This window comes from Hippopotamus amphibius, chromosome 3, assembly GCF_030028045.1.
Source record: "Hippopotamus amphibius kiboko isolate mHipAmp2 chromosome 3, mHipAmp2.hap2, whole genome shotgun sequence".
NCBI classification, from domain to species: domain Eukaryota; kingdom Metazoa; phylum Chordata; class Mammalia; order Artiodactyla; family Hippopotamidae; genus Hippopotamus; species Hippopotamus amphibius.
The window spans coordinates 17322204-17610561 of NC_080188.1; the positions used below are offsets into that span (position 1 = coordinate 17322204).

At 42.2% G+C, this 288358-nt stretch overlaps 4 protein-coding genes and 1 pseudogene across 8 annotated transcripts; 4 read left to right on the plus strand and 1 right to left on the minus strand.

The window, feature by feature from the left end:
• Positions 1–29757: 29757 nt before the first annotated feature.
• NWD2 (NACHT and WD repeat domain containing 2) lies at positions 29758–57994 on the plus strand. Its single transcript, XM_057726904.1, has 5 exons — positions 29758–29856; positions 40184–40387; positions 42566–42710; positions 49663–50252; positions 54062–57994. Exons 1-5 carry the CDS (start codon positions 29758–29760, stop codon positions 57992–57994), a joined length of 4971 nt encoding a protein of 1656 aa, XP_057582887.1.
• Positions 57995–63740: 5746 nt separating this feature from the next.
• On the plus strand, positions 63741–147651 carry C3H4orf19 (chromosome 3 C4orf19 homolog). 4 transcript variants are annotated; one of them, XM_057730115.1, is made up of 5 exons: positions 63775–63853; positions 113524–113718; positions 126918–126967; positions 144736–144789; positions 145894–147651. In XM_057730115.1, exons 4-5 carry the CDS (start codon positions 144758–144760, stop codon positions 146828–146830), a joined length of 969 nt encoding a protein of 322 aa, XP_057586098.1. In that variant the 5' UTR covers positions 63775–63853; positions 113524–113718; positions 126918–126967; positions 144736–144757; the 3' UTR covers positions 146831–147651. The 4 variants fall into 4 exon arrangements, with proteins under 4 accessions (XP_057586097.1, XP_057586098.1, XP_057586100.1 ...); XM_057730114.1 differs by lacking the exon at positions 113524–113718 and having other exon boundaries at positions 63741–63853; XM_057730117.1 differs by lacking the exons at positions 63775–63853; positions 113524–113718 and adding an exon at positions 87268–87289.
• Positions 144014–144424, plus strand: LOC130848408 (CDGSH iron-sulfur domain-containing protein 2-like; annotated as a pseudogene).
• A 6510-nt stretch (positions 147652–154161) lies between the features above and the next one.
• Positions 154162–154995, plus strand: LOC130849999 (WD repeat-containing protein 36-like). The gene has a single exon (XM_057729306.1). The coding sequence runs from the start codon at positions 154340–154342 to the stop codon at positions 154943–154945; it is 606 nt and encodes a 201-aa protein (XP_057585289.1). The 5' UTR covers positions 154162–154339; the 3' UTR covers positions 154946–154995.
• Positions 154996–160601: 5606 nt separating this feature from the next.
• RELL1 (RELT like 1) lies at positions 160602–223636 on the minus strand. Of its 2 annotated transcripts, XM_057728267.1 has the most exons (8): positions 223408–223636; positions 194999–195052; positions 192367–192588; positions 188950–189021; positions 181638–181695; positions 178164–178400; positions 174888–175026; positions 160602–162687 (listed from the first exon to the last, which is right to left on the minus strand). In XM_057728267.1, exons 1-7 carry the CDS (start codon positions 223493–223495, stop codon positions 174891–174893), a joined length of 867 nt encoding a protein of 288 aa, XP_057584250.1. In that variant the 5' UTR covers positions 223496–223636; the 3' UTR covers positions 160602–162687; positions 174888–174890. The 2 variants fall into 2 exon arrangements, with proteins under 2 accessions (XP_057584250.1, XP_057584251.1); XM_057728268.1 differs by lacking the exon at positions 194999–195052.
• Between the last annotated feature and the right edge of the window lie 64722 nt (positions 223637–288358).

Sequence of the window (288358 nt, forward strand, 5' to 3'; positions counted from 1 at the left end):
CCATTCCTAATTACACAGGGAGAAATTAAAGTTAAAAGATTAATATCCAAAAAATTAAAGTAGAAGGTAAAGTCAGATTTCAAAATTAATTGAAAATTCTTCTGCTTTTGTGGGATAAAATTTGTAAAATTAAAGTTCAAAGTTTGTCTTCTTGAATATCTTATTCTCTTCAGTCTCATTCACAGGCAGTCTTGATACCTAGGAAAAGCTTGGGCTGTCCTAGGAGGGGTGTTGCTACTTCAACATCTCAGAAATGATTAGTCTGTGTTTCCGAAAAGAGAATAAAACATCACTAACCATCGTGGTGCTGATCCCACACCCATGAAATTCAGAAAACAAGCCGACCCCAGGCCCTAAAGAAGGTAGCCCAGGCATCCTCACGTTCCACAAATGCATACTTCGTGCTGCCAGAAACCATAGCAGAGATTCAGTGACAGCAACGGAAAGAGTCAGCAGAAGAGTCCTGGTTTCCACCTTGCCAAGATGCCAGTAGGTCTGTGCGTGCACGCCGGCAACCGTGACCTAGATTCGTTTAGGAGAAAATGCCCATCAAGAGATGAATTTTGGCACTTTGTTTATGAATTCAGGAGGACACTTCTCCTTACGTGTACTGTCTCTCCTCACAGGACATAACACTGAGACATTTCTGCCTTGCAAACTGAGATTTTTGGAATGGTCGCAACCCCAGGCATCAAGCTTTATTTGAGAGTTGCCTGCCTTTCCCAGTGGAAGTATGAACGGGAAAAACGGTGCTGTCCCACATCTCTCCATTTCCCCTTTCAGCCCATGTTTCTGGCACCCCAGTCTGCATTGAGGGTATGGACTCTAGTGATGTAACCACAGCCTTCTGTGAAACTCTTGTGACAAATGTCTGTCACTGTCTCTTGCAATGGCATCACCTACGTCTATGAAATGTGGTTCCTAGGGAAGGTTTTCACAGAATCCACAAATGTTTCAACTGGAGAATTGCCCAAGGAAGATTCCTGAACTGGAAGTCGTGTTGGTATCTAGGGAGCCTGTTGAGAACCATTTCCTCTGCCGAGTTCCCCTTAAACCATTGGCTTCCCTCCGTTTTGGGGTTTGTTTGTTTTTTAATTTATTTTATTTTATTTTTGGCTGTGTTGGGTCTCTTGCTACACGCAGGCTTTCTCTGGCTGAGGTGAGTGGGGGCTACTCTTCCTTGCGGTGCGTGGGTTTCTCATTTCTGTGGCTTCCCTTGTCACAGAGCTCAGGCTTCAGTAGCTGTGGCACATGGGCTCAGTAGTTGTGGCACAGAGGCTTAGTTGCTCCTTGGCATGTGGGATCTTCCCAGACCAGGGATTGAACCCGTGTCCCCTGCATTGGCAGGAGGATTCTTAACCACTGCACCACCACGGAAGCCCTTCCTTCCGTTTCTGACTTAAGCCTGAGGAAAATTTCTCTGTGTGATCTTTCTCTGCAGTGGCATCATCCAGCCTTTTAGGAAATCTCAGGGGAATTCCTAACACTTTCATTCTTAACTTGGTCTCTTCCCTTTTCTAGCACACATGGGACTAGCCCTGGTTACCAAATGTGAGGGCCCTCTTTCCCCTTTGATTTATAGATGAAACAATTGATTTTCTAAGATATCTCTTTAGATCTCATTCTGTGGGTCTCCTATGGTGAGAAATATGAAATTATGAGTTCTTGATACGCCCTAGATTTCTACTTTTCAAACAAATCACACTTCTCTGCCCCTGCTACGTTGGAGAATTCACCTAGGTGATATTCTCCCATGGGGTTAGTGGGGAACCAGGACCTGGACTCGCTCCATTATTGTCCTGACTGTTTGCATGTAGTATGTCTCACCTTGTCTGCAAGTTCTCATCTCATCAGTTTCTCAAGCAAGTCCCTCAGAGTGTAGGAAACACCTGCACACCTCCTACAATGGTTCTATCACCTGAAAACTCACCTAGGAATTCTTTGCTGCCTTCCCCAGTCCTTCCATGACAAATCTTGTAGGTAACTACTTTCTATACTGACCCAGTCATCAGGATATATGGGGCCTCAGTGGCTCTTAGTGGGGACTCTGCAGATTTTAAGGTGTTTGCAAATGTTTTCTGGACTTCAGCACCCTCTAGGGGAGTAATTTCAGGTGGTTTTCTGTCCTTCTACTGGGTTTCCTTGGGCTCAAGACACTTTCTGATCTAATATCAACCTAAATATTTCCCCTTAATAGGAGCAGACAGGCTTAGACAGCTCTCCTTATGTTTCATAGCTGTCTTTTCAGACCTTCAAAGATTTCCTATCTATTTAGCCTGTCTTCTAAGATGTCAGCCTCTGCCTCGAGGAAATCTTTCTTTCCTTCAGCTTTTAATCAGTTTATTTTGTTTTCAGTCTTCCACTGCTTTCTATACAATTGTCACACTGAAGCACACTTTTCAGAGCATTTGAGTTCTTCCTTTATTCCCTCCTTCTTAGTGACAGGCCTTTGGGTTTGTGATCATTTTATTGAGTTGTTCTCTACTTCAACCCAAGAAGATGGCATATTTTATTTATTTATTCTGAATATACTACCTTTCATGGGTGACTCTGGCAAGCCTTGTAATTACAATTACGAGCCTTTGGCAAGCACGTAATTACAAGAGGTTAGCCATATTAATTCCCTCATTTGGCCCTGAATGTAGTTCGTGGATTCTGAGGCAGCCACAATAATGCTGCCTCCCTGGGCCAGGCACTAAAAATTTAAACTTAGGAAGTAAATCAGAAAGAGAAAGACAAATGCCATATGATATCACTTATATGTGGGATCTAAAATATGATACAAATCAATATATCTACAAAACAGACTCACAGACATAGAGAACAGACTTGTGGTTGCGGGGGTCGGTAGGGGAGGGAAAGAATGGGAGTTTGGGATTAGCAGAGGCACACTATTACATGTAGGATGGATAAACAACAAAGTCATACTGTATAGCACAGGGAACTACATTCAATATCCTGTGATAAACCACAACGGGAACGAATATGTACATGTATAACTGAATCTGCTGTACAGAAGAAATTAATACAACATTGTAAATCAACTATACTTCAATAAAATTTAAAATAATAATTTAAAGCTAGGACCTTCCAGTGTTTGCAGTGTACATGGAGCTCAGCTATGTCTGTTCTTTCAAGTCCTGGCCAACAGGCCCAGCTGAGAAACAGCAGCAAAAAGTCACTCAGCTCCTTGACTATCTAAAAGTCCTGTGCCAGACAAACACTTTCCCGATCTTTGCCTCCATGACGACTGCTTTCCAAGGCTAGCAACTACAGTCCTGTCTGCATATAAATATCTTCTTATCCATACAGAAACAGCCATTCACCTGTAAAGAAAGCCATCCTAAGCCAGAGTAGGAATCCCACAAGACCCACACTTGCCAAAGCCTTCTGCGCAGCTGCACTAGTTAAAAGCCAATGGTAAAAACCAGCTGCAGGGCACAGTATAGACACCCGTTGACTACCAAGGTTAAAACATGTGACACACCTCCTGACCCCGACCCCAGAGGCTCCAAAGCCATGTGCCTTGGCCCCACTAAAACCCTCTCTACTCTTGGTCTATTTCTCAAAGGTCCCAGCTGAACACACCAGACGCTGGGAATTTAAGAATATCAGGAAATAACACTCTTCTCATCCGTGCTTAAATTCTGAACCCACTGAGATAAACCCAGGAGTCAGGCAACAATTTAAAAACTCACTTCTTCATGAATTTAGCTGCTGGGAATTCCCAGGTAAGTGTGTGTGTCAAATTTCACAATCTTTACTTACCACCCACAGCTGGACAGTCTCAGGCCACCCCCACAGCAACCTGTGCGTATACAGCTAGCTGCTCAAGCGGGACAGCAGAACAGCTTCTCTCGGCCCACAGGTGGCTTCCAAAAGGAGATGCCCAGCTCCGTCTCCCAAAGCCTGCAGAGTCATTCCCCCAAACTGGAGAGGAGTGACTGGAGGAGGGCGGACACGGAAGGTGTTCCTCTAATGGGGGTCCCTCCACATGAAAACACCAGGAGCACAAAGTTCCACCTTAACACAGAGTCGAAGAACACATCCAGCAGGAACGCGTGTGCTGTATCATCAGAACAAGGGCAGGAAACACATAAACTGGCTTGACATAGTGTTATATGATAACACACCATATATGTGTGCATGTGTGGACACACACAGATCTTCCTCAGCCTAGGATGGGCTTGTGTCCCAATAAATCCATTGTCAGTTGAAAGTATCCTAAGTCAAACATGCACTTAATACACCTAACCTACCGAGCATGGTAAGTTAGCCCAGCCCACCTTCACATGCTCAGAACGCTTAACCTACAGTTGGGCAAGATCATGTGACACAAAGCCTATTTTATAGTGAAGGGTTGAGTATCTCCTGTTATTGAATACTGTACTGCAAGTGAAAACAGAATGGTTGCCTGGGTAAGAATGTAAGTGCACCGGTGGTCCCACGGCTCACTGCCCACGACAAGCATCATGAGGGAGTGTTAGGTGACATATCTGCAGCCCAGGAAAAGATCAAAATTCAGAGTACAGTTCCTACTAAATGGGGAGGGGTAGTTCTGGTAGTATTAATAAGAACAACAGTAATATTTACCAAGTGCTCCCTGCAGGCCAAGAACTCCACTAAGTGCATTTATAATATTAACTCACGTACCTGACTACAAAGTTTGAGCTCTTAACTGTGTGACCATTCATTATCATTTAAAACTGAGTTCCCTAAAGAAATACTTAATTGGGGGATTAAATGAAGTTTCTTAAAATCTCTAAAAATGTGTCCCTCTCTCAGAGAACACATCACCCTACCAAAGTGGTTGGCATGAAGAAGCCGTCACTTGAGCGCTCAATGGGCATTTTTTTCTTCCCTTGATGTTGGATGTTTAGGGATTTTGTGAGATTCATCTACAGCACTTGTTCATCATATTGAGTTTTGTTATTTCTGCATAAAGGAAGAGTTCCAGAGATTTCTGCCACTAACCTGCACTAATATAGTCTAAAAAATAAAAGCAATCCTAAGTGTGTATTGAAATAAACTGCAGTTCACAAAAAACATGAATTCCAAACAAAGGTACATTGACATGAAACCATAATGAATTTATAGGTAGTTTCTTAGCTAGAAAATTGAATGTAGAAAGGTAGCATCTTTTCTGCAATATCTGGCTGCCTATTTCTACCCAGCCCCTAACTGTTGGTGTCTCAGGTCTTGGTCCTGGGTGCTGACTGGTTTTTCCCACCTATAGATTCTCCAGAAAGTGTCTTCAATGTCATCTACAGGCTGAAGGCACCTCCATGTGCAGTGCCAGCCCCAACTTCCACTTCAGGCTCCTCATCTCCACCTGGATATCTCACATACATTGCAAACCTATATGTCCAGAGTATAATTTTTTAATTTTCATCCTTGTCTCCCTCTCTCCTTTTCCAATTCAGTAAATACACCACCATTACTTGCATTGTTCAAGCAAGAAAAACCAGGACATTATCCTAGATCAGCACCTCCAATAGAAATACGTGAACCACATATGTCATTTTACATTTTCTAGTAATTGCATTTAAAAATACAATTAATTTAATATTACAGGCACACCTCCTCTTATTGTGCTTTGCTTTACTGCACTTTGCAGATACTGCCTTTCTTACAAATTGAAGGTTTGTGGCAGATAATGGTTCGTATTTTTTAGCAAGAGAGTATTTTTTAGTTCAGATATGTACATTGTTTAGACATAATGCTGTTACACACAATAGGCTACAGTATAGTATAAACAGAAGTTTTATATGCACTGGGAAACCAAAAAATTCATGTGACTTTATTGTGATATTCCTTTATTATGGTGGTCTGGAACTGAATCTGCAATATCTTTGCCGTATGCCTGTATATTGCATTTATTAATACATTGTATTTAATCCAGTATATCAAAAATATTGCCATTTCTACATCCATATAAAATTTACTCATAAGGTAGTTTACTATTTTGTGCTAAAAGTCTTTGGAACCCAGAATGCATTTTACACTCAACAGTACATCTCATGTCTTACAGCCTCATTTCAAGTGCTCACTAGCTGCGTGTGACCAGTGGCTACCACATTGGACAATGCATTCTTAGGTTGAAGCTTCACCTTTCATTCCTGCAATTAGTTGTCTCTGTCTTGAGATATGTGTAAGCCATCCGCTTGTCTGTACCTCCATGACATTCACATTTCACCTCCTACAGCAGCCTTCCTGCTGCTCCCCAGAGCTCTTCTCACCCTTCCAGTCTTTTCTCAACCAAGCAGCCAAAGTGACCATTTGGAAGTAGTTATTCTTATAACAAATATTAAATAATTACGTGCCAGGCTCTAGTTTAAGTGTTATAGACAGCAATAGTGGGTTAAAAGCAGCTTATCCAGGTATAAATCCTACCTCTACGTATTAGCTGAGTGACCTTGAGCAAATAGCTAAACCAGTCTGTGCCTCAGTTTCCTCATCTGTAAAATGGGAACAATAATACTGTATACCTTACGGGGTTGCCATGAGGATCCACTTCGTTAATAGATCCAAAGTACATGCTTGGTACATAGACAGCATTTCATAAGTGACAGTAATATTTTCCAAGTCATTCTACAGGCTTGAATTTTGGGTTACTTTTTTTTTTAATGATTTTGATTTTTTATTGTGATAAAAGATATATCATAAAATTTGCCATTTTAACCATTGTACAATACTGTGGCATTAATTACATTCACAACATTGTGTGGCCATCACCACTAGCTATTTCCAAAACTTTTTCATTGTCCTGGGTGAACCTCTGTACACATTAAGTGATAACTCCCCATCTCCCCCCTCCCCCAACCTTCAGTATGAGTGTGACTTTTCAACTTTTATTATGCAGTCCACGTCTAGTTGAGGAAAGACTGATTAAATGAAAAGATATTTATCATCATGTCTGCTAATGCTAAATGCTGATGAAAAAAGAAAAACCTCATAAGGGGATGAAGGACAGGAATGTTCTCACCAGTGATCAAGACAGGCCTCTCTGAGAAAACAGATGTTGCCCAAAGAGGGGAATGAAGTGAAGGAGTAGGCTGTGCAAAAATCCCAAGTCCTTCCCTTGTCAAAAAGCCTTCAGTGAGACGCACCGCCCCTGCCACACCCCCCACCTCGAATAAAACCAGAATGTGTTCCCCATCCCAGGAGGCCTCTCATCAGAGCCTCTGCCTCAGGCCCCTCTGCTTCTCCCTATGGTGTGTTTTTACCCCCCTTTTCTTTCAAAGTATGTACTTTGAAGCCTAGATGTACAGAAAAGAAAAAATTCCAGTGTGCTTCTGATTTAATCTGTGTATTGATATTAATGTTAAAAAAAAAAAAACCTTAAATTTCTTACATTTTGTCGTAGTTAGAAGCAAAAGGCGAACACATTTGGACTTAAATTCTGCTTCTCTCTCTTTGTACATTTGTGACTAGATTTCAAACCTTTCTCTGCCCTCTGCTGGCTCCACAGTGGTGGGGATGCCATTTATCAAGGGCAGGTCATGTTACTTCACCTTTCTGGTACTCAGTTTCCTCGACTGGGCAAGGGCTAGAAAACAGACCTTACCAGGTGCTTGTGGTGGTGAAGGAACCAGAGTGATGCCCAGTGTCTAACCTTTCCTTTGATGTTAGTTACCGTTAATATAACTAATATTTTTTTTCAACAGCCACACTCCTTTGCTTATAAAATAAGTAATTTTTGGCCAAATGTAAAATTAATATTAAATCATATGCATGTTTATTTTTCCTTTGCTCTGTGGAGTTCAGAACTGGGCTGTGCTTTCCATTCTTTAAGTACGAGGGTTCCATCTAGTGGCCAAACTGTAGGACATAGCCTGTGGATACTGTGCTTTTCACTGTGTGCGTCTTGAAAAAAAATGTTTTTAATCAGATAAAGTTGAATATAAAGTATCAGAGTGATGAGAATTACTTTATAAAAATTAACAGATACATTCCATGAAATTATTTTATTGAAATATTAAAACATATCCGTGTGTGTACTTAGGCACAATATGAACTGTTTTTTCTGACAGTGACCATTTTTAAAACATTCAGTAAGTCACTGGTTTAGGGAACTTGGTTTATTTTAAGTTAGGAGTGAACACTGGGCTTACCTTGGGCTGAATAGTGGAATTATTAGGGGAGCTTTAAAAATACTGTGGCTTTGTCCCAACTTCAGAGATTGATTTATTTGGTCTGGGGTGTTACCTGGGCATCAGAATTTTTTAAAAGCTACTCAAGTGATTCCCTGTGTAACCAAGATTGGGACTTACCATCTTAGGTCCGTCAAAAATTAGTTTTGTACATGAGAGAGCTATGATCCAGAGTGTTTAAATAACTTGCTAGAAGTCACACTCGTAATTAGAAAAGTTTCATGAAGGACCTTGATGGATATTTTGAACCTGTCAGATATTCAGGAAATGTTTCATTTTATTTTTTGGAATTCTTTTAAAAGAGAGGTAGAGATAAAATGGAGAATATACAATGTCTGTCTAATCTGTTTTCCAAGTTATAAATTGATTTTTGCATTTCAATAAATTTGTAGAGTTTATCTGTTAAATTTTTATTTACAGAGTTAATTCAAATTAGATTCTATGTGTCATACTCTACATCACTGATTTTTTTTTTTTGTTTTCACAATATCTAATTTGAGGGTGTTTTCCACCTACATCCTTGAACATAATATAGTTTCACCTTCCTGTTATTTTCTCAGAAGTTGTGTTTCTGCATTGGTGATGCCTCATCTGTCATCTGCTACTAATAACTAGGAAAGCACTTGTGACCGTCCATCAACAACTGCACACCCTAAAAAGTATAATTAAGTGTGGAGGTGCTCGTATTCTAGAAATCTGTGATCTGCAGAGAGAGAAGATGCACATGTGGGTTTTAGGATTAAAGGGACATACAAAACAGAGCGTTAGAATATATCATGCATATTTGTTACATGTCAAAATGCCCATAGCCAGCTGCTAGGAGAATATGTAGGTACCAGAGCAGTGGGTGTATTGGAGTCAAGGGAGGCTTTGAGAAGACGATTTTTGAGTGGGGAGAAAGAGGGGTTTAGACTTAAATAAAGGCTTGAAATAAAGTTAATAACCATTTTGTTTAAGTTAGAGTAAAAAACTTTTTGTATAGAAAAGGGGAAATTACGGAAGGTGTTTTGGTAGCTGGGAGAGGAGGAAAGAGAAATATCTGGTAAAGACATATGAAAAGGTGAAATGGATGTAGGCTTTCCATTATGAGGAGTTTTTAATGGTAGAAAGTTAGAGCCCCCAAAAGAACTCAGATAAAGTCCATCTTCTTCGCCATTCAGAGGAGGGAGCTGAGACATGGAGACCCCAACACCGTGGCATCATCCCCCCAAGTTCTCCCTCCTGCGCCAGTGTCTTCCTCAGCTGTAGCAGGTGGCCTCACCTCACTGAATTTGAGAGAGAATTAAGAATATATTCTGTACGTATCTTCATCAGCTTAAAACTATTCATTTCATGAATTAAAGTATGAATACACAGAGGTAAAAACCACCTCTTAAACCCATATGCCTATTAAAAGAAATTGAAGCATATTAAATTTTTAAGAATTGGAGCAAAAATCAATTTGAATCAGGGAGCATCTAACCTAGCAGATATAAAGGAGGAGCTGTACAAAATGAAAGACATTTACAGGAGGGAACAGGAACAAGGAAGCTATACTAGGCAAAAAAGCAGGCTGGTTTATTTCAAGGTCACTTTCCTTTAGGGCAAGTCAGGGCTGTATCAGGAAGATTACCTAACTAGTGCCCATCAGGTGATTCCTGATCGACTGGTTTAAGATACCATTTCTAGGAGAGCCAAAACCATAATTCAGTTAAGTCTCAGTTTAGTTACGTGGGGCTTAGCATAAACGACTCCATTTGGGGCCTATTGTTCTGTTTTTAACATACTTCTGAGTGTATTACACAGGCGTGCATCTAGTAAGCCTCCATTAACACTAAAGACTAGAGCATAGATCATAAAACACTATCATTCAACAGCTGAAACCAGACATTTAGATCAGGGTTTGTGGACCTCAGCTCCGTGGACATTTTAGGTTGAGGATCTATGGTGTGCAGTGTAGGATGTTTGACTGCATTCCTAGTCTCTACCCATCAAATACCAGTAGCAACCCTTCCACCACCCCCAAGTAATGACAACTGAAAATGTCTCCTGGAGGCTGAATTCCTTTCCCTCCCTGCACCCACATCCCCCTCCCCCCTCCCCACATTGAGAATCAAGGATGTAGATGATGTAAGAATGCCTGGGATTTCAGTGGGTTGATCTAGGATCTGAGATGAGAAGTGGGCAGGGAGTCTGCAGCAGTGCCCTGCCCTGAACTGTGGTGTCTCCGTTTGTACAGCTCCAGCTCAGCTCTGGCTAATTGCTCCTGCAGAGCTCTGCACTCAGAGGGCTACCCAATACCCGCCTCTGAGAATGGAGACAGACTCAGCAGTTGGCAATTTATCCCCCTCAGCATCACTTCCGCCAACCAGAGTTGTCTGACCTTTCTAGAGTCTCCTTAAAACTACACAAACTGTCTCCCTCTCGGAGAAGTTCCAAGCGCCAAGGAATTCTCATTCACGCTGGGATGTCTGTGAATGTTGTAGCCGCTTCAGAATTCTGACCCCAGTCTCAGCCTGACATCATATCCTTCCCAGCCACACTCCAGTGGCCAGCAGACCCGGGAGCAGGCTGTCTTTCCGTCCTCCTGTCAGAGAATGCATTGGCTCCGACCCACTGAGCCTCAGGAAGTGAGGCCCGGCCGTGAATGTTGGGCCTTTTTCTTAGAAAACAAAGGATCCACTTTAGGCTAGCAAGAAACATCCGGAAAAAAACCTCTGACCTTGGTCATAATCAAAGAAAAGATGGGGTTCAGAGAAAACTTGTCTTTCATGCCATGAATAACCGTCACGTTGTTGGACTTTTTATATCATTTCTGTCATTACCTAATTTGTGAAAGAAGCTGTTGATCCTCAAAGCAAGTTTTTAGAAGAGGTCCTACAAGAATTTCAGTAGTTTTGATTGTTTTAATTAAGACCCTTCATTATTTCCTGGGCTCTGTGTTGTCATAGGAAATGCCTGATCGTCATAAAGAGTGGAGGAAATTCATAATTATACAACTTGAAAATTTCCAGAGGAAACAGTCCAGGCATATTTTTAAAGATGCAGAATGGATACAAATACCACCACAGACACCTTAACAGATCCTAGTGACTCTTAGTAGGGCCCACTATTTTAGTCTTTTTTTTTTTTCCAAAATGCTTAGAAAACCGAATTCTGTACAGCAGCTAGCACTCTGGCTTGAATTTGCCTAAATTCCCTTCTGCCTCCTCTCTTCACAGCTCCTGACGTAACATGGACTTTATCAGTTCCCACTCCTGTGGTTTTCCTCTTAGCCAACATCCGGCTGTCCCGTCAGCCCTTTCTTCTCCTTATGGCTCAAAGCCATGCCTTGGCCACTTGAGTTAGTCCGATTCCCTTCCTCCCCAGGTTGGGAGTACAAGGTTAACCTCTGAAAGAGAATCCTTCACTTTGGTAAAGAATTGCAAAAAGAATGGTCCTCCAATTGCAAAGAATGTCCCTCCAAACAGGAGTATTATTCTCTTCAGGTATCTAAGAAAGAGGAAAAATGAACTGGGGGAAGAGAAACGTTTGAGGTGAATGTGGAAGGCTTTGCCATTCTCCTGTGTTCCATCCCTTAACATAACCACACTGAGCACTGAAATAAATATGTAATTTCACCTCACTGTTAATGCTTAGTATCAGTTTTCATTCTGAGACCTTGCATCATCAGTCTTTTCCTTATGAGTTTGGATTACTTTCATGCAATTAAACAAGAAGGGGTGGGGAAAGGAAACCAAGACTCTTCAAGGGAGATAATAAAATTAGTTCACACCAGAATGACCCAGAACAGAAGCTGGACATAAATAACAGAACTATTGATTCATACAAGCTGCAAAATCAACCTGTTGCCTTGTATCATGTCTAGCACAGCAAGTGAGAGTGCTCCCCAGAAATAGATATTTGTAGACACTCACAAAATAGGGGCAGACCCTCTCCATCTAACTAAAGTACGGGCTACATGTAAGCCACAGCACTAATGTCCTTCAGTCATCACTAACTCCTTTTTCTACTTTAATCACCTGCAAGCTAGTCTAACACTAGAGGAACAGGCAGATTATGGGGTAGTGTTTGCAGTGCAGACACAACCATGCACATGGGAACGGTGCCCCTGATTGGCTGCTTTAGTTGGCACACTGTGCAAATTGGACCCTGTTAGTCTGCTGGGAGCCTTTACCTCAGTTCTTGACCTCATCCTCCTCCTGGCCCTTGGTTGACAGATCCAGTACCCAGACATGTGAAGGGCCACAATGCATTCCAGATCACGGCAGTGTGAGAATCAGGGCAGTGGTGACACGTATTGACTCAGACAGGACTGAGTCTTTTTGAATTTGTGTGACCAGTGTACTGAGAGAGCTGAACTCGACTGAGGACACAAGGAAAGAGAATTTAGTTTTCTCGCATCCCTGCCTTCAAACATGCTTTGCTGCATCCCTTCCCCACCCTGGAAGCTCTTTCATCCAGATGCTTTCAAGACTCACTCTCAAATACTAAAAAGTCCAGGTGAGTCTAAGTCAAAGCGTGCACTTCACACCCAGTCTAAAGCATCTGCTGCTCCTTGGTTCATGTTCTGGGGTCTGGAATAGAGGTAGAAAGGCCTGGTCAGTCCTGCGCCCTGTTTCCTTGTTCTTCCTTCATCCCACACCCAGCCTTGTGGCCCTCAAAATGCTGCATCTGCCTTCAAGTCAATCAAGGGGAGGGAGGATGCAAGAAAAGAACAAAAGCTGACAGAAACTTATCCAACCCTGTCCGCCATCTTGCATTTCCACGTCTGGTGTCCAAGTGCTGGCTCTCTCCCGGAGCTCCTTGTGAGGAGAACTTCAGTAGGACCTCCATCCACCCTGACACGAGTCATATTATCTGATTCCTGCCCCTGCATTGTCTCTTACTGGTGGGGTCCCCACGTTGGCATGCAGCGAAGTCTCATCAAGATGGCTGGAGCCTGGCTATTTGTCCTGATTCCATGATCCCTGAGAAACGCACACATCCTTACCCTTATCTTCCCAGTCTCTGAAGGCACGGGCCTCCCTGTGCCCACTCTGCCTTTGTGGGCAGCTCTCATTAGGCTGTTCCCTCCACAGTTCTCTAGGAGCGAAGTGGGAACTAGTCTCCATGTTTAAAAACCTTCCAAAGCTTCTGGGACCACATCGTGGATTCTCTCAAGAAATCTCTAAGTGTGTTCCACTCGCAGTGTTCCCTGGAGAGCAATCTATGGGGGCGTCTCTAGCTCAGTAGGGCTTAGGGAGTAAAACGTGGTCTCCCGGTTCCCAGATAGAACATGCTACTTCCCTCCTTTCATGGGGGCGTCTCTAGCTCAGTAGGGCTTAGGGAGTAAAACGTGGTCTCCCGGTTCCCAGATAGAACATGCTACTTCCCTCCTTTCATGGGGGCGTCTCTAGCTCAGTAGGGCTTAGGGAGTAAAACGTGGTCTCCCGGTTCCCAGACAGAACATCCTACTTCCCTCCTTTCATGGGGGTGAGGGTGGGGGAGCAGCACTCATCCTGAGGAGAGGCAGAAGCAAAGCAGACTCTCCTCCAGTTGCCTCCAGTGACTCTTTCTAGTCTTCAGTCTTCTGTCACATAGACTGGAGGTGGGTGATGGGGATGAGGGTCACAGGAACAAGGTGATCACGTTCCAGTCAGCCCAGCAGGCATGTCCAGCAACTCCTCTTTACAGTGTTGCAACAGCCCATTGCTTGGATTCCGGGGAAAAATCCTGAGATTTCTGGAAGAGTCCTGGTGATGGCTAATTTTGTGTGTCAAGGTGACTAGACTACAATACCCAGATATTTGGCCAAACATCCATCAAGATGTCACGGTGAGGGTATTTTTAGATGAGATTAACATTTAAATCAGCAGACTGAGTAAAGCAGATTATTCTCCATAATGTGAGTGGGTTTCAACCAGTTGAAAGTTTTATATTTGAAAAAAAAAAAAAAAAAGACTGGTCCTCCAAGGAAGGAGGAATTCTGCCTGCAGATGCCTTCAGACTCAAGCTGTAACATCAACTCTTCCATGGGTCTCCAGCCTACTAGCCTACCCTGCCAGTTTCAGACTTGCTACATCCCCCCTGGCCCCAATCACTGTAAGCCAACTCCTAAAAATAGAGAGAGACACACACACACTGTTGGTTCTAGAAGTTTCTCTGGAGAACCCTGAGTAATACAACCCTATTTAATATTTTACATCAGTTCTACAAAGGATCATAACTTGTTTTGCTCACTCTGGACACCATGATCTCATTGCCTGTAGTCAGTGGATTCTGTCCACTGTAAACATCTGTTTATCTGTACCTGGAACAGTTCTTCAACTCAGAACTTGAAGAAGAAATCATCACCAAGCAATGCCAACACATATGGTGAAATGAGTACAGTTTATAATCGTCTGGCATACAATTTTATACAGCCACATACACTATCCATCTGACTGACATTCATTTCCAAATTGTTTTCCCCAAAATATGAATTAGATCTATCAGGCTCAACTCCAGATTTCCTCTTGTAGCACCCACACTGTTATTGTCTAGTCTTGTGTGACCATATTGTTCTTGCCCTAAAGTAGCCCATGATGGAGTGAGGGTGATTTCAGAAGACTTATTTCCAATTCATCAATATTCTCAGGTTCACATCACGCTTGCTTAAAGTTCACTGTAAGTACAGAGTATTTTCATTAGATGTCGTTCAAGGAAATTGTATTTCTCCAGCACACTTTGCCAAATGCTTGCCCCTAGCAACCTGTTTCCTTGGGAACGGTCTCTCCCTCTCTCTGTGGTGCTGCATCTTTCTGTTGCTCTCTGTCTGCTGCCCCTGGGTTCTGCATTGGCCACACCGTGGCCATAGAAGGTTCTCATCATGAGCACTCATTTGTTGGAATCGTATCTTTCAAATTAAGTCCAAATTAAAACCAGAGCTCCTCAACATCACTAATCATTAGAGAAAGGCAAGTCAAAGCCACAATGAGGTATCACCTCACACTGGTCAGAATGGCCATCATCAAAACATCTAGAAACAATAAATGTTGGAGAGGGTGTGGAGAAAAGGGAACCCTCCTGCACTGTTGGTGGGAATGTAAGTTGGTACAGCCACTATGGAAAACGGTTTGGAGGTTCCCTAAAAAACTAAAAATAGAACTACCACATGATCCAGTAATCCCACTCCTGGGCATATACCCAGAGAAAACCATAATCCAAAAAGAAACATGTACCATAATGTTCATTACAGCCCTATTTACAATAGCCAGGACATGGAAGCAACCTAAATGCCCATCAACAGATGAATGGATAAAGAAGATGTTGCATATATATATACAATGGAATATTACTTAGCCATAAAAAGGAATGAAATGGAGCTATATGTAATGAGGTGGATAGACCTAGAGTCTGTCATACAGAGTGAAGTAAGCCAGAAAGAGAAAAACAAATACTGTATGCTAACTCATATATACGGAATCTGAAAAAAAAAAAAAGTGGTACTGATGAACCCAGTGACAGGGCAAGAAAAAGGATGCAGATGCAGAGAATGGACTGGAGGACAAGGGATTGGGGGAGCGGGGGGCAAAGAGGAGGCTGGGACGAAGTGAGAGAGTAGCATAGACATATATACACTACCAACTGTAAAATAGATAGCTAGTGGGAAGTTGCTGTATAACAAAGAGAGATCAGCTCGATGATGGGTGATGCCTTCAAGGGCCAGGACAGGGAGAGCGGGAGGGAGTCACAGGAGGGAGGGGATATGGGGATATATGTATAAATACAGCTGATTCACTTTGGCATACCTCAAAAGCCGGTACAAGAGTGTAAAGCAATTATATTCCAATAAAGAGCTTAAAAAAAAAAAAAAAGAAAAGAGCTCCCACTGCTCAGAAATGTGAACCTGTGGTTGAAAGGGTACCGCTTAACCCCATGATTGAGTGGGTTGCAAAATCTCATCACCACTGTTTCTAGCTGACAGAGCTAACATTTTCTAAATACTTCCTGTGGTCCTGGCACTGTTCAAAGCACTTTATTCAGAGCGCTAATTAGTCCTCCCAAAAACCTTTGGAGCTTGGCACTGCAATTAGGCCGTTTTACAGATGAGAGACCTGAGGTGCACAGAGGTTAAATAAGGTATCTAGGGTCACACAGCTAGGGGGGCAGGAACAGGCTTCAAAGCCCATGTTCTTTACTGCAATGCTATAGCCCCCCAGACAGAATACCCTGCCCGAGGGTCAGCCTTAGCTTTAGAAACAGAGAAACTTTTATATATTTATTTGTAGCTAAATAGGATTCTATTTTCTATCTATTCTATTATAATTTTAAAAATTCATTATAGGTAACAATGTCTACACCAGAAAAACTTTTAACAGGAATTTACATTACAAGAAAGACTATTTTAAATGAGACCCAAAAAAAATTACTGGCTAAGAACTAAGGGACTAGGGAGAGACAGCTATATCAGAAAAGCATTTCCGAGGAAGCTACCAGACTTGATCAGAAAACTTAGCCCTGGGGTTCCTGGCTGCCATGACCAGAAGAGGAGTATGGTAAATTTCACCTCTTTCATCACGTGATAGAAAAGAATCGCAGCAGTTCATGGAGAACGGTACAAATTTTATCATCTGAATTGTGAGAAGGACCTATCCTGCGTTTTGTTTGGTGGGGCTGGTTGTTAAGGACAGCTTGTGTCTTCAGCTGAGTTTTCAAGACAAGGCAGAAGATGTTCACATAGGAAGATCAATGAGAAGTTTACGTCCTTGTAATTGTCCCACCCAACCCGCTCAAGAAAAATTCTGATAAAGGGAGGGCCAATCATATATTCATTAAATGAGTGGCTCAGGCCCCAGGACTCACTTGTTTAAGCCTCTCTGGCTGTTATCTGGCTGCAGGAATATAGCACGAAGAAACCTGAAATCTGCCAACATGAATTCCTTATGCCAGATTCTTTTTTTTTTTAATTCCCAAAGTCTTGGAATTAAACATAAGTATTTTTAAATCAATTGTTATTTTTTGCTTATTTCAATTGTACTTATTTTATGAGCTGTAAGTCTTAAAGTTAGTACTTTTGAACTAAAATAATGAAAGACTTCCCTTTTAGATCACTCATTAGAAGAATCCATCATTTAACTCTGGTGGCTAAGTATTTCCCTTATACCTAACCTTACAATAGATTTTCTTGACACTTAAGACCACTTTCTCCAATTCTGCCAGTTGTTGATTTGAAGTGAATTTTCTGATGCAGTCCTTCATGCGGGTAAGGCAGTTTGCACCTTCATCCTCTTTCTCCAGAATAAAGTCAATTCCCTTATCCTTTCACTAAAGTCCAGTCTTCACGCTTTTCCTCAGGATTGTAACTTTACTCCTCCTTCTTCAAGTACAGTCCCCTGCCAGCGGCAACTGTATTGCCTGGGAGCTGCTCGGAAACAGATTCTCTGGCCCCACCCCAGACCTACAGAATCAGAAACTCTGGGGTGAGGCTCAGCATTACCATGTCTGAACAAGCCCCCAGGTGATTCTGATGCATGCTTAAGTTCAGCACCACTGCACCAGGCTTGTCTCAAGCTTTTTTTTCTATCTCCTGTGTTTTCTAAACCAGTAAGGAGCAGGTAACTGAAGCTAAGCCAGATTGTAGATTGCATCCCCATTTTAAACCTTGGGAGTTTCAACAACCTTGGAAATCGTTGACTCTAAACCGATACACATTGGTAAATTGCTTCTTTTCAAATTCCTTCTCATTACTTTGGTTTTCCATCCACTCTAAGATTCCTGGTGTTAGTCTCCAAATGTTCTGATCTGTCCTGTAGATCTTAAGTAATGAAGAAGCACAAAGCTAAACAGCTCAATTTCCCCCCGCGATCCTTTCGGTGGGAAAATAAAGAGAAATTACCTTCCTGAGTTGTGTTTTGGGACGTCAGGCTTGCTGTTCAGCACATATTTTTCCATTTGCCTCTGGCTGTTAACCAAACTGCAATAAAGAGGAGTTGCCCAGCCTTAGTCAGAAAATTGGAGGGATGACATGTATTTCCCTTCTCATGGGACAGAGAATGTTCCTAGTCATCATCCATTTGCTTAGAAGGGCCATTTTCAAAATAAAAACAGTCCGGAGTCTTGCCAAGGTTTAGAAAGCTGACTAAAAATTCTCAGAGACTTCATTTCAACTTTGTGATTAATTGCCTTATGTACTGCTCTTGACAAGTGGCTGACAAATGGGCATTTTATGGAAGCCATGATGGAATGTTTTGCTTTATTGTGACTATTAGTGCATTATAAGTAAAATGCAAAGCGCATGTGTTTTAATCTCAATGAATTTGCATTTCTTGAAATGAGACTTGGAAAAGCCAGGTAACCTTTTCCTAAAGAACAATGGTTATATATATATATATAGTTACGGTTCCTATGCTTAGAAGTGAACTTAAAGAGGATTAAGTTGGCAAGGAGGAACCTTAAGGATCCAGTGACCTGCACTATCATTGATGCTGTATAGTCATTCTGTTCAAGGCACTGATATTCGCCAAGCAGAGCAAGTAAGACTACCACTCATATTTTAAATACATATAGATGAGTATCAATAAGTATCTCATTAAGTTAAGGACCACATCTTCTGGAAGAATCCATGATGTATATTTTGTATAATAGCTCTTTTTCACTTAGCCAATCACAAAACCTATCCACTCTCTCTTCCTTAGCAAGAGATCTCCTTTCCCTCTTTACTGAGGGACAGAGGACATCCACCATAAACCCACTGACCACCCCCGTTCTTCTCCTCCTCCTAACTCACCTCCATTTGGCCCAGTCTGTAGAGTGTCTCAGCAAGAAAGCCTTGCTCTCCAAAGACACCACCTCAGCCTCAGTTACCTCAGGATCTTCTCTGCCAATTCTCTTATATCTTCAATCCTGCCCAGTCTGGTGGTATTCCTACATGGTTTACAGAGTCTCTCCTATCTGTTTGGTTGCCAAACAGGTTCAGACCCTCATTTCTTCTCACCTGAACTCTTAACTCGTCCCTCCAACTGCAGCATTTTTTCTTCTTAGCATTTTACACCTGTTTACAAAGTCATGGAATTACCATGTTAAGAGACATATGTGATTATGTTGGTCCCCTACTCAAATACTCAGTGGTATCCAAAAAGAATTCGAAAAAATATTAATATGAATCTCAAGGTCCTCTGCAATGCACCTCAAGACCCTCTGCCTTCCTTTCCAGAATGACTGCCTTCTTTACGCTTCTCTTTCCAGCTCAAGAGGCTGCCTGCTGTTCTTTAAGCATCACTGACTACCTTCAGACCTCTTGCCACTTCCCACCTGCAGTGTCTTTTCTCTGCTTGTTGAAATGCTTGTCCTCAGTGTGCTTCCAGTTCCAGTCAATGGTACCCACCTCTGTGTACCCATTTTACACTTTTATTACAATACTGCCTTCCACTGTGGCCAGTTGTTTGTGCCTGAGATCAGGGACAGTGTCTTTTTCATTTTTTTTTTTATCTTTCACAGTGACAAATGTGGTAATTTACCAAAATCAGATGTTTAGGCACTGAATTACTGTAGATTGTGTGCTGTTAACCAAGTGGATAATCACAGAGGTATTACAGGGAAGCAAAGAATGTTAACTCATTTTTATCAGACATTTCCTCCTTCTGTAATAGTCCTTAAATGAAATGTCCTTCACCCATATCTAGAATACGTGTCCACTGACCAATTAAATTCTCATTTGAGGAAAGCATAATGGAAGCCCTTGTACAAAGTAGAAAGATAAGGCTGGGGTTAGAAATTCAAAGTCCTAGCTCTGGCTTTCTCCACTAACCTAGTTGCATGGGTTCAGGCATGTCACTTAATCTTTGGGGGAAGACAGCTTCCTCATCTATAAAATGAAAAGTTGGTACTATATTCTTCCTAAGGTGTCTATCATGTCCAAGATCTTATCATTGTTAGCCATCACCATTATCTCTTATCACCTTTTGTTATATAACATCTGCTAGTGCAGTTGGACGAACCATTTTCCCTCGCGTAGGTAACTATACGTTGAATGTTATGAGGATTTCTTGACGGCTGAAAGGTCTCAACCCAAGCAGTTAACCCCCTGGGAGAACAGATTAGGCTATTCACTTGCTCCTGGTCTTTCCATGCAATCACCAAGAACAAAGTTTACTGAATGAAAAAGCACTGGGAAGAGTGCTAAGCCCACAGCACACCACTCCCACCAGCTGTCATCTGTTCATCCAGCAGTATCTACTGAACCTTTATTATGTGCCAGGCACTATTCTAGGCATGAGAATATGGTGATAAGCAAGGTAGATAAAGACCCTGCTTTCTTGGAGCTTATAGTAGAGGAGAAAACAGATTATGAACAAGCAAATAAAGGAATTTCTGAAAGGTCATTTTAGCTGGTGATAAGGTACAGTTGGAAACAATAGGACAAGGTGCTGTAACAGGTAATTCAATGGCTAATTTAGCTGGAAGGTCTAGCTGAGGAGGTGACATAGCTGATGGAGGAATTTAGAATGACTGAATCAGTTGTACATGCAAACTCTGGGAACGCCAAGAAAGCTCTCCAGCTGTAAGTCAGGATTTTAGTGGGCCTATCTCAAGGGGAAACAAACTCCTAGGAGTTATCCATTTTCCCCAGTGGAGGTGACTTCTCCAAAGCTGAGGGAACTTTAGACCCAATTCAAAGTTCAAAATTTCTCTAAGGCAGAGCTAAAAGGCATAGATCCTCTTTGATTTCCTGTGGCAGCTGCTCGTACTTGTTTTTCCAATACGCACACAAGATGGGCTTCACGTTTGTAAAACACTCCTATGTGCAGACCCAGGGTTTTTATGGCCCGTGACACAACAGAGATAAGCTTTGGGTCATGAGCAACTTGTAGAACTCTGCCCCTTTTAGTCCCATTCAGAAGTGTGTATCAGAAGGCAAGTTAGTAAGAATGTCACTGTTAGAACCAGTGGCTGCCAGAGGGGAGGCCGGTGGGGGGACGGGCAAAACAGGCGAAGGGGGTTAAGAGGAATGTAGTCAAATAATACTGTAATAACTTGGGATGGTGCGTAAAGTACAAAAGTATCGAATCACTATGTTGTACACCTGAAACTAATATTTAAGTCAACTGATTGCAATTAAAAAGAGAATGTCACTGTTAATATCCCTAATAATTCTCCATTCACAAACTTTAGTAATTCCTTTTCAGTAACATTTGACATCTAGTGGCAGATGAAGTCATAGTAATCAGAGGCCGAAGAATTAGGTCCACATTCCCCAGTCAGTCCACATTCGAACCACCCTTCCTTCAATGCTGTTATATACCATTGCCTGCAGGCTGTTAATGGGACCTCCGTCCTAGTCATGCTCCAGAGCATAATGGATAGGACTATGACCTTGAAGTTCTGTAGACCTGAGCTCAGATCCTTGTTCTGCCATAAACTTGTATTCTCAACCTTGGGAACAATAGTATATAACTCATAACTTCATAGCAAATGCTATTATTATTGATACAGATAAAAGTTTTGTTGTTATTGCCAGGCTTCTAGTTGCCTCTTAAAAGCACCCTCCTCATTTATAACTGCAAGCATTATATCAGTAGAAGGAGGCTGCTAATTACTCCATCTGGAATGTCCTTTCCTACCCTCACCCCAATCTGTCCATTTAAGTCCTTTTTAACCCTCAAGGGCCAGTTCAAGTTTTGCTTCCATCTCCACCCACAGTAAACCTTCTGATTAGTTCCATCTTCTGTGATCTGTGAGCCCTGACTGATACTACCAGGTTCTTTGTCCCTTCATGTCTACTTGCCTGTCCCATGTCCCGTTTTCTTTCCCATCCAGCCTGTAACCTCAGGGAGGGCAGGAATCTTGCTCTGCATTTATTGTGCCTTCCTCTTCACTATAGTGATGAATAAACACATGAATTCTTATCCTCAGTGTGAAGGCTTCCCTTGTGCCTCTAGTTCAGATCAATGGCACTCACCTCTATGAACCTGTTTCTTTCTTTTTTTTTTTTTTTAAACAGCGCCACTTTGCATTACAGTTGGTTGTATGTGCCTGAGATCAGGGGCACTTGTATTCAGGCAACCAAATGATAAGAATGAAGCTATCACTCATACAACTCAATAACAAAAAACAACCAACTAACCCAATGGGCAGAAGACCTAAACAGACATTTCTCTAAAGAAGACATGCAGATGGCCAATAGGTACATGAAAAGATGCTCAACATCGCTAATTATTAGAGAAATGCAAATCAAAACTATAATGAGGTACCACCTCCCACCAGTCAGAATGGCTATCACTAAAAAGTCTACAAATAACAAATGCTGGAAAGGGTGTGGAGCAAAGGGAATTGGTGGGAATGTAAACTGGGGGCAGCCACTATGGAGAACAGTATGGAGGTTCCTCAAAAAACTAAAACTAGAGTTACCATATGATCCAGCAATCCCACTCCTGGGTATATATCCAGACAAAGCTATAATTTGAAAAAATACATGCACCCCTATGTTCATAGCAGCACAATTTACAGTAGCCAAGACATGGAAACAACCTAAATGCCCATCAATAGATGAACGAATAAAGAAGATTTGGTACATATATACAGTGGAATACTACTCAGACATAAAAAGAATGAAATAATGCCATTTCCAGCAACATGGATGGACCTAGAGCTTATCATACTAAGCGAAGTAAGTCAGACAAAGACAAATAACATATGATATCACTTATATGTGGAAGCTAAAGGAGAACACAGATGAACTTATCTACGAAACAGACTCAGACATAGAGAACAGACTTGTGGCTGCCAAGGTGGAGGGTTGGATGGGGAATTTGGGATTAGCAGATGCAAACTATTATATATTGAATGGATAAACTAGGTCCTATTGTATAGTACAGGGAACTATATTCAATATTCTGTAATAAACTATAATAGAAAAGAATATGAAAAGGAAAAAAAAAAAAGAATGAAGCACTTGTGGAGAGTGAGTTTAGAACCATGTAGGGAAAGATGGTTTTTTGGAAATGTGGGTTACAGTCTAATAGTACATCAGGAAATCATTCTAATCCAGCATGTTACCACCAGCAATTAGTGGAACAGAACTGTAGAGAACAAAATGGAAAGCATCAAGGTGGATTGCAGGTAATACAGCTAATTATTGGTGAAACACCTTATGAACCCACTCCCAGAATGTCTGATTCCGTAAGTCTGGGGTAGAGACCAAGATTTCCCATTTCTAAGAATGTGTGTGTGTGTGTGTGTGTGTGTGTGTGTGTGTGTGTGTGTGTGTGTGTGAGAGAGAGAGAGAGAGAGAGAGAGAGAGAACAGAATCACAGTATAAAATGTGTTTTTACTGTAGGTCCCTGTCAAAGTTTGAGAAACATTGCTTTATCTCACAGATAGGAGAGTCAGGTCTAAGAGACACATTTTCATAATTTCACTCAAAATACTCTACATATTTTATATCAGAATATTTTAAAATCCTTATCAGGCAGGTAGGAATATATGATACTATTGTCATCATAGAGTAAAGGTGGCCAAGGCATTTAAACAGAGATTTAAGGAAAAAATCTTGGTTGAGAAGCCTATTTGGCTTAACACAGGCATCCAGGTAGATAGTAATTGCTTCAAAAACAAAACCCAGATTCAAAACAAAGTGTAATTTCTTCACTAATATTAAATACATGCTTTCTAAGCAATTGCAAATCATGCAAATCAGGGGTCTGTGCTTATCATAAGGGTTATGAAAAATTCTATAAAGTTATTTTTAATTTGTAAACAAAGAATCACATTAATTCATACTGCTTTTAAACTGTAAATATGCCATGGATGTTGTCATGGTCCCAAATAAGCAACAAGAACAATAAAAGGCTGCAAATGATTAATAAATACAGAATGGATGATATTAGAAATCTTTATCTCATGATCCCAAAGGAAATAAGTCTGGGCAACAATCAGTGGTTGGTGAAACCATTCAGTAGAGCAGGCATCAGGTGGATACCATCCAAGCACTTGCTGTCTCAGCATCACTAACACTGGGTCAAACAGAGCTTATGTGCCTCATGCTTGATGCAATAGGAGAGCATAACATCACCTGTGAAATATGCGTGCCTTAAAATATGAACCTGAATGTAATCAAGGCTCTAAATCTAATTGCCAATTTATAGGAAATGTAGAGGCCAATTGGAGCAGACAAATGGCAACAGGAGGCAGCCATCAGCCAGATCTATAATGTGAGCTAGTCAACAACAGTGGTACCCAGGTGAGATCCTAGAGTGCTTATTAAAACACAGATTGCTGGGCTGCATTCCCAGTGTCTGTTTCAGTAGGACTGGATGGGGCCTGAGAAGAAATCTGCATTTCTCACATGTTCCCAGGAGATGCTGAAGCTGCTGGTCCACACTTTGAAAACTACTGGCCTACAGGACAAATAACCCACTGTTAACCAGTCAGCGACATGTGAAAGTGGGGAAGTTATAGAATAAAATAAATTTAAAAGGCATACAAACCCAATGCAATATATGGACTTTATCTGGACCTTGATTTTAAAAAAGCAGTAACTACAAAAATTTTTTGAAACAACTGATGAAATCTAAATATGGACTGAAGTTGGGATTAAGCTAATAAATTACACTTAATTCTTTTGAGCATTATAGTGTGTTGATCAAAAACTTTTTTAAAGTTAAAGATACATGCTGAAATTTTTTTGTTTTGTTTTTTGGTAGAATAGGATTCCTAAGGATGGATGAAACAAGATTATCAAAATATTGATAACTGTTGAAACTTAATAGGTATCTAGGGACTGTTATATTACACTCTCTACTTTGCATATTGTTTAAAAGTTTTCACGAGGGTTTTTTTTAATGACCATTGCCTACACTAGACTTCTCCACATTAAAGAATTACATTTTCTAGGCTAGAGATCAGCTTTCCAGTGCCCTCAACACTTCAAAAATAAAAATCTAACACTCAGAAATAAAGATAAATTACCTTTTATGCTCCAGAAGTAGCTGTTATGGAACCATACTAAAGCCATGAAAACTCTTCTTCAGATGACATTTAGACTTAACATATGGTTCTATAAGAATTGGTTGGTCTAGTTTCTGATTCCACATTAGATCTAGTAAAGGAAGACTGCCCAAAAATAGGTATAGAGACAGCAGGAAACGTCACAGCTCACAGCCTGACACAGAACAAAAGAGAAATGTATAAATAAGTTGGATCAATACATTATACTATGGTAGATCAACTAAATCATCAATAAAAAAAAGGAGCATTTATTTATCAGTTACTTTATGATTCCCTTACTTATATTAATGATCTTAATCCACATGACAACCCACAGAAATCGGCACTGTTGTAATCTGCAGTTGACAAAGAAACTGGAGCACAGAGAGGTTAGGTAACATGCCTAAGATTACACAGCAGAGGGCCTGTGCTCTTAACCACTTTCAGGGCCAGCTCATCAACAAAAGTTAAACAGAAGACAATCGGTGAAGCTTAACACATATCTAGGTGAAATGAAGTATAAAAGACAGCTTAGAGATTTTTTTCTATTGAAATTTGTTTAAAGAGGTTTTAAGATGTCTAAATGGATAAACTATTTGGAAGTCTTTCTGAAGAAAGTTTGATAGGGCAGAAAGATCATGGACTCTGGAGTTAGAGACACCTGGGCTCAGAGCTGGGCTCCACCTTTAACCAGCTGTGGGATCTTAAGCAAGTTACTTGACCTCTCTGCTCCTTAGATTTCTCAGCTTTAAGGTGGAGGCAGTAATGGACAATGTTGCCATAAGCATCAAATGAGTTAATGGCTTATAATTAGTTCATATTTTTCCCTTGTGAAAAAACTAGTGGTGCTGGATAAATGAGTTGTTACTTTATAATAAGCACAATCACTGAAATGACGAGAAGATGCATCCTAGAATGATCTTAAATAAACTGCCCTTATCCCAAAATTCAGACAAGTTAGATGAGAGGACTGGTGCAGGGCCTCTTCAAAAGATGCTTACATGAAAAGCCTGTAATAACGTCTTACCTCCAGGAAAGGAAAACCAAGACACGTGAGTTTGGTCCCAGGAAGTGAGCCAGCATGGAAAGGAGAGGTGGGTCTCGGTGCAGCCTGTGTGCTGAGATGGGGACGTGGGAAGGGGAAGGGCTCAGAGCAAATGGAGCTGTTGCAGTGAGCACCTGGAGACCTCAGTAGTGTGGGAGCTGGTGCCTCTGCAGTGACCAGAGAGGGCAGCACCAGCACTGGGGGATGATGGCAGGAGAGAGGGACAACCTGCTGTATCAACACACCTGGCTTTGACATCAGTCACCAGTAACCTTGGCATACATGTCGCCAGGCACCAGCTCCAGCATCATGGTCCATGGTGGGTACTGACGGCAGCTACTGCACATGTTAGGCCTCAACAACCCAGCTGCTGTTTTTGGCAGCTGCTTCTGGAGATGCTGCCTTAGACTGGGAAGGCTTTACAAAGGTAAAACGGCAGAGCAGCAACACCAAGACCACTAGTCCCCAGAGCGTACCTGAAATCCACCCCCACACCCTCCCACCCCATCCCCACCCAACACTTCCCAGAGCTCTTCTGGAGGAATTCAAGGGACTCTGAGCTCCACAGAGGGTAGATGCAAAGCCAATAAATCCTATATTGTGGTCATGATTTTGGCTGTAGTTTATCACCACCTGCTAGAATGTAGGTAATACAGATGACATAAACATTCCCATGTGTAACTCAATATTTTCCATCAGGAAAGAAAGGTAATGTTCAAATATTCCTTTCAATTAAAACCTTTGTAATGTATTTTAAAATACTGGGTCAATTTACTTCCATCTAAGGAAAGAACATTATACAAGATACTAGGACTTTTTAAATTGAATTATAGGTGATTTACAATATTGCATTAGTTTCAGGTGTACAGCACAATAATTCAGGGGCTTTGCAGATTATATCCCATTTTAGGTTAATACAAGATATTGGATATAATCCCCTGTGCTATACAGTAAATCCTTGTTGCTTATTTTAGATATAATATTTTGTATCTATTAATTCTGTACTCCCAATTTGTCCCTCTCACCTTTGGTAACCATAGTATCTTTTCTATATCTGTAAGTCTGTTCCTGCTTTGTGTATAGATTTATTTGTATTATTTTTTAAATTCCACATACAAGTGATATCATATAGTATTTGTCTTTCTGGCTTATTTCACCAAGTATTTCATTCTTTTTTATGGCTGAGTAATATTCCATTGTATATATATGTGTATCTATATATACACACACACTCTACAGCTTCTTAAGCCAATCATCTGCTGATGGGCACTTAGGTTCTTTCCTCATCTTGGCTATTGTAAATAGTGCTTTTATGAACTTTGGGCTGCATGTATCTTTTCAAATTACAGTTTTTAGAAGGACTCACTTGTGGAATTCCAGTTACATGTTAGGCATATACTGAAGGGGACACTTGTAAGTTGCAGTAGGCCTCCATGAGCCCCGGCCTTACTAATGGGTACCCATTAATACACTGCTCTTGGCATTAAGATAGTTAACACTTAATAAGCCAGCTTTCTTCTGTCCAGTTCTCAGGCCCATGGTGCACATGCCAGGCTTCTTCCTAGGCCTGTCTGATCTGTCCCCAGTTCAAAAAAAGAAACTTTTCTTGGAACTGGGGACCAGCAGTATATGCATGGGCAATTCAGCTTCTTTTGTAAGGTTTTCAAAGCAGCACTGAAAGCCCTCAGCAGGATCTGCACATACACACAGGCAGTTCTGAAAGAACCCTTAGACACACTGACCAGGGTTGACCCCTGCAAGGCAGCAGGAGGAACAGTGAGAGCCTGCTGTGGGCTTTGTATTGGACAATGTATCCAGGCTGGGTTAAGGACCCAGCCAGCTGGACAGTGGCCTTAAGAACAAGGCTTCATAGGCACTAAAACATGACTGGAATTCATATTTTTAAGTTTGGATTTAGATATCAAACCCGAGCATGGGATTCTTTTTAACATAAATTAATGCCACTTCTACTGACATAATGCCCTCAATATTTGCTAACTTTATGGGATATTTAGTATGGTATTATAAAACAAAAAAGAAATCGGAAGAATCTAAATACTCATCAGTAAGAAAAGCGGTGAAGAAATGTGGAATATACTTATGATGGAATATTTTGGTTATACAAAGAATGGACTAGGGACTTCCCTGGTGGCACAGTGGTTAAGAATCCGCCTGCCAATGCAGGGGACACGGGTTTGGTCCCTGGTCCGGGAAGGTCTTACATGCCTCAGAGCAACTGAGCCCATGTGCCACAACTCCTGATCCTGCACACCACAACTGCTTAAGTCTGTGTGCCCTAGAGCCTGCATGCCACAACTACTGAGCCCACAAAAAAGAGTAGCCTATGCTCGCTCCCCTGCTTGCCACAACTAGAGAAAGCCTGCGTGCAGCAACAAAGACGCAATGCAGCCAAAAAATTAAAAATTAAAAAAAGAAAAAAAGAATGGACTAGATCTAAATTTACCAACATAAAGTAATCACAAAAAAAATAAGAGTAGAATATGCCCCCTATATAATTTATATAAATTTTAAAATAGAATGCCCATAAATGTATATTTGTGTGTATAAAATATAGAAATAGGCTGAAAGAGTATGTAATATGTGGAAACTTATAATTTGTGCATCTTGAAAAGGAAGAGAAGAATCAGCCTGGATTTGCAGGTCAAAGGGGAATTCAACTTTATTCGCGTTTTATTTCTTTTATTTAAAAAACATCTGTTGGAAATGGAGTCTTTTAAGACTAAAGGCAAAAGGAACTACACTTAAGTACTGTGCTCTTGTCAATTAGACCATTTCCTACAGGCTTATAATTCTGATACTGCTGTCATGTATACTGGAATCGAACAACTAAGTAAATGAATGGCAGATGGTGGCATCCAGGTTTCTCACAGTTGGAGTCGAAATGTACAGATCAGCAAGGGGAGGTGTCTAGAATAACCTGTGTGGTGAGGGGTTAGAGTTGGAGATATTAGGAAGTTTATGGAGAACTCACATTTAACTTTAAAATAGATTTAAGTGTATGATGAACACGGATCACAGATGGTTACCTATGGAAATATTTATTGATATGTGTATACACACTGTTTAGCACACACGCATATAATTCTGAGAGGGCCTAAAAGAAATGAGCTGCAGTAGCAACAAGCACATCAAGCACCCAGATCTTGGTTTCTAATTCCGTTCTCCAATAAAAGGAATAGGGGCTCCTTGGAGAAATGGGTGATTCTGAGACTGGAGCAGGAAATACTCAAGATAAGCCTGGAGCATCTTATGCAGAAAGTAAGTAGTTCTTAAAAAATAAAAATTGCCACAATGATGGGGACATGTTAAAGGGACCCAGGAGCCTCGTGAAAGAGCTTCCGAAGGCCAACGCTGAAAAAAAATTGAGCAAAAAAATAAAGTAGCATTAGATTATAACCCAAAGTGTAAAATAGCCATGACTCCCTACTGATATAAAAAAGTAATTGGATAAATTAATAAATTCTGTGCACAATTCCAAATTATGTAGATTCTGTAAGCTATGTAGATACTCTACCCTAAAGGAGGGGAACATAACTCACCCCTTAAGAGTGGGCTGCACATAGTGACTTCCTTCTAAAGAGGAAGAATATGGCATCTTGGAACAGTATGAAAATGGGGCTTGAGGCGGGTAACCTTACGGTGGAGAAACCCAACAAGTACTACTTCACCCAGGTGACGAAAGTCAGTATCAACATTCAGATTAGGTTGAGAGTAAGTACCATTAATATAAGGAAAATAGCACTTCTGTGATCTTGCTCCCCCAAACCAGTAACTCCAGTCTAATAATGAGAAAAATATCAAGCACGTTCCAATAGGGCGCATCCTACAAAACACGTGACTGACACTCCTCAAAATGATCAGGGTCGTCAGAAACAAAGCAAATGTGAGAAAATGTCACACCCAAGAGGAGCCTAAGGAGAAATGACAACTAAATGTATTCAATAACATGGCATCCTGGAACAGGAAAAAACATTACATCAAGTAAAACTAAGGAAATCTAAATAAACTGTTTTAGCTCATAAAATGTACCAATATTAGTCCAATAATTGTAGCAAATGTACCATACTAATGGAAGATGTGAAAATCAGGGAAAAATGAGGGAGAGAGGTGATATATGTGGACTCGCAGTACCCTGTTCGATTTGTCCATAGGTCTAAAACTGTTCTAAAAAATAATCAATTAATTTTTTAAAAGTCACTTGCATGGACTGGAGAACTCGAGGTATGGGAGGGGGCGGGGGGTGAAGGGGAAACTGAGAAGAAGCGGGAGAGTAGTACAGACATATATATACTACCAACTGTAAAATAGTCAGTGGGAAGTTGTTGTATAACAAAGGGAGTCCAACTCGAGGATGGAAGATGCCTTAGAGGACTGGGGCAGGGAGGGTGGGGGGGAATCGAGGGGGGGGCGTCAAGGAAGGGAGGGAATATGGGGATATGTGTATAAAAACAGTTGATTGAACCTGGTGTACCCCCAAAAAAAATAAAATAAAATAATAATTAAAAAAAAAAAAAAAAAAAGTCACTTGCAAATATGACCAGATGTTGAGTTTTCAAGCTGAGCTGTGGGGATAGTCATCTTTATGCTTTGTATGTTTCTCTATCTTTTAATTTCTCAGAATTAGAAACATAGAAGCTGAGCAGACTTCTGCCCCATCGTGTGAATTGGTAATTATAGTCAGTAATTTTACTCTGTTTTGTTTATATTAACACTGATAAATTAAAAGTCTCTTATGGAATAAGGCCAAGATATAAGCTAAACATTGCTGAACTTCTTTGTACACACGTCTTTATATAAGTAGTAGGATGGATTTCTAGAAGCGGAATTTTATACCTACTGCCAACTTACATTCTCAGCAAGGTTCTCCCCATCTTTACTGGCACTCTGTGTCTGAGTGCCCATTTCCTTATTGCCTGGACACCACTAAGTATTATTATTCTCCTCTATCAGTTTGATGAGAAAACGATCTGATCACGTTTGCATTTGCAGTCCCATGAGTATTAATAGAGGTGAGCGTCATCTTTCATGCTCACGGGCATTAGCTCTTCTGCTTCTGTGAATTATCTGTCCGTGTGCTTTGTCCATCTTTCCATTGCTTTATAAGAGCTCCGTACAAATGTTTGGAATATGACCATTCTCTCCTCTCTGGTCTTCTGTGACACCATTCCACGCTTCCTCCTCCTGCTTCCGTGCCCACACAAAGGTTGGTGGTCCTTAGCCCTATGCTCTTTCCATTTATTCCTTCTTGAGCTATCTAGTCCATCCAGATCTCTGACTACTTTTCCAGAATGAAAGCTCAAAAGGAATAGGGACCATGACTATCTTGATAGAGTCATCCACCGTCCTGCCTTGCCTGGGAATGAGGGGGCTCCTGGGACTCTCGGTGCTCAAACTGGGACAGTCCTGCGCAAATGGTCAGTCACCCTGCGAGTCAGGTGCTCGATAAAAGGAATCCTTACACATTTCTCAGTTCTCAGTTTCATAACGCAACTGTTTGGGGTTAGAGTTGCAACTTGTATTGATACTTTGGAACTGATTAAATTAACTGCAAATCCCAGAATGGTTCCATTCCCTGCAGTTCTGTTACCCAACCCTTTTCACCCTTTTGGTTGCTTTCTTTGCTCCAATGTTTCTAGAGAACTGTCAACCTAAATAAAAGAGTAAAATGAGGCAAGCTCGAAATTGTAAAAAGGCGGATTTATTCGGGAATTGCAGGACAATTGCATTTGGAGACACGTAAACTGTAGCAAGCTACAGGTGAGTCCGTTGAGGGTTTGAGGGAGGCTGTCTTTATGGGCAGGGAAGGTTAAGGAGGGGAGAGTTCAGGGACAGTCTGTTAAAGTCAAAAACAAATGGAGACCAGCTCTGAAAATTCCCTAAGAAGACAAAAAACAGTCCAGTCATACAAACAAAGCTCAATTCAGCTTATTTTGCAAGACCAACCGCACCTGGGTCATATCTTGTCCATGCCTCTGGAAACCATAAGCCTAATTTCCCAAGGTTGATTCAAGGCTATTCCTGACCAACTCCCTATCGTTTAAGAAAATTCCAATATTATCAGTTTTCTGTAAATCAGGCTTTTACAAGAAAACGGTCTGCTAGTCCTTAAGATTTGTTTTCCTAAGGGCACATGTGTGAGATTTTCCTTTTATATCCTCTGGTTCCATTTTAGATTGAAATTCTTTCACAGACTAATAGCTGTGTTCAGTATTTTCCAGGTAATGAAACTTTGTTACAGAGAAAAGCACATTGCAGTAAGTAAAAGGTAGCAGAATCACTATTGATATAAGTAAATATTATGGATATCAATTAAGTTCAGTAGTGGGTTTTAGCACGTAGATTTCATAACCGTAGTTAAACCATGAATATCAGTTTCAAGAAAAAAGGTAAAATTATAATTTTATATGAGCTGAGACTCTCAAAGAAACTAGATAGAAGCATTAACTTAGTTATTCTGTTGTATAGTAAATGAAATTGGTAAATCACTTAATCTATGTCTTTACCCCCACCTCATACACTTTAGGATGAATTGCCAAAGATACCAGATCTTATGTTAACAAAAACTGGTTCATTTTGTTCATCTTTACACTTGTATTAGTTAACTCAGGCTGCCGTAACAAAAAAACATAGAATGGTGGCTTAAACAACATAAACTTATTTTCTCACAGTTCTGGAGTTTGGAAGTCTGAGATCAAGGTGCCAGCGTGGTCCGAGCGCTCTTCCTGGCTTGAAGACACCTGCCTTCTCTCTGTGCTCTTGTTTAGCAAAGAGGTCCTAGTCTCCCTTCCTCCTCTTATAAGGGCACCAGTTCTGCTGGATTAAGGCTCCACCCCTTATGACCTCACTTAACCTTAATCACCTATTTAAAGGCCCTATCTCATTCACATGGGGTGGGGGGTGTCAGGTTTTCAACATGAATTTGGGGGGAGGCTGATCTTTTTTCAGAAGAGTTGAATTTAAATAACTCAAACCTGGTTATTAACACACAATAATAATACAAATCGCTTCATTTTTCAACATTTCTATTTTATGTGTGGGTTGTCAGCTCCCCCTGAAGCGTTGCCTGTGTTCTCCGTAAAGGTTAACTCCACACCTCTGTTGCTGTTCTAGGCAGCTAACTCAGCGAACCCAGGTTAATTCTTTTAAGCCTTTTTTTCTCCACCCTAGAGGGTGGAGGAGGAGTTTGTTCTTATCTCAACACACATTGTCTCACTTTCCTACCACTTGTAAACAACCATTTACCCATTCTTGTCTCCTTTCTATCCTCTGTTTCTCTTTCTTAAATCAAGAGATGTTTCTTTCCCCTCTCTATCTATCCATCTGTACTTTTCAGTATTTATTTCTATCACATGCATGTACGGTTGAATGTGCTGAGTGTGTATGTTTCTGTATAAACTATGTTTAAGTAAAGTAGTGGTGCCTTCTATCTTGCCAAGTGCTTTACATTTCAGAGTGCCTTCACCTGGAGTAACCATTTGATTCTCACAAGAAACCAGAGTGGGTATGTGACCTGATAAGTCTACAAGAGTACAATATTATCTCCGCTTACAGATGTGAAAGCTGATATTTTATATTTAAAAATGTTTTAAATCAGTTGTGAAGATGTTTCTTGACTCTGGAAAAACATTGAGAAAATAACATCAAGTATGTGAAGCAGGTTCAGCTGACTCTTGGAACAGTTTAATTGGTCTCACTCTGCAACAGAGAGCTGACTACAAAGGTTGGCTGTGAGCTCCAGGGAATACATCACAACCATCTTTGTCTCTCCACCCAATGTCAGATGAAAAGAATGCCGACACCCAGGGCCATAACACTAAACACTGCAGTCCTTGTGAACAGTGCCCTCCGGAGGTGTGCAGTGCACAGCTTGCACAGACATGCATGGTGGCCTGGCCAGGAGCGCTGGCTAGAAGAGCCATCACAAGGAAGTAAGCCATCTGCAGGCACTTTCAGGAGGGAGCACAGCACAATACCCTGATGAAGTGGAACGAATGCAGTTGTTTTTTTTTTTAAAGATTTATTTTATTATTTATTTTATTTTTGGCTGCATTGGGTCTTCATTGCTGCATGCAGGCTTTCTCTAGTTGTGGTGAGCAGGGGCTACTCTTCATTGCAGTGCGTGAGTTTCTCATTGCGGTGGCTTCTCTTGTGGCAGAGCACGGGCTCTAGGCACGCGGGCTTCCGTAGTTGTGGTGCGTGGGCTCAGTAGTTGTGGAGTACGGGCTCTGGCGCATAGGCCCAGTAGTAGTGGCGCACGGGCTTAGTTGCTCCGCAGCATGTGGGATCTTCCCAGCCCAGGGACCGATCGTGTCCCCTGCAATTCTTAACCACTGTGCCGCCAGGGAAGCCCAAGAATGCAGTTATTGAAAGCCCCATATTCAAGTGCTCGTATCTCCATGTCTTCTTAGAGAAGTGCTTTGGGCAAGCCAGGTGACGTCCGTGAGCTTCGCTGTTCTCTTCTGCAAGTCGCCCTATTTCCTAGAATCGTGAACGTTAAATGAGATCATGTACAAGAGAAAATTGTATATACAAATGTGGATTTTATTTTAATAAATAAAAGAGACGCTTATAGAAAGGAAGGAAGCGTGCCACCTGCCTTGCATTAGTCACTGGGTTGGAAGGAAGAGGGCATTTACAGAGTACGGCTTCAGCTTGTTATAGCAGCAGTGGCAGTGGGGAGGGTGGTGGCATCTCTCCTTTCCCTTCCAGCTTCCCCATGAGTGATACTCATCAACAGCAGCCCAGGGAGCACCTGCCCGCCTGCCTAGGAAGCCCAGCCTCCTTAACCCCCAAAAGACTGCCCTCACCTGTCTTTCCTGATATCCCGCGACAGAGTAAAAGCAAAGACACGCTGAGATCACCAACACCATCGAGAATACATCAACCCCTTTGTTCTGTGTGCTGCAAGAAAAACTGCATAGCGTCACACTCAGACCCCAAAGATTCTCAGTTGCAAGCCCAGGCACAACTAACTGTACCTAAACAGCTGGGGGGTGGGGGAGGTGGAGGGCAGGGGAAAGGATCAATGTTTGCACAAGGGAAAAGAAAAATCAATTGAGGGCAAAGACAATGTTATCTCTAAGCCCTTGAAAGCAGTGGCTTAGATGTATCTATATCAGCAGATAAAGAAGGAAAGGATGATAGAAAGAGTATAGATTCCTTTTCCATTTAAGTTCTCAGTTATAAGGAAATCAATAGTTCAAAAGGTATTTCTTTTTTTAAAAAAATGGGGGTGAAATTCATACAGCATAAAATTCACCAGGACAAAGTGAACGCTTCAGTGGCATTAGTACATTTACAATGCTGTGCAACCACCACCTCGATCTAGTTCCAACGCATCTGGAAGTATCTCAAGTACTAGAATTTTATACACAGACGCTACTGTTAAAAACATTGGAAATTTTTCTTAGACTTTTCAACCATTTGGGCTTAATGCCAAGATTGTATTCAAGTACTCAACTGGATTGTTGCTTCTTGCCCAACTAATGTATCTTCAATGTTTCAGGATGGGCCAAATTAAATGTTCTCACATTTGATTAGGTGGGTGGGAGAGGCAGTTATGGATTTCTGAAGACAGGAGACATCCCGTATGTTTACGTTCATATGTGTATTGACAGCATGTTTAAACAATTCAATGAAAAGTCAAAAATTATTTCAGCCACATGCATTTCTTCCAGACACGATCACGCAGGCAGGTTGCTCAGTGGTATAACCAATAAACATGGACCTCAGTGCAAAATCAAATATAGTCCCTCAGCTCTCCATCAGATTTCTCCAAAAACTGGCAAAGCTGGTTTAACCAAGCCAAAAAAAAAAAAAAAATGAACTTCTTGAACATTGGGGTCAGAAGGATGCAGAAAATCTGATTCTTCTGACAGTGAATATTCTACTGACAGTGAACAGAAAAGAATGCTCTCTTATGCATAGCTTCTCTAGCTGCCCTAGTGTCGTTCACGTATACTCCCCATGGCTAAAGGGCTAAGGAATAGTCTGCCCTATTAGGTTTCCTAGGTTTCCTATTAGGAAACCAAGACTGGACCTCCATCTTGCCGCCTCCACTTTTACTTCCAGCATTTTAGACTTGGTCCTGCATCTCTACCCCTGCTCTGGGCCAGTGACCACAGGAGCTGGACTTTGCAACTGAGTTGGACTCTGTCTTCCTCTAAATTGACTGTTGCCAGCCCTGGCGGATACAGGCATGCTTTGTGTGTTATTTTATAACTGTAGCCACATAGAACCCCAAAAGTCTTCCTGAAAAATGTGGTAGCAAACTTCCCCTTTTCTGTTACTCTTTTTGCTATTTCTCAAATAGGGAGGCAAGATTGAGACAGAATGCTATTTTGGACTCCTGAAAAGTAACTGTTTCATGATTTATGAGCATTCCACCCAGAGGAAGAATCAATAGAGAGAAGGAAAGGACTTGAGGAGAACAATCCAATAAGTAACTTTAAGCCTATCTCACATTATTACTTTTCTGAAGTTCTGTATTACCACTTTATATATAGTAGGTGCTCGATATAATTTATTTGAATTGGATGAGGATATTTTTTCTTCTTTAGTAATCTCTACTCTAAGGGACATTTTGCCTTACTATATTGATCAACTAATTCTAGTATTTGGTGCCAGCTGTTCAACTCCAGCAATTATTTTTAAACAGCCTTCAATTTTTTTTTAAGATTTATTTTTATTTTTTAATTAATTAATTAATTTTATTGGCTGTGTTGGGTCTTTTTTGCTGTGTGTGGGCTTTCTTTTTAGTTGTGGTGAGTGGGGGCTACCCTTCGTTTTGGTACACGGGTTCCTCATTGCCGTGGCTTCTCTTGCCGTGGAGCACGGGCTCTAGGCACGTGGGCTCCAGTAGTTGCAGCACATGGGCTCAGTAGTTGTGGCTCATGGGCTCTAAAGCACAGGCTCAGCATAGCCTTCAATTTCTTGTAATGATCTGCTGCGCTCCCTGTCCTGTCCCTTCAGTGCCTGCTAGCCGTTACTCATGAGACCACATACACATTGCCCATAGCAAGTGGACCTCAAGTGCTAGATTCATTTGTAACTGCATTTTAAAATCCAGATTCCTGGGCTCCCCAAGCACTGTGGTCCTTAGGTCTGAGAAGGGATCTTGTAACTTACATTTTAACAAACACTCTGGGTGATCCAGGTGCATGACATCATAAAGCACATTTCAGAAACCGAAACATAAATTCCATCCTGCCCTAGCCTCTGAGACCACCCTTATTTAAAGCAGAGCGAAGATGCAGAACCAACAGTAAATTGCTAATACAGAGATGACAGTCCTTCCTTGGGACGTGATCTTGTTTCACTAGTCGCTATTTTGTCCTCTTTCCTGCTTCATGCCTGAAATCCAGCTGGTGGTACCCTGGATCTTGGTTGCTGGGTCCATCATATTCCCGGGCTTCACTGGCTGCTAGATGAAGAACTGTCAATTACTAAATCCCATATTTAATATTCTGCCTGTTCATCAAGTCGTTCATCCAGTGGCCAGACTCCACTGTTTGCCTTTGGGGATTCCTCCAGAAAGTCCTACTTCTACTGCTTAGAATTCTACTTAGTCCCTTCCCAGCCCAGCAAGGTTTTCTCGGTAACTCTTCCCAGCACTAAAACCTCACTCTTCATGGCAGATATTTCTGACTGAGGGCGCTGACTGTTCTTATCCAGAAGTAGCCAAGAGGAATAGGATACTCACCAAGCTGGCTCCCCTTAAAAAGATCATCTCCCTCTGTATCTGTGGTCGAGTAAGAGGTTGTGCCTGCTCATTTACCCAAGTTTAACATGAGAGATTTTTAGAAGAGTAATTTTTAAGTGAAAAACAACTCGAAATCATATTTTTGTTGCGTACAACCTGTTGTCAAGAATAGCCCCAAACAAATGCAGATTAAAATAAAAGTGCTCTTAATTGGCATTTAGGGCTGAAGTTAAGTTTGCTGACAAAACTGGTGCTTTCCCAAATTGTTACTCTACCTGCTGAGATCTGAAATATTATCTTTGAACCAAAGAAGTTTCAGATAAGAATAGAACAGATGCTAAGGATTTTTTTCTCTGTCTTGGTTCATTCATTTATTCAACAAATATGTTTTTTAACATTTTCTATGTGCTAGAAATAAACAGCTCTGGTCTCTGCCCTCATGGGGCTTACTGTCTCATAGTAGAGTTTAGGACACGGATTTATTTTGGAAACAGGTCTACAGGACTTTTACTCTCTCACATGACCACATGAGATGAAAAGAATACTGTGGGTTATAGAGGTAGTAAGAAATGCCCCCAAGGAAGCCAAACCACAGTTCATCTTCCAACAGATACACAAGGCTGGAAGTTCATTGTCAAGGTGCTAGTCAACAGGAGCAAAGGATGAAGGCGCCCACAAGTGAAACAGAAATCTTCCCATGGATGCTATAAAGCAGACCAGCCTTGCCTTAGATAGTATAAACCTTTGTTGGAGTTCTGTACATTCCTTCTGTGTTTCTATTCGATAAGACATTGAAGATTAATTGAAATACCAGGTGCTATATACAAGCTGATATTTTTGCTAGCTTAAGTCAGTGGATCAGGCACCTGGAGGGCTTGCTGAAACAGATTTCTCAGCCCTATCACCAGAGTTTCTGATTCAGGAGGTCTGGGATGGGCCCTGAGAACTTGCAAGCCTAACAAATTCCCAGGTAACACAGATGCTGCAGGTCGGAGGGCCACACGTTTGGAACCACGGGCTTAAGCAAACACTTAGAGGAGCCTTGAACGTGTTGCTCCACAAAGGAGGATAGACAGCATCATCAGGTTTAAAATTTTTAAATACCTGTTGTTTTTCTCACTGCAAAAGAATACATACGTATTGAAAAAAAAAAAAAAGTTTTAATAAAACACAATAAATTCATAAAACAACCAAAGTAAATTCAAAACCATGCACTGAAAGAGCCATTACTAACCTTGCTGTGCATTCTTATCAAATCTCTATGTGTATGTGCTATGTTTATGTCTACAAATATATACGATCTCTCTCTCATATATATAATGTATATACAACATTGGATTCATCTTATCCATACTGTTTCATAACTTACCTTTTCACTCACTAGTATATTATAAACATCTTTCTACATCAATACAGTTCTAAAACATAATTTGGCAATTATTCATGGGTAATTCACATTACCCATGAATAATGGTACCAAAACATATATAAATATATTTAAATGTTCCTACTTGCTGGACACTTAGGTTTAACTCTTTCCTGTTCAAACAGGTTCAGCATAAATATGCTGATAAGTGATTATATACATCCTTAATTATTTTCTAAAGACGGATTTCCAGAAAAAAAATTGCCAAAACTCATGTATGTTAAAGTCTTTTAGTACATATTGCCAGCATAGCCTTCAAAGAAATACTGGATCGATTTACATACCCATCAGCTCTCTAGAGGTATTTTCTCACACGTCCACATGACACTGAGCATGTGCTTTCCTTTGCCGATTTAATAAGGAGAAAATTATATCTTTGTTTATCTTTTGAATTTTTTCCAGTTACCAGCTGGGATTTATGGTCACATCACATTCAATGATTTCATACTTCTTTCATTTGTAGCTGTGTAAATCTGGGGCTTAGAATCAGACTATAAATTCTATACCAAGCAATTTTTTTGTTTGTGAGTTTACATGTTTGATATTTCATAGAGTCCAGCGTGTCATTTTTCTTTGTCACAAACAAACAAAAAATCTCAAAACAGACAACTTTTGTTATATCATGTAAACTTTGGGAAATTTTCTTTGCTACAAAATTCTGCATTTTCGATTTGTCTATTGTGATATGCAAGCTCAGTAGGTGAATTTATTATACTACTATATAAATGGTCTGATTTTACTTATGAAATAATCCATGTGAAAATGTATGCACTGTGATTAAAAGAGACAGTTGATGGAACAGAGTATCTTGTTATCTATTTATTAATATTTATTGAGTGGCCACGTGATGTGAATACTAAAATGGACTTTCTTGGTGATACACTAAACTGAACTTTCTTGGTGATACACAGGGACTATTAGGTGAAAAATATGGGAACATACGAATCCCTGGAGAAGTTGAAGCCTCAGAGTTTGAGATGATTTTGGATGCTGCCGTAGAGGCGAAGCTGGAGACCAAGTTGCTGGAAGAGTGGTACTGTCGGGACGAGAACTCCGTGCCAGCAGCTTACATCCTCAGACCTAAGTCGGAAATGCTGAAAAGCAATAAAAATGCAGTGAGTTATACTTCTCTCCATGGAGTCTCTCTCCATGACTTTAAACTGTTCATGTCATCCAGGGGTGGTTTTCTCCACAGAAAAGGCACAGTAGACAGCAAAGTATTCTGCCCTGGACCCTGAATTTCCTTTTCACAACCAAATCCAAAGCTAAGAAATCTTCCAATTTTTGATCCACCTTTCTTTTTCGGCATCTCAGAATTTTCTTCTGGGGTCATTTCCTTCTTCCTGAAGTATATCTTTTAGAAGTTCCATTAATGGAAGTCTACTAGTGATAAATTCTCCCTGTTTATCTGGAAATAGTTGTGTTTTTCTCATTTCACTATAACGTGTCTATATATGTTCTGATTGGTATATGTTGTGCTTCCTACATTTGCGAATTTGTGTATTCTGTCAGTTTGGGAAAATGCTCAGCCATCATCTGAGCAAATGATGCCTCTCTGTTCCTTCTGTTCTTTCCTTTGAGCTCTTTAATTAGATGTTCAAAAGATTGCCTCAGTCTATCCTCTGTTTCTTTTTAAATTTTTAAAATTTTATTCTTTTAAATTTTATTGAAGTATAGTTGATTTACAATGTGTTAATTTCTGCTGTACAGCAAAGTGATTCAGTTATGCATGTATATACATTCTTTTTCATTTTCTTTTCCATTATGGTTTATCACAAGATATTGAATATAGTTCCCTGTGCTTTACAGTAGGACCCTGTTGTTTATGCATCCTGTATATAATAGTTTGCATCTGTATCCTGAATGTCTCTTAATTGTCTTTCACATTATCAATTTCCTTATCTTTCTGTGCTGCTGTCCAGAAAATTACTTTAGATCTTTTTTCCAGTTCATCAACTTTCTTCTTTAGCTGTGTCCATGCTGTTCAAACACTGAGTTTTCAAGTTTAACAGTTATATTTTTAATTTGTGAGGTATGGTCTTTTAAAAACCTGCCTAGCAAAAAAAAAAACCTTCCTAGCTATTTTTTATAGTCTCTAGTTTTTTAATTCAGTATGTTCCTTTAACATTTCATATATTGTTAATTTATATTCTTATGTCTTATGCATAATCTTGCAGTGAAGTTGAGTCATGCATGAATATGATGGAAACATTATCATTGTCTGTTCTCCGACTTTGTTCCCAAATGTATCAGTCGTGTGTGCCCTGAAACTGAATGAAGGAGGTAGAGAAAATGGATGCGCCTCTTCACTGCGTATTCTTTTTAGAGATTAAAAGAAGGCATAGCTATCCATCCCTCTTCCAAAGAGAACATGCTTGATACATTCAGCACCCAGGCAGCTCTGAGAGGAGGAGAGCCCTGGGTTAGCAGCAGCTCTTCATTTAAGAACCCTGTGTCTTTGTCATTCTGTCATTCAACATGAAGCATTTCTCCATGCGAAACGAAGTCATGTCAGATGCCTCGATTTTTCTTCTTCTTCCTCACATGCATTTTTCCAAGTAATTATCTGTAAGAATATGGAGATGAATTTGGGGGTAAACCACAAACATTCTCTAGGTAAATATGCCAGAAGTAAAGGTAGTAGCTGGTAAAGTAGATACCAAAAAACATGATACCTCAAGAAACCAGTTTTATAAAGTTGTAAAATTTACGCATACATTACCATTTAATTGGCTTCAGTTGTTCCTTCTTCATTTGATTCCATGATCATCTAGGGAAATTTAAAGTATTCTCTAAACCCCACAGGATATTTCTGCATAAATTATGTTAAGTAAATGAACGTTTGAATAAGATTATCAGCAAGAGTCTATACATGTTACTTTCTTGGTAGGCACTCCTATTTATTTCCTAGAGGATCATAAAAATAAATGAGGAAGAAACAACTAAAGATAATTAAATAGTAACATATGAGTACCTTCCCATAAACTGTCTCTCCTTTTTAGAGGGTATTGAAGGTATGATTTTGTTATGACATTTGTATCAAAACTCAAGCAGGAAATACATGGTATATTAAGAAATCCCAACAAACAAATCCTCTTTGGATTCCGTTGTGTCACTTGGGCAAGTTCACATCACCGTCAGGCTATTGGGGAGGGGAAATGAGATACGATCTGTTAAGCACCTATCATGATAAGGCATATAGCAGACTTTCAAAGAACGAGTTCTTTTACTCTTAAATACCGGGTTTTCTATGATGATTTTAAGACCAATATCTCACTTTTACATTCCCGTAGATGCAGCCCTCTGCTAATGCTGAGAATGAGAAGACCTGGCAAGAGATATCAGATGAGATCAAGAAGGTATTTAAGGCTGCTGTTAAACTGTTACATGAAAAGGGGAAAATGAAACACAGCCAAGCCAAGAGGTACCTGTTCTCAGGTAATTTTTATGCATCTTCAGTAAACTGAGGAATAGATAAATAATAGATGTATTCCCTGCTTCCCTCTTATGGTTCTGCAAATTTAACTGCATTTACTGCCTGATGAAATTTTTCTAAATGTTTCCATCTCCTGGAGAGACAAGTATTCTTTTTACTCAGAGATAAGCCTTTACTTAACTTGAGGAATTCTCCAAAAATGTAACTTTAAAAGAACTCAGAGGAGGCTGGATATAATAGATCAGACACTGTGAGTTTCTGGGATGAGCTGTTCATTCATTCACTCTTGCTCACTCAGCAAACGCTTACTGACTGCATACTATATGCCAGGCCCTGGGGTTACAGTGACAAAGAAGGCAAGGTCTCTGCTCTCCTGGAACTTACTTTTTTGGTGGGGGGCAGGGGGGGAATAAGTGATGGGCAAGTAATCAGATAAATGAATAATATCATTTCAGAAAGGATAAGTGCTATGAATAAAACAAAACACAGTAATTAGATAATAGAGACTGATGAAGGATACAGGGGTCCACATTAGATGGGGCAGGCAATAAGGAAATGACTTTTGAGCTAAATGACAGAATGAATCGGAGCTGGCACTGCCATATCTAAAATAGAGAATTCCAGGCAGAGGGATTACCAGGTTCAAGATCCCTGAGACAGGAGTGTGCCTAGCAAGTTCTAGGAGCAGGAAGAAGGTAAAGGTAGCCAGGTTCAGAGAAGGAGGGATGAGGTCAGAAGATGGGCACAGGCCATCATAAGGACCTTATGTTTTATTCTGGTGTCAATGGAAATAATCAATAAGCAATCTATACTAGGAACAGAAAAGAATTTTGAGCCAAACCGAGGACTATAGCCCAAGAGACACAGATTTAAGAAGCACTTAAACTGCATTCCACCTAGCTACAAAATGGGGGAGGCTTATATAGGCAAAAATCACAAAGTTACAGTTAGTCACATGAGTCGTTTATCAAAAATTATCATTGGAGCTCACAAAAAGTCAGGATGCTTGTCAAATAAGGATTGGCTGGGGTCCGAAGTGGTTGCACGGTTACAAGGGGAGCCCCTGAGACCTAGGCAGCTGCTAGCAGATACTGTTTTGAGAACAACTAGTGGTGTCCTTGCGTCCTTGTGTCTGATACAGTTCAGAGAATTCAAGTTCTCAGTGATGCAGCGTGGTTTCATGTCTGAAACCACATCCACAATGGCCCGAACCATTTTGAATGCCCGAAACACAGTTATTCCATTTTGATTTTGATTTATTAACTTATTGATTTCTCTTTATTTGGTTGTGCCAGGTCTTAGTTGCAGCAGGTGGGCTTCTTAGTTACAGCTCATGGGCTCCTTCGTTGTGGCACGTGGGCTCCTTAGTTGCAGTTCACAGGCTCCTTAGTTGTGGTGTGTGAACTCTTAGTTGCAGCAGGTATGTGGGATCTAGTTAGTGTCCTGACCAGGGATCAAACCCGGGCCCCCTGCATTGGAAGCATGGGGTCTTAACCACTGTGCAACCAAGGAAGTCCCCATTTTTGATTTTTAAATGGTTAAATCAGATTTTAGTGGTTAAATGAGATGTACAATGCATGCTTGACAGGCCATAAGACAGGCTGTTGTAGTTAGCATAAAGGTCAAGCCAAGTCATGTGTAACCCAGAATGACCTCCCATACCTGTGACACTTTCCTCCACCACTGGCGAAGATGGGAAGCCATCAGAAGTTGGGAAGTAAGGGAGTGGCAGGATCTAATTTAACCTTAAAACAAACATCTCCCCAGCTACCTAGCAGAGACTCACTTGTGGGCCTTTCTCAGCCGTGGAAAAGAGGCGTTATTTTCAGGAATTGCACAGGAAACCACATATCTAAAGGAATATGTCATAGTTTCCAGGGGACAAACACTCCTCGGTAAAAGTAATCAGGTAAGGAGCATTTACTTTGAGAGTTGATAGTAAAGAATTATTGAAGAAAAAGCAATAGCAGTTGCGTTCTCATATTGCTTTTGTGAATGACATAGCAAAACGTTTGTGAAAACCTAAGAAGCACTAGATACCACTCTCCTTGGATATACATGTATTTCAAGCTCAGAGAAATTATAATTTTGACAAATTCATTCTCCAGAAGCTGTCAAAAAATTCGGTCTAATGTTAGGTCTCCCTAAAAATATTAAAATTGGCAGGAATAAGTACTATCTTTAGAATATTCAGGTTAACACATATCCTTATTCCTTTGGGATCTTTTCGATCCATTTCAGAAGTCCTGGTTCTTCATTTTTATCAAGGGCAAAACTACCCGATTTTTAAAAATGTGCTGTATTAGGAAAAATATACCAAGAGCAAAAACTTTCCTATTCTTGATGTAAGAGACACTAGTTAGCAGAGGGCATCCTCTCACTTAGAGTCAGACACCTCGAGTGTTCAAATATTTATTAATTTTCTCTTAATTTTCTCCACAGTAAAGAATATGGTCCACATAGATAGCCATGTGAAGGTTCATAATTTCATACTATGTAGTATGAACTACTACATGAGGACTGTTTTCTACTTGGGGTTACATCTCCTAAAGATATGCATGCTCATGAAATCCATGTGAAGTTTCATAATTTCATACTATGTAGTATGAACTACTACATGAGGACTGTTTTCTACTTGGGGTTACATCTCCTAAAGATATGCATGCTCATGAAATCCATGTGAAGGTTCATAATTTCATACTATGTAGTATGAACTACTACATGAGGACTGTTTTCTACTTGGGGTTACATCTCCTAAAGATATGCATGCTCATGAAATCCATGTGAAGGATCATAATTTCATACTATGTAGTATGAACTACTACATGAGGACTGTTTTCTACTTGGGGTTACATCTCCTAAAGATATGCATGCTCATGAAATCCATGTGAAGGTTCATAATTTCATACTATGTAGTATGAACTACTACATGAGGACTGTTTTCTACTTGGGGTTACATCTCCTAAAGATATGCATGCTCATGAAATCCATGTGAAGGTTCATAATTTCATACTATGTAGTATGAACTACTACATGAGGACTGTTTTCTACTTGGGGTTACATCTCCTAAAGATATGCATGCTCATGAAATCCATGTGAAGGATCATAATTTCATACTATGTAGTATGAACTACTACATGAGGACTGTTTTCTACTTGGGGTTACATCTCCTAAAGATATGCACGCTCATGAAATTTTTATTTACTTTACATTCCAAACTCATTTTAAGACGATGTCTGCACAATGAAAATTGCTGGTGATGGGCCAGCTCTTTGAAATGAATAGAGTATATTTGTTTTGGGCCAGTCTCCAGCCTATCAATAACCAATGTTGTGGCTGGACTAGCCCCTGTGCTTCTTACTGTGATTGCAAGATAACACTCAGCAATCACCATCAGGAAACTGCAAAAATAAAGCCTTATTACTTACGGGAGCTGGCAATTGCACAGCACACCTGGGGCCACACAGTGAGGTCACAAGTAGAGAGGGAGAAAGAGAGAGAGAGAACATGAACATGGAGTTTCGCTTTTACTGGGCTTACGCTTCATTGGTGAATTTAAAACATAAGAGCGGGACTTCCCTGGTGACTCAGTGGTTAAGAATCCACCTGCCAATGCAGGGGACACGGGTTCAATCCCTGCCACGAGCGACTAAGCCCATGCGCCACAACTACTGAGCCTGTGCTCCAGAGCCTGTGAGCCACAACTACTGAAGCCCACACACTCTAGGGCCTGTGCTCCACAACAAGGGAAGCCACTGCACCAGAAGCCTGCACACCAAAACAAAGAGTAGCCCCGCTCGCCACAACTAGAGAAAGCCTGAGCACAGCAAAGAAGACCTAACACAGCCAAAAATGAAAAATAAATTTAAAAAAATAAAAAATAAAGTACACACTATTAAAAACAAATAAATAAATAAAACATAAGAGTGGGAATTTAAAGCACAGGAAGAGAAAAAAAACAAGTGGCCCACAAGGTTCGTTACTGAAATCAACCAAGATCTCTAAAACAAAGGAACCTCAGTGAGGGGAGGTGGCCTGGCTCTGTGTGTGCAGCTGGTAATGAGTTTATTTAAGACAGCCATCCTTGAAGTGGATGCCTCAGCAATCAAAGCTCAAGTCAGACACTTACATGACAAACAAAAAACAAACAAAACCCCCCAAAACGGTCAGGGTTTACACTACAATATTATGTTAACGTTTTCAGAAATCTTGAAAATAAGCATACCAGATGGAATCTGGAAATGTGTACTGTCTATATTCGAATGTATTTTTTCACAATACTTCCAGTTTTACCTTTTTAAATAACAGGAGAGGAGGAGAAGTAAATGAGACTCTAGAACAGTGCCTTACTGTGAATGCCACAACTGAGGGGTCTTGGGAATAGCAGAGAGATGAGTGTCTCATGAATGATAGTTGCCAGGGCTGGGCATCTCCCCCTTCGTCAGGTGCTGTGATGGTTAAACTTGAGGATATTAAGGAAAATGCAAAGACAGAAAACAAATACAGTATTCAAGTAAGGAGGGGGGATGTTTATAATATTAATCGGCACATAAATATCAGGAATTATTAATAAAAGTCCCCCAAAATGATGAGGATGCACTTTGTTTCTAAAAATAACTCTGCAGAGTTGATTTTGTCTCACATGACTCACGTATTCAGGTATGTTTATTCAGTCTCTACCATCAACCAGACACTCTTATATATACAGCCTCTTTTTATCCCCCAAGCCAAGCTTGGATGGGCTCTACCAGCTTGACTTGTCTGTATCTCTTTCCATGTTGCATGTATGATCTACACGCCTGGTTGACATCCTCTTTCCATAGAGGTGATAACAAAGTCAGGTTACAGTTGGTTTGTTTTCTGGGAGTCAGAGGTGACAGTGCTTATCTCTAATTATCATCCATTACATATAGATACTGCAGGTGGATCACGTCCTTTCTCTTCATGTTACTCGGTATACAGCACCGGCTAACCAAGGGTGCCCCTAGCATTGTAGCCAGATGGCTGGGAAAGAGATGGGCCAAAGGCTGCTTTGTGCAGGAGCTCATAATGTCCAGATTTCTTGCATCTTCGCTTGTCCTCATTATAACAAGTTCTTACTCTGCTATAAAAAGAAGAGTAGACATATGTCATAAATGCTCCTTTAACTGGCCTTCTGAACCAACCTGCCTAAATAAAGCCCTTTGTAAAACATGCTGATGTGAATGGCACAGTTCATTTAACACTGGTGGCTATAAACACGTCTTTTTTTTTTTTAATTGACTGTGTTGTGTCTTCATTGCTGTGCACGGGCTTTCTGTAGCTGTGGAGAGCAGGGGCTACTCTTCATTGCAGTGCGCAGGCTTCTTATTTCGGTGACTTCTCTTGTTGCAGAGCACGGGCTCTAGGTGTGCGGGCTTCAGTAGTTGCGATGTGTGGGCTCAGTAGTTGTGGTGCACGGGCTTAGGTGCTCCGCGGCACGTGGGATCTTCCCGGACCAGGGCTCGAACCCGTGTGCCCTGCATTGACAGGTGCATTCTTAACCACTGCGCCACCAGGGAAGCCCAAACACGTCTTTTTTACCTAAGTCACAAATTTTTATCAGTTGCTTTCATTACTGAAAAAAAATAGTATCACAGAAGTTCCACTAAAAGGCATCCATTGTACTATAAAATTCCCACCTTTCCTTCATAGTTACTCTAGAGCATACACCTGTGTTTTGGGTTTTGCTTGACGTTGGAGTTGTGGCCAGCACATTGAGATGTTCTCAGTTCCAACCAGCCCCACCCGCTCCCCCTGTGCTTCCACCAGATGCCAGCCCAGTAGTCACCCCTTAAGAAAGCCTCCCCTGGCTTCTCCAAGTGGGTTATACCTCCACGCGGGTTTGCTCTCATGGCGCCGTGTTATTCACCTTCATGGGTCTAAAAATAATCGTACTATGTTTCTTTGTGGGACTCTGTGATTCATGGCTGCCATCCTGCACTGGACTGGAAGCTTCATAATGGCCTCGCTCAGTGGTCTCAGTTTTCTCTTACCATTGTATCCTAAGAAACGAGCAGCATGCCTGGAACACAGTAGCTGCTCAGTTAAGACCAACTGGATGAAGAAAAGCAGGAGGGCAGGGAGGAAGGGAGGGCAGCCGGTTTTGAAAGGCCTGCTTGCCTTAAAATTCATTTCCATTGGTTTCTTTTATTTATTTTGTATTTGACTTCCCTAAAACCATGCACAGGTGATATTTTTATTACTACTGATCCAACTTTAAGTGTTCTTATGGGGCCTCAGATGATTTAGAATGACTGTTTACTTCCATGGGAGCCTATGTATTGCAAGCCCTAATGTGGTTTACCTCACAAGAAATAAAGTTACATACTAAGTCATTTTTCTGTACCTGCTCTGATGGGTATAATGGGATTTAGCAGTGACATGGATAATGGATAAATAAAATCAGCACATAATTATATTTTGAACATGCTTTTATATTTATATTTACACGTATCTGTCTGGGGTACAACGCATCTCAAACAAAATGGTGAAACCACGTTGTAAGGAGAGACTGAGAAGGAAGAAATAGACCAGATACATCATTTGGCCTCTTCCTCATTCTCTCCTGGCCCCCGTTAGTTCCTGCTCTCCACTCTTAGAACCCCTGAAGTCTGGGAGGGAAGCCAAGCAGGAACTTAGAAGAATCGACTATAAACTTGGGATGCTTTCTTTCTTATGCTTATGTTCAACCTCTCCCTCGGGTTGTGGAAGAAGTTAAATAACTTTATTTAGAACCCATTGTTCTGGGCTCCAGACTGTTTAGAAAAAGACAAATAGGAAATTAAAGAATTCAGAAATTATTCTAGAGATGACTCTGCTACACACCATAAGCAAAATAAACTACCACTAGTGACCGGAGAGTTAGATACTCCGAACATGGGTGCGTTGCTTCTTTGTTTTAGGCAATAAACTCCTTGTTGTGTTTTCTTTCAGCTATAGAGGATGAGTTTGACTTCGCTCTAGGGAAGCAAACTCCAGCATTCCTGAAGAAGTGTGTTTGCTATATTAGGAAAATTGCTAACATTGAGCGTTTCGTGAAAATCCCAGAGATGGGAAAGTACATGGATATAACTGGAGCAGAACCAAGGATTACTCGGGACCCAGAAGCCCAAGAGAAGCTGATGAAACTCAGGGATGAATTTATTCCTACCATTGTTGCATCATCTAATCTGAGAGTGTACACGTCAGTTACTCATTGTGACATGAAACTAGGCTATTCCCAAGAAATAGAAAACCATTACATAGAAGGACTCGGTAAACAATTTTATGAGGACATGATTGACATAATTCAGGCCACGGTACAACAGAATTTTGACACAGAAACTGATACACTCTACGACGAAATCCTTCAGCATTCATCATTATGTAAAACGTATGCCTCCTTCTACGAGTACAAATGTGAATCTCTAAACATCGTGCATAAATACATTCTTCCAAGCAAAATCGGGCGTATCAACCCGCTTATTATATACGGTGGACCATGCACTGGGAAGACCCTTCTGCTAGCTGAAGTAGCAAAGAAGGTAAAAGCCTATTCTTCTACCTGTATATTTGTAAAAACTTTTACTTTGGGGAAAAGATCAATTGATCGCATTCACTTCCATTTTCTGTGTTTACTATCTGAATTATAATTGATCCTTTTGGAATGGATACTTCAGCATTTCTCTTTTGATAGTGTAACAGTTCTATTGAAAGAATAGAACTCATGCGGTGCAATTCTAGAACAGCTTTGTTGTGTCTCCTGCTGTTCAAACTCATGTTGTGGGGCTACTTCTCATCTGGACCGAAACTAGGACAGATCTCACAACTCTCAGCAGAGACAAGCACTCCAATCACTTCTGGATGTTAAATCCATCTCAGTTCAGCAATTACTATGTCCAGTCGAAGACGATAATTAAAACTTCAGTCTACATCGCCCTCCCCCAGCTGAGGTCGACCATACACGAGGCACCTCCAGTGGGAAATAGGGGCATGGCCATCTATCAGCACACAGCACTTCTTCCCCTCCGTCCCTAACCCCAACCACACTTCTGACCCTTATAGGGTTGTGGTTTAAGGGAGGTAGGAAAGATAAGGTCGCTGGAACATTCTTACATGACCAGTATTGTTTTGACCTGGGTTCTGCACTCTGGTCTTAGCAGATGTTTAATGGTTTCATGGTTTCCTGAAGGTCCTTTCCCTGCTGCATCCCCCACCTTGTCGTCAATGAGCATCTCTCACCTACAGTTCCCTAGGGTGACACAGGGAACTGCATTGCTTTTCTAGCTGGTTACCTCCGTGTCTCCTAGGTATCCAGCAACACACATTTCTAGTATCTTTCTGCCAAGAGCCTCTCCATACCACAGCAAACTCCCTTAGACAGGACCTGGCACAAACAGAGCTGAGAGAAACCCTCGTCAGCTCACGCTTGCCAGTGCCCCACATCTGATACATGGGAAACACTCAGGCATTGTTTTGCCCTAAGAAATTCCAGTTCCAATACAGCAGCTCTCTATCACTCCTCCATCAGAGCAGCTAGCCAGCCTCACTCATTCAACCTCCAAATTCCTCAGATGTCATCAGACACAGATGGCCATGTCTCCCAAGCCCTAGGGTACATGCTATAAGTGGTCCACTGCAGCCCCTTTCCCTAGGCTAGAAGTGAGGGGTGGGCATCTCTCAGCCCTCCCCTTTGGGAGTGGGGTGGTGGTGCTGTGATACAACCCAAGCATCCTCATCTCCCACCTTTTTTTTTTTTTTTTTGGCCTCTTGAATCTCTTTTTCAGGCTGCAGGTGGGTAGTCCACCAAAGGTAGCAAAACTAGTTTTCAAAACTCCCTTTCAAGTCTTGCAAGATGGTCTGGAGCTTCACTCTGGAATGTGGTATCTATTGTATAAACTGGATGAACCTAGTACCAGTTTTAACCTCCTGTTACACTTGATATCAAAGTCTGATGGTTTATATTATGCTGGTGTTACTTCAGAATCTTTGTATTGTTCTTCCTGTGGTTACTCTCTTAGGAACAGAGCTTTCTTCAACTTTGTGAACATTCTCGTGATCTATCATGTGCTATACAATCTCAGGTAGGTCATCTTGAGGACAAGAACAGGGATAATTGTGTTGCACTTATGGGGGGTATTAGGTTCCAAAGTAAGGTCATGGGTGACAATCAAGTACATCAAACTTACTTTAAAAAGCCCTTAGGAAGGTCCATTTACCATTTCTCAATCTGCCAAGCTCAGCTGCTGGTTTTTCTTTTTATGTTAGGATATGCAGCTCTTTCTTTAATTGAACACCCAATGAAATAGCAGACATTACATTTAGGGGTCACATTGCATCAAAATAAATGTGTGCATGTGTATGACTGTCTGCCTGTCTTTGTACACTACTCTGTATGTGTATCTTCAAACTTTAGAATTATTCCAAATAAGCAAGATAGTTACGCTCCAAGGGGAATGGAAATCAAATGAGAAAACATTGGTGTATCCATTTCACACTCACTCTGGGGCTTTCTCCTTGTGAAGGAGGGGAGGGTAAAAGTGGTTGGAGGGACAAGGCGTATGTGATGCAACCCTACGCGTCTAGCACAGGAGTCACATGACGTGTGCTGATGTGCCTGCACACATACACAGTTCCCGTGGGCAGAGTGTGGTGACCGTTAATCAGCTTGAAAAATGGCTTTCCGAGCACTCGCTGTTCTGCACATGTTGTCCAACCACCATGGCCCCTGAGGAGCCTTACCTATTTTTAGGTCTCTGCCTGGATTCTGCGTGCGTCTCCTCCCTCCTGGGAACATCTGCCCCCCTCTCCCCGCCCCCGCCCCCTCCACCAACAACCACCTATGCTCTCGTGACCTTGTGTCCCTTGTAAGGATGCAGACAGGCATCTCGTGTTTATCTCCAGGTTCTCTCCTGTGCAACCAACATTTCCTCGGTCAGGAGCTCAAGGGCAGAGGGCCGTTCTTTCCAGATATCGCACACCCCACAACCCGTGACTGGGAGGGGGGAGGACAATGCATGAAGCCACCATAAGCCACCCACACGGGGACAAACTGTGTTCTGTCTCCCATTTGCCACCGAAGGACAACTATAAAATGGCAGGATTACCTTCCTCCAAGTTAGCTTCAAATGGGGCCAAATACCGACAAGGAGTTGCTTATTTTCCTTAACAGCGCGTTCTGAAACTGACATCCCTGAATCTCTTCTAAACTTACTTATACTTCACCTGAACTACCTACTGGGGAACCAAGTTTCATAAACTTACCTCTTAGTGTGTTAAATAATGTGTCCTTTTCTAAGGAGTATCCTTAGTGAATTCCAGGGATTACTGAAAAAATATTATCTCCCTAAACATATGCTTTGGAGTGTTTTACATTTTGATCATAACTCTTTTCTGTCCTTGCCTTTCTAGACAGGAAAATACTAAACTGAGCAGCCCTCTTATATGTTTTCTCTCTTTAATTGTACAATTTAAAAAGAGAGTGGGAGAGAGAGAACACTAGAATGAAAGTCAGATGTGTCTTCTACTCCATTTTCATCTCTTGATAATCATTTAACTCCAAGCAAGCTATTTATCTGACTTGGGACTCAGTGTCCTCTTCTGTTACATGATACTGTAAGCCCATGTGCCCCACAGAGACATAATATGAGGCCTGATGACTGCCTGTTTATATAGTAAACTATTTGTTATAAAGCACAAATTCAGCAAGACTCATTTAACCGGCATTATGTAGATTTTTATGGTAATGATAAAAATAATCATGATGATGACCCTACAGCATCACAATAGAGTAAAATGTCTCTGAATCATAAAAGATTATATTCAATATCATTTTAGTGCTGAGTATTTTTACTGCATTCTAATTAACTAGAAGTTTGGCCAGCCACATATATAGCTTTATGTGATCTCGATTAAGAACTCAACGTCATGTGTAGGTCATTATTTAATCTATTCATTAAACAAATACTTACCAAGCACCTACCACGTGCCAACAACCATGCTAAGAAGTGGAAATTCAGCAATGAGAAACTAAGCATACTAGACATTCAGATTTATGGTTTGTGAAATGCTTTGTAACTTTTAGAATACGAACTAAATGCTGCCTTGTGACTAATATGGTTATCACTGCTTTATTACCTTTAGTAGAGTGATTCTGAGGGTCTCACCCATAGACTTGAGTGCATGAACTTTGTGGGAGCTCTCTGACCATTTTAGGTTTTTCCTTTTCCTGGTTCTAGGCCACGTTCTGCCTGGTCAGGGTTACCAGAAGTCTGATCTCTGCAGAGAGGAAGTGTTGTTGCACGTGACCTTGTGAATGTACCTCTCCATTCTAAACGCCACCTTTATGTTTTAGGCTTACGGCTGGCTACAAGACGACACGGGACCAGAATCTGACCCAGTCGTGGTCGTGAGGTTTCTAGGAACCACAGACCTGAGTACTGATCTTAGGACTCTCCTCCTAAGTGTTTGTGAACAGTTGGCCATGAACTACCGGTGCCTGGTTCAGAGCTACCCTAAGAAGATCCACGACCTCCGCGACTTATTTATAAACCTTTTGAACGAGTCTTCGTTGCAGAGACCCCTCGTGGTCATATTCGACGCCCTGGAGCAGCTCTCAGAGAGCGACGAGGCCAGGAAGCTCTGGTGGCTCCCGGTTCACCTTCCCCGCTTCGTCCGGATCGTCCTCTCCACGCTGCCCAGCAAACACGGGATCCTGCAGAAACTAAGGTGCCTTATCCACGAGGAAGACAACTACATCGAGCTGATTCCCCGCGACAGGAAGATGTGCAGCCAGGTGCTCAAACACCAGCTGCTGCGGGTCAAGAGGAAGGTCACGTCGGGACAGCAGATTTACGTGAACAACGCCTTCTCCAAGTGCACGCTGCCCATGTTCGTGAACCTGACCTTCAGGGAGGTGAGACACTGGCGGTCTCACAGGGACGTCGACGAGTCCTCCCTCTGTGTCACCGTGCACGAAGGCATAGAGCAGCTCTTCTGCTCCCTGGAGAGGAAGTGTGGGCAGACACTCGTCTCCCGGGCGCTCGGTTACATCACCATGGCCAAAATGGGTTTGAGTGAGATGGAACTGGAGGACGTGCTGGCCCTTGACAACAGCGTGATGAACGAGCTCAACGTGAGTGCCAGGCCCAGCAATCCCCTGAGAGTACCTTATCTATACATCGCCAGGCTCAAGGAAGGGCTCAGCGGATACTTAATCGAGAGACACGTGAAGAACGTCACCCTCCTGGTCTGGGCCAACAGACACCTGCAGCTGATAGCCCAGAAGCTGTATCTGCAGGACAACAGGGACCTGCGTGAAATGCACACCATCCTGGCAGACTATTTCCTGGGGGTCTGGTCAGGGGGCAGGAGGAAAGCTTTCTGCCTCGAAGACCCCTTCCTGAATGGCTGCCTTGACTTGGAGAGCAGAAGCCTGCTTGAGGAGGAAAAGCACTTCATGGAGCAGGCTTCCTTTGACAGGCAGGCCCCGGACCAGCCCTGGGTCTTCCAGTGCAATCCACTGGAGCCTGACATCTTTTTCGTCAACCATCGGAAAATGTGTGAGCTCCTGCACCACCTGACGAGGTGTGGGAAAACCGATGACCTGCTCTATGGCATCATCATGAACTTCAGCTGGCTTTACACCATGATCAAAATCGGCCAGTTCGACAAAGTGCTCTCGGACATCGAGCTGGCCTACAACTACTCACAGGAGAAGGAGCTGAAGTTCCTGGCAAGCACCCTCCGCGGCATCAAAACCAAGGTCGTGGCGTTCCCTGGCTCCCTTTCCGCAGAGCTGCAGCAAAGACTGCTGCCTGTCGTGAGTTCCCTGCCCAAACTCAGACACCTTCTTTTAGAATGTGACAAAGACGGGCCCAAATACTGTTCCATCGTGCCGTTACACTCGTCCATGGACGTGACCTACAGCCCGGAGCGTCTTCCCTTGTCCTCTAGTCACCTGCACGTCACCGAGATTCTGCCCACCTGTAACCCCAGTACGGTCCTCACAGCTTTAGAAAACGGTTCCATCAGCACATGGGACGTGGAAACGCGTCAACTACTCAGGCAAATCACGACAGCCCAGTCTGTCATCCTGGGCATGAAACTCACCAGTGACGAAAAGTATCTCGTGGTGGCAACGACAAATAACACCTTGTTGGTTTACGACAACGTAAATTCTTGCCTCCTGTCTGAAGTGGAAATCAAAGGCACCAAGCATGGAAGCAGCGCCACCTACATCAATGGGTTTACCCTGTCTGTCAAACACGCTCTGGCCTGGCTCGAAGCCAGCAAAGATGTCACTGTCATCGATCTCCTCTACGGATGGCCCCTGTACCAGTTCCACTGCTGGTATGAAGTGACCTGTGTCCAGTGCTCGCTGGATGGCGTGTATGCCTTCTGTGGACAGTACCTGAACACCACTACCATCTTTCATTTAGGGAGCGGAGAAAAGTTATGTACGGTGACATCTGAATTTTCAGGTGGGTTTGTGAAGTTCCTTCTTATCTTGGACACGGCTCAGGAAATGGTCATGGTAGATAGTGAGGGAAGCCTTTCTGTTTGGAACACTGAGGACATCTCTAACCCCCAGCTGACCGATGACGTTGACTGCCGAAGAGAAGACAGTGAGGTGGTCAGCGTTGAACTTTCAGAGGACCAAAGTGCAGTTCTGATCTGTAAAGCCCTCAGCATCGAGCTCTTAGACACCGGCATGTGGAAGGTGGCTGAAAAGTTCAGAGCGAAGCACAATGAACGCTTTATATCGGCTGTGCTGTCCAAGAACGGGGACTGCATCATCGCGACCATGGAGAACACCTCGGCCGTGTTTTTTTGGAGGAGGGACACGGGACAGTGTATGGCGAGCTTACGGGAGATCTCAGGTACCATAGTCAAGTTGGTGAAATCCAGTCATCACAACATGCTGCTATCTTTATCCACCAGTGGTGTTCTTTCTATCTGGGACATAGATATAATCACAGCTATGTCTAACATAGACAAGACTGGAAAGCCCATCCAAAGTCTGGTGTTACCGGTGAGGGGGGAAATCATCTACTCCCTCGATGGCTCTGATTGTGTCCACAGGTGGAACTTCAGCAGTGGGTTCCTTGAAGCAGTGTTTAAGCACGAAGGAATAGTCGAACACTGTGTACTGACATCCTCTGGGGACGTCATGGTGACATCGGATGACAAGAGCAGCCAGTACGTCTGGCACACCAGCCGCGGTGAAAACCTCTTCCGAATTAATGGGCAGAGAATATCTCAGCTGCTGATTACCCACAATGACCAGTTCGTGGTCTCGCTCTGCGAGGAAAATGCCTCCAGGGTTTGGAGACTGGCCACGGGCCACAGGGTATGCAACATCCTGACCGCTCTGCAGAACGCCTTCATAACCTCCGCAAACACCTTCGTGGTGGGCATGACCAAAAGCAAGGTGCTGGCAGTCAGTCTCTGGACAGGAAGCATCACCAAGAAATTCTGCTGTGAAGACGGCACCACCATTGTGAATTTTAAGTTGATCCCTGACTGTCCAGACATTGTCGTGTTTATCACGTCGGCCGAGACGGTGAATGTCTGGAGTCTGACAGAGGAAGCCATCTGTCGCCGTGTGCAACTTCCAAACAACTTCCTGAAAAATCTAGAAGATTTTGAAATTTCCCCCAATGGAAAGCTAGGCATTATTTCCAGGGGCGATGAAAATATCAACGTGCTGGATTTACACAGCGGTAAATTACGGGTGGTTCACGCCTCTGGGGTCATCTGGAGGCAGAGGTTGTCTCGAGACGGTCGCTACCTGGTGTACATTTGTTTCCGAAACGGGGAGGAAGAGGATGAAAATGGTGCGATATCCAGTTTGATTGTCATGAGACTGGCCGACGGCAAAAATATCGGTGCTTGTTCCCTTTACAAAACTCCAACTTTCCTTGCCCTCTCCCAGCGGCACCTGAACATTATTGTGGGTTTTGACGACGGCAGTATCGGGATATACACGGTGGTGGACCGCGTAGATGCCGCGCTGAAAATTAAAATCGCCACTTCAAATAGCAGACAAATTTTCAACAATGCGACACAGACATCCAGGCCAAAGTGTAATAGTTACTGTTTTAAAGTGTCTGTGGATTGCCTGTGGAGAGAGTCCACTGAGGTCTTTGCAAGAGACAGTCCCATCACAGTGAGTGACTCCACGGAGCCCCATGACGCCACGCCCTCCAAGAAACACAACTCCTGCTATGACCGGGTGTGCTCTGCCCTGGAATCCAGGGGCCACAGCTATGCCCCTGACAACTGACAAAATGTTTTTCCAGCTCGGCAGAAATACATGATACACACATAAAAGAAAAAAAAGTCTCTTCTGTTTCCCAGATGGTGAACACTCATTTTTAAAAGACAGGAAAGATGCTGGAGTTCCAGTGTTAATTATTGCTATGCTCATGAAATGTACAGAAGTGTGAAATTGGTTGTGAGGTCGGTCTTCTTGACAAAGTTTATCCAGGAACGAAGTCTTGACAGAGACTTCCTACAAATCGTATTCACGTGGCTATATCAACTGGAAGTCCGAGGGTAGTTTTTAAACTAACTGGGCAGGAAGAAGCAGCTTCACTCATTGTCCAGGTGAGAGAGACTAGAGCTACATACAGACCATGAGGACTGGAGGTAGTTCTACAGCAACTGGTTGAAATTATAAACACACATGGCTGTTGGACTTCAAACGATTGTGTGGATAACGAAACACAGCCTTAATCTCTCCTTACATTTTATGATCCTGACAACTGTGTCAATCCAGTCTGCAGATGAAAGGTCTAAAGGTGCAAAATAATGTAACAAAAATGCCCAGATGTACTTCCGGTTTCCCAAGAGAAAGTATGTGAAGTGTGAGGCCACGGACTGGACTGGGGCAAGAGCTATCCACCGCTATCATAGGGCTACTGAACACGCAAGAGTCAGTCTTCATTAAAATACAGTTGTGACAACTGCCTGCACGGGTTTCTGTATAATGGAAGACATGATTTTTAAACTATTTTCTGGGCTGCGAAAGAACACATTTAATAAGAAACCACAATCTTTTCATGTCATTTTGAAATGTCTGTGTGTGCTGGGTGTAAAGAAGTGTTACAGAAAGGGCATTACAAATTTGCTCAAAACACCTGTTCATTTCTATCATTGTACAAACAAAAGGCTGCGCTATGGAAGTCAGTTGTACCGAAGCATACGTTATTTCCTGAATCCCTGCAGTAAATCTTAATAGAAGGAACGCTTTCTCGACACGCCATCTACAGAATACTGATGACATTTGCCTTACTCTCATTCCTCCTCTTTCCTGTGTAAAACGCAGATAGCTGACCAAATACTCTGGGACAAACTGAACATGCCTGTCTTTGTGTTAAAATAGTCCATAAATCTTAAGAGTGTCCAAAGGCTCTTTATTGTCCCTGTTTGTAATCACTTTCTTACTTCTACACACTGTATGTATCCTTCTTTATCTGTCACCCTTTCCGCCTGAGGACTCTCTAGAACCTTTTATATAGTCTTATCCGTTTCAAAGCAGAGGCTGTGAAATTGGTAGTCAATGTTTTTTAAAACTTCTCCTATCTAAAAGAAAATATTACATCTCCAAAGGGGAATGATTTTCTTCCTTCCATATCCTCCTCATGGCATATCCTAGGATGACTTTCCAAAGGGTGTCAGCAGTGGTTTGGTTTGAAAGGGACAGCGGTGACTTGAAAAGGCAGAATAATGAACAAGGAACTGACTTGCTTTCAGTCCAGCTCTGCCATGAACTCATCAAGTATCCACAGACAGATCTTTAACCTTCCAAATGTATTGTTTTTATAAACTGCAGAGTAAAGGTAGTGATAGCTTCTGCTATTGCCTGCATAGGGATGTGGGGGAGAAATGGGAGAAAAAGGACAGCAACATCTTAAAGGGATCTAACCCACAGGGAATCCAAGCTGAGTGTATTTCACTTTGGAAAGTGGTTTGACACATAAGCATACAGAGATGTGATTCTAATATAAACACCCACTCCCTCATGAAAGACTTTTTTTCAGTATGTTCCTCCTGGTCTAGCTACCAGCCGGGGAGGTGGGAGCCCAGAGAAGGCTCAGCCCAGTACAGACCACCTGGAGATGATAGTTTGAGTCAATGCTTTTTTCAGTTCTTGGGAGGCAACACATTCTTCTTATTCCTGTCATTATCAGCTGTACCTCCTTGCTACACATTTCTAAGAAATAAATGCCTAGATGGATTAAATGTAGTGTGTGAATGTTCTATGTAACAGCCAATAGCATTTAACAAGTGACTTGAATGATTTTTCCTAACTTGTTTGCAACGGATAGCTCATATTGAATGTTTTTATGTAAACTTTGTATTGTTGGGAAGAATTACCCAATCAGAGATTTATATTTTCATAAATGTTACATTTAGTTAAATTTTGTTACAGAGTTGTTACACTAGAAAATTACTGCAGTCTTCAAAAAATGTACAGTCTTGTGTATGTATTGTTTGTATGAATAAAAGGTAAACGACTTAGATTTGTGTGGTGTTTGTTTTTCTCCCCCAACTTTGGCAGATGTAGTTAGAGAGCTTCAGTAATAATAATAATAATTGTTCATACTTACTGAGTGCTTACTAGTAGTTCACGAGGCACTTTTTGGAGCTTTGCATGTACTAAGCCATGTAATCTTTACAACCATATGAGGTAGGTACTGTTAATATTCCAAATGTACAGATGAAGAAACCTAAAAACGGAGGTCCAGAGGGAATCGCTAAACAGGATTTCAATACACCATCAATGTTTTTTTGTTAATATCTCAAAGCACATAAAAATAAAGCACTGACTATCCCACAGGCACTTACTGATAATGACCTAGAAGATATTTTCTAATTTGCAGATTAGAAACCAGGCTAGAGGTGGCTCTGTAGCGCAATGGATAGCGCATTGGACTTCTAGAAACCAGGCTAGGCTCTGAAGATCACTGGAGGTCTTTGCAAACTCCCAGAATTATCAGGTATAACCACAACTGCAACAGTTGAAGTATTCATCCAGCAAATATTTACTTGGACATGCATTTTGCCAGGAATACAAAGATTAATAAATAGTTTATACTTTCTAGGGTTTCAGTGTTAATAGGAAAACAGGAAACAAGTTCTGTGTGTAGTACACAAAGTTCAGTTCTCAGAGAAAACGTAGAGGCGTGGATCATTATTATTTGCATAAAAGCATTTCATATATATACATGGAGTTTGTTTTTTAATTAAATATCTTCCTTCCTAGGAGCAAGAACACAACAAACACTGTGCTTGCTATGTCCGAGGCATCATGCTATGCCTAGGATGATTTAAAAATTAGTCATGTAATTTTTAAATGACTAATAAATTCTGCCCTCCAGAATCCTATAATCTAAGGGAGGCGCAACTAAATTAGATGTAAGACAGTGATTTTTAAAAGAGTTGTTAATAAAAGTGAAAGCCAGGTGCTGAGGATACACTGCAGAGGAGCAATTAACCCTAATTGGGAATCAAAAAGGATGACCAAGAGGAGGTGACAGGGAGCAGTGGCTTAAAGGATAAGTAGGACTTAGCTGTCAGAATGTCAGAAAGACATTTCAGGTGGAGGAAGCTGCATGAGCAAAAATAGGGAGAGTCAAAGTATACTTGGATGACTTCAAATGCTATGTGGGGATTTTAAACTTTATTTGGTAGCCAACAGGGAATCATGAAAAAGTTTTTGAGAAGGGGAATGGCCTGATCGAAATGGTATTTTAGCATAACTGGGGCAGTACTATGTCAGATAGATTAGAGATGAAAGAGACTGTAAGCTGAGAGTCCAGTAAAGAGACTATTGCAAAGATCTGAGATAGAAAGTATAAGAACTTGATCTTAGGGCAGTGGCAGTGAAATTGCTAAGAGCAGTGACTTCAGGATGTTACTGAGACAGGTGGGTGATGAAAGAGTAGGAAAACTCTAATTCCAGTTCCAACTGAAATTGAGTGGAGAGTAGAGGTACAAATGTAAAATGAATAGGTTAGGAGATGAAAATGACGGAAATAATAAAGTTGGACCCAGACGGTTTAAAGGCTAAGACATCCATCCAGGCAACTGGAAATACACAATCCATCCAGTGGAGAAACCTGAGCTAAAGATAAAGAATCTAACAAGTAATCTCTTTCACAAAAGTCTAAAATAGCTAATATGGCGCTTGTTTGGTTATAAGGTAAGCCAACACCGTAACCTTTTTAAAAGTTTGCCTCTTCTCTTCTTTAGAACTATACACAAATTTAGAACTATATTGACAAATCCACTCAAACAAATTAGCTTTCTTAGCTTCCATGACTCATCAACGGAGAACAATTTATACACCAATGAAAACATAAATACACCTAAAAAACTAAGTGAATCGTGGTGTTTCATTCCCACATACATGAGGAAATCATAGGTTTTTCTTCCATATTTTTTATGAGGGTCCCCTCTGAGTTCCATTTGGCATTCCATGTGATCTGCATGAAATACAGATTACACTTTGTACAGACACATCAGAGGGTTCCGTTTCAGTGTATCAACACGACAAATAATGTAAAACTGGTCATGTGAGGTTACCAATAACACCACCACCTGTGGCTTTATAGAATCCCAGCCTTTAGGAGATGAGGGTAATTTAGCCAGCTGCTTGAGCACACTCAGGGCGACGGTGCATCATTTGTTAAAACACAGATTACTTCACCCTCTCTGCTCCCCTATTTTTGAACCCATATGTCTGGGGTGGGATCCAAGAATCTGCATTTTTACGAAACTCCCCCATATGATGCTGATTCTGCTAGTCTGGGAAACACGCTTTAAAACCCATGATAAATATCTAAGTCTTTTTGGTCAAAATACCCAAGTGATAAACTTACCAGTGGACATCTCCAACGCATGGGCTAGAAGCTGGACAACAGGGTCCTTTATTGTGACAAAGAGTTGTATCAGAAAGTGATGTAAAACAGCATGCAAACGTCCCCCCGTAAATCTATCGTTTTAAAGCATGCAGCTACTACACAAGCGGAAAGACTCAAAAAACGAGTTTTCCCACATACAGCGTGACACACGTCGTCATGTAAATGGCGCTGTTATCACTAGAGTGGACACATTAAGAACTCAGGGCAGCGTGTCCATCTTTCAGCAGTATCCTGTCCTGTTGCATCTCCAGCATCCTGTTTTATCTCGCTGAATGAATGAAGGGGAAAGAGAGGCGAGGGCGAGCCAGGTGGCGCCGTTGCTTCACACATTTTCCTGTCAAGCCCAACACGGACGCCCTTCGGAGCACAGGTACAAAGAATCTCCGACCCTGATGTGCTGTTTTAGAGTAAAGCAACCCACCTGACATGCGCGCGCGTGGAGCTCAGGAGGGTAGACGGGGTGCGGCAGCCGAGGCTCCAGCACCCCAGGAACACAAAGGGAAGATGAGGGGGAGGGGGGGAGCGTGACTTCGTTGAACTCCCCCCGCGGTCTTGAGGGTGCAGGCGAGGCTGTGCGACTTCCCTGGGAGTTCTCATCCTAGTAGCGCCCGCGCTCCTTCCCAGACCACCTATCCCGGAAAGGCAGGCGACAAGCGCACACACCAAGTGTAAGCGGCTAACGCCACAGCTGGGGAGGAAACAAAACCGCAAGTTCACGGCGGGGAAGGGGGGACAGATCTCTTTGCCAGGGAGTGCATGCATGTGTCTCCCCCCCGCCCCAATTACATCCCGAACTTTAGGAAGCTCCCTTCTCCCTGCAGCACGACGGCAGCGTAGGCACCAAAAAGTTTCCCCGCGCGCGCAGGCGGCGGGCACGCAGCCTGGGTGTCGGCGATCAGAGGCCGAGCTCCGGGGTCTTCTGCTCGGCCGCGCCGCGCCCGCCAGCCCGGGCTCGGGGGGCTCGGCCGTGGCGCTCCGGGGGCCCCCGCGCGGCGCGGGCGGCGCGGGGAAAGGGTTACGCGGGCCCGGGGAGGCTCGCCCGCCGGCCGGGCCACGTGACGCGCCGGCCCAATGACGGCGCCGGGGCGGCCGCTGCGAGCGCGGCGGGTCCGGGCGGCGCTGAGCCGCCGGCGTCTCCCGGCGCGGCCGCCCGAGGCCGGCGAAGCCATGGGCGCCGCGACCCCGCCGCCGCCGCCGCCGCCGCCCGGCCCCAGGTAGGGACCGCCTCCCGCCCCGCGCGCCGGGCCCCGCCGCGGGCAGCACGGGCGCCTGACTCCCAGGGAGCTCGGCTTTGGGGCGTGAGGTCCCCGGCTTCCCGCACGGGGCATTTTTATTTCTTTATTTCCTTCTGCCGTGGGGGAAAAAAAAGAAAAAAGAAAAGTGGGGGATGGGGGTGAGGCGGCTCTCAGTGTGGTCGCTTCGGGGAAGTCAGGTCATTCCGCACAGGCTCTGAAAGAGGCGAAATCCAGGATGGGGGGAGGTGGGGGGACGTGTGCAAACTCCCCCAAACTAAAGACCAAGACAGTTGGCAAAGCTTGGCAGCTGACTGGTGCATGAAACGCTCTTGTTTTTCAATATCTCATTAATGAACTTTCAATAGTGCCGGAGAACTTGAACTGGGAAAACTGCAAACGATTTCCCCCTTATGTCTGAGTCCCCCCTCCTTCCCCCATGTTTAAGCATCTGAGTGTTGTTCAGTAAAAACGGAAATGGAAGGTGACGGCCGCTGTTTCTCTGAAATGCCCTTGGGTCCCAGGATGTGCCCCCTTCGGGGTGCTGGCGCCCTGGGTGGCGGTGAGACGGGGTGGAGGGGAGAGGACGCAGTGCTAGGAAGCAGCGCGTGTGGAAGGAGGGTCCCAGGTGCATGCGGTTAAATGGTCACACGCTGTTTGCTGAATATTTCATAATCCGGCAAGTATCTCCCAGGTCGATGACTTGGGTCTCAGTGACCTTGGCAGTCCGGATGAGGTGAGATTTTCACAAACCACCACTGAACACATTTTCCAATGATAAAAGACAAAAATCAATGTTTTTTTTTTTTTTTCTCAAACACTGTAATTAACCTTAGAAACAAGACAAAAACTCCCTTTAGTAATTTAGTACATTTTATTTTCCATTGTGGTATAGATGTTTGCCCAGTGAATTTAGAGGAAGTGTTCCATGAGGTGGTTCAAATCATTGAAGAATAAGGTGTTTATTTTCTTCCTGTCACCATGAGAGAGGATAACCGATGGCATTTCTCACCATGGCTTGTGAATGTTCCTGGGTGATTGTAAACAAGCTATTTAAGAAACATTTGAGAGTTGAATGAGAAAGAAGTGGAAAGTGGTTCGTGCTTTTAAAGACAATAAATTCTGTATTTGCACTTATTCTCACATTGAATCCTCCAGTTAACACTCTTTTGAGAAGGAGACATGTTAAGGCTAAGCACCCAGGTCTGTAGAACATTCTAACAGTCATGAGGCAGATCACTGAGACAGTAACAAAGCTCTGAAAGTAGAGTTCTGGGGTTATTTGTATTTCTCTAAATTGTAAAAGAGTCAGTTATAGAAAGCTGCCTTGATCACAGAGGCCAATGGAGCAGAAACTGGTAGAAGAAGGCAGGGTTCGGCTTCTGTCTCTTCGCTCACTCTGTGTCCATCCTGATCCTGTTCTTTGATTCAGCAAGTATGTGATAAGCTCCTATCTCATGGCATCTGGCCTCAGGGCCTGGTCCTCAAAGGTTCTCAAGATTTAGATATGTAATGACACCTGAAGATCAAGGCAGCCAATCTTAGCTATGTTCTAAGAGCTTTTGTATATCTGGAATTTAAAACAAAACAATAACTTGCATATCAGCTAAACATGTTCATTAGCCTGGAATGGAACAATCCCCTTGACTTTCCACCCAGTCCCTGTCTGAGCCTGGAAACATAACCTGGCTAAGCTCCGGCCAGAATCCAGTGTCAGCCCCCGGGGCAGAGCAGGTACTGCCCTCCTTGCTCTGGGACCTTCCCAGCTCTTGGTGCCCTGAGAGCCCATTGACTGTGCTTCCAGGAATGGACTCAAGTTTCCAAATAATTGAATACCAACCTCTTGATCAGTGGGTTTCCTCCACCTGAACTGTTTCAAATTCCCCTAGTTCCGCAATTTTTTCAATAACCCAGAACCTTGGGCTCTTTTTTGGCTCTTGGTAAAATAGTACCTAGCTCCTGCCTATTATTTTCTTTCTTTCTTTCTTTCGTTTGTTCTTTCTTCCGGCATTAGATTGAGTATTGGTTGCAAATAGACTTCCTAGATACCTAGGAAAGAGGAACTGGTAGGCTTATCCTAGGGGAAAGTACAGACCTAAGTGAGCCCTCACCCATCCGCAGGTCAGACAGGTCACCCTGATATCACCTGAATGCTATGTAAGAAAATAAAATGAAAAGGAAATCTTTTACCCACTCTCACCCTTCTCACATGAGAATGTCATGGTCCCGATGGGATTGGAATCTTCAAAAGGACCATATATCACCAAAATGACCCTAACCCTAAAGCATGCTTACAACACACCCATCAGGAGAATATGTATCCTTCAAACAGAGACAAAAAAAAACCTCAAAATACTGACTCTGTCGTCAAGCATCTTAGAAAAGACTCTGCTGAGCTGCAGTAAATATCAGTAGTATTAGCATAAGGCAGAAGAAATATCATGTCTCAAATTTTACCACAAGCAGTGAACTTTGTTCTATTCCGTGTACAAGTAGCTCTCTAAAATGAAATGAAACCCTGACCTGGCCAGGGTTTGTAGACACTCCACCAGGTGCTAGGGACGCAGTCCTTTCCTTTGGGAGTCTTACAGCCTTCAGGGAAGCCATTGGAGGATTTCAAGCAGAGCTAATCTGTATTTTAAAAAGTTCACTAGGGCTGCAGTGAGGAGAATGAAATGGGTAAGATACAAGCAAAGCAGCTGCTGAGAAAATCCCCACGAGAGGAGAGAGAGAACTGAATTGATTCGAAAGACACTTAGGGAAAAGTATTTAAGATATTAACTCAAAGAAAATATTAGGTGACTCAAGTCTCTGAAGTTAATTTACATGTCATTTCAAAATACATGTGTTCCAGGTAGATAACCAGAAGACTTGTTTCATTACAGACAGTGCTGTGCCTGTTGACTGTAGGTACCCTAAGGCCCCACATAGTTTGTTTCTACCACAGAAAAAAGTTTTTCTTAAAGAGTGAGCCTATTTTTTTTCACACTTTCAACAGCCTGGTGCTTCTTTATGCAGACTTAACTGTGTCTATATATATATCTGAAGGCAAAGTTAAGCTGTTGCCCTCATATTGTACATGCATTCTCTGATTTAGCTTAATTCCTCCCAGAAATAGAAATACCCTGACTTCCCATTGTGTAACAGTAATGGAAGTGGGCAGTAGGACAGTTTTTTTTTGTTGTTTTTTCTTTTTTTTCCCCTTGAGTTGGCCACAATATGGCCTGCTGTATGTCACATGGAAAACAATTATATTTGCAGAGGGCACTGTTAGAGCATGTACTAGTGGTATGTGAGAGGCACTGAATGCCCGTGAAAGAGGAAAAGCCACCCTAGTCACTGCCACATATTTAGCTTTTTAATATAAATGTATTTGGATATATTTGCAGTTTACTTGTTTATTAATTCCAGAGTCAATCTCTACACGAGAATTTTGAAACTTTTTAAATTTTGGTGTTAAATCTTTCTCCCCGCCCCCCCATTTGATAATTGACTGTGTATCTTGGGTCATTTATGTGCAATAAATGCAAATTTGATTTGTACTTTATGGCTGTAAAACAGTCTCCTCCTTGTTTGGTGATCACCCTGCACAACTTCAGTTCTCCAGAATCTTTATTTCAACCTAGAAATGAGTGAAAGAAGTCCACCTGCACCTACAGAGAGTTAAGAGCCACATGACTTCAATTCTCACTAGAACTTACATGGCATTATTCATCTTTTGATTCCTAATGAGCTTGGCTATCTGGGTTCCTGGTCCACAGTAAGGAGGTCCACCTTCTAGATTCAGAGCATGGCTATTAGAATAAGTGTGGTACGTAGTCATAACCATCTGCTGAACAGTGAAGACAATACAGGGAGGGGTGTCTTGTGATTAAATCCTAAGTCTACGAGAAAAGAAAAGTTGGGTTCAGAACTATCTGTTAGCAAGGAAATAACTATTGCCTCTTGGAAAAATGGATCCTTAATCCTTTTTAGAGCTAGAAAAAACCTTAAAAGTCATTTGGTCTAACCACCTTAATTTACAGAAAAGGAAACAGAGGCTCAAAGAGGGTAAATGATGTCTCCAAGGTTATATGGCTGCCAACTGGAAAAGCTACTTGGACCAGAATCTGTGAGTCCCAGTTTCCAGTTCAGCCATCTTTCTACTGCTGACCAAAAAGTAGAAATTTTAATGGTATGGGAAATTCATTATCTGTTGCTATTGTACCTTTTTCTCAAAATATTGTAATAACCACTATTTATGGAAAAATTACTTACGTATACACAGTATCAGTTATCTATTGCTATACAACAAACCACTCCAAAACATAATGGCTTAACACAACCACCATTTATTTAGTTTATGACTGTGGATCAGCAGTCTGGACCTGGTGAACCTACTGGTCTTGTCCACGCTCCCTTATGTGTCTCTGGTCACCAAGGTGGCTCTGCCTCTGGGTGTTGGCGGACTGTTGGCCGAGTCCTCTGGGGAGCAGCTGGGCCTCAGGCTTCCCGTCACTGGACAGGCTGGCCTGGGCTCGGTCACATGTCTGCTCAGCGTGGCTGTGAGCAGGAGCATGGGAGCAAGGCTCCCTGAGGCCTAGGCTGAAATGGACACAGGTTGCTTCTCCTCCAGTCTACTTTGTGAAGAAACAGACTCTACCTTTTGACGGGTGGAACTGCAGAGTCATTAGAGAATGGCATGGATTCAGGGAGGGGTGGAGAGCTGTGGCCATTTTTGCAATCTGCCGTATTGGCAGTTCTCTTTCTAGAACGTACCTTATTCGCATAACAGGAGACGAAGGCAGAATTTTACAGGTGAAGTACTTGAAACCCAGACGTGTTCGTTCACACGAGGCAGAGGACGCAGCTGGTGAGGGACGCAGCCAGCACTGGAACTCAGATCTGATCTGAAGCCCATGTCTGTAACCACGGTGCAGCTCTGCCTCTGTGCCTCTCTGTGTGATGCTGCAGGGGAGGATGGTATTATTAAGTATCAGAACCTCAGAGTTGTATGAACAAAATTTAACTTTAAGAATCCTTTTTCTTGATTTATGCGCTAAAAGAAATAAAATCAGGTAAGATTCAGAGTAAAGAGAAACTGGATTATCAGAGAAGCATAGTAGGGGACAAGTTGATGAGCTCAGGGGAGCCAAGGGAAAGACAGATTTGGAAAGGATAGTACCTATTTATAGTCAAAGATGCTCCTGTCACTTACATAAAATGGGTAATATTCCCGCTATACAGATGAAGATGTTTGCCTGATAAAGACTGCATTCAAACCCACGTCTGTCTATCTCCAAAAACTACCCCCTCCCCATTTTTTTCCCACGGGGCCAATAGGTTTTGCTACTCAAAGTGGGGTCCATGGACCAGCAGCACGATGGTCACCTGGGAGCTGGTTAGAATTGCAGAGTTGCCCCCACATCAGATCTCTTGAATCAGAATCTGCGTTGTAAGAAGATCCTCAGATGCTTCGTACGCGCAGTAAAATCTGAAGAGCCCCGCACTGAAGGGGCCCTGCAGGAAATGATTTGCAATAAGATGGGCTGGTGGAAGGGCATGGGAGGCAGAGAGAACAGCAAGAGCAAAGGCCCTGAGGCTGGAGTCTGTGGGCAGGTGAAGGCATTCCTGGACTAGAGGAGGGGCGTGTTTCTGGCGTAGAAGGAAATAGGGTGAGACTGATGGAATCCCTGTGGATCCTGAGGAAGTCTGCTTTTTAGGAAGGCTAATCAGGCAGCACTGAGGATGGCCGGAGAGCCTGGTGGCTGTGAACCCAGTTGTGAAGCGTGCCGTGGGGAGGGCTCAGACTGAGGCAAGGATGGCGGAAGTAGAGAAGAAAGGTCCAGTCTGGGAGGTATTTCAAAGCACGTCCCACGGGACTCGTTGCCCATTGGATTCTAAGGAAAGAAAGAGGAAGTGAAGATGGTTCTCGACTGCCAAGTTCTGAATTGTGCTTCCCAAACTTTAAGTTGGGGCGTTATCTTTGCATTCTTTACTACTGAAAAAGAAGATACTTTTTGGTGGTAATGGTGGTTTGGGTTTTTTTGTTTTGTTTTCAGGCAGCTTTCCCCATTCCTTTGAATTGTGGCAGTTTTTCACCTTTTACTAAGAGGCAGTTCAAACGTTAAAGTTCCAAATCAGTGTGCCCGTGTGAATTTCGTGTGTGTGTGTGTGTGTGTGTGTGTGTGTGTGTGTGTAGTAAAAAAATTTCTTTGGCAGGCAATTAGTTATAGTGAACACTTCTTCATATAGTTCTTCAGTTTATTAGACCTTCAACTGTCCTGTGACCTTTATATAGGTAGAGTGATTATGTCCCTTTCACAGTTAAGGACTCTGAGATTTAGCGATGTCACCCAGCCAAAGTTTGAACCCAGGTCTATTGACTCCAAGCCCAATCTTCTATCCACTGAAGCACTCTGCAGGTTTTGTATTTGGTCTTTGGAGGAAATTATCAGTCTGATCAGTTTTAAGTTTTGGTTTATTTTTTTTCCGTCATATATAGTGTCAAACAGAAAGATGCTTGAAAGTTTATGTTGGTGATTTCGAAGTAACTATTTCATGGAAACTTGAAAATGCCTCATAGAAACTGATTTCCTCCCCTGCCTGATTTTCTTATTTCATTGAATCCATATGTTGATTCTAATAGCAGCAAACCAACCTATACAAATGATATGAATTATTTTGCTGCCTTTCCCTTTGATTCTTTGAGTGATAAAGATTTTGGTATTTTTCTAAATAAATTTTTAAGCCTGTTTCTTACGCGACTAAGCTAAGGCTTTTAAAGTATCTGTGGATTATAAAATCCTGACCTGGAAGTGGGCTTCACTGAGCCAAACACCTCATTTTATGGATAAGAAAACAGAGGCCTGGAGAGAGACGGGGCCTTGTTCAAAAATACCCCGCAAGTCGGAGGCAAAACTAGGGCTGGAAGCCTTGTTTCTAACCCCCAGTCCTGTCCCACACTCTTTGACTAAACTACTTCAAAGCAATTCCTTTCCCTATTGTTGTGTTTGCCAGTGTGGGGAAGTTGGGAGAGCTCAAAGACAAGATGACCTAGGTTTGAATCCTGGTGTGCTGGCTCTGTAGCATGGAACAAAATGCATTTACTGCTACCGTCATTTCTAAAGAGAATCATAAAACAGAGTTAATTGACTAGGCAGTCAAGATTTAGTTTACAAAGTACAATTTTTGTGCATTCTCTTTTGAACCTGATGGGACAAGTTTTATGATCCTTACCGGGATTTGGTTTTAATGAAGGAAGCCAAGTGTTCTAGGAGTGGACATGATACGAGCTTCAGGGAGACACTGCAACGTAGGCCGAGGTCCAGCCCCAGAAGACCACTGATGGAGTCCTGATCCCTCTTCCTTAAAATGAGTTCCATCTCTATTACTGATGCAACACTTTCTCTTCAAAGCTAAAAGACAAGTGTTTCCTGGTGCTGAAGCCCAGGCAAAATTGTGTCTCTGGGGAGGGAGCTCAAAAACAAAGGAGGGTGCGGAAAAGTCACAGCGCACTGGCATGGAGAGAACTAGAAGGTTGTTTCTGTAATACCCTGCCTACAGTCAAAGGTTTAATGGGGCAAAAGGAGTGTGGCCTGTATGTAATTAAAACTAAAAGTAAAATATAAAAAGCTAAAATAGCTTTAGAGAAAATAAAATTACTGAAATTACAGCCCTGGACCGGCGATTGTCCTGTAAAAGTTAATTAGACAAAGAAAAAGCAGAATAAGCAAACAAACAAAATCTGCAGAATTCGCCACCCCAGCACCTTGCAGGGCTTTACTGGCAGGTGTGACTGGGCGAGACACCAAAGTCGTCAGAATCACCCTCACCGTCACAGATGGCAACATCATATGCATGTTTGGTCCCATTAAATGTCTTTAATCATTCTGTTTGCAGGTGCTTTCCGTCTGTTTAGTTTATGGGAGCCCTTAAAAGAAACCAAGGGCGGGGTTGTACTTTCTTCCATCGTTAAGCCAGTGGGTCAACGGTGCTTCTCGGGTGAGTCTCGAGGAAGAAAAAATGTGAGCCCTTTGGAGTCAGGCCTGGCTTTCCCAGAAGAGACCGGAATGAGGGCTGGACTCCCGTCAGGTTTGAGTCCCCACTCTGCCATTTGTTAAGGGACCTCAGATATTTCCTCTATCCTCCCTGGGTTTCAGTTTCCGCATCTGTAAAGCTGCATGTGTCTGCACTTAGTATATGCTTAATAAACCTGATTCTCAGCCTCTGTGGCCTTCAGTTTTCTCGAATGTGAAATGAGAGGCTTGGACCAGAGCAGCGCCATGAGATACAGAATGCAAGGAAGACTCAGGGTGGGGGAGGTGTTCAAACAACACATTTCTCCTCCCAGCTCACCTCATCTTTACTTTGGATAAAAGCCACATGAAATAACAGGAAACTTCAAACTTAAACTTATGGGATTTCCCTGTAACTTCTAACTAGAGATATAACTTTCCATACTATAAAATTGCCTTCTTAAATATATGTCCAGGGGTAGTTTTAAATCCTCCCCAGACCTCAGGCATGTATAGAAGTTTGGGTGAAATGTATTCCATGTTTGTATTACTAGGAAGTAGGGAGGATGCCAAGGACTTGACGCGTGGAAACAAAGTAAAAATGGAGTCCTTTGAGAAAGCAGAACTTATTTGCATACTAAAATGATCCTGCTGTAAGTGTTGAGATGAAAGGAAACTATGAAATATGCAGAAGTAAGTGATGAGGAAGGTGCCTTTCGTTTGGTCCTCCTGTCCTTGAAGGATTTTCAGCAGAGCTAAGTTGGTGTGTATAGTCTTTCAAAGAAAAGGTCATTGCTTCACCTCTGTACTTTATATATTCTTCATCCTTCACTTTGTGAGTTCAGTTGGATTTTTTGAAAAAATATTGTAAAGTGTTTTCATTATGGAAGGCCCACTCCACTTCGTGAACCTAGTGCCCTAAAAAGCTTTTTTTTTTTTTTTTTTTTTAATTCTGATACTGTGGGGACTAAAATCTAAATGCTATTTGTCTAATGAACGAATGTCCATGGAGGCTGTGCCAGGCGGTGGGGATACCAAGGTGATTAATACAGACCTGGACACAGTGCCGTAGGGCTCAATGCAGTCAGCATATGGACATATCACCCTCCATTCCCGTAGGGACCGTGGGGAGGGACACCCTGGGCACTGTGAGGGGTAGGCTGGGAGCGTGACCTGGACTGAGAGGCAAGAAGGGCTTCTCTGAGGAAGGGCTGTCCCGCCCAGCTGCCAAGGGTGAGAGGGATCTGGCCCAGCAAAGGGAGACGTTGGGTGGGAAGGCACGCTGCACACTCACGCATCCCGGGGTGGCAGTGTTTCCGGAAGTGTCCTGGGTGCAAGGAGTGCCAGGAGAGGTGACAGAAGGAAGATTGTGTGGGGTCTTGCAAGCTACATACTATAATCTGACCTCAACCAACCTGATCCTTCTTATTTATGTAGGATTTTTTTTGGTGTTTGTTGAAACCTGCAATATTTAGAGGTGGCTGAGGGTACATGTCTCCTTCCCCACAGCCTCACACTTGGTCCCAAAGCCAATCTCAACCTAGCCTCACATTGTAACATTGATAAGTAAGCAGGAATTGAAACAGTCACACAGCTTGTTTTGTAAGCTTGGTGAAGTCCCCTGTTCTGTTCTTTTCGTTTCTCCAACTAGATCTTTCATGGGAAGGTCATTAGAGGCAAATGGGACTCCTCTCAAGGCAGGGTTCAGCTAACCTAAGGGTTTAATTAAGCAACAAGAGCTAGACAAGGCATTTTTCACAAGCACGTAGTGGGAACCACTAGGAAGGGCACGGGTACTGGATCACTACCGTGCAGCATTTGGTACAAGAGTGGGGATGCCGCGACAGTTTTTCTAGCTAGTCCACACATCCAATACAAAACTGATTTCACCAAGGAAAAATAACTGCTAACATTTGTTTGCTAATTAATCAAGTCCTTTTTGTTGATTGGAGATAAGGAAGCTAACTTACCATTAGAGACTACCTCTGGATTAGAGCCTTCTGATAACATTTTTACTAACCATCTCTGAAGTGTGTATTCCTGACTGGGGTAACTAACTTAATCTACATCTTAGAGTGCAGATGAAACACACACTCATAAATTCCAGACTGTCTACGCTGATGTATCTTAAAGTGCATTATAGTCAATAGAACAATTTTGGGGCAGTGGTCCTTATCTCAGGAACAGAGAGAAGCTATTGAAGATCATAAACTGGGAAATAAGAAGATGTGAATCTCTGGCTGCAGGTTGGGAAATTGGAAGGAAGACATGGGGAAAGAGGAGACCAAATAAGGGGCTGTTGCAAGAGATGTTCTTGAATCTGCACTTGAATAAAGTGGAGGTGATTCAATGGAGAGAAGTGGCTGGGTTCCTGAGATATTAGGTGAAATCACCAGGAGCTGGTGATGGATTGAAAGTGGAAAGTAAGGGAGGAGGCGTCAAGATTAAATTTTCGTACAGGGTATACAGAGGAATTTTGTTGCAGTGTTGTTTGTGATCGAAAAGAAAAACAGTGTATCTGTTGTCAGTATACGTTAGTTAAATGAAGTACACTTTATAGATACAATGCAGTACTCTGCACTGATGAAAAAAATGAGATATATATATACGTGGCAACATAGTGGAAAGATATCCAGAATACAGTCTGGATAAAGAAACATGCTTTTATTGTTCCATTTTAATACAATTAGTAATGATTATAATTGGCACTTATATCCAGAAGAAAAAATTTCTAGCAGTGGGTATCTGTGAGGCAGAGAGTACCAGGGCCATTTGCAAATCAGATTTTGCAGAAAATGAGCAAACCACCCTTCTCTCATGAAAACTCCTGATCATTCTGTCCCAGCATGTTTACTCTCTTTTGAATACACAGTCCACAGTCACTCTGGAATGTTAGATTCAAAAAGGCCTTACGGGTCATTTAGTTCAACAGCTCCATTTCACAGCTAAGGGAATTGAGGCGCAGAGAGGTTAATAGCTTAGCTGAAGTCATATAACCCTAAACTAATCACAGGGCCAAGACTAGAACCCAGGGATTGTGATAACTGAGAGTCTGGAATTCTTTACGCTAAAGCAAGTGAAGTCTCCTCCAGCACTCACTGTATCTGTGAATACCTTGGCCTTTATGGATGGTCCAGTGAATAAATCTGTCTCCTGCCATAAACGATGTGCTCAGACTCAGGGAGTGTTCAGCCTCATGCTCAACAGACTGTAAAACACTCATTAAAGCAATCGATGGAGGAAACTTCAGATCCTAGAAGCCGGACAAATTAGGGCAGGAGAAAGACTCCCACACTCAGCTTGCACTCAACACAGGGCAAGCTGTCCACCCCCGATTCCCTACTCCCCCACCCCGCACCCCCACACACATTAAGAATAAGTCCAAGTTTCCAGAACTCCACTGCCGCATTGGTTATGCTGGGGAAATGGACCTTGGATTTAAGTGAGGGTCAACAATACACCGATATCCTGAACTTCCTAAAGGAAGTGGCATGGTTCTTGAAGGATGCTTTGAATTTGTTGATAAGGTAGTGATGATTTCTCACAGCTGTCTTCAGAACGCTCGCTTCCTACAACTCTAATAGCCCCTTTTCACAGAGTGTGTTTTGGGGACTGTTCCTTATCTTAGAGAAATGCAGCTGATTGTGGGCCCAGAGCAGTGCTGCAGGTTGTTCCCTCTCACACGGCAGTGGCCCGAAGAACCGGACACGTGTAGATGGCAGTTCACTGACAGTAAGGAGGATAGAGGTCTACCTTGTCCTTAGACCAGGAGTTACCCAGGGGCCATTAGGAAGCCACATGCCCCAGTCTGTGAAGGGCTGTTTGGCGTTCCCATCTTTGGTACCTGGTTCTTTTCTCCTTCTCCCCTGAAGCTAATCAGAATACTTTTGTTTATACTGAACTACACTTGGCACCTGGTGTTCATCACCTAAATGGGCCGCTATCTTTTGAAAACTATTCTGCTCCCACTTTGCAAATTCGGTGAGCTTGTTTCCAGTGTTTTATTAATTTATTTCAACTCAGCATTTTCCGTATCGTAAACGTTGCCATTTTTTAAGTTACCATCTGTTGTATTTTTTTAGACTCTACACACACACACACACGTTTATATAGAGCTTAGTTTTAAACGCCTTCAAATCACTTTTTCTTTCTCCTATTGTTAATCTTGTGTGGGTTCACAATGCTTTAAGTATTTAAGGTTCCATGTGATGCATTTGTACATTTTATCTTAAAATTGGGGAAAACCAAAAATAGTTGAGTCACAACTGTAATGTACCTTTAAATTGTATTAAGCAAACTTTGATGTAATGAAAGAAAGGATAAATTTAAAGTACTAATAATTATTTCCCCTTGGTCAACTATATGTCTGCCTTCCAGTAGGCTCACATTTTGCTTTTCACAAAGGTAGAAATTTAGCTTCCTGAATACTAGGAGTACTTGCAGAGGCTGAGAGTATAGGCAAGGAGGGAATGTATAACCTTCCACAGACCTTCATTGCACATAGAACAGGAAGGAATGTGAGCGAACTCAACAGATCTTAAGCGTCAGAAAATTCCAAGATGACAGGATAGCGGAGCCCTAGAGGTATTATTAGCAATCATAACCCAACTCTGGCCTGTGTGTGTGCCTTCAGAAATATCTGGAAAAAGTTATATTTCTCATTGTTCAGCTATGGCCAGTCCAAGCCATCATCCATCTGACAGGTAGTAATTTTGGTAGGAGATACAGTTACTGAATCTTCTAGTAAAATGCAGAACACTTTGGATGGACAACAAGATAGACTATTTGAAGTCAGTCTTTCCTGAAAACTCAAGAATTCATATTCCCCTTAACTTGCCCAAATGACTACTACGACAAAGCATTTTTATTCTGTGTTCCCTATAACTTGCCCAAATGACTATGACAAGGTATTTTTATGACAACACTATGACACTGTGTACGCCTAAACACTGAAACGTTTTAATTATTAACAGGGATAATAGGCTCTCTGGGAAATTAAAAGTTCCATGGGGAAAGAATTAGAATCTAAGGGTCTGTAGGTATAATTAAAGGCCAGGCCAGGTAGAATCACTAATGTCTTCTAATATCCATAATGAACAAACATTTGAGTGCTTTCCATGTTTTTCTTTTCTTTTGCTTTATAAAGTTTTGAAAGTAAAGAAATGTGAGACAAAAATTAACTACCTCACAATCAAAAGAGCAGAAATGTTTTCCTGCTAGAATTTCTCGATTACAACTGATTAAGGACTACTTATTTCTGATAAAAGTATAGAGGAAAGCCAAAGGAGAAAAGGATGCTGTGTCTTTAAATTTAGAGATATTTTACAGTTGCCCTTGAAGTTTCTATTTTCATTTGTTTGCTTTGGGTGGGACATGGAAAAATATTTGCCTACTGTATGGTACTAATCTTCACACATGTGTTCATGACTTTCCTGAGAAAGGTGGTAGGCAATTCACTGGTCGTGACTATGATTTTTAAGTGTTTGCAAATGCATGAATTTCTGTCCTAAAAATCAATAAGTTCAGATTCATTTAGTATCAGAAGATGTCTCTGAGACACTACAAAAGTGTGAAACTTTAGGAATTAAATGTTGAGTTTTCTAGTTACATATTATCCCAGAAGCTTCCTTAATTATGTGGTCAGTATTTTCATCATAAATTGGTTATTAACAAAGTACTGATGAACTCTGATAAATAACATTGGAAAATCTTAATTTACTTGTTTAAATAATTTTTTTTTTTAATGCTTAGGTAGTGTCTTTATTTTCAGTGCCTTGGAGGCAAGGTATATTGTTGTTTTTCTTAAGGGAATGAAGATTCCAGTAGTGCAGAAATTCTTGTTCACTCAACAACTGTATATTGAGCATTTCCCATATACCTGACCTACACGAAAAATATCAATTAGCCTTCTTGCCACCCCACAGTGGACTTTTTTCACAAGTGCAGAACTTTAATTTGCAAATAAAATTCTTGAATGCTATACTCCTACACCATATAGGAATATCAATTCATTCATCATATTTAGTGAGTACTAACTCCATGCTAGGCTTTGAGCCATGTGCTGACCAGGAAACAGAAGTGAGCAAATAGTCTCTGTCCTCATGTGGCTTATAATATCTGCTGGGAAAGAGGAACATTAAATAAGCATGTCAATAAAACTAGATTTTCAACTTGTTCAGCTAGTTGCAACAAAGAAAAAGTAAAAGGGACAGTGTTTATGGGAACTGGTTTAGGGGAAGGGGAGAGGCCAGGGAAGGCTTTTCAGAGAAAGGGATGTGCTCACAGCAGAAGAATGAGGGAAAGTTAGCCAGGGAGAGAGGTAGAGAAAATTGAGTCGTGTATGTTTTTATAAAGGCGGAGGGAGGTATCAGCCAAGAAGCCCAGTTTGTGGTTTGAGAGCCACCAGTAACTGCTGTTGAGCGTGTCTTTATCTCTGATCTCATTGTCTTTACCTGAGAAATCCGAGTTGAATAGAAACCTCTAGATTCCTCTGTGACCTGTGATCCATGTGAACTGCTAGCTTATTGGGAATCCCTCCGATGGCTCCATTTGGGCCATATCTGGAGCTGTCATCATCCCAGCCCAGATTCCTTCTGTTCCCGGGAACCGTGTGCTGAATCCCTGCCAGGCTGGCCAGGGCAGGCCAGATTGAGGCAGTTCAGCTGGGCTACCTCCACTTCCTGCCCAGCCTCCACCCATACCTGTCTCCCTCTGTATCAATCCTTTCCTCATTCCCTCCATTCTCAGAGGATAAGGTGTTCCTTTTCCTGTTCAAGGTCAATCTTTTAATGGGGCATCCTTTCCTTTTAGCCCAGATCACCTGGCACACTGCCTCAGCAATTAATCCAGCATCCGTCCTGAATCTTCAGACTTAGTACTCCAACCCTCCCCCCAAAAAGGAGTCAACTCTCTCCTCAGGAAACACACTCAAATCTTTTTTTTAATTAAAATAAAATATAGAACAAATTATCTCTTCCTTTGAGCCTCATTCTTCCACTTTTTAGCGACCCCTCCATCCCTCTGTCCCTCTCTCTCCCCCTTTCTCTCTGTTTCCCTTATTAAAATGCTAAGTTAAATGAAAAGGTCTTAGAGAATTCTGAGTTGTTACTACCTTTAAATGCAATTCCTAACTTCTCACTTCTAGCTCACTCTTCATATTTTGCTCTGTTTTCTATGCACATCATGACATGAACATGTCACTGATGAAATTTGAACCTTAAATTTAAATGTATGACAAATCTAATGGTCCCATTTCATCCCCTTGCCTTATAAACTTCCCTGCTGCATTTCAAACTACTGGTATTGATGATGCCTTCCTTATGGAAATTCTCTCTTTCATTTGACTTCTGTTATGCTATTACACATTTCTCCCCGCTGGTTCTTCTTCTCCTTCTGTGACCAGTCCCTCTTCGTCTGCCACCATCATCTGGATGTTGATGCAGAATCTGTTTGCAGGTCCTGTGCACACCTGTGAGTGATGACTGTCATCAGGGATGAGGGTACAGAGAATTCAGAGTAGGATGAAACAGTGACTAGATTCATTGATTTGGGTCAGTTGGCAAGGCAGCCTGTGTGGGAGATGAAAGAATCAAAGAGGTCTTTTTTCTTTTTTTAATAAATTTATTTACTTTAATTTATTGGCTGCATGTGGGCTTTCTCTAGTTGCGGCGCACAGGCTTCTCATTGCAGTGGCTTCTCTTGTTGTGGAGCACAGGCTCTAGGTGCGCAGGCTTCAGTAGTCATGGCACGCAGGCTCAGTAGTTGTGGCACACAGGCTTAGTTGCTCTGTGGCATGTGGGATCTTCCCAGAGCAGGGCTTAAACCCGTGCCCCCTGCATTGGGATTCTTAACCACTGCGCCACCAAGGAAGTCCCCAAAGAGGTCTTGAGAATTAGGTGACTAGTAATTGGAATCTTGGGGACAGAAGTGAGACGACAGTACCCATTATCAGGTCTGGGTCCCATGTTAAAACAAATTATTTCCTTACAAAATAGTATTTTAACTCTGGGAAGGTATAGAATCAAAGACAAATGTGATGGGCTAAATAAAACCCAAAGTATTTATATTTTTAGATAAATTTGTGGGGAAATCTGTCTCTAATACTGTAAATACGTGCAACATTCACAATGTTTAAGATAATTTGTTAATTAACATGAGTATCCTTGTGATTCCAGTTTAAAATATATCATTGAATGATTGATTTAGACCTTGGATCTGTAAGTTGAAACTTTTAAGATAATTTCACTGTTTTATACTCAATTGAAACGTTTAAGAGAAACAGAGATCCACCTTATTTGTGAGTTTATTGGTTTTATAAAATGACTGAAGTACTAGGGAAGGGTTTGTTTACTGGTCAGAAAACTGCAATAACTTAAAAAAGAAAACCCAGTGTATTACATCACTCTTAAAAGGACTGACAAAGTGTAGAGAATTTTAAATAGAATGTAAGATTTATGGTTGATCCCAACTTCGGAGAAAATTACTTTTTCGGGTTTGTCATTTTAATGACTTACACATTAATTTAAAAAATCTAAGCAGCCTCGCAGGATGTCTTTTGGGGCCCTAGGGGACACCCGGAAAGCCCTGTGGCCATCTCCCACCCCCGAGCGTGGGTGTGCTCCGGGCTCCCTCCACACCCCGTGGCTCCTCGGGAGCCAGACCAGCCTCGGGCAGTGTCAGAGTGTGCGTTCCCCTCCGAGCACCCCACCTGCACAGGGCACCAAATGCATCCCTCCAGCCCTGCTCTCCCCACAGCTAGGGATCCACTGAAAACAGCCGCCTGCAGGGCAGACCTACGGGCGCACCCCCAGGCCCCTTTAAACTTAACCCATCTGACCAGCCTGGGTGCACCACTGCCCCACTCCCACCTCCACCCTCACTGATTTGCTCTCCCTCTTGTGTTTCTGTCTTGGCGGATGACACACCATCTGATTTCCCTTCCCCTCACGATCAAGGACCGCGATCGTGGCTGACGCATCCCTGACTCCTCGGTGCCCACTCCCCGACAACAGTAGGCACTCAGAAACTCCATCTGTGAATACAAAGACCAAATAAAATATGGGGTGGCACAAATACCTGTTTGAGGATGCGTGGATGGGAAAGACCCCGTATCATGTGGGTGTTCCTTAAGATCTCTGTCAGGAGAGCAGGAATAGCTAACATGTCTTGAGCACCTGCTGCGTGCCGGGCACTCCAAGAGGTTTATACACATCATCTCACTTAAAGGGGTGGGCTCAGAGAGGTTAGGCAAGCTGTTCAAGATGTCAGAGCTCGTAAGGGACAGAGCTGGGACTCAGTCAAGGTTTGTGTGAGTCTCGAACGCGCCCTCTTAGCCAGCAGACTGCATCCTCAGTGTTACCCCCCTCACCTCAGAGTCGCTGCTTTCACATCAGGCTCGATTTCCTCAAACTGATTTTTGTGCGGTGATGTTACTGATGACGCTCAAGTGATACTTAGAAACTAAGAAATTAGTTTAAAATCATTTAGTCCATTTTTTTTTTCACTTCCTTGTGAAAGAACTTGCTTTACATTTTTAGAGCAAAACACCCAAATGTAATGATTTCAAAGATCAATCCTGTCACTTATTGAAGATACATCAGCAGAAGCAGTTCTCCCAGCTTTGTGGCCTGACCTTCTGCTGCTTTAGGAAAACTCCTTCTTGATCTTTCCATGTACTGCCCGACCAAGAAGGATGTGTCTCAGTCCAACTGGACACAAAACATTGGGTTTAGGAGGAAATGCAGCCACAAGAGTGCCTTTTAAGAAATAAAATTGAGAAATCATCCTTCTCACATTTCCTCCTTCCCTCTCCTTTATATAGTTCATAGAAACAGTGCTCTTTTTCCCCACTGCGTGCTTCAACCCTAGTACAAAATTAATGAGTGGTAAAGCTGGAACTGCTATCTCATCCACATCCACCCCACCCGTGGCCCCACCCCTCACCCCCTGGAGAATAAGCCACTTTAATGCAGGCTGCCAAGTGCACATTAAAGATCATGATAACAAAGATCCCTTGCTCAAAATAAACATTTCAAAAATAATTAGCACTCTGGTCTCTATTTCTCATTCCCGAATTAACTCTGTCCCGTCCAAAACTAGTGTGCTTTTTTTTTTTTAAATTAAGATTCTTGAAGTTGGAGGAAATTCTGTCCAGTTTCTTTACAGAAAATTATGTGTAAAAATTTGCCACCTTTAGCAATGTTTATGAATTCGTTATTTAGAAGATCGACTCCCTGAGCTCTTCTATTTAATTGAGTCGCATGTATAAATTAAAAAATTGGAAGGAGCCTCGATAAAGATATAATCATTATATATGTCGTGCCATGAATACGTTTCTAGAAACAGGTTGCAGTGAGCAGGAACTTTTTACCGATAATGTTTAACTACAGCCTGAGGAATTTTAATTTCCGGAATTGCTTGTGATTGTGGCCAATCTGCAAAATCTTTTTTCCTCAATTACAAGGAGTTGAAAAAGAAAAAAGGAACTACTTTATATAAGGTGGAAAATAATTGCAAGACTGAATCACCTCTCTGGCCTCATTCAGAGGATGCAATGACTCAAGAGTACCTGGCCTCGGTCTCTCAAGTGCACAGACCGAAAGGTAAATACATTTAGCACGTGTTTCAGTGCTATTTATCACCACAGCCCTAGGACAATTCATGTTCTCCTTTTTCCAGGGCGTGGGTGGGGGGTGATAAAGGCAGTAATTTACCCAAGGTGACGTGGGACTGCTTAGTTTCAGGTATTCCTTTAAATTGCTCTGTGGTCACGGAAGTCACTTCTCTGTTCCTTAATCTCTCAACAGATAACGTGTCACCTGTTGCTATAATGCAAAAGCCATGTCCCTTCAGCAGCATACTCATCATCACTAGGAGTTTTAAATTCACAAAGTTTAGTTACTTCCAATACCACTTGATCGCTGTGGGGTTATATGTGCACATAGTAGCTACTGAAACAGATTAAAACCTTGGTGAAAAGCATAAGCTTGTAGACACACCTGGGTCCAAATCCCAGCTCTAGAGCTTCTTAAGCTCTGTGAGCCTCCACTTCTTCGTAAAACAGGGATAATAATTGTGCTGATACATAGACAGGATTGATTCCTAGAAGCTGGGAATCAAATTGATGCAAACGTGAAGAAATTTTCGGTGTTAACTTGCATGACTTCTGTAATCAGACAGAAAACAGTTCTTGAAAAACACATTAAAAGTAATGAAGGGTAGCACTTCAGGATAGCTACCCACGGAAATGGCTAGTATCAAGAAGATGGGCCATGCCAGGTGTTGGCATGCATGTGGAGAAATTGGAACCCTCTTGCACTGCCGGTGGGAATGTAAAATGGTGCATCCCACTTTGGAAAACCGTTGGGCGGTTTGTTAAAAGTTTAAACATAGAACTACTGTACTACCCGGCAATATGCTCCCAGGTATAAACCCAAGAAAAATGAAAACACAAATATGTCCACACAAAAATGTGTGTACAGATTTCATAGCAGCATGATTCATGATAGCCAGAAAGTGCCCACTGACTGATGGGTAGACAAATAAAATGTGATACATCCATACATTACACTATCGTATGGCCATAGAAAGGAACGACGTATTGATACATGCTACAACATGGGTAAACCTTGAAAATACCACGCTCAGTGAAGGAAAGCAGACGTAAAAGTCCACATATTGTATGATTCCATTGATATGAAAGGCCCAGAATAGACAAATACGCAGAAAGTATATTGGTGATTGCCTGGTGCTGAGTAGGATGGGGAATCAGGAATTGTTGCCTTAAAGATACAGGATTTCTTCCGAGGGCGATAAACATGTTCTAAAATTAATTGCGTGTAACTCCATTAATATACTAAAAACCATTGAATTGTATACTTTACGTGGGTGAATGGTAAGGTATGGGGATTATATCTCAGAACTGTTAAAAAATAGTAAAGTAACAGACTTCTAATTAATTATCCTTTGAGGCTTAAAAGTTTTTAGGCAAGAGGTCAGTAGGCATCTGTTAATCACCCCGTCAGAGGTGTGTCCCCAAATCCATGGCCTTGGACTGGCTGGTAGCTTTTGAGACTCTTCCTCCCCCACAGCAGCAGTTTTCTCATGTGTGAAAATGAGAATCTTCAGCTGTGATCTTTGTTTAATAGTTCTATTGTTTTTTTTCCTGATTGTAAAATTAACATAAATACATTGGGGAAAACTCAAATAAGTAGGAGTTCAAGGCACAAATTAAAGAACACAGGTAATGCTGTGACTTTGAGAGCAGTACCCCTTCCTGACTCCTTTCCAGGTTGGAAAATCAGATCTAGAATTGAGGTTTTAGAGAACCAAGTTCTCATACCAAGTCCATATGTGAACTGCATTTTGGCAGAACCTCCTCAAAAATGATCACTTGAACCTGAAGATCTCATCTTTCTGAAGGCAAGTTTCTAGTCTAGTATAGGTTAGATGGTGCCCAAATGCAGTGAACAGCTTGTATTAATTTAAAAACACATCCCCACTCACTTTACCGTGCTGTTAGTGGTCTTCCCTCCCCGCCACGTGTGTACCAGGTTGTGCTCGTATTCATTGTTTGCCTGGTTCTAATTTCTCTAGACCTGCATGCGGAGCTCTGGAAATAATGGGTTAAGAGGCAAATGCTGCCCGGATCTCTAGGCCGAGGGGCCAGTTCACTGGGAGGCACACCCTCCCCAGGGCAGGTCTTAGTGTGAGGCTGACTAAATACGTCAGGTGAATATAGTAGCCTATTCTTTGTCAGGGAAAAACACTGGATTAATTATTTGGCTTAAGTCCACCAACTTGGTTGACCCTTAAAGGAACAAATACTTCCCTGAGCTTTGGCTTGGCCTTCTAGTAAAGAACTAAAATAATTGTAAATATCGCTCAGATAAGCAATCAGACCTTTTACCCTGCGTGTATGTGTGTGCTCACGAAAGACACACTTACTTACAATTTGCCTTATAAAATTAGTTTCCCAAGTTGTTATTTTAGTACAAGGAAATTAACTGATAGCAAGATGTGCTACTTTCCGTAAGGAATCCTTTTCTGTGAAGAAACACAACTATAAACAGTCTTATCCTTTTCCCGCTCTCAGTGCTTTCTGCCTCCCCCTCAGTCAACACTTACCTGTTATTTTTATTGCTGGCTATTCTTTCATTTGAAAGTGTTTTGTTTTCTCAGGTGGCTGTAAATTTTTAAAAAGTATGTCCCATAACCGTCATTTTATCTCCCACAGTACCTTATTTAAGATCGTGCCCTAAATATTTCTTAATTATTTGCCAGCAGGCATGTCTAGTCTTCCTGAGATATAAGCATTTGTGATCTAATTACATAGTCATATCTTTCTGAAGGCACTATCAGAATTACACTGACTACAGTAAAGCAGAAAAGAGCAGCTTCTCCGGAGCAAAATCAAATCATTAAACAGATTGCTTGAAAGTATACGGCTGATCCTTGTGCTAGCCTTCCAAGTCTTCTGTAGGTTTGAAAATTTTCAAAATCAAAAGTTTTTTTTCTTAAACATCCACATATACCTCCAGAACTTAGACCCAATATCATATTTTTTCCATATTCAACTTTTCAGATGTGTTGTTTATTTCAAAAGATGTTAAACTATAGCAAACAACTGCCTGATTCTAAGGACCCAAAACCTTTCTTCTTGAACCCTGTTCATTGTCTTTCTTCAAAGAAATTCTTCACAGTGTGTTTCAGAGGTGTCCTCCCCAAACCTATCAATAATTTAACTGAGTATTTCACAAAAGATGTTCTACAAACTCAGAGTTTACAGCACAGAAGAGAAAGATTCAGGTATCAACCAAATAATCACATGCATGTAAAATTTCAGTAGCAACAAGCGCAATGTGAGTCAATGGTAGAGGGTTTTGACCCAAGGAGGGAAGTAAGAGAAAGCTTCCCTGAGGAAGATCATGATGTTAACCAGAGAGAAGAGATGGCATGAGCAAAGGCCCTGTGGTGGCTGGAGGCAGAACCATGTGGGACTAGAAGAAAACCTGTAAGGATGGAGCCCAGGGAGGATGATGGTTCAATATCCTTGTAGAAATGGATAGGAAATTTGTCTTCTCCTTTTGAGAACAGTGGGACGCTACTGAAGTGTCTTTACAATCAGGGAACTGGCATAATCCAGCCTGTGTTTGGGAAAGTTTCCTGCGATTGTATTGTGGGTAGCTGCCTGGAGAGCACCCAGTGGGTGTGGGCAGACCTGTCAGAAAGGTCTTGCAGTGGACTAAGGAAGAGACACAGGTATTTCAGTCCAGGTTTTGATGGCAGTTCAGTAGAGAGAAGTGAACTAACTCTAGAAATATTTAGAAAATGAAATTGTCGGGCGATGTTGGTACAACCCAGGTTTCATGAGGGTTCAGATAGAAGTGAACTAGTTCAAGAAATATGGAAAACATAAAGTCATCAGGAACTGGTCATGGATTGAAAATGAAAAGTGAGGAAAAGAGGTGTCAAGGATGGCACACAGATCACGTGAGTCAGACTCATAATATGCACCTGAGCGCATTAAAGGCTCTGAGAAGTTCTGTAGCAAAGAAACCTGGCTGACTGTCTTATCCAGCATTTCCCAAATTCACTTGAGCCCAGAATCCCCCTTTCATTTTTTGGGTAACTGTTACTAACTTCCTGGGAAGGCACTTCGGACAACTCCGAGTTAGCCTAAATAGGCTCTTGTACTTTGAACAGTTCCAAAATTTCTTCACATGTCCTTTGTCAACTCCCGTATTAGACCACTGGGGCTGCCATAACAAAATAGCACAACAGACATGTAATTCCTCACCATTCTGGAGGCTGGAAGTCCAAGGTCAGGGTGTCTGCAGATTTGGTTTCTCCTGAGGCCTCTCTCCTTACTGCCTCTTCACATGGTCCTCCCACAGTCTGTGCTGTCTGTGTGTCCTAATCTCCTCTTCTAATAAAGACACTAGTTGGATTGGATTAGGGCCCATCCTAATGACCTCATTTTACTTTAATTACCTCTTTAAAGGCCCTCTGTCTAAAAACGGTCCTGTGCTGTGGGTTAGGGATACAGTTTAGCCCAGGACAACCCCAGAAGCGTAAGCTTTTGTGCTAGAGCTGAAGCCACCACTGAACATCCATGGCCTGTACCACATCCGAGGTCTGGTGGTCCTGTGTTGTGAGGGGTCGTCTGTCATCAGCACTCTCCATGGAGAAGTCACAATACGTGCTGGGACAAGATTTTCGTTACTTAGATTTCTTATTAGTAATCCTATAAAATACCAATAAAGGGTAAGAAAAGTGCAACAAACTCTATCCCTCTTATCAACCGCATGCCCAAGTCATCAAAGATGGAAATGTTAGCGGAGGAGGGAGAATGCTTCTGGATTTTTCTTCTTACCTGACGAGACCAGCATTTCACCTTGGAGCAGCAGAGCACCTAAGCCAGGTGAGAACTGGTCTGCTCCGTTCCACTATACCAGCCAGTCTGTAGCCCAGCACCCCTGTAGCCAGGTCTCATAAGTGCACAGTGGGGGGCAGAAGTGTATGAGATGCATGGGGACTAAAGTTCAAATTCATACTTCTCTCTCTGCTCGGAAAGCAAGCCATTCAACTGTTCTCTGTTTCTTATCCTGGGAGAATGGCCAAGAAGGTTATGTTGATAGATCATTCTATCTTAAAAAACAAAAACCACTCTGTGCATGTAAAAGCAAGGCAGTCACTCATCCCACACCATCAGACTGGCAGAGTAGTCAGATGGCCAAAACAATATGGATGTATTGAATCAGCAATTCATAAAAACCCACCCAACGAGTGAACATTTTATTATTTTACGTGCTATTCTGTATTCTATATTCTCCACCAGTCACCTTCGGTTTTCCTATGTTTTTAACTTCAGCCCAGCTTTTAAACGTCACCACATCATCTTTATTGGAATTAAGTCCCAAGTGAGTCACACACCAATGAAAACTACCTGCTGATTTGCTGATTATATACAATTTATGTTAAGGAAGGAGCCAGGATTTTTTTTCCTCCTCAATCCTATTAAGTTTCAAAGTCTGTCTGCTACTTTTTGGGACCTGGGTACCACTAACTGAGTCATTGTATGAAACATGTCTACTATATTATTCCAATGAGACAAGCAGAAGATACTTGGTTTGCACGTCAGTCAGCTGCTTCTCAAGAAGAGATGGTTTGACCTGGCTTTACAGAAAACCACCCTTCTCTCCCTAACGACAGCATGGAGGCGACCACACAAATAAAATGAACCGTAAAGATCTCCCTGAACTTATTCAGTATGGGGTTACTGTAGCTAATCTAGTTCTGATACGTGTTCCCCTCCCCCCCGCCCCCCCTCCCCCCCCAGTCCACAGCCAGAATTGTTAGACACTGATGAATCAGATTTGAATTATGGCCTCCATCCGGAATAAAGTTAATCAGAAACTGGTGTGTCTTTGTTCAAGAAACTGCCTTATTGTCTTTTTTTTTTCCTAGTAGATATTTACCTAATTCATACATTCTTTCCAGCACCGGCACAGCTGCACTAGGGCTCCTGAGATCCCTTTAGTTCAAGCCCGGCTTCTGCCACTTTAGCACCTTGGCATTTTGTCAGTTTGCGTTGAAGTTCAAAGCCTGACTCCTGGTTTCAGGTGAAGACATTTTATCCCTGCCCTCTTCTTAAATACGTGGTTCTGCAGGTATCAAGAGCCGCAGGGGCTAGGCAGCCTGGTAATTACATTGTTTACCTACTCGTTTCACACAAAACCAAACCAATCCCAGGCACGCCACCAAGCAGCCTTCAGGGAAATAGATTCCAAAAAGCATCAGTGAAACCACTTATTTATTGACACTCAGAGACATTTAATCATTCTGCTGAGCAAGAAACACTTTAACCAAACAAGGAAAAACCCAGCCTTTCAAACACCTGACCTTTGTCAAAGGTTTATTGAGAAAGGGAAGCTAGGAAAGAGCTGGAGGGGCCAAATCCAGGCAGACTTTGTCACACCCCTTTGCCAGGTGACAGTGTCATATGGCATTGAATATGAGCTTAAGAAAAAAGAGAGAAGGAAAAAGGTTTCTCTCTGTATAGAATTTGGATTAAAGTCACTATTCCTTTTTATGACTTATGTGTATTTTCTTTCTAAAATATATTTTCATTCTCCCACTTCTGGATCAGTACCCATAAACACACGCACAGTCCCACACCTTCATAACGTATTTGAATAATACGTTCTGCTAAAAATATCCACCATCACAGACATAATCTTCCTCTTGGACATCTGTTCTAGTTCCTGGCTGTCTGGAAATTCTGCAGATGAGACTCAGCCTAGAGCTTTTTGTTAGAAGATAAAGAAAACCATTAAGTTCTCTATGGGAGGCTGACATGTGTAAGGTAATGAGCCCAGAGGTGCCAGGACAGCCCCGGCAACCCAGAGATGATGGTGACAACGTCATGAGTGATTGTTGTTTTTAATGGACCGGAGATGCCATGTGCAGCATTTTAGGTTGCATTCATTAAAATAAAGAACCATATGAAATGCTTTGCTGGTTTTCAATGAGCTTTTTTGGCCTGAAGGTTAATGAAATACTTCACAAAGGCAAAAAGAGATACGCTGCCGTACACTCACGTTCTTTAGCGTGAACACTTTCAAGCTACAGAAAAATTTGAAGAATTGTACATTTCACCACCGAGAAGCTACAGTTAACGTTATTTGTCTTTTCTTTATCACATATCTAACCACCTGGCAAACCACCAGTCCCTCCCCCGCCACCCCCTCCTTTTTTTTGGACTACATCTCAGAGTGTATTACAGACATCATTTCATCTCAAACATTTCAGCATGTGTTTTGTTGACGATGAGTTCAGTTTTTATTTGCCGTTCTCTTCCTCTTCTCATTCACCTTCCCCTGTCCTTCCTTCTCCCCTTCCTCTGGTATAATTTACATGCAGTGAAATGCACAAATCCAAGCATACAATTTGGTGAGTTTTGGCAACTGCATACAACTGCATAACCCAACTCCTCATCAAGAAATATAGAGAACATCATCACCCAGGAAAAATTTCTTGTGCTGCTTCCCAATCAATTCTTGTCCCCACCCCGAAGGAGTCAGTCACTATTCTGATTTTTTTAATCACCATAGATTAATTTAGCCTATTTAAAACTTATATAAGTGAATCATAGTCTGTAAGAATGTATGTTCTCTTTTGTGGAAGGCTGCTTTTACTCAGCATGTTCTTGAGTTTCATCCGTGTTGTTGCATATATCAGCAGTTCATTCTTTTTTCTTGCTTAGTAGTATTTCATTGTATAACCACACCACAGGGTATTATACTGTTGATGGACATTAGTGTTATTTCCAGCTTGGGATTACTCTGAATAAAGCTGCTATCAACACTCTCGGACAAGTTTTTACATGGCTATATATGAGGGTGAGTCAAAAATTATCCACAGTCTGCTTATATTAAAACTTATATAAATTCTACAGCCAGAGTGCGGATAATTTGTGACTCGCCCTAGTATATTTTCTTTTTTTTTTTTTAAATAAATTTAGTTATTTATTTATTGGCTGCGTTGGCTCTTTGTTGCTGCACATGGGCTTTCTCTAGTTGCAGCGAGCAGAGTTACTCTTCATTGTGGTACACGGGCTCCTTATTGTGGTGGCTTCTCTTGTTGCGGAGCATGGGCTCTAGGCACACGTGCTTCAGTAGTTGCAGCACACGGGCTCAAGAGTTGTGGCTCACGGGCTCTAGAGCACAGGCTCAGTAGCTGTGGCACATGTGCTTCGTTGCTCCATGGCATGTGGGATCTACCTGGGGCAGGAATCGAACCCAAGTCCCCTGCATTAGCAGGTGGATTCTTAACCACTGCACCACCTAGGAAACCCCACCCTCGTATATTTTCGTTGCTCCTGGGTATATGCCCCAGGAGTCAAACTTCTGGATTATAGAGTTGCTCCAAGTCCTTCACAGCCATGGCAGCTGGCCTCAGATTTTCTTGGAGCAGCAACCTCCTGATCCACTCAAGTCCAGGATGTCCCCACTCTGCTTCCTGTTGCTGCTGTTCTAGACAAGAGCAGAAGAAGGGGCAATAGCAGTTATTTTAGGTTCTAAACGTTCTTGTTATCCTTCTTCTTAAAAAAAGTGTTTTTTTTTTCCAACCAGCATTTTAAGACATGTTAGCATTGGGATCAGTGGAAGAAATAGTACTTTGGACATTGTAGGTAACCCCAGCCCATCTCATTTGTGAATCAGCACCTATATCACAAATGCTGTTGATGGTAGACTGTCCATCACTGGAATATTCATCACGTATGGCGAGTACAAGCAAACAACTTGAAAAACCTCTTCTCTTATCCGTGGGCTACTCTATACATTCAGCCCTCTATATTGGCAGGTTCTGCACCTGTGGATTCAACCCGCTGCAGATCAAAAATATTTGAAAAAAGTAAGTTCCAGAAAGTTCCAAAAAGCAAACCTTGAATTTGCCACACACCAGCAACTATTTACGTAGCACTTACATTGTATTTACAGTTATTTACATAGCATTTATGTTGTATTAGGTATTATAAATAACCTAGGGATGATTTAAAGTATATGGGTGAGTGTGCATAGGTTATATGCAAATACTCTGCCTTTTTATATAAGGGACTTGAGCGTCTCGGATGTTAGTATCCGTGGGGCTCCTTGATCCCCCAAGGATACTGAGGGATGACCATAGTGGACTTCAGCTGGTCCCCCAACATCACTCAATTTCATGTTTCCTTAGTAACTTCTCTCTGTTACATCCATTTTAAGCCCTCTCTCCTCGAATCAGATCTTAGACCCAGTCACCTTCCTCACACTTAGCACTACTTTACAGTAGTGGTTCGCAACCAGGGTGACTTTTACCCCCCAGGTGACAATGTCTTTGATTGTCATGTGGTCAACAAGGGTGCTACTAGCATAGTAGTCCCCCAAAAGAAAGAATTATCCACCCTAAAATGTCACTCTTGCCAAAGTTTAGAGACCCTGCTTTACAGGCATAATAAGAGACATTAGAACAGGCTTCTTAACATGTTTTCTGCTATGGACTGTTTTACCAGTCTCTGGAAGCCTATGGATCCCTTTTCAGGATGATGTTTTTAAATGCATAAAATAAAATACATAGGATTACAAAGCAAATAGAGTTATCAATTTTTAAAAATTGTGGTATAGTGATGCTTTTTTTATATTCCATCTTTTAAATTGAAATATAGTTGATTTACACTATTACATTTGTTTCAGGTATACAGCATAATGATTCAGTATTTTTACAGATTATACTCCATTAAAAGTTATTGCAAGATAAAAGGGAGATCAACTAGATGATGGGGGATGCCTTAGAGGGCCAGGACGGGGAAGGTGGCGGGGAGTCGCGGGAGGGAGGGAATGTGGGGATATGTGTATAAACACAGCTGATTCACTTTGGTGTACCTCATAAGCTGGTACAAGAATGTAGAACAATTATATTCCAATAAAGAGCTTAAAATAAAATGTTATTGCAAGATAATGGCTATAATTCCTTGTGCTATACAATATTTCCTTGTTGCTTATCTATTTTACACACAGCAGTTTGTATCTCTTAATCCCATACCCCTGTTTTGTCCTTCCCACTTCCCTCTCCCCTTTGGTAACCACTAGTTTATTTTCTATATCTGTGAGTCTGTTTCTGTTTTGCATACACAGTCACTTGTGTTATTTTTTAGATTCCATATATAAGTGATATCATATAGGATTTGCTAACTCTGACTTATACCACTAGGTATAATATTCGCTAGGTTCATTCAAGTTGTGGCAAAGGGCAGAATTTAATTCTTTTTTTTTTTTACGGCTAATATTCCATTGTGTGTGTGTGTGTGTGTGTGTGTGTGTGTGTGTATCTTGTCCTTTCATCTGTTGATGGACACTTGGGTTTCAGCTATTGTAAATAATGCTGCTGTGAGCATTGGGGTGCCATGTATCTTTTTGAATTAGTGTTTTCTTTTCGCTTTTTGGGTTTTGGCTTTTTTTTTTTTTTTTAATATACCCAGGAGTGGGATTGCTGGGTCATATGGTGGTTCCATTTTTAGTTTTTTAAGGAAACTCCATACTGTTTTCTGTAGTGGCTGCACCAATTTACATTCCCACCAACAGTGTATGAGGGTTCCCTTTTCTCCACATCTTCTCCAACATTTGTTATTTGTAGATTTTTTTTAATGATAGCCATTCTGACAGGTGTGAGGTGATGTCTCATAGTTGTTTTGACTTGCATTTCTCTAATAATTAGTGACGCTGAGCTTCTTTTCATGTGCCTGTTAGCCATCTATATTTCATCTTTGGAAAAATGTCGGTGTGTGTTTCTTTATAAATGTATTATAGAACAGGATCTAACGGGAGTCTAATACATACCATAGTTATGAGCATAAACAGTGTGTTGAGGTCTACAACAGCTCTAATATAATAGGAAAATATCTGCTTTCTATTAGAGGCAAACTCACAGGAACTGCCAATGGTGCTATAGTTTGATGCCTACATTCAGAATTGAAGAAAATACTAAATTTAAGTTAGCGGTTAGGGAAGAAGATGTACATCCATCCTTCCTTCCGTCCTGATACAAGAGTAGATGTGCCTCTCAATGAGAGTTCACTTGCAGGAAACAGAAATTACATTAGGTATTTCAAGCAAAAGGAAATTTAATACAGGGAATTCAGCGCTTATAGTATCCCTGGAAAGGCTTGAGTAGCGGGCTCAATGACTCTAAAAACAAAAACAACAACAAAAAAACCACAACAGAACTCACCCTTCCAGGGAGGTACCTCCTCTTACACAACCAAAAAGAGGGGGAATTGGAAATGATCAGTGGAACACTGCCTGAGCTGGGATTCGCTGGTGAGCTGTTACAAGTGGTGGCCCTAAAGTCACGCCATGCCTCATGGATCTGCACAGACAAGAAAACAAATGGCCTACATTCTGCCTCTTGACATCCACAAAGCACCAGGATGCTGGAACACTGTTAACATGCTAATGGAAGACCGAGTGCGTCCCTGTGGGGCTTGCCAGCAGAAAAAGCAGGAGTAGCCAAAGTACAACCTCTGCCTCCCTTTCTTCTACATTTCTCATCCTGCATAGGATTGTCTGAATCTAAGTTGGTATGGGAACCCTACTGCAAGAGGGGCTGGGAGCTCTTTTTCTGCCTCTGCAAAACAGGAAGACACGTAAAATGAAGATGCTGAGCACAGGTCCGCCTTATTCCCCACCATCTCCTATCTGAGGCTAATCCTTCGTTTTTCCCTCCTGCCTGCTAACAGACCTGACTCAAGCCATGATCCTATCTATTTCCTCTGTCTTCAACTTCTTCCTTTCTTCCAACTATCTCCTACCAACACATGCAAATGACTTGAAAACTCCCAACTTAAGCAAACCTTCCCTTAATCCTATTTTCTTTCTCACTCTCTCAGCTTCCATTCACAGCCCATTTCCTTCTAAGGGTTTTTATGCCTAATGTGTCCACTTCCTCACCTCCTACTACTGGTTAACCCATAGCAATCTAGCTTCCAGATTCACCACTGTACCAAAATTGCCTTTGCCAAGGTCACCAGTTACCTTCTTGGTAACTTCTTGGTGCTAAACCTGAGAGGCATTCACAGTCCTTTGCTTACCTGACCCTTGAGTGTCATTTAACACTGCTGGTCAGTCCTCCTCCCTGAAACTCTTTACCTGCTTCATTACCAAACTCACTTCTTTATGTATTTGATCGTTTGTTTTTCAAATGAAAGATCTCACGTATTTATTACTGAACCAACCTACTAGTACAGAAGTATAGAAATATTGTTTTCCCAATAAGACTTGTCCAGCTGTTCAGATAATGGTGGTTTTTCCAGCTTGATTTAGAAAGATGTTAGTGACCTTGATACGGCATAAACATGGTGCCATCTCACGTGCAATTCCGTATAGACCCAGCTTGGTTCTTCTCCAGTGTCTCCTCTTGGAGTTGTATCTGGTTTTGTCACCAGTTTTTACCTGAAACCATTGCAGAATGGATGATTCTCCTTTTGTTTCTTGGCCAGAAATTACTTGATCCTGAAAGTCTCATGAGAAGACATGGCAAGGATTGGAGTGAACCTTCTTTATTTTTTTTCCTACCCTCTGGCTGCAATTTATGAATCTCCTTTGTAGTTTTTTCTTTCTTTTTTTACATTAAGCAGTGTTTGTCAGAATTCAGTCTTTTCTTTAACACTACACACTTATTGCCTCTATTTTGTTATTCAGTCTCATGGCCCAAAATGACTCTGAAATCTTTATATTGAGCCCAAAGCTTTCTTCTAAGTTCTGGCCAATACATACAACTGCCAATAGACTACCTCCCTTTGAATGTTCATCAGCCACTTTAGGGACAGAATACACCAAAGCAAAATCTTCTACCCACCCCAAGCCTGCACCTCCTTTCTCCTATCACCCAGAGATAGGATGACTAACCAACCTGTTTGCCCAAAATCCTTCCAGTTGACACCTATTGTCCTTGCATAATTAGTATAAGGGCTGCCTTTATCCTCAAAAGTGACACAATCAGTGTTGAACTAGAAAGCTTGTATTAAAACTTCATTTGGGTACCACTTCATGTAAATAATGCTTTTTAAAGAGGAGGATAAAAGAAGAATGTTTTCTCTCATGCGGAGAATTTTTGAAACACTACTTACACCTTGCAACATGCTGAAGGAAATTTAAAACAAAGCAGAAAGTAAAAGCAGAAGTCTGAAAACAAAAGAAACAACGAGGAGGCATTAAGAAAATGGCAAAATAAGACAACAGAAGAGAGGTTCAGTGCACAGCATAAATGTAAATAGTTTAAACTTCTCTATTAAAAGACAGAGACTCTTAGAGACTCTTAGGCTGGGTCAGAAAAGAAGTAAAGTCAATTGCTGTTCACCCAGAATAATGTGACAAAGAAAATAAATAATAAAAAGAGAGGCCAAGATAAGGCAAACAAATGCAACAGAGAGAAATCAGGGGCTGCATACTAGTATCAGAAGGAAATACATTCAAAGTGAAAAAAAACATAAAATAATAAATATGGTCTTTCAATTTTTTATCTAGGGTATAGTTTCCAACAAAAAATAAAAGTATGATTTTTTATGTCAAAATAACGCAGCTTCAAATATAAGCAAAAAATATAAAGGGATTTCCTAGGTAGCTCAGTGGTTGGGAATCCACCTGCTAATGCAGGGGACACGGGTTCAATCCCTGCTCCAGGAAGATCCCACATGCCGCAGAGCAACTAAGCCCACGTGCCACGACTATTGAGCCTGTACTCTAGAGCCCATGAGCCACAACTGTTGAGCCTATGTGCTGCAACTACTGAAGCCTGCACACCCAGAGCCCATGAGCCACAACAAGAGAAGCCACTGCAATGAGAAGCCCACTCATCACAGTGAAGAGTAGCCCCGACTTGCCATAACTACAGAAAGCCTATGTGCAGCAACGAAAACCCAACGCAACCAATAAATAAATAAATAACTTCAAATAGATAGATAGATAGATAGATAAAGGAGAAGTTGAAAAAGGCAAATGTGGAGGAAGCATTTAACACAACTCTCCCTGTATTCCAAGATATTCCCTGAGTCTGCAGGATAGACATATATTTTTAACATCATGCTTATTAAGCCTTTCCAAAATGTGCTTTAGAAGAATATTCCTTTCCAGCATCATATGATACCTGCTCTCTTTATGTAGCAAATCATTGAAGTCTAAAATAAAATCTACTATGGAAAGACTGCCAATAAATATATCTCATGGTTTTTAAAGAAATCTGATCCAATTTTGACAAAAATCATAAGCTTATCCTACTACTTACCCCAAGATGACCTCTGTTTTCATTTAAGTATATCCCCTTTGATTATATATGTGGCAATTTGTTTATAATAAAATTTATATTACATTTTATATATACACCCAGCTTTTTTTCACTTAGTCTCATACACGACTTTTTTTTTTAATTAATTAATTTATTTATTGGCTGTGTTGGGTCTTTGTTGCTGTGCATGGACTTTCTGTAGTGCGGTGCACGGGGGCTACTCTTCATTGCGGGTGTGCAGCCTTCTCATTGCAATGGCTTCTCTTGTTGCAGAGCACAAGCTTTAGGCGGGCGGGCTTTAGTAGCTATGGCACGTGGGCTCAAGTGTGGCTCGTGGGCCCTAGAGCACAGGCTCAGTAGTTGTGGCACATGGGCTTGATTGCTCTGCGGCATGTGGGATCTTCCCGAACCAGGGATCTAACCCGTGTCCCATGCGTTGGCAGGCAGGCAGATTCTTAACCACTGCACCACCAGGGAAGTCCCACCCTACTTTTTTTTAACTTAGTGTTTTCTTTTTTCCAATTTATGGCTGTATCATAATTTATCAAAGGATAATTCCAAGTGGAACACTTTTTAAAAGATCTTTGCTTATACTTCTCTGATTCTGTGATTACATTCTTTGGTTAGACTCCAAGGACTAGAATTTTTGGAGCAAAAGTTATTATCTTAAAGCTTTTTAACACTGGCTCTTATCATTTTTTTAAAAGTTCAGTTTACTAGACAGAACTGTTATCCAGTTATTTGCATTTATTTCTGTAACTGAATAATTTTTCATGATCATTGCCTTTAGTATTTATTCTTTTCTCAATTGGTTGATCATGTCCTTTGTTTTTTTTTTTTTTGTTTTGTTTTTTTTTTGGTATCTTTAATAAGCATCCTATTGAATTATGAACGCTTTTAAAGTTAAAGGTAATAACTATCATCTGTGTCACAAGCATTGTTCCATTTAGTCTTTGCAGTTTTGTTGATGGTATCCTTTAAGGTGAAAAATATTTACTTCTTATGTAATCTATTAATTTTTACTTTGTGTTTCTTCCAGACCTTTAGTAACTGAAAAGTCCTTCCTTATTCTTAAAGTAGATAAATATTCACTTGTATTTTCCTCCAAATTTTTTTGTTCTCACTTAATTCAGGATCTGACCTTTTCCTAACAATCTATTGTCCTAGAACCATTTATGAAATAATTATAAAATCCACAGGATCTTACATGTAGAAAAGCCTAAAGATTTTACACACACACACACACACACACACACACACACACAAATTAGAACTAATAGGTGAATTCAGTACAGTCACAGGATATAGAATCAACATACAAAAATGAGTTGCATGTCTGTGTGCCAACAACAAACTATCCAAAAAGGGAATTAAGAAAACAATCCCAATTACAGTAGCATCACAAAGAATTAAATATTTTTATAGGAATAAGTTTAACCAAGCAAGTGAAAGATCTGTACACTGAAAACTACAAAACATTGATGAAAGAAATAAAGAAGACAGAAATAAACAGGAAGACATCTCATGTTCATGGATTGGAAGACTTAATATGGTTAAAATGTCCATATTACCCAAAGTGACCTGCAGATTCAATGCAATATCTGTCAAAATCTCAATGGCAGTTTTTCAGGAAAAGAAAAAACAATTCTAAAATTCATTTGGAACCAAAAAAAGACCCAGAATAGCCAAAGCAAATTTGAGAAAGAACAAGCTTGGGGTATCACACTTTCTGATTTCAAAATTTATTACAAAGCTACAGTAATTAAAACAGTGTGGTACTAGCATAAAAACAGACATATAGACAAATGGAACAGAATAAAATTCCCAGAAATAAGTTTATAAATATATGGCATCTTAGTCCATCCAGGCTGCTATAACAGAATAGCATAGAGTGGGTGGCTTATAAGCAACAGAAATTTATTTCTCACTTCTGGAGGCTGGAAAATCCGGGTTCAATGTATTGGGATTCAGTATTTGGTGAAATCTCACTTCCTGGTTCATAGAGAACAGTGTTCTCACCATAACTTCATGTGGCATAAGAGGCAGGGGAGCTTGCTGGGGTCTCTTTTATAAAGGCACTAATCCCATTCATTAGGGCATACAGACCTGTAGTCTACACCATAGGGTCAACTAATCTTCGACAAGGGTGCCAAGAGTCACAAGGAGAAAAAGACAATTGGGAAAACTGGGTATCCACATGCAAAAGAATGAAATTGGACCCTTATCTTACACTATACACAAAAATCAACTCACAGTGCACTAAAGATGTAAACCTAAGACCTAAAACTATAGAACTCCAAAAAGGAAATATAACAGAAGATCTTCATGACATTAATCTTGGCAATGGTTTCTGGGATCTGACACCAAAAGCACAAGCAACAAAAGCAAAAATAGACAAATGAGACTATATCAAGCTAAAAAGCTGCATAGCAAAGGAAATGACAAGAGTGAAAAGGCAACCTGTGAAATGGGAGAAAATATTTGCAAACCATATATCTGATAAGGAATTAATATTCTTTGGGGTTTTTGAGGCAAAAATAGCTCACAATTAAATACTACTACTTCCCTAGGATGACAGTCTTCTTTATTAATTTATTTTAATGTAAATTACATATACTGTAATATGATATAGTAACATTCCATTTAATATAGTGGTTTCACCTATAAAACTTTTAGTATAAACAGAAAAAATGAATGCGAAAAATAAGACTGCATTCTTAGATGAGAGGATCGTGGGTGATTATAAGGTATGGTTATATAATTTTGACTATGGGAAGCATACCAATGTATTTTTTTTTTCATTTTAAATTCAACAAACGAGTACCTTCTCTGTATGCCAGGTATTGTTGAGGACCTGGATAACAAAAAAGAATGAGGGCATGTCCCAAACCAGTTGTTGGACTCCTTGGCTTGGCATTAGCGCAGTTTGTCCAGCACATTCAGAGTGCCAAATACATCTGGCAACCAAAGGAAAGCTTCAGTGTCAGATACTAAGTGTTAGTGCAAGTAAATGTAACCTGAGATTTTACCAAACAGGATTACTATGATCAGTGAACAATATGTCCCTTGACTTTTTGAGATTGACTTGACCAAATTTGTCATGGGAAATTCTCTCTTAGGTCTTCCATTATACTGAAGACCAGGTTACATAAATAAAGACCAGGTTAAAAAGAGAGAGAGAGAAAGAGAGCTCATTGCAAATGCACAGCAGCCATGAATCCAAGGCCCCTGTAAGTCAGTATGTTCTTTGCATCTGTTTTAAGAGAAGATGTATCAAGGCACTGTTTTCAGTGGTCTACAGGTGTTAACACATACGCTTCTCCTAACAGCCACATGGAATAGGTATTCATAAATATACATGTTCCCTGTATATTTACACATGGTGAAGAATCCAGGGCATAGAGAGATTAAGTGATTTACCAGTCAGCAAGCTAGGAAGAAATGGGAGGTGGTTTGAACTGGACAGTCTTCATATTTCTCTTTAATTCATAGCTCCATACCCAGCCCTCCTACGTTAGTGTTGGTTTTCTTGAAGGGCTTCCCATGTTCTTCCTTGGCAAGTGCCAGAGAGGATGCAAGTGACTTGGCTGTGCTACCAAGATTAATATTGACTTGAGCACAAATCTCTACCTAAGTTTGTAGCACTTTCCTCCCCTCCTCCCCAACCCCAAGTTCTCAAGCCAAGTTTAACTCCCTGAGATGGATAAATATTAACCTTTAGGTCAGCATCACTGTGCATGCGTCACAGGCCAGAGTCTAAACAGCAGGGAACTTTAGTCTCTTCCTCTCACATGAACAGAGGAAGACAAATGCAGCCTCAGGTGTTTCTCTACAAATCCATAGATGGTTGGGCCGCCTTGTTCTCCTTCATTCGGTAGGATGGGGTTGTGTCTTTGTAGATATGTGGATAATACATATTAATTTTTAATGATCAAATAAATAATCAGGGGAGTTCCACTGTTGATTCGCAGATCTCTGTGTGTTTGTGTTCACAAGTCCACACACTTGTACAAAGAGATAAAAAAACATACAGGTGTAGAGGTCAAGGGACCTTAGAAGTTATTTAGTCCAAGCCTCTCAATGTATTCAAAAGGAAATTCAACACCCAAAATATTATTTACCAAAATCACATAAATATTATTTTGAAAAAGCAGTCTCTCTATTTACTATTACACTTCATTTTTTAAAAATTTTCTTCAAAGTTACATATAGGGTACAGTTTAAAAGACCTGCTAGTTCTACAAGATTTCTTAAGAAGAAGAACAGGTCCCAGACGCCCTGCTCCTCATTTCCGTTCCCCAGAGAAACTACTTTCAACTCTGTCTAGTCTTTACCTCCACATACCTTAACGGCAAGTTAAGTACTGCCGCCTCCTGGCTTTTTTCAGTTAGGGGCGTTGTACCTTGACTTTCCCCGAGGAACGTGAGGACTTAGCCCTTTATTCTCCTGGTCTACACCATGTGCAATTGCCATCCTTACAGTGTAGTTATATCTCAGTTTTGATTAGAAAAATACTCAAAGTTTACCTTATTATGACTATATATGCTATTCTGAAATGGGGCATATACTAAACTACTTTTTTTCTTATCAGCACAGGAGTTAATAATTTTCTTTTTACTTGTTTATTTTTGTCTGTTTGGTTTGTGTGTGTGTTTTACAGAGTTAACGTTCATTCAGTATTGAAATATTTGCCAGTTGTCTAAATAGTCTCTGCAGGTGTTTCATGATTCTATCGGTTTCATATCAGATGTTAGTTTCTGAAGAAGTCTCTCTCAGAGACTGCCAACCTGCTTATCTAGACTGGTTGCTCCCTCTGCCTGGTTATCTGAGATCTGTCATTACCATCTACAGAGTGCCTTTACTTCTCTCCTATGTTGGAGCTTCTAGTTCCTAGACCTCATGTCTTCTTTTTTTTTCCCCTTGTTTTGTTGCTTCATTTGCATGGACCACATCCTACAGAAGCTCCCTAAGAAAAAGCATATGGAGGTTAAAAATTATGTAAGAACCTGCCTGTCTAAAAATGTCTGTATACTACGTCACTTGACTGATAGCATGATTGCATAGAAAGTTCTATGTTGGAAATTATTTTCGCTGAAATTTTTTTTGTTTTTTGTTTTCTTCAGAATTTTGAAGACATTGCTCCACTGTTTCCTTGTTCACAGTATGGCTGTTAAAAAAGTATTCTAATTCCAGCCACCATTTCAATTCCCAGTCCTTTATATATGTATAAAACTGTATATTCTTCTCTGAAAGTTGGTTGAATATGTTGGGAAATTTCACAATAATATACCTCAGTGCCAGTTGTTGTTTTTTTTTAACCCACTGTACTGGACACTCAGTGGGCCCTTTAAATCTAGAAAATCTATCCTCCAGTTTTGAGAAATTTTCTTGAATTATTTCGTTGGTGTTTTCCTCTCTGGTGAGTGTTTTATTTTGTTTTGTTTTACTTTCTAGATCTCCTGGAATTCCTGGATTATTTATCTGCTTTTCTTATTCTTCCTCTCATTATTTCTTTGTCTTTTCACTCTAATTTCTTCAATTTTAACTTTTCCTTCAACTTCAATTGAAGTTTTTATTTATGCTGTTGTGTTTTTAATTCCTAAGAGGTCTTTTTTGTCCTCTGAATGATCTTTTTTAACAGTATAGTTTTCTTGCTTCATGAGACAATGTATTCCTCTTATCTCTATGAACTTTTTAATAATTTTTTATCTCTCCATATTGTTTTTTGGTTTTCCTCAGCTATTTGACAATCATTAGTGTTCTCAGATATAAGAGTAAGGGACTAAAACCTGAAGTTCTGAACAAGAACGTGAGGGTGGGGGGAAGGTTGCACTTTTGTTGTAATGAGCTGGCTGAGCCAGTTATTAGGGAAATTCTAATGTCAGTGTCTTTAGGCCTTTCCTCATGTGTTGGCCAGATCCCCTAAGAAAATGCCTGCAAACTCTTTTTTTTTTTGAAAATCAATTTTTTATTAGCTATTTATTTTATACAGATTAGCGTATATATGTCAACCCCAATCTCCCAATTCATCCCATCACCCCAGAGGGTAAGGGCCTAGCTGCTGGTGTTTAGGAAACTGAGAGTGAGAAGTAGACTGGAGAAATCCTGGGATGCTTCATACATGTTTACTCCATCCTTCTATCTTTATATGGTACCCAACCTGAATATTACCTGAACATCCCCTGATTCAGAGACCCGAGGCACCTGCTGCTGCCAGAAAGCAGGTGGATGAGTGGCCACAAACTCAGAGGACCTGAGAAAGCTGAGCCAGAAGCTGGAAGTGGGACAGATGAGCCCCACCAATTTTCAGGGCAGGGTCCTCAAAAGGCTCCAGGACTGGAGCATCAGGGTCCTCAGGCTGAGGGGCGGATGAGGCCAGGATGGCAGGAGTGGTTGAACTGGGTTTAAGAAGCCAGCCTCTTAAACACCCCGCCTCCTTTTCCTACTGTAAGCAACTAGTAGCAGCACGCCCTCCACCTCAGCAGAAGCCTGGAAGTTTATCCTGTGGTGAGAGCAAGAGAGGGTCACGAATTTGAGAGTGGCCAGGTGTGTCTCTCTGGCTTGGGGTCTCTCCTAAGATTGCAGGCAGGTGTCTGGCTGTGCCTTCAGTCACTGAGGCTTGACTGGTCCTGGAGGATGTACTTCCAAGGTGACTCAGGTGGGTTCCTCCCCACAGGATCTGTCCACTGCGTCAGTGTCCTCACAGCACGCAGCTGGCTTCCCTCAGAGTGAACCACTTGAGAGACCGTTACAGAGGCAGTTGTGCCTTTTCTAACCTAATGTTGACAATCACGCATCATCATTCCTGCCATGTGTACTGAACTCGCAGCCTTGATTCAGTGTGGGAAGAGGACTACAATAGGATGTGATGCTAGGAGGTAAAGATCATAGGGGCCCAGCTGGGAGGCTGGCTACCATACCTAAAACCATTCTGTGATAACTTCTCATCTTTCACTGCTTAGTGAAGAGAGGAGTTTTTAAGTGAAATGAAGGCTAAATAGATACCCTCTTCTGAAGTGTATCGAAGGCAAGTGACAGGTGATTTGAGAGAGGCCAAAGCAGTAACTACCCATGGAGAGCCCAAGAACAGTGAATGGGCACAGTGGGTTCCAGAAGTGGGTGAGGAAGGACCCTGGGTGCTAGAAAAGGAAGAAAAGGAAGGGAATGGCCAGAGGACTTCAGCCTCTCTGATGATTCAAGTCATCCAGGTTTAAGTTGGAGTAATTATAGGCACCAGGTTTACAATTCTGAACTTTGTTCAGTCCAAAGAAACCAAAACAGAATAGAGAGAAAAATTATTCATTTCAGTTCTACAAACATTTGTGTGTTTCCTCTGGGATAGGAAAACGAAAACAACGGGACAGTAATGCAGAGGAAAGAAACTAAGAATGAACGAACAGCTGACAGGGCTCTGTACATAATTGTTTTAAATTTTGTGGTAACCTTGGGAGGTAGGTTTTATCCTCATTTAATGGGAGTAAAATTAAACCTAGAGGATTTATGGTCAGCCACATAACCAGTCAGTAAGGGCCAAAATTGCACTTGGCTTTAAAGTAGTTCTTTCCAGCATCTAAAAATCAAACTAAATTGGATCCAGCTTAGAGAACAGTAGCCAGAAGAAAGTTTGAGGTGGATGAGAATTAGCCATTCTCCAACATCACCCCTGTTAGGATGTAATGAAAGCAAGTCTCAGGCCAAATTCTCCACGTATATATTTTTATTAGCAAGCAGGCACAAAGCAATGTAGAATTTTTTTTTTTAATTTTATTTATTTATTTATTTTATTTTTGACTGCATTGGGTCTTCATTGCTGCACATGGGCTTTCTCTAGTTGCGGAGAGCCGGGACTACTCTTCCTTGCGGTGTGAGGGCTTATTGTGGTGGCTTCTCTTGTTGCGGAGTACAGGCTCTAGGTGCTTGGGCTTCGGTAGTTGTGGCTTGTGGGCTCTAGATCACAGGCTCAGTAGTTGTGGCACACCGGCTTAGTTGCTTCGTGGCATATGGGATCTTCCTGGAGCAGGGATCGAACCCGTGTCCCCTGCATTGGCAGGTGCATTTGTAACCCCTGTGCCACCAGGGAAATCCCAGTATAGCAATCTGTTTTGTAAACTTGAAGCCGCAATCCTCTGTCCTTCTAGGTTCTCTTACCACCACCCTGCAGAAAAGATACTTGAGTCAGGCTTGACAGTGTTCCATACATAGGATTCTGTTACTCCTAGAGTCAGCATCAGGCACCAGAAACCATGTAATCCAGTGGCAGCTCACGGAACCAGGAATCCAGCTTCATGCAACACGCCTAACAGTGTAAACCCTAGATTCTACTCCCTGTTCATACAAGGCCAAGGAAGCCATCTGCATACCTCGAATCCTGCAAGTAGTGTCTATTTCTAACATTTATTTTCCTGGTTAATAAGCCACTGACTTCACCAATGAAACCCCATTTATGCCATTCACTAGTTCATCTCTCTCTCTTTTTTTTTTTTACTATTTATTTATTTATTTACTTACTTATTTATTTATTTATTGGCTGTGTTGGGACCAGGAAAGTTCCACTAATTCATATCTTCATCAATGTACAGCTGGAGTTGCACTTAATGACCCCTTCTATGTCTGGTCTTCCTGACGAGGTACTAGTTGATCACCCTGAAGTGTAAATTTCTAACTACCCCCTAAAGTTTGATGAACTAAACATTTATATCAGGCTGCTTATGGTGAAGTAAAATAAATTACAGACCGTAAAGCAAAGAGGACATGTAAATTCTTAGCCCAGAGAGTGGATGCAGGCAGAGCTAAGCTGAGGACTGGCAGCTACTGCCACAGTGGACTCCAGTGCCATGTTGTTTTGTTTAGTTATTGTCAGCTTGCTTTATGTATTGGATTTGGCATCTTAATCAGATTATAAAATTCTCAGAAAAAGTGAGTCATATACTTTTTAATTTTTCCACAATGGCCAGCACAGTTCTAAATAAGTGTATAGAGATGGACAATACCTTTTAATTGTTAAAATTGGTGGAAATATTTTACCAGATATCGGGGCCTGAGGATTCTGTATTTGCATCAAAGTTCTAAAGTGCCTCGATAAACTAAAAACCTAACGACACTCTAGAAAGTGGGAACAGAGGGAACATAAAAAAATAAATAAAAATAAATAAAAACCTAACGACATTAAAAAACTGCCTAGCTCACTTGAAATGATTCAGGGCAATTTTCAGTGAAATGGTATACATTTTGTATAGTATTTTTTTTTAATGTCAACTCATAGCCTTGTCTCATACATTAAGCTTCATCAGGAGTTAAGTCTAAAGTGTGAATCATACTATACAAATAGAAATGGTGACATCTGGCTTCATTCAGAATTTGTTAAGTTGCGTTTGTCCGTTTCTACCGAATTTAATGACGTCGAGCATCTGTTCCAGGAGAGTGAGCACTGGGTTTGTTTTTATTCCAGATACTGCTGGAATACTAACGGTTGAAAAGCCTGTAATAGTTGAAGACCTTTGACTAAAGGGATTTCATGCTTTCGTTCCGTCTGCAGCAAGGAGAGGCATACAACTCCTTCTCTTGCCTGTATAATCACTTGCCTGTATAATTGGCAGCAGTTAGGGCTGTGGTTTGGTTTTGTTAGCAGTAGTGATCAGCCACACAGCTAACCTGGGGCCACACCCCAGCCTAGAGGGCCCAGGGCTGGGTTTTCCATTTGGCTTTTAACCATTGCACAGCTGTGTAAAGTTCTAAGAACATGCTAGGATTTTAACCTTGGGATGTAAGCTTCTAGGGCGCCTCTCTGGTGAAAAGAACTAGCAGAACCACTGCAGTGCACATCTGATGAGGTCAAAAGCCTGGTGAAGCAAAAAAAAAAAAAAGCTTCAGAAAAAATACAAACAAACAAACAAAATACCCAATTCCTCCTTCAGGTGCCCAAAGAGGAAGCCTGTATTGATTCACCACAGTGTCTCTCGGGCAGGAAATGTGCCCACTACACTACTACAGGCTGGGGAAGAAGGGTTCAAGGATTGAAGAGAAAGGCTGATCCTATAAATTTACTCTGCATTCCTTCCAAATTTACATTATATGGTGTAGCGAAGTGTATTCAAATTTAAAGACTATAGTTAAAGGAACTGTTTTTATGAACAGTTCTAGCCCTCGTACACATTAGGTAAACTCCACCAGGAGAGAAAAACTTCCCACTTTCTTTGAGCTTAAGTTTGTGTGTGTACACACACACACACACACACACACACACATATTTTATTATTATTACTTTAAAAAATTCAATTTAGGTAATCTGGTTTAGTGCTCATAGTTTGAGATTTTAATTCTGACAACTAGTCATATTTGGTTTATCATATTTTGTGCTTTTTTTCCATTGAGAATGTTTCCCACCCAAGAACCTAGTTTGAGTTTTTATGAAACACGATGATATAGCAGCTCTACCTGAAATCTCTGAATTTGAGTGATGCTAAATTTAACAATATATTACCTGAAGTCCTTGTACTTAAAATGTTTCTAGTCTAAATACTGTGATTGTCCCAGAAACATATATCAAATTGTCTTCAATCATGCACTACATAAATATATTTATTATAGCTCTAGGTACTTTAAGTTACAGCTGTTAATTATTTTCTTTTAATATTTCTAGCTTTGAGATTCATATGTGCTTCTTCCTTTGTGTCTTCTCCTTAACCATATGATCGTGTATTATTGATGCTATAATTATCTTATATCTTGAGATTAAGCTGACTCCCAGTAGCTCTGTTATCCCTTCTGTGCTTGAAATGCTTGATATTTGCTGCAATTGTCTGTGGCTTGACAGTTAATCCTTGGTGCCCCTGAAATCCAGAATAAAGAATAGTGTTTCTAAATGCACATAAAATAAAAGGACAAGTGAGGTCTTAGAATCTGTGACTTCCTTGAGATTTGATCTAGTTAATAACTATCACAGGTGGGCTGTTCTTTTTATTCTTGGAGGAAAATGCTATATTCTGGGAGTGGGGGCAGGGGGGAAATGGAATCAATTCAGCCTGTTTACCTGCCCATTTAGAAGGCAGGAGGAAGCTGGCCTCTTCGTCGGTGTCCCCCCACCCCCACTCTGTCCCCAGCCAATAAAGTTTGAGTTGATTTGAAAGGGGGAAAGAATGCAGTGAGTTTGCAGTATACATGTGTACCCCAGGCCACTTGCTAGACACTCTCTATGAACTAAATCCCTTCGTTCATTTAATACAAGCCTTTATGATAGGTTCTATTACTCTTATTCCACACATTAAATAAAAAAAGTAAGCCTTTCTGTATTTGTATTGGTTTGTTGTTGTTGCTTTTAAATATCTGTTTTTTTTAAAAAAAAAAAGTAAAGAAAGGATCTAAAGAGGCTTGGAATCCCAAAGGTAATGATAGATGTTCTAGGGCAGCATATTTTTGAAAGTATCAAACACTCTTTAAGAGATTTTATCATTCATCTAAACAGTACCCTCCCCAAGTGACGAATCTATGCTGATTTTGCAGAATACAACTCACTACTAGCCCATGATTCAATGTAAAATATTTACTGTTAGAAGTTACCCTTTGGGTCTGTGCTAAAACTCTTCAATTACAAGTTTCCCTTCACTTTTTTTTTTTTAATTTCCTGAGAAGAGATGAAATAGTGATTTGGGGAGCCAGGTAACTTCTTCCATTTACTCAAGAAATCTGATTGTGACCTGGCTTGCTCTCAGACTTGCTCATCTTTCAGTCACATTTGAAAAATGCTTTTCTGTTAGAGAGGAAGCAGCTTCCTGATGATCTATGTGTGTCCAGAAAAGGAATCTTTTACTGTGATCCTGCCACCATCTTAACGATAAACACTTAGTTTTATTTGAGGCATTATTTTAGGACTTTTGTATGCCTTACATCTAATCCTTGTAATGGTGCTAGAAACAGCATTATCCCCATTCTACAGATGAGGAAACCGAGTACTGCCTCAGAGTCATATGACTGTGCTGAAGTCATTTCCTCCCTCCCTAAATGTTAATACTCTACTGGGAACTTAATGCCTGACACCCCACTGCTGGAGATTCATTAACTCCTAGCAGGGGAAGTTGGGCCTGAGGGTCACTGTTAATTGGAGGTTAGTGGTGTGTAGCTGAGGGTAAATTGTCTGAGAAATGTGTTTGCCCTTCAGGCTCAGAACCCTGAAACCTTGTGCTCTGGGAGCCGCCAGGACTGGCTGAGGAATTTTGGAATTTCAGAAATGTCATGAGGTGATACAAAAAGTTTAATTCTATTAAAGTATAATTAAAGTAAAAAGTTAATAAATGCTCAGAACTCATCACTTCCTAATTATTTTACCGTTTTGTGTGTTCTTGAGGGTGTTTACATCTATCGTATCTGTATGGTAGAAACACTGTGTGTAATGGGGTAAAACCATACATCGCTCCAGCTTTGTGTTCAGGGACCTAACACTGCTAGCTAGAAATCAGCCGTAACAGGAGCATTTACACCACAGAAAGTGGCAAATGCTATAAACTTGGGCTTTATCTGGTGTTTAGTTGCTTGACAACACTTAAGACATGATGAAGAAAATGTTAATGCAAGTTAAACATAAAAGTTGCTGAGTCTGTAGCTGTGACATGAGGATAACAGAAAATTCCTGGAGGAAGTTTTCTTCTAGTATTCAAAAGCTGTTGTCTGATTCAACAAAGAACTAGTCATTGACAACCAAGTGAAATTCCAAGACATGTGTTCCTTGTTTCACTTTCATCTAACTTATTAACTCAAATGAAAATATCAACTAACATTCACATCAGATCTATACTTACTTGTCAGTTGCAGCCATAGTTTGACTACAGATAAAAGAGTCTGGCAAAACTCAGTTAAAGCATTCTGTGAAAATCAGTTGTCCCTATGGAATTCACTATAAAAAGAAAGTATTGGGTTTTTTATTATTACTTATAAACTGTATGCTACACATGCTTTATTTATAATAGTTTTTTTTTCCTGTAGAACCAGTTGTTAAATATTGCCAGTGTACCACTGCCTGTGGGGTATAATTGGTCTACAAATTTTGCACCTGCCAGAACCACAGAGTAAAATTCATGCCTTCCCACAAAGCATTGGCACCATTCTGAACATAGTTGAAGGAACACAACTTTTTGTCCCATTGTTAAAAAAGAGAAGCTAAAAAGCATGCCAACTCCTAGTGTTAAATTTTCTGCATGAGTCCACCAGCCAGAGGGAATAATGTCAAGAAATCGTCAAACTACCCCAAAGCAGCTTACAGATAAATGTTTCCTCGTGGATTTTGTTGCCGTGCATGCATGTACCTTTTTTTGCTAATGAAGATTGTAGGATCCTTTTCCAGCTATCTCTGGTTTAAGCAGCAGTATTTTTCCCCCAAAGACAGTAAGTTAATACACTTTTACCTGTTTCTATATCAGGCTAAGAAAACATTAAGGATTGAAAATTTGGGAATTTAAGCCAGTTTCATATTTACTTAGTTGACTGAATTAAAAGTAGGTTAAGAGCTTATCAGTTCTGGTTTTGTTTTCCATCTACCCTGTACCACTCTCTAGAAATACTCTAGAAATCTGTGGATTGCCATGCATATTTTCATATGCTCAGTTACTTAAATCTACTTTAATTGGTTTTGGACTGTTTCCACAAACTGGGTTTCCATGTTGCACTCCACACTGGAAGGTGGGGCTGGCTGTTGATTTTAGCTTACAAATAAGCAGATTTCCTTTCACCAGTTTTTTATTTTCTTTGAGCAAACTTTAATATGCAAAATTTTGAAAACTGCCATCCTTCCTACCTTAATCTTACAGACATCGAATATTTATTAATGAACAAAAGTGAAGGAAGGAAAAAAACAGCAGCTAGGATTATGAATGCTTAAATGGAAGAGATAAAAATAATAACTGGGCAAGATATATTTGACTCAGGTCTGAACAGGCATCTTAATGGAGACAGACCATGTCTGCAGAGTTCTTGGTTGCCTTAGAAAAGCAGGTGGATTGCCAAGTAATGGTGGGAAATACTTACAATGCACATTTTCTGGGTGATTAGGCAGCATTTTTCTCTGGGTTTGATATTAAGAATGTTTTCTTATTTTCTTGGGATGTCCAGTTTACCTAACTTACCAGAACTAATACTGAGGAAGTAAGTTGTTGGTCTCTTGGGATTGTGTTGTTGGTTAGAAGGGAAGCAATGTTTTTTTTAGTATTTGTGTGTGTGTGTGTGTGTGTGTGTGTGTGTATGAGTGGCACTTAAAGAAGCAAGATGAAATAGGTAGTCCATGCAGAAGTAGCCATCTTTTTTTTTCAACTTTGGAATATCACTGCTCCAAGAAACATACAATTTAAACCCGAGGTCGTTTGGCTGCAGTCTGAGCAGAATAGATAGATGATACTTTTCAGGGAGGATGAGTGCACGCACTGATGTTATGGCATCGTGAAGTCTTGAAATTTCAATCATGAGAACTCATGTCCGGGAAGGTCTTGGGAGTCCAGCTGAGTGTGGCCACAGTTGGGATGTCTTCTGAACCTTGAAGTCATTCCTTGAACTCAGTTCCCTTTAATCAAACCATACTGCCCTGGATCTAGTAGGATGAGGCCAGACATTCAGGGCCAGCTGGTTAACAAATACTTATTGAGCTCCCACTACATGCCTGGCACTGGATTGAGCACCAGGCAGTTTCCTTATGGAGTGTACATTCTAGCACAGAACAGCCTTAGAAGTGGGTGAAAATTCTTTCTTTCATTTATCTGAAATCAATCGAATGTATGTCAAGCACTCTTCTACACACCAAGGATGCAACTGTGGAAAATGCAGACTCTTGTATGTGAGGTACGGCAGGTACTGTGGGAGTTCAGAATCAGGACCAGTAGTCCAGCTTGGGGGATCCAGGATGCTTTTCTTTCTGGAAGAGGCCAAGATGGAGTGAGAAATCGGGGTCAACCAGATAATATGAAGAGGGCTTTCCAGGGAGGAGATCGCCCAGGGCAGTCCCAATAAAAACTTCCAAAGTGTGAAAGAACGGAGGATTTCTCCTCATTATCAATCCTGCCACTGTTTGGGGGATTTTTGCAGATGGGGCTCAGGGGCTGCAATGATACCAAGAGCAGGAGAGGGAGGAACAGGAAATGGGAAGGGATGCTGGAAGCAGATTCCAGTGTCCCTTTTCCCCTCCCTCTGGCTCTTCCCTGAAGTGCCCTCCCACCTCTGTCCATCTCTGCTTGTTTTCCTGATCTTCTTTTAGGTCTGCCATGGGTGCCTGGTCAAAGGTCAGGAAATCACTTCATTTTGATTCCACATTTGCTGTGAACTAAAAATCAGTATTTTAGGGCATGTGCTGTTTCTCGCAGTAACTCTGAGAGATAGGAAAGGGGCTTCAGCATCATCACTGCCACTTTACGAATGAGGACACTGATGTCCTCTGCGTGAGTGACTTTTCTGGGTCCACAGTTAAATGTGGCAGTGCCAAGACTGGAGCCACATATCCTGGGATTTTGGGTCCCAGTCAATAGGATGTGGCAGCTTTGGGGTCAGTCAGAGCTCAGTCTTGGTTCTCCCACTTGCTCACTAGAGAATAAAAGGGAGATTGCTTAACCTCTTTAAACTTTGCTCCCTCCCCTATTAAACAGGCTTAAAAATAGCATCTACCTCCTAAGGTGGTTCGTGAGGGTTAAATGAGATAATGCACATAAAGTGCTTGATGTATAATAAGCACTCAGTAATAACAATATTAATATTATTATCCCATTATGAATATAGGTACTAAATCAAGTTCTGTGGTTACAAAACTGAATGAGACATAGCACCAGCCAGAGATACAGACATCTGCGTAACTGACCATAAGGCCTAGGGATAGACTCTGAGTAAAGCAGTTGGCACAGATGGTTCCATTTGGAGTTGAGGACCAGGGGTCCAAAAGACTCCACAGAGCAGATCGCAATGGGACTTTGACCCAGGAGGTAGAATTTCACTCACCTTGAAAAGGTGAGCCCAGCTAATGAGACACCATTGTATTAGTTATCTATTGCTGTGTAACAAAGTAACCCCCACCCAATTATCAGCTTAACACAACAAATATTTGTTATCTCACAGGAACCCAGGCACAGCTTAGCGGGGCACCTCTGGTTCAGGGTTTCTCATGGGATTATAGTCAAGCTGTTGGCCAGGGCCAGTTAAGCCTCATCTCCAGGCTGCATGTGAGCTGGAGAGAGAACCTGCTTCCAAGCTTACATAGGTGCCCACTGGCAGGCCTCCAAAGACCCACTTCCAAGTTCACTCACATGGTTCTGGCAGGGCTTGGTTCCTCCTCATCTGCTTTGTTCATCCTGTAGAGCTAGAGTCAGCGCTTTTTCTGTAGAGGGCCAGAGAATAAGTATTTTAGGTTTTGCGGGTCATACGACGTCTAACATGACAACTCAGCCCTGCTGTGTAGCTCGAAAGAAGCCATAGACAACCTCGTAAGTGAATGGGCGTAGCTGTATTCCAGTAAAACTTTACTTAGCAAAACAGGTGGCCTGACCCCTGCTCTAGATCTCTACAAGGACGGCAGCATAGTTTAGCAAAAATAATACTAGCAGTCACTTAGCTTCTCAGGGCTGCAGTTCCCAGTCTGTAATACATGTGGGCTAGAGTAATATTTTCTCAGGGGCTTCCCACCCCAAAATGCTGTGATTCTAACTTTAATCTTTTTTTTTTATCCTTATTTACTTTAATGATGTTCATTATCTGGTGGTTATTTCATAATAGAGAAAGTTGATTTAGGGTGGAAAGCTTAGAAAGTAAATTGACAATTGCTATGATTTATATACAAATTCATCTAAAATGTGCATTGTAATTTCTTTTTAATTTTAGGAATATGAAAACTGCTAAGAAACACACTTAGTAAATGAGATCACCAGGGAATGACTGCAAAGAAACAAGAGTAAGAGATAACATGAAACACTGTTAAATCCAAAGAATGAGGGGATATATATTAGAAATGAGGACATGAAAGTGGAGAATAAATTCAGGAATGTTCTTTTTTGCCTGATTTTCTCCATAAAAAAGGTAAAATATTTTGGACTAATAATATTTAGTCAGTTCTAAATATGTGTTGTGAATTATTTTCCAAAGCATAGCAGATGCATGAACAAAATTCAGTAATAGAAATAACTATTAAATACTGTATACAAATATAAATAAGACCTTCCATTACATACTGAGTCCAGTTCAAAGTACTGATTGTAGAATGAGGCATACTTGGGTTATTGTTCCATGTTCTGCTACTTATTAGCTGTGGCACCTTGGGCAAGTAAATTACATTTATTTTATTTTATTTTATTTGAATTCCCAAACTCTTATCTCTAGTTTGACCTCTCTTCTGACTTACTTTATTTTTTTTTTTTATTTTTTTACAATGAACTGCATGTATTCAGAGTGTACAATTTGATATACCAATCTTCCAATTCATTCCCCCCACCAACCCTCCCCGCTTTCCCCACTTGGTGTCCATATGTTTGTTCTCTACATCTGGGTCTCTATTTCTGCCTTGCAAACAGGTTGATTTGTACCATTTTTCTATAGTCCACATATATGTGTTAATACACAATATTTGTTTTTCTCTTTCTGACTCACTTCACTCTGTATGACAGTCTCTAGGTCCATCCATGTCTCTACAAATGTCCCAGTTTCCTTGCTTTTCACAGCTGAGTAATATTCCATTGTATGTATGTACCACATCTTCTTTATCCATTCATCTGTTGATGGACATTTAGGTTGTTTCCATGTCCTGGCTATTGTAAATAGTGGTGCAATGAACATTGGAGTGCATGTGTCTTTTTGAATTATGGTGTTCTCTGGGTGTATGCCCAGTAGTGGGATTCCTGGGTCATATGGTAGTTCTATTTTTAGTTTTGCAAGGAACATCCATACTGTTTTCCATAGTGGCTGTATCAATTTACATTCCCACCAGCAATGCAAGAGTGTTCCCTTTTCTCCACACGCTCTCCAGCATTTACTGTGTAGATTTTCTGATGATGCCCATTCTAACTGGTGTGAGGTGATACCTCATTGTAGTTTTGACTTGCATTTCTCTAATAATTAGTGATGTGGAGCAGCTTTTCATGTGCCTCTTGGCCATCTGTATGTCTTCTTTGGAGAAATGCCTATTTAGGTCTTCTGCCCATTTTTGGAGTGGGCTGTTTGTTTTTTTGATACTGAGCTGGATGAACTGTTTATATATTTTGGAGATGAATCCTTTGTCTGTTGATTCGTTTGCAAATCTTTTCTCCCATTCTGAGGGTTGTCTTTTCATCTTGCTTATAGTTTCCTTTGCTGTGCAGAAGCTTTGAAGTTTCATTAGGTCCCACTTATTTATTTTTGTTTTTATTTCCATTACTCTAGGAGGTGGATCAAAAAAGATCTTGCTGTGATTTACGTCAAAGAGTGTTCTTCCTATGTTTTCCTCTAGGAGTTTTATAGTGTCTGGCCTTACATTTAGGTCTTTAATCCATTTGGAGTTTATTTTTGTGTATGGTGTTAAGGTGTGTTCTAATTTCATTCTTTTACATGTAGCTGTCCAGTTTTCCCAGCACCACTTATTGAAGAGCCTGCCTTTTCTCCATTGTATATCCTTGCCTCCTTTGTCATAGATTAGTTGACCACAGTTTATCTCTGCGCTTTCTATCCTGTTCCATTGATCTATATTTCTGTTTTTGTGCCAGTACCATACTGTCTTGATCACTGTAGCCTTGTAGTATAGCCTGAAGTCAGGAAGCCTGATTCCACCAACTCTGTCTTTCCTTCTCAAGATTGCTTTGGCTACTCGGGGTCTTTTGTGTTTCCATACAAATCATAAAATTTCTTGTTCTAATTCTGTGAAAAATGCCATTGGTAATTTGATCGGGATTGCATTGAATCTGTAAATTGCTTTTGGTAATATAGTCATTTTCACAATGTTGATTCTTCCAATCCAGGAACATGGTATGTCCCTCCATCTGTTTGTGTCATCTTTGATTTCTTTCATTAGTGTCTTATAGTTTTCTGAGTACAGGTCTTTTACCTCCTTGGTTAGGTTTATTCCTAGGTATTTTCTTCTTTTTGTTGCAATGGTGAATGGGATTGTTTCCTTAATTTCTCTTTCTGATCTTTTATTGTTGGTGTATAGAAGTGCAAGAGATTTCTGTGTGTTAATTTTGTATCCTGCAACTTTACCGAATGCATTGATTAGCTCCAGTAGTTTTCTGGTGGCATCTTTAGGATTTTCTATGTGTAGTATCATGTCATCTGCAAATAGTGACAGTTTTACTTCTTTTCCAATTTGGATTTCTTTTGTTTCTTTTTCTTCTCTGATTGCTGTGGCAAGGACTTCCAAAACTATGTTGAATAGTAGTGGCGAGAGTGGACATCCTTGTCTTGTTCCTGATCTTAGAGGGAAGGCTTATAGTTTTTCACCATTGAGAATGATGTTTGCTGTGGGTTTGTCATACATGGCCTTTATTATGTTGAGGTAGGGTCCCTCTATGCCCACCTTCTGGAGAGTTTTTATCATAACTGGGTGTTGAATTTTGTCAAAAGCTTATTCTGCATCTGTTGAGATGATCATGTGGTTTTTATCCTTCAATTTGTTAATATGGTGTATCACATTGATTGATTTGCATGTATTGAAGAATCCTTGCATTCCAGGGATAAACCCCACTTGATCATGGTGTATGATCCTTTTAATGTGTTGTTGGATTCTGTTGGCTACTATTTTGTTGAGGATTCTAACTTTAATCTTTATTCACAGTAGTTTAATAGCCATTTATTTGTTCTCACTGTCTCTACTAAGACTAATAGCTTAACCAGGGTGTCAAAACACTTCACAGATCTCACTGTAGAATGGGAGAAATTTAGCCAGAGACAACTTAATTGACATGTTCAAATCCCTCCTTTAATACATGTAGTCTCGGTCAGTTGTGGTGTGGCTGCCAGCTTGGGGCAGAGAGTGATGGCCTCTTGGCAGCAGGACCCTTGCCTGCCTACACGAGAAAGGAGAGGCCCAGGAGCTGAAGGACCAGTAGCATCATAATAAAAGCTATTGGTGATCGACTGCTTACCTGTACCAATACTAAGTATGTAGTCCATGGGATAACAGCTCTTAAGGTTCTTAAGGTGCAGATACTTAAGGAATCACAAGTAGTAGAGTCTCTACAAGAGGTACGTGAGAGTTGACCCCCCGCCCCTGAAAATTTCCCTTGAAGTAATTGCACGGAAACCTGTCCCTAACATTTCTTTTTGCATTAGACTTACGGTGAATATACAATGGGCTTTTCTAGAACAACCATAATGTCAGATCAGGGTCACTCAGAGGTTGAAAGAGGTCTGGATTACATTTTTGTTGCTTTCAAGGCTCTTGGTATATTAAAGTCGTAAAATAATGACAAAGTGGGATTATGAAAATTGAAGAATATTTTAAATGCTTATCTGTACAAATTTGCAATATTGCACACATGCATAAAGGTGATAAAGTTTTCCTATTCTGAAGGTGAAGTGTTAGTTCATAGGGAGCTGCAGGTGATTTACTATGGAAACATGGGGCTGAAGTTCAAAGCTGTGTGGTGAACATTGGCTTTTTTCCATCCTGGCCATGTAGCTCTGGGCGTATGTTTGGAGATGCTCGTCAAGGGTCTACACTGAGGCCCTTCATGAATGGGAAACCCGGGTTAGTTGACCTCCTGTATCCCTTATTCCCACGTTTCCTACCTGCCCCCATAATCTTGATGACGTAAATCCTGTCATTTTTAAGACTTTATGGTATGAATAAAAAGGCTTGAACTCTGAATCCTGGCTTCACTATTACTAGTTGTGTAACTTTATATGAGTTAGTTAAGCTTCCTGAATCAGTCTCCACATTCATAAGACGGAGCTTAACACTCCAAGTATTACTAACACCTACATCACAGAATTGATAGGAAGAAAATGAAATAATGAGTGTCAAGTACCAAACCATACTGGATGTTCAAGTGTCAGATAGCATCACTGTCACCAACACACACACACACACACACACACACACACACTCACTCGCTCACTCACTTACTCATCAGATCCAGAGCCCAAGTTTGGATTTTGTTAGCCTGTGGTTTGGTTTGGTTTGGTTCGGTTCGGTTCGGTTCGGTTTGGTTTTTCTTTGGTTTTGTTCTCACCATGAGACGTGGAATCTTAATTCCCAGACCAGGGATCGGACCCATGCCCTCTGCATGGGAAGTGTGGAGTCTTAACCACTGGACCTCCAGGGAGGTCCCCAAGTTTGGGTTTTGAGCATCTGTTGAGTGTAACTGTAGTGCCTGCCTGGGCCCAGTGAAGAGTCCTGTGCCTACAACCTCCCCGAGCTCCTACTCACAAATGAACTGACAGCCCCACAGCTGTGGCAGTTTGGCCCCCGGGTTCCACCTCCCATTTCATCCCCCTCACCTGCTCTTGGTAAATGGAAGTGTGAGAGAGCATGCAGATCTGAGACACATTTCTTAGGCCACTTATGTGAGAAAACTGAGCCAGAACTTTGTAAAGAGAAAAGGTAATACCAAAGGGCACTGGAGCACCTACAGGTTTACAGGATGACTGTCAGCCATTTCTTCTGGGGCCCCTGTACCTTGCGGCCTCTGCCTGGGAAGAGCTTGTGCTGCAAAAGAGAGAAAAAAACAGATTAATTTAATAGAAGTTAAAAATTTGGGTCTGATTCCCTGGCACCTATTGTTCAGGGTCTTTAACTGTTTGGGAAGAGAGGATTTCTGCCTGGATAGGTAATTGCTGGGCAGGTTTTCCTTGGTCTTTTACGCGTATAGAGCTCTGAATTTCAAGAGCGGAGATGCCTTGTAGATGCAGCATTTCCTGGTTTGTGATGGAGAAACAGCCTCCTGGCAGTCTCTAACCAATGGGGCCTATAGATCGTCTTTACTTCGTATCAGAAGAAAATTAGGGAATGGAAAGGCAAGGAAAATCAAAATCACATCACACGTTACAGTTTTGTAAAGTGTATAGTCAGCACCACAGACATTGAACTTGGAAACTGCAAGGAGGGTGACTTTACTGAAAATGGAAAGTTCCAAAAATGTTAAGCGATGGAAATGGTTAATCAGCTGGCATAATTAATTGGAATAATTTGCAGCCATTTAAAACCATCGTTATGGGGACTTCCCTGGCGGTCCAGTGGTTGAGACTTCACCTTCCAGTGCAGGGGGTGCAGGTTCAATCCCCGGTCTGGGAGGTAAGAGCCGACATGCCCCGCGGCCTAAACACCAAAAAACGTAAAACAGAAGCATTATCATAACAAATTCAATAAAGACTTTAAAAATGGTCCACATCAAAAAAATCTTTAAAAAATTTTTTTTCAAATAAAACAATCATTAGGGACATTATGGATTGCCATGGAAAAGGCTCGAAACATCATGTTAAACATAATGTTAAAGGGGAAAAAAGCAGGAAGTGAAATTGTTTATATTGTGTGAAACATTTATGCAGATGGACAGAAACTAAAACAAATCCTGGGAAAAAATTGAACACCTATCACAGGTTAGATTGCTATGATAACGGCTGGCTTTTTCTGCCCTTTTCCCAAACTTTGTGTGCTTGTATATATTTGTGCATGTGCGTGTACATCAATTTTATATATATGTATTTTATATATAAATATGTACACATACAAACATATCTTTTTTAATGAAAAAAGTTCTTTAAGCATTTGAAAAAGATTGGAGATATTTGTGAGCAGAGCAGCTGCAAAAGAAAAAAAGAGTTTTTACACTTAAAAAAAAAGTACTTAGACTTTGTACCAAGGACAGAACTTTAAAATCCCTCCATAGATGAGTGCATTTTACACTTTATACTGCAGAATGATCCTGGTTTCCTGAAGTCTTTCTTTTTTCCCCGTAGAGGTTCTAGATATCAATCAGGGTTTTGTTTTCCCTCGGTTTAAATGGCATTCCTCTTTGATCATGACTTTGCGCTGGGAAAAGATATTTCCTTGTGCGAAGTGGTGGTTAACTTCTCATAACCTCAGACAACAAAGGGCCCCTGTGTGAGGACGCAGGAATTCCTCTTGGAAGACAGGGAAGGCCCCCAGCTGAATCGTATCCGAGGAAGATGCTGCAACGCTTGCAAAGCTTGTTCCGAGAAAGGAGCCCAGCTGGAGATCTTTTCTTTCCATTCAGATATTGGCCCTGCTTGGGGGGTGGGGGTGGGGGGGAACCCTTAAAAGAAAACCCGAAAACAAGCCTGAATGCGTTTACAAATTACAAGGAAAAGTTAATTGTGGCAACCAGTGTTGGTGCCAACTCAAGCTTATGTATCATATTTAGAATTTAACTCCACTTGGGAAGGAACTTTGTTTTTCTTCTCATGGAAGTTAAAGAAGGCAGCAGAGATGGACTGTATGGTGTAACATCTGAATAAATTCCACCGCCCACAAGCCTCTTCCCCTCCAGCCACCTTCTCATGCCCTTCAGCTTCTCCTTGACCTTGGGAGGGTTTATACAATGACACATAGAACCTGCGGGTGGGCCCAGCACATCCTGGGCTTTGTGTAAAGTGCCCTTTCCCCTTCTTCTCTTTGCCCTTCTGTGAACTTAAATTCCTCTTCCTGTCATAGGTACTCAAGTTCCTGGTCAATGATAGATGCTTTCACGAAAGCCAGAAATCAGGGCAGTGATGAGAATAAATGAGAGGTGAGGAGAGCCAGCCCTCTGCGTCACTGAGGGCCCTTTTCACCTGTAGCTTAAGGATGACGAGAAAAATAGCAGCTGCCGTGTTTGTGCTTCTGCCACCTGCTTATCCTGATTCATGCACTATCTGTGTACCTCACATCTGAGAAAACAAAGGCCCAGAGAGGTTGAAAGCTTTGCTCGAGGCCACACAGCTAATAAGTAGTGGATCTAAAATGCAAACTCAGGAGTTTCTGAGTTCTCCAGAACGCTCCCCTTCCCACTACACAAAAGTGCTTTCCCAAAGACTCAAAGACTGTTAGTCACCAGCAGCATTTGCCCCCAACATCTGTGGTCAAACAGTATCAGGACATGTAAGAAATACCCCTTTCGGCGATCAACTCCATGATGGGTGATGCCTTAAAGGGCCAGGACAGGGAGGGTGGGAGGGAGTCGTGGGAGGAAGGGGATATGGGGATATATGTATAAATACAGCTGATTCACTTTGGTGTACCTCAAAAGCTGGTACAAGAGTGTAAAGCAATTATATTCCAATAAAGAGCTAAAAAAAAAAAAAAAATCCCTTTGCAGCTCCAGTCATGGCTCCAACTGAAAACTAAACTTAGAGTAAAAATTCCACTCCGTGTACAGATAGCTAGTTAAATATCAAACTCAGCAAGGCTCTACTTACTAATAGCCCTATGGAATGTGATCCCTTCAGGGGTCTGATGAACTTGAAAGCAGTATAAAAATCACCATGTAAGAACCTGTAGACCAGCACCATCTAATAGAACTTTCTGCGTTGAGAAAAATGCTCTATGTCTACACTGTCTGATACGATAGCCACTAGCCACACATGGCTTTCAAACGCTTGAAATGTGGCTGGCTGGTGTAACCAAGGAACTGAACTTTTAACATATTTAAGTTTTAGTAATTTAAATAGTCACACATGGCTAGTAGTTACCGTATGGGACTGTGTGGCTCTAGAATATTCTGACAGGTTGGTCCCCACATTTTCATGATGCTTTGCCTATAAGCTCTGTTATATCACTGGATCATAATTATTTTTGTTTCACCCACCTCCCCAGGTTGTAAGCTGTTCATCCTGCTAGATCGTCTATTATTAGCACATGACCTGGCCCACAGTCCTAGGCATTAAATAATTAATGTAGGTTAAATAAACGGATGGGAATCAGCCTTTTTCAGAAGCATCATTATTATTGCCCACTGCCATCTAGTTTGCCCTTTCTCATGACTGCTCTTAGGACTAAATTTGTTCCCAAATTTTTAGACGAAGCCTAGACTGCTCACTTGTGAGCACATCTTTCTTTCCTCAAAGGAAATCACTTCTTTGGCTGATTATTTTTGTTATTTGCCTCATTTTCCCTAAGTGAATGTTTCTAGTACCATTTCTTGATTTTTTTTTCAATTTTAGACATTTCTCTTCCACTATGGAAGAAGATGGTTCAGCTTTCACTCCCTGCCCCACCACACGTAAGAAATGTTCCCACTCCCTACTGAACCCCACCTCCAGTTTTAGAAGAAAAACTAGTATTTATTGTAACTACGTAAATGCTGTTCACAGCTAAGCCAGGTAGAGAATTATATTTCCTTTCCTGCACAGCTTTTTCTCTGGAGGTAGCAAATGGCTCATTTTTTTCATTTGTTCAGTATTCTGCATTCTTACCATGGATTTGACCCCAAATTCGTTCCCATTGTATATATCTTTCTCTTTGGGACACTTCAGTGCTTCTATGAATTCCATCTCTTCAGAGAAAACTGCCCAGAGGCTTCTTACCTTCTCCAGTCGGAATGAGCTGTCCTCCGGGCTGTATACATTGTTGGCATTCTGGAATCTTCCATCACTGTCATCCTGGGGGTGACTTTCATCTCTCTCCTGTGTTTAATGCCCTGTTTCCTGTATTCCTTGACTTCCCCTCTTGATTTACTACCTCATTTGTTTGTTACATCTTCTAATAGCCTCCTTCCCAGGAGGGGAAGGTATATGAATGGTAAAATTTTTGAGACCTTTCTTATCTGAAAATGTCTTTATCGTACCCTCTCACTTCGTTGGTAGTTTGGCCACGTTTAGAATAGTGTGTGTGTGTGTGTGTGTGTGTGTGTGTGTTTAAGAAGTCTAAAACCATGCTGATCCCCAGCTCTTTGTATATGATTGGTTTTTTTTTTCTACAAGCCTGTAGGAGCTTCACTTTTACCTCAATTCTGTATAATTCTTTGTCTTTACCTCTTTTACAAATTTATATGAGATTTCTTCATGTTTCTGTTCTAGACTTTCCATTGAAATATTCACTTTTGCTGTCTTGTTTTAATTTCCAAAAACTTTTTATTGTCGTTCTCTGATTATTTTTTTATTGAAGTATAGTTGATTTACAATGTTTCAGGTATACAGTAAAGTAATTCAGTTATACATATGTGTATATATATTCTTTTTTAGATTCTTCTCCATGATAGGTTATTACAAGACATTGAATATAGTTCCCTGTGCTCTACAGTAGGTCATTGTTGTTTATTTGTTTTATATGGTAGTGTGTATCTGTTCATCCCCAAATCCTAATTTATCCTTCCCCTTCCTTTCTCCTTTGGTTTGTTTCCTGTCTGTGAGTCATTTTCTGTTTTGTAAATAAGTTCATTTGTATCACTTTTTTTTCAGATTTCACATGTAAGTGATATATGATATTTGTCTTTGTCTGGCTTACTTCACTTAGTGTGATAATCTCTAAGTCCATCCATGTTGCTGCATCTTCTTTATCCATTCCTCTGCCAATGGACATTTAGTTTGCTTCCATGCCTTAGCTATTGTAAATGGTGCCCCTGTGAACATTGGGGTGCATGTATCTTTTTGAGTTAGAGTATTCTCTAGATATATATGCCTAGGAGTGGAATTGCTGAATCATATGGTAGTTCTATTTTTGGTTTTTAAGGAACCTCCATACTGTTCTCTATAATGGCTCCACCAATTTATGTTCCCACCAACAGTGTAGGAGAGTTCCCTTTTCTCTGCACTCTCTCCTCCACTGAAGTCTTGAACTCCTCAAAGTCATCCACGAGGGTTGGGATCTGCTTTTTCCGCATTCCTGTGTTTGTTGATATTTTGACAACTTCCCATGGATCACAGATGTTCTCAATGGCATCTAGAATGGTGAATCCTTCCCAGACTTTTCAATTGACTGTGCCCAGATCTACCAGAGCAATCACTGTGTATGGTAGTTATAGCCTTTCAAAACATATTTCTTAAATAATAAGACTAGAAATTTGAAATTACTTTCTGATCCATGGGCTGCAGAACGGATGTTGTGTTAGCAGACATGAAAACAACATCAATCTCATTGTACATCTCCATCAAAGCTCTTGGGTGACCAGGTGCATTGTCAGTGAATAATAATGTTTTGAAAGGAATCTTTTTTTCTGAGCAGCAGGTCTCAACAGTGGGCTTAAGATAGTCAGCAAACCATATTGGAAACAGATGTGCTGGCATCCAGGCTTTGTTGTTCTATGTATAGAGCACAGGCAAAGTAGATAGAGCTTAACTTTTAAGGGCCCTAGGATGTTTGGAATGGTAAATGAGCATTGGCTTCAACTTAAAGTCACCAGCTGCAGTAGGCCCTAATAAGGGAGGCAGCCTGTCCTTTGAAGCTTTGGAGCCAGGCGTTGACTTCTCTTTAGCTGTGAAAGTCTTAGATGGCATCTTCTTCCAGTGTAAAGCTGTTTCATCTACATTAAAAATCTGGTTGTTTAGTGTGGCCACCTTCATGAAGTATCTTAGCTAGATCTTCTGGGTCACTTGCAGCAGCCTCTACATCAGAACTTGCAGCCTCACCTTGCACTTTTCTATTATGGAGATGGCTTCTTTCCTAAACCTCGTGAACCAGCCCCTGCTAGCTTCAAACTTTTCTTCTACTGCTTCCTCATCTCTCTCAGCCTTCATAGAATTGAAGAGAATTAGAGCCTTGCCTTGGGTTAGGCTTTGGCTTAAGGGATTGTTGTGGCTAACTTGATCTTCTGCTCAGACCACTACAACTTTCTCCATGTCAGCAATAAGCCTGTTTCACTTTCTTATCACCTGTGTGTTCACTGAAGTAGCATTTTTGATTTCCTTTCAGAACTTTTCCTTTGCATTTACAACTTGGCTAGCTGTTTGGCGCAAGAAGCCCAGCTTTCAGCTTATCTGAGCTTTCAGCACGCCTGCATCCCTAAGCTTAATCATTTCCAGCTTTTGACTTAAAGTGAGAGAGGTGGGACTCTTCCTTTCACTTGAACACTTAGGGACCATTGTAGGGTTATTAATTGGCCTAATTTCAGTATTGTTGTGTCTCAGTGGATGGGGAAGGGGAGATAAGTTTGCTGTTCACATCAGTTTGTGGCACCGCAAAACAGTTACATCAAAGATCACTAATCAGAGATCACCATAACAAATATAATAATGAAAACGTTTGAAATATTGTGAGAATTACCAAAATGTGACACAAAGACTCAAAATGAGCAAATGCTGTTAGAAAAATGGTGCCGATAGACTCGCTCGACGTGGGGTTACCACAGACCTTCAGTTTGTAAGAACAACACAAAACAAAAACCCACAATATTTACAAAGCACAGTAAAACGAGGTGTGCCTGTACGGTAATCCACGTGGTTAAAGATTCTATAGAAATTAGAAGAATGGAGTAATTACCTTTAGGCGGGATTTTTAAAAAATCTTCATGGAGTTTTGAAGGATCAATATAATTCTGCAAAATACCAATGGGCACAGAGGCATGCCAACTGGGGGAAATACTGTGTGCAAAGGCATAGAAATAAAGTGTAAATAGGCATGTTTAGAAAGCAGTGAAAAATCCAGGTTGGCTGGAAATAGTAGTGGCTAGAGGAGTTTCGGGGATAATCTAGGAAGGCCATTGGTACCATGTTGTAGCAGGTCTTGAATGCATAGCCAGGGACATTAAAGATCGGTAGGCAATGCAGAGCCACTTAAGGCTTCTTAAAGGGGGGTGGCTTGTTGAGAGCTATTCTTTGCATGGCTGGCTCTGTCTCATTCTTTGGGTCCCAGTATAAATGCTCCCTCTTCAAAGAGCATCCCTCACTCTAAGGAAGTTCACTTGTAGCTCTGAATTGCCACATCCCATTGGTTTCCTACAAAACCAACTTGTAGGAAACCTTGTAGGAAAGTTGTAATATCTGTCTACCAACCACATGGCGGGGTCCAAGTTCTTCAAACACCAGCCAACCCAGAATATTCACCTTTCTGCACATAGGGCTATCATTCTGCAGGGTACACAGCATGGTGTCCCATTCTCTGCAGTTTAGTGGTGCCTTCCAGACAGCAGGGGCTGAACTATTTGTTGACTGAATAATACTCCATCCTTTCCTGACTCCTCCACGTCACATTCCCTCTGCCTAAAAGACCTTCGCATCACCTCGCCCTCATCGTTTTTTCATCTGCCACGGTTCTTCCCATCTTTCTATGGAGGTGTGGTTCAGGTGCTGTCAGCCCAGTGACACAACCTCCCGGTCCTGAACTCCCTCAGCTCTTGTGTTCCTTGGATGACACTATTTGTACCCTGCCTAATATTTTAGTGATTTGTAACCTCTTCTCATCTCCTTGCCCTTCCCAATAGATGGTTAGCTCCCTGAGGGCCTGGACTTTGTCTTTCTTGTGTCTTCCTTTTCAAATAATATTTGGGTTGAATTATAAGTACTTGGTAAAAATCAAGAATAACAGAATCATGTTACATTTGAGCAATGTATTAGATTTTAAGGAATTATTAAACAGTAAGAGGTAATACTGAGTGAAGACATGGCTGACAGAATATGAAATTGTATTTTCAAAAGGATGTAATGGCTATAATATTATGTGATAAATTTAAGGCAGAATCCATTATCCCAAGATGTAATTTACTTGGGAGTGGGCTAAGAGCATTTCTCTAAAAAGTTTTGTCTATATATAGTGAATTACCCTAATAATCACAGAGAAGTTCGTAGAAATCTATTTGCTTTACTTTCTCAAATTCTGTACATTGTTATTTTCATTATAAGCAAAGCTATTTTCTAAATTAAGTATTTTATTGAAATATTGTGCATGTATTCATTGAAACCTTAATGGTTTGATATGTCTCCAAGCAGTAAATTTCTTGAATTATTTTTTGGCTTAGTTGAAACTTTACCCATCAGAAAAGAGGTGTATTGTCACATTATGTTTATCAACAGCAATAACTAACAACAGCTTCTGGTTGTTGAACAATTCCAACATGCCCAGCATGTGATAAACAGCTTTCCTGTTGTGCCGTTTAAATCTCACTACAGTCTTCTCTTATAGACGAAACACTTACATTTGGGTAAATTGTTAATTGATTGTTAATTGAGTATCAGAAGCTGGGCTGCAAACTCAGGCCTGGCAAATTTCAAAGCCCTTATCTGCCTGGGCTAACTGTTCCAGGCCAGGAAATCCATTCCTCGCCGCCCCACCTCCCCCTGCCCCGGAAATGCTTTCTGCTGTCACTTTTAAGATGCAAGGTAGCTGTGAAAGAGAGGCAACTTGCAGACCTCAACTTTCAACTTTTTTTTTTTTTTGGTTACAGGAAGAGAAGTTAAACTTCTAGAGAAACCTCATGGACAATCTCCACAACAGGTAAGCTGTTCTTTTTTTTTTTTTATACTTTGGGAAGAAAGTCTGTTTTTTCCACTTTCCATTACATTTTGTATTATCTGGTCTTCCACTACAGGTTCCTATTACGTGAAACATTAAAGCCAGTAGACAGAACAATCCCCAAAATCTATTTTTCTCTGACTCATTCAGGTTTGAGTAGAATTGTTATTTCCTTTCTCCTTTTGTTGTTTAGGGGATACAGTTCTAAAACATGTGACAAACAGTGTGATGCATCTAAGTCTTCACCCTTAGAATAGTTTACAATATGGGGCTGAATCAAGAAGGCTGAGTATTACCTTGTTTGAGCTTAGCTAGAAACGTGCACCTCAAACAATTAACATTTTTTCAACACTCTGCACATGCCCCAAAATGACCTCCAAAGCACAGCAAGTATTAATCTGGGACTTACAATTGAATTTTAGCCAATAGATAAATTCACAACTATGGAATCCACAAACAATGAGGATCGACTGTACACATGAATCATGTGGGTTAACACCTCGTACACAGGAAGCTCTGTGTAAGTTTGCTATTTTTATCACCATCTTTATTAATCTATGCTATTAAATATCCTGAGGGTCTTGGACACCTTTGAAAAGTTTGAGGCCGGGGGGTATGATAAGATTCAGATTTGTATCTTAGATCATGTGGCTTCCGTGTGGCAAATGTATTATATTAGAAGATACAGGTGGATGCAGGAGACAAGAGGATTTTGCAGGAATTCAGGTAGGAAAGAAGTGATCATGTTTTAGGACAAGGCAAGGGCAGTGCACATGGAGAGGAAAGAGTGGGCCTAAGAGAGAGTGTGTTAGTGATAGCATCCCCTGGAATGTGGTCCGGAACACCACCAGCCCCATGGTCTGAGCGCCTTTGGCCCCAAGTCTTCTCCAATATTTTCCCAAGATTCCTCAGGCTTTCCTTGCTTTATGTAACATATTGCATGACATAGTTTAACCTCATACTTTTAACACTCTGTTAGTCATGTATGTATATATCTGTCTTCCTTGCTAGACTGTGAACTCTCTTCAGCTCTCTGGAGTCTGGTTCGGTACTTGTACATGGTAGGTGCTCAGGAAATATTTGGTGCATGAATGGGTGGTGAGCCCTTTAACAAACAGCAGCGATCTCTACCTCTTTGTGTCCTAGTTACTAGCAGAGTGTGTTGTCCTCAGTTAGGTGCTCAGGGATATTGGAGACCTCAGAACCATCTCAGTCTGAGATTTTCAAGTGCAAAAGCTATTTTTACTGTACTTCAAAGAAACATTGAGGACCCAATCCTGCACGTACAGGGTTTTCTACAAACATGGGACAATCTGTTTTTTCTTGTCCTCTGACCAGTCCATGCTTCTGGTCTTGAGTCCAGAAGTACATTTATAAAATAAGGGGATGGGGTTGTCAGATGTTCTCTAAGATTTGCTGAGGTTTGGGCACCTAGGATGCTGGGAATTACCTAGAACTAGTTCGTTCCAAGCATCCAGGCTTGAGCTGTGCTTGCTTTTAAGGCTATCATTATTTGTAGCTTTACAAGACTGTCTGTCCACATCACCTCCTCTGCAACTTTCTCATCATTTCCAGAACTTAACTTTTTCTAAATTGCTTCAGGTTTCTTCCAGACTTCTCCCACCTTCCAGATAAGGCTACTTCCCAATGTTGGAGACATACTGTGTGTTGGAGACACGCCCAGTTCCCATGGGGTTCCAGGGAAGATTTGGTCAGAACATCACCCATTTCTATCCACAGTGTCTAAAAGTCACTAGGCCAGTGGTTAAATAATATTCTCATAGATGATGGTCACGAAGTTGAGAGCAGCCCACATTTTATTAAGAACCTACTACTTGCCAGTCACACTTTGCTAAGCCCATCACGTGTGTAAACCGTGTGATTCTCGAGGAACCCTGCACAACTAGATGTTACTGTTTCCCCTGTCTTATGGTTGGCAAAGCTGAGATTCAGAGAAGTTAAGCAGCTTACTCAGGATCATCCAGCTTAGAACAGGCCAATCCAGATTTTGACTCCAGAGCCCACTCCCTTATTTACAAGAGACAGACTGTCTTCTGTGTACTGGATCTTAAAATTCTTCCTCCTCTTCTTCTAGACCCATGTATGATTTTATACATGTTCTTTGACTAGTCCTTTTGTTAATATGGCTGTAAAAATGAAATCAATCATACACTAATGCAAGGGTGTCTCAGGTGTTTTTTTGTTTTTTGTTTTGTGGTTTTTTAAAGAATTTTATTGAGATACAATTGACATACAATAAACTGCATGTATTTAATGTGTACAATTTGATTTTTTTTTCTTATTAGTAATGTATATATGGCAATCCCAATCTCCCAATTCATTTCTCCCCAACCCCCCCCCCCCCACCCCGCTTCCCCACTTGGTGTCTATATGTTTGTTCTCTACATCTGGGTCTCTATTTCTGCCTTGCAAACTGGTTGATTTGTATCATTTTTCTATAGTCCACATATATGTGTTAATATACGAAATTTGTTTTTCTCTTTCTGACTCACTTCACTCTGTATGACAGTCTCTAGGTCCATCCATGTCTCTACAAATGTCCCAATTCTGTTCCTTTCTACAGCTGAGTAATATTCCATTGTATATGTGTGCCACATCTTCTTTATCCATTCATCTGTTGATGGGCATTTAGGTTGCTTCCATATCCTGGCTATTGTAAATAGTGCTGCAGTGAACATTGGGGTGCATGTGTCTTTTTGAATTATGGTGTTCTCTGGGTGTATGCCCAGTAGTGGGATTGCTGGGTCATATGGTAACTATTTTTAGTTTTGCAAGGAATCTCCATACTGTTCTCCATAGTGGCTGTATCAATTTACATTCCCACCAACAGTGCAAGAGCGTTGCCTTTTCTCCACACCCTCTCCAGCATTTACTGTTTGTAGATTTTCTGATGATGCCCATTCTAACCGGTGTGAGGTGATACCTCATTGTAGTTTTGACTTGCATTTCTCTAATAATTAGTGATGTGGAGCAGCTTTTCATGTGCCTCTTGGCCATCCGTATGTCTTCTTTGGAGAAATGCCTATTTAGGTCTTCTGCCCATTTTTGGATTGGGCTGTTTGTTTTTTGATATTGAGCTGGATGAACTGTTTATATATTTTGGAGATGAATCCTTTGTCTGTTGATTCGTTTGCAAATATTTTGTCCCATTCTGAGGGTTGTCTTTTCGTCTTGCTTATAGTTTCCTTTGCTGTGCAGAAGCTTTGAAGTTTCATTAGGTCCCACTTATTTATTTTTGTTTTTATTTCCATTACTCTAGGAGGTGGATCAAAAAAGATCTTGCTGTGATTTATGTCAAAGAGTGTTCCTCCTATGTTTTCCTCTAGGAGTTTCATAGTGTCTGGCCTTACCTTTAGGTCTTTAATCCATTTTGAGTTCATTTTTGTGTATGGTGTTAGGGAGTAGTGTTCTTTTCTTTTTTTTCTTTTCTTTTCTTTTTTTTTTTTTAGGGAGTGTTCTGATTTCATTCTTTTCCATGTAGCTGTCCAGTTTTCCGAGCCCCACTTATTGAAGAGGCTGCCTTTCCTCCATTGTATGTCTCAGATGTTTTTAAGCAGATTCCCTATGAAGATTGCTGACACTGAGCTTCCTCTGTAACTTGAGCTAAAGTCAAGACGATCAGCCCAACAAGTTAAGTTGAGGTGTTTTGTCAGATGATATGGTTCCTATGGTGGTCAAGAGTATGATGGAAGGGGGCCACTGAATCCCACGTGAGCAAGACATAGAACGGCACACGTTAAGTGAAAACACATCATCTTCACTTCAGATTTTTAAAACCTTCTTCTCAAATGAACTCTGTTTGTATTATCTGAAGATTCTCCAGAGTGTACTTGTTCATATTCTCAGAAACGAAAGGCCACCCAGAAGGTCATGGCTTACCCCCATGTTCAGCTGGGTCTTCATCTTGGAGCTGTGGCCATCATCCCTGATGATGGTTTGGTTTTCAATGACATGGTATATTGGTTCATCAGTGAACAAGATTCTTTAGCGGAATTCAGGGTAAACACCTAATCCTGTACCATTGATGACAATCTGTCATTGTAAGTCAGCTCGTGTGTGTGAGTAGCTGAGCTCTCTGTAAGGCTCTTTCACTTCAGAGCTGTCTGTGATTATTTGCATGACTTCCTCAAATCATACTTCAAAAGCAGTTGATAAGCACATGGTGATACCTGGATTACCAACACTAAGAGTTTTAGATATTTGTCCTAAACTGTTGAAGTAGAGACTCCCTGAAGGACTTAGGGGCATATTAAACATAAACTTCCTGCCGCTACACTGATCATGGGGACTGGGTTAATACGGCTCAGCGCCCATGTGAATAATAGGGAATCCCTTTCGTATTTTAGCAGATGTGAGGAACATTGAAAATTATTTATCAGCCGCCGTCACCCACACGCATGAATGATGTTGAGTACTTTCATGAGATTACTAAAAATAGTTCGAAGGTCCCTATGTCCCCTATACTTTGTCCAGTTGCAGTTTTAGAATATATATATATATATGAGGAGTTTAAGAGCTTGAACGGGGAGATAGGAGATGTCTGGAAGTTACATTGCACAGCAAACAGACTGATTTTGGGCGGGAAAGGGAAGAGAACTTGATGGAGGTGATGGAGGGGCTAAAGCTCCTTCCCCAGGCACCACTGACACCTCCCCCCATGTCAAGCATGCAACAAGTAGCAACCTGTACATTAGATAATATCAATTTTGGCACAGTCCAATACTGTTACTCTATATTACTTAGTAACTTAGCTGGAAAGCCATTGACCAGGGTATTATTTGTATTCGGCAAGGTCCAGCCAGGATTGGGAACTCTTCCTTTCTGACAGAGGGACGTTATAATCAGTGGGTTGTGTGGGTGTTGGAAGAGCTGGGAAACCAGATGAGATGGCTGAGGCAACACAGAGATGATCAAGGCAGAAGACATTACCACCCCAAGGTGAGACACAGAACCAGATGCTGGGGCCATGGCTGGAGCCATGGTGAGGTACCACGGTTCTAGCTGGCACCATGGAGGGTGGGGCTCTTGGGCATCTATTGCTGTGGAGGAGATTTGGCCACTATGAACAGAATGCAGTCAAAAGTAGAGCAAAAGGGAAACATACCCTGACATCCCCCATCCTCCCCCTCTAGTCTTCCGCCATCACTTTCCACTGGTGGGACCTACCCAGATCCAGAGGGCAAGGGTTCCTCGCATTATGGTGCCCTGAGCAACGGAGTGGGCAGAGGGAGGCAGGCACCCATCTAAGAGCAGCAGGCAGTGCACCAGCCCAGTGGCTTGGGTTTGTTTCAACTATTCCTCAGTCAGTAAACATTTAGGTTGTCCAAATTGATCCCATATTATTGGACATATGGTTTATTTTATAACACCCATAGAGAAAGATAAAAGAACATAAATTAACAACTGTGAAAAAGCAAATTCTGAAAAACAGACAAAAATTTTTGAAACTTAACAGGATTGTAAAACTGCACCAATTGGGAATGCAATTGGGAAAAGTGACTGCAGATACTAGTTTCAGCCAACTTGTTGGGGCCATATCGTCTATCATCGAAAGGGGCCAGTGGTAATGGTAGCTCCCTCACTGGTAGCCACCTCACCTCAGTGGTTGCCAGGGGCTCCCCAAGCCACAAGAGTTCTTAGGGTGTTCGTCCTTCCCCTTTACGCAGAGCTCACCTAGACCAACCAGCAACATAGCAAGACAAAAAGGCCTGCCTGCCTTCATTTCCTTAAAGCTGTAAAGCAGTAACTCTCAAAGTGTGGTCCCCGGACAGCAGCGTTAGCACCACCCAGGAGCGTGATCGAAATGCAAGTTATCGGGCCCCACACAGATCCCGGAGGATGCCTTATGGACCCCGTGCCCTCAGTCTCTCAGTGTGCCCAGCAGGATCCCCACCCCGTCACCCGCACACCCTAGTCTTTATTCAGTAATGAACTGCGGGACTTCCCTGGTGGTACAGTGGATGAGACTCCATGTTCCCAATGCAGGGGGCCTGGGTTTGATCCCTGGTCAGGGAACTAGATCCTACATGCATGCCGCAACTGAGAGTTCACATGCCACAACTAAGGAGCCCACGTGCTGCAACTAAGGAGCCCGCCTGTCACACTAAGACCCAGTGCAACCAAATAAATAAATATTAAAATAATAATAATAATAATGAATTGCATCTCATCTGATCCAGACTGGAGACTGCTCCCAGGAATTTACAGTCCACAGAATAGTGGCATAGCTTCTCAAACTTTTCCTAGAACAGTTCCCACCAAGGGTAAAGGAAGAAGGAATGGTCTAGAGGGCTGACCGCAAGCTACCAACAGAAGTTGAAATTTTCTGTATGCCTTCTGTTAAATTCTAATAATTCATGCAAATTTTGCCTTTTCAAATACAATATTCTGAATTTATTTTAAATTAAAACTAATGGGCTTCTTCCCCCAAAACCTTCAAATCGGGCCACATTTCTTTTATAGCTTATCTTTGCCTCCTAGATCATGGCCACACACCCTCATCCAGAAGCTGGGGCCCCAAGACCAGCTCACACCTTGGGCAGCCCACGGGGGCCTGGGGCGAGCCCGTGGATGGCCATGGGGAAGGAAGAGTGAACCAGGCAGGTCCAGCGGCATCAGAGCTGACGTGGGAGAAACTGAACCCCTCCACACCCTACAGGCTCCTTCCTCCCACAGCCTCTTCCACAGAATTACGGTCCAGACAGACAGATCCCATGTGTGTGAAGAGGCGTCTGTAGAACTGCAGGAGTCTTTTGACCCCGCCGTGGTCTGGCCAGGCTACAGAATAAATCCCACGTCCAGCCAGAGCTGGAGAAAACCCTGCCATAAGGTGGTGGCGTGGCCACCAGGACTTAAACAATAATTGTCTGAATATTTACCACGTTACCTACGCCCCAATGTCGCCACATGGCAAAGTACGCACACTGTGCCCTAATTCTGCTGTGTTTGAGGGCTTTTCCATACCAAGTCCCTCCCTTGAAATTAAATAACCATCATATACTGCCATCTGGTGGCGAATAGGTGAAACCACACCTATGGAATTCTATCAGAGCCCCAATCAGGAGGATCCAGTTCCCTTTTGCAAAAGCTACTTCTTATTGTGTAATGCAGAAAACAGACTCAGAAAACAACAGAACCTACAAGAGGTATTATATTAATATAATATGAAATATATAATATGTAAATATTATATAATAAGTAATATATAATCAGGAAATAATAATAATGAAAACGATAACAATAGCATTAAAAATAGCTACACCGTACCACTTTCTAACTTTTATATCCATTTACTTATCTAAAATATACTGACTCCCAACCATTGTACACTGTTGGTGGGAATGTAAATTGGCGCAGCCACTATGGAAAACAGTATGGAAGATCCTCAAAAAACTAAAAATAGAGCTACCATAGGACCCAGCAATTCCACTCCAGGATGTATATCCCCCACCAAAAAAAAATGAAAACACTAATTTGAAGAGATTCATGCACTCCAATGTTCACAGCAGCACTATTTACAATAGCCAAGAAATGGAAACAACCTAAGTGTCCATCAACAGATGAATGGATAAAGAAGGTGTGATATATATAATGGGATATTATTCAGCCATAAAAAAAGAATGAAATTCTGCTATTTACAACAACATGGATGGACCTAGAGAGTATGATGCTTAGTGAAAGAAGTCAAACAGAGAAAAACAAATACCTAATGATCATATATATGTGGAATCTAAAAAATAAAAACAAATGAATGAATATAGCAAAACAGAAACAGACTCACAGATACAGAAAACAAACTCGTGGTTACCAGTGGGGAGAAGGAAGGAGGAGGGGCAAGACAGTGATATGGGATTAAAACTATGATGTATAAAATAGATAAGCAATGAGGATATATTGTACAGCACAGGAAAATATAACCATTATTTTGTGATTATTTTTTTAAGAACTTTTATTGAGATACGGTTAACAGACAATAAACTGCATATATTTAGAGTGTACACTTTGGTATCCCAGTCTCCCAGTCCATTCCCCCCAACCCTCCCCACTTTCTCCACTTGGTGTCCATATGTTTGTTCTCTACATCTGGGTCTCTATTTCTGCCTTGCAAACTGGTTGATTTGTAGCATTTTTCTATATTTCGCATATGTGTTAATATACAAAATTTGTTTTTCTCTTTCTGACTCAATTCACTCTGTATGACAGTCTCTAGGTCCATCCATGTCTCTACAAATGTCCCAGTTTCATTGCTGTTTACAGCTAAGTAATATTCCATTGTATATATGTACCACATCTTCTTTATCCATTCATCTGTGGATGAACATTTAGGTTGCTTCCATGTCCTGGCTATTGTAAATAGTGCTGCAATGGATATTGGGGTGCATGTGTCTTTCTGAATTATGGTAGTCTCTGAGTATATGCCCAGCAATGGGATTTTTAGTTTTGCAAGGAATCTCCATACTGTTCTCCATAGTGGCTGTATCAGTTTACATTCCCACCAACAGTGCAAGAGCGTTGCCTTTTCTCCACACCCTCTCCAGCATTTACTGTTTGTAGACTTTCTGATGATGCTCATTCTAACTGATGTGAGGCGATACCTCATTGTAGTTTTGATTTGCATTTCTCTAATAATTAGTGATGTGGAGCAGCTTTTCACGTACCTCTTGGCCATCGTATGTCTTCTTTGGAGAAATGCCTATTTAGGTCTTCTGCCCATTTTTGGACTGGGGTTGTTTTTTTGATATTGAGCTGGATGAACTGTTTATATATTTTGGAGATTAATCCTTTGTTGATTCGTTTGCAAATCTTTTCTCCCATTCTGCGGGTTGTCTTTTCGCCTTGCTTATAGTTTCCTTTGCTGTGCAGAAGCTTTGAAGTTTCATTAGGTCCCACTTATTTATTTTTGTTTTTATTGCCATTACTCTAGGGGGTGTGTGATAACTTTAAATGAGTATAATCTATAAAATATTGAATCACTATGCTGTACACCTGAAACGGATGTAATATTGTAAATCAACGCTACTTCAATCAAAAAAATAATAGGGAATTCCCTGGTGGTCCAGTGGTTAGGACTCGGCACTTTCACTGCCATGGCCTGGGTTCAATCCCTGGTCGGGGAACTAAGATACCACAAGCTGCGCAGCACGGCCATAATAATAATAACAATAATAGTAAATATTATTATTATTATTACTGGATTCCACCTTCAAGGATTATTGTAAAGTTGAAATGAATACATGAAGCTTTTTTTTTTTTTATGTATTTATTTATTTATCTATCTGTTGGCTGTGTTGGGTCTTCGTTGATGCGTGAGGGCTTTCTCTAGCTGCGCGAGCAGGGGCTACTCTTCATTGCAGTGCGTGGGCTTCTCATTGCAGTGGCTTCTCTTGTTGCAGAGAGCTCTAGGCACTTCAGTACACATGGCACATGGGCTCAGTAGTTGTGGCCCACGGGCTTAGTGGCTCCTCGGCATGTGGGATCTTCCCGGCCCAGGGATCACTGGCAGGCGGATTCTAAACCACTGTGCCACCAGGGAAGTCCAAAAGTGAATACATGAAACTTCTTAAAACAGTGCTTGATACATATTAAAAACTCAAGTGTTAACTACTTGCAATCATTAATAAGTACTGGCAGGATGCCAGACATTGTAGCAAATGCCATACATGCTTCTATCTCATTTAATTTTCAAAACAATCCTGGTAAGCAGGAACTGTTATCATTCCCACTTTGCAGATTAGACAGCTAAAGGTCACAGAGGCTAGGAAATTTGCCTGGAGGTCACAAGGCTAATAAATGGTGGGGGTAGAATTGGAACCCACAACTCTGACCCTAAATTACTCATTTAACCACTGTGCTGAATTGGTGGTGTGATAAATCTTCTTAAATGCTTATAAATTCCATCCCACCTCACACACATACCCCAGCCCCACCACACACACACACACACACGCACACGCACACACACACTCCCCCAGCCCCTTCCAGTGAAGGAGATCCAGCAGGTGCACCTCCCTCCCTGAGTCACCCTGACCTGAGTCCTCACCCCTCCCAGGGAAGTTGCTGTTGTACACACTCTCCCCATCTCAAGGCTCCAGGGCATTAGCCAGCAAGCAGTACCCTCTGGCAAAGAAGCCAAGGAGACCTTTTCAAAGAGCTACAGACCTGAGGAATGAGATGAGAGCTCGGGGCCTGAAGGGAGGAAACAGGAGGGGAAGCTTTGCGCATTTAGTCAGGATCATGGGTTGGGGTGATTTTGGACTTGGGACCCAAACGCACCCCATCAGTATCGGGATGGGGTAGTTCACACTCCACTGAGCAGGGCTCCCGCCCTGCAAAAGGGTCCCATGAGTGCTGGCTGTGTCTCAGTGTTCGATGTAACCGTGTTTGAGCCAAGTCAGATACAGAGGGTCATGAGGGGAGGACGCTTCCTTCACGGATTCACCATTTCAATTGTTAGATTTGGAAGAAAGCTTTGATGTCATGGACTCATTGGGCAGATAAACTGAGGGATCAGAAGATTACACAACTTTCCCACATCCACGTGGTTGATGATGAAGCCACTGCTAGAAGGTAGACTCCTTACACCTGGCACGGACTTTGCCTGGCTGAGTTCACCCAAACACCAACCACCACCTGACAGTATTAGTTTGGGGCACAAAACCCTCCTGATAATTAGGACTGTCATGACAGCTGTTTTTCCCAAAGTTTCACAGAACGCAAGTTCTGCTGATTGTTAATATCTTTTATGGGGGGAGAAAAAGTTCTGTGATCAAATAATTTTGGGAAATACTTGAGTTAAACAAGGTGAAATTGTTCTTTTTCATAACTATGAATGTCTTCCTCTTTCATCTCTGCTGTTTCCAGACCTGTTTGACCGGGGAACCCTTTGGCAGGGGTGGCGGGGTGGATATCTGAACACACCTCTGCACAGATATCCCATCAAACCCGGTTGCAGGTGATGCTGACATGTATATGGTAGCACATTGGCTACTGGGAGTGCATCAAATGCACTGTTTGATGGTGCTGATAATAACAGTCTTCTTATAGTCTGTCCAGTTCTCCAAAATCACGAAGTTCATCCTCTTTAGGAGAACAGGGAACATACCAGAAAATTTTGTCCCAGAGGGTTCTCAAAGCCTGCCTGGAAAAGAGGATATGATTCTGCTGAGGAAATAGATTGAGTAGTAGTCAAGAATTATCTTCTTGTCCTTTCTCCACTATAGATTCAATACTGTCTGTGGAGTTGGGCAGGCAGTCTTTAATATCTTTTATAAAGTACCTGGTGGTTTCTTCAGTGTGTGGTAGTTATTTTTATCCAATCCTCTGGAGTCTAAGAAGACAGTACTCAGAAGTGGCTCACTACATATTTTACAACTTCACCTGCTGGCCAGATTAAGTTGAAATCCTGGACTGTTTTCTAAACATTGGCAAGTTGGTTTTTTAAAACGAAGTTGACATTTAAATGTTTAATTTTATTGTTCTCTTCCAAGCACTCCAACTTCCATCAACTCAAACCACTTGCCAGCAGCTGCTCTGAAAGCTCGTTGACTAGAGCCCTCAAAGCAGGACATCCTTAGCCTTGGAATTGCATTACTCATTCCCAAGCTGGGAAGAAGAACCACGGTCCCTTCCATATCTCTCAGCTTGTGTCATGCACTTGGCTTTTGGTTTTGGACCACTGAATGGAGTGAGATGTGATCATGGAAAGGGGTAGACCTGCTAGAATAATTTATAAAATCTCATACTCACCATTGATTCATTCACATCTGTCACTCACCAGTCATTCCTTCATTTGAATAACAGGCGTGATGTGCTCCTTGCAAGCTGGATGGTGCCCTGGGCTAGGCATTGCCTCTGAGGGGCATGTGTTCAGTAAGGGAGGCAGACAGCTGGTGAACACCAAATCCCTGGACTGTACATCCCCCTCTGAGATGGAACAGCCCAAGGACAGGAAACATCTTCTTTGCCTTCAGAGTTCTAGTGCCTGGGGCTGGCTATTGGCTTTAGTACATACATAGAATGACAGCTAAATCCAGAAAGGTCAGTGTGCTTTTGATGAGCTCCTTTCCAAGACCTTTCTCCATATGCTTCTTTATAGGGAATCGTTTAATAGCAGTGGTTTTCTGTAGGTAACAGGTCCTTGCCCAGAGACAAGCAGAACAAGAACTAACATCAGATTAGCGCTTCTTTTTTGTTTTTTTAACTTCCTTCTTTTATACTTCCTTTTAACTTTTGATTTTGACATCATATCAGACTTACTGAAAAGTACAAAGGACCGTCATATATTCACATTCCCAAATGTTAACATTTACCACATTTGCTTTATTCTTCTCCCTTTCTCTACACATACATGCACAATTTTTTTCCTGAATCATTTTAATAAGTTACAGATACCATGCCCCTCTAGTCCTAAATACTTCACTCTGAATTTCCTAAGAACAAGGGCATGCTTTTATATAACTCCAGTACAATGATCAAAATCAGGACATTAGGGGACTTCCCTGGTAACACAGTGGTTAGGACTCCACTCTCCCAATGCAGGGGCCCGGATTCAACCCCTGGTTGGGGAACTAGATCCCACGTGCATGCCGCAACTAAGAGTTCACATGCCACAACTAGGGAGCCCACTGGCTGCAACTAAGGAGCACACATGCTGCAACTAAGACCCCACACAACCAAATAAATAAAATAAATATAAAAATGGTTAAAATGGCAAATTTTTTGTGAAAAAAAATCAGGACCTTAACATTGATTTAATACTACTGCCTAATACAGACCTTATTCAGATTTCACCAGTTGTGTCAATAATGACCTCTTAAAAAAAGACCGTGCATTGCGTTTGGTTGTCATGTCTCTTCTGTCTCCTTTAATCTTGAATCTGTCTTTGTTTTGCACAAAGTTACATTTTTTTTAAAGAGTACTGTCCCATTGTTTTGCAGAATATCCCTTAATTTGGGTTTGACTGATGTTGCCTCCTGCTGCAATCCAGATTCTACTCTTTTGGCAGAAAAATCGCAGCAGTGATGCCGAGTTCCCAGTGCACCACATCCAAGGCTGCTGACGAGTCTTGTTGCTCACAATGTGTTACCCTTGATTATTTGATTCAGGTGCTGTGAGCCAGGTTTCCCCACTGTAAGGATACTGTTTTACCCTTAGCATGTGATGAGGAGCTACTTTGAGACTAAATATCCCATTCTCTTCAACTTTTCACCCACTGGTCTCAGCATCTGTTGATGATTCTTGCTTAAATCAGGTATTACTGTGATGGCTGTCAAATGGTGACTTCTCTAGTTTCATTATTCCTTGTATGTTGGTTAACTGTCTATGTGTAAGTCAGAGCTTTCGCCTTTTTAGATGTATATCCTAAGGATTCATAGATCCTTGTTTTATTCAGTGGATTATAATCCTTTATATTAGTATTTATTGTGATGCTCATGTGGTTGCATATTCGGCCAGTAGAACCCCTACAAGCTGGTCCTGTGTCCATTTGACCTGTCCCTGTCATTCTTTAAGATCATCACTACTCAAAGGCAGCCCTTCCCGGCTGGGTTGAGCCTTCTTCTATATTCCTTGACTTCCTTATAGATAGTCAATTTCTCTGCCTGGCTGCAAAACTTCTGCCTCCCCCAAGTCTTCCCATTTCTCCCCACCTCCATCACTAACTCCCTTGTGAAACCGGCTTTTCCAGCAAGGAGACTTGACTAGTGACTGATGGGGCCTTACTTAGCATGCCCATCGTCAAACACAGGACTGTTTAATTTCAACACAAAACACAGGACAAGAGTCAACCTCCGACAAAGGACTCCAGGAGCAGGCAGGCGCCAGTGGTGGGTGGACACACCATCCTAATCGGGTTTGCTTTTCTCCTGTGGAAACCAGATGATGGTTGCAAAGTCTTTGCCTTTTGCTTCTCTGTTGCTCTTCTCTACTCCAAAGAGAAAGCAAATTCTGATTCTGCTCCCTAATAAAAGGCACTGGACAACGGAGTTCTCACCTTTAAACCAGCCGTTGTCCAGGTGAGGGGGGGGAAGGAAGAGACAGACTGCCCGTTTTGAACTCGGTTTTACTTCCAAAGAGCATATATATTTTTTCGCATGTCCATGTTTCACGCGGGCCATGGAGTATTTCCTTTTTGCACCTGGAAATGGGAGAGCTCACTGAAAGCAAGATGTGGGTGTGGGAGTGACACATGAACAGAGGCACAAATCGGATCTGATGCTGGGAATCATCATATAAGGGAGAATCATCGCAGACGCGGGCAGGCAGGGGTTGCGTGTAAAGGCGTTAGTTCCCTCCCTTTACGTCAGCCGTCACCCAACCTTGGACGCGGGGATCCTATCTCATTGAGAAAAGGAATGTCGCTGGGGAAGGAAAACACAGGGTGGTGTGAAAGAGGGCAGGACCTCGAACCAGGAAGAGGCTGCCTCGGCCGGGTTGGGGAGAGACCAGAGCATGGCCCTCAGGTTCAGGACCAGGTCTGTAGAAACCCAGGGGGTGCACCCCAAAGGAAGGCAGCAGGGGAGGAGGAGACTGGAAACTTGACTTGAGAGGGGAGAGTCATCAAAGCCCCTTTTATAATTACATGGCTTTGAAGAAAAATACAGATCCTGCGGTTTCCCAGGGAAGGTGTGGGGCCAGGTCGGGGAGAAGCCACATATCCGTTCTCTGAGAGCAGAGGCTCTCAAGTTGGGCTCTTAAATCTCAGCAGTTGTCTCACTTCCGGGCACATTGCTTGTGTGGCCACAGCCACAGCAGCAGAGGGTGGGCACTGCCAGCCAGGCTGGCGAGGATGCTTCAGGGTCAGGATGACCTTGGTCGGCCTTGGAGACGCTGGGAAAGCAAGGTGTCACTCGAGACAAGCCTCTTTGGTTTTCTTTTTTTCGGAAGAAAACCTTCCTCACCTACAACTCTCAAACCCACCTGCCTGACATTTTTCAATGATTCATATGTCATGACCACTTCAATTATATTATTAAGACCTGGAGTCTGCCCTCTCTCAACCACTCCAAAGCCCTTTCTTTTTTTTTCTTTCCTTTGACTCTTTCTTGCCTCCTAGCCTCCTGACTTTTTAAAAACAGATTCCAAGATAAATAAAGGTGCCGCAAGCATGGAAAGTGGCCAGATCTTAAAGCAGGTTGTGGAGGGGGAGGGAGCAAGGGGGGAGGGGAGGGGCTGATGGTGGGGAGGAGGTACACATGGGGCTCTTGAACTTGTGTATCCAGATGATATATAAATTATTTGCAGCAAATGGACGTAAATGTGGAGTGAAGGCTGGAAACAAAATCCTGGGCTGGGAAAATGGGGTAATTTCATTGAGAGTGCATTGAAAAAGGAAAAGGTTGTACACATATTGCTGGCTAAGCCACCAATGATTTCTCTCTCTGTGGAACCCTTGTTGCATTTGGGGTATGTGTCTTTCAGTTGGTGTCACAATTGAGAGAAATATACCATTTGACCCTTATTGTGGAAACCATTATTACTTGGTATTGTTAATGCTCTTGTCTGTATGTGTAGGTATGTCATGACAACTAGATTGTTTCTTTCTTAGGTGCAAAGCTTCCATCTTTTTTTTTTTTTTTTAAACATGCTGTATCCAGACAGAGCTGAGTAATAAGTATATGCTTATTATGAATTTTAACACATATAATCCCCAGCAAAGCAATGTGGTAGATATACCATTATCCCCTTTTACAGATGAAATAGCTGAGGCCCAAAGTTACACGGCAGAGCTGGGACCAGATAATCCAGGCACTCTCCCCATCGCAAATCTGTAATCACACCTGCAAAGACTTGTTTGTTTGTTTTTATTTTTGTTTTGGTCGTATGAAGTAGCAGTTACAAATTCCAGAGATTAGGATGTAGATGTGGGATATCTTTGGGTAGGGAGGGGGATGAGCTGTAAATCTAGTTTCCTCTAACCAACCGACTAGTCTATACTTCTTAAAAGGCACCAGTCATTTTCTCTGTGCTTAAAGGCTTATGAAGTAGCATCCTGGGAAATTCATCCATGATTGAAATGAAGGAGAGAGAACAGAGGAAGCAGTGACACAGCCGACAGGGAGTGGTCCCTCTCTCTCCCCAACCCCAGCATCTTACCGAGACAAAGGGACTGGAGCTTTAGATTCTGTCACTGGCTTGTCTTCTTAAAGGTTGTCGCCATTAGAGATGGAGGGTGACTTAAAGATTCTTCCACACTAGTTTTTAGGGTTTTCAAAGAAAAGACCAGAACAGTGTGGTCAGTTTTACATGAAGAGAAGGTTTTATTCAGAGGGCAATCATGAGGAAAAAAAGCAACTTGAGAAAGGGCAGGGGACAGAGGGCAGGTGGGAAATGAAAGAAGCACAGACGAGAGTCCATCTGTCACCAGCAAGCCTGAAGGGGCGTGTCCTTAGTCTAAGTAAACTTGTGATGATGCCTCCAGCTGTAACCTCCTCAGGTCTGTAACATGGAACACACACATCAGCTGTCATATCCTGACATCCTTTAATACAGGGTAGCTAATCTCCTGGCATGGAAGCCTCTCTACTCTCTTACACCGCCTGCCACTGCACGGGGGAGCTGCACCCTGGTTAAGTCCATGTCCCCCATGGAAGGCAATGGAAGAGAAAACACACAGGTCCTTTCCAATCCCACCCTTCTCTCCCTAGCATTCGTCAACCTATTTTTCTTCATTTGCAAAATGGGGATGACATATATAACTTCCAGGGTTGGGGAAAGGTCTTGTACAGAGACAGGTGTCAATAAATGTGTGAGAACTCTGCATGGGTGATTTTAGATAAGTGAAGGTATTCCGGGTAACCAGTGCCCTCCCTGACTCACATGTTATCCTTTTGCCAAAAACTGTAACTCTACTAACTTTGAGTATCTAAGAAAGAAAAAGCAAACTTAATTCCTATTAAAATGTCATTCTGCCACACCGGCCCACTGCAGGCCACGAGCGCCCACTAACTGCTTGCACGCTGGGCGCAGGGGCGGCAGCTCCGCCGCGAGATAGTGGTGGGGCCCGGAGAAGAGCGGGTACCGCGGGCCAGGATGGTGCTGGAGAGCATGCTGGTGAAGGTGCAGCTCCCCGCGTATCTTAAGCAGCTCCCAGTCCCCAAGAGAGAGTCACCTGGCTCACGGTTTCAGCATGGCTTCTGTTATTGCCTTTCCTTGGTGTACTTTCACTACTTTGCGGTTTGTCCATTCCTCCCAAAGAAAAAGCAACAGAAGGATAGCTTGATTAATCTTAAAATACAAAAGGAAAATCCCAACGTGGTGAATGAAATAAACATTGAAGATCTGTGTCATACTAAAGCAGCTTACTGTAGGTATTGGCGTTCTAAGAGGTTTCCTGCCTGTGATGGTTCACATAATAAACACAATGAATTGACAGGAAATAATGTGGGTCCGCTAGTACTGAAGAAGTATAACAGGAATTAGGATGGAATCCAGTGCTGTGCTGTAAAAATCTTATAACAATATTTTTCATTCTTTGTTTATAGAAGATCTTTCAAATGGTAGTCTTAATTATTGCTACTGGTTGAATAATTTTCTGCCAATTTATTTTACACTACTGTTTATACTGGATATTTTGTATATTCAATCCTTTATATAGAATTAAATTGTGCAACCCTTTCATTCTGATTTCAAAGAACTAACGTATCTTCCTACAATAAAACCAACGCTTTTTATTTAAAAAAGAAAAGGAAATGTCATTCACTCTGTTCTCTTTTTATGCCTTTTTTTCCCAGATGATAACAAAAAATAATCCAGATGGGGTGCAGGTGCTGTAAAATGCTACAAAGGTAAAGTGGAAAAACTTATCTCATCCGAATGGAGGGATTTGTGATTACCATGGAAGCACTTCAAACACCCTGCATGGATTCAATGCATTTGTCCAGCTTGGGGCATGACCAACCTTGCCAGGAAATTAAGAGTTTGTAACTGCTTTAATGTTATTTAAGAGAACACAGGGACTGGCTTTTTATACTTTTTTTGTGCAATACTCAGAGCGTTTTGGGAATGCCATCTTTTTCTGAGGCTGAATTTGGTTTGGGTTGAATTTACATTTCTCCAAAGAGCTTCAATGCAAAGAAAAGCTTGGGTTTTAGAAGATGCCTGAAATGGCATCACCGAAAATAAATCACCCTGGTCACATATGTGCTTTTAATTTTGTCCAGATTTATTTCATATAAATTTGGGCAACATGAATATAATTCTATATAAAATAACAGGGAAAAATTAACTGATGATTTTGCTTCCCTAACAAAACTATATTATGTTAGTTCTATTCCTTGTCTATCTGTATATAGACATAGATAAGGAATAGATATAGATATCTATCTATATACAGATATAGATAGATATATATAGATAAACTATATACAGATATGTCTAGATATATATCTGTATACAGATAGACACACACATACCTACATACATATATGTTTTATTCCACTATAATTATAATCTGATGTTAGGCTCTATTCAAAAAGTATTTATTATATCTTTCATGATAGTCCAGACTTCATACTTTTAATTTAATCACTACATGATATTCCGTTGAGGGGTTGAACTATCAGTTGGTAACCACTTATTTTCCTACTGTTGGACATTTGTTTTATTTATTTACTTTTTGTTTTTTAAATTTCATGACCCACTTTGTTCTTTAGCTTCTTCCTGACCTTTTTTGAATCCCTTCTTAAGATCTATTTCCAGTTAGTAGAACATTTTTATACCAACTATATATATTTAATGAGGCACACACATATAGGCTTAAAAGAGTAATCACAGAAATTAACAGGAATCGTAGAAAACAGCAGAGCCTGTAGTAGAAATGTTAATAATGAAAGTTAGTTCTTAATAAAGTTAATTTTTAACCTGACTGCTCTCGGGTCTTCTCACCCCAGCTATCTCTTCGATCCAGTTCAAGTGCCCTCCCCTGGTTACGTCAACGAAGTAAACAGCTGCAAGTTAGATGAAGACGATGCTGTTAAGTTAAAAGGCAAGCAGAGCGAAGAGGTGCTGGTGCACAAGGATGCCCTTGCGAGCGAGGTCTCCAAGAGGCCCGGGAGCGGGAGCAGAACATCGGCGCCGCAGGAGCCCTGCGGGCCGCCCCGAGGACCGCTCCTCCCGGCGGACACGGCGGGGGTACCCTGCGCTGAGAAGGCTGGCGGGGCTGCCAATGGCCTGGGCCCCGCTGCCGCGCTGCAGCTCACTGGCGATCCCGGGTGCCCCCAGGGGTACAGGGTCTCCTGGGCCAGTGCCGCAAACAAGGGTCACGCGACTCAGACCTTCCTCGAAGGAGGGAGTGCCAGGGAACCGGACTGCGTGCTGCTGGCTTCAGGAGAGACCTGCGTCATCGGAAAGAGGGACCCCAACGCGTCTTCCGCGGCCGGGCATCCCGCCTGGGACGTCCCAGACCACGTGCTCCAGATACCCGCCCCGGATTACCCTCAGCCGTGCTGCTCAGCTGAAGACAACGCCGACCACGTGGATCACGAAGAAAAGCACTGCCTTTTCCAAATGAGCCACACGGAGGAAGAGCCCCCGCAGGGCGCTCGCCCCAGGGCGCGGGAGCAGTGTTTGAATATGCCCTTCTCCGGGAAGAGAAGCTGGGATGCATTAAACGAGGCCGTGGCAACTGAAGTTCTAAATGTCTACTTTAAAGAAGAGGATCCTGCCCAGGACGTGCCTGTGGTCGCTTCGAGAAACGGGTGGGAGGAGACCCATAGCTCCCCTGGCCACGCGAGCCGGGAGACGGCGGATGAGGACGCGGAGGTGGCCGAAGCCCTCGCCGCTTTAGAAGCAGCTACTGCGGGAGAAGATGAGGACGAGGCAGCGTAGGCGAGGGCACTTGCGCAGGCACATAAGCCAGCGTTGCGCTGGGCGTGTGAGGCTGGGCTTGCTTTTTAGGCACAGCTGATGACTCTACCTTGCATATGGGTGCAGCCTTACCGGTGGTTGACACCCACTACCTGTTCTGATGGCTGTGCGCGCCTGTGCCACGCCGCTTGTTAATTAAATATGGAGAGTACCACCTTCTAGATGGGCTAAACCTTGAGACACGAGAATAAAAGTCAGAGTGGGCCGCAGAGCTGGTGTCCACAGCACGTGCAGACATTAAACAGCCTGCTCGGCCACGCGCACGACGTCCCCCAGAGCATCAGGTGCAGGTGTTCTTGAGAAGGCGCTGGAATCCCAGCGCTTAATCCCAGGGGCACAGATTCACGGGACATTCTATCTGACTGTAAATTCTTTACCTTGCTTTTGAGAGCCAAACGGTATACCCAACCCGAGAAAGGTAACTGCCCCCACTTAAAGTGCCTCATGTGTCCCCAGAGCACGGCTTACCTTCAGGGACATTCACCCAGGGAACTAAAAACTAACCACGTGTTAGACAGAAAAGGAAGCTCAGCGGCTTTCAGGGTGGAGCAGGGGCCGCCTGTAAACAAATGGTTAGTCATTAGCTGTGATATCAGGACACCTTGACCTTAACTTTTTTACATTCTTACTTTTTAATCTCCTGTGGGATTGGGGAGTCTGGTCAAAATAATTCTTTAAACTGTTTGTGTCAAAGTCAGGTTTTGAGTTTGTGAGATTTGGAACAGGAAAGAGATGGATGGAGTGGTTCGTGCCATGTAATGTCTGATTGTGATTAAAATGTAACAACATATGTGTCTGTGTGTCTTAACTCAAAAGTGCTCCTAATTTTCCCAGAATGAGCATTGGTGACCCTTGACATTTCTTTCAATTTAAAGAGCTAGACTGTTAAATTACAGATGAAGAGGAGGCCAGGTTGGTTTGCCAAAAATGGCTTTGACTTTCTGTCCCTGTAACTCAAACTCTTGACACCATGACCGCCTGTGCAGATTTTACCTTAAGGATAAATAACCCTCTCTGGGTTTCAGCCTTCTAATTTTTAAAGAAGGACAGCCATTCTGACATGGCTTGATGGAAAATTTAGAGGATGGTCAAGAGTATCTAGAAAAATATGAACATGGAGAATGCTTTATTATGGTGTTTTGTAACACAGGCTCTAAAATCTGAACTTGGTTGGATTTCCAGCTTTGCCACGTGACCTTGGGCAAGTAATGTATCCCTTCTATCACCCATCAATTAAGGGAGAATAATAATATGTATTTTTAGAGATTGTCATAATGTCATAGGTCCATTTTGGTAATTGTTTAACATAAAACATGATTTCTGAGTCTAACAGACAGACATTTCCCTGGATTTGCTTGATGACAAGCCATCCGTACATACAAGGTCCGTCAGAGCTTTTAAACCGTTGGCATTGCTAACTGCATTGTAGGTGTGTTTGCTATTCTATTTAGTACACCAGATGCTTAATATTTCAGAGTGGTTCCTTCAACAGTTTCTTAAGTGTATCTGTTGGGATTAGGTCCAGCTGCATGTGATAAATGTCTTATGAAAATAGAGATTTACTTATCTTTTATGTAGAGGAAGTCTGGAGGTAGCAGTCCAGGCTAGTAGAGGATTCCATGGTATAAGCGACTTATGTTCCTGCTATCATTTGGCTTCCTTCTCAAGATTACTGCATGGTCCACAATGGCTGCTGGGGCTCCAATCATTACATTTGTTTTCTATGCAGGAAAAAGAATAATGGGTCAGAAGGTCTCACTCCCTCTCTATTAACGACTTTCTAGAGGTATAATTCAGCCTTTCCACTTATACTTCATTGGTCAACATCTGGTTACTTGGTCACATACAGCTGCCAAAAAGGCTAGGAAGACTTACCTTTCTAGCTGTGAGCATGGCTTTCCCAACTAAATTCAGGATTCCGTTACTGAGAAAGGGGAGAATGGACATTGAGTTTTGAGATGGTCCACTCACAGTCTGCTGCACCAGGTCCTCAAAACGCAAAAGCCTGGGATAGGGCTGATTTGCAAGAGATTGAAATATACTGTTCACATTCAGTATGACACGGGAAGCATCTAAACCTCTGGTCCAAGGAGTAAGGAGGACTGGACAGCTACAGCCACACGACCATAGGCGCTAAGATTTTCATGACAAAAGCCATTGGCCAGGAGACAAACCAAGGACTATTACAGCATTTAAATTACAAGTTTATCGGGGAAAACTTTTATAACAAGAAAAACATATCTGCAAAGACACATTCAAAATAATTTGCCAAATAATGCAATTATTGATACAGAAATTTTATTCAGTAATAATTTCTGAGCCATCAAGTTACAATTTTTGTTTTTATAGGTGCAAATATAGCTTAACTTTTTAAAAAAACTACCATTTATTAAGCACTTAATACAGGTTAAGTTCTGCACGTGCATTATCTTGAGTAAGTCCACCATGACCCTATGAGTTGTAGGTATAATTATCCCCATTTCACAGATGGGGAAATGGAGGCTCAAAAAGCTATCTAACTCATCCATGGTCACACAGACAGTCAGTGGCAGAATCTCAACTGAACTCAGATTGAACAACAAGCTGGGCCTTTTAAGGAATATGTAATACAGCCTCTCTGTGGAGACAGCCACATTGCCATCATAAAAAAAGAAGGGATGAATCAAAATGTGAATTTTTCTAAGAAAAAAAGCCTTTGGTCTCTATTATTTCAGGGAATGCAGCAGTTACAACAATCAAGTGAATTCTAGTGAATTCTGAGATCTGAAAGTTGGGGGAACTTTAAACCAAGGTGGTGGAGATCGGAATAGTCCAATTTTGGAAAAGTAAACTTACTTTTGTCAATTTGGAAAGAAAGGTTTTGGATTTTTTTGTTTTTGTTTTGTTCTTGTTCTGAGGAAGGTTTTAATACAGAATTGATAAGTTAGTCAAGGCCTTATCTGTAAAGTCTCTGAGATTGTCTACTATCAATGATATTTGTGTTTTTGCAATGATCATATGAACAGACAGTGCAAAGTATCTTGAAATTCCTTTCTTCAGTTTTGTCACCTGTAAAATGGAAGTGGTGGCCATGCCTCCCTTGAGCTATAATGCAACTTACAGGAGATACAGAATATAAAGTGCTTAGCACATACGTAACACCAGGTAAATAATAAATGTTAGATGTGACTTTATTACCCAGTGAAGGTCATCTCACACTGGACCACTTTTTTATGAGTAGCGTTTACGCTTTTTTTAATAACAAAATTTTTATTTCTATGGCCACCAAAGCTTTCTGCACCACTTCTAACAATATTGAACTATTTCTAAACTAGATAAGTCCTTTTCTACCTAAATTATTAACAATCATCTCAAGGCAAACATGCATCTTGGGGGCACTTCAAATTTAATACATTTTGTATTCGCATCATTATTATTTATTTTCATTATTTTCATCATTTAACCACTGGAGGATACATAGTAATTTATGCCTAGCCACAATTTTGTCACAATATGTTTGAAATGAATATTTGAGGCATTAAAACATCTATTTCTTTTATCCTCCCTTGCCACAAATACATTTGTATGCAATAAAATGCATTTTTAATGCAAGATAGAAATCTTGGGTTTGGTAGGGTTGGTAGTTATTTCAGAGGGATTGTTTTGTTTGGTGCTTTTTCCTATTTGGTCAACATTAAAATACTCATCCATAACCAAACCCACAAAATGTTGTAATTTGGGTATCATGGTATGATTCCAAGAGCATTTTCTCTTTAATTTCTCAGTTAGATTGACTTGCAAATAAAAAGAAATCAAGTTCTTTTTAAGACTATACTACATTCATGTCTTATCCTAAGAGTGATAAGATAAAATGACAGCCTGAACAGGCAGAGAAAAAACACACCCCTTGTCTTGTAGATATGGGTCCATTTAACGTCAGAGCAGTGAGATCATCCTCTCACTTAAGGTATTTGACCTGGTTCCAGAAGAAGCTCAGGCCTAGAAAGAATCTCAGAAGTTGCCTCTTCTACCCACATCCTCCTACTCTCCAATCCCCCCATCCCCACCCCAGATCCATCATCAATGTTAAGCAATTTGAATACAGCATCAAGAACCCAGCCTCAAATGGCCAAACTCTCATCACTCTATCATTTATTTCACTAAAGAGGAGCTGTGTTTGGCAACTCTGAGGCAGCTCATTGAGTAAGAGCCCAGCCCCTTGCTAAGTGCACTACCTGCCCACGCTCAGATAATCCTCACAGCCACCCTAAAAGGCGCATATTATCTTCAGTCTATAGTTAGAAGATTGGGATCTGAAAAACTTAAGGTCATAGATGGTCAAAGTCATCTGAATGCCAAAGTTGTGCTCTTACGGGAGCTACAGTCACGCGCGCTATGGTAAATCAAGGAAAGATGGTGGAAGGGAGGTTATCCCAAGGCAATGAAGTCAGGAGAGGGTTTGCAAGAGCATTTCAGAGCAGACGCCACACCAGGGCCAGGGCCCCCGGTCGTGGATCCAAGGCAGCTCTGGGCAGTCACAGCTGTAGGGCTGGAGGTCTGGGCTCCACTAAGCATGTGACTCGGATACTCCTCATTCGTCTGCTTCTCTGAGAATAACTGCATTGGCCGTGGGGTTTTGTGGTTGTTGTTGCAAGTAGTAGAAACTCAACCCAAAGGCGCTAAGACAAAAGAGGAATGTCCTTGGAATGTTCATAAAACTCAGAAGGGCAGCTGGGCCTCAGGGTCAAGTGAATCTAGACCTTGACAGCAACCAGAACTGCTTCTCTTCCCTCTGCATGTTCCCTTCCTTTCTTTAGACCAGCTTCCTCGGTCACGTGCAGCTGCAGTCAGGGGAGTAGAGCACCTGGCTGGGTTTTAAGAGGGAGGAGAAGAGTTCTCCAAAGGAGAGGGCAGCATCCCAGCGGGAGAGGCACTGGGCTGATGGAGCTTCAGCTGCCCCCTGCACACACGGCGTCTTCGTCCTCAGCTCTTTCTTCTACCTCTGTACTTCTGCTTCCTCAAAATTGGGACTCTCCTCTACTCCGTGGATCTTCTATGAGGCTTCTGAACTCTAACTGCGATTCAGCTTCAGAGAAAAAGTTCCCTGGCTCAGCTCCACACCTGGATGGAGCTGTGTGTGCCTGGCCTCTTCACAGGCCACCGTGATCGGCTGTGGTGGGACAGACACACGCAGTCCCATCACCAAGCTACCAAGCCTGCCTGCTGACAACGACAGCGCACTCCATCAGGGTGGCCATGGAGACCAGGGCAGGCGCCATGACTTTGCATGCATTTTGCTAGTCCTTAAAAGTCCTGTGAGATAGGTCATTTTACAGATGAGGAAATTGCATCTCAGAAGGTAAGGTTAAGGGACTTCCCTGGTGGTCCAGTGGCTAAGACTCTGTGCTCCCAATGCAGGGGGCCCAGGTTCAATCCCTGGTCAGGGAACTAGATTTCACATGCCACAACTAAGAGTTCGCATGCCGCAACTAAAGATCCAGAACAGCCAAATTAATTAATAAATATTTTTTTAAAAAGAAGAGGGTAAGGTAATTTCCTAACATTACACAGCAGCAAGTGAGAGAGTCAGGATTCAAACCAGGGCTACTTCTCTGCGACCACACGGCTTCTCATAGTGATACCACTTCCATGGCAGGTTTCAGGGCATGGGGTTTCCTCCAAAGCGGAACTCAGTTACTTCTGCCAGCATCCACACGTGGCAGGCACACAAGTTCACAGGGGAGAAACTGGGATTTCCTATGAGAAAGACAAGAGAGACCAGCTGGTAGGGTGAGAAAATGAGTTAGGAAAAATTCAAACTTGAATTTTTACTCCCATAAAATAGCGAGTTATAATCTTTCATTTTTAAAGGTATACTTCTGTTTATTTATTCACTCAACAAATCATCATGAAATCATGCATACGTGCTTTCTGTGCGCCAGACCCTGAAAGAAGATGCACCCCCACCAATAAATGGCCGTTATGCTGCCTGCAGTTCTCGCATTCGGCCGGCAGAGGGAGCAAGTGCCAGCTCTGTGCGAAGCGGACACCCGCCTGTCTGGGCCGCAGCTGAATCGGATGGGCAGCGGCACCAGCTGCGCGGCCGCAGGATGCCGGGGACAGAGGCCCAGGTGCCCTTGCAGGTGTTTGGAGCTACCAGGCGGGATCTCCAGGGATAGCGGAGAACACTCCCGGAGAATGGTCCTGGGAAGATGAGGCGTGAACAAAGGAAGCCCTGGGTAGAACCTGACCCACAGACAGAAGGGTCGGAGGATTTAAGAACCCGCAAGGACCTCGGGTGATAAACGGACTCTCCTTTGACCACAGCCAAGCCCTGAACGGTGGGACCCCACTTCCAAAGCGCCAACATCCTGCTGTCCTCAGTGGGAGGGCAGGACGGGTTCCTCCACGTTTCCACTGTATGCGATGGGGAGGGAGGAAGCCTCGATGTCTGGGTTTGAGAAGCAAGTGCAGGAGCATACCAGGCCACGGACGGTCAGTCCCCTCGGCACATTCACCCGGGACCTGCTGGTGAGAGAGCTGAATCCTAGGGAGGACGCTAGAGGGGATATCAAAAGGCTGATTAGTGAAGAACAAAACCCGTGGGAACGTGCAGCCCGGGGGAAGGGCTGTGCCATGAGCCGTGCAGAAGGGGCCGGTTCCGGAGGAAACCGTGCCGCCGCAGCGGTGGAGCGGGGCGCAGGAGCTCGCCCTGCCAGCGCCCTTTTCGCGGGTTCCGGGCCTTGGGGCTTTTCAGCCACGACATTCCACGGTCCAGTGCTCTGCAGCGCCGATTCTATGTGACGACGTGCGTGGGCAAAAGCTTCCACACCTACGACGTTCAGAAACTTAGGCTGGTCGCGGTAAGCAACTCCCTTCCACAGGGTATCTGCTGTATGGTAGCTGATGGGAGGCTAGTCTTTGCCGTTTATGGGAATGTTTTCTCTGCATTTGCCCGTAATCAAGAGGTAGTACATACTTTCAAGGATCATAACGCAGAAATCCATCTTTTGCAACCCTTTGGGGATCACGTTATCTCTGTTGATACTGACAGCATTCTTATTACTTGGCACATATATTCAGAAGAGGAATACCTTCAACTGTCTTTCGTTGAATCAGTATTTAAAATTTCTGCAATATTGCATCCAAGTACCCACTTGAATAAAATACTTCTTGGCAGCGAACAAGGAAGCCTCCAGTTGTGGAATGTAAAATCCAATAAACCTCCATATACGTTTGCGGGATGGAAGGCCGGAGTGACGGCACTTCAGCAGACACCAGCTGCGGATGTTGTTGCTGTTGGTCTCATGTGGGGTCAGGTTATCAATCACAACATTAAGTTTGATGAAACATTAATGAAGTTTCATCAAGACTGGGGACCTATTACTTCTATTTCATTTCACACAGATGGTCATCCAGTAATGGCAGCTGGACGCCCATGTGGCCATACTGGACTCTGGGATCTAGAAGACAAAAAAGTTAATCGATCAAATGAGAAATGCACATTCTACAGCAATTGCCGGAGTGACATTTCTCCATAGAGAGCCACTTCTTGTCACAAACGGTGCTGACAATGCTCTCAGAATATGGATATTCGATGGTCCCACAGGTGAAGGCCGGCTTTTGCGATTCAGAATGGAACATAGTGCTCCTCTTACCAAAATAAGATATCATGGACAAAACGGACAACAAATTCTTAGTGCAAGTCAGGATGGAACTCTTCAGTCCTTTTCCACGATACATGAAAAATTTAACAAGAGCTTGGGACATGGATTAATAAGTAAAAAGAGAGTCAAACGTAAAGGAGTTCAGAATGCCGCGTCAGTGAGACTTCCACCCAACACAAAGTTTGCAGCTGAGGAAGCTCGTGAAAGTGACTGGGATGGTATCATTGCTTGCCATCAAGGTAAGCTATCTTGCTCAACCTGGAACTATCAAAGATCTACAATAGGTGCTTACTCTCTCAAGCCAAAAGAGCTGGAGAAAGATGACATAACTGCGACAGCAGTGGATATAACTTCTTGTGGAAACTTTGCTGTAATTGGTCTCTCATCAGGAACTGTAGATGTATATAACACGCAGTCGGGTACACACTGAGGAAGTTTGAGCAAGGATCAAGCCCATAAAGGATCTGTTAGAGGTGTTGCAGTGGATGGATTAAACCAGTAGACAATTACAACTGGTAGTGAAGGAGTACTCAAGTTCTGGAACTTTAAAAACAAAGTTTTAATTCATTCTATGAGCCTTGATTCATCTCCAAATATGACACTGCTACACAGAGACAGGGGCATCCTGGGACTCGCCTTGGACGACTTCTCCATTAATGTTTTGGACATAGAAACTAGGAAGATTGTCAGAGAGTTTTCTGGACACTGAGGCTAAATAAATGACATGGCTTTCAGTCCTGATGGTCATTGGTTAATAAGTGCTTCAATGGATTGCTCTATTAGAACTTGGGACCTTCCATCTGGGTGCCTTATAGACAGCTTTTTGTTGGACTCAGCTCCTTTTAATGTTACTGTGTCCCCTGCTGGAGACTTTCTGGCCACTTCCCACGTGGACCACCTTGGAATTTATCTATGGTCCAATATCTCCCTGTATTCAGTTGTTTCATTACAGCCACTTCCCACAGATTATGTTCCTTCAGCACTGATGCTTCCTGGTACTTGTCAAACTCAAGATGTAGAATTATCAGAAGAAACCATAGAACTGAGTGATGAAATGATAGAGTATGACTCTCCAGAACCGTTGAATGAGCAGTTGGTGACTCTATCACTCCTTCCTGAATCCTGGTGGGAAAATCTTCTTAATCTTGATCTTATGAAGAAAAAGAATCAACCAAAGGAACCACCTAAAGTACCCAAATCAGAACCAGTTTTCATTCCAACAGTTCCTGGCCTTGTACCCAGATACGCTGCACCGGAACAAAATAATGACCCTCAACAGTCTAAACCAGTACATCTTGGAATTTTGGCTCAAAAATCAGATTTCTGCTTGAAACTTGAGGAAGGACTGGTAAGGCTGCTCTTAACCTTCTGAAAGAATTAGGCCCATCAGGAATTGAAACAGAGCTGCAAAGTTTGTCTCCTGATTATGGTGGTACTATGGACGTTATGAAGAGCTTCTGGAAAATGATTGGGATGATGTTGGAGAGAAAGTGTGATTTTGAGTTAGCCCAGGCATACCTTGCATTGTTTTTAAAGTTACACCTTAAAATGCTTCCTTCAGAGCCAGTACTTCTAGAAGCAATGACAAAGCTGTCATCACAGTTGGAAAAAAAAAACTGGATCCATTTACAATCACTCTTCAATCAAAGCATGTGTGTTTTAAATTACATTAAAAGTGCTTTGTTACACAGACATATATATACTACCAATTGTAAAATAGATAGCCAGTGGGAAGTTGTTGTATAACAAAGGGAGTTCAACTGGAGGATGGAAGATGCCTTAGAGGACTAGGATGAGGAGGGTGGGGGGGACTCGAGGAGGGGGGGGGAGTCAAGGGAGGGAGGGAATACGGGGATATGTGTATAAAAACAGATGATTGAACTTGGTGTACCCCCCCAAAAATAATAAATAAATAAATAAAATTTTTTTAAAAAGTGCTTTGTTAGAAAAATAAACTTAGGTGACTAAGTAAAGACTTTTATATTAAAGAGGTTAACTTATAATCTTGTTTTCCAAGTTTCAGCGTGAAAAGAAAGTAAATGCCAGCACTACTGACTAGTCATTCTCCACTTTAAATGCTAAATACGTTCTTAAAATAAAATTATACCTATATTTTGCTTTAACGACATAAAGAATATTCTCAAATGATTTATTTTCTGAGTCTCTTCACATCAGTTACTTGCATATGACTTTTTTTGAACTGTCATCACCAAGCTCATGTTTTTTGAATATTAGTAACATATGGGGTATGCTGGATGTTTCATGTACAGTATTGCTGAATTAAACTGAAGATAAAACTGATACATAATATAGTTATAAAAGTGCCTTTATGTTATGAGGTAAAAAGACATGTTTCCTTCCTTGATGACCTTTGATGAAAACATAGTTAGAGCTGGAAGGCATGTCAGACAGTGCAGCCCTCTTGCATTGCAGAAGAGGAAACTGCTGAGGTCTGCCCAGGATCTCAGGGACAGATCCAGATTTTCTAACACTGGCCTAGTTAGTCCTCTCTCCATTGTAGCCTTTCTAAAGGAAGTTATTCTTTTATATGAGAGGCGCTTTCACAACACAGCTTGCTGTAGGAGGCAGTTGAACAGATACCTAGGATAGGAGAGGGAAGGTCCAAATTACATTGAAGATATTCTTCAAAGGTTTTTCTTCCCCACTGATGACCTTTTTATTTGGGAAGAAACTGCTGACTATACTTTTCTGTCATAACCATTGTGAAAGCAGATGGCTCTGGCACTTTCTCTTTTCTCATCATGATTGTTTTTTTGTGGTTCAAGACTTCATTCAGTATGTGAGTTAAAAATAAGCAATTCTTAAAAGCACACTGTTCTAAAAACTTGTTAGTTTTTACACTCAAAAGTAGTGTCATTCATAAAATTCAGCTGGTTGTACTTGAAGGCCAATACCATTCTAATTAGGAGGTAGCTTTACAGAATAATCTCCAGAAGAAATAGTCCTCACAAGGAGTTGATGAACGATAACTCTTTAACTATCAAAGTGTTTTTGTTTAATGGTGAAAGGTAGAAATTAGTAAACTGCTAAAGAAATAAGCCAATCTGGTTTTATATTTTGTTCTTTTAGAAATATATATAAACTTAAGCCACTGACTGAAATGTTAATAATGACTTAAGTTCTAACTTTGAAAACTGTACTTCCTCTTGCCCCAAATACTATCTTCTAAAGATAATGGCAAAATCTCAGTATACAACTATGTGCTATGTGAAGATTGGAAATATCTAAAACGATAAGAGTTCTAAACTGAAATTGTTTTGCTGTGACAAATCTTGAACAGAGCTTTCTTTTTCAGATGACAATACAGTAGTTGAGTGTATTGTTTTTATTGGAAATAGCTTTAGATGGTACTAAAGCATTATTTTGGCAGGTAACCTTCCAGAGCCTTTCCTGTATATTTGCCATCGAGAAAGCCGGAGGGGTGGGGGGGATGAAAGAAATAGAAAGGATAATTTTTTGTGTATATTTTTTCTTAAAATGTATCAGTCTGTGCATATTGATTTTTCTTTACATTTTAAATTACAAATGTCATATATGGCTACATTTTACTTGTAAAACCATCAAAGACAAGCCTATTTCTGATAATCACCTTCAATCCCAACACCTCCCCTTGAAGTAACAGTTGTTAACTATCTAGATCTTTTTCTGTGAATGTATATGCACGTTATACATAGCCACAGGAAATAAAATGTATAGCTTCAGTTTCTACATAAAACAAAAAAGAACAAAACCTGTAACCCCAAATGACCCCTTTCTCCTGTAAAATGAGAGATTTGGGGGAATTTCTAACATCCTCCCCGGTGCATACATCACGGGTTTCCTGGTTTTCATGAGCTAAACATTGTGAAATCAGCTCTTCCACTTCTTTAGCATAAGCTGTTATTGATCATCTTGTTTTCAAGGAAAACACACACACACACACACACACGAAAATTCTAAAATCAGAATCCAGGGAGGCACCACAAAAAGTGAAGTTTGCTGTATATAAATTTTAAGATTTTTAACCAGGATATGAAGATGGAACACAGACAATGACAAATGACTCTGGTTTAAAACTGAATCACATACCCACGCGGAAGGGGTGGGGAACAAAGGCACTGACCTACGTACGCTTGGCAAACAGGCTCCGGGCTGGACTCTCTACGGCTCAAAACGAGAAGAGTACACAGCACTGTGCTCTAGTTGGAAAGTATTTCTCACAGGAGTAGGTTTTCAAACTATTTTATATGTATGCTAGGGTTGAGCCATACGTAAAAATATTACCGATCATGAGAGCCAGGTTTCTCTTCTGTTGGAGAAAAGTTACAAAGAAGGAAAGTGGGAAGGTTAGAGGGAACCCTGTGGAGCTAGACTAGGGTCAGAGGCAGCAGTCATGACTCATGCTTTTGTTCTAAAGATAGTTACATAAATAAAGATGTGTGTATATGTAGGGGTGTGTGTGTGTGTGTGTGTGTGTGTGTGCCCAGAAGCAGTAACACCCCCAGTATCAATGAGCACACTTAGTCCTCGGATGTTTATTTCTAAACACCATTCTTCGATAAAAGGAACAGGGGCTCCTTGATTAGTGGTGGATTCCAAAGCTAAGACAAGGAACACACAAGATGAGAAGATGAGCCTGGAGCATCTCGTGGTTCCAGAAAGTAAGAAAGGGCAAAAGGGATAAAGAGAGGAAGGAGGAAGAAATAAAGAGAAGGAGCCATATCGAAAGGACACAGGCATCAACCTAAAAGAGTTTCTCCCACAGTAAAAGCCAGCTGCAGGCAAAGTCCACCAATGGATGGTGTAGTGGGCTGAACTGTGTCCCCTAAAAAGGTACGTTGACGTCTTAACTCCAGGTTCCTGTGAAGATGATCGTATTTGGAATTAAGATCTTTGCAAACGTGATCAAGGTACGATGTCATCATCCTAGGTTACAGTAGGCCCTATATCCAATGACTGGTGTCCCCATGAGAAGACACGTGGACAGAGGCCCACACACAGGGAAGACGACCATGGGAGGACAGAGGCACACAACTGGAGGGAAGCAGCTACAGAGCGAGGAACCGAGGACTGCCAGCTACCACCAGGAGACAGGAGGGGGAAGGGGACAGTCTCCCCTGGGGACTTCAGAAGGAACCAACCCTGCAGACACTTCGCTTTCAAACTTTTGGCCTCCTGAGCTGTGAAAGAACACATTTCTCTTGTCTTCCACCCAGTTTGTTTTTTACAGGAGCCCAAAGAAACTAACACAGAGGGTAAAATTAAAGGATGAAAGTTTAAGTGGAAATAGGATATGTGCCTAATCTCAAAGTATCTCTCCTCAAATACATATTAATTACAAAGGGAAATGTGGTGACTTCATCAAAATGAAAGCTGGTGGCACCACCTGGACCAAATGGTGGAGGTCAACATCACTAGCGGTACAAGGCCTCCCCCAGCAGCCCTCCATACTGGAGCAACAGGCAGGGCATCCTTTTCATAATGCAAACCCTCAGCCTAATCAGGAGAAACAGCTGGTACACTGAGGCTGCAGGGCCTTCTACAGCATGACTGACCCGTACACGCTATAACGTGTCAAGATCACGAAAAACAAGACTGAGGGACAGTCACAGGCCAGAGGAGATTAAGGAGGTGGACAACTAAATGCAGTGGGAAATCTGGAACAGGACAAGGATGTTAGTGGGATAACTGGTGAGACCCCAAATAATGTTGTGACTTAATCCATAGTATTATACGGATGTTAATTTCTTCGTTTTGATCATTGTTCTGTGGTTATGTAAGATGATACCGTAAGGGAATGTGGGGTGAAGAGTATAAAAGAACCCTTTGTACTGCTTTTGCCACTGTTCCATACATCCAAAATTATCTACAAATTTAAAAAATAATACTCAGGGGATGAGGGTGGTATTACTATGCGGGGGAAGGAGGAATCCCATGAGAGAAGTCAGCCAAATGATCACTTGACAATTCAGACATAAGAAATCAGGTACTGTAATGTTAAGCTTGATAAATTACACCAACCACAACTGTACTTTCAGTACCCAAGACACCAACAATTGGATCATTCAAAAACAACTCACTGTGTTTAACATTTTTTATTTGTAACTCTGCTTTGGTAGTACAAAAGTCATAGAAGTACAAACCAGACAGTTAAAAACACATTTGACACTCAAAATGGTGAAAATTTTCCTTTACAAATTTTTACATCGAGGTGGTAGCCAACTCATTTATTACATCAGAAGTTAGGCCATCATTAGTGTTTTACATATTAACTTTGCTGTGGATCCCCAAGCCTTCTAGAGAAGGAGGAAAAGACACAAAAGGCCTGTAAACATCAGTTGCTTTGGGAACACTTAAAGATTCTTATTAGAGAATATAAACCAGTAAAAAGCATACATGTTGAAAATATTGAATGCTTAACTTTTGGCATATTTGGAAGCCAGTCAGACAACAACTGCTCAAGTATTAGAAAATATTTAAAACGTACTCTTGGTATAAATACAATTTTAAATATTCTGAGTATTCTCTTGCCTGTTATATTGCTATTAAAAAAAGTGCTCTGACCTGAATAAAATTAAAAAATAATTAAAGCTGAAGAATATCTTACACTTTATCCCTCACCATTTTGAGGGCATAATATTTTTAAAACAAAAAATGATTCCTTTTTATAAAACTAAAACTATTTGTCTGGACTGCACGTATATTATTTACACTAATACACACCCCCCAAATTCCTATATTGCTACCTTCTGGACCACAGTGAAATTTATTTCCATACTGCCTTCCCCTGGTCCACTGTGTGTATGGATGTACACACGTACAGCTTGTAATTAGTTGTCAGCAAAAATTCACATGAAATTGAACCTACCATTCATTTAAAAGGTTAGAAGTTTTTAGTCTGGTGCCAGAAAAGAATGGGATGAGTATATTGACAGTAAATACTTTAAAGTACATTTTCATGAGAATCATCTTTTGGGAGTCAAATGAGAATTATGTTTTCTTTTCGAAATAAAGGAAGTGTCCAAGGCACCACATGAACACAGACCTGGAGGCAGGTCTTGGAGATTTCCCTATACTTGGACTCCCCTACCTCTTGGCCCAGACCTACCATAAAAGTCCTACTACCTTCACCTCCAGGTTCTTACAGCTGTCTGGTAAACTGTAAAGCTTTAAAAAAAGAAGAAAAAAAAGTGGGGTATTCCATGCCACTTGAGGGGAGAGTAACCCTCAAGAATCCTTTAAATAACAGGCACTAGTTACAAAATGGAGAACAGGAAGAATACCAAGGAAAACATACCAGAGGAAGGTGTGGGCCCATCCTGCACCAGAAGTGGAGATTGTCTTGTTTTGGTCTTGGGTTGTCAAAACAAGACTTTTTTTTTAAGTGACTTTAAACCACTTCCCCCTTTATTCAATGGCTAAATAAGATTTGCTTAGCTTGAGTTACAAAAAAAACAAGACAAACAAACAAACAAAAATAAAAACTCAGTATTTTGTAAGTGAACTAGGAGTGGCATACTGGTAGCAGGTCACTGCTGATTTCTGGTCTCTGAATCCAAAGTCCAGCATCTGCTTCCCTCTGACTCCATGATCTCTTAGGGGATCAACTGCCCAGGGCTAGACTATATCCTCAAGGAGCCTTCACCACCGAAGATTCATCTTTTATCTTTTGTAACAGTTAAACTGTAAGAGGATCTTCTTAACAACCAGTAGCAAAATGAGATCTAAGGGTTGGGGGGAACAAAAACACAGGCACACAGACGTGTGTACACACACATGCACACACATAGACACACACACCCTCTGAGCATTAGCTCAGACTGTATACATATAGTTCCACTGTACATAGTTATCATACTGGAAAAATTGCAGTGTGTGCACCAAGGCCACAAATGGGGGATTGGGAGGGGTGGTGGTTGGGAAGATAAAAAAAAGGAGCTCTTTTCCTCCCTGGAAATGTAATAAATTTTTCATCAGATGTTTTTTAAACCAAAACTTGTTTCAAAGCAAAATGAATTCTGTATCCAGCATAGCAACACTATTCCCTTTTAGCTTCCATCCACATGCCTGCAGACTCCACTATAGAAATTGTATAAAAGATAAAAAAATAATTCCCTAGGCAACTTCATATGTCATAAGTTTTCAGTCTCTTAGAACTCGTCAAAGTCACTCCTGCAAGAGAAAACAAAAAAGGTAAAGCTTTATAAAAGGCAAGCATCATATATATTAATCTGGCCTAAATATTTAAGAACACAGAGGACTTGTAATCCCTCCTCACCCTGCCCCACCTCATCCTACTCCATCCCACTGCGTTCCCTCCCCCATTACACACTGCTTCTTTGAATTCAGCCTAAGGAAATTTAAGTACCAAAATCTCCAAAGGACCTCTTTATTGAGGTTTTATAAACCAAGAGAGAACAGAACTTGAGAACCACAGTAGACTGACGGCATCAGTCTGCTTTAACACAAGTGTCTGGGGAGACTGGTGGGCATCGTCCCTGTGAGTTTTTTATCACTTCTTCTCAGGAATCTGTTCTTTAACTCTTCAGCTACATTCTGTTGAGTAATAAGCAACAGGGTGAATGGTGAGTCACAAGGAATCTTGTATGTGTCATGCAACGTGACTTTCTCAAGCCACACCAAATTGAGTTAACTCTGCATCTCCATTGAGCAAACAGGGCAGCTTGGCTGGGACTTCACTGGGTGGGTAAGAATGAAATGATAAAATGTTCAACCTTTGGTCTTCACTGTACCTTAGAAGGCTCTGTACTATATTTTTAAGCATTTCTAACAACTGGCCCATGTCAATGTTTATGTTTACATTACAAATGAAGCCCCCTGTAAAGCTGCAAAATAATTTTTTACTTTTCGAAAGTTTCTGTTTGTTTTTTTGTTTTTTTTACAGTGGCCTCATCTAAGTGACAGACAGTTATGTGCCCCTTTACTTTCCTATTCTGAAGACCCAGGACAGGACTAAAATTCTACACCTGCCTTACTGAAACATACACACCACACAGGCCGAACCACACCAGGTTAGGGAACAAAACGTTCTCTTGTCTCCCCAGCTTGTGTTTGGCTATAAATGCTAAACAAAAACAGAGATGAAACCAGTTTACAGAAATATGAATAGCAAAAAGTCAATAGGATGTCTTTATTGAAGTATTACTTTGTACTCATTTTACAGCTAATCCTTCAAGATATGTAGGCTAATATTATTCTTTTCTGTCACTGTGTCATTTATAATATTCATAGTGGTTGTGTGTGTGTACATGAAGGAGAGAGAGAGAGACAAAGATTTCCCAAACTAAATGGGTTGGGGAAAAGACCCTCAGCCCCTTAGCTGAAAAGGAAATAAAACATTGTCCTCTAAAACAGCATGAACCAAGTTCTTAATTATCGATGAATAAGTAATTCCCTGCACTGCATTGCTACAACCTAGCAGGGCTAAACTAGGGATCTATACCATAAAACTCAAAAAAGTCAAGTCTGGGAATAGTCATGTAGAGTGGATTAATGTGGAAGACAGCAGCAGGGGAAAAAGTAGAAAAGCCAGAGGTGAAAAAATAGAAAAACTGTCCTAAAAGAAAAAAAAAGTTAAAAAAAAAAAAAAAAAAGAATTTTCCTAGGAAAACCTCAAACTAGGCCATTATCTAGAAAATAAGCATTCAACTATTTTTATGTCTCCTCTTTTTATCAGCTGCTCCCTTAGACCTGGACTTTTGTGCATCAAGGATAACAAGAAGGTCAAGAGCAAGAGATGTCAGAATGAAACGTTTCATCACAGTAAGCGTTTTCATTCCAACGTAGTAGAACTTCCCATTCAGAGTTCTTTGCACAGGTCTGACCAACTTCAAGGAGTGGGCATGCAAGACTGAGGCTGGGCTACGAAGAAGGGGTCTGGAGCCAGTAGCCTGCCCCCACATCCAGACCCCTGTGACTAGCTGTTGAACCTTGGCCTCTCTGCAGCAACCCTCACAGGGCTGTTGGGGGTTTTACGTAAGATGGTATATGTACAATGCTTAATACAGGGCCAAGTAGTCAGCACCCTCCTAAAAGTTAGCTATCATGACCACTTCCCTCATCCCAACACAGAGGCTCTCTTCCAGGACGGCCTTCTGTGGCTGACTACAACTGTGCTGTGTACAATCTCTTTAAAAGAGGATGTGAAAAATACAAACTGCTGCTTAAAGTCTTGATGACTAATACCAGAAACAAGGCAGAAAAAAAGAAAGTTATCTTTTCAGGCTCTACTGAAAACTACCCAGCACTGATTCACAGTTCTGGGCTCTCCCTGGTCACAAACACACACTTAACAAAAGGAACACCTAACCAGCTCAGCAGCTATCAATTTCCAGGTCAATGTCTTATCTGAGTGATAATCTACAGGAAAGAAGACACCACGTTCATGTTCTGTACGGCTTGTAAATTTCCAACTACAGCCTTATTTCCGGGACTGTGTCATGGTGCATTTGACATTGTTAAATTTCTTCTCATTTCATCCTACAGCTGTGAATATGACCGCACTGATAGACAAACACATCCTTTAAAATAGTATTTCTTTACCACAACACACTAATGTTAAAAGGTGCCTTCTCTGAGGGCACAGTCGGAAGCCAGGAGTGGGCTGGCATGAGTGCTAGGGAAGGCTAGCAGACTGATAGGAGAGAAAACACCCACCCGTCATTCTCAGGTCCCATCACCATGGGACCCCACCACACTTAACAAGACCAACCCATCTTTTTTGGGTGAGATGGGGTGGGGAAACGGCGATTATTGTCTTACACAGTGAGTACTTAAGCTGGCAGAAATGAAGCAAAACTTCCTTACACTGAAAACACGATTCAAAAATCCCAAGTGTGTCCACTTCCATCAGATAACAAGACTGATGGAGAAAAATGAAGAACTTCAGGGAAAATTTATCTGGAAAGAAAAGGTCAACTTCTCTAAAGTTTATTGCTTTTTACACAATTCTAAAGATAAAGCTAGAATTCCATTATTATGTTAAGTTTCCACAGCAGCCACAATAGAGCTTTGATTAGGACATGTATGTGCCTTGTTAGAAAGGATTCTCTAGAAAAAACGATCTGGCCCCTTTAAAAATGAGAACCATGTTTTAAGAAACTAGAAGCCTAAACAGATTAATGGAGGGTGAACACTAAGACCTCAAAGGGCAGGGGATTAAAGAAGGAAGACTATCTGATTAATAACAACAGTGGCTGACTTTTGCAGAGTGCTTTCTATGCACCAGGCACTGCCGTGCTAGCACTCTAGAATCAGTAACTCAGTCTTTTCAATGACTCCATGAGTCAATGACGATTCTCATTTTCATACGTGGAAACTGAGGCTTGCAGGTTCAATAGCTTGCCCAAGGCCACGCAATTAATAATAGGAAAGCAGTGATTCCAGCCCAGGCAGTCACATCTGGAAGCCACGCAGTTACCGCCACCCCAATCACGTGGAGACATCCACTGCGCCACGAGGTCTTCTGATGCCCATTCTTTTTTTTTTTTTAAATTTTATGTATTTGTTTGTTTGTTTGTTTATTCACTTATTGGCTGTTGGGTCTTCGTTGCTGCGTGCGGGCTTTCTCTAGTTGTGTTATGCGGGGGTTACTCTTCATTGCAGTGTGTGGGCTTTGCATTGTGGTGGCTTCTCTTGTGGAGCACAGGCTCCAGGCATGCGGGTCTCAGAAGTTACAGCACATGGGCTCAACAGTTGTGGCTCACAGGCTTTAGAGCACAGTTGTGGCACACAGGCTTAGCTGTTCCGAGGCACATGGAATCTTCCTGGACCAGGGATTGAACCGGTGTCCCTTGCACTGGCAGGCAGACTCTTAACTGCTGCGCCACCAGGGAAGCCCTGATGTCCATTCTTCTCTGCTCATGAATAATGCCAATGGGAAATTGTGCACTCCTTGCAGCTTTGAATTTTCTCACATGAGATATGGATCTTACTGGGAAGTCTGAAAGTTGCTCTTACTGAGTTATAGCTTCACAACAATTTAAATGTGTTCATATATTTAGCAATAACGGGCTTCCCAAGTGACATTCAGAGCACTTTATTCCAAGTAAAATGTAACGGACATCAAAGGTTATTCTGTATCTGGAAAAACAACGGTTGCCTGGGAAGGATTTCAATGCAATTCAGCAGTTCCCTCTTAGTCTCAATACACCTCTGATTCAATGTCTATACTAAGCTACAGGTAAAATAACTTACGACTCTGAATTGTCCCACCTCCTTCTAATAAGGAAAACAAAACAAGTTAAACGTTGCCTCTCCACTGCCTTGTGAGCGAGAGTCCAGCTGCCTGCGTTCAGGAAGTCTCTACCTGAGTGGCTTATAGGTTATGTCCTACAACATCTTATAGGTTATGTCCAACCTGCCTCTCTGAGCCTCAGGAAAATTAAAAAATATCGAAAACCATTACTTTTTCACATTTTTATTTTCTAAGTGCTTAAATACGTCTCACTTGACATAATATTGTAATAATAACATCAAGTATTTGCCTATTTAGCACTTGCTAAACGCCAAGGAACAACATCCCTATGAGGTAGGTGATATTATTATTAAGCCCACTTTACAGATGGACAGGCTGAGGCATCAGAGGCCATGGAACTTGTCCAAGATTACACAGCTAAAAAGTGACAGGCCAGGACTTCGGCACAAGGAGTATGATTCCAGAACCTATACTGTGGAGCTACTACAGCATCGTACATCCTGGTAGAAAATAGACAACGTACAGAAAAGAAGTACTACTATTCACTTAGCGATTTAATGTTAGCAGACTCAAAGTCTCAAGTTACAAATTAAGGAAAATAAAAATCCTGATTATAACTATTAATTCCCTCTCTTTTCTCATTCTAGGCCAAAATGTCTCCAAAGGCATTTCATTTTCTGCTTCCCTCGAGCCCCTCAGGTCTGCCTTTTCACCCTCCAAAGTCTCCATGAGCCTCCAACGCCGCAGTCTCTGCGGTGAAAGGGGAGATGTCGCAGCCCTCTTTCCTAAGCCTTGTCAGAGGGCTGGCAGGGCCACCAGGGAGGACAGATAAGCTCCCTGAGGGGTCACCTCCTGGTCAGCACTAGGGGGGCGCCCTGAAGCAGACCCTGCCAAGGGAGGTAACTGAGGAGGGGACGCAGTTAGCTTTGGTGGCAATTCAAAACCAAACCAAACCCTCTGGGCCCCCATGTTATCTGAATTCTGGGAATACTCACAAATATGTTTCAGTCTCTTCTGTACACAGAACAAGGCTGTGCAAGAAAAATGTAGGGCATCATAGTTGATGATAGCAAATTATGTTTTGGGGGCCACCCAGACCTCTCAGATTATGTCCATAAATGCTTTGGGGGCTATTCCCAAGGAGACACGCTGTTTTAAGTGTGTCCAGCATTTTCACAAATCGTGGCTCAGTCAATGTGGGAGCACAAAAAATAGTCCACGGAACTTATCAGTTATCAAATTCAATAAAAAGCAAGGTGCAGACAAGTATCTAAGCTCTCATTTGTGGAAGGGCAAAGGAGGGGGCTGTAGACACGTACATATGTTGTATAAGCAGGTATATGCATAGCAAAGTCCTGAAAGGATATAGAGGACACGAATACCTGTGGTCCCCTCTTGGGACGGGGACTGGGAGATGACATGTGTGTGGTAGGGGAGAAGGGCTGTAAATGGGGTGAAGTTTTTTTTTTAAAGATATTTTTCACCCTGCAGCCTTTTATTATGGTGCTTAAATATTGTATTGTGTTCATGTCTTATTTTCCAATTTTTAAAAGTGATTCAATTTCAAACACTTGCAATATCCAGGACCTCAGAGACAGTGAAGGGACTGAACTATCAGGAAGCCCAAGTCCAGGCTCTGGAATGAACCATCCACATGACCTTGAACAACATACATGATGTCCTAGGGCCTCCTTACTCTAAGACTAAGGGACCATGGGGGCATAGGGAGAAAAAAATTACTACAAAAACTAGAACAGAAGATCCAGGAGAGCATGGCCCTTGTCTGTCCCTTTTCCACACTGCTGTATCCCTAAGGCCTGGCACAAAGTAGGGGCTCAATAAATACTTTTAAAAGATGTAACTGTACTTGCATTGACCTGAACTAGCCCTCGCAGCTTCTCTAAGAGCTCACAGTCTATGATCTTAGTCAGCCTGTCAGAAAACAGAATAGCTCACAAACCTGGACTGATCCAGGCACAGCTCTAACAGCCAAAAGACATCAGATGGTCCCCATAGGAGACCAAGCCTGGCTGGTAATGTTGAAATGATCACCGCTGTGAGTTACCAGGCTAAACTGAATGCAGATTTTTTTCTTTGTTCAAGCAAAGCTCCCTTGAACTTCAAAGCCGTTGAGCATATTGGCCCCAAAGTGTGGATTTCTTTCCACCCACGCCCTCTCCCTACCTAGCCCAGGGATCTGGGAAAAATTCATCCTTCTGAGCCTGGCGCTTCAACGGTAATGTGGAGAGATGATCACCCATAATCCATCAGGTTGTATGTAAACTTCTGTCCCCACCCAGCTCTTCTCCTCGTCTGCCTGCTTCCACGGCCTAGGCTGTGCAGAGACAGTGAACGGTCAGCCGACCTGAACCTCCCTCCACTTCCATATTTAAGATTGTCTCAGCGGGACTGGTCTTCCACATAAGAACAACACAATCATCAGACAAAGTACCGCCTTTACTCTTTAGAAATGTATTCAGCCATCTCTACATCAAGCCAGGTGGTCCTATCCATGCCTATTTGAGGTACAATTTCTGTTTATAAAGGCCAACGAATCACATTAAGGGGCTTCCATCAAATCTGAGATCCTTTTGCTTTAAAAAAATATGTATTTTATATATATATATATATATTTTGCCCTGAAAAAAATATAAGCTCTGGAGAAAAAATTAACTCGTGGTACCTAAAGTTTCTCACCATCACCTCCTTCCCTGGAGAGTTAACAAACGAATAAGCCAGGCAGAGGACTGCAAATAAAGCAACGCATCCTCAGGGGAGGCCCCCACGGGGACCGTCACCGCCCTGCCTGTCACCAGAGTTCAAAAGCAAAAAGGAGGAAAGCGTGCCTTTCCTCACCGTTAGAGGAGGAAATGCAGGAGGGAGCGTGAGCCATGAGAGAGTCTTGGCAAAAAGGAGAGTTTTATCCCAGCGCAGAGCCCCAGCCCAGCGGCAGCACGGTTAGGTGCAGAGAATTCAGTCCACACTACCTCTTAACATAACCCCTCCTCTGATCTGTATAATAAGATCTGCATAAAAGAACTTAATTTGCAAAACTTTTCAACTGCCTTGTTAATAATTCTGATTTCACCTCCAATAAGAAGGGCATGTTATTTCTAGGCCCCTCTTAACACAAGCAAGAAAATGGCCTCCAAATGCCGAAGGGACTTGCCACGTATCTACTCCTGAGATGTCATCAGACTCCAAACTCTAATAAGTAAAAGGGAGTTAAGTATCTAAGAAGTAAAAACGGAGTCACAGTATCTAAAAGTGATGCTTGAGGAATGGGCTAATAAATAACTAGGACCCCTGAGAATGGGATGGAAGTTATTAGTAATAGTGAATAGTGAGTCTGTTATAGTAACGCTGTGCCAAGGCCAGACTTAAGAGCTATTCATATACACTGTCATTTACGTCCACCACCCCACGCTGCACCACTTTAAAGATGAAGAGCCCGAGGCTTGGTGGGGTTATGTAACTTGCTAAAAACAATTTGTAGTTAGTGGCACAGTTAAAATTAAACCTAAGCACTTTAAAACTCAGCTTTAAATCACTAAATGACTGAAATAAGAATTAACAGAGGAGCTCCAATAATCATATGATTTAAACAGATATCTGATATGCTGCGTTTTTGTCTTGTAAGTTCTGTAAACTTACCAAATCAATGTTTTCAATAAGATGCTACCATAAACTGCAAAAAGGCGTAGATAGTTCAGAAACATGTGCGAGAGAATGCTTACGACGGCATCGTTTTTAAAAGGCAAAAGCCCAATGATAATGAAGACAAGGCAGTGGCATTTGGAGGCTGAAAGCAATTTGATTTATTTAACTTTGAAGAACAAAAGCTTATTCTTCTAAGAAGAAATCAAAACACATTTTCTGTGGAAAAAAGAAACCATTTTAACTGCGTTGCCAAAATAAATCAGGCAGAGGGCAAGTTAGATCTAGCTACAAAAAAGAACTCAGGCCAAGGAGACAGGGGGAAAATAATAAAGGGGGAGTGGAGGAGAAATGCCAAATTGCAGATTTTGTGTTTTAAAAAGAGAAGGAAAGAGAGAGAGACAGAGAGAGAGATCCTAAGTCTAGTTGGTGGTATCAGCCACTGAATGTTTTTTTTAAAGAAGGAAACCTAACCAATGAGTAGATCTGCATTTGCATTTGAATATCTGAATCAGTCCTACATTAAAACAAGGCCCTCCTGTCTTGTATAAGCTACATTCCAGTGCAGATCTTCTGATTCAGCTCAGAACCAGAGATCTTCTGGGCCCAGAAGGAAAAACTTCAGGATCTCTCTTGTTGGAAAATCAAGTCATACTTCATACACCGCCCAAACATACTCTTTGGGGGGATGCGAAATATTAAGGAACCAAGCAAGAAAAATTTTCATGACCACATATTTTTACGTGTCAAAGAGTAGTCCCTTCCCTCCTTTTTCAGAGTCCATTGTCTGTTGGGCTCATCAGAGATGGTCACTCAGCAGGTCCCAACCCAAGCAGGCTCTGACCACAGGACCTGCTTTCCCTGGACCCGGCTGAGGTGAAGTCTGGGACTCCAGGAGTCAGACTGCCTGGGGTGGACCCTAAACTCTACCACATCTTGCTTGGTAACTCTAAACAAGTTGCTTCAACGCTCTGTGATTGGTGTTGCGAGGATTAAATCCGTTAAAACATGGAACATGCCTTCCAAAGCACGCCCGGTGCATAGCAGATACTCAATACGCAGCACGTATTACACTTAAATTAGTCCATGGGCATTCGTGATATTATTCTCTCTACTTTTCCATCTGTTTGAAATTTTCCATAATAAAAATTATTTTTTTAATTCCAAAATTAATTACAATTAAGTTGAAGGCTCGGAAAACACATCCCCCCTCTAAGGTCACTTATGTGCTTGTTGCACCTTTGGACAGCATCACTGAGAGCCAAAGACATGCCAGACGCTCTCCTGGCACTCGCCTTCAATCGATGAATTTAATATCCTATTTTACATTCAAGGAAACTGGGAGTAAGGGCAGTTAGGGACTATTTCCAAGCAGCGAAGCTAGGACACGAGCCCAGGTCTTCTAATCGAATCCAATGCTCTTTCACAAAATTCTGGTAGAAGATTGTGTGCTTTGCAGAGAGCATCAAATTGTAAACCAGCTAGATGTGGTCAGGATTTCAGATGACTGCATCAAATCCAGACACAGACCGAATTTGGACCAAGAAAACCAGCTGAGCAATCCCAAGTCTTTTTAACCTTCCCAGATCTTGAGTGCCTCTTTCCTGGCAGTAGTGCCAAAACCAGCCACAGCACATTAGCAAGGCTCTAATCTGGCGAAGCCTAACCAAGGATCACCTTACACTTCTTGCCTGAGGGCAAGCAGTGTCTTCTGCATGGACTGCTCCATCTCTAAACACACTGCCAGGCTAATGACTCATGCAGAACTGTCATTACAACTCTTGCTTTCTCTTTCTTTGCAGCTAAACTGGCTTACCTTAGACCTGAATAGCCACATACTTCTCTTCCCAGAAGGCAAGGCCTCATGACTTCAATCAGAATGTTTCTCTCATCTACCAAAGTCACTCAGGATTCTAATTCTCACATCTAAGGTACCATCAACTCTTTCTGCAATGATGGAAATGTTCTGTATCTGCAGTGTCCAATAAGGCAGACCCTACTCATCTATGGCTACTGAACACTTGAAATATGACTAGTACAACTGCAGAATGAAACTTTTAATTTTAATTAATTTAAATTTAAGTAGCCACAGGTGACTAGTGGCTACCATATGAGACCACCAGGTTCTAGATCATTGGTGGAAATGTTCCTTGTTCATGGATCTCGGGCTGCCCCTTCATGAGCACCCCAGGATGGCAGAAGAGTGCAGCTGGTCTTATAGTCATGTTAGGGGAAACACAGATTGAAACCACCCACCCTGGCCAGGCAGATAGTAACAATTTGCATGAGTTATTTTAAGACAGGAAATCCTGGTGAGGAACCCGGAACTAACAAGCCGCCACCAACAGGAAGAATACGGGAAAGGTCAAAAGGAGATGCCAGTCCACATGTCCTACCCACCTCCCAGAATCCTCCTCCCTGGATTCCATCCTGGCTGAGAGATTCACACACCACCGGAAAGGACCCTGAGTCAGAATGATTGGCCAGCGACAACCCGGAAACTAATCCCATCCCCATAAAACCCGAGACTTCGAGCCACGTGGCAGAGCCGTCCTCCTGGGTTCCCTGACCCTCCTGCGCTCCGCCCGGGGCGCCCCTTCCTAATAAAGTCTCTTGCTTTGTCAGCACATGTGTCTCCTTGGACAATTCATTTCTGAGTGTTGGACAAGAGCCCCCACCTCAGCCCTTCCGGCAATCGTCACAGACCTCAGTTCAAACGGGCTCCTCTTTTCAGTTATGTGATCCATAACATGTAACGTCCCCCTTCCATGCCCTGGTTTCCTCATCCATACAGCTGGCGTAATAGTATCCATCCCATTAGGAGACATCTACAATGCTGACACGTGAGTCACATCTCGGTACAACGCCCGGGAGACTAGAATACTGAACTGACAACAGTTGTTTCTGTCATTATCCTCACCTCCTTCTTCCTTTTCCCAAATTCCTCTTGGTTCCCTTCCCAAGGCACCAGCAACTGGCTTAGAAGCCAAAGGCAGACGTCTCTGCTCCACGTCTCTTCTTTAAAGAAAGCCTCTGTTGGGCTCCTCAAGTCAGGGGAAGGGCCAGCTCTTCCCGAGGGCGAAACGGCAAGAGCTGGCCGTGCTGGCACGCTATCAGAGCCCCTGCGTCTTACAGCATTCAGGAGCGTGACTCTTCCTGATGGCTTCTGGATGGTCCTCAACCCCTCTGAGCCCGGGCAGGCTATCAGAGAAACGTCACTCAAAAGCCACTCCCCCCCGGCCCCAACTCAGCCACACGGACCTCTTAAAATAGTCAGTAGCACTGACTGAGCACTTCCCATCTGGCAGGACCTGGGCTTCCCGTGTTGTTTCCCTGATGTCTCGTCGCCATCCCTCAAGGTAGGCGGCATTATTTTATTTCTCAGTGAGGAAAGTGAGGCATAAAGAGCCCAAGCACCTTGCCCAGATGCCAGTGCTAGTGAGTGGGAAACAGAGACCGGAGCCAGGCAGCAAGACTCCAAGGCTCAGGTGCAATGTTGCTGTTCCCCTGTGCCTTCTAGGACCCTGCTAGTCCCCTCCCCCTCATCCCACCTCCCCCTCACCCCGCCTCCCCCTCCATTTGTAAGTGGAGCCTCTTCTGCCTCAACATTCAGGCTCTGACTGTTGCACTGGAACAGTCACTCAGGAGCTGGTCACTCCTGAGTCCTCACACTCATCCTTTTACATATAATAAGTAACAGGAAAGGGATGAATGGGACTCAGGCCAGAACAGAGAGCAAAGAAGAAGATAAAAGCTAAGCCAATATCAAATTATCACAGGCCTTTTTTTTTTCTTAAACACAATATCTTTCAACGTTAAAACTGCCAAACTTCAAGAAGCGTTCACGTGTGCTTTTAAATTGCTTCAAAATATTTGGTGGAAAGCGTAATATTTCTACTGCGGGTATTTTAGAACGGTGACACATCAAAGAAAACTGGTTTCCAACTCAAAGGAAAAAGCATTGCTCTGCTTGCTCGAGCCTTTTTTCAAGTCACGGTTTACCTAGAAATGATGACAAGATTATATTTCATTTGGCCTGTGTGGTATTTTTTAAAAGATTTTTAACAAGCTGCCAACATTTAAAAACCTGGTGATGTCACGTGTAAAAATGTCTAGATTTCCACCTTTTTTTGCATAAGATCTAGCCACACTAAGTGCCTCCTGCCTTGTGGTAATGCAAACCTTAACAGATGGGTTACGTGATTTCTAGTTTGCTCCAATCCCCACCACTCCACATGGCCTTGTAAGTAATCCTCCCCCCTCATTATCATGCAGGCCAAGTCCCTGGAGGCACCTGTGCTGGTGGGCTTTCCACAAAAAGCTCTGGGCAGCCAAGTGATGGTGTTCAGTGCCCGACAGCCCTACCAGCTCCAGGAAAGCACTTCTCATTTCCCTGCCAAGTCACTCCCATACTACCACAGACCCCAGGGAGGGCTCTTGGCACCTTCTCCCCACCATGTACCATCCCACCCCCAAGGGCGCTACAACTTCAACTTACCTGCTAGTCTGTGCCACTTCGCTCTCTCTTCACAGGTGTCGCAGGCACCTCCCCGTTGACGCTGTCGGTCCCACTAACTGACATTAAACTTCTCCGCTCCTTCTGATTTGACTTCGGTTCCACTTTTGTAACTCTAAACCTGAGCAGGGGAAAGAGCAGATATGATGGGCTTTGCTCTTCCACTGAACAAGAATCATGAATGAACTAAAAATCATCCACCTGGAGGATTCCAAGCAAACTCAACCAGAAGTTAGGAGAGCAATGAAAATCACCATATTCACATATACACACTACTACATATAAAATAGATAACCAACAAGGACCTACTGTATAGCACAGGGAACTCTACTCAATATTTTGTAACTACCTATAAGGGAAAAGAATCTGAAAAAGAATAAATATATATTAATGTATATATAGCTGAATCACTGTGCTGTACACCTGAAACTAACATGACATTGTCAATCACCTACACTTCCATAAGAAATTTTTTAAAAAGAAAAGAAAATCACCATATTCAACAGGAGGGACCGTCCCACACAGCAAGGCCCCCTGTCCCCTGCCACACATCCCAGCTGATGTTCGCTCAACACATCACAGACTCTGCTGCACAGTTTACAGAGCATGGGAAATGCACTAAGAAACACCGGTACTCACATACGAAACAGCCTCAGAGCTGTGGTTTCTAACAAGGACCTGGGCTTTAACGTCAGTTGTTTTATCCACAGGAGGCGTGATAAAAGCCCGACTAGTCTCCAAGTCAGATGTTCACTAGGAAACTGATTTCTCAAACTTCACCCAGCAGAGGCTCTATCTCTACACACAGGGCCCCAAACACACATTTATCAGCATTAGTTGTTGGCAGGGTTTTTGTGATCTGCTTGGGTTTTGTCTGGTTTTTTGTGGGTTTTTTTTGTTTTTTTTGTTTTTAAAGCAAATTTGGGTTTTCATTAAGGATTAAGGAATTTAAGAAAGAGATTTTCCTCAAGAATTAAGAAAAGTTAAAGAAATTTACTCAATTGGACTGCTTTTCTCATCCATTACCATCAATACCCTAAAGTCTTTCATAATATTTCTCTCTAGTCTTGGCTTTCATTTCCCTCAAAACCATCTAAAATAAATTCTCCTTCTTTGTCCAACATGAGCTCACCCACCAGAAGTAGGAAGGAGACTCTGAAGGAATGAATGAAGAATTGGGAAAAAGCTGTCACCACAAACCCATTCAGTCAAACTGTAAGACTCTCTTTAAGCAGCACTTGCTGAAAAATAGCCTGGACTCATTCAACATTCATAGTATTTATTCTACCTCCAAGATGGAGAGGTGGACTGGGGGCACTTAAAAAAGCCAAGTTGAATCTGAGTTGAAAGTTTCAGCAAGGTTTTTTTTTTAAAGCAAACAAAATACACTTTGTCCAAACAAGTTACAGATTTTCACCTCATTCCACATTCATAAGTTCCCATGACTCTGCTCTGAATAAAACAGTGTGGTCATGAGCTGCACTGTTTTTCTGTAAGTGGCAAAGAGCCCTGGAATCTTCCCCTTGTTGCTTGTGCAACACATGATGAAACTCAATGGAATTCAAACAACAATAATAATAATACCCAACAATTCTTGAGTGTATAATAAGCACCAAAAACTGGTCTAAGACCTTTACATGAGTCATCTTATTTAGTCTTCACAGCAACTCAATAAGGTGAGTATTGCTATCATCCTCAATTTATAGAGGGGGAAACTGAGGCACAGAGAGACATAACAGTTTGTAAGGAGTGGTGCCCAGACTCAAATGAGGGTGATTCAGTGACTCCAGGCTACTCTTCCCAGAGTTCGTCAGTAGAGAAAGAAGGATCACGTAGGCAACACTGTCAGCTTTTGCTCAGGGCTTCCCCAGTCTGGCTCCAGCATGCATACTCTAGACCATCACTCGCTACTGCCTTTGCAAATGCAGCATTAGCCTTGCAGGTCCTGCAAGAGGCTCAAAATCAATCAAAACTACTCTGCATAGAGTATCGTCACACTGAGTCATCACTTGACCTGCAAGACCTCCACATCATACACGGGTCACAAGTAAACGGAACTTTAGGACTGGGAAACCAGGACTCAGAAGACGTGAGCGAAAAGAATGCGTCCCAGGAGTCCGCATGGATCTTACACAGTAGAGGCTGGAGAGCAGTGGACCAGCTCCATCTCTTCCCTTCTCCCTGGCCCCAGGCTGGACGACATTTCCCACCTCCCTGGCCATTAAGGTGTGGCCAAGTGACTGAGCTCCAGCCAGAGGAATGTGAGCAAGAACGAAATGTGCCACTTCAGGCCCATCTTGTTAAAAACCTCTTGTGAACCGTCCTCTGCGTACTTCTCCTGCTGGCACCCCTGGCAGAGGCACAAGGTGGAAGGGACCTGGGGCTCTGGGCGACTGCTTGAAGAACCACCACTGATCTTTTGATTTCCACAAGTGAAATATAAACTTCTATCCTGTAATAGTTGAGATTTGGGCTTTATCTGTTAGAGCAAGTGTGATGGTTACTTTTGTGTGTCGACTTGACCGGGCTAAGGGCTGCCCAGAGAGGTGGTCAAACATTATTTCTGGGTGTGTCTGTTAGGGCACCTGCAGAAGAGATTAGCATTTGAATTGGTAGATGGAGTAACGAAGATCACCCTCACCAAAGAGAATGGGCATCATCCAATCCCTTGAGGGCCTGACTAGAACAAAAAGGCAGAGGAAGACTGAATTTGCTCTTTTTACTTGAGCTGACACATCCCTCTTCTTTTGCCATCAGACATGAGCATTCCTGGTTCCTAGGCCTTCAGACTGGCACCAGGACTAACACCGTTGGCTCCCCTGGTTCTCAGGCCTCTGGACTTGGACTGAATTACCACAAGCTTTCCTGGTTCTCCAGCGTGCAGACAGAAGATTGTGGGGCTTCTTGGCCTGCATAATCGTGTGAGCTAATTCCCATAATAAATGTCCTCGTGTGTGTGTGTGTGTGTGTGTGTGTGTGTGTATCTTATTGATTCTGCTTCTCTGGAGAACCCTAACACAGCAAGTAATTAGTCTGTTACCTTAATTTAATACATCTCACATCTGATCACACAGTAGTCACCTCTTAGAATTCTTCTGCTGTTGGAAAAATGCAGGACTCAGACCAGAAAACATCAACGAAGCCCAGAGACAGGACTTAAGCCAGGCTCAGGAGAACACACTCTACACTTAACGCCTGTACAGATCCACACAGCACAGTAACCGTATTACACAAACCCAAAGCACCCCGAGGACTCACCTGCCCACAGAGAGGACAGTGACTTCTCCCTGGCGCCTTGAGCGACCCTCTTTGGACTTGTTGGTGGGTTTTATGAAGTGCCACCGCTTGTGCCGACATCGATGACACACGTCCCTCTCGACAACGCCACCCACCGTGTGCAGATGGTGGCCGCAGATGTGCTTCCCTGGGGTGCCCCCTGGCGACAAGGGCCCAGGGCTCACAGGCGGGCTCCCAGGAGTGCTGGGGGTCACCGGGCTAGGGTGGAGGCAAAAGGAAAAGGTTGGACTGGTTACTTAAAAGAAATGCCAGCTAAGGCATTCTCTCCCCCTGCAATGGAAGAAGCAGGTTTAAATCAAAAGAAAAAAAGGCCTCTTCCAATTACACGTACGGGCTTTGTGAACTGATCTCAAGCAGCAGGTACTCAGCTTTTACGACTATACAGTGACAGCTTGTTTTAAATAGTAATAATGTGATGTATCACTTCTAGTATGGAATTAACTGGCTGGAAATAAACCACTGCTTCTTCCTTTTATTTAAATTTACTTTATTTATTTATTTTATTGGCTGTGTTGGGTCTCCTTTGCTGTGCGTGGGCTTTCTTTTTGGTTGCGGTGAGTGGGGGCTACTCTTTGTTGTGGTGCGTGGGCTCCTCATTGCCCTGGCTTCTCTTGTTGTGGAGCACGGGCACTAGGTGCATGGACTTCAGTAGTTGCAGCACATGGGCTCGACAGTTGTGGCTCATGGGCTCTAAAGCACAGGCTCAATAGTTGTGGCGCACGGGCTTAGTTGCTCCGCGGCATGTGGGATCTTCCTGGAGCAGGGATCGAACCGTGTGCCCTGCATTGGCAGGCGGATTCTCAACCACTGTGCCACCTAGGAAGCCCCAAACCACTGCTTCTTAATGATGGTGCACTGTTTGTCTTTCAAGTATCAGCTTTCCTTCCAAATGGCCGATCTCCCTTCTCATGCAATCTAATTTCATGCAAACTAACGTCTCACACATACCCAAGTGTCTCCTAGATCTCTAGGCAAAGAGATGCCCTGAATATATGTGCCCCAGAGGAGAGACAAACAAATTCCAATCAAATTATCGGATGATTTAAGATAGAATATTTGATCCAACCTGACTATTGTGTCAAAGGAAGAAAGCTTTTAGGTCAAGATATCAAATGTGACGCTCAAAAGAGATATTGATAATGGTAATAATAAAAATAGCTAACAAAGCAGTCTGTGCACTTGATATATATTAATTCAACTGATCTTTACAAAACCTTGAGGTAGGTATTATTAATTTCCTCATTTTAAAACCAAGGACACGGAGCCTCAGAGCAGTTACGGTCACACAGCTAGTAAGTGACAGCTCTGAGATCCAACTCCAGAAAGACTAAATCTAGAAACCATGATCTTAACCATCATGCTACAGTGCTTCAGAAATAAGGGAGATCACTTTGATAACCTGGAAGAAACTCAGTCAGAGCATCCAAAATATAAAAATCAGAAGTATACAGCTCAGATGCTGGCTGCTTTCAAAAGGCACATGTCAAGGCTCTGGCCTACTAGGAAAGGAGAAACTAAGACAGGACAGGGCCAGCCTGACCGGGAATCAGCCCTCTGACATGGTGTAGGTGGGTGTGGGCAGGGCCGCACATCACAGCAGAGCCTGACTCCTGAGACAGGGCCAAAAGCCCCAAAGGCACATGGAAGTCTCATGAGACCATAAACCAGCCTTTATGCTACTGATAACCAGCCCACTCATCCACTTCGAAAGGAATGTGCCTGATTGAAGAGATAGTCTCAAATACCACAGTGAGCCAGAAGTCTCCTGGTGTTTGTTAGGGATGCTTTGTAGATTGTTAAAATAAAAACACACAACTTCAGCTCTTTGAGGTAAAACAATGTCAACATCACATATTAGGAGATTAAATTTGAAACTTTAACAACATTCATTCAACAAACGTTTATCTGGTACAGGCTGTGCACAAAACCCAATGACAGGGACTACAGGATGTCCCAAGATGACTGAGGCAGGGACTTCCCTGGTTGCGCAGTGGTTAAGACTCCATCTGCCAATGCAGGGGACACAGATTCGATCCCTGGGAAGATCCCACATGCTATGGAGCACTAAGCCCATGCGCCACAACTACTGAGCCCACATGCCACAACTACTGAAACCCGCCTGCCTAGAGCCCGTGCTCCACAACGAGAGAAGCCACCTCAATGAGAAGCCCGTGCACTGCAAAGAAGAGTAGCCCCCACTTGCTGCAACTAGAGAAAGCACGCGCAGCAATGAAGACCCAAAACAGCCAAAAGTAAATAAATAAATAAATTTATTTAAAAAAAAAAAAGATGACAGGCAAATATTCAATGAGGTGACATGGTCCTAACATAAGGAGTCTGTCATCAGGGCTGGAATGTGGTGGAAACCACAGCTCATATGTCTCTATAAACTATCCCATCAGAGCTCCTTTCCCTGGCCTTCCTGCACTGAGTCACCTCGCTAAATGCAGATCTAACGTGGCCAGTTTGACAAATATGTGTGAAATAGCTAAGATGTGCTGGGTGCACCACCCACAGGGTGGGCAGAAAAAGGTCCAAACTCCTTGCCATGTCACTGGGACCTAAGCTGCCTTCCTGGCCCTTCTTGCTTCTGTCCATAGCACGCGCTCGGGCCACCCCAGACTGAACCTTCCCAGGGGCTTCCCACACTTTCACTCTCCCAGGCCTTTTGTCCTGGACTTTCTCCGCCTACGCGCACCCCCTGCCTCTTGTCTCCACTCCCCACTAGACTGAGGCCTCCGTGGCCTCAGTCTCCGGCATCACGCCCAGCACACAGCAGGCACTTAATAAGCGCTCCTTGAAGCATGAAAAATTACACAGAAATACAGTTACCTGGAATTAAATAGGAAGGACTGTGATACTCTACAACCCATAACCTAAAACTGGTAATACAAAAACAGAACTTAACAGGTGCCCTCAAACCAGCCTGATTTTCCACTTAATCATCACTGTCCACGGACATCTTCTGATGACCAAGGCGGTCGGTATTCCTTACAATACGCCAGTTAAGTTGGTACAGTGCTTTTCTCCAGTTTACAGACGACAGAACTTGAGCTCAGAGTGGTCGGTTAACTTGCCCAAGAAGAGGGGCTCCATGGTGGCGGACGTGAAACTCACCCGGGTCCCCGATTCCAGGGCTGCTCCGTCCTCCCGTCACTGTTCCTAACAGAGCTGCTCTCAGCCAGGAGTGACTTCAGCCCCAGGGGATACTGACAGCGTGTGGAGACATTCTTAAATGTCACACAGCAGGAGAAAGGGACAGTGGCCTCCAGTAAGCGGAGGCCAGGAATGATGTTAAATGCCCCACGAGGCACAGGGCAGTTCCCCACGGCAAAGCGTTCCCTGGCCCAAATGTCAACAGTGCCAAAGCAGAGAAACCTGCTCTAGCAGAGAAACGAAAACAGAAGCCCCGTAAAATCGAGGAAAAGCACTCACCTTTCAGGATCACACAGGCTGTTGTCCGCTACCATTGCCTTTAAAACATCAGCATTTGCTAAGGAAAAAAAAAAAGTAAAGAATTAAAATGGGATAAACAGATGAGTGATCACAGAATTACTGTATCAGAAAAAACTGTTGGAGGATGCCTGAGTTCCTCCAATTCACAGACGAGGCCCTGGAGCCCCAGAGAAGGGAGGGTCTTTCCCAACGAAAGCCCAGATGTGGCACCATCTTGCTGATAATTTTCACCACGCAGGAATTTAGTGAAAGTGACAGAGAACCTATGCAAAGCAAAGCAGACCCACTCCAGAGCTTTGTTTCCTACACGTCATTAGCAATATAACAGAAGACATTTCTTTCTCCCCTTCTCAAAGCAAAGGGAAACTAAATTTAACTCTGCTACATAAGTCATGAAATGTATGTCTCAAGAGACCTATATTCTAATAACTTGTAGGTGCTCAAAGAATTAGCCCTAAATTCTGGATACCCATGTAGTATCAAGTCTATCCCACACAAAATCTGGGATGTGAGAGGGTTAATTTTCCAGGTGGGCCGTTCAGCTTAGCTCTGCTTAAGGACCAAACAACACCTTAACTCTAGCCAGATATCTTTAAATTTTAAATGTTGGTCATACACATCAGTTAAATTAGACTTCTAATGTTAATTTTTTTTTTTTAAATCCTAATTTGTAGGTGAGGCCTAGACTGTCAACTACAGCAAACTGAATCTAAGCTTCTTGGGTGCCTACCCCAGCCCCATGCACAGACACACATGCTCTTTTTGTCCTTTGTAGGGTGTCAAGTCTTAGGGATAAAACAGTGAAGTGGATGGTCAAGTTCCTCTTGGATAGTTCCTGGCAAGGCCAGATGTTATGACTAACTCCTGACCCATTCCCACTGATTTTTAAAGCACCGTTCACAGGACTAACCGCGACAACTTCCTTAGAGATGAAACAATAAAAAATCACCATTTACCACGTGAGCTAACACCAGCATTGAACATCTCAAATGATATCCCGAGAGGAGGAAGCTTAACTCTAATTTCAACAATGCTGCTTTTAAGTATTAACAGTTAAATGTGTATCCAGTGTTTCTCAACTCTTTTTCATTATTGCTCCACCCAGCAGCCTTTTTTGGGCATTTTTTTTTCCCCTAATCACCCTCCCATGAAACTATAATACTGCAGATACATTGGGCTGGCCAAAAAGTTCGTTCAGGTTTTTCCATCAGCTCTCACAGAAAAACCCGAACGAAGTTTTTGGCCAACCCAATACATCTGTTTATGTAATATATGCCTATCTGTGTTTTACATATAAAGTATTGATAGTAAGGGGTTTTTTTTTTGCCCCCACAATCTCATTTTCTCCCCTTCACAACCTTGCAAACTCATGGGGTTTTTGAAGAAATATTAACAGAGCATACCACCCTTTTCAAAAAGAAATATTTCCTTTGCCTTTCATGACTGTCTGTGAAGATGCACAGATGCATTTCCAAACACAAGTTTTGATCTAAACAAGACTTCTCATTCCCAAAAAAGTACTGAAATGCATCAGTAGTATCTTCTCCCACACGACAAAAAAGGCACATTACACCCTGTAAGATAAATTTAAGTAACACTGATCATTTTCCTTTTCACTAATACTAAGAATTCAGAAAAATATTTTTCTTTCAGATAAAGAGTTTAGGGAATACACAATAATTTGCCAGTTGACACTTATATTCTGCCATCATTTACTAAACTTCAAAACTATGAACAGAAAAGAGGGAAAAGAACAACAAAAAAAGGTATGAAAACAAAAATAACACTAATAGCATTCACTTATAAGAATGAGCTTTTCAAAAACAAAACTTTAAAGAGTCACCTGAGAAAATCAATCACCTGCTAAATGATGACCTGTGTTAGAAACATCAAATTATAAAATGCTCCCAGGAAGATTATTAAAACATATTAAAATCATTACTAAAACTTGTTTTTATAGGCTTGTGTTGTTTCTCATGTATTCATGTATTCCTGTATCTCACGCTTGTTTCTAAGAAACAATAGTAACCAACCCCTTCATTTGCTATGAGCGATGCTTTAAGAGTAGACTCAAGTTTTCATGCAAATATCATTCATACACATTGAGGGTGGGTATGTGGGACCAACACACACATACACCTGCACATACGCCCTCATCTCTAGCCTACCCTCCAATCTATACCAGGGAGTGAACTTCAGGAAAGTATCCGTTGGGAAGATTTTTGGTTTCCTGTGATGAGAAAACTCTCACATAATACCACCATTAGCACATAAACACACGCTTTAATTTGGTGGTAAAATTACTATAAAAGAGCAATAATCCAATTAAGTTCCATTGAATATATATCTCCTCCTTGTTGATTACTCATTTCATTCCAATAAGCTGCAAAAGATGGTTTCCCTACACTTGTCGGCATTCTGTCCAACTATACTTCCCTCCACGGGTATCCAAAGGATGGGAGGAGTCAGTTATAGAGCAAGCAACACCTGTCCAGGACAGGGGAAATTTTCTAGTGGGGAGTAATTTCCAGAAACTGCTTCCTCTCTTCTTTCCTGAATTCCTGCCTGATCATATGCACAGAGCAGTCAAAATCAGACAGAAAAAATGCCCTGTTTTCTCTCCCATCATTATTCTCTTCAAAGTTTTCCCTTACATTCAAGGCAAGATCTTGGTATGTGTCAGTCACTGGCTAAAAGCTTTACAGACCCTACCATGTTCGACTCTCCCCAAGAGGGGGGAGAGTTATCATCCCCATTTTACAGATAGACACGGAGGCCTAAAGACTGTAACTGACTGGCCAGAGTCCCACAGCTAGAAACAGAACTAGACACAGACCTAGATACAAACCCTGGTCTATCTGACTCTAGAGGGGGTGATTATTACCCTGAACCGCCCCTCCCGACTCCTTCAATGTCCGAGGGTCTACCTAACTGATGAGCAGTTTAACATCCCGACTCCTTCAATGTCTGAGGGTCTACCTAACTGATGAGCAGTTTAACATCCCGACTCCTTCAATGTCCGAGGGTCTACCTAACTGATGAGCAGTTTAACAGTGCACAGGATGTCTGCGTATCGTTACAGCTAGTTTCAGAGATCTGCTCACTAATGATGGTAGTTTATGAAGGACTCCTTTTGGCCATCAGACAACTGAGTCCCAAGGTAAGAATTTCACCGCGGGATCCCTGTCCTCTGCCACAACCGGAAATCCTGCAGAGTAAGCACAATACTCTCAACTGTTGCTATTTTCAGACAGTGTCAGGGCCTGGCAGAGAAGCTCAGCTGTGGAGTTGCAGGTACTTTCTAAACTTCCATACAGTGGCCACCCAAACACGCTTCAATTCAGCTCTATTTAGAAAGGATTAGGGATTGGGGGAAAATAATGGGTGTGCAGGTCAGCCAGTAAATCCATCCTTCAAGAGATATTTATCTAAGCGAAACCTGATTTGCAACATTCAAGACATGACAGGTTTAAACCATAAACAAGAATGTCACCACGAGTACAGGTGAAATACTACCCCATTAGCCAAATTAAAAATGCAAAGCAGAAAACGAGTCATATATCATGACTGCAAACGTTTTAAAATATGTAACTATAGACAAAGAAAACCTAAATAAAGCTGGGAAAATGGTAATGGTTTGTACTCAATTTTACTCCTTTTTTTTTTTCAATGTTTAAAGAAAAATTATGTTACAGTGTGCTGACAATTTAAAAAAAAAAAAAAGTTCAATTAACCTCAACAGGGAGGTCTAACTTGATTTTAAGTTCAGTCTGCTAATGACAAAGAAAAGAAAAATACATTTTGTTCTATAGAGAATTTAGAACAAAGGCAAACTAAAAAAAGCTAGGTTATAAACTGGTAAGAGATCCAAGCATGTGTCTAATCCCCCAGCTGTGGTTTTGGCACAGGCTGGAAGCGAGAGAGGACCATGGCTAGAAAAGGGGTGTCCAGTGAGATCAGATGTCTTCTGGTGGCTAAGGAGAACCAGGGCCACACGAAGGATCAGCGCCCCCAGCCCTCCTCACAGGTCACTGGAGAAATCACAGGCACACAGGTGAAGACCCTGACAGGGAAGAGGGTAGAGAATAAGAAAGACAGAAGGGAAAGAACTGCAGAGCAGAGGAGAAAGAATGGAATCGGCGCCGTGGTAGTATTCCAGCATACCTACTGGCAATCAAGGCAGCAGAAACCAAAAACCTTTCCTTTTCTGAAAGGAAAAGGACATTAATTAAAAAAGAAAAGAACAGCCCTATAGTCTACAAGTGTAGGAGGTGAGGAAATTATATAGTCTGCTTGCTCCAGGAACCCAAAGGCTTCCCGTCTGCTGTAATTAGGAGAAGGGGCCCACCCACTGCTGGCAACATCCTGCCACATGCCGGCTTTGTGACCCTGGGTAAATTTCTTACGCTCTGGGCCTCTGTTTGCTCATCTGCAAAATGGGGTCCAAACGATCCTCATAAGATAGTTTGGAGAATTTAATGAGTTAATGTTTAGGAGTTCTATAAAACACCCCAGCTGTATACCTTATCTCTCTGAAAGGAAGAAGTTTATCATCCCTCTTTCCTGCTACCAGGAAAGAGGCAGTGACAACACGTGGGTTAAGTACAGACTCTGCATCAGATGCTAGAGTTGAAATCTCAGCTCTGCTACTTACAGCAGGGTGACGTTGGCAAGTTAGTTAAGTGCTGTGGGCCTCCATTTCTCAAGTGTAAGTTGGAAATGAAGTATCTGAATCACAGGCTTCCCAGAAAGCCCTCAGAACAAGCCTGGCACACAGTAAGCACTCAGTGTCTACAATGAAGCCATACACAAGAACTTCAGCCCCCAGGAAAGTTTTCACAGCTGACTTATTTCCACCAATTCACCTGGCAGTAACCCCCTCCCTCATGCAGCACTCCCTAATTCAGCAGCTGCTGCAGCTCTCAGAAGTCCAGGTCCCAAAGGTCTCCAAGCTCCCCAAAGCCCTGAAGGCAGTTTCAAACACACAAGGCACAGGAGCAAGGAAGGGCCGTCCACACCTTACTCTGCCCACCTTTGTAATGGCTGGAGCTTCTATACCAAGAACATATTTGTGTATTTCTTATGCAAATTAAAATCCACTTTTTTATGTAAAAGAAATATGAACCACTGAGTCCTCAAGAATACCATCACCAAATACTGTTCCCTGAAGGAAGGTCTTTAGAAAACAGATATCAAATCCATGTGATCACCGTCTTTTTTTGTTATTTTAAACACCATATTATTGAGTTTGGTTATCTGGTTTCCCATCCTGTAGAAACTGAAAGCTACAAAGTAGAAGAGAGGCAGGCACTGTTGTATAGATAAAAGAGACCCAGGTAGGGTCGGGCTGCTCCTTAACCATATGACCAACCACTTGGAGTCTTCCTTTCTTCACCTGTAAAATGGGTATAATAATATCAACTACAGAGGAATATTCTGAGGATTAGCTTATACACATAACGCACCTAGATCTATGCCAAATACAGGCCACTCTGTAAAGAACAGTGAAACGTATGCTGAGCCATGTGAAACTGCTGCTTCCCTAAGTCAGAAAAACTGACCAACAGCCTGGGCCCGGCAGGCACTCCAGGTGATAGAGAGGATATAGGGGCAGAGGATCCCCGGGGAGGGCCTGGGGATAGAAGAGCAGATATCTCCCGAGCAGTGCGGAGGTATTTCAACTTTCAGACAAATGCCTCAGGTGCGTCAGTGCTCACTGCATGAGTCAGCATCGACCACAGCACAGACAGAGCCCTACTTTTAAATCCTCATGAGAATTCAAAGTATGGGGACCTGAGGCTATTTGGTGTGTCGACTAAAAAAATAATGCACAATCTGAAAGTTGAGAGGTTGTATTTAACTCAGTGGGCAAATCTGAGGACCTAAGCCTGGGACACAGCATCTCAAATAACTCTGAGGGACTGCTCTGGAGAGGCAAGGGAGGGAGCCAGGATATACAGGGGTTTTGCAACAAAGACCAGGTAGTTGGAACATCAAAAGATTACTATTAAAGACAACCAGACATCTCAAGCTAAGGAATTTTGCACTTTTCTACGTATGGGAAGATGCAAGAGTCTGGGCTCACTGAAGTCACTCCTTTGATACGCACCTCAGCTATCTGGGGCCAGCATCCTGTGCTCTCTGAGTCTCCCGAGGGTGCACCCCTGGGGCGGCTGTAATGTGATGGCTTGATGGCTACATCCTTTGTTTACTGATATGACAGGTGACATTTTTAGTTCACAGGTATGTGGGAAGGAGCAGGGCATCAACAAATCGCCAGTGCTTCAGAACAATGACCCTGACTTATCTAATCAAGATTAAACTAATACTGATTAGTTTCCAAAGATGAGGTTTAGAATACATTTCAGAAGGGAAAAAAAATGCTTTAAGCCATAAAGGTTACACTTTTTACAAGTTTTACCACTTAAGAATAGATCACAGAATTGGCAAATCCACAGAGACAGAAAGCAGAGGAGGGGCTGCCAGAGAATGGAGGAGAAGGGGATGGAGATTGGGGAGTGACTGCTTAGTGGGTACAGAGTCTGGGATGATGAAGAAGCTCTGGAACTAGACAGTGGCGATGGTTGTACATTACCGTGAGTGTACTTAAGGCCAACGAATTCTACATTTTAAAATGGGTTTAGGGACTTCCCTGGTGGTCCAGTGGTTAAGACTTCACTTTCCAATGCAGGGGATGCAGGTTCAATCCCTGGCTGGGGAGCTAAGATCCCACATGCCTTGGGGCCAAAAAACCAAAAACATAAAACAGAAGCAATATTGTAATAAATTCAATAAAGACTTTAAGAAATGCATAAAAAAATAAAATAAAAATAAAATGGGTATCACGGTACATTTTATGTTATGTGTATTTTACCACAATATTTTTAAAAGCACAAAAAAAACATAGATAATATTCAAGTGCTTATTATACCAAACACTTTATATGCAATATGTCACAACAATGTTATGAGGTAAATACTATTTTAGAGGAGGAAAGTGAGACTCCATGAAGTAATATGACTCCAAGCAGATCGAGGTGAGGCCAGGATTAAAAGGCAAGCCTCCAGGGCTGACGCTGGCTGCAACACTCAGACTGACTGACTCTTAGAAAATGCCTCTGTGAAACTCTCCTGGTCGGATCATGCTGGCAGCTGAGCTACTTGTGGGTTTAGGTAAAAGGTGCCAATAACTTCAGAAACATCGACAAGAGAAATCATACAGTTCATGACTCTTTGAAGCAGGTTTTTAAAAAAACATATGAATACTGAATTAAACACTGAAATAGCCATACCTTCATTTTTCATGATGTATTGGACAATTTGCCCTACGGTGTCACTATTTTCATTTACAGTATCGTTCAGCTCTGAAAGAGAAAGGGGAGGGGAGGACAGGTTACAATTGGCCACCTGCATCAGCTCAAAGACGTGCAGTTTTAGAGCCCAAGACCTCTCTGAACAGTCTCCAGAAAGCTCAGCTGATCACACATGGTGCTAAGAGCTCTGCTTTCTTCCTTCAGTCCCAAGCTGCCTGACCAAAAGGACACAGAGACTTCTTCAGCATATAAGCATAAAAAGTATCAGAGGTGTCCAACGATCTCTTCTCAAGTCCAAACACACACTCGTTTCCAAGACAATTCCATGTCTATATCAGTCCTTACAACTATTATTTCTCTCTCATCATTTTGTTAAACCCTTAGGGGAAATGCAAAGAAAAAAGATAATTAAAAGAAAAACATCTTGGATTTTATTTTGATTGCAGTTGTACTACATAAATTTAGAACATTAATTTATTTCTTAAATTGGGTAATTATTCATCTGCGTTTTTACAAGACTCTTCTTTTAAATGTACTTCCAAATGATCTAAATGTTGGCCGCAGTTAATTGCCTACAAACTCAGTTTACCTTGAGAGACTCTGTATATGGGATAGTCTTTGAAAAAAAAAAAAAGCAAAAAGCAAACCTCCACTCTGAAACCAATCCTTATAACTTGCTTCCATAACACAAGAAGGAAGAGGGAGGGTTGACCCAGCTCACAAAGAATGAATCAAGGGGTGCAGTGTCCTATCCGTGTATCTGGAAAACGGTCTTGTCCATCCAAGCCGCTTCCTCCTCGTGAATCCGCGCGTATTTGGTTGGATGCGCACATGCTGATGGCTAAGCCAACCGACAGAGCATCTCCGAGGAAGGAGGGGGAGGTCCTGCTTTCTGTTGACAAACACTCAGCCTTGGTTTGCTCATAAGCTCGCCCATGACTCATCATGCAACCGTTCTCTCTCTCTGGCTCAAAGGTCAGTGGGGGTGGGAAAAACCAACAGGCTTGCAAGCTGGCAAGGAATGAGGGCGCTCCCCCACTCCGCCCTTGGGGCCTGCTTGAAGGCGGACCTACTCCAAATGCCACTTTTCGGCAATTATTGCCCTTTGAGAGGCTGAAAGAGATAAGGAGAGTTACCTACTATTCCCCAAGGCCCTAAAGGATGGTTAGAAAGTGCATCTGTGGAGAAAACAGGACTTCATTTCAGCATTTTCCAAACACAATGCAGCAACTCCACGTCAAGAGGAACAGCTGAGACACTCTGAAATCAATACGAAGGCAGCAGCTCTTGCCATATTTTCACTGCTCTGTTCACACCATCATTCACTAATAAACATAAACTCTAAACTCACAGATTTAAGATAGAACTCCTCCAGCAAAAGTAACAGCGCAAAAATGGTGAGACCTCTCCAGTTTTCCCATCGTTCTTATTGGAACCTATTCAATAACAATAGTGAGGATTGATATTAAATCCTTGAGCAGCTGTTTGTGACAAACACCAAATGTATATTCTCTCTAAATTTCACAATAATCTTGCAAGGTGGAGATTACGGTCCTCATTCAAGGTGAATTAAAATTTTAATTAAGTTAGTATTACATTAATGAAATTAAATTTAAGTTAAATCATACATAGCAATGATTCAGAGCGTATAAAACTTGCCCAAGGCCACAGGCAAATACGAGTAAATGATTTAGCAGGTATTTAAAAAAGCAAGGTTTCTAACTCTAGGTGTGCTTCCTGTGAAATCTACAGTGACACCACACCACACCATCTGCCTTTAAGATGGATCATTTTATAAAAGTGTTGGCGAGGATGTGAGAAAAGGGAACACTTCTGCACGGTTGCTGGGAATGTAAATTGGTGCAGCCACTGTGGAAAACAATGTAGAGGGTCCTCAAAAAATTAAAAATAGATCTACCATATGATCCAGCAATTCCATTTCTGGGTATATTCCCAAAGGAAATGAAAACAGGATCTCAAAGATATATATGCACGCCCATGTTTATTGCAGAATTATCATAATAGCCAAGATATGGAAACAACCTAACTGCCCATCAAGGAACGAATGGATAGAGGAGATGTGAGATAGATAGATATATACAAAATGGAATATTATTCAGCCACGAGAAAGGAGGACATCCTGCCATTCTGACAACACAGATGAACTCTGAGCACATTATGCTTAATGAAATAAATCACATACAGAAAAAGACAAGTACTGTATGTTATCACTTATACGTGGAATCTAAAAAAGCCAAAGTTGTAAAAATAGAGAATAAAATGGTGGTTACCAGGGTGTAAGAGATGGGGAGATAGTGAAATGGAGCAGGGCCGTATGGGCTATGCCTTCCATGTCCTCTACCTGCCTTTTGCCTGTGGAAAAAACTTTAGCCAAAGAATAAGTTTAATCAGAGACGTGAGAAAATGCAGAAGCAGACAAAAGCAGTCAAATAGGACAAAACAATAATAGTTTAGTCACTAAGCAAAGTCAAACTAAAGCAAGGACCTTTAGTTCCTTCTCAAGGGCTATACAGATAATATTCTGAGCCATATACTGTGAGCCTGTGAGCTGTCTTATAGGTACTGAAACCCCCACCAGGTGGAAGAAATTAACTACATGATGACTAGTCTGTAGCCCTGACATAAGCTGCCACGATTCCAAGAACTGACCTCAAGGCAACGGGAACAAACTAACCCTGGAACTGAAAATTAACTCTACTTAATCAAAATAACGCTGGTCAGACCACCACAAGACCAATTTCAAGATGACTATCAGAGTTGACCCTACTGTTTCTGCATGTAGCCCCCGTCCCTCCATCTATAAAAGCTCTTGCCCCCTGATTGTCGGGGGGTGGGGTGGGGGGAGTCGGCCTTTGGACAGGAGTCAGCCCCCCACCTCGGGGTTGCCAGCATCCAAAATAAAGCAAACTTTCCTTTCCACCAACTTTGCCTATTTATTGGCTTTTGAGCAGTGAGCAGCCGGACACCACTTTTGATTACAATAGGGCAGATGTTGCTTAAGGGCACAAACTTAGAACCAATAGTCAATAAGCTCTAAAGAGCGAATGCACAGTAGAGTGAATATAGACAACAATATTGTATTACAGTCATCAAACTTGCTAAGAGACTAGAACTTAATGATTCCCACCACTAAATAGAAATGACAATTCCATACTGTGATATTGGTGCTAAATATCGGGACAATGGCGATCGTATTACAATATATAAACGTATCCGACTAACAAGCTGTACACTTTAAATTTACATAACGTTATACGTCAGATACATAAACAGATGGATCAGTTGCCTTACAGAAATGGAAAAGATACATGACTGGTTTCTGATTTAAAAATCGTCTGCACTCACATCTCCCTAAAAAGAATCCAGGTTATTTACCTATCTTTTCAACCTTTTCTTCTTCCACATCTTGCTCGGCTTCTGTGGTACAACGATAGCCTTTCTTCTTAAGCAGGTGGCAGATGAGGACACCAAAGAGACCCATGAGGAAGAACACAGGGACGAGCGCGTACGCAATGTATTCCGGGTGTCCATTGCCACTGCTCGTGGGCGAGGGCGTCGTCTCGGTTCTGGAGTGTAACGGGCGGCCGCCGCTATTGTCTGAGGGAGAAACAGGCACAGCTGCATCAGCCGTCTCCTGGGGGCAAGGAAAATCTGACACCCTTGGGAAAATGTTCCTGTTAAATGCTTCCCAACCACAGGCCACGCAGAGACTGGCGGGTCTGGCAGGACAGGCACACAGGCTTGTGCTAAAACAGTCTTGAGTTCCCATCCTTTCCCTACTACTCATAACCTGGGTCCCACCCTGAGTAATTTTTTTTTCGTCCTCTCCAAGCCAGCCTCTGCTTCTTCATCTGTAAGACGACCTACACAGCGTGGAGTGAAAGTAAAGTGTCCGCGAAGGGTCCACACAGAGTACATACATCATCGCTAGGTGGTATCATAGCAGAGTACTCCGTGGTTAAGAGCACAGACTCAGGAGACTTGGGGTCACATCCTGGCTCTACCACTTAGCAGCTGTGTGACGCAGGACAATGACTTAACCTCCATGCCTCCGTTTCTTGTGAAATAGGCACGCTACCCACCCTTCTAGGCTTGCTATGAAGATGAGATAAATTAACACATGTAAAACATCTAGAACCATCTCTACAACATAGTAAAGGTTCAACTACATGCCAGACACCATTCTAGGCACCTGCGACATACCACTGAGCAAAACAAAGATCCCTGTCCTCATGGAGTGTATGTCCCAGAAAGATTTAGTAAACTGACAGATCTCGTGTATGAAAAAAGAGAGAAAAGTCCAGGACAGCACCAAGTTTTGGCCCAGGGGTACAAATATAAAAATGGAAGCACATGCATCTGTTTATTTGTTGACCAACCCAAATTAGCATTTATGGCATGCCCGTTATGCGAAAAGTACCAGCTGGGAGCTGGATAGAGAGTGGAAATCAACATAGCATGGCCAACGCCATCTTGGAGCTTGTAGGGTAGTAAACAAGAGAAGGCACTAAACAGGTGAACACCTGGGTAGGCATGAGAGATTGGGAGAAAGGCCGAGGAAGGTATGCATGGGGCACTAAAAGAAACAGTAATAGTGGGGACCTATTTTATGACTTCAAAAATAGGGCAGCTGGGAAGGGGGCCTCTTGGGAGAGGAGACATTTGCTTTTGGACAAGTCAAAATTCCACATGGACTTACATCAGAGGCAGCTGGATATCTGGGCCCAAGAAGGTGCCAGGTAGGCTCCCAAGAGGTCCCTGTATATGGGGAACTGCGTCACCTCTACGAAGGAGTGAGACGGAAAAATAGTGAGCCCAGCTCGTACAATCATAAGATACGGCTAGTTAAGATAACGGAGAGCCGGCTGTGTGGAAAATCAGCAAAGTACCAGTTTACACACGCAAAATGAGAAGGGAGTTATCAAACAAAGGAGAGGGTCAGGCAGGATGAGGACTAATGAAACGGGGGATTTGACTGAAACGAAGTCTCATTATTTGGGATACTCAGATTCTGGAGTGATAAAATGAGGTTTTCTACATCATGGAGATGCACATATATTGCTTAAGAAACCCAGAAACTGGAAAGCTAGATGCCTTTATAAACTTTTTATAAACTCTTTCAAGAGTATTTTTATGGAAAAAAAAAAAAAAAACCAAACACCTGTGTTGTAATTATTATATGGGGACAAATACGAGGTGTGAAGTGACCACATTTCATTACTGCAGCAAACAGTATCAAACAAAGGCCATAGGATGAAGGGCTCTCTCTCTCTTTCACGTGGAACTATCCATTATCTTTGAACATGAAAGGAAACTGCTGGTTTCTCGGGTTTGTAAAATGTTGCATTCATTATTTTACCATGAAACCTCTAGAATTTGGGATAATGTATACACTTTTTCTGATTTCTCTTCCAAGGATCAATATAATTAATAAACAAATGAATAAATAAGAGTATACACACACACTTCCCTAAACATATGCAAATACATCATCTAAATTAGGGTTTAACTTCAAGACTTACTTTCAGTAAAAACCAGAAATATTTAACGCCTTTTACAACTATGTGTTTTATTTATTAATTCCTTTTTAAAAACACATATTCCATGCAACAGGAATATGTAAAGCAGGCAACATGCTAAGACTGAAAGAGTTTTACTCAATCATGGTCTGTTTCAATCTGGAGGTGATAATAAATTCTCTTTGGGGAGCAGTAGAAACAGGGATGAAAGCAGAGGGGCTCAGAATTGAAGCCAAGTAGCTCCCCCTGAATCAGGTGGTTGAGAATGTGTGTTCATCATTAATTTGATATCTAGTAAATCCTTGCAAGTACCACGTATTTACAGTTTGTGATTTACAGACATATATCAGTCATTTAATGTCATAATTATTACACCATGGAAAAAACTGAAGAAGATATGAATCTAAATTAGTGAAACATGAATTACAGAGATGCACTGTCGTTAAAAGGTCAGACTGCCTAGCATAAATAACAACTTGGCCACTTACTAGGCATGTCACCTTGGGCAAGTTTCTTAACTGCTAGGTGCTCAGTTTCCTCATCTGTAAAACAGAATCAAAATGATTGTACCTTTCTATGATAATTTTAAAACATGTCCCCAAATTCTTTGGCACCGCTCCCATGGAGAGGTGAGGTCTCTATCTCCTCCCCTTGAAGATATATTTTGTGCTTTACCTGACCAATAGAACGTGTTGGAAGTGATACTTTGTCAGTTTCTAAGTCCCAGGCCCTAAGAAACTGACAGCTTCCACGTCCTGCCTCTTGGGACACGTGCTTTTGGAATCCAGCCACCATGCTGTGAGGACATCCAACCTGCCCCAAGAAGAACAACCAGTAACAGTCCCCAAATGCCAACTATGTAACTGAGATATCTTAGAAGTAGACTCTACAGGCCCAGCTGATGCTGCACGGAGCAAAGGTGAGTCATTTCTGAGGAACCCTGCCCAAACCGTAAAGTCATAGGCAAAATAAATGACTGTTACTGTTTTAGGCCACTGAGTTTTGCGGTAATTTCTTATACAGCAATAGTAACTGGACGACTACTTCCTTAAGTCATTGTGAGGATTAAATACATTAATATGTAAAGCACTGAAAAGAGCATTTAGGAAAAGATAAGCACTAGAAAAGTACTTACTCAGCATCTTGATAGAACTGCACTATCCAAGATGGTAACCACTAACCACAAATAGCTATTCAAATTAAAACCAATTAAAAATGGACAAAACTTAAAATTCAGTTTCTCAGTTGGACTAACCACATTTCAAGTGCTCAACAGTCACATGTGGCTAATTTGCTTCCATATTGGGCAGGTCTGATAAAGAAAATTTCCATCATCTCCAACAGTGATATTGTACAGCCTGCTTACAGACTATAAAGGATCATTAAAGAGCAAAATGTTGACTGGAGACTCTACTGTGATGTACCTTAACCATTTAATTAAGAATGACTTTTAAATCACAAAGTAGCTACTCACAACGCCTAAGATGTTTGTTAACTTAGGCTTAGCTTTCCTTCAATTTACACTAATAATTTGCTTAGAGACACTGTGTCCATCTTTTGTCTTCATCCCCAGATGACTCATATCTGAATTCTGAAAAAAATATTTATTTTGAGTCCAAATTAATAGGAAAGGTTGTCGTAGCATTATTTATAAAAGTCAAAAAAACAGCAACAACCTGCATGTTTGACAATGGGATAATAATAAAATATCTAAGTCAATCATTGTCTATCCATTTGATGGAATAATATGCACCATTTAAAACTATTTATGAAGACTTTGTGAAGATATGGGAACACACATGATTCAAAGTTGAATTTTAAAAAGTTGGATTCAAAATCTTAACATACGGTAGGATCCAACTAGTAAAAAAAAAAAATGCAAGAAGGCATAAAATGTACAAGAAATGGTCAAAATAGTAAGTGATTCTGGGTAACTGAATAATAGGATAATTATTAATTTTACTTTTATGCTTTTCTATAATTTTCTAAAATTCTTATATATGTATTACTTGTACCTCCTTGCACCAAGGAGGTAGACACTTAAAAAAAAAAAAAAAAGACACAGAACAGAGGTTATCAGCCATTTGGGAATCACAGATCCCTTTGTGAACCTGTTGGATGCTATGGTTCCTATTCCAAAATGGTGCCTCCAAGCTCTGTAAGCTCTAGACATTAAGTTCACATAAAGGCAAGTGACTTGATAAGGATGATGCCCAAGTTCCTGCTGAGTAACATGGTGGACACTGGTGCCATTCACTGAGATGAGAAATACCTGGAAAAAAAAAATCAAGTCTGCGTGGTGCTATGGGTTGAATTTTGCCTCACTCCCAATTCATATGTTGAAGTCTTAACCCTAAGTACCGTATTAGGACATAGGGTCTTTACAAAGGTAATCAACTTAAAATGAAGTCATTAAGTCGGGCCCTAATCCCATCTGGCTCTTGTCCTTTTAAAAAAAGGGAAATACGGGGCAAAGCACAAAGTAAAAACACCATGTGAAGATATAGGCAGAGATCAGGGTGATGCTTTATAGAAGCCAAGGAACACCAAAGACTGGCAGCAAACCATCAGAATCTAGAAGAGAAGCATGGAACAGATTCTTTTTCACAGCCCTCAGAAGAAGCAACCCTGCTGACCCTGATCTTGGACTTCTAGTCTCCAGAACAGTTAGACAATAAATTTCTCCTTTTTAAGTCACGCAGTTTAGGGTACTTTGTTTCAGAGGCCCTAGGTAATATACTTGCATGCAGAAGACAATTTTGAACATGTTCAGTTTTGAACACGTACTGAGAGGTAAGCACGGGGACATCCAGACGGAAATACCTATTGAGCAACTGGATCTACTCCATGAGGACATGAGGAAGAGAATCCAGGGCTGTACCTTAGAGCCTAGAAGAAGTTTCCAGAAGGAATGAGCAGTCAGCTAGGTCAGATGCTTCAGGAGAAAGCAACTAAAATAGGAAGGAGACATAAAATGGTACAGCCACTATGGAGAACAGTATAAAGGTTCCTGAAAAAAACAAAAAATAGAGCTACCGGGACTTCCCTGGTGGTGCAGTGGTTGGGAAGCCACCTGCCAACGCAGGGGACATGGGTTCAAGCCCTGGTCCAGGAAGATCCCACATGCCGTGGAGCAACGAAGCCTGTGCACCACAACTACTGAGCCTGAGTGCCACAACTACTGAAGCCCAAGTGCCTAGAGCCTGTGCTCCACAACAAGAGAAGCCATTGCAATGAGGAGCCAGCACACTGCAACAAAGAGTAGCCCCGGCTCGTCGCAACTAGAGGAGGCCTGAGCACAGCAACGAAGAACCAACACAGCCAATAAAAAATAAATACATAAATTTTTTTAATTAAAAAAAATAATAAACTTAAAAAAAAAAAAAAAGAACTGCCATATGATGCAGCAATTCCATTGCTGGGTATCGATCCAAAAGAACTGAAATCAGGATCTGGAAGAAATATCTGCACTCCCAATGTTCTTTGCAGCATTATTTACATACAATAGCCAAGATATGGGAACCACCAAAGTGCTCTGTTGGTGGAGTGGATAAAGAAATGTGACATGCACATATAATCGAATCCCATTCAGCTTTTAAAAAGGAGGAAATCCTGCCACGAAGGACAACAAAGATGGACCTGAAAGACGTTACGCCAAGTAAAATAAGCCAGTCACAGAAGGACAGCTACCTACCTGATTCCACCTCTGCGAGGGATCTAAAAGAGCCACATTCATAGAAAGAGTAGAATGGTGGTTGCCAGGAGCTGGCAGGGGGGCGGGGATTGGGTAGTTGCTATTCAGTTATGCAAGATAAAGAAGTTCCGGATATTTGCTGCACAGGCTTGTGCCCTTAGGTAACAATACTGTACTGTGCACTTCAAAATTTGTTAAGAGGGTAATTCTTATGTTAAGTGTTCTTACCACAATAAAAGAAAGAAAAGAAAGACAACACCCTAAGACGAATCTTTAGAAACAGAATTGAGAAAAACTCAGGTGAATTGGGCCACATGGACGTTCCAAAGGAGCACATGGAAAACCTTTAGTTGTTGAATCAGGAAGCAACTTGGAATTTTTTAATTTTCCCCTTGTTGTGCTTTGCTCCCTATCTGTTTCTCCATAGTTTCCTGAAGTAAACTTAAAATCCTAAAATAATCTTTAAAATCCTAAAATACATACATATATCATACATAAAATAAAATAAAATAAAATAGGAAGGAAAAAACGAGTAGCAGGAGATCTTTGTGGCCTTGGAGGGACCAGTTTTTCATAGACCAGAAGCTGAGGCTAGATTCCCTGGGCTGAGGAGCAGAAACAGCTCAGTTTGCTCTTTCTAGAAGCCCCCTGTGAGGGGAAGAAATTTTTGTTTGGAGTTTTGAATTTTTTTTAAGTGGCTGAAACCAAAGTGTTTATTTACATGCAGAAGATAAGGCGCAAAAAGAAGACGGATTAAAAACTTGAAGAGGAAAAAAAAAGACTTCGTCCTGAGGCAGGGCGTCCACGAGTGAGTTCTTTACGGTGGGTGGAGGGAAGGTGAGTGAACAGATGCCTGAACATGAGAGATGGCATCTGCTGAGAACGAGCGGGGCCAGGGCAGAAGAGGGGCTTGCGGAGACATTGAGGCTTAGCAAAGAGATGGAAGGGATGGGAGAGGCCAGTGAAAGGACTGCAAAGCCATTCGGGGCAGAGCTGAGATATGTACCCCAAATCTGTGACTGGACTAAGCCATGTGGGGAGGGCCACCTGAGCAGCAAAGAGAGTCAGAGACCCAAGGGAATCAGACACCAGGGATCAGGGTCAGAATGGAAAGTAGGCCAAACCAGAGGAAGGAAGGGGATGGTTTTGAGTGGGAGGGTTCCAGAAGTGATGGAAGTCTGGCTTAGACGACTTTGTTTTTCCTCTGTAACTACTAACAATAACCACCACCACCACATGCATGGAGCATCTGCAGTCCAGCAGGAAGCCAAGCACTGACTCTTCACAACAAACTTACGACATAGCTACTGCGATTCTCCCCATGTTACAGATGGGGAAAGGAAGCACAGAAAGGTCAAGCAGCCTTCCCAAGGTCACATAGCTACTGTGTGGCAGTGCTTGAATTCAAATCAGGCAGTCTGGATCCTGCCTGCTTGGACGCTGCTTCCTCTTACCTGACCTGAGGTCATCGTTTTTCCAACTCCTCTGTTAAAATGCCAAATGCCGGTTTGCTCTATTTCACAACTTAGATGAAAGGCACCCCAAGCCGCAAAACTGTGGATTCCAATTAGCACAGCAGGAAGTAGGATGTTTGGAAAATGCCCACCACCAGACCTCAGAGCAGTTTACTGAATGAACAAATGTAAAACTCTATTTGTCCCCCATCTCTGACCTCCCTCCCAACTCCCAAATCACAGCCCACCTTATGCAGGCCACAACCTCTGGTCCCTCAACCTCTTCAAAACAAGCCCATCACCTCATCTCCAGTATCCTCTGCACATAGCAAGAACCATCCAGAGAGTTCTCAGCGCTTACTGAGAAAAGGGATTCCCCTCCACCACATTACAAGTAAAACATGCCCAACAAAAGCCAGCAGTTGTTAAAATCCTTTGCGTTTTTCCTAGACCCAGCCAGGTTTGGTTAATTCACCATGTTCTGAAGACCCACTATGTTGTGTATTTTGCTAAGATCCTGTTGACAAAGTCACAAAAGAAGACATAATGTAAAAAACACTGAAGACAGCAAGCTAACTGAGGAAGAGGTATGAGGAATGGCTCGAAGTCAACCAAAAAAAATCAAAAGCAGTTTCCTAGCTTGGTTTCCAAGTGATACTTCAATTTCCGACTGACCCCAATGGTCAGAGGAACTGAGAAGAAATGGCACAGAAACGGCATTCCTCAAACCCAGTGGGCATAGCTTGAGGATTGCTAAAATAATGGGAAAGACGATAATAACCTGAGACTCCAGATAAGGAAGCCCTTGTGACTTCTCCCAAGCAGCCTTGCCCAACCAAGGCCAAGAGCATTGGGATGGTTCTGATAGCAATTCTTCCCATTCTATCAGGAAAGGGTATACATTCTCAGAAGCTAAGGTTTCCCAGCAGTGACCCAACAACTCTGTGATGGGAAAAGGACCTGGCTGGTAAGTAGATAACCCACCAAGCTTGGTTGGAACATTGTTTTCAAACACACACATACATACCCTTTTTTTTTTTTTTTTCAGCATTCAAATTACTGTACCCTAAAGTGGTCTATTTTTGGTTTAGATTACTGACTAAGATGGCTAGATATGCACTTCTCTAAGGGGGTTTTTCTTCCTCCAGCTTTGTCCCCAGCTACCTCTGTGATGCTGAACAAGTCCCTTCACCCCTCTGGGCCTTGGTTTGCTCAGCTGAAAAATTATGTGCTGGAGCCAATGTCCTTCCTGGTTCTCAAAACTCCATACTCCCCAACCTTTTCCAGCCCCATCCCCATTCACTCTGGGTTGATGCTACTGGAGAGGAAAACAAAAGCCCACCCTCCTGTGTCCACAAGGCAAAACCCAAAAAACTCTGAAAACAAACATTTTATACCTCACTTCATAGCAAAACCAAATCTGACAAACTCACTTGTAGCAAAACCTGTTTTGACCTGATGTGAGGCTATTTACAAGCCCTATTCCAATGAGTCCGCTGCATAAACATTAATATATTTGATGAGACCTCTCAAGGGGGACTTACATATTTAGAGTTTAGGCCACGGGCCCCAGGGGTTTCTGAGGGTCACAACCCTATGAGGTGGGTACTATTATTTTAGAGAGAGGAGCTGGAGGTTGGGGAGGGTATGTCACTTGCCCAAAGTCACATGGTTGAAAACTCATAAGAGCCTGGAGGAAAACCCAGGCAGATCCTGTTTCAGGACAGAGATTCATGACAAACTGCCTCTCAATCCCACTCTGGCAGAGCTAAGATCTACTAGCTCCTGAAAAACAGCCCCCTTTATTAAGCTAATTGTTTAAACACGGTTTAAATCAATTATGTACACTAATAACAGGGAGGAATGCAAAGCAAATTCTACGAAACAAAATGATCCCCAAATTGTTTCTGGTTTTGGCTGTGGGGATAACTGAAGCTATAGAGCTCTTAAGACACTCCCCCAGCACCAGCAACTGAGACAGAGCATTTGAGCACATTTTAAAAGCTTAAAATGTACGAAGAGAGCAAATAAGCTTATATGGAAACTGGAAAACAATGGAAGTCAGTACATAAATAAGTGCTAAACTTTGTAGTGAAACTTCAGGCAGTGGCCAACTTCCAAATGACTCCCAGAGAAACAGCTGCTACAGCCCCGCCCTCCCCCTCCGCAGCTATGACTAGGCAGGGAGAGCCATCCAGACAGGACCCCCCCTCCCCGGCGCCCACTCACCCGTGACACAAAGTCCCTCCCAAAGCATACAGCTACTCAGTCACCTTTATCTTGTCGAATTCCTTGAAATGCTACCCTGATGCTGGAAAACTCTTGATTCTGGACAGCAAAAACCACTATGGGAACAGATGGAGGCCCAGAAAGCTTCCCCAGCAAAACACATATAAATTGGCTATGAATCCCTGATTTAAAGATGCATTTGGCTAAGAGGTCCCTGTTCCCTGGGGCTGTGGGGTGGGTGGCCAAAATGGAGAGCTCAGGGCAGCAGGAGCACCCCAGGATCTGGAGATAGGCATTAAGCATGGGAGACGAAAACAGGGAGGGGTGAGTACCCAGAGATTTCAGCATATTACCTGTGCCCAGGAAAGTTCCTTCCTTCCTCCAGTACTTGGCTAAATGTGGCTTCAAATAGCTTTTGTTAGAAACTAATAGGACAAAGTTCAGTTAGTAAACCTTGATTGGAGCCTGGTTCCAAAATTTAAATAATAAAAATTTTAAAACAGCAATAAAGGATATTTTGAGGACAACAGGAAAATGGATTAGACAGTAGTACATATTTATAGTTTATTTTTTTAGCTATGATGATGGTATTGTGGTTATACAGAAGGAAACCCTTAATCCTACAAGATGATGGCAGAGGGATTTGGGGTGAAATGTAACTCTCTGCAACTTGATTTCAAATAGTTCAGCAGAAAAAGTAGGTAGATAGAGGGATAGATGGTTGGATGCATAGATAGATGATAGATAGATAGATAGATAGATAGATAGATAGATAGATAGATAGATAGATAGATAGATATAGATTGATGATAGATAGATGATAGATAGATAGATAGATAGATGATAGATAGATGATAGAAAGATGATAGCTAGATGATAGACAGAAAAATGATAGATAGATAGATGATAGATAGGATGAGCAAGTGAATATGGCAAAATGTTGAATCCAAGAGGTTAGTGTACAGCAGCCCACTTTACTATTCTTTTTAACTTTTCTGTAACAAAAGTTCACTAAGTCCCACTTTATCATTTTTTAAATACCCTTTCTGGGAACCTAATTATTATTTTTAATGGGAAAATGCATTTCAATTCCCAACCCCATTACTCAAAAAGGAATGTCTGGAGCACAACCCTTCCCTAGGATGCAGTGTCTTTGTATAAGTACCATAGGAGTTGAGAAGGGAAGTAATAAGTGTGGATCCAGGAAAAAAAAAGGACTTTATCTTAGGTTTCAAAAGAAAAACTGAATTTGGCTGGACAAAAAGGGAACAAACATTCTTGATGGGCAGGAGGCTGGGAGACAAAACTGAATTACCCCTGAACCCCAGGTAGCTACCAGAACAAAGGACTGAAACTGGGGTGACGTCAATATAAAGAAACAAAGATACTTAAAAATTATGATGGAAACTATAAATATTTACTATCTCAGGTTTCCATTTAGACTAGAAGAAGAAAACTACCTTTGCAGAGTAAGAGGAAGTCCCCAGCATTCTCTACAACTGTCTTAGATTTACCAATTCTTCAAGGGCACCAAAAGATTGGAAAAAAAAACAACCAGAAAACAGCTACAGCCCCACAGCTACTCCTCAGGAAGGGATTCAGTTTAGGATACCGGTGTTTTGAGAAGTCAAGGATCTCAACTCTGGACTCTTCCTGAATCGTCCAGAATACCTCAAACAATGGGTTTGCATTCAGATGACACAGAAGGTTCATCTGACCTGAGCTCACCCCACATGGGGCAAGGTCAGCTTACCAGTGACTGCACTGGGACACAGGCCAGGAAGTGACCCACCACGTCTCTGAGACAGAGAGGGCTGAGGAGCCCTGAGGGGACCGCAAGGGGTGGGGCACATCACGGGGCCCTCGGAGAGGGGTGTAAGCAAGGGCGATCCCCAAGGGGCTGCAGGGGCAGGGAGAGCTCAGCAGTTTGGACCCCAGCTGAATCTTCCCCTCCTCATTTCCTGTTCTCCTCCCCCTTGCTCTGCCTCTCCTCTTTCTTTTGTTATTTTCAGCGTTGTCCATTTGGGGATTTTTTTAAGTCGTTACTGCAGCACTGTCGGTCTCCTGGGGATAGGCTGGGCGGCTGGAGGACAGGAGTGGGGTGAGACTCTGACTGTAGACCCTTCCTCACCTTTCAAATTGTAAATTACGTCCATTCAAGAAAAAGCGGAATTTTTAAAAAGACATTTGCTTGATATGACTGCAACGCAATGGGACTTCAGAAATTTAATATCCACTGCAGATTCTCTCCTAAAGGTGGTGTGTTATAAAGAATGAGTCGCTACATTCAGGTAACTGTAGGGCAGCATTTACCAAGGGTTTGCAGTGCTACGTGCACAACTCCATTTCATTTCCACAACATCTGAAGGTGGCTTGTCTCATCAGCCCCACGTACAGATAAGGAGAATAAGGCCCACGGGGGTTCAGTACATGGGGGTTCAATAACAAGTCCTAACATGAGGTGGGCCAGGATGCAAGCCAGGCCACAAGACCCCAGGGCCCCACACTCCTAGCCATGCTGCTTAGCAGTATCTCTAACAGTGGAGATGGGTTTTCATAAGTGACACATGCCTCACAGTAAACAGGTGGGTTAAATCACCACCAACTGACCACAGAGTTGGGCTGAAGCCCAGGTCCACATCCACCCACTCTAACGCCCTTAAACACTAAAAAGCTGCCTCTTTCCGAATGACCCTATCATGTGTGATAAACACTGGAATCTGCATGCATCTTGTTAAATATAAAAATCACCTTCATGAAAAAGTATTTAAGTCAGCTACAGCAAGATAAATTTGCAATGACTTCATTTTTTAAAAAATTCTCAGCAACATAAAATTTCCCAATATTAATTTTTACTACAAAAAGCAAAAGATCACTCTAAAGTAGAACACTATTTTACTCCTCCACAACTAAAAGGAAGACTTTTCTCTATCTATTGAAAAGCATCGTGTTCACAAGTATATTTCCACATTATTACTCACAAGCTATTATACTTAGAAGCAATTCAATAGTTGTCAGAAACATAATAATTTGTGCTAACAATCTTAGCTCCACGGCATTTAAAAATCTTTCAGAAAGAAAGAAGGAAGTTAGGAAGGAAGGGAGAGAGGAAAAGAAAGAATGGAAAAGGAGAAAGAAAATCTTCAATCACATACATATTAGCTAGAGACATCGTACAAGATACAAAAGTTTCCACTCAGATGACAGGACGCTGGCTGTCGTTTTATCTGAAACCTCTAATTCCAAGGCAGTAGCCAAGAGGGTGGATGAGATCTTCATTTTGCAAATAAATCAGTGGTCTAATATGACATAACTGGGACAGGCAGAGAAATGAGTCCAGCAGAAGAACCAACACTCAAGAGCCACTGACAGGGGACTTCCTAGGTGGTGCAATGGTTCAGAATCCGCCTGCCAATGCAGGGGACACGGCTTTGATTCCTGTTCCAGGAAGATCCCACATGCCGTGGAGCAACTAAGCCCGTGTGTCACAATTATTGAGCCTGCACTCTAGAGCCCGTGAGCCACAACTATTGAGCCCATGTTCCACAACTACTGAAGCCCACACGCCTAGAACCCGTGCTCTGCAACAAGAGAAGCCATTGCAATGAGGAGCCCGCGCACCACAAGGAAGAGTAGCCCCTGCTCTCTGCAACTAGAGAAAGCCCATGTGCAGCAACGAAGACCCAACACAGCCAATAAATAAATTTATTAAAAAAAAAAAGAAAAAGAGCCACTGACAGCCTCCCCACGCACTGCACTACATAACACATCGCTCGGACATACTGTGGTCAACATAGGAAACTCAGCGTGGGTGACAGAACTAGCAGGAAAAGCCTGATTTAAGTCAAACACACCTGTTTCCCCAAGTAGTGGGGAGAACGCCCTTTTATTGTACCCTTAACCCCTATCACAGCTCCTGGAACACAGTAGGAGCACCTTAAGCTTTTGCCACACGGAACCTGTGAATTGTGAAAGCAGATTCCATCCTTCCGGAACGGCTCCTCAATTACTGGCCAAGCGTCCACATGCACTGCAACTGGACCAGCAGCTTTGTTAAGATGTTATTTGGAGGGACAGAATGTCCAGTGTACTTGTACCTTCATTTACCAAGTGCTGGTGGTTTTTAAAAACTTATATAAATAGGTTCTTTTCAGAGCTGGACGACTGATTCACCACATAGCTTTACCAATTGTTCAGTAAGCACTTCCCAAACGATGTGAATATACCAGCAAGCCCCAGTGCTCATTAAAATCAACAGAAGGTTTCAGTTCGCAAAGATTCAAAGGAAGGCCACGAATAGCAGCACACTCCCAAGCCCAGCGTTGGGAACTGGCCCTCCACTGGACTTTCACAGGACTCCAGCACACTCCCAAGCCCAGCTTTGGGAACTGGCCCTCCACTGGACTTTCACAGGACTTTGTCACATTCCACACTGCCGTGTCCGTCAAGGAGAGGAGCTGACATACCCTCACCAAAGGCGCTGCCCTCTTCCCACAGGGATGTAAGCCCTAACAGATCTATTCCTGAACATTCCTCGCAAGAGGCCAAGCAGGGACTAGGTTAGAAATTATTTAAACTATGGGAGGAAGCTAACCAGCAGATGCCAGAACAAAAACCACCAAATGAGGAGGGGACAGACCCAGATGGTCTATTTCTGGCAGGAACTGCAAGAGGGGGTCCCGGGGAGGAGGGGGTTCCCTTAGGAACCAGTCTCCCCTGGAGCTCCACAGAGAGGGCGCTGACTCAGAGGACGAGGCCTCCAGGAGCTAGGTTCCTGGTTTCTGGCTACAACCCGCCCCTGCCAAGGTGGGAGTACAGCCAAGTAATTTCCACCGTGCAGAAGACAACACAAACTAACCACATGGGAAAACTAGGGGTGTTGCCATGCCGGCTGGGCTTCAAAAGGGAAGACTGCCGGGCGGCTGGCCCTACAGAGGGAGATAGTGACTGGTTCTCCAGGGGTGTGTTGGGGGTTCACCATCCCACATCCAGAGTCTCTGGGATGTTCAACCACTCTTCCACCAACCACTAAGAGCAGCAAACCTCTACTGAGTGCTTGTTTATAAGCCTGGTGTCTTTACTTGTGTTTTTTGTTTTTTTTTTTTTAATCTTCAAGACTCTTAGATAGGTGTTTCAGTGAAACCCATCTTAGACATGAAGACATTAAAGAACAAAGTATTGAGGTCAAGGTCACTCATTTGGGGACTGGCCAGGATTCAAGCCGAGGTCTGTTGCAAGCAGAGCCCAACCTCTCAACCAAAGCTGCTCCCTAGAAAGAAAGGAGGCAAAAGCAGAAGCTAGCTTTTCCTTGCTTCCTGGCTGTGAGACCCATTAACTTCCTGGTGCCTCAGTTTCCTCATCTCTAAAATACAGATAATAACAGGACACACAGTTTCTGAGCAGGAATGAGATGAACTCGGGTTAAGCCGAGGTCCTAGCACAGAGTAAGTGCTCAATAAACATTAACTAGCATATTGCTGTGATACTTGTTATGAGTGGTGACATGTGTAAACGCTGCTATGCTCACAGAGCCTTCAGCTCACCTGGGAATACAAAGCCAACAGACAGCAAAGGACACTGGAGCCCGTGAGCCCGACTGGAGGGGCAGTGTTAACTGTGGGGGTCAGAGAAATACCTTAAGCCCTGGAGGTGAGGGAGCAGCTGCCTGAAGCAGCACCGCAGGAGTCGGTCTGCAGCTCCCGTAACACTGACATCAGTGCTGTTTCTCTTCCTTTCAGGAACAGGAAGGGGTCACGATTAAACAGAAAACTACAAACGTCCTAAACGCAGGGTTTTCCAGTTAGTCACAGGTTAAGTTAGGTGGTGTTCCTGCTAGACAGGCACGTGGCCAGCCTTCTGTGAAAATGGGAACTGGTGAGCAGAGATGATATATGTGGAGGGCCACGGTCCTGTCCCAGTGAAGTCATGAAGTCCGTCCTCTGCCGGGAATTCTCCCCTAGGGCTGTTAGAGCAAAGGGAACAGGAACTAAGATGGAAAAGACAAACAAAGGCAAGATTAAACAGAAGAAATTAGGAAACCCCTAGATATAAAGAATCTGATTTAAGGGTAAGAAATGAATGTTAATAGCCTGAAACTCAAATAAGAACTCTGAAAGCCAGTAGCAAGAGTTAGACACAGAAAAATACTATTAATATTAGTCACGAACTGATGCATACTTTGTATAATTACTATTCCAAGCATTTTATAGGCATGAACTTGCTCAACCCTTACAATAACCCTATGAGGTAGGCACTACCGTTTTCAGTCCCATCTTACAGATAGGAAAACTACAGCACAGAGAGGTCAAGTAACTTATACCAGGACACACAGCTAGTAAGCAGCAGAGGTGAGATTTTAATCCAGGCAGCCTGGCTCCAGAGCCCCATACTCTGTGCTCTATTGCCTTGAGAGTTAACAGTTTTGATATTCAGTAAAATTCCACAAAATGGTATTACCCATTGCTCATCTCTATGTTGAGTTAGTGTCTTGAGTAGAAAAATCTATGAGTAATTATTATTCATCTATTTCAATAAGAAACCTAGATTAAGAGAATGGTTTTCCCTAGTGAGTCAACTATCGGGAAGAGAAGGTGCATTTAAGTTATATTCTCTCCAGGTCAACGTATCTATTTTCTGGCATTAATTACTTATTTCAAAAAAAAAAAAAAAAATCCTGCCACCATTATAGGAAACAATAGCAAAAAGCCATCTGATCTACATTCAACACTGTTGACATTGCTGATTACTTTTTTCTTTTTTCTTTCTTTATTTTTTGGCTGTGTTGGGTCTTTGTTGCTGTGGGCAGGCTTTCTTTTAGTTGCGGTGAGTGGGGGCTACTCTTCGTTGTGGTGCGCGGGCTTTAAGCGCATGGGCTTCAGTAGTTGCGACACATGGGCTCAATAGTTGTGGCGCATGGGCTTAGTTGCTGCGCAGCATGTGGGATCTTCCTGGACCAGGGATCGAACCCATGTCCCCTGCACTGGCGGGCGGATTCTTAACCACTGCCCCACCGGGGAAGTCCCCTGATTACTTATTGAAAATCCTAAACTTACTGAAAATCCCTTTGAGTTTTAAAACAATAGAAACTATTTGTATGAAGGGATCAGATTTGCCATGTCCCTTTGTCCAAAATGATCACAATTATTAATGAAAAATGGTAAGGGAAGGAATAAACACAAGGCAGTATTTTGAGCTAACATGATCTCAGTTTTATTGAAAGAAAAAACTACCAAAATGTTTACACTAGTTATCGCTGAGTAGTGAGATTATAAGTTATTTTTATTTTCTTTTTAGTATTTTGTATGTTTTGTTGGTGGAACTTGGGAGCATATTTTTTCCTTTTCAAGCTTTTAGTATTTTCTCAAACGTCTTGATGGCAGTCACTGCGGTGGTTTTTGTTTTTTTTTTTTAACTGCAGATAGAAAGTCAGTAAGGAACCTTCATTCCTCTTAAGTGGAACTATATGAAACTGTTGTCACTATAGGTCAAAAACAGTAGAATATTGGCAATTCCGTATGGTTTATGCTAACAGTAACATGCATGCTGCGAAGGTAAACCAAAATACTGAAAATCCCTTGATGATGTGACTACCTATAGCTGCAGTCCATAATATTTACATACGGGATATATTCACACTGACTGAAGGCAGAGAAGATGCTATGAAATCTTTGGTCTACACTTTAGGAGAGACAGGTCAACGGCAACCACAGAGTGGTGTAACTTCTACTTTACTACATTATAAAACACAATGTAAATACATAAACAATAAGGCACTGGCCTGATCATTTTTTTTTCCTACTATACTTTTTTTAAAAAGCCTTTTCAGTGTTTAAATAGTAAACCACCATAATTTCAAAGAGATTATTACAGCTGCAAAGTTTCAATATCATGAACTGATGTTTCCCAACAGGAAAGACTTGACTGTTTCATTTTCCAGCAACTAATTCTCCATTCCCAACTGCTTGTCCTGCAATTAAATTGAATTCTGACACCAGCTCCCTGGAGTTAGTGCAAACCTCACAGGTTTAAGGGCGCAGTCCCACAAGACTGCCCCCACTTTAGACACCAGCTGCAAACAGCATCTAACCACTTAACCAGGCTAACCCACTACAAAGTCAGGGCTTCCTGAGGGCTTCTCCCTCATGTTCGACAATTTGCTATGATGACTCAGAGAACTCAGGAAAGTGCTATACTTGTTATCACAATTTTACTCTAAAGGATAAACAACTCAGGAACAGCCAAATGGAAGGGATGCATAGGGCCAAGAACCGGAGGGGGCGAGGGGGTTGGCACAGAGCTTCCATGCTCTCTCCAGACACACCTCCCTCCCTGCACATCCCTGGGTTCACCAATCCAGAAGCATCTTTAGCCTCCTTGTTTCAGAGTTTTTATCAAAGTTAAAAGAAATTTCATTACATAGGCATAATTAATTAAGTCACTGGCCACTGGTGATTAACTCAGTCATCAAAACCTCATCCTTCCCTGAATTCAGGGGATGCAGCTAAAAGTTTCAACCCTCTATAATCATAAAGTTGGTTTCTCTGACAACCTGCCCTCACCCTGAAGCTATCTAGGGGGCCCACCAAGAGTCATTCATTAGGGTGAACTCAGGTACAGTCTAAAGGGCTCATTAAGAATAACAAAAGACACTCCTCTCACTCAGGAAATTCCAAGGGTTTTAGGAGTTTTGTGCTAGGAACATAGACAAAAACCAAATATGAGGGTGAGTCCAAAATTATCCACACTCTGGCTGTATAATTTATAGAAGTTTTAATATAAATGGAGTGTGGATAATTTTGGACTCACCCTCATATATATATCCTTTATTACACCACATTGACTCAAAGTCTAAAGTCTTATTTATGTATCAAGGTGCAGCAATGAACAACATGGAAACGGTCAACTACTTTATCCTATGGTTCAAGCTAAAGAATTCTCCTTCCCCCCTTGAAGACCCCCCCCCCCATCCCACCCTCAGCCAGGCACTAAGACGGACCAAGTCTACTGTCTCCGTAACCACTATTTCCATAATACGTAGGCACCTAGTGTACACTACGTTACTTTCAAGTGGGTTATTTTTCCTCTGCCAGATCTCTTCGGTCACATTATAAGAAATCAAGGCACTAAGAAAACAGACTTGCCAGAAGTGATAGAGAGATAGAGCCCTGAGTCAAGCAGGACTTTTATAAATCAAGTCAATGTTGATTTGCATGTTTTATTTAAAGACACTGCCCTAAACAACGATGGCCAGCACTGCCCTCCTGACCTGGGCTCACCTAGAGAGAGAAGAAAACGAGAACTTGACCAACATTCGTGCAAAAGCTGGAAATGCACAAAACTCCTCTAAAAATAAATGCTGAGTAATGAAGAATTCAGGAGTCAAGATGATTTGTACGATTTCTGAGGATTTACTCTAACTTAAGACATACACAATTAGCTAGCTTTTACCATTCAGCAACACTTTTTGGCCTTCACACCACTGAGATTATACACTGCACTGACTTCATGATTCTAATTGCCCAGCAAACTTGGAAAACTTGTTTCTATCTATATATTATATGCATTATATTAGACCCATACACTATATAGGTCATATTTGTATTACTTACAAAGGACTACATTATTCATTTGATTCTCCAAACAACTTTGAGATGCATAAAGAACAGGTATATTCATTCTTTCTCCCTCTCCTTCCCTCCCCCTCTCCCTGCCCACCCCCAAGCTTTCCCCTTTCTCCAGATTAGGAAACAGAACAGCAATCTCCGTGGCCTTGCTGAAAGTATCAAGGCCGTATCTGGTACTCAGGTCTTATTCAGCATCTGGGGCTCTCTCATCACACTGCAACGCCTGAGGGCCCTTCTGGTCCCCTATCCTCCGCTGAACTCTATCCTCAGCCCCTGACTGTCTGCACAATCAAGCACCTAGTTTCAGGAGCCTCACAGCCTAACCCCAACCTCCCCTCTGCAGTCTCACCAGATCTGAACTGACCTCTCCTGACCTACCTCCACACCTCTGCACAAACTGTTCCTTTAGCTGGGCTGCCATCCCCAGACTCCCCTTTAAGGTCTACTTAAAATGTCAAGCTTTAGGCTCTCAAGGCTTTTCCATCCCTCCTATCAGAAGGAAAATCTCTCTCCTCTGTGATCCCACAGGGCACTTTGTCCGTAGGTCTCCAATGATATCAAATACATCCTCCCTTATTCTATAATGATTTGTATTCATCGCTCATTTCCTCCCCCTTCTCCATCACAAGTGAGTGGGGAACAGAAATCAAGTTTGTTGTTCATTTTGCATACCTACACAACACCTAACAGTATCTCAAAGAAGGCCCTCATTTTTAAATGAATTGCATGCTGTTTGTATGGAATATCTACATGTTTTACCTGCAAAGACTATTAAGACACTGACTTGGTAATCATGCATGGGAAACGAGTTGTACCTTCAAAACCCAACTTGCTTGGCTCTATCATCTGGCTTTAAGCAACAGCCCACGCCTCTTTTTTTTTTTTTTTTTCCTATGGGTGGTTGTTTTGTATTTTGCTTTGATAGAGGAGGAGGAGGTTGGAAAGAATTGAGGAAGCCACGGAAGCATTCAGGCCATACAAGTATATAGCACAAACACGCAAAGAAAAATGAAGGAATGCCCGTTCATTAGCCATCTGCCACCTCACCAATGCCAGGAAATTCCGGGCTGCCGTTTCTTATAATGTGAATAATTCACATGATTGTGTTCGAGACTTCCAGCTATGAAGAGCTGTTGGAATATTTGAAAATTAGCGTTCCCCAGAGTTATATTGTGAGACAGAAAACCCAGTGAATTCTTCCAACTTCCACCCGTTTCAGAAATCTCAGAGAACCACATTATGTTCGTATATGCATGGGGGAGGAAGGATTGGCATGTTACTGATATTGAAAAGAATTTGTTGTTTGTTTGTTTGTGACCCTTACCTATCACGTGACCATTTTATGTACAGGTTCTTTATAAATCTCCCACCACTCGGCTAAACTTATCTGGCCACTTAAGAAGGGTAATGGCATAATTGTCTAATCTGTGTCTTTTCAGGAAACTGAAATCGATTTTTAAAAATATCTCCCTCACATCAAAATTTTATAAAAATCATTTTGAAATCTAATGACATGTAAATTGAATTAGTCCCTTCAAATATTTACTCTAAAAGTAAATAGACAATTCCTGAAGAATTCCTTGGATAATCGCCTACTTTCCACTAAGGACAAAATCTACTTTCAATTAATAAGCTGCTTTAGTTTTCTCTTTAAGTAGATGGACCTACAATGAAGAAGTGAAAAAAACAGTAATAATAAATAAATATAAGACCTTTCTTCACCCGTAGTGCTGAGCACGGAGTACATGCAGTTTCATGTAACAACAAAGAATGTTTGAGAACAATGAACACGTATATAGGTTTGACTTCCCCTCATCTAGGACTTGAACAAGACATTCCACTTCTCCTGTCTCATCTTGGTTATTCTTCTGTACATCTGCTTCCTTACCTCTACAAAACAGAGAATACAGCAACCTGCTCCTCATAGAGTTTGCAAGAAAAAATTTGATCAAGCAACCAAATATTTGAGTGTGTCTTATATGCCCTGCTGTCTAGTTAAGATAAAACACAGTGGAAACAACTGCCTACAATTCTGTGTTAAATAACATAGAATAGATGCAACATGTATTCAGTGGACTCAAGGTGTGTATTCACAGGAGATGAAACCATTGAGAATACCTAAGAAAGGTTTCCTGGAAGTATCATCCTCGACCTCAGCTTCAAGGATGGGCAGGAAAACAGGATGACTAGCCCATGAAGAGGCGAGGGATTTCCAGGTTAAGATACTTAGACAGCATCATCCGGGAAGGAGTTAGAAATGCAAATTTTCCATTCCATTTCCAGACCTATAGACACTGGAGAGAGCTCTCTCTGTGTTGTGACCAGCGTTCTAGTTAATTTTGATGTGTGCTCAAGTTTAAGGACCCATGCTATGGCTTTGCTTGCTCTCACCTCCTCTGTTCCACGACCACCTGTCCTCCTCTCCTGGCTAATGCTGACACTTTCACTAGCGTAAGTTCAAACTTCATTTCCTCCAGAAAGTCTTGCTCAACCTGTACTCAACTCTCGTCCCACCCCCAGCCCCAAGTCAGGTACTCTGGCCCTGTGCCATACTTTCCTTATCGAGGTAGTAATGACACTTTATCATTATTGCTTGTTTAATCCTCCTCCCTAATAACCTGTACTGGCTCCATAAAGGCATGGACTGTGTCTATTTTGTTCGCATCACTTCATCCTAGTGCCTTGCATTCCAGTAAGGCACTTGGCTCATATTTGCTGAATGAATAAATAGCTTAAAGAATTAAACTGTGAAACAAAGGTATAAAGGAAAGGTATAAAGTATTATAAAATTGGGAATGATATATATATACACACATACACACACACACACACACACACATATATATATATATAAAACTAACAGATGCATTTAAAGTACTAGTTGAAGGAACTTCCCCGGTGCACAGTGGTTAAGAATCAGCCTGCCAATGCAGGGTACATGGGTTCCATCCCTGGGCCAAGAAGATCCCACATGCCACAGAGCAACTAAGCCACAACTACTGAGCCTGTGCTCTACAGCCCAAGAGCCATAACTATTGAGCCCACGTGCCTAGAGCCCATGCTCTGCAACAAGAGAAGCCACCACAATGAGAAGCCCGTGCACCACAATGAAGAGCAGCCCCCACTCGCCACAACTAGAGAAAGCCCACGTGCAGCAATGAAGACCCAATGCAGCCAATTAATTAATTAATTAATTTTAAAAAAATAAAATAAAGTACTGGTTGGAGAAACACAACTGAATTCAGTTTGTCTTTGGAAAGAACTTCAAGAATGGATTTGGGTTTTGAAAACCTCTGCACTGAAAATTTGTCAGACACATTTCAAGTGTGTCAATGTCCCACTATATTCACCTGATAAGACAATACTTGCTTACTTTTTTATTGTCATTCCTTTTTTCTCCATGATCAGAGTCTCCACCTCAGGCTTTTGGAGCAATACAGCCCATAGAAGCTGGCAGACAAAGAAGCCTCTTTTTAGTTCTGGAGGGGAGGGGGAGAGGAGACTTACAGCTGAGATTTGTGGATGATTTTGGAAAGCGTAAGTCTTTGCTTTACTATAAACAAAAAACCTCCGGCTGAGTCAGAACACCTGGATTCCAGCTCTGGCTTCTTTCCTTCCTTCCTTCATTCATTCAATTGTTTTTAAGCGTCTGCTCTGTTCCAGGAACACGGGTCCTGTGTTCCGGGTCCTGTGCTTAGATCTGAGCCTTGAACAGTGACCAAGACACACACACGGGCCCTCCCTCACTGAACCTAACGTTCTGCTCCTCGACTGCGGCTACGGCCCTTCCTGATTCCCAGCGGCTCCTGAACCTGAAGCTTCCCCATCTGCAAAGGGAGGGCTTCATTATAAGATGACCACGGAGTCCCCTCTGACGCTAACATTACATGACTAAGAAAAACACAATTACTCTCAGAAGTCAGTTAGCCACAGTCATTCTTCTCAGGGCCTGCTCACCCCATATCCAGAGAGCTGAGAAACCAGACCCTGGAGTGTGAGGACCAAGTACAAGTGTAGACCTTGCCAGAAGCGGCAAAGTGGGGTCCACTGTAGTGGAGAGACAGCTTTAACACAATGGGAAGCGTCCTAGACAGAGTAAATAACCCCCTTAAGACCTGGCTAGGCCAACTCAGTATCCTCCTCTGCTAAACAAGCTTTGAGGAGATCGTCAGCGCTAATGCTACAGGGTTCTACCTCCTCATTCCAGCATGTGTTTCCCCCACACCACCAAGCAACGAACTCAATTCCTACACTACCTGGAAAAAGCGTCCGATCCCACAAGTTAAGGGCTCAGACCCACAAGACTCCCCACCCCCAGGGCCCCCACCTGTCAGATGCCAATTCCAAGTCCAAGTTGTCACCTGTATTTCTGACCAACTGGCTATAGACTGAAGGTTCCAAGGACCCCCTCCTTGAGTTCGATTAATTTGCTAGAGTGGCTCACAGAACTCAGGGCAATATTTTACTTACTAGATCATTAGTTTATTATAAAAGGACATCACTCAGGAACAGACAGATGGGAGAGATGCACAGGGCCAGGGATGGGGAAAGGGGTGGGGTTTCCATGCCCTCTGGGTCCACTACTCTCCACACTGCTCTACACGGTCACCAACCCAGAAAGAAGCTAACAAGTCTTGTGATTCAAATTTTTAAGGCGATCTGTCTGCGGCCCTCCCCCTGCCCCTGCCCCTTCCCAGAGGTGGCTGGGTGAGGCTGAAAGCTTCAGCCCTCTACTTCCACCCTCCTTCAGGTGACCAGCCCCATGCTGAGGCTATCCAGGGGCACCACCCTAAGTCACCTCATCAGCATACGCTCCATGGGGGCTCCGTACGGAAAAAGACGCTCCTGTCATTTAGGAAATTCCAAGGGTTTGAGGAACTTTGTGTCAGGAACCAAGGGCAGAGACTAAATATATTTCTTATTATACATATATATATCACATATTATATATTGTTATTTATACTATATGTACTTCTAATTATATTCTCCTTCAACACAACATGCACCGGTGAACAATGAGAAGATGAACAATGACCAGTTCCACCCTGGAGAATCAAACAGGATGCCAATAGGATGATTACGCCAGTCCTAGCGGAAAACTGTCAAAACTTTGTGACTATAGCTACAGATCCATAGGCCAGAAAAAACCAGTTGGTGGATCTTTCCAAATTCTTCCAAAAGAAACTGCCACATTCTACCCTTATAAGGATTAATGGTTTCTTTCCTTTTTTCTTCCTCTCCTTCCTTGCCTAATTTTGGTAGCTAATGGCTGAGCCCCACATATTCCCCCCGCACCCCGAGAGAGCTCCCTGTCAGGCTCACTGTCCCTACTCCTCCCCTGGGACCTTGGCTCTGCCCAACTTGCCTCCTCAGCCTCCCACCCACGATGCCCCAGACTTCGCAGCCCGGGCTCGGGAGCAAGATGAGTCAGGGGACACCTCAGGCAATGGCAGAGGACCTGAAAGGAGAATTCTGGAGCAGCCAGCAACTTTGTCCCATCTGATCGCTGTGATAGGTAGTATCTGGTTGAGGTCAAAGCAATAACCATATACTTTTTTAGCATTTACTGCTTGCCAAACACTGCGCCAGGCACTCTTCTGTTTTTAGCTCACGTAATCGTCACCACCACGCCAATGAGGCGACCCTGCAGGCACTTTCTTAATGGCTAGAATGCAGTTCTACACAGGGGTGTGCAAACAAAACAGGGGGAGGGGAGAGTCAGGAAGAGCTAACAGCTATTTGGGGTCTGGGATAGACAAGAAGGCAGGAACTCTGGGGTACTGCCAAGGGGGGACAGAAAAACTCTGAGTTCAAGAAGCTGGCACAGGGATGCTCAAGGTGAGATGACTGGGCACAGGAACACAGTTTGCCTGGGGTGTCCACCACCCTCCACCATCCCTCCCTCCCCAAAAGGTCCCTTGGGCAGATTCCCTTTCTTTTCTCCCTTACAAAGAAAGCTGTGTGGATAACTGGCAGAGGAAACAGAGTTTCCACTACAACGGGCCCCCACCCCTAAACCCACCTAGAATAGGGAAACCTCAGCGTTGCCAACATGTCCTTCCTTTATTAAATTCCACGCTAAAGTGCCAAAGCAGTGCTTCTTTTCACAAGGTGGCACTCATTTGAGGGGTTCTTCTCCACAGGGTGTTTTACTATTTTGAGCAGTTGTACATTTGGCTGCCCACAAACGACAACAGATGAGTCACAACAGATGAATGGATAAAGACGATGTGGCACATATATACAATGGAATATTACTCAGTCATAAAAAGGAACGAAATTGAGTTATTTGTCGTGGGGTGGATGGACCTAGAGACTGTCATACAGAGCGAAGTAAGCCAGAAAGAGAAAAACAAATACCGTACGTGAACTCATATATACGGAATCTAAAATGATGGTACTGATGAACCTAGTGACAGGGCAAGAATAAAGATGCAGATGTAGAGAACGGACGTGAGGATACAGGGTGGGGGTGGGGGGTGGAGAAGGGGAAGCTGAGACGAAGTGAGAGAGTCGCGTAGACATAGATACACTACCAAGTGTAAAATACATAGCTAGTGGGAAGCTGCTGCATAACACAGGGAGATCAACTCATTGATGGGTGATGCCTTAGAGGGACAGGATAGGGAGGGTGGGAGGAAGTCGCAGGAGGGAGGGGATACAGGGATACATGTATAAATACAGCTGATTCACTGTGGTGTACCTCAAAAACTGGCACAACAGTGTAAAGCAATTACATTCCAATAAAGAGCTTAAAAAAAAATGACAAACTTAAAAAAAAAAAAAAAAAAGAACAGATGAGTCATGGAAGAGGAAATGCAGGGCCATAATCCCTTATCTGAAAACCTGGAGGTCAGATATGCCTGGAAATTCAGACTTTATAATTCTAGAAAGGTAACACAATGCCTTTAGCACACATTACGTAACACTCAGAAATCAAACTCATTAATATTACTGCAGCCAAAACTTAGCAATAAGTGAGATAAGTATACACTATAGAATCCCACATTGGTTCAGGGTAGGTTTTACCCACCAACAAAGCAGGCAAAAAGCCTCAAAAATCTTTTGGTTTTCAGAGATTTTCAGATTTCAGAATCATCTGGAAAGGATTACAGGCATGTGCCAATGGCTCAAATATTATACTAGAAGAAAACAGGCAACCTACTAGTAATCAAAGACATACACATTTAAACAATCAAGGTACTAATTTTTGCCTTACGTGTTAGCAAATATGTTTTTTCAGAGAAAATGCCAACGGTGTGAAAAGCGAGTCCTTTGACCTGTGAGGACGTAAACTGGAACAACCTTCAGGTCACTAAGATGGGTGTCACCAATGGCCTCAAACATGAAGACTTTTGACCTAACACTGCCTTTACAGGGACCCATTTCTATGGAAGTCATCGATACCCAGACAAAGCTTTACACATAGTTGTTCACTGAAATAATGAGTTTTAAAATTCCTTTAAAAATAGTTAGCAAAAAAAATCTACAGTGGAAGCACAGTGAGGTAAAATACAGAGACTCCATGTAATGGAATATTATGCCCCCACTTTTTGAGTGTGTAGGGAAATGGAGACACCTTTAAGTACAACATTAGGTGAAAAATGCAGGGTGAAAAAGTATATTGCATTATGATGCTCTTCAAGTAGAAAATACATACGAAGAAGACCAGGATGAAATAGGCCGACAATGACAAATGCCTTGGCCTCGTGAGATCAAGGGTGATTCTCTCCCCTTCTCCCCAAACTTTAAATCTTTTGGGAAATTATTCAGAAATACCAAGAGCACTGTATTTTAGCTGAGGAGAAATAGGAAAAAAAGGTTTGGCTACTTAACTTCCAGTCAATGGCAGCAAACTCATGGATCTGAGGTGTCACTCTGGACTTTATATATTTACAATGAAACTATGATTACAAAACCATCACTACTTCCAGAATGAAAACATGTGTGGTCTACATTTATTACACAGTTTGGTTGACATTATAAGTCTAGTCTAATGGGTACTTTGGGTAAGAAATACAGGAAAAAAGATACACAGGATAAAAGATATATGCCACTTTGCCAATTGCCAAGACCTTTCAGAGACAGCAGCTCATTTGCTCCTTACTAGCAGAGAGTAAGCAGAAAAAGATAGGGGTTGACACACACCCATTTTACAGGCAAGAAAATAGAGGCAAAGAAACCCACACTCCAGAAAGTGACAGGCACACTTCAAGTCCAGGGTTCTGACTTAGAGCTTGCTGCTCTTTCCACTCTATCATGCCACTGCCCTATTAATGATTCTTTATAAATATCTTAGAATAAAAAGAAACTCCTCATTCTAAAGAAAAACAAAATGATCTGGTAACAACAGGCCTCAGAACTGAACAGATGTGAGTCAAGCTCAAAATCCAACTTACAGGGCTTCCTAGGTGGCGCAGTGGTTGAGAATCTGCCTGTCAATGCAGGAAACACGGGTTTGATCCCTGCTCCAGGAAGATCCCGCATGGCACAGAGCAACTAAGCCTGTGAACCACAACTATTGAGCTCATGTGCCGCAACTATGGAGCTCATGTGCCGCAACTACACGCCTAGAGCCTGTGCTCCACAACAAGAGAAGCCACGGCAATGAGGAGCCAGCAATGAAGAGTCCGCGCACCACAATGAAGAGGAGCCCCCGCTCACAGCAACTAAAGAAAGCCCGCACACAGCAACGAACACCCAACACAGCCAATAAATAAATAAATTTATTTTTTTTAAAAATTCAACTTACACACTTAAGTGACTTTTTCAAGTTAACTTCTCAGGATTCCATTTCCTCATCATACATGGAGGAATAAAACTATTTAGCTGACAGGATGTTGTAAGAATTAAACGATCTGAGTACTTAGACCAGAGCCTGCCACAAAACAGGTATAATAAACACTGCATTCCTTCCTCCAAAAAAAGTATAGTGCCCTCAATGTACTAGCTAAATATCGCAATTTTAGCCAGACTCACTCTTCTCCCCCCTTCCAGCAGCCCACCAAATCTTTAGAATTATGCAAGTAACTGCCCTAAAATTCTCAGAAACCAGACAATTTAACTCATTTTTTGTAGGGTTTAAAATAACTTCTTTTTTGTCCCAATATGTAACTAAACTTCAACATCAGAGACCAACAATTCTTTAAAAAGTAACAACGAAACCTTTTTTCTCTACCACCTGGGGCTTTGGTCTCTCTCTCATTCAAATGCAACCACTGAAACTTCTGAACAGTTTGTTTAATTTATTGGGGGGGGGGGCGGGGAGAAAGGGAAGGACAGGCACGCCTGGAATTTTGCATTTTCTCTTTAAATGAAATTGGGGCACGAAAGCCCAAGCTCTAAGGGGTGCTTTCTCAAAACACTCTGTCCACTGACTAAGATTAATGTACAGACACAGCTAGGCAGCTACCTGGCCAAAGAAGAACCCAGAATTTAATAAAGCTTATCGTTAGCATCTAAATGAGGAGTCAGGAGGCTGGATGGAAGCCCACACAGCCCCAGGAGAGAGCACCTCTCATTCACCAGCCCCAGGTCCTTTTCAGCCCACTCCTTACTCAAAGGCCATGTCCACTGTCTGCAGAGAACCTAAGCCCTAAGTAACCAGAGAACTTAAAGACATAAGTAAGCCAAGATGTGGAAAACCATCCCTTCTGGCTGCTGGTGGTATACGGTTTCGAATGCTTGCTACTAAGACAGAAGCTTAATGAGATTCTTCTACGAGGCAGGAAGTGAAAGAGACATTGCCACTACCCACTTTGAACTTACCTGTCCTTCTTTTCTCTGCTTCCCAACTTCTGATAACTGCATGCTTACAATATTATGATGTCCTAAACTTCCTATCTCAGAATCTCAACAAGACGCTGAAGGTGATTTCTGTTCTATTTTCTCCCTGGGAAGCAGTGCGGTATAGTGGAAAGAGAATGAACTTTGGGATCAAGCAGGCTGGGTTATCAAAGATAAAGATACTTATAGACACACATACACACACACACACACACACACCCGCTCCTAGAGATTCTGCTTCTCGGACTGAATGCTGACTGATACACCAGCTGTGTGATGTTGGGCCAACTGTTTAATCTCTCTGGGCCTCAGGTGCCTCACTGGAAATAAGAACTTCATAGAATTGAGAAATAAGTACAAAAATGAATGTAAAGTGCCCAACTCAAAGCTTGACACATAGCAGGCACTCAACATTACTCCCCATCTCCCTACTTCCCTAAAACAGTCCCTACAAACTTTAACATCGTCTTAGATTCCACAGGGACCAGATGCTGGCTGGTCAGGGCATCTTTTCTTCATAAAACAGGTCTCAAGTCACACTGGCACATTTGTACCCTGTACCCTTTCCTTTTTAGATACCTCATTCTTCTAAAGTGTTATACTGTGTAATTAAGAGCTTTCGTCATCCTACTCCAATCCTGAAAGCTGTGTGTCGCTCAAAGATGCATCGAAACACAAACTCACGCTACAGATGGATATCTCCTGCTGTGACTGATTGTACGCATCTTGTGCTGAATTTTTAACAATTTCCCTGCCAAGTCAAGCTCTTCAAATTCCGGAGCAACTGACTCTAGCCCTCTACGTACTGTCTACAACTGGGGTCCAATTTGAACCTGATGATGCACCTATCTGTCTCAGCAATGAAATGCAGGGTGAGAGCCAAAATCTCCCATCCAATAATACATGTCACTAGCGGCCGTTTCCTCAGGGTGGATGGCTGAAGGAAATACGGATCTGCTAATCAAGACTCCGGAGACATATTATCCATCCTGTTCCCTTCCTAACATATCCTGGTTTCTGTGAAAAAGAGAAGGCCAGCGTGATAAGCTAGTTTAAAAGCTGTAAGCAAGTGGATTCTTCTCAGGAGTGAAGAGCAGTATATGTGTTTTTATGGAGGAGATAGTCATGGCTGGAAGGCTTCCAGTTACTTGCTTATTATTTGGACTGAAGAGACGCTGCTCAAGCTTGGAAGAGTTTGCTGACGTAAGATTCCAGGCTGTAGTAACCCCAAATGGCCAAGAAGGCATACGTTTATCATTTTTTTTAAACTACTGCTGTACGGTGGCAATTAAGAGGGGGCCCGGTAGTAAGGAATCCCTGGTGTCTACAGTTATAAAAACAAGAGTGTGAGACAGGACTTCTGTAAAAGTTACACCTCCTCTTTGATTTCAGTTAAAAACTCCTGCTCCAAGGTCATCATTGCATTTTATCATCTCTGCTGGTGGCTTCCTGCTCTGACCACAGAAGGTTCCTTTTGTGGTGACAGGAATCGACTCAAAGAAGAAAAAGGAGGTAAGTTTACAAACGCGCCTTCCCTTTTTCCAAGCCTGATTTACCCAGGATATGTGGGAGGAAATCGGAAATCCCCAACCTGTTACAAGAATCCACCAACCACTAAAATAAATGAAAACCTGGAAAGAAAAGAAATTGGAACTCCTCAAGGTTTAAAAAAAAAAGGTGGGGGGGAGGAAGGCGGCGACAGCGCACCCGGTCCCCGGTGTCACGATCTTTCGCGCGCGGGCCTTTGAGGACAAGGGCAGGAAAGGGGTCCGCAGGGCTCCGAGGAGCTCGGCCCGGGCGGAAGCGCTCCCGAGGAAGGCGAGAGCCGGCCGGGCCCCCACACACCGGACCGCGCAGAGGTGGGGGCGGGGGGTAACAGGTCCCCGGAGGAGCCGCGGGGAGGAGGGAAGGCGGGAGCCGGGCAGGCGGGAAGGGAGGAGCGGGAGCCATCGCCACGCGCCGCGCGCGGCCCCGGCCACTCCCGAACAGCCAGATGTTCAGCGCGGGGACCCCACGGCGGTGCCAGGACCAGCGCAGCTCGAGGCGCAGCGGGGCTGCCGTCCCGATCCCTCGCCTCCTCCTGCGCGCCCCGCCTGCGAGAAGGCACTCACCCGGGGCCACGAGCGGCGAACTCACGGCGCCTCCCACGAAGACGGCAGCGGCGAGGACGGCGGACTCCGGGAGACCCCGCGGAGCCATCTCAGCGCGCCCTTCTCCCCCGGGGCCCCGCGTCCCGGGCTCCAGCACCAAGCGCAGCTCTGGAGCCCGCAGGCGGACAGACTAGAAGGGCTCAGCCCCCGCGCGCCGCTCAGTCCCGCCCCGCCCGGGACCCTCCCCTCGGGCCCCACCCACTCACGCTCGGCCCCGCCTCTCCCCGCCCCCTCCCGGGCTCCGCCTGCACCGGCAGGAGACGCATCCAGTGACCCCGCCCCCGGACACGCCCTCCACAGCCTGGTCCAGCCTCTCCCCTTCGCCCCAGCTTCCTTTCCAAGTCCTTCCGCGGCTCCTGCCGCCCGGCTGAGGCCATGGCCCCGCCCCATGCTCCGCCCACCTGGCTGCCCCGCCCGCCCCGGCCAGTTTCCACCGCCCCCCCACGCCCTGTCCGCGCGCGCGCTCCCTTTCCCAGACCCGCTGGACCGCAGCCGCCCTGATAGCGCAGAAGCCCGGGGTCGGGGCAGGGTCGCCGGGGCTTGTTCTCCCGGGCGCTGGGATCAGGCGGGCGTGGAAAGAGGAAAAAGAGAGAACAGGTCAGGAAGGTCTGGATGGGTGGACATGGCCAGCATTGGAATGGGCGCGATCTTTTTTCTCTGTTGGCATCTCTATTCAGCTGGCATTCCCCTCGGCGACTGGTCCGGGGAGGGGTGCTGCGCGGGATATCAGGTTCCAGTGTTTGAAAATGAGAAAAGCCAAATCGTTTAAATTCCTCTCTCCACTTCCATTTAAGCTGCGCCTATTGGGGAAAATGTCTCTACATACCTCCAGGAACAAATTTCCTTTTTTAAAAAAATCCTGTGCCCACATTGCACCTTGCAGATACTTCTACAAAGTGACTCTTCAAGTGCCTGGTCACTTATCTCCTTGTATCATCACGCCAGCTCTGTGAGGTAAGTAGTATCCTTATTTCACAGGCTAGGGAGTAAACCCACAGTGGCCGGGTCACCGTGATAAGTCTGCATTGTGTTTGCTCGCTGCTGTGCGCTCCCCGCCTAGCTCAAGGACAGCACACACTAAGTAAGAAGTCAGAAGTGGGTTCTGAAGTTGAATCAGCAGCAGCAGCAGCGAATGGACTCAAGAGTCTTTCTCTGAGTAGTTCCCTCTTTACTGCCCTTTAGAGACTCCTCCTGAAACAAGGTGGTCAGGCCTTGAACAAAATGTTCAGGAACACCAGCAAGAGGAAGGAGTGGGCACTGGAGGTTTTCACGGCACAAGGCGCTTCCTTGGTCTGTCAGCCTCAGATATTCAAAGGAGGACTCTACACCGTCTACTAGACTCTTACAAATACTTGCACTGATGTGGGAGTTCCCAGTGACTGAAGCTCAGGCCACTACAGATGGCTGGAGCTGAAGGATGGAGCATCTGCCCTTTGAAGCCAAAGGAGGGCACTGCTTGTCCTTTGCACAGTTGTCCGCACACCCTGCAGTCTGGCAGGTGAAGCAGTTTTATACCAATACAGATACCAAGTGGCTGCAGGGGAAAGAGGTCCATGTGGGTTTCTAACTAAAAAAACAAAACAAAACAAACAAAAACAAAAAGGACTCCTGGGCCTGGAAATTAAACACACACATATAAAACCAACTCTGGTTTTGAAATTTAGAATATAGCCAAATAATTGGCCCAACATATCAATTCAGAATATAAAATAGCATTTTAAAAATGAATAGTATTTTACTCTTTTCTTACGGATGAAATTACTATTACAAACACAGGACCATTTTTAACAACACATTTGAAATGGATGTCTGTTTGTGGCTCTCCAGAAATAAAAGTACAATCCAGTAATTAAAGCTAGAGGAAACCTTAGTAATTACCTGCCAAGCCACTTATTTTACAGACTACCAGGTAGTTAAGTAACTTGCCTGCTGTCTCATTGTTGGTGTGAGCCAGGGTTGCAACTGAGGCTCTAAAATTTCCCTTCTCAGACTTTTCTATAACACTTAGCTGCTTGACACACTGTCTGTAGATATTTTACTGTCACAGAACCTTGTATACATGCATTTGCACATCTTGTTAATGGAGGGAGGGAGAAAGGGAAGAGGGGAGGAAGGAATGAAGGGGGGTCAAGAAGGTAGGGAAGGAGGAAGGAAGGAAGGAAGGAAGGAAATAAATGAAACAAATTATTTTCCACCTACTTAACTCTACAAATTTGTTTACCTGATTAAAAAAGCCCCGCATATGCATATCTAAAAGCCATTGCTTATTGTTTTATTTTAAATGTGAAGACTTCAGTGTGACTGAAGTTCTTATTCATATTAGGAAGGGGATGTCACATTTCTTCTGAGGAAATAAAAACTTAGCATCTCAAGACTAAATGATGATCTCATTTTTTCAGAAATAAAATTTAAGGATCATAGGTAGAAATAGTTGTAACATGAGCGCTCCTTTACTCACCTCTTAGATTGAATCTGATCCTGGGGCAAGCACTTTTCCTGTGTTCTTTCATCAAATCCTCACAACTTTATATTTCGGGAAGTATTGTTACTGATCCTCACCTCAGAGCTGAAGAGACCAGGGTCTGTGGGATTAAGGCATTCACTCAAGTCACACAGCTGCTCCGGGAGCCGCCAGGACTCAAATCCAGAATCTGCTCACTCCAGGCCTACACTTGAACTTCTGCTTATACTTCTGCCTCTGAAATGCAGAATACTAGCCAATTAGCTCTCCATTTCCAATATAAAGTCTTATTCTGTCATTTTTTACTTAACCTGGCCTTTTTGAACTCTGTGTCAACAATTGCTTAAATGCACTTTTTTCAGGGAAAATTAGTTATTTACTTATGGGAAGAGCTTCTAGGAATCAGATTTACAAACTTGTACAATTTTCTGTCCTTTCTGGGTTTTTTTCAAACTTTGTTTTGTTTTCTTCCAGTTTCTCTATAAGAATTCAGTTAATCACTCCCCTTTGTAGAAACCTTTCTGTCTTCCTCTGTGCCATAAGGTGGTAATTTTCATCACCATCATTTAACACGTAAGGCTCAGTTAGCTGGTGTTTACTCTAATTAATGTTGAAATTACTTCCATAGAAGGTCTCTGTAGAATTTCTTCTTTCTGTGATTTAAACGTAGTCATCTTTCCTTTTGAGAGGTTACATCCAGGAGAGAAGCCTACAGTTCTTTAAAAAATACATTTGCAGGGGGTTCAAATGATATTTTATAAAATCTAAGGCTATTTTGATCTAACAAGTATGTACTGTGTTCGTAGTACTGGGCTGAGGGGAGGAGGTGGGAGGGGAGAGTCGCCGCCTGTGTAATAACAGATCCTAACATGGCTTATAGAAGCATTTTAAATGTACCCAGCAGAAAGGAAAGAACTGCATCATGAAACGGAAATGGTCAAAGGCCCAGGGATCAGGATAAAGCCATGACAATGACTCACTCTGTGACTTTCAGCAGCTTCTCTTCAGTCAATCTTCTTACCCAGACAATTCAGGCAGGCGATAGGATGATGTCTGAAGATTCCTATCCAGCCCTAAGATTCTACACCATAATGAGTCATCAAATGATAGGGTGCCTGGTGCCAAAGTTGGGCTAGACTGTAGGGTTTCTCAACATTATTGACATTTGTGAACTAGGTGATTCTTTGTTGGGGGGTCTGTTTTGTGCATTGTAGGACGTTTAGCAGCCTCTTTGGCCTCTACCAACTAAATGCCAGTAGCACTCTCCCCTTCCCTGGTTGAGACAACCAAAAATATCTCCAGATGTTACCAAATGTCACCTGGGGGCAAAATCACCCCTGGTTGAGAACCTCTGAGCTATAGGAATTCCAAAACCCAAAGGATTGCAACCCGAGGCTCTGAGCAAGGCTTCATGGGGAAAGTACAGTTTGGGCTAAATTGAGGGAAGTACAGGGATTAGTGGAGAGGTGGAGGAAGGGTATGAGCGCCTGTGCAGTGACAGGATTAGCATGGTGTAGGCTGCACAGTGATGAGTACACATGAGGGAAAGTGGGAGAGGAGAACAGGTCAGCAATAACTCTGGGTCAGAGCTGAGCACAGTGGTCTATAGAAGAAGAACTGAGAACTTTAAATGCCCAGGGATTGTCATAAATTATACCAAAATAGATTGTTTTAGGGATATTGAGATGAATTTCAGTTGTTTAATTAAATATTTTTTATCATAAGTCAGGAAGCTGCAAATAGGTAAGTCCCAATTTTGCCAACATGTTCAGTGGACATCAGAGACATCCGATTGCTGGGTTAGCAGTGGTGTCCATAACCTCTGCCTCATTCTTGACCACAAGGTCAAGTTTCATTTCATGGGCACACAGTCCCTTGAAAATTGCACTTAAGTGACTCAGACCATTTGCAGCTAGAGCCTCAGAATTGGGTGGCTATGCAATGATATGGTTATCCTCTAAAGAGCAAGGGAGAATTATAGTGATGAACCCCGTGGTTTTGACCGAATAAAACCCACAAGCGCACATTTCAGAGAACAAACTCTACAAAGTACAAGGTATCTGTCTCAGTCAAGGTTCCTTTTGATCGCAATACACAGAAACATCAACACTAGCTGAATAAATAGTGAATTTCTTATAAAGGTAAAACACATATGTAAACACTCAGATATACAAAGGGCCAATTCTCAAACAAATCAACTGGGAATAGATAGTAAATATAGGGGTGAGGCTTTCCTCTCCATCTCTCAGGCTGCCACATTGTTCTCATTTCTACTTCTTAGCAAGTGTATACTTCCTCACTGTCTCTCTTGGTCTCTGTGTGTGTGTGTGTGTGTGTGTGTGTGTGTGTGTGTTTCTACCTCTCTCTCTCTTGCTCTCTCTCTCTTTCTGCTCTCTGCTTATTTATTGCTTATTTATCTTGGCCGGGCCTTCCCATGGCTGCTTTGCACTCAGGCCCTGCTTAGCAGGAACTCCACAGACTGGCTGTGCATCGGTTTCCCATGTCTCAGGAGAACACGGGGCTGCCACATGTAGGGACCCTGAGTGTAGCCTCTAGTCGGGGATGTTGGGCACGGTCCTCATGCAAACTGATAGATTCCACATAGTGACGTATCATGGAAACAGAATAGAGGTGAGATTGTCCTAAAGAAAGAAGTGATGGTCAGCAATGAATGTGCAGAGTAGACCAGTAACATAAGGACTGAAGAAGATATCCTCCAAGTCAGCGTGGAGGTTACTGAGAACTCTTATGAAAGGACATTAAGGGAGTAATGGGGAGAGACCAGAGTGTAGAGGATGAAGAAGTGGAAATAACCATGGAGAGTTCTCTTCTCAGAAGCCTGGCTGAGAGAGAAGAGGGAGGGCGTGGTAGAGGGACCTTGGGAGCCAAGAGAAGGGTTTTATGGAATAGAATTGATTGTATAGGACAACTGGAAAATAGACAGAAAAGAAGAAGGTCCAGAGGAGACCCCTGATAGAAGCATAGGGGGGGTTGGCCTTAAATAAAAGGCAGACACCTCATGCTTTGAAGTTGAAGGGAAGAAGCCAAAGAAAGGCACCGAGATGAATATATTTGCAGGTAAGAAATAGAAAATTAAGAAGGTTCACATTGATGGAGGAAAAACCATCCTTTGACCATGGAAGGGCTGGGAATGATGCAAGGGCTTTGAGGAGACCATGGTCAGAGCCAGCAGGACAGGTGTCTGAGTCACGTACTGCACAATGCACCATGTATGAACTTATCCCTGAATGTGAAGGCGAGAGATTCTGGCCTCCTGATCAACTCTTGGAAAGCAGAGGAGAGCCTCCTACATATAAGCCCACATAGCAGACAAGGCCATGCACACACTTGGAAGAGTACATATGCACACTGTCACGGGTGCTCACACTCACACACGTATGCGTGATTGTGTCCTATGACAGTCATTCGCTGAGCATCACTTGAAGCTTCTTCTCTCACCTGCAGAAGCCTGATCTGTGCCAACCAGACTGCAACCCTACTTCTCTTTCCCTGGAGATGGGTGGAATGTGCAGGCTGCTGACACTATGGGGACGCAAGTTTCGGAGGTGGGGGGGCCTAGGTTGTCAGAATTTGGGCACATATATGTGTGCAGCAGGGATGCTTCCCTCTGGGACTCTGAAAATCCCATTTCCCCTTACCCCTGGGGCAGAGCTGTCCAGATTGTACAAAAATATCAGAATAACTAACTGGAGAGAGGGGCACTTTTTATTAATTCTCAGAGGTTCTGAGAGTAGTAAAGGTCACTGAAGGGAACAGGAGAGCTGTCCAGTGTATCCACTGCTGCGCATCTCCAGGGGTACAGCTGAGGCTGCAGCCCATGAGTTTTTCATGGACCAATCTTCTTGATTGAGTGATGCTCTGTAACTGTGCCTAGTGGCAGAAATGAAGGAGGCAGTTTAGGAGATGGATCCCAGTTTAAGGAAAAGCCTGACATCTTAGACGGTTTTCAAGACATTTCACAGTTTTGAAGGATAAGGGTTGGAGGTGATAAGCTTCATTGTAGGCTGGCTAGGACACCAAAGGGCTGAAGGGCTGATGTATGGAGAGAACTTAGGGGTCCGGTGGTGCCTGGAGTGTACCACCAGGGCGGTGAGGTGGAGGGGATGAGAGAGCTGCAGGAGGGGAGGGCCCTTTCTCCACATAGTCCAAGACTCTGGGAATCCCATATGGGCCACGCTGTTGCCAAGACCCAGATCAGTAACAAGGATTCTCCCCATCTTCCTTGCGGCCTTGCCAAAAAGTTAGTCTGCATGGCTAGCTCTTAGTACCTGCTGCCACCAACTCTGCCCCTCTGCATGAGACCATGAGTGCCACATAGGTCTGGGCTAGAGACCCTAAGTCCTTCTTAAGGTGGTGGCTGAAAAGCCACTGGTCTTCTCCCCTCTGCTTTTATTCCTGAGGGTGATGCTTATCAAGAGTCCTCCATTCCTTGAGGGTAGACGCACTTCTGTGCACGAGCCTTTGGCGGCTCATTTTGCAGGCAGGGTTGAAGGTTGTAGCACCTCCATTTTCCACTGGTGAAGAGTCACAACATGCCTTCTGCCAAGAGGGTGCAGAAAACCAGGGAGAATGGCCTGCCTGGTCATCCGCGTTGATTCAGCTGTTGATTTTGATCACAACCCGATGCGTGGTCTTGTATCTCTTTGTGCTGAAGGCAGATAGATCTAATGGTCCCTGCATGAATAATCTATGATTTTAAAATATAAATTTTCCCGTGACTCTGTCAGCTATAAATACCTTCTATGCTAACTTGCGGTTCAGAATCACCACAGTCTGGGGAGGGCATTTGATATCCTCTGTTCACGTGATCTAAGCAGCGTTTCTGCAGGACTTTGAGGAATAAAACTAGGAAAAGGGTGAAATTTTAAAAATAGAATAAGCCTAATGGCCTTTTCAGGTATCACTTCTTTAACCACTTTAATATGCTATGGTGGGATATGCACTAACCTTTGGTAGAAAGGAGGAGTGAGGGGCTGTTTTGTAACCAAGAGAAAGTGGGAAATATTTTTGGAACATTTTGACTTCCTTTCAACCTCTTAAATGACTCAAAGGAAACACGGAATAATAAAATAAAAACTCGTAGGCTGCCAAAAAAATTCCTCCATTCTTGTTGCACACCTGTAACTTATATAATATTGTACATTAACCATATACTTCAGTAAAAGAAATTTCTTTTAATAAATTAAAAAGATTCCTCCATCCTTCTGACCCTCCATACTCTGCTTCCTGTAGTGCTCCTGTGTCCGCTCTATGTCTGCAGATACAGTGAACAAGCAACAGTACAGACTAATGATGCTGCAGGTATGGTATGAATTAAATAGAGCTCCACAGTTGCAACTGGCACCTGTGTGATTTTTATGGGACACTCACTTGGCCCGAAAGGGAGCCTGAGGGCAGTTGACATCCTTTCCCCTCCCAGCAGCCCACCCCCACCCCACTCCCTACCATCAGACTTAATGAGGCACTTTCAGTGCTAGGATTCTAACCCATCTCCTCTTCTGTGAGCACACACTGAGACGGAGGAACTTGGTGGCCATTTCCATCTGCTGCAAAGCAATCACACAAGTTGTTTTGTTCTGGTTTTTTTCTCACTGAAGAAACAGTACAGTTCTGTTTGACTTTGGAAAGGCACAGCTATGTCCACAATTGCTTCTGCCTAAAAGGCACAGTTCTAAGGGTCTCATCCTCCTTTTGTGTTCCTGGTGGTTCCAAGTCCTGTACCTGCCTCCGAACAGTCTGTCTGCAGCGTGTGCTGGTCCACCTGATCCCACAGTCACTGCCAAGGTGCTACTTCTAAAACCCCATCAATAGCAGATATTCCTCTGCTCAACTCCCTTCTAGGACCCAACCCTTTGTTGCCTACAGAAGTCACGTTCAACTCTTTAATCTGCTGTAACCTCAATGTCTACATCCATGCAGGCAGAATAAAGCTCCTCCCTCTCAGTCAAGGGTCACTTACCTCTAACATGTTTGGGTTGAAGAAGGATCATCTCTTGGCCATCTTGACTCAGTCCACACTGCCAGCTGCTTATTCATGGTCACCTGACTCTGAACGGCTCTCTGTGCAATCCTGGGATGGCCACTCTGGCCTCCAGCAGTGGCTGCCACTCTCTTCACTGCCCCCTCCTCAAACACATATGCTGCTCATTCTTTCCCCCCACAACATACTAACACAGAGGTGCTTTGTGTAGCAGACTTTTCCTGAAGGTTTGGCCAGTATCATCTGTGGACCCAGCACAGATAGAAGAGGAAATGAGGCGGTTCTCAGAATCCCCTCAGCCATCAAGGCCATGAAAAATTCCTCACTGTAAGTCCACCTTCCCTGGGTTCCCTCTCACCTCTTTGCTTTTTTTTTTTTTTTTTTTAAGGAAACTTCCTTAGTTTCTTTTTAAAATATTTATTTATTTATTTATTTTATTTTATTTTTGGCTGTATTGGGTCTTAGTTGTGGCACACAGGCTCAGTAGTTGTGGCACACAGGCTTAGTTGCCCCAGAGCCTGTGGGATCTTCTTTCCCCGACCAGGGATCGAACCCACGTCCCCTTCTTGGGAAGGCAGATTCTCAACCACTGGACCACCAGGGAAGTCCTCACCTCTTTGCTCTTAGAGTTAGAGCAAGAGCCCCGTCTCTCCTCTCCTTGAAGAATTCCAAGGCCTTCAACACACTTGCCAGCTTGCCTCCCCCAGAAAACACTCTAAAAATTCTCATTACCTTCTTATCATGTAGAGGATCAGGTGAGCGTATTCCAGACTGCACGGGTTCTAACCCAGAATCCATGGGCTCCCAAGGGGACTGTGAATAGAATTCAGGAGGGGGTTGTGGTTTTGAATGGGGAAAACATTACATCTTTATTAATCTTGAAATTATTCAAGACTGTTTTCAATAATCTTGAGGCGAAATTTTGCATTTCCTTCAATGGTAAATGTAGCAACAACCACAGTGCCTGCAATACTGGCACCAATAGAAACCACAGATATCTTCATATCGTATTATAGTCATGCAAATACCTCAAAATACTGCTTATAGCCATTCTTATCTGGCAATTACTTTGAAATGTTAAATTACCCGTTAAATAACAAGATTTAAAATAGAATCTTGTTTAATGTGTGAAGTGGTACACGTCACCATCGCAATTTTTTAAATATTTCAATAACAAAAAATTTCAATATAATTGGCTTTCTTTGAATTACTAATTTTGCTTTATGCATTTGAAAACATGATTCTGAGGTGAGGCTCCATATGCTATTCCAGACTGCCAAAGGGTCAAGATGCACACATACAGGTAGAAGTAAAGAACCCCTGCTCCAGGGTCTGCCTTTGCATAATCACACCCATCGAGGAGTTTTCCTGTGCAAAGCTTATCTCCCCTGATGCTGCTTTTCTAGAAACTGATGCAGTTATAACCAAGGTTTGGGGAATGTAAGTAAGCTTGCCTAGCTAGTTAGCTAGATGCGCGTTCTGTAAATTTCTTCTATGGGGATATTTATTTCCATGCTCATGGATGAAATTTAGAGCAAGTTTCGTGATTAGTTCTTGGTACTTTAAGGTAATAAAAGCTACTCTGGACACTAATCAAAAGTCCAGTCCCCTGTAATGGTTAAAAACTCCTCCCTCTCGGCTGTCCATGCCCCTGCAGACAGGATGCAAGGACACTGGGAGGACGGTGCTCTCAGTGTAGTGATGCTGTGATCGCCATCCACAGGCATGCCCCAGTTGTCCCCCAGCTGCTGGAGGACCGGTCCCGAGGGTTCTCAGCTAAGAGGCTCTCTGGAAATTGGCCTCAGCAAGAGAGAGCTGCCTCCTCTCCAGGGACAGCCCTTACCCAATGGTGGGTTAGTGGAGTAAAGGAGTATAGAGCACCCTCGGCCAAGGACAGGTGACTTCAGAAGGGCCACCCAGCTCTAGAAGTCCCCTGTGGGAAAGGCTGAGGCCTCTGTAACAAACAACTGCAGTTCAACATCTTCCTCTGCCCCATCCCACTCACCGCCCCCCGCAGAGTCGGTCTGAGGGGCCCTCCCTAATCACCCTCCTGCGTGCAAGTCTCCATCTTGTGTCTGCATCCTGGGGGAACTCGACATTTTCCTCTCCTTCCCTGTCAGGTCCTTCTGCTCAACATCCCCATCCTGCTGACCACTTTTTTTTCTTTATCTTCACGGGCTTGGGCTGTGAGGGAGAAGAGAAGAAGAGAAGGCAAGAAAGTTCCACTTTAGAACTCTCATCAGAGTTCTAAACTGGTAAGGAAGGGGTTAAAAGCAGACTTTGTTCTCTTACAAATTTTCTAGGGTTCTTTGGAGACACCTGCAGTCACCATATCTCCTTCCCCCCTGGGAATGTATCTTCCTCAATTCTCATTAAAGAGGGAGGATGTCTGGTCTGGCTGTCTCTTCACTTCTTACTCAGGCTCTAGGCATCCGATGGTACCTCTGGCTTCTTTTCCCTGGGGGCTACTTGCCCTTCCAGACACCCTTGTAGACAGGACCCTAGACCCCCTCACAGTCTCTGCTCCAAAAAACTGTGGGCATCACAGTCACCCCTTCCCCCAGTGAAGCCACCTCTCCTTTGCTTCATTTCAAAGCAGTTGACCAGGCCATTCTTCACCATTTAGACTTTTCAGATGGAAGACAGCCACCATTTCAGATGAAAGGAGACACTGTTGCCAAAGGATCCTCTTGTCTTGAAGTAAAGGACAAAGCACACCCTTCTCTCTCCTCCTTGACAGTGAAGGGGGCTGTGGTTAACGCCCAAGCACACCAGCAACTCTTTGTAAAACTCCTCACTCCTTTTCAATTATTTCCAACCTTTTTATACCTCAATTATGGGTGAGGAACTCAGAGTCACTGCTGTTCGAGGACCTCATTGTAAATCAGCAACACATACCTCCCTTTGGAACCTGGTATTCATTATAGCTTGATGACTTGGCTGAAACAGCAATCTGCCGGTGTTGTAATCCATCCTGCTTCCTTCCTTCATTTCTTTCTCTCTCTTTTTTTCTTTCTTTTTCTCTCTTCCCAGTGTTAACCTCTATTTCCTTGATCTCCCATTACTCTTTTACTTAAAGTCTGTGCTCCACCCAAGTGGGTCTACTTTCACGTTCACCAAAGGCCGTAGAAATATTTCTACCTGCTCTGTCTTAAACATCTCTCACCCTTCAGTGTCCTGTGTGCTCTTCACCTTTAAGAATCAATGTGTGTCCTGATTCTTCTGTAAACCCTATTCTTTTTTTAATTATTTAATTAATTTATTTATTGGTCATGTTGGGTCTTTTTTGCTGCTCTTGGGCTTTCTCTAGTTGTGGCAAGTGGGGGCTACTCTTCGTTGCTGTGTGCAGGCTTCTCAGTGCCGTGCCTTCTCTTGCTGCAGAGCACGGGCTCTAGGCGCTCAGGCTTCAGTAGTTGTGGCACACGGGCTTAGTTGCTCCATGGCATGTGGGATCTTCCTGGACCAGGGCTCAAACCCACGTCCCCTGCATTGGTAGGCGGATTCTTAACCACTGTGCCCCCAGGGAAGCCCCTGTAAACCCTATTCTTGACCACTCCTGTCATCAGTGGCCATTCTGTCCCCAAAGTGAGCAACTTGGATCTCTTGTTGTGTTTTGTTACTTACTGATCTGTGTGATGCCCCATCCTCCCAACTAGACTGAAAAATTGTTGAGGATACCAACAATGTTTTATGTGAGCAACAGGGGCCCAGAGAAGTAGAATTTTAAAAAGGATACCAGCATACTACCAACTGTAAAATAGATAGCCAGTGGGAAGTTGTTGTATAACAAAGGGAGTTCAACTCGAGGATGGAAGATGCCTTAGAGGACTAGGATGAGGAGGGTGGGGGGGACTCGAGGAGGGGGGGGATTCGAGGGAGGGAATACGGGGATATGTGTATAAAAACAGATGATTGAACTTGGTGTACCCCCCAAAAAATAATAAATAAATAAAATTAAAAAAAAAAAAAAAAGGATACCAGCACATTCTCTGCCTGGATGTTAAGGGAATAAGTCCTTTTGAAATAGATATTCCCTATTAGCATGGAAGGGGTAACCTGACCTAGGATACGGCTGTGACTAGACTTCTGTGGCCTGAACCAAGGTGCCCTCCAACCCCTGTGGGTTGCAGGGCTAGTAACCACAAAGGTGGTAGGCAGGTTCACAGAGGGGAGCCTCTTGGGGAGAACAGGATCCCCATATTTCTAAAACTTGAATGTGAGTATATAAAACACCTGAGGATCTGGTCAAAATTCAGATTCTGATTTAGTAGGTCTGGGATGGAGCCTGGGTTTTTGCATTTCTAACAATCTCAGAGTCACACCTAGAGTAACAACCACCTACCCTTCAAGCTACACTTTTGAGGTTCAATATTATGAGCAACCATTTTATGGACTAGGATATTCCCCCACTGAGGCCCTTTGGCAAGTGTATTAGATACCTATTGCTGTGTAACAAAACTACCACACAGCTAGTGCCTTAAAACAGCACACATTTATTATCTCATAGTTTCTGTGGGTCTGGAATCCAGGTAGGACTTAATCAGATCCTCTGCTTCAGGGTCTCTCATGAGGCTGCAATCAAAGTGTTGACTGAGTGGGGTCTTATCTGAAGACTCAAGTGGGGAAAATCCACTTTCATATTCATGTGGTTGTTGGTTGGATTCAGTTCTTTGTGGCATGTTGGCCCTCTGTTCCTTGCCATGGGGGCCTCCCCAACATGGCCACTTGCTTTATCAAAGTGTGTAAACTGGAAGGCAACAGAGAGAGTCTGTATCAGGATGAAAGTTATAATCCTACAGAATATAATCATGGGCATGCTATTCCACTGCCATTGCCATCCTATTGGTTGGAAGTAAGTCACGGGTCCCTCCCACACTCAATGGGAGGAAATTATACAAAGGCATGAATACCAGGAGACAGAAATCATGGATGGGTCTCTAAGAGCCTACCTGCCACAGTAAGAAAGACTGAAATAGGCTTCAAAGAGAAGATGACCCTGAGGGAAGAGAGTCTGAGCTAGTGTACTAGGCAGAATAATGACCTCGCAAAGATGGCCAAGTTCTAATCCCTGAAACCTATGAATATATTAGGTTTCATGGCAAAGAGGAATTAAAATTGCAGATGGAATTAAGATTGCTAATCAACTGCCTCTAAAACAGAGAGATTATCCTGGGTTACCTGGGCGGGCCCAATGTCGTCAGAAGGGATTTAAACACGGAAAAAGGAGGCTGAACGATAAAGTCAGGAGTATTTGACTATGGAAGAAAGACACAGAGAGATGCAATGTTGCTGGCTTTGAAGAGAGAAGGAAGCCATGAGCCAAAGAACGTAGGAGGCCTCTACAACCTCGAGATAGCATGGAATCAGATTCTTTCCTGGAGCCTCCAGAAAGAAACAAAGCCCAGTGAGACCCATTTCCAACATTCACCCTACAAAACTCTAAGATAATAAATTTGTGTTGTGTAAGTTGCTAAATTTGTTGTAACTTGTCATATCAGCAGTAGGAAACAGCTGGGTAACTCAGCGTCCATACAATGGCTCTTGGAGGGTTAGTGGAGAGAGGCAAGACAGTAAACCTCTTGAGTTTACAGCCCCATGGGTTTTACTTTGGAAATAATGTCTGGGTGTGTAAGCATGAATTAAGAGCAACCTTTGAACAGCACCAAAGGTGATGTTGAGGGTTTAGACCAGCAAGGGATCACAGAGTCCTGAAAAGGCATTTATAACTTTCAGAGACTCCACTCATCATCAGTACTGGTGCAGGGACCAAAATAAAGATACAGGTGCACTGACCGGACCCTCCCTCCCCCATTCTCTCTCTCCCAGGGAATTTGAAGTAGGACAATCTCTATATTGTGTCATAAAATTCATAGGAAAAATGACATAAGTCTGCAAATGCTGAAGCTGGTTATATCTGTCACTGTAGTCTGTCATTGCAGTCTGGCACTGGCCATGTACTCATTACATACTCAGTAAATGTGTTGACATAATATCTTAGACTTTCTTTGTGATGTGAATGAATTCAGCGGTGCTATGTAAATTTAAATGACAATCTAAGCCAAGATTGTTATGCGAAGTTCCAGGGAAATAAAGACAGATGAATGATGCTTTTTTCTCTAATGAACCTCATCATAATTTCTGAGTTGGAAGCATGATGAAAAGATCAGTTCCAATATTTCTAACACCTGCATCTTGCTGATTAAAGCTTTACATTCAAAATTAACGTTTGGAAACTTAAGTCAGTTTGCATTTTAATTCCCTCTCTTGGAGTTGAGGACTGTCAGAAGTGACAGGCAGTCTGGTCATGGACGTGAAGGAGGAAAATAGTAGATAGAAATGTCACCTGGAGAAATCTATTCCTAGACCCTTCTTAAGCAGTTAGCAGCCAAATGGGGGGAGAGGAAGAGGGAATATTGTAATATTGTTTTAGATGCAAAATCGAAATAGAGTCTCCAACATCTTTGCAGGGGATTGGTTCAAGCCCCTCACGCCCACCCATGGTTACCAAAATCCAAGGATGCTCAAGTCCCTTATATACATGGTGTCGTATTTGCGTATAACTTACACACATCCTTTCTTATACTTTTAAGCATCTCTTGATTACTCATAATACCTAATACAATGTAAATGCTATGCAAATAGTTGCCAGTGTGAAATTTAAGTTTTACTTTTTGGAACTTTCTGGAATTTTTTTCTAATATTTTCCTCCCAGTTTGGTTGAATCCATGGGTGCAGAAGCTGTAGATACAGAGGGCTGACAGTACTCTGAAATGCAATGAACATCTCCACAGGGGGATTAATGTAAAAGTTTTAAATTATTTGATCATCAAGTAAACCAAAGGTGACTTGGCAAGCTCTCAGTTGATAGAAGGGTCCTTTGTGTGGTCTGCAGAGCACTCCAAGGAGACTAACATATATGGGCCATGGCAAGATGATTTTTAGGATCGTGGCATCCACCATAGTTTTGGACAACATTGCAAAATGCATGAACTTTGCTTTTAGTGCCTTCACACATTGTATAATTCACTCTCTTCCAATTCTTCCCCTACTCCAGAGGTGTCCCCCCAGCCTAAAATTACGCCTTTCCCATTCTCCAGCTCAAAAGCCAATGTACTGGTCTCAGCCAGATGATTATAAGTCACTGATTGATTCTCAGTCCTCGCATAAGTATTTTTATGTTTTTAATTTTTTTATTGGAGTGTAATTGCTTTACAATGTTGTGTTAGTTTCTGCTGTACGACAAAGTGAATCAGCCACATGTACACATATATCCCCTCCCTCTTGGACCTCCCTCACACCCCCACACCCCCATCCCACCCATCTAGGTCATCAAAGAGCACCGAGCTGAGCTCCCTGTGCTATACTGCAGGTTACCACTAGATATCTATTTTACACATGGTAGTGTATTTATGTCAAACCTAATCTCCCGATTCATCCCACTCTCCCTTTCCCTCCTTGTGGCCACACATCAGTTTACTACATCTACGTCTTTATTCCTGCCCTGCAGATAGGTTCATCTATACTATTTTTCTAGATTCCACATATATGCATTAATATACGACATTTGTTTTCCTCTTTCTGACTTACTTCACTCTGTCTGACAGACTCTAGGTCCATCCACATTTCTACAAAAGACCCAATTTCATTCCTTTTTATGGCTGAGAAGTATTCCACTGTATATGTGTACCACATCTTCTTTATCCATTCATCTGTAGATGGACATTTAGGTTGTTTCCATGTCCGGCTATTGTAAATAGTGCTGCCATGAACACTGGGATGCACGTGTCTTTTTTGAATTATGGTTTTCTCAGGGTATATGCTGGATCATATAGTAGTTCTATTTTTTTAAGGAACCTCCTACTGTTCTCCATGGTGGCTGTATCAATTCACATTCCCACCAACAGTACAGGAGGTTTCCCTTTTCTCCACACCCTCTTCAGCATTTGTAGATTTTTTGATGATGCCCATTCTGACTGGTGTGAGGTGATACCTCATTGTAGTTTTGACTTGCATTTCTCTAATAATTAGTGATGTCTAACATCTTTTCATATGCCTCTTGGCCATCTGTATGTCTTCTTTGGAGAAATGTCTATTTAGGTCTTCTGCCTATTTTTTTGATTGCGTTTTTTGGTTTTTTGATATTGAGCTGAATGAGCTATTTGTATATTTTGGAGGTTAATTCCTTGTCAGTTGGTCTGTTTGCAAATATTTTCTCCCACTATCAGAACTGTCTTTTTGTCTTGTTTATGGTTTTCTTTGCTGTGCAAAAGCTTTTAAGTTTAACTAGGTCCCATTTGTTTATTTTTGGTTTTATTTTCATTACTCTAGGAGGTAGGTCAAAAAAAGATCTTGCTGTGATTTATGTCGAAGAGAGTTTTTCCTATGTTTTCCTCAAAGAGTTTTATAGTGTCCATTTTTACATTTAAGTATTTCTATTTTTCACTAAGAATTTAACCGTTAAGTCAGCCCCTTGCAAATGTTCTCAATTGACTGCTTGTTCAGATTCGCTAGATAACTACAAAATGTCCATGTATGTGATACAGTCATGGAAAAGAAAAGGTTGGGCAAAATTATATAAAGTTTGATATATTATAATAGCTAATATTAAAATACTTACACATGCACGTATTTCATTTGTCTTTCTATAAATTATTATATATGTGTATGCATATTATAAATATATGTATAAGGTACAGTGTGTGACATTAGGATGCATTTATAAAGTTGCTAAAATTTCAGCTAGGCTGATTCATCTGCAAACTGATAGGGAAGAACTGCCTGAGTGTTGAGAAAGGACTTGAAAAAGCTGATTGTATCAAAATTACTTGCAAAAAGTTGAGTTTAATTTTAAAATCATCAAAGGTAAGAAAATGACTTTTTAAATGCCTTGATCATTTTAACTGAAGGAAAGTGCGGTTTTAAACTAATTTGCTTTTTATGCTGTGACATTTCAGTTTCTCTGTGTTTGGAACGGTTTCCTCCTTGCGGTTTGCAGATGGCCTGGCGTGTTGTAATTTGCTTTATTATCACCTTCCTCAACACCACCAGCCCACCCACTTATCTTCTAAATCACACTTATTAGATCCCTGATGAGTAACAAGAACGAACACAGACAGACAGATTCCAGACCTTGAGAGTGCCATCAAAATGCTTTTAACAGCACCTACCTTTCAATTTACCATTGAAACAGAAAAGCAATTCACCAATGACTTGCTTTTTGCTTTGGATTTTATTTAACTATGTGCTCTAAACCTCAAACATTTGTACTTAAAAAAAAACCAAAACCCTTCTTTTTCTCTAGCAACCAAATAGTTCATGCTCATTGGGAAAAAATGTGAAAAAATTGAAAAAGCCAACATAAGCTAATTGCTAAGAAATTACCATGTTGAGTACATTTGGGTATCTTATTGTATTTTTTTTTAACTAGTATCATTAGCATTTTCTCATGTCATTAAAAGTTCTCTAAAAACATGATTTTGGTGACTGTAGACCATTAACTATTCTCTTGCCGTGAGCATCTACCTTAATTAATTTCTATAATAACAGCATGAGAAACAGTCTTGTTCATTAACCATTAGCTGCATATCTATCTTTTAAAGGATGCATTTCCAGAAGTGGCTGTAAAGATTCTTAATGTTCCTCTAGGAATAAAGGAAACCCATTTCTTCCAGGCTTGATGAGTATGCATCACAGTTCTTTTTGCTTAATAGAACTTCTAAGGCAGTGCTGTCCAAAAGTACTTTTGGTAATGACAAAAATATTCCACATCTGCAGTCAAATACGCTCACCACCAGCCACGTGTGGCTACAGAACACTTCAAGTGCGGCTAGTGAGAATGAGAACTGAATGTTAAAATTTGTTTTAACTTAAATCAATTTTTTAAAATTTTATTGAAGTATAGTTGATTTACTGTGTTGTGTTTAATTTCTTCTGTACAGCAAAGTGACTCAGTTATACACATATATACATTCTTTTTCATATTCTTTTCCACTATGGCTTATCACAGGATATTGCATATCGTTCCCTGTGCTATACAGTAGGACTTTGTTGTTGATCTGTCCTATATATAATAGTTTGCTTCTGCTAATCCCAAACTCCCAATCCTTCCCTCCCCTGCCCTCATCCCCATTAAATCAATTTCAAATCATGTGGCAAATGGTGGCCATATTGGATGGCATAATGGGGAAAAGCAGAATATGTTGATAATGTCCAGAGAGTTTACCAAATAGTATTTTTAAAATTTTGCTTTAAGTGCAAAATCCACATTTTCTCTCATCACTGGCATTGACACCTTAATGTTTTGGCTACAGCACCTCTCTTTTGCCCCTTATTTAGTTTAATAATAAGCTTTGATAAATGGCAGTATACACGTGATATCCACCAAGCTAGACAACTTGTATCTTTGCAGAAGTTGTGTGATTTTAATGACCGCAAAGGCGCTACAGACGCTTAAGAAATTCTGTTTGAGGAAGACCAATTACGTTATTCAGATTTTCAGAAGAAGGTTGAGATGTAATAAAAATATGACATGGTTCAGACCACAAGAGAGATATGAAAGACATATTACTCTGAGTGTTGCTAAGTGTTCTGTGTTCTGGAAAAGGAAGCATAAAAATCAGCTTACTTTATGGTTCTTTGTTCATATCTGAAAAAAGTTAAATGAAATTTTGGCTCATGTTTGTGAGGAAACTTGCCAAGTGACACATTTCAAAGAAAAATTGCCTCTGAGCTATGATCTTACCTAATCCACATTTATTTCAGTCCCATCACCCACTTCTTCACTTGATTCAGCCAACATCAGCAAAAAGCTCCGAATCATCCTACGTGCTCCCATATTGAATACTCTTCCTGCCTCCTACCACTTTTGTTTTCAACAAGATGACTTCTACTTATTTTCCAAGTCAAGTCAGAAGTTAGTATCATTCATTGCACTCCTTACTTCTTATTCAATACCTGTCTTCTCCTCTGTACTAAAAACCCATTGGGACTTCTCTGGTGGTCCAGTGGTTAAGACCTCACCTTCCAATGCAGGGGGTGCAGGTTCGATCCCTGGTTGGGGAGCTAAGATCCCACATACCTCACAACCAAGAAACCAAAACATAAAACAGAGGCAATATTGTAAAAAATTCAGTAAAGACTTTAAAAATGGTCCACATCAAAAAAAAAATCTTAAAAAAAAATAAACAAAAAAACCTCCTTGAAGTTGAGTACCATGAATTACATTGTCTTCTCGCTGCTATAACTGCAGTGCCGGATAGATAGATAGATGATAGATAGATAGAGCTATATGTACATATGTGTGTGTGTGTATTTGGATAGGAATAGATAGATATAGTCGGTGCTCCATAAATATTTGATGAATGCATGAGTGAATTTAATCTTCACAACTACCACGTGAGGAATGTATTTTCAGTCCCATTGTGGACGAGGAAAGTGAGGCTCAGAGAGTATAACACTCGCTCTGCGTCTCATGGCTGAAGGTGAGAGAAGTGAAATTTGAACCCAGGTTTCTAACCCCAAGTCTGGAGTTCTTTCAGTACCTGAGAGCTGCCCTCTCATTCCCCTTCTCTAGGCTGGCTTTGAACATTCATCTCTGTTTCCATAGCCAAAGAGGTAGGTGAGCAATGGAAGCAATTCCAGTAAGGACAGGGTTGCAAAGAAAACAGAGATAAATGCAAGAATGGAGCTGTCCCTAGGGCTAAATTCTCTCCTCATTGTATGGTGAATTAGCACGCTTTCTCCAGTCTGAAAAAGGTAAGGCCACAGACTGCAGCTCTGTTTCTTTGTAGTAGATATTATCGCTCAATTTAACCATGTTAAAAAAAAAAAATCCACGTGGAGTACTGTGAAACTTTCGTAATTAGAGTTGTCCTACTACTGTCTCATGGATCCAGCTTTAAGTAACCAAACTACGTGGTTCTTTATATAGTCATCCCTCGATATCCATGGGGTATTGGTTTCCAGGTCCCTCCCGGATACCAGACTTGAGGATGCTCAAGTCCATTGTATAGAGTGGCATAGTGTCTGCATGTAACCTGCACGCATCCTCCCATATACTTTAAATCATCTCTAGGTTCCTCATAATACCTAATACAATGTAAAGCTGTGCCAATCATTATACATGCAACATAAATGTTATGTATATAGTTGCTGGGCATGTAGCAAATTCAGATTTTGCTTTTTAAAACTTTCTGGAAATTTTTTTTCAAATATTTTTAATCCGTGGTTGGTTGAATCTGTAGATGCAGAACCTGAGGAGTCAGAGGGATGACTGTAAAAACACTTATTTCACCAAATTAGAATGAGAATGGATTTTAGATACACACTTTTCCTGCCATCTCTTTTTTTCAAATGTAGGAAATGAGGTTCAGAGAAGTGAGAAGACCTGCTCAAGACACACAGCACTAGGGTGGAAACAAAGCGATCACGCTTCCCTGTCTGGTGGCCCATCCACTCTACCAGTGATCTTCAGACACCAGGCTGCAGAGGGGAACCCGCCTGTGATACAGCTCCTACCCATCCAGAGACATGGGAATGCTCTCAGCACACGGAGGTTTGTGTTATAATTACCATAATTTGTCATCTGTTATGTGTTCATTTGTTTGTTTTCTACCTGTCACCATCACTAAAATATTAGCTTCACATGTCAAGGAGCAGTGGCAGTGCGGTGACAGTTCTTCCTTTCACACCTGGCAAACTCCTATCACGGCTTCAAAATTCGGCTCAAGCGTCTGCCCCTCAGAGAGGACTTCCCTGATCTCACCAGCTACAGGAAGCACTGCCTCCGTGCTCCGTTTATGGTAACTTCTATTTGATGAACAAATGAGCCTTATATGCTCTTTTTTCCCCTTTAATTCTGAAGATTTTATTCATAATATATGTTTTAGTTTGCTAGGGCTGCTGTAACAAGATACCACAAACAGTGGCTTACAATAACAGAAATTTATTTTCTCACAGTTCCAGAGGCTAGACATCTGAAATCAAGGTGTTAGCAGGGCCATGCTTCCTCTGAGCCTCTATCGAGGACCCTTCTTTGCCTCTCCCAGCTTCTGGGAGTCCCAGACGTCCCTTGGTTTGTGGCAGTCATTCTCTACTCTCTGCCTCCACCTCCCCACGGCTGTGTTGCCTGTGTGTCTTTCTCTCCTCTTCTTCTAGGACACCAGTCATACTGGATTAAGGTCACGCTGTACTCTAGTGTGACCTCATGCTAACTAATTACATCTGCAACGACTCTATTACTAAATAAGGTCACATTCTGAGGTAGCAGGAGCTGAACATATCTTTTCGAGGAGCACAATGCAACCCATAACAACATACATCAAAAAATGTTTACTCGAGGGTGCTGTCCTAACTCAAAGTGAACCGAGCCATGTAACCAGCCCCCAGATCAAGAAACAGAAATGATCAGAACCCCAAACTCCTCTCGCTCGCTCTTCCACCACTTGCCTCCACCATCACCAGGAACCATTCTCCTGCCTAACAAAGTAGGTTAGCTTTTTCTGTTAGTCATAATTCACATATCGTAAAATTTATCTGTTAACGTCTACAACTCAGTAGCTTGTAATATAGTCACAAAGTTGTGCCACCACTATCTGATTCCAGGACATTTGCATCACCTCTAAAAGAAACCCCTCACCCATTAGCAGTCCCTCCCATCACCCACCCTGGTTATCACCATCTCTGATAACCATAGAATCTACTTTCTGTCTCTGTTCAATTACCTTTTCTGGACGTTCAGTTCCTATCAGTGGAATCATACAGCGTGTGTCTGGCTTCTTTCATCAGGGATAATGTTTTCAAGATTCATCCACGTTTCAGTACTTCATTTCTTTCTATGACAATAATATTCTATTGTCATGTACCACATTTTGTTTATCCATTCTTCTGTTGACAGACATTTGGGTTGTTTCCATTATTTTTGCTATTATGAATAATGCTGCTATGAACATTCCTGTATATGTGTGGTGTGGGTATATGTTTTCACTTCTCTTGGCTGTGTACTTAGATGTTTTTGTATCCTAATCACCCAGCACATTTCAAGGTTTATGGTAGATATCAACTGATTGATTGCAAATGAAAAGCAGTCCTAACCTCCGAAAAGGCTCTCTTACATCGGGGAATGATTTGGACCCTGGAGAGAATTGCAGCTCTCCTGTGTTTCATCCCCATTGTCTCTTTGCATTCATCCTTCCAGGTGGTTAACAGTCATCTGCTTTTCCACATCAGTGTGAGTGCAGGAAGCAGCCGCTGCTCATGTGCTCAGAAAATGTCATCAGGGGTCACCATGAAAGGGCACGTGCTTAAAATAACAAAATAAAATATTTGGGAAACTGTCGATTTGAAAAAAATTGTGGGAAACAAAGCATATACCCATCATTTTTCCCTGGTGAGGACATCAAAGGACAGTGTTAGTGAGATCCCCTGGACTCTGCTCTATACACCTGACAACAATGGTGTGGACATAGTAATAGATGCATGCGTCCAACTCTCTCTCTCTTTACTTTTTATGTCTTAAAGAGTGGTTCCTTCCTTAGATAGACAGGTAGGTAGATAGACAAGTAGGCAGATAGGTAGATAGATGATAGATAGATGATGATGATAGATAGATAGATGATAGATAGATAGATAGATAGATGATAGAGAGATAGATGATAGAGAGATAGGGAGACATAGATAGGTAGATAGATAGATAGGGACACAGGGAGATAGATAAATTCTTCTAAATGGATGTATAGTATACAAGACAAAGATTAATAAAATGGATATATATGTACCTACCAACCCAGCTTAAGAAACAGAATATTATCAAAACTGTTGAAATCTTTCTTCCTTCCCCAATGAAGCCGCCGTGCTGAATTTCACAATAATTTTACTACATTTGTATGTATCTCTAAACAGTATATTTAGTTTTGTACCTCTTTGAATTTTATATAAACAGTATCCTATTGCTTGTATTATTCTGCCACTTGCTTTTTTCACTCAATATTATGTTTGTAAGATTAATCCATATTGACACATTTTGCTTTAGTTTATTCACCTTCACTACTCCATTTTATGTAATTACTACAGATTATGTGTCCTTTATGATGTCAGACACTTGGATCCTTTGCCTTTTTTGCTATTATATACAGTGTTGCTATGAATATTCTTATACACATCTCTGGAATGTGCATTTTTCTAAGGTGCACATGGAGACACACACACAACAGGAATGTAACTGCTGGGCCATGAGGTATTTTCATCTTTATAAGATAACGGGACATTATTTTCCGAAGTGCTTATGCTAGTTTGTGCCACTAGTGAGTTAGGAGTTCCCATTGCTTTATATTCCTGCTAATTCTTGACGTTGTCAGACTTCTTAATTTTGCCAGTCTGATGGCTGTAAAACAGTACAAAGCTAGATGTTGCCACATACTAACTATCCCAAAATTTAATGTCTTAAAACAATACCCATTTATTATTTCTCACTAGTCAAGGTTAGGCTGGATGGTTCTGCCGATCTGAGCCAGGCTCTGTTGCTCTCACCTGGGTTTGCTCATGGCCTGCAGACAACTGTCAGGTCATCAGTGCATTGGCTGGACTAGGATGGCCTCATGATTCAGCTCTGTTCCATGGGTCTCTCACTTTTCAGCAGCAGAGTTTAGACCTGTCCTCATGGATAAGACAAAAGAGCAAGAGAAAGAGCAGAAATACACAAGTGCTTATACAAGCTCTGCTTGCAGTAGGTTTGCTATTGTCAGGTTGGACATGGTCAAGTCCAGATTCGGTAAGGGAGGGCCAAAGAGTGTGGACACAGGGAAGCATGAAAACTTGGGGTCATTGGTATACTCAATCCTCCTAAGTGGCTGTAATTTGTATTTCCTTGATTAGTATGGAGGTTAAATATCTTTTCATATGTTTATTGGCCATTTGTGTTTTCTCTCCTGAAATGCCTCTTTATGTCTTTTGCTATTTTTATACCAAGATTTTGTCTTTTTATTCGTTCAGAAGAGATTATTATTATTATTATTATAAATGTTAACTCTTATCAGGTATGTATATGTTTCGAATCTTCTTCCAGTTTCTATCCTTCTCTTTACAACAATCAATTCACAATTTTTTTCTTGTGTTTTTGGTGTACATGTATTTTTTTATATCTTATTTATGACATCTTTCTATATTTCAAATCATTAGGATATTTTCTTATATTCTTTTCTAATATTTTAAAAGTTTTGCTTTTCACAGTTTGTTCCTTAATATATCCGGAATTGATTTTTGCATTTGATATAAAATAGGGATCCAACTTTCACATTTTCCCACATGGAAAAGCTCCATATCCTGGCACCATTTGTGAAATACCCTCTCCTTTGCCCATTGATCTGACTTGCTACAACTATCATATGTCAAGTTTCCACCTGTGTATTATCTATACCTGAGCTTTCTGTTCTGTTCCACTCATCTCTCTGTCAACCGCCATGCCAGCATTATACTCTCTTATAACTGAAGCTTTATATTAAGTTTTAATATCTATTACAGCAAGTTTCCACACTTTGTTCTTCTTATTCTTGGCAATTTGTTTTATCATTTAAGTTTTAGGATCAAGTTGTCAAGGTTCATAAAAAGCCTATTGGAATTTGGATTGAAATTGGAGTTTCCCATAGATCAGATTTGGGGAAATATCATATTATGTCTTCCTTGCCATTAGCATGGTATAATCCTACATTTATTTAGGCTTCATTTTATGTTTTTCAATAAATTTTTATAATTTTCTTTCTAAAGTTTTTGCCCAAATTGTTAGATTTTTTCACAGTTACCTTAATTTTCTTTCTGTGGATATTGCAAATTCTTTTTTTTTAAAGTATGATTTTTTTAACTGTCGCTAGTGTATAAAAATATAACTGATATTTATAGTTCTTTGTGAGTTTTTGGTGCTTTTTTTTGTGTGCAGATAATCATATTACGATTATAGTTTTGTTTTTTCTTTCTAATTCTTATAACTTTTTAACTTTGGTTCTATTATTCTGGCTACAACCTCTAGTACAATGTTGAATAGACTAGAAGTGATAATAGTGGCATCTTTATTTTGATCTTGACTTTTAAGGGAATGCTCCTAACATTTTATTACTATATCTTTCTTCTTTTCTTCATGACATTACTGCTCCAGTGGGTTGGAAATATGCAGCAGCCTCAACTGTAAAATATTTCTTTCTATTTAAAAATAGAATCAGTTTGCTGATTTTTTGTTTTAGTATTTTCACAATTGCAAAACGGTTATTTTCTAATCCTCATTAATTGTTTTCAAAATTTATTAGACACGATTCTCACTTCACTTCAGAGTTTAACCCTCTTTTCTCCCGTATTTTGCCTCATCAATTATCTAATATATCAAGGTTCAGTTGTTTGCATAGCTCTTGTTTTTTTCAAACAATAAACTTCCTCAGTATTTGTACACTTCCTTTCCTCTATCTGGTTGAATATGATAGTATGAAATTAGTGTTTTTCAAACAGAAATTGTTTACTAAGTAGTTAATCAAAGAAAGGAGGAAATAATATTTATTGTCTTCTATATGTGCTTTACATATTTTAACTGTAATATAGATTTACCATGTATTATTATATTATAATATATATTATAAAATATCCATTTTAACCCATACAAAAATAACTTCTTAAGGTAGTTATTGTTCCATATTGTATTGACTCTAAAAGGTATCTTTTTAAAAATGTTTATTTATTTGGCTGTGCCGGGTCTTCATTGTGGCATGAGGAATCTTCAGTTGCAACATGTGCGGTCTTTAGTTGCAGCATGTGGGATCTAGTTCCCTGACCAGGGATCCGAACCCAGACCCCCTGCATTGGGAAACGGAGTCTTAGCCACTGGACCACCAGGGAAGTCCCTCTAAAATGCATCTTTGTTCATATTTTAACATCTCTGAATTCAAGATGCATCTTAAAACCCATGTGATAAGAAAGCATATTATTATAGTTTAATTGGCTGCTTTTAAAATTTCTTAATGGTGCATAAAATAATGGTGCATCTTATAACTAATGACATCTTTGATTCAATGGATTACAGTGTTTACCAAATTACAGGTGAGAAACGTTGGCCTCTAAAACGTCAGGTAATTTTCCCAAAGTATGCAGGTAACAAATGACATGAACCCAAGTCTGTCTTACACCAGAAGAGTGCCCAAAGTATATGATAATTAGAACATGCTCATTAACTGTTAGTTCCAACAACAGCAACTGCCAGCTACCTTGCTAATACCTTTCATACCTATTATCTAGTCTAATGATACACGTTGTCTTTGATAAACATTCATTTTTAATAAGAAGCTTAATGTAATCATTTACATCAAATGAGGTGCTTGTGCAGCATTTTAAAATCATTTATTTTCCAAGAAATTCATTCCTTGATATCTGTTAAATAACTTCTGTGCATGGGACTTTTTCTGGGAACTACGGGCTATCACAGCTATGGGCAAAATGGACAAGGTTCTTGCTCTCTTGGAGCAGGTAAAATAATTCTAGCCACATTTCTTGAAAACTGGGAAGAATTAACTAAGAGCTAGGAAACAGTCAGTTGTGTAAGCTGAGACAATCCGGATGAATAGTCGAGATTCAGAAGACACTAGTTCACTAACTGACCTGCCCAGAAGTTGTAGGACATTTGTCAGGAACATCCAGTTCAGATATTGACCAGCACGAACCATGCCTGAGCTTCTTAATTGGGACTAGACACATGCTACAGAATAAGAATTACACACAATACTCTAAGCCCTAATTTAAGTATATGTCAACACAATATCTTGGTTTGGGTTTCCCTAGACAGACTCTGAAACAACTGGTTCAGTTGGGAGCTCATCCCAGGAAACGCTGATAAGCCAACAGGGAAGAGAGACAGGAAGCCAATAAATGGAGTTTCCAAGTGTCTTCTGTTACTGGAGCTCAGTTCTGCTGGGGACTCTGGGAGGCAGTGAAGGGCATAGCTGAGTCTGCTGTTGAGAGAAGAGGGAACTGGGTTACATATTCACCGTTTCCCATTGGCTGTTGCTTGGAGCCTGCTGTTTAACCTGTGTGGGAGTGGTGATGGGGTGTTGGTGGTGATGGTGGTTAATTCTCCAGCACCCCTGGATACTCAAGAAGGCCCTTAGGGCTGAGGCAAAGAGTTGCAAGTTCCAGCAGTTGAAATCTGGTAAGAAATAAGTGCTCCAGGGAGATATGATTGGAGCTACATATACATCCATCATAACTAACACACTGTCTAGTTCTGAGGTCCAACTTTTCCCATAAAGGATGGAAGGAACCTTTTGCCAGGTATGGTTGAAGGCTCATCTTCATTCCCCTTCAATCACCTTGGTGCTACATCATTTACTAACCCCCTTTTGGGTGCCATTGCTATTCAGGTACCAGCTCCTTTGCCTTGGAGAGGTAACACATTGTATCACCTTGTAACATTATGGTGTAGCATTTCTCTCCATCTGCAGTTTTTCAGTATCTTCACTGACTCTAAGAAGAATTGTTTTCCTCCAATGAACAGCTCTCTCTGAAAAGTTTGCACAGTTGTCATTTTGCCCATAGTCAGTTTACTGCAGTTATTCTTGGAGTGGCAGCAGAGCAAAGTTATTACACCTATAGCCATGAGTAAGCTGTCTCTGGGAATATCAGTTTTAATATTTAATCTTGTATTGTATAGAGAGATTGTATAACATAAGATTCCAAGGGCAGGCTCTGACATCCAATTTCATTGGTTAAATTCTGCATCTCCACACCCTCCTATGCCTTCCATTTTTCTTAGAATACAGAAAATAATAATAGCTCACTCACAGAGCTGTCATGGGAGTCAAATGGGTTAACACTGTGCAACACTTAGAAAACTGTCTGACGCATAGAGCTCAGTAAATATTAGCCAGTGTTCAACTTGTCCCTGATTAGAGCTTACACTTTCTTTTGATGTCAGGATTTTTTTTGAGCCTGCCGTTCAGTTGCTAGAGAGTAAATACAATAACTCAATTATATTGTCACTTTAAGCAAAGCGAGAAGTTAAAGGAAATAACTTATTTGCTTTGTCACATGCCATAACTAATTCGGGACTGAAGTCGTTCTGAATGGGCAGAGGATGATCATCTTGGAAAGCACCATCCTACCTCTCACCTCTAACAGGAAACCTGCAAAATGAACTGGCACAGTCCTGAATTGACATTCCTCCTCCAATGAGTCACTTAACGTGAATTATCTGGTAAGTCATGTGAGGAAAGGAACAACTGCAAAAAGCTGGCAGGCTCCCAAATGCCTGGCGACACAGTGGAGATAAAAATATAAGTGTTTATGTATGATGACATTATTGGGATCACAAGGTTTTCCTAAGATGTGCTCTGGCTAGCCAAAGGCTCTGTTCTCCCCTCTGTCTGCGGGCTTGTCCCTTGCAGGGATTTGTTGCTTTTAGTAAAGAAACATTACAGTCACTGTTCTTAGAGTTGACTTCTGTCCATTAGCTCACTTTATCCTCACAATAATCTGGTGAAGCACATGGAAACTGTAGTTTTATACTCATATCTTACAGACCCTTTTGCTGTTAGGCTTAAGATTGTGTAGTTATACATATTCAGTCCTAAAAATAGGACCCACTTTTAGGGCCATTTGGACTAGAACCAGATGGTTTCCTTCTCCTTACCCTATTTTTCTGCCTGGAGATCAAATCAAACCTGACCGAATAACAACAACAATAACAGCAAAAATACAAAACAAAACCTCTTTGAGTCTGTACCTAACTTCAGTCATGTGTATCTAAGAAGCTTCCTTCTCCTCTATGACATCTTATAAGACCATCTAGGAACTTAAGAAAGTTTACTTTCCATGGGCTGTTTGTTCTGGAGGAGTGGGAGGGAAATATAGGTAGGTAAACAGGCTTCCAGAGGAAGACTCAACCCTGAGGTGGTCCCAGCCTGATCGGAATAGGTTCAGCAGAAATAGGGGTTCATCTAAATGTTAGGGTGCCAAGACAGGATGAGACACAAAAGCATGAACTTTGGAGTCAGACCTTGAGTAAGTGTTTAACTTCTCTGTGCTTCAGTTTTCTCTCCTATAAAAGCTAAGGCCCATAACACAATGAGTACCTACCTTGTAGGATTAAGTACAATAATGTAACTTTAAAACAGGCAAAGTGGGCTTCCCAAGCAATCCAGTGGTTAAAACTCCACGCTTCCACTGCAGGGAGCACAGATTCAGTCACTGGTCAGGGAACTAAGATCCTACATGCTGCGTGGCCAAAACAAACAAACAAAAGCCAGGCAAAGCTTTCTTCTTTTTTAATTTTTATTTTATATTGGAGTATAGTTGACTTACAATGTTATGTTAGTTTCAGGTGTACAGCAAAGTGAATCAGTTACACATAAGCATGTATTTATTCTTTTTCAAATTCTTTTCCCATGTAGGTTATTACAGAATAATTGAGCAGAGTTCCCTGTGCTATACAGTAAGTCCCTGAGGGTTATCTATTTTATATATAGTACTGTGTATATATCAATCCCAAAGTCCCAATTTATCCCTCCCCTCCCCCCCCCACCTTTCCCCTTTGGTAACCATAAGTTTATTTTCTAAGTCTGTGAGTCTGTTTCTGTTTTGTAAATAAAAGTTCATTTGTATTTTTTTTTAGATTTCACATATAAGTGATACCATGATATTTGTATTTCTCTGCCTGACTTACTTCATTTAGTATGACAATCACCATATCCACCCATGTTACTGCAAAAGGCATTATTTCATTCTTTTTTATGGCTGAGTAATATTCCATTGAATATATGTACCACAGCTTCTTTAGCCATTCCTCTGTTGATGGGCATTTCGGTTGCTTCCATGTCCTGCCTATTGTAAATAGTGCTGTAATGAACATTGGGGTGCATGTGTCTTTTTGAATTATGGTGTCCTCTGGGTATATGCCCAGGAGTGGGATTGCTGGGTCATACGATAGCTATATTTTTGTTTCTTTAGGTACCTCCATACTGTTCTCCATAGTGGCTGTCCCAATTTACATTCCCACCAACAATGTAGGAAGGTTCCCTCTTCTCTACACACAAAAAAGCTACTCAAAAAATGAAAGATGGGGATGACCAACAAGGACCTACTGTATAGCACAGGGAATCAATATTTTGTAATAACTGATAAGGGAAAAGAATCTGAAAAAATATTTATATATGTAAAACTGAAACGATTTGCTGTATACCTGAAACTCACAGAATATTGTAAATCAACTATACTTCAATTTTAAAAAAATGTATTAAAACAAAAAACAAAAGGAAAGAAAAGATGGGTACCTTGGACTTCCTTAAAACCAAGAACTTTTATTAACTGCAAGATACTATTAGCAGAGTGAAAAGGAAAGCATGGCAGATTTTTTCCAGAATGTCTGTGATAATATTTCCCATCTTATGTGCTCATTCAGAACTTTGCCACTGTTTCCATCCAAAGGGACAATTTACGTCCCTCCCTTGAATCTGGGTGGATCTTTGTGACTATTTTGACTAATGCAATATGGCAGAAGCAATGCTACAGGACTGATTATAAAAAACCATACAGTCTCCACCTGTCTTGGGACATCCACCCTCGGAACCCAACCATCATGCTGTGAAGAAATAAAATCCATATGAAGAAGTGCGTTTGGATAGGAACCAAGGCCTCCATCCCTCAGCCCAGCTGACAGTCAGCATCAACGTGCCAGCCACGTGAGTGAGTCACCAGAGAGCAAATGTTCCTGTCCACTGTCGAGCTGCCCCAGCTGATCCTGGGGGTGAGAGAGGGCCAGAGAAGCCTTTCCTGTTGAATCTTGTCCAAATTTCAGGTGCACAAACAAAATACACAAGGGTTGTCATTTTCAACTACAAAGTTTTAGGGTAGTTTGTCATACAGCAACAGGTACCTAGAAAAGTCTGGCATGTAGACGTGAGCTGCTGCCCTAACAAAACCTAAAATATGTGACAGCACCTTTGGGAGGAGGAAGTGGGCAGAAGCTGGATGGGCCTTGAAGCTGTTGTAGAGTCTAAGGGTCCTCAGTATGCAGTTGGTAAGAGCTTAAAGCAAGTGAGGGAAATGTTTTGGAAAGCGGGGGGCAGAGGAGGCCTGTGATAAAGCGATGGAAACTTTAACAACACTGTAATGTGTGGTTACATGGAAAATAGAAAGTCTACTTAATGAAGGAAGTGATACAGCTGAGGAACTTTCCAGCAGAGTGTTGTGCATGCCCCCTGCCTTCTTCTCACTGCCTGCAGTAAAGTGGGTGAGGAGAGAGAGAAACTAAACAAGGAGAGAAAGAAATTCTACTTATTTTATAATTATAAAGGACCTGGGACTTATTGGGTTCAAAAATGAACTTTTTTAAAATAAATTTATTTATTTATTTTTTGGCTACATTGGGTCTTTGTTGCTGTGCATGGGCTTTCTCTAGTTCCGAGGAGCAGGGGCTACTCTTCGTTGCAGTGCTTGGGCTTATTGTGGTGGCTTCTCTTGTTGCAGAGTACGGGCTCTAGGCACTCGGGCTTCAGTAGTTGAAGCACATGGGCTCAGTAGTTGTGACTTGCGGGCTTAGAGCACAGGCTCAGTAGTTGTGGCGCACAGGCTTAGTTGCTCTGAGGCATGTGGGATCTTCTTGGACCAGGGGTCAGACCTGTGTTCCCTGCATTGGCAGGCGGATTCTTAACCACTGTGCCACCAGGGAAGTCCCCTCAAAATGAAATTATTTCTCATTCCCAGACTCTCCAGTTGAAAAAAAAAAAAAAAGCTAAAATTAAGAAATGGAGAAGTGACTTCAAGCTGAGATCATATCCAGGACATGATCATACAAACACATGGTCTAAAGATGAAACTGAGCGAGGGCCATGGAGTGCCTTTGTTAAGACCTTATGGCATATAAGGTCTTGCAAACTGACAAACAGCACATAATGAAGAGGATCTTAAGTAATAGGGCTCCTCAGAATCTCAGTCTGTTTGCAGGGAGTTCATCTTTACAGGGAGCCTGGCTCTTACAGCAGACTTACAGAGAGCCAACAGTAGGCAAGGGCTTGTTTTGAAAAGACTTGGAGGTATAGTTTTGCATAATGTTTGGGTTCTAAATTGATTTATAAGAAATCTATAAAGTTTTTTAAAGGAACTGTAGCACTTTGGACTAAAATGAACCAAGACAGTACACAATAAAAAGAGATTTGGGGACTTTCAAACATCTATGGACAGGAAGAAGGCTGAGAAAACTACTCAGCTGCAAACCCAGGCTACATTTATTGCAGGAAGAAGGATAACCCAGAGGGTGGAACCAAGAGCCACAGAGTTTCATTCTCAGGAAGTAGGACTGAGTCCCGCATGTGCGCAGCTAGAATTCAGACCAGCAACAGTTGGCTGTGTGCCTCCCACTTCCCCCTCCATTTTGACCAAGAATGTTTATTGCAACTAACCTATGGCTGGTGCATTGTTGTGTGCTGGGAATGTGCAGGGCAGGTAACTTTAGTTCACAAGTCTTCAGATGGGCATGGGGGTGGAGGGGCTGGTACTCAAGGAGCTGTATCTGAGGAGCCTTATCCACATCTGGACCAGATTATGATGATGAACTTGTCTTTGGCCTTCAAGCTTCAGATATTGTCATGAGGTGAGATGTTGGGGGATCTTTGGGAAGGAAGGAAGTATATTTTGCCTATGAGAGGAATATAAATTGTGGCCAGAGGGCAAACTGCGGTAGATTAAATTGTCCAAAGATGGCCACAAAAGTATTTTCAGTCCCATGTATTCTTCCAAATAATTGCTACTCCCGCAATCAAGAGGTGGAGTCTGTTTTCGCTCTTAAAATTAGGTGGGCCTTTGTGACTGCTTTGATTAATATTGAATGGTGTAAGTGATGCTACGTTATTTCTGAGGCTAGACTATAAAAAGTGATTCACCTTCTACTTGGATCATTCTCTTGGGACGTGTGCCTTTTGGAACCCTGAGCCAGCCACTATGTAGGAAGTCCCGAAGACACCATGAGACAAAACTACATCAAGTTGTAGAGAGACACCTGAGGAGCTCCAGCTACTCCAGTCTCCAGCTGTTTGAGCCCACATATCAGACGTGTGAAGATTTCAGATAATTCCAGTCCTGGTCACCATCTGAATGCAACCTCACAAGAGACCCAAAGTGAGAACTTGCCACTGAGCCCGGTAAACTCCCAGAATCATGAGAGAGAATATTTGCATGATTATTGTTGTTTTGAGCCACTAAATTTTGGGATGATTTGTTATGTATTAATAGATAACCAACATAGCAAGCCAGAATTCAGTAAGAAAAAGACAGCATTAAAAAAATATATGGGCAGAAAGACCCTTAACTAAAAAGGATTTCCAAATGCCAGTAAGTATATTAAAAAGTATTAAACATCATTGTCATTGGGGAAATACAAATTAAAACAAGATAATACCACATATGCACCAGAATGGCTAGAACTGAACACTGATAGTATCAAGTGTTGGTGATGATGTGGAGCAACTGGAGTCATCTTAGAAACTGCTAGTAAGTGTGCACACCAGTATAGCCCTTTTGGAAAATGGTTTGGCTATATCTACTAATACATACCAAATGTATTTCATGATCCAGTAATTCCACTCGTAGGTATGTATCCAAAAGATAGTCATCAAAAAAAGACATGACAACTGTCATAACTTTATTTATAATAGCCTGAAACTTAAAAGAAGTCAAATGTTTTATCAAAAGGACATGGATCAGTAAATTATGATATAGTTAAACGTGGAAAACTACATAGCAATAAAAAGTGAATGAACTACTGCTACATGCAACAACGTGGATGACTCATACACACACTGTAGGATTCCATTTATATAAGTTCAAGAACAGGCAAAACCAAACTATGGTGGTAAAGGTCAGAATACTGTTTATCATGGAGGAGGTAAAGGTATTGTCTGGGAATGAGGGAGTCTTACTAGGTGTTGGAAATATGCTGTATCGTGACCTGGGTGGTGGTTACACAGTGCATACATACATAAAAATTCATTGAGATTTACACTGTACAATAAAGACTCATGTACCTTTACTACTTTATTCCTCAATAATGCATATAAATGTTTAAATACACATAAAACATATCACTGAGCCTTGCGTATAGTAAATGTCCAGTGAATGCTTGATATCATGTCCCCAGCTGCTCCTTGCAATAGTTAATTAGCACTGATGGTTGGCCAATCACGGCAAAGCACCCATAGCCCTGGTGCTTTCCAGGGGGCACAGTGCATTCCCTGCGAGTTTGAGTTCTCTGAGTTGTTGAGTGTGACTGGAAGAAGAATATGGAACAAGCAGCCTGACCACTTTGTCTTCTGAGATCCGGGTTTGATAAAGCTCCCAGGAAAAGCTGTTTTACTCCCAAATGAACTATCCACAGTAGAGGTCCCAGGAAGAGTAAACATAAAACAGAGTTCTGTTTAACAACCACGGGGCTGGGAATAAGGTGATAAAAAGGATAAATGTAATATCTGTTAATCCAGTGACTCCTCCAGGGTTGCCCTTCCTCAGAAAACAAACAACACTACATGAGATGGTGTATATTATAGGCAATGTGGCAAATGAACTGCCTAGATAGGTCATCTGCGAATGAAATTTGTGCTTTTAAGACTGAGAAAGTCTCAAGCACAGATGGACTAGTTTCATTAAGAGTTTCTTTGTCATAGTTCAGAAGGAAGCTATAATTAACAAAGCACCCATCAATAACAGAAAATAACTTATGGCCACAGGAATCAGAGGAAACTTACCAGTTCCTCGAGTAAGGATGGGATTAGGGTAGTTGACATGCTTGCCAACTGCCAATTTCTATAGGAAATGTTTATCACTTAACCTATATGTTGGACTTCCCTGGTGGTACAGTGGTTAAGAATTGCCTGCCAATGCAGGGGACATGGATTCAAGCCCTGGTCTGGGAAGATCCCACATGCCTCGAAGCAACTAAGCCTGTGCACCACAACTACTGAGCCTGTGCTCTGAAGCCCGCGAGCCACAACTACTGAGCCCATGTGCCCCAACTACCAAAGCCTGAGTGCTGCAACTACTGAAGCCTGAATGCCTAGAGCCCATGTTCTGCAACAAAGAGTAGCCCCTGCTCGCCACAGCTAGAGAAAACCTGTGTGCAGCAATGAAGACCCAACACAGCCAAAATAAATAAATAAATAATAACCTATACGTTTGGTCTTCCCAATGAACCACCTTTACTAAAGCTCTGATGTCCTCAACATGATGAACAAGAGCTACACTTAACTATTCACTAAATTCTCCCTAGCAGATCCCAGTTCCCTAATTTTTCAAGACAAGAGCAGTCTTTCAAAAAATTATAATGCCAAAGGAACCTGAAAAGATGAACACAAAATATTCATGGAGGTGACTTTGATTCCTCCAAATAGTCTTTCTCTGTTCATCCTTGAAATCTCTATTTGCTCATTTCTTGTATTCAAACCATCCCTGAGTCCTAAGTATACCTGGCATCCGCCCTCTTTCCTCTATATCCACCCCCGTAGACTGCTTCCTTCCTTTCCCACCTGGATTACTTCAATGATCAGACTAGTTCCATACTTACATCTTAGCCCTTACTTACCTCTACCCTACACTACCACTGGTGATTTTTTTCAAAACATGAATCTGATGACTTCAGCACTTTCCCCCTCCACCAAAGCACATCAGTGGTTTCCCCTTGCTTTGAGGATAAATACCAAATCTTCATCATGACCATCAGGCCCCGCATGATTTGGCCCCTGCTCACCTTTCCAACTATATCTTGGTCCATGCCCTCCCCCAAGCCAACCACACTCAGGTAACAATCTGCTTTCTCTTACCACAGGGCCTTTGAACATGCAGTTGTCACTATCTGGGAATATCTTTACCTCTCTCTTTACCTAGTCAAATCACATCTTTTATTCGGGTTTCATCCCAATCATCACTTATCAGGGAAGGTTTCCCTAACCTCATAGCACTTACCACAGATAAAAAGTTTCCACTTATTTGTTTGATTGTTTGATTAATTACCAACAAGTAGGGTAGACAGCAAGCTCCTTGAGGACAAAGATGATGTAGTTTTTTGTTCCTCACTGTGACCACCAGCGCCTGGCTCAGTGGAGGGCACATGAGGGTGCTCAATGAATAAACACAGAACTGCTGAATGATATTTCAAGGTAGAACAGCCAATAGTGATCTTCAGCCAGAATTTGGGCTTCTCTGATGCTATGTTGGAGGTAAACCTGCTTCCAGGAATGGAGGAAGACACGTGACTCATGACCCAAAAAGCAGTGACTACGTCCCTACTCTGAAAAGTACTGACTGAAACTGATGAAGCAGTTCCTCCAGTAAAGGCGTGTCCGTGAGAAAGGGGACTGTAATAGGATGCAAAGAGTGTCACATTATAAAAATATTCTCTAATGACGCATTGAACTGTTCTTCATCCTGTAAAGAGAGGCTCATCTTGAATGGAGATATTTTCAGATGCCATTTCCCCAGCCTGGCATCTGACTTTATTATAATGATCACAGAATCTTCGTGCTCAGTATACGCACCCAATGAGCAATTCCTAGTGTTTAAAATAGAGGAGAGTAGACCAAGGGGAAAGGAAAGCCTAGAATCCATTTCAGAGGTGGTGTCATCTGGAAAGAGACTAGAGACAGGTCTAGAGGTAAAGTTGGAGAAATTGAGCAAACTATATAAAAAAAGAATATTTTTCCACATCTCTATCATAGTTAGGTCCAAGGCAAGTAGGGACGTGCTGGTTGTAACGGTTAAAATTACTTGACTAGATTAAGATTAAGCTTAAAGAATATCAGGTACTCTACTATCAAAAGGTTAGTGTTTGCTGCAAGTTTCTGCTGAATCCTGAGACAGGAGATGCCTTGTGTTTGAAATACATCCGAAAGCACAGAGATGCATTGGTAATAAGATTACTTGAGGACCTCTTAGAGTGACCATCTCTCTAGCTTCCAAGACCAATTGTCCTTGTCACTTTTCCCTGTCAGCACTAAAATGTTGGAAGCCATTTTATTTCACTGAGAAATAAACTTTATGTCTTGGAGAAAGCCTCACGTGAAGCATTCTAGTCCAGGTCAGAGATATTTAGCACAGGTCACATCCACGTGTAGGACTCAAAGCTCTTTTGAGTCACGAACTTTCAGCTACAATCTGAGAGGCTATAGTCGTAGGAGACCCTCAGTGCATGGAATGTGGACTCAAATAATGGGTGGTTCTTGTGTGGCATGGAGTAAATGCAATCACATCTAATATTGAAATCCAAAACATGACACCTGGGTCAGTGAAAGGAATAAGAAGAGAACGGTGCAAGATGTCTTTGTCCCATCTTTGAGAGAAAGCATAATTAGGATCGTTACTCAGCACCAGGATGTTTCCATCTGGCCTGATTAGTAGTTGTGTCACTGTCTATGGATTCATGAAAGTTATTCCAGGGTAGATAGGCTCAGTATGTCACAATGCCTGCCAGCTGCCAATGGTCTTTTCTCTTATTTTCCATTCTGAGAATGCATGCTCTTTAAAAATTCAGTGTTCAGGGACTTTCCTGGTGGCACAGTGGTTAAGACTCCATGCTCCCAATGCAAGGAGCCACGGTTTTATTCCTGGTCAGAGAATTAGATTCCACATGCATGCAGCAACTAAGAGTTCAAATGCTGCACCTAAGGAGCTGGCGAGCTGCAACTAAGGAGCCTGCCTGCTGCAACTAAGATCCAGTGCAACCAAATAAATAATAAATAAATATTTTTTAAAATTTACTGTTCAAAATGTTACCAAGGGGACCTCTGGTGCCTCTGGTGGTATACTAGTTCCTAGTTCCAGTGTCTGTAACTATATCATAAAATTTGTGGAAGAGGGTCATTTATGTACCCTAGATCAATCCCACCCCTTTGTGGTACGAATTATTGGGAACAAGATTACAGTGATAGAGAGAATACAGTCAATAATGAAGGGGAAATTCTGAGCTACTGAATGTACTCTACTTGAGTCACAATTCAAAACCACACTTGGCAAGTCTCCACAATGCCTGGTTGTGGGTACTTTTCAGTATTATTAATAAGAATATTCTTATGTGCTTCAAGAATATACATTATTGGGGGTAGGCATAAAATCAGCCTCCTACCAAAATCTATATACACTCTGATCATCATACATTCCATTTTCCAGGAACGCAACGATGCATTTTAACGTTTATAACAAGAAAAACAACTAAATAATTTTTAGTATTATTGGAGATCTGTTCAGAATCAAGTGGATCTATGTTTGAATATTATCTTCTCAAATCAAACACTATATGGAAATTATTTTTACTTATTTTTACTCTAGTTTTATGTGATAAATTCTAATAGAAGCTGTTTAACTCAGTAGAACAAAGGTTTCCAAAGGGACTTGGAGAGTAACAAGAGATTATTACCATCAAGTAAAAAATATTGTAGTCAAGAATTCAAGTGAATTACTCTGAGTTTACTTGCTAGTTTCCTTTCATAAATGGAAATCAAGCTTGTATCGATTTTTTGTTTGTTTGTTTTTTCTTTTTTTCTCAGTAGTTGTGGTGCACGGGTTTAGTTGCTCCGCGGCATGTGGGATCTTCCTGGACTAGGGCTCGAACCCATGTCCTCTGCATTGGCAGGTGGATTCTTAACCTTTGTGCCACCAGGGAAGCCCCTCAACGTTTTAAATGCTAAGATCATAACGAAACCTTAAATTTTTTAATACGGGATATCTTTGTTAGAAATACTGATTTTTTAATATATTTCAACCTAAATACAATGGGTATCTTTGATTGCACTGTCCTAACCACAAATCCACAAATCAATTGATGGATTTTCCAACAAATAAATGTAAGCATATAATAAGAGCCAGAAAAATATTTTTGAGCAATTCTTTCCACTTGCATTTGAGTTTCAACCATTTCCCTGTGAAAGATCACACATTATACTGCAAATGTGTCAGTCTTCGTTGACTGGCTGTCTCTGAGTAATCACTTTACACTGAAGTGGACATTCTGGACACCACGTCTAGACATCTGCTTATTCAACTAGAACTTGGGGCTTCTTGGGACTCATCCCAGCCTTATACTCTCTGCTTAGCCCTGGGTGAATCACTGCCAATCCCCAGAGTCACATTTTTCAGTCTATCAAATAGGATGGAAATCTGCCAGCCTTTTCATCGTCTGTTCTGTACAGCTCTCAGTGCTAGGCAAAAATATCATCTCTGAGGATTCTTATGAGGTCCAAATAGATGATGCTGAGAAGAAATATGTCAATAGATGTAAGGTCCTTATTATGATGTAATGGAAATTCTTTGTAAAAGTATTGCGAACAGGACAGAATGTATAACTGCCTAGATATAAGTTGAATGTTCAGCAAAGCATCACTTTCCCGATTGCGAAAATCCACACTGGGTTTGGAAAACCGCCAAGGTCAGGGGTGGGGGGAGGGGCAGAACAGGTGAAGGGGGTTAAGAGTTTCAAACTACTAGGTATAAAATAAATAAGTTGCAAGGATCTAATGTACAACACAGGGAATACAGTCAATATTTTATAATAACTTCGTACAGAGTATAATCTATAAAAATATCAAATTACTATATTGTACACCTGAAACTAATAGAATATTGCAAGTCAACTATACTTCAATTAAAACAAAATCTGTCAAGGTCATAAAAAACAAGGGAAGTCTGAGAAACTGTCACAGCCAAGAGGATCCAAAGGCAACGTGACAACCAAATGTGTTGCAGGATCTTGGATGGGATCCTGGAATAGAAAAGACATTAGGTTAAAAAAGGAAATCTAAAGAAAGTATGGACTTTAGTTAATAATAGTGTGTCAACATTGGCTCATTAGTTGTGACAAATGCACTACATTAACGTAAGAGGTTACTATTAGGGGAACCAGGTTTGGAGGAGGTTGTAAGATGTACTGTTCTCACAACTTTTCTCTCATAATCTAAATCTAAATGTAAATCTAAAACTCACCTAGAATTAAAAGGTTATTTTGTGAAAAAAAATCTAACTATAAAATCAATTTTATAGATTTTATGGGGAGACTAAGGAGATGCTTACATCACACCTCACCCAGCTAAGCTTAATCATACTCCTCCACTAATTCTTTTAATTTTTTTAATTAATTAATTAAATTTATTTTTGGCTGCTTTGAGGCTTCATTGCTGCACTCAGGCTTCCCCTAGTTGCCGCTAGAAGGGGCTACTCTTCATTGTGGTGCTCAGGCTTCTTATTGTTGCAGAACACGGGCTCTAGACACATAGGCTTCAGTAGTTGTGGCACACAGGCTTAGTTGCTCCATGACATGTGGGATCTTCCTGGAGCAGGGATCAAACCTGTGTCCGCTGCATTGGCAGGTGGATTCTTAACCACTGCACCACCAGAGAAGTCCCACTCCTCCGCGAATTCTATCTGTTCTGTCTCCAGACTCTTCCTAGGAGTCCTCCCAACCAGGTGTCTGTTCCGTTTATTCTCTGCCCCTCAATCCTCTATTCACATCCAATACCCACAGCTCTTAGAAAATCCCCAAGCAATTCAGTTTTTGTCCTCAGCCTGCACAGTTCACTCAGCAGAATAAATCCCCGAATTACTGAACAGCAGTCAAACCTTGTTCCTCAAGCGTGTTCCTTGGATGGATTCGCTCTCCTCCCATATTCAGTTTAGGGAGATGTTCTTAAATGCTTTCATTCTGACTCCGTGTGTGGTTGCCAAACAAATTCCAGAACAACTCCTAAAGTAAAAAATTTATGTGGCAGAAGCTCTTAAATCTGACCTCAAACAGAGACACGCCATCCAAAAGCCTGTAGGATTCCAGGAGATTCTATGAAGCTCAATTATAATCACCATAAAAATTACAAAGTAAAGAAAGAGGCTCAGAATACAGGTGCTTAACAAGCTGAGAGGCAAAATGGATGCCTGCCAAGGGGACACAAAAAGCAAAGCTCAGCGAAAAGATTCCCCTGGAATCCTAGGCTCCCCACTGCCCAGTTATCTCCTGACGTCAGGTGCTGCTTACACAGGGCCTGAGTGTGCCTCAGATGTGGTGATGTTTTGCACAGATTCGCCCACTCAGTCACCTGATTCTTCTGACTTAAACAACAAATAATCACCTGAAAAAGATCCAGGAATGCCCAGGGTGACAAGGAGGCAGCAGTGTCAATGCCCATGACCTTGGCCACACCCTCATTATCTCCTACCCACACTGAGTTCAGTAGGTAGAGAGGGAGACACCTTAACGTTTTGAATAAACCACAGCAGGAAGGCCCTTTCATGGTTAACTAGCTAGTGCATAAGCCAGTGATGCCCGCCAGAAAGAAGAAAAACAATAGAGTGAATGACATTCTTCTTAAAAGAACCATTGTATACAGATGCCTGTGAGTGTGCATTTGAACAACGGTAGCGCTCTACTCTTAAAGTCTTCAGTGTCTTCAAGATACCTTTGTTTTGAAGAAACAAATACACAGTTTTACTTCGTGCTGACCTTACAGTAAAGGCTGAACAATCTAGACACTCCTCATCATTCTTTGAAGTTGCACACAGACCTCTGCAGCTCACCTGTGTTTCCAGTCTCCCATTGTTCGGCCTCCCTCCGAAGAGAACAGGCAGCCTGGACTGAAGGCAGAGGAATCAGAGCAGCTGTGAGAGGCTTACAGATCAGGAAGTCAGAGAACCAGCTGGGGCAGGAGAGGAGCCAGCCGAGGGCCATCGCAACCACAGCAAGGGCAGAAGCTGCCCCAGGGGGCAGAAACTCTAAGACAAGTTTCTTGAGGAGACCAGGAGAGGCTTGGAAAAGACCTACCCAAGAATCACTATGAGCTAAGGAGAATTATGGACCTGACCTAAAAATCTTCAAATCCCAAATTCATACATTGCCCACCTCAAGAAATTCTGATAATTTATTTTATCACTCCTCCTCCTACTGCATTACTCATGCAGTAAATAACAGACTTTGGGAGGTTTTATAGTATTCATGCATTCTTTTCTTAAAAGACTCATCAGAGATTTCTTGATGGGAGGAGTATCAAGAATTTGGGGCCATGTTTTAAAACTGCCCCAATAGCTTCTGGTATTAACTCATAGCTCTGAGCTGCTTGTAAGAAGTGTGACTACCCTGAGGTTGTCATGCTCTAACGAAGGCAAGTGACGTGCAGAGGCTGTGTGTAAGCTCTGCAGTGAACAGTCCTAGCTGGGCCCATTCTGTAGCCAGCTCGAGTCCACCTGGATGCTTGAGGGAAGAGGCCATCATGAAAGTGGATCCTCCAGCCCCAGCAATTCCAGTCTCCACCCATTCGATGTACCCCCCCACCCACCCCACACCGCCACACACACACAGTTTAAGTTGCTCTGAGACCCCAGACATTGTAGAAAAGAGAGCAGTTGTTTCTGCTTTGCCCGTTTTGAATTCCTGGCCCACAGAATCCACAAACAGAATAAAAAGGTTGTTGTTTCAACACCAATAGTTTGGTGCGGCTTATTACTCAGCAACAGATGACTGGAGCCTCTGCTCTCTACCAAGCACTCATTCTGTACCAGCGTTCTGCGTGTGTTCTCCAATCCTTACAAGGCTATCAGGTGAGGAGTGTTATACAGATGAGAAAACTGAGGCTTAGGAAAGCAAAGTACTTATTACAGATCACACCTCTGGAAGTGACGGTGGTAGGGTTAAGTCCCATGCTCATTCAGATCTGAAGCAAAGCCCTTATCCACTCCAGGGGCCACAGGAAACCCTTCGGACCAGAAGGGAGAGAAAGGTGGAGAAGGGTGGTGGCCCTGACTTCCTCCCAAACATGTGTTGATCCTTCCACCTTAACAAATATTAACATTAAGTGCTTCATTCTCTTGCACATTTCTTAGTTCTAAATCTTCCCAAGGATAAGAGATGCTTGCCCACTAAGAAATGTCTCCTGTTCTTCATAATTTGGAGGGGAGGCGTGACTACCTTTTCATACAATTTTTGAAGTTGCTTTCTTCGCGTGCTCGAGCTTGTCAAATGACCCGACTGGGCAGCGGACTGGGATTTTGTTGGTGACCTAGATGGGACACTCTCTCTCTCTTTCTCTCTCTCAGTCTCTCTCTGGTTTGACTTGTTTGTTTTGTTTGTTTTTCTTTACATTCTGAACCCATTTGAAGTTTCGGGGCCATAACTCTTCAACGTCAAGGAAAGAAGGTGTTACATGGTTCGCTTGACTGGATTCATTTTACACATCACCTCCTGATTCTATCCACTCCCGAAAGTTTGCAGCCCTTACTCACATTGATCACGGCATCACAGCCAAAAAAGTGATGAAGGAAATAATGATTTCTCCTGTTCAACACGTCTATGCAAATGAATAAACATTTTGAACAAACACCTGTATGCATATCAATATTTAAAGTCTTTGATGGGAAAAATGAGCTGCTTCCTTCCTGTTAATATAGCCAATACGGGTTAGAGGGTGACAGCATTACTTATTGAGGATGAGTGTAAACTGCTTCTATATTTTGTCTTACTCATAGCAGAGAAACCAGGGTCATGGAAGTATGCAGACAGAAGCAGAATAGAGCTATCAAAGCAATTTTAGTAAGCTCAGGATATTTATTAACTCTTATCCAAAATAATTCAACTCAGGGCTTCATGAGCAGCCAGTGTTAACAAGTTATTCTGTAAAATGTCAGCTAAATTCATGTTATCTTTGGATGAAAGACTAGTTCACAGATCAGCACCGTTGCCAGCAGCACTCTGAGCAGCGCTCCTTGAGACAGTTCATTACACTCAGATGATCTGCACAGTAGGTTGGGGACACAATAAAGCAAAATTTGCATTAATAAACGAATTCCAACTCTTGCCACCACTCCCCACAGTTAATTAAACCTGAAGTGACAATATGGAACAGCATCTGGTGTAATGTGACACGCGGAAATAAACCGAGGGCATGCTGAGCCCTGAAAATGTTCCTTCCTGCTGTAACTATTCATAGGGTCTTAGCTTGTCAGACAGGTAATCTAGTTCTTATGTAATTTAAATAATATTATATTCTAGAATATAATGCAGCAAGAAAGAACCTGTCTTTCAAACGATGATAAAACTTTCTTATCAATGATGGCGGGCACCATATTCTCCAGTTAATTTAATTTTGAAATATAAATTAGTTTCTCGAGTATCAGTGATTACATGTTTGAATGAAGGTGTTTTGAACTATGTCATCTGAACTCAATTCCAAAATATGGTTGTTAAAGTCTCCTCCTCTGCTTTCCCTTGTTTACTCGCTTTAGCCACGTTGGTCCCCTTTCTACTTCTTGCGCTCTCCTGGCTCTATGCACTTCCTGTTTCCTTTTTCTGGAACCCTCTTGCCACCAGTTCTCAAAGACATTGCTTCCTTCTCATCCTCAGACTCCATTCAAATGTCCTCCTCTGGGAGGACTTCATTCAACACCCGGTCCAAAGGATGGCTCTGTCCCTCTCACATCTCTCGCTCAAGCCTCTGCAAAGCATCCTCACTACTTATGTGTTCAGTGCCTGTCCACAGCTCCTAGAAGGGGGCTCCAATGAGAGAGCGACGTGGTCTTTCTTGTCGCTGCTATTTCACCCATACACATCAGAGGGCCTGGCCCATGGTCAGTGCTTCGTGGTTACTTGCTGAATGACTGAAAAGTGGATGAAGGCCACAGGATAGGTCCAGGGTCTGTTCCTTAAGCAAGAGTTGGACTCTGTGCTCAGGGCTGCAGAAGATACAGAGATGTGTGGCACAGTCCCTGCTCACCGTTTACAGTCTACTGGAGAAATGATACATATACAAACCACTATAAGTCACATCAGAGTAAGGTAGGTGCCACAAGAAAGCCATAAATTCACCTCATGGCTCAGAAGAGAAAGAAATAATAGAGAGGGTGGTATTTGTGCTGAGCCTGGATAGATGGGCACAGTATGGATGAGGGGAGATTCTTACAGGCAAGGCAGAAAGGCCAGGGCTTCCCTAACCTTAGTCTGTGTACCTGGGTCCTTACATGGAGCCAAGCCCAGGGACTTGCTGACATAGGGGCTTCGGGGCCTGCAGGAATAAAGCAGCAGTCTGAACCCTGAGGCTCGATTTCTCTGAGACTGTTTTAGCATTATGTATATGTTCACCAGAAGTATGTTGAGATAGATAATGAGCAGACAGTTGTTCAGCTAGTTTCTGAGCAGTCCTGTAAAGTTTCAGTTATGCAAGATGAAGACATTCTAGAGACCTGCTGTATGACATAGCAGCATTGTTAATAATATGGTATTGGCACTTTAAAATATGTTAAGAGGATAGAACTCATGTCAAGATTTCTTACTACACACACACATACACTCAAACCCAGAGAAGAAAACAAGGAATTTTTTGGAGGCAGTAGATACGTTTTATTATCTTGATTTTGGTGATGGCATCATAGCTGTTTGCCTACATCCAAACTCATCGGCATGTATACATTAAATGTGGGAAGTTACTTGTATGTCAATTATACCACAATAAAGCTTTTTAAAAGATAAATAAGTAAATAAGTATTTGAACTTGATATAAAGGAGAAAGGGAAGATTCTCAAGAAAAATAATCAGTTTGGAGAGAGATGACCTACACGAATCAGGAAGAACTGGAGGCAATAGCTGAGATAGTCATAGTTTAGATATTTCATTAAAAGTTCAGTAGGAGAAATTTCCTTCAGATTAAATTAGAAATTTTAATTATTCATAGAACCTGCTAATAGGAAATTTTAAATTAAAGTTTTATGTATATGAACCCAATTTAAATAATGCAAGCTACTTTCATTATCTTTAGCATACATTTGATGGGTATTTTTTCAAAATAATATACATGTGAATCTGTCCCTAAAGTTGAAAAGCACTTCGCATACATCGTTTGTTAAGCAAAATAATTCTCTGAGGCAGGTAGCTAAATCAGAAATTACCCCAGTTTTAGAGAAATAAAAACAAAAGCCTTTAGCCACCAAGTTACTGAGTTATAGGTTATTTAGTCTCAAATCTAGAAGGTGAATCCTGTTCAGAAGGGCTGTCTCTGTCTCTTATAGATGTGGCTGCAGTGAGGGGAATGAACTTTAGAAGAGAGAGGGCAGAGGGCATGCATATGCCACAAACTTACAATATCCGTGTCTGGCAACCCCTGAACTATATATAGTCCTCTACCAGTTACTCACCAGCACCACTGGATTTTCTCTGCTCTGTCAGTTGTTAGGGTGCTTCAACACCAGGCAGTAGCAAGAGTCATTGTGGCCAGAGGGCCAGGCCCAGGGAAACACTCTTCAAGCCCCAGGATCCCACCTGGACCTGAAATTTCTGGTTGCCTACCACACCATTCATTCCCCGCTATTCCTTACTCATAGAAACACTGATCTTTATCTTGGCATATAGATGCCTGGGGAGTAACCAATACATCTCTACATTCCTTGCAGCTAGGTGAGCCAATATTAATAAGTTTTAGCCAATGAGATATATACAGAAAGGCCTGACAAATTTTAGGAAGCCTCCTTAAAAGATAGCTGGTTCTCCCTTTACCCTTTCTTGTCTCTATCTTATTGCCTGGAGTGATGCTGTGACTGATGGTGCTGTGGTTTTCCTCTTGGACCATGAAGTTGAGGGTCCCACACCCTCAGGATGATAAAATGGAGAACTGAAAGTCTCGTGGCAGAACCTTAGTAACTTAGTGAAGCCATCGTCCCAGCTCTAGACTACTTATCTCTGGATCTCGTTTTCAAGTAAGAAAAATAAACTTCTACCTTGTATAACCATTGCCTTTTTTTTTTTTTTTAAACACATAGAACCCAACTGAAGCCTAACAAATATGCCAACTTTGGAAAGAAATCTAGGATTGGAGTCCCCAGTGGAAAGGACAGGAAATGTGGGAAGTAAGGGGAGAACACACCCCTTGTACCACTGTTGCGCCCTTCTCAATCTCATCACCTCACTAGTTTCCCACAGCCTGTGAACACCACTTAACCAAACGATCGCAGGCCTATTTGGGGGATCTGAAATTAATTATCGATTTTCTTTTCTATCTTCCCCGTTAAATCCTAAACTGGTATTCTCATAGCCTGGTTCATGGACCACCTGCATCAGAATCTCCTGGGAAGTCTGTCAAATCCATAGAGTCCCTTGCCCAAACCAAGACCTATCACACCGGAATCTCTCTGGTTTGGCTTAGGAATCTGTGTGTATAATATGCCTTCCACCTGATTCGTAAGCCCACTCAAGCTGAGACATACTCCTGCACTCTCCTTATGTGTGCCACTCATTCATTTGCTTTCATTTGTTTGCCAAAATTATTTGTCTTTCTTTTCACATCCGTATTCCCCAGTGCAGGGATTATTGTTCTTGTTTCAAAGACTAAAATAGATCCAAGATCGTAAGTGGGGATTTTCCTTTGTTTTTTAGTATTTTTAGAGCTTGTCAAAAGCTAGTGTTTAAACCAAGATTTTCTCACTCAGAGGTCAAGACACTTTCATCCACATCTGGTGATCCTGAGAAATCTATACTATGCAATGTCTGAAGATCTAAAAATGCTTTACTATGAATATCTCATTCATCTTCATAATATAAACATGCATTTTGTATACGTTCGTAGTCAGCCACCAAGACCACATAACAAGCAATTCATTTTCTTTGCAAACAATCACCAGTGTCATTGAGTGAAAGCCTTGTCATTGGGACTTCCCTTGTGGCGCAGTGGTTAAGAATCCACCTGTCAATGCAGAGGATACAGGTCCAAGCCCTGGTCCAGGAAGATCCCATGTGCCGTGGAGCAACTAAGCCCATGAGCCACAACTACTGAGCCTGTGTGCTGCAACTACTGAAGCCCATGTGCCTAGAGCCCATGCTTGGCAACAAGAGAAGCCACTGCAATGAGAAGCCCGAGCACTGCAACGAAGAGTAGCCCCCACTCGTCGCAACTAGAGAAAGCCTGTGCACAGCAACAAAGACCCAACGCAGCCAAAAGTAAATTAATTAATTAAAAAAAAAAAGAAAGAAAGAAAGCCTTGTCATTAATATTGATGGAGATATGGCCTAGAAACTCATGGGGTGTAATTCAACATTTCAGTTCAGATCAACACAAATTCATTGGACTCCTAGTAAGTGCTACATGCTGTATTAAATACTGGGGACACAACAACAAAATGAACAAAAACAACTCCTACTGTTAAGAATGGAAAATTCTGTATGTTTAAGAACAGAGGCCTATTTTAGGCAGAATGCCAAGGTCTGACTAACATGTGAGAGTCCTCAAAATGGGAGACTTTAGATATTTACTTGTGGAGCGTTTCAGGGTTGGCAGTGCTTGTATCTGGATGTTACCCTGGTGACGGACTACAATATACTCTTTTAATTTTCAACTGCGGCTCCACAATAGAGATCATTTTTAATGTGCTTCAAATGTTTAAGCCTTGAAAATATACATCTGACTTCAGAGGCAGATGTTGTTTAGAATTGGGTTTTTAAAACTGACTCTATAGAAGCATTTTGATAGATGATTTCTCTGCTGCCAGAGAAACCACACAGGAAGTCACAGACAGATGGCAATACCAGAAGCTCTAGGGAGCACATAATGATATTCCATATGGCATATGCTGTGGGGCTCATAAAAGTGGTTCTGATGTCCAGAAATGAATTAACCAGCAGTCACAGAGGAATTAAATCTTCTTTCGTGACCTTTATTGCCGTGCAGGACTCCATTACAAATCAGCACATAATGCAGCAAGAATAAGAGTGGCAGAGATTGGGAGAAGAAATGCAAATTTAAACCAAAATGAATGCAAATCCAGCCATCAGCAGCAGACCTGCAAAGCTTCAGTGGGCCAGCAGAGCTAGTTCCTAGGGCCAACTAACTGCCTGAAGAGGTGCTGAGATTTTACAGGAACAGACCTGGAATTTGAACATGGGAGCAATATCTTAACTTAGGGGGTGAGCAAACCACAGCCCGCAAGTGAAATAGGGCCCATTGCCTGTTTTTGTACCACCTGCAAGCTAAGGAGGGATTTTACATTTTGAAAGGGTAGGATAAAAATCAAAAGAAGAAGAATACTTCAGGACATATAAAATTATATGACATTCAGTTTTATTGGAATCTCCAATAGACTTGCAAAGCCTCCAATCATTTTGTTGGACCACAGCCATGCTCATTTTCTAGCTATTGGCCACAGCTGTTTTGTGCTGTAACCGCAGAGTAAGAAGTTATCACAGAAACAGTCTGGCCCGCAAAGCCTATGATATCTACTCTCTGTTCTAGCTCTACATCGACAATATAAATGGAGGCCTGCTACGTGGGAGGTTCGCCGCAAGAATGAAGCTTCTTCGGCACGAAGGACTGTGCACTCAGAACAAGGATTTGTCGTCTTCACCTTGTTAGGGTTCCAGCACCCATGTGGTTGCCTTACCTCTTGTCAGACTGTTCTCTTTCTTAGACCATTAGCTCTGTCGTGGAGGTAGGGTCGCCGCCTTCATGGCCTCGTCCACCCAGGTACCCTGATGCTCAGCTATATTTGTTGAGTGAAATGATCTTCAGAATCCTCTTTCCTACTTCCAGTGTGATCTTCTTAACATTAAAAACGGTTTTCTTAATATAACGTAAGTTTTTACATTAATATATAATAGTCATGGTACAAACTTAGAAATGCATAAAAAGGTATATAGTAAAAAAGGGAGTTTTCCTCTTAGTCCCTCAACCACCCAATTTGTCTTCCCAAAGACAAATGCTGCTATCGGTTTCTTGTGTCTTCCTCCAGAGGAATTCTAGGCAGAAATAAACATACGTATATTCTTTATCTGAACCAATGTTAGCATATTGTACATACTGTTTTGTACCTTGTTTTTTTACATAGAGCACGTTTTGGAGCCTGCTTTATACTAAAATATAGGGCAACCATTTTGTCTAGAAACATAAGGAATATATTTTTTAAAAGATAAAATACATAACATGATAAAAATAATATGTTTATGTTTCTAGACTTTATAGCCAGGCAGTATATTAGTTGGGATAAAAATCTTTATATGCCTTTTAAAATTCCTCAGCAAGCTCCTCCTTTCTCTCTTGGTTGGTCTCCTCTCCTGGTTGCCCCCCACTCTGGGACTCGGATGAAACACCCTTGCAAGGCACAGGTCCCAGCTTCCTGTGTGCTGCCAAGGGCCAGATGACATCACTGGGGAGTGTAAACCTCCACCAACTGGAAACAAGAATTGGGAGGAGCCAAGCAGTAGACTTCTCCCTCCTTTCCTCCATGGACTACTCTGAGTAGTAGTATAGGAACTACCTATAAGCCACCTGCCGAGTGAAACGCTGCGTCCATCACAATTCGTTGATCTGGTCAGCATGGTAACACACAGCACTGCACCTTCTCTTGCCTTACTTCCCATTAGCTTCACCCTCACCGTCCTGGGTTCGTACCTCCCAAATAAATTGTTAGCTTTGCTTTCTCGGGAATCTGATCTAGGACACTATAGATTTGCCTCATTCTTTTTAAATAGCTTTATAGTTTTTCATTCATGTATATATAAAATTAATTTAACTAATCCTCTATTGGTGGACATTTAGGTCATCTCCAATCTTTTGCAGGCATGAATATTTAAAATATTGCTTTTAGACCTCTGTGTTTTCAGAATCATCTCTTATTCGATGATATCACATCGCTACATAATTATTATTTTTATTTGGAAAAAAAAGCTAATCCATAAAGGATCTGGCACTTTCTTTCCCCCAGGGACTCATTTTCTGCCTCTCATATCTTTAAATTTCATGAGCTAAACTGCTTGTAATTCCCAGAGCTCTCTTAAATCTGCTTGCCTTTTCACAGACTGTTCCCTCTCCCTGGAATGCCCTCCCACAGACTACCTGCCTGGATAACTCCTCCTTGTCCTGAAGCCAGTGCTTGTGTCAGAACTATATCCTTCATGAATCTTTCTCTACTCCCCCTTCTAGCTTGGAATTTCTTTTTCCAAGATCTACCTCATTGTGAATGTGTGACCACTGCAGCAGTTATCATTATGAACAGTCATCATCTGCTGGCACTTCTGTTTCTTCACTGGTCTGTAAGTTGTCTGAGGACAAGAGTCACATTTTTTACCTTTGTAACTCCAAGGCTGTAAATTACCAAAAAGAGTGATCCAAAAGCTACACCATGCTCGCCTCTAGGGACATCAATAGCAACCCAACGGAGGTGGATCTGGTGCCCTTTTCTATGAATAACTAAAGCATTTACCCATATACCATATATGTTGCCCTATGAATCTGTCAGAAGAAGAGGAAGAGGAAGAAGAAGAAGCAGCAGCATGTTCTCTTAAGAAATCACGGCTCAGTCAAGACAGACCTAAGTTAGATTTACTGCTTACTAACTTGTTATCTTGCACAAGTTACTCCAGCTTTCTGAGCCTTAATTTCCTCGCTTGTCAAGTGAGGAATAATACTTACCTCTTGGGGTTGGTTGTAAGAATTAAATATAACAACACACGTATATATATTGTCTTCCCTGAAACTGGAATAAGGAGGATGGTCAAAAAGTGTTAGCTCTCTTACTCTTTCCCTCTCTCCACTGCTTGCTCATTGACATACTATCTTTGTGTAAATGGTGTGGTCTCTTTTCATCTCAAAAGAGTTTTGAGATCAATAACAACAACAAACACTATATAGAGCTCATATAAGTCGAGCAGTATTTTACGTGCTTTACATTTGTTGACTTAGTTACCGAAGTTGATTAGAGCTGTGCCTTGGGAGAGTCACCCTTTGATGGTCTGAATTAACTCAGAAAGCACTGAGACGATAGGCTATTTTTTTATGCTATCTTGGGTTCCAGTGATGACTTACAAGAGTAGAGAGCTCCCATGAGCAATGCTGGTTTACCCAAAATAGAGACTAAAACATACTTTAGGGCATCAGAAAAGTTGCAGTCACCAAAAAAAATTTTTTTAAGTTGCTATTGTTATTTTTAAAAATAAACAGAACCATTAACGTGGGTACTAGTCATGGAGAAAACTTTGGTTGCTATGGGTTAAACTTTGTATTTATTTTAAGTAACTTGGGTTGGGGAAGGGGGAAAGACAGGTCCCAAAATCTTTTTGGTGCTTAAAACTGGTTTAACTGGCCCCTCTCATTGCCATCAACAGGAATTTCTCAAGTGGCATTTTAAAAATTATTTTATTTATTTTTGTTTATTTATTTATTTATTTATTTTTGGTTGTGCCCACTCTTCCTTGCTGCAGGCGGGCTCCTTAGTTGTAGTAGGTGGGCTCCATAGTTGCAGCACACGGGCTCCTTAGTTGTGCCATGCATGTGGGATCTAATTCTCTGACTAGGGATCAAATCCAGGCCCCCTGCATTAGGAGCACGAAGTCCTGACCACTGCGCCATCAGGAAAGTCCCTCAAATGGCATTTGAAGATGAATCCCAGCCAAGGCCTTTAAACTAGAACCTGGAAGTTTCCTTCAGAATACAGAAGAAAAAAAAAACAAAAAAACAGCATTTCTGATGTGGTGCCAGCAGCCTCAGCCAGAGCTGCTGTAATAGGCGTAGCTAGAGTCCTATCTTGCAAAACTGAGAAGTCTGTGGTTTCCTAAGTCCTATCTCTCCTCTTCTTCCTCCTTTTGGTCATTTCATAGCTTGTTTGTTGCAGACAGTTTGTTGGCTGCCTAACAAGCAGTCACCCCACTCTTCTCTGGTAACAGAACATCAACCAGTGGAAATCCAGTCCTTTTAAGGAAGGAGGCATCTATTCCAGGCTTAGGTGATTAAACATGGTTGGTCTAAACCATCATGTTTTCCCATTTTTCTTTGGGAGAGTTGGGTTAGAGGCGAACATGTGAGCCTGCTGAGGCCAAAGAGATGTAGGAGAAAGTTGGTTGGGAGAGTCTCTATCTCAGGTAAGTGACAGAACCTCAAAGGAATAAAGCCTTTATGTACCACCCCACTTTTGCTCTACCTTGGAAAGCTGGTAAGAAGCCAAAACACCTAAAGCTGCAGGAGCCATCTGGTGACCACGAGGTAATAAAACAGGACAAGAAGCCAGTAGCTGAGAATGTCTTTCTTGGGGCAGGGGCAGGGGTCCTTTATGACATCATGGAGCCTCAGAACAAACCCTGGAGTCACCTTGAAACCAAAGGGGGCCCTGTGGTGCTCCCAGGCCTGGAGGCCTTTTTGTGCCCCATTTCTCATAGGCAAGACTCCAGCCTCCATGACCTTCCCTGAGTTCCAAAGGGCAAATTCAAACAGTTGCTAATCATGGGAGGAGCAGCCAGGAAACCATCTGAGGCAAGATTAAGGGGACCAGAGAAGCTCATCAAGATTAGGAGACCCAACCACCTGAGACCCTGCACACACCCTAATCTTGTCAGCAACCCCACCACTGAAGTGTTGTTATAAAACTCCTCATCAAGGCAGGAGCCCTCTGTGTCCCCCTTTGCCTGGCAAAGTAATAAAGCTATCCTTTTCTACTTCACCCAAAGCTCTGTCTCCGAGATGCAGTTCAGCATCAGTGTACAGAGGAGCTGTTTCAGCATCAGCGGCCAGACTTCTTGTTAAGTAAAATTGCGTCCTTTGAGTTTAGTTGCCATTAACTGGTTCTGCTGCTAATTTTTGCCGAAAACATTTCCAACTGATATCCTTGCCTTTCTGAGCACACCAAAGCTCTTTCTTTGGAAGACAGTCTCTGGAGCAGAGGTTCCAAAACGTAGCCGTACATTGGAACCACCTGACATCTTTAAAATATTCTGATGCCTGGTTCCCATGCCCAGACATTTGTATTTAATAGGTATAAGATGTAACCTGGCCATCAGAAGTGATAAAATCTCCCCAGGTAATTCTGATGTGTAGCCAAAGTTTGCCAACCACCATTCTGGAAAAAAGTATATGGTGTCTTGATGTTACATGCTGACATTATAATTACTTTTTTTTTTAAAGTACAGTTGACCCTTGATCGACATGGTTTGAACTGTGCAGGTCCACTTATATGCAGATTTTTTTCAATAGTAAATACTACAGTACAACTCAGTCCAGGATTTGTGGAATCTTTGGATGCAGAATGGCTGATACAGAGGAACCATGTATAGGGAGGGCGGGCTATAAATTATATGCTGATTTTTGACTGTGCAGAGAGTCCGTTCCAACACTTCCCCACAACCCCGCACTGTTCAAGGGTCAACTGTAACTTCCTTTTCAGTGGTTCCCATGTGAGTTGCCCAGTAGAATCACCTGGAAAGCTTTGATGTATTTAATTAATTAATTAATTTATTTATGTACTAGCTGTGTTGGGGGTTGTTGCCGAGTGCAAGGTTTCTCTAGTTGCGGCCAGCATGGGCCACTCTTCGTTGCAGTGCATGGGCCTCTCATTGCAGTGGCTTCTCTTGTTGCAGAGCACAGGATCTAGGAGCTCGGGCTTCAACAGCTTTGGCACAAGGGCAGTTGTGGCACATGGGCTTAGTTGCTCTGCAGCATGTGGGATCTTCCCGGACCGGCGCTCGAACCCACGTCCCCTGCACTGGCAGGCGGATTCTTAACCATTAGTGCCACCAGGGACGTTCCTGGAAAGCTTTTAGAATATACTTATGCTTGGCCTCACACTCATAGATTCTGATCCAAGTGGCTCAGAACGCAATCTAAAGCTGTCCAGATGATTCAAATGCACAATCAGAGTTGAAACCCCCTGTATCATGAGTACTAGCCAGCTGGAAGCCCATCTGCGTTGTGAATCTGAAAACTCTGGGTGCTGGTGGAGAGTAAAGGAGGTTTTCATAGGCAAGCTAATTCCTCCACTACCCAGTGGGGATGGTTAAGGGTAAATGTTTCCAGCTGTCCCCGACAGGAAATGTTTACGTGTATTTGCAGAACTTCTCTATCAGCATTGAGCAAGATCTTGCTGTTTTTGAAGAACAGCCAAGAGAGCACTTATAATCTAGGATTCATATGAAATACAAAAGAGTTTGCGGAAAGTGTTCTAGAAAAAGTGCTATGAAGCCATCGTGAGTTGCTCTCAAGTCTGCAGGATGGACTAAACCATTCAGTGAAAGAGTTCTGCCTACAAGGGTGTGTGTAGGGTGTTAAAGTATCTCCGTTGGCTTCTAATTACAAAGAGGTGGGGGGATAGTATTTCAATGGAAAGTTCTAGCAGTTACCACCTTAGACTAGTGGTCACAGTTAGTGTCAGTCATAGTAGGACACCCTGACATTACGTGACTCCTGATGAGATGCAATTAATGTGCACAGGTCATCTATGCAGTATTCATACCAGAGATATGTGACCTGAGTCTTGTCAAACCTCTGGACCTACCTTCCAGCTGCGGGAAATATCTGGGTGAAAGGGACAGGTGACTGGCACCAGGAGAAAGCAAACAGTTGAATCCAGAGTATGGATCCTTCCACAAGACCACTGCCTGGTCTCTTCAAAGGGACAATGTTTTGTTTTGTTTTGTTTTGGTTTGGTTTGGTGTGGTTTTCTTAAGTGCACAATTCTTTTAACATAAAGGAGTATAAAGAGATGTAACAACCGGACTTCCTAGGTGGTGTAGCTGTAAAGAATCTGCCTGCCAATGCAGGGGATATGGGTTCGATCCCTGCCCCAGGAAGATACCACATGCCATGCAGCAACTAAGCCCGTGAGCCACAACTATTGAGCCTGCACTCTAGAGCCTGTGAGCCACAACTACTGAGCCCATGTGCCACAACTACTGAAGCACACGCGCCTAGAGCCCGTGTTCTGCAGCAAGAGGCCATTTCAATGAGAAGCCCGTGCACCACAATGAAGAGTAGCCCCCACTCGCCGCAACTAGAGAAAGCCTGTGTGCAGCAACGAAGACCCAACACAACCAATAAAATAAATAAATAAATAAATTTATTAAAAAAAAAGAGAGAGATGTAACAACCAAATGCAATGCATTGATTAAATCTTGGTTTGCAGGAGGTGGAGGAAAAAAAAAGACCTATAAAAGATGTTGTAGGGACATTTGGGGGAAATCTGAGTGAAGACAAGGTAACATGATATTAGGGAATATTATCTCAAGTGTGATATGGTATGGTGTTATTTTGGAGAATGTCCTAATTTTTAGCTCTATTATTTAGGGGCAAATTGTCTCAATGTCTGAAAATTATTTTCAAATGCTTCAGCAAAATTTTAAATATCTACATACACATATATATATACACACACACACACCCCACACACACACACCCACACCCACACACCCACACCCAGGAACACACACCCACACACACACACCCATACAAACAAAATGTTAACAGCTGTTGACTAAAGGTGGTAGATATGTATTGTACTCTTCTTTCAACTTTTTAGAATGTTTTAAATGATTTTCATAACATCTGGAAAAATATCTCTCCACGTCAGAAAATGCCTCATCCAGATTTGATTGCTAAGAGTATAAGAGGTGGAAGTCATTCCTGCAACTTTTTCTCAGAGTCTCTTCTTTAGACTCCTGGAAGCGTTCACCAAAGTGCAAACGACATCAATGGACTGTTTCTTTCTCAACCTTGACCTTCTGTTTCTGGAGTGAGATAGGCTTTCTCAGGCTCAGCTGAGGAGCTGGTTCACCTTCCAGACACCAGCTGGAGTCACCAGAGTCCCTAAAGCAAGTACCTCAATGTCTTGCCTCTGTTGGACACATACTTCAAAGAAAAAATAATAAGGTGTGAGCATAATATGATGTGATTATTTTTAAAACAGTACACTGTGATTTTTGTATTCAAATGTCCTCTTCAAAAGCATAACTTGCACAGACAGGTATGGAAGTCTGCCTTTTAGAATCCCCTTCAGGGACGACGTTACATTCGCCTTAATGGTCACATACCTGTGTCCTTTAGGGTGAATTTGATTTGTGTGAACAGCTAAGTATCATTAAGGGTCACAAGTAGTAAACAAAGTAATTAAGCAAGCACAGGAATGCCCTTATGGCCAAACACAAAATGTGATTACACATTGTGATATTTATTTTCTGAAATAAACTAGCTCTAATAATAATTCTTTTTAAAGGCAGTTCAAAAATGTTTAAGTATCATTTGAAACACATTACAATCTAAGCTTTTGGGTTGGTCCAGTACTCCTTCGAATGTGTAAGTTTAATCCTGACTCTGAAATCACTGGCCAAGAAACCTTTCTGTACCTCAGTTTTCCCATCTGTAAAACAGGAGTAACAATGCCTACCTCAAACAGTCCTAAGGCCTAAATGAGTTGATACATGCAAAGCACTTAGAACAGTGCCTGGCACCTAATAAAGCTCAGTAAACATTGTCAGGACTTCCCTGGTGGCACAGTGGTTAAGAATCCGCCTACCAATGCAGGGGACACGGGTTTAATCCCTCCTCCAGGAAGATTCGCACATGCCGCGGAGCAACTAAGCCCATGTGCCACAACTATTGAGCCTGTGCTCTAGAGCCCGTGAACCACAACTACTGAGCCTGTGTGCTGCAACTACTGAAGCCCACGCACCTAGAGCCCATGCTCTGCAATAAGAGAAGCCACCGCAATGAGAAGCCCGTGCACCACAATGAAGAGTAGCCCCTGCCCACTGCAATAGAGAAAGCCCGTGTGTGGCAATGAAGACCCAACACAACCAACAAATAAATAAATTTATTTTTTAAAAAAAGAGTTTAAAAAAACATTGTCTATTACAAGTATTGTTACTGCTATATATCAAACATTCAGTCATATTACATACAGGACCCTTTAGTAAGTTGGTCTTTTCAGTTGCAAATGATAGACACCAAACTCAAAATAACTCCAGTTAAAAAAAGAAATAATTATCTAGTTGGGAAGTTCAAGTGCCATGGTAGCTTCAGGTGTGGCTAGATCTAGGATTGAAACAATGATATTAAGGCTCTGTTACTCCTCTCCACCTCTCTGCTCTGCTTCTTTTTTGGTGATGGACTGTGGTAGCCTCCTTCCATGAGGTAGACAAGTTGATCACTGGTAGCTGAGCCTTAGGCACTATTGCTCACAATCCCAGCAAAAGGGATCCTCTCCCCTCCAACAGTTGTAGTCATCATTCAGAGGTGACCCCAAGTGGCCAAACTTGATCCTTGCCCACCTTTGTACAAATTTCTGGCTTAGAAGGAGCACCGAGATTTGCTGGTGTGGGTCCCAAAGTCACCCCTGGTTACTCCAGGCCCCCAGGAAGTGGGGTGGGATAGTTACCAAAGGAAGTCTTGGGGACAAAGCCAAGTCTGCTCTCTCAAATGTGAACAACCGGCTTCAGATGGTTCTGCATCCATTTATTTATCACCTAATAGTTATTTTTTGACCACTTCCTACACAGCAGGAACTACACTGGGGCTATAAAATATAGGAGTAAAATATAATAATATCTAACTTTGATGGAATGGTTGATATGTACCAGATTCTAGGTTTTATATTCCAGATGTATTCTCTTATTTAATCCTCCTAATAACCCCATGAGGTAAGCACTCTTACTATCCTCGGTTGAGAAAACAGAGGCCCAGAGAATTTAGTAACCTTCCCAAGGCCACACCCCCTGGTAAAACAGAGTTAGGCTTTGGACCCAAGGCAACCTGACCACAGAACCCTTGCTTTACATATTCTGTCTGCTTGATTCTCATGAAAGTCCTATTAGATAATGCCTTATTAAAACCACCATATTACAGATGAGGAAATAAGTCTGAAAAAAGCTAAGTCAATCTCTCAAGGTCATGCTCAGGCATTGTGCTAGGCAGCTGGGAACCAGAGATGAGTAAATGATCCCTGGCAGGTATGCTGTGTGTGCTTGCACAGCTCAAGCACTGCACAAAGAGGCCTAGCCCACGGGGGAGCAGGGGAGGATGTGGGTTGAAATTCAACCAGAGTTCTGCTCATAAACCATGGGCCTGACCCTGGCTACACCTGCACAGAGCTGCTTTCTATTGGCCAACCCATATCCACAGGGCTGCAGCTCACCAGAGGGGGAAGCTTATCACAAAGCCAGCAAAGCCTGTAGACGGGTTAGCAGGAGACTTGACTCAGACCTCAAAGGCAGCCCGAAAAACAGACATCACAATGGAACATAGTAGTACTGAGGAAGAAGCTTCCATGGAGGGCCAAGTGACACTGGGCACGGGCAGTTTGGCTACTCACTTTGCCAAGTTTGGCCTTGACTAGGTCCAGTAGCCCACCTGGTCTGGTCTGAGGATGCACAGGGCTGCCAGGCATTTGCCAGTCCCATTTGAGTGGGAGCACTGGGCGCATCCAGAGCATCTCTGACTCACTCTCAGGTGAGCAGCCCCAGTGACCATTCCAGCAGTCCGGGCCCGACAGAAGCATCATCTGTGTTCTAAGACAGTAAAATATAGAAAAGATGGGGACTTCCCTGATGGTGCAGTAGTTAAGAATCTGCCTGCCAATGCAGGAGACACAGGTTTCATCCCAAGTCCCAGAAGATCCCACATGCCACGGAGCAACTAAGCCCATGCTCCACAACTACTGAACCCATGTGCCACAACTAGTGAAGCTCATGCACCTAGAGCCTGTGCTCTGCAACAAGAGAAGACACTGCAATGAGAAGCCCACACACCACAACGAAGAGTAGCCCCCACTCACCGCAACTAGAGAAAGCCTACATGCAGAAATGAAGACCGAATGCAGCCAATAAATAAATAAAAGAATGATCTTTAAATATATATATATATATATGTATATATATATATATACACATAAGATGTATTCAGGAGTATGTGAACAGCTAGCTACTCATTAATCTGGGTATAGAAAACTAGGATTCGCTAAGCCCTCTGGGCCAGCTGCTAGTTGCCTACCCAATAATCATTCCCTTTATTCCTAGTGTGATATTGTGATTTATAAGAAAGGTACATATTTGGTCATTCAGATGACCAAAATAAATTTCTCACATAAATTTGGTCTTTGTCCACATTTCCTGGCTCACAGCTCCCAGAACCCTCGAAATTTTCTGAGCATAAAATCAATGGGTATATCTTTTGCTCTAACATTTGGTCCTTTGTCCTCTTGAAAAGCCTCAAAGCCATAAAGGTGAAATTGTGCCTCATTATTCATAGCAAGCCCCTTTCCAACAAAACTGGATTTACATTAGTGAAGTAACTTTTGGAAAGCACCTAAGGATGGGGGCTGGTTGCAGGGGAACTGACCAAGAATAGAGGGTTGGAACCTTCAGTCCCACCTCCTGATTTCTGGGGAGGGGCTAGACATTGAATTAATTGCCAAAGGCCAATAATTTAATCAATCAGGCCTCTGTATGAAGCCTCCACAGAACCCCAAAAAGATGAGGTTTAGAGAGCTTCCAGGTTGGTGAACACATAGATACTTGGGGCAACTGGTGCCTGGAGAGGGCATGGAAGCTCTGCACCCTTTCCCCATACCTTGCCCTGTGCATTTCTGCCATCTGGCTGTCCCTGAGTTGCAGCCTTTTATAATAAACTGATGATCTAGTACATAAAATGTTTCTCTGAGTTCTGTGAGCTACTCTAGCAAATTAATCACATCCAAGAAGGAACCTCCGATCTATAGCTGATGACTGCAGATTGGAGGTTCTTGTGACAACCTGGTGACTGACATCTGAAATAGTCGTTGGGAGGACAGTCTTGTAGGACCCAACCCTTAATCTGTAGACACTATCTCTGGGTAGATAGCATCAGAACTGAGTTGAATTTTAGGACACCCAGCAGGTGTCTGAGAATTGCTTGATGGTTTGGAGAAAAAAGAACTCTCCCACACATGTTAAAATGGGTCTCAGAACAATTTTACCTAGCTCTCAGAGCCCCGATGTTCTGTAATGTTGGACACTCATATGCTACATGAGTCTCTCCCCAACCCCAGGGGGTAGATAATGATTCATCTAAGATAAGTATTGTAGTTTGGGTTCCTTCCAGAGTAAAGAACAAGAATTTAGGGAGGCGATTCCAGAAACTGCCTAGAAATACAGTTTGAGATTAAAGAAAATGTGGGTAGGGCACCGAGCCCAAAGCCCTGATTATAATAGGCCCTGATATATGATAGGTATCATTATTACCTTGATATAAGTCCCTCCTGGCTTGACATAGAGGCATCCAAATCCACGTAGGATCTGAGTGGCATGTGCGCTAGAATCGGTGGCCCCTGATGTCTTAATCACTCAGTGGTGTGCACTCATTTTCAACATGTGCTAGAATATGCTGCACTTGGGGCCAACTAGCACGTTGGAAACCCATAGCAACAATGTCTGATTCATGGCAACAATGAATAGTGCACCGAGGAAGAAGGAAGGCGAGGGCAGGACTGGGCCTGCTCTGTAAGTGCTGGGGCAACTACCTCTGAGGGTGAGGAGGGAGACGAGGAGACTCTGCTCTGTGTGAGTGGTCTCACTGTGCTTAATGGAAATTTTAAAACATAACTACATCTCTGGTAAAAGGCAGGAGAAAATGAGAAAGGCATTTGGTGGAGCACCAAAATCCATGTCATAGCGAGGAACTGCTCCTCCAAAATCTTTTCTCATTTCCTCTCATGTAACAAAGCTTCAGTTCCACAACAGGACGGCCAGCTGGAGACTGTATTTCCCAGCATCCCTTGCAGCTCGGTATGGCCCCGTGACCAAGTGGTCATCAGTGCAGGGGGGGTGGGCCACATCTACCTCTTTTGTTTAGAGGAGATCGCTGTCTTGGATTATTTCTTTTCCCCTTCCTAGAAGCTGGATCTTCTCTTACTCAGCTTTGACCATACAGAGAGGCCTGTTTTATTCTGAGCATTAATTTAAAAAAGCCTGCCCCTCCCTAAGATGAGACCCAGAAGTTCAGGATGTCAAAGGGTAGTGAGGCAGGTTAATAACAAAAACAGGGAAGGACAAAACAAACATAGGAAAATGCAAGCTCCAGGGAATAAATAGCTTATGGTCTCTTTCACAAGAAATATCTGGGTTAACGAGATAAGGAAAAATTAAGGTATGCACTCTGGCTTCTGTACATTGCTTCTGCATAGATAAACATAGCTACAGGCTCCCAAAAGCATGGGAACTGGTCTATAAAAGGAGAAGCTCTCCTTTGGTTCGGGGCTCAGTCTTTGGATATGAATCCACTGGGCCTGTACTTGTACAGTAAACATTGCTTCCTGCATTTTAAGCCTCAGTGTCCTGCCTACCTCTACCAATTCCTCCAACATTTCTGGGGGCTCATCTGGGATCGGGAGACGGTATACAGAGATGGTGCTTTCACCTCCCTTGTCTCCAGGGTACGATCCCTGGGACGCCAGGGGTGGTGACATCGCCTGGTGCAAGCAGACCAATTGATCCGTAGGAGACTAGTCCTCCCGGTGTGTTGGGGCGAGACTTCCAAGAGCCCAGAGAGGTGCAGGAACCAGTGCAGGGAGCACCGCCTGACAGACTGGTAAGAACCCGGGTTCATTCTGGTTTAATAGGCCGTCCTTAAGGGACGAAGGGGAGCCTGATCACCTCCCACGAGTCGCCCGAGTAACCTCCAAGACCCTCTCAGGGGAAGAGGAGGAGGCGAAACCATGACTGCAAGGTTAAAGGATTGGGTGGAGGGCTGGAGCTTGTTGAATGAATGTGAGTAAACGAGATGATCAATTAAGGTCGAAACGAGTGTTGAGTCCTGATCCAGTTCCATGGCAATCCTCATATGGCTTAGGGTGGTTCTCTTTGAAGAAGTCCTGACATGGGGTTTATTCCATCCCACCAGTGCTAAGAGGTGCCTGAAAATTTCCGCGAGGGAAGCAGCCAGAGACGGACGAAGTGCATTTCCAAAACCCGATTTTCCTACTGCTACCCTCCCTTGTATGTGTGCATGTTGTCTGATAGGATGGGAGGAAATGGGTGGCAAGCAAAGTAAACCCACCCCTTTAGAATGCATGATTAAGAACTTTAAAAAGGGATACTCAGGAGAATATGAAGTTAAACTGACCCTTAGAAAACTCCGTACCTTGTGCGAAATAGTGGCCATCATTTGGAGTAGGATGGCCCTCAGAGGGCTCCTTGGACAGGGGACTAATCAATAAGATATATAAAGTAGTGACAGGGGACCCGGGATACCCAGACCAATTCCCATATATAGACTCATGGCAGGATGTAGTCCTGATAAAGCCACCCTGGCTTCAGTTATGCCTAGAGGAAAATTGTAAGATCCTGATGGCACAGGCAATAACGTCCTCTAGGTGCAAGCCTAAACCAAAAAAGCCAGTCCTAGTGGGAGAGCTAGAGGAAGTGCCCCCACCATATGTACCCTTATACCCTCCCCTACTCGCTACTGACTCAGCAAGGAATAGTGATGTCTGTAGCTCATCTGAAGCCTCCTCACCCATTATGCCCCAGACATCAGACTCCAAACCACCTCCTAGGGGGAAGCCTCTGAACCCTGGAGAACAGAAGGGAAATGAGAACAGCCACCCCTCACTGGGGGCCGATGGGCAGCCCTAGAAATGCCATTGAGGGTTACACAGGGACCTCTCTACTATGACCAGGATGGACAGATACAGGGGGGACAGCGTACATTCATGTATCAGCCCTTCACCACAACAGACCTCCTAAATTGGAAAAACTATACCCCCTCATATACAGAAAAACCTCAAGCCATGATTGACTTGAGGCAGTCCACAATTCAAACTCACAAGCCCACTTGGGCGGAGTGTCGTCAGCTTTTACTGACATTATTCAACACCGAGGAGCGCCACAGAGTCACACAAGCTGCCCTGTGGTGGCTAGAGGAACATTCACCAGAAGGCACTCTTAACACCCAGGCATACGCCCAACGTTATTTTCCTGAGGAAGACCCCCAATGGGACCCCTAAGAAACCCAGGGCCTTTGAATGCTAGAACGATACCAGGAGGCCCTGTTACATGGAATAAAAAAAGGAGGGAAAAAGGCTATAAACATAAGTAAGACCACTGAGGTGCTCCAGGAGCCCGGGGGAAAACGCGAGACAATATTATGAGAGACTGTGTGAGGCGTTCCGCCTTTACACCCCATTTGATCCTGAAGCCGCAGAGAACCAGAGGATGCTTAATGCAGCCTGTGTGAGCCAGGCCCAAGGGGACATCTGACGAAAACTGCAGAAGCTTGAGGGTTTTGCTGGGATGAATATCAGTCAGTTGCTGGAGGTAGCCACCAAGGTCTATATTAATCGAGACCAAGAAGCTAAGCGGGAGGCGGAAAGAAAATTAAAGAGTAAGGCAGATTGACTTGCGGCCGCTCTTACGGAAAGAAAAGGATGCCCCCGAGGAAGGGACATATGAGGTCGAGGTCGAGGCCAAGGCAGGGGCCTGAAAGTGAGTTTAGAGGGGAAACCAACCTATCCAAGATCCAGGCTGGACCAAACCAATGTACCCATTGCCGTAGGGGAGGACACTGGAAAAATGAATGTCCTCACCGCTCAGAGGACCGTCATTCAGGCCATAAAGGAGAGGAAAGGGGGCGAGTAACCCAGGGACGATATCAGCCTGGGTGACAGAGACACGAGACCTCCTCCGATGACTGTGTGGGTCTGGCTGCCATGGAAGCATA

Coding starts and splice junctions, on each gene's coding strand:
- NWD2 (XM_057726904.1), top strand. CDS start 29,758: ATGGGGCTTGAGGCGGGTAACCTTACGGTGGAGAAACCCAACAAGTAC. Junction 40,388..42,565: donor TGAAAAGCAATAAAAATGCA/GTGAGTTATACT, acceptor ACATTCCCGTAG/ATGCAGCCCTCTGCTAATGC. Junction 42,711..49,662: donor CAAGAGGTACCTGTTCTCAG/GTAATTTTTATG, acceptor GTTTTCTTTCAG/CTATAGAGGATGAGTTTGAC.
- C3H4orf19 (XM_057730114.1), top strand. CDS start 144,758: ATGGGGTGCAGGTGCTGTAAAATGCTACAAAG. Junction 144,790..145,893: donor TGCTGTAAAATGCTACAAAG/GTAAAGTGGAAA, acceptor TTCTCACCCCAG/CTATCTCTTCGATCCAGTTC.
- LOC130849999 (XM_057729306.1), top strand. CDS start 154,340: ATGAGAAATGCACATTCTACAGCAATTGCCGGAGTGACATTTCTCCAT.
- RELL1 (XM_057728267.1), bottom strand. CDS start 223,495: ATGGCTCCGCGGGGTCTCCCGGAGTCCGCCGTCCTCGCCGCTGCCGTC. Junction 195,053..223,407: donor TTCGCCGCTCGTGGCCCCGG/GTGAGTGCCTTC, acceptor TCTGTTTTACAG/ATGAGGAAACTGAGCACCTA. Junction 175,027..178,163: donor ACTGTCCTCTCTGTGGGCAG/GTGAGTCCTCGG, acceptor TCCCCTGCTCAG/GTTTAGAGTTACAAAAGTGG.